The 288,358-nt window shown below is 40.0% G+C and overlaps 10 protein-coding genes and 2 long non-coding RNA genes across 56 annotated transcripts in view; 8 read left to right on the plus strand and 4 right to left on the minus strand.

Annotated features, from left to right (window-relative positions):
• The first annotated feature begins 15,741 nt into the window (after positions 1-15,741).
• On the plus strand, positions 15,742-66,486 carry LOC103720147 (protein CHROMATIN REMODELING 20). Of its 6 annotated transcripts, none has more exons than XR_005510659.1 (26): positions 15,742-15,892; positions 19,977-20,431; positions 29,372-29,434; positions 29,531-29,626; positions 29,728-29,820; positions 32,723-32,913; positions 33,304-33,547; positions 36,754-36,867; positions 39,561-39,638; positions 39,880-40,413; positions 40,651-40,931; positions 41,071-41,161; positions 41,242-41,445; positions 46,549-46,668; positions 48,100-48,266; positions 56,437-56,578; positions 57,666-57,815; positions 57,925-57,980; positions 58,080-58,386; positions 58,499-58,634; positions 61,759-61,820; positions 63,109-63,341; positions 64,760-64,955; positions 65,058-65,136; positions 65,313-65,581; positions 65,879-65,914. XR_005510659.1 is itself a non-coding variant. In XM_008809723.4 (26 exons), the coding sequence occupies exons 2-26, from the start codon at positions 20,075-20,077 to the stop codon at positions 66,279-66,281; spliced, it is 4,674 nt and encodes a 1,557-aa protein (XP_008807945.1). In that variant the 5' UTR covers positions 15,743-15,892; positions 19,977-20,074; the 3' UTR covers positions 66,282-66,486. The 6 variants fall into 6 exon arrangements, 5 of the variants coding, with proteins under 5 accessions (XP_008807945.1, XP_008807947.1, XP_008807946.1 ...); XM_008809723.4 differs by having other exon boundaries at positions 15,743-15,892; positions 64,760-64,963; positions 65,879-66,486; XM_008809725.4 differs by having other exon boundaries at positions 15,743-15,892; positions 41,077-41,161; positions 64,760-64,963; positions 65,879-66,486.
• A 1,496-nt stretch (positions 66,487-67,982) lies between these two features.
• On the plus strand, positions 67,983-69,041 carry LOC103720159. Its single transcript, XM_008809746.2, has one exon. The coding sequence runs from the start codon at positions 67,983-67,985 to the stop codon at positions 69,039-69,041; it is 1,059 nt and encodes a 352-aa protein (XP_008807968.2).
• Positions 69,042-84,659: 15,618 nt separating this feature from the next.
• On the plus strand, positions 84,660-94,369 carry LOC103720148. 13 transcript variants are annotated; one of them, XM_039123554.1, is made up of 3 exons: positions 84,660-84,817; positions 85,781-86,039; positions 89,569-94,360. In XM_039123554.1, exon 3 carries the CDS (start codon positions 92,738-92,740, stop codon positions 93,869-93,871), a length of 1,134 nt encoding a protein of 377 aa, XP_038979482.1. In that variant the 5' UTR covers positions 84,660-84,817; positions 85,781-86,039; positions 89,569-92,737; the 3' UTR covers positions 93,872-94,360. The 13 variants fall into 13 exon arrangements, with proteins under 13 accessions (XP_038979482.1, XP_008807955.1, XP_038979488.1 ...); XM_008809733.4 differs by having other exon boundaries at positions 92,728-94,360; XM_039123560.1 differs by having other exon boundaries at positions 84,666-84,817; positions 85,776-86,039.
• On the minus strand, positions 94,153-100,557 carry LOC103720149. Its single transcript, XR_003388068.2, has 3 exons — positions 99,813-100,557; positions 96,156-96,276; positions 94,153-96,076 (listed from the first exon to the last, which is right to left on the minus strand). It is a non-coding gene; the product is annotated as an uncharacterized LOC103720149 (long non-coding RNA).
• Positions 100,558-103,746: 3,189 nt separating this feature from the next.
• On the plus strand, positions 103,747-133,693 carry LOC103720151. Its single transcript, XM_008809737.3, has 9 exons — positions 103,747-103,968; positions 104,771-106,115; positions 110,627-111,263; positions 111,437-111,520; positions 113,010-113,156; positions 117,324-117,427; positions 132,735-132,834; positions 132,969-133,067; positions 133,153-133,693. The coding sequence occupies exons 2-9, from the start codon at positions 104,944-104,946 to the stop codon at positions 133,213-133,215; spliced, it is 2,406 nt and encodes an 801-aa protein (XP_008807959.2). The 5' UTR covers positions 103,747-103,968; positions 104,771-104,943; the 3' UTR covers positions 133,216-133,693.
• A 1,826-nt stretch (positions 133,694-135,519) lies between these two features.
• LOC103720152 (Werner Syndrome-like exonuclease) lies at positions 135,520-143,036 on the plus strand. Of its 2 annotated transcripts, none has more exons than XM_008809740.3 (7): positions 135,520-135,849; positions 138,233-138,412; positions 139,571-139,701; positions 139,822-139,983; positions 142,342-142,452; positions 142,551-142,679; positions 142,758-143,036. In XM_008809740.3, the coding sequence occupies exons 1-6, from the start codon at positions 135,561-135,563 to the stop codon at positions 142,620-142,622; spliced, it is 945 nt and encodes a 314-aa protein (XP_008807962.1). In that variant the 5' UTR covers positions 135,520-135,560; the 3' UTR covers positions 142,623-142,679; positions 142,758-143,036. The 2 variants fall into 2 exon arrangements, with proteins under 2 accessions (XP_008807962.1, XP_008807960.1); XM_008809738.3 differs by having other exon boundaries at positions 142,762-143,036.
• A 3,393-nt stretch (positions 143,037-146,429) lies between these two features.
• LOC103720153 (myosin-6-like) lies at positions 146,430-196,672 on the minus strand. Of its 3 annotated transcripts, XM_039123563.1 has the most exons (39): positions 196,073-196,672; positions 195,492-195,620; positions 195,079-195,222; positions 194,701-194,846; positions 194,462-194,618; positions 194,265-194,323; positions 194,005-194,164; positions 185,625-185,774; positions 185,379-185,515; positions 185,141-185,287; positions 184,891-184,992; positions 182,060-182,117; positions 181,834-181,935; positions 178,659-178,696; positions 178,430-178,556; positions 178,172-178,342; positions 177,935-178,066; positions 177,719-177,828; positions 177,567-177,627; positions 172,877-173,054; positions 172,529-172,734; positions 171,862-171,981; positions 171,045-171,143; positions 169,823-170,035; positions 167,676-167,815; positions 167,418-167,541; positions 167,287-167,325; positions 167,103-167,186; positions 166,826-166,996; positions 158,431-158,577; positions 158,120-158,299; positions 153,135-153,260; positions 152,968-153,038; positions 152,790-152,889; positions 152,633-152,689; positions 148,276-148,332; positions 148,021-148,101; positions 147,734-147,816; positions 146,430-146,944 (listed from the first exon to the last, which is right to left on the minus strand). In XM_039123563.1, the coding sequence occupies exons 1-39, from the start codon at positions 196,073-196,075 to the stop codon at positions 146,830-146,832; spliced, it is 4,524 nt and encodes a 1,507-aa protein (XP_038979491.1). In that variant the 5' UTR covers positions 196,076-196,672; the 3' UTR covers positions 146,430-146,829. The 3 variants fall into 3 exon arrangements, with proteins under 3 accessions (XP_038979491.1, XP_038979492.1, XP_038979493.1); XM_039123564.1 differs by lacking the exon at positions 196,073-196,672 and having other exon boundaries at positions 195,478-195,613; XM_039123565.1 differs by lacking the exons at positions 146,430-146,944; positions 147,734-147,816; positions 148,021-148,101; ... (2 more) ...; positions 152,790-152,889; positions 152,968-153,038 and adding an exon at positions 155,525-155,594 and having other exon boundaries at positions 153,159-153,260.
• A 16,173-nt stretch (positions 196,673-212,845) lies between these two features.
• Positions 212,846-219,739, minus strand: LOC108511749 (pentatricopeptide repeat-containing protein At2g19280). Of its 9 annotated transcripts, none has more exons than XM_039123567.1 (7): positions 217,282-219,739; positions 216,554-216,674; positions 215,565-216,114; positions 215,391-215,479; positions 214,953-215,111; positions 214,731-214,861; positions 212,846-213,171 (listed from the first exon to the last, which is right to left on the minus strand). In XM_039123567.1, exon 1 carries the CDS (start codon positions 219,609-219,611, stop codon positions 217,482-217,484), a length of 2,130 nt encoding a protein of 709 aa, XP_038979495.1. In that variant the 5' UTR covers positions 219,612-219,739; the 3' UTR covers positions 212,846-213,171; positions 214,731-214,861; positions 214,953-215,111; positions 215,391-215,479; positions 215,565-216,114; positions 216,554-216,674; positions 217,282-217,481. The 9 variants fall into 9 exon arrangements, with proteins under 9 accessions (XP_038979495.1, XP_038979502.1, XP_038979498.1 ...); XM_039123574.1 differs by lacking the exon at positions 216,554-216,674 and having other exon boundaries at positions 215,565-215,708; positions 215,971-216,114; positions 217,282-219,738; XM_039123570.1 differs by lacking the exon at positions 216,554-216,674 and having other exon boundaries at positions 215,565-215,727; positions 215,971-216,114; positions 217,282-219,738.
• A 2,132-nt stretch (positions 219,740-221,871) lies between these two features.
• On the plus strand, positions 221,872-223,240 carry LOC103720160 (probable transcription factor MYB58). The gene is made up of 2 exons (XM_026809632.1): positions 221,872-222,135; positions 222,749-223,240. Exons 1-2 carry the CDS (start codon positions 221,872-221,874, stop codon positions 223,238-223,240), a joined length of 756 nt encoding a protein of 251 aa, XP_026665433.1.
• Positions 223,241-227,251: 4,011 nt separating this feature from the next.
• Positions 227,252-244,329, plus strand: LOC103720155. Of its 4 annotated transcripts, none has more exons than XR_005510661.1 (5): positions 227,252-231,485; positions 234,316-234,423; positions 234,537-234,601; positions 240,000-240,063; positions 243,610-244,329. It is a non-coding gene; the product is annotated as an uncharacterized LOC103720155 (long non-coding RNA). The 4 variants fall into 4 exon arrangements; XR_606088.4 differs by lacking the exon at positions 240,000-240,063 and having other exon boundaries at positions 227,252-230,199; positions 231,426-231,485; XR_606089.4 differs by lacking the exon at positions 240,000-240,063 and having other exon boundaries at positions 227,252-227,858; positions 231,426-231,485.
• Positions 244,330-265,969: 21,640 nt separating this feature from the next.
• Positions 265,970-268,656, plus strand: LOC103720156 (probable indole-3-pyruvate monooxygenase YUCCA5). Its single transcript, XM_008809744.4, has 3 exons — positions 265,970-266,944; positions 267,047-267,418; positions 267,983-268,656. Exons 1-3 carry the CDS (start codon positions 266,270-266,272, stop codon positions 268,205-268,207), a joined length of 1,272 nt encoding a protein of 423 aa, XP_008807966.3. The 5' UTR covers positions 265,970-266,269; the 3' UTR covers positions 268,208-268,656.
• Positions 268,657-276,142: 7,486 nt separating this feature from the next.
• Positions 276,143-288,358, minus strand: part of LOC103701348 (pentatricopeptide repeat-containing protein At3g12770-like) — a 13,042-nt gene continuing 826 nt past the window's right edge. The window contains exons 1-4 of one of the 14 annotated variants that reach the window (XR_005510672.1): positions 287,336-288,358; positions 287,128-287,202; positions 286,864-286,951; positions 276,855-278,324 (exon numbers count right to left, since the gene is read on the minus strand). The exon at positions 287,336-288,358 is cut by the window's right edge and continues 826 nt beyond it. Coding sequence is in view for 1 of the 14 variants with exons in the window: in XM_039123575.1 (XP_038979503.1) it covers positions 278,317-278,324; positions 287,439-288,358 (928 nt within the window). In the remaining 13 variants the exon portion in view is untranslated. The other 13 variants (XR_005510669.1, XR_005510666.1, XR_005510668.1 and 10 more) reach the window with 13 other exon arrangements.

The raw sequence follows: 288,358 nt of genomic DNA on the forward strand, positions 1-288,358 counted from the left end.
AAATCGGCACGTGATGGCGACTTCGAGTTCACCACGAAGTCCCCCTTCTCCCCGGAGATTGAAGACGAACCGGTTCCACTACGGTTCAAGATGCCCCAGGTGGAGCCTTACAACGGCAGGGCCGACCCCCTTGACCACTTGGAAAGTTATCGGGTCTTAATGGCCTTACAAGGAGCCTCGGAGGCCATGATGTGCAAAGCTTTTCCAGCGACACTCCGAGGACCGGCCCGGCTTTGGTTTACCGGACTGAAGCCGAGTACTGTCTCCTCTTTTGAGCAGCTTGGCAGACAATTTGCCGGCAATTTTGCCGCCAGCCAGCCCCAGCGGCGGATATCAGACTCCCTCCTTGATATCAAACAAAAGGAGGGAGAATCCCTCAGGGAGTATTTGGACCGGTTTACCGCCGCAACATGGGAAGTCCGGGAACTTGACCAGTCAATCGCCATGTCGGCACTAAAGACTGGAGCCCGGTCTTACAGATTCCTCTTCTCCATCGAGAAGAACTTTCCTGCATACCTCACCGAAATGCTCGTTCGGGCGCGGAAGTACGCCAAGGCTGAGGAAGCCGTGGCTGTTAGGCGGAGCGGGGCCGAGCAGAACCCCAAGAAGCAGAAGAGACGCCGCGAGGAGCGTGGCCAGCCCAGAAGCCCGTCCCCGCGCCGAGCAAAGAATCTGCCCCGCCTGAAGAGTCCACCCCGACTACGAGGACCGCCTCAGCAGAGGTCACCACTCCGCCCGAGGTTCCCACCACGGGCCCGTGCACCCGAAGGGAGGTATGAAAACTACACTCTCCTCACTACTCCTCGGGCCGAAATCCTCATGGAGATTGAGGGGCAGGACTACATCCGGCTCCCACCTCCCAAACGAGACTCCGGCATCCGGCGTGATCCCCGGAAGTATTGCCGTTTCCATCGGGATCACGGCCATAATACCGAGGACTGCTATCAGCTCCGGAACGAGATCGAAGCACTCATCCGCCGAGGGGTGCTCGACCGATTCGTGCGAGGCCGGCGTGAAGAAAAGAAGCCAGCCGAAGGAGCCGCACAGCCTGAAGGCTCAAATGCCAACAGGCCCATCGCCGGCACCATCAACACCATCCGAGGCGGGCCCCCAGTTGGAGAAGCGTCAGGAGAAGGAACCTCCTCGAAGCGCCTGCGCGCTTCTGAAGCCATCTCTTTCTCAGACGATGACTTGGAGGGAGTTGAAACTCCCCACGATGATGCCGTGGTCATCTCCATGATCATAAATAAATTTGATGTAGAACGCATCTTGATCAATAATGGAAGCTCGGCGAATGTTTTGTATTTTGATGCCTACTGTAAAATGGGGATGACAGAAGAGCAACTACGGAGGATGAATACTCCGTTGGTTGGATTTATTGGGGATTCAGTCCCAGTGGAGGGCGAGGTCGACCTCCTGGTCACAGTCGGGCTCGCCCCCCATGAAAGCACCGTGGGGATGAGCTTCCTCGTGATACGCCTGCCCTCCGTCTATAATGCCATTCTGGGAAGACCAGGACTCAACGCCCTCCGAGCGGTAGTCTCGACTCGCCACCTGCTCATGCGATTCCCCACCAGCTAAGGAGTTGGCGAAGCTCGTGGGGATCAAATGGTAGCGAGGCGATGCTACATGGCGACCCATGAAGCGAAACGACCAGCTGAGGCGCCTGTCCGAGCAACCGGCCAACCTTCAACTAAGACTCTGGAGGTACGGGTCAACCCTCAGAAAAAGCGGGTAGAACCCGGTGAGTCACTAATCCAAGTTCCTTTGCACAAAAACTTTTCCGAGCTAACCGTGCAGGTCGGCTCTAGCCTCAATGAGCGCGAAAGGGATCGCCTCGTCAACTTCTTGCGAGACAACATGGATGTCTTCGCATGGTCGCCCGCGGATATGCCGGGGATAGATCCAGAAATCATGGTCCACCGGCTCCAGGTGAAGCCAACCTGCAAACCCATGCGATAAAAGAAGCGAGGCGCCGCCCCTGAACGACAACGAGCAGCAGCCGAGGAGGTTGACAAGCTCCTTGAAGCTGGCTTTATCCAGGAAATATCCTACCCGGAGTGGCTCGCCAATGTGGTCCTCATCAAAAAAGCCAGCGGAAAATGGCGCATGTGCGTGGACTACACCGACCTGAATAAAGCCTGCCCAAAGGACAGCTTCCCACTCCCCAGCATCGACCAGCTCGTGGACTCCACCTCGGGTCACGAGCTGTTAGCCTTCCTGGATGCCTTTTCCGGATACAACCAGATCCGCATGGCGCCAGAAGATGAAGAAAAAACGGCTTTCATCACCAATGGGGGAACCTACTGCTACAAAGTAATGCCATTCGGCTTAAAGAATGCCGGGGCGACTTATCAGAGGCTGGTCAGTCGGATCTTCAAAGATCAGATAGGCCGAAACATGGAGGTCTACGTTGATGACATGCTGGTGAAAAGCAAGGTGGCGCAAGACCATGTGACCGACCTTGATGAAGCATTCTCCACACTCCGAAGGTACCAGATGAAGCTCAACCCAGCCAAATGCGCATTCGGAGTCACTTCCGGCAAATTCCTCGGCTTCATCATTACACAACGGGGAATCGAGGCCAATCCTGAAAAAATCCGAGCCCTCCAGGAAATGACGCCTCTAAGGACAGTTAAAGAGGTACAACGGCTCACGGGCCGAGTTGCAGCTCTCGGGAGATTTATCTCCCGCTCGGCCGAGCGCTGCCTTCCATTCTTTGCGGCTCTCAAGAAGCCGAAGAACTTCTTATGGTCAGACGAGTGCCAGCGATCTTTTGAAGAGCTCAAACATCTTCTGGCTTCCCCTCCCCTGCTCACAAAGCCTCAACAGGGTGAACTCCTGTACCTGTATTTGGCCGTTTCTCCTGTGGCGGTAAGCTCGGTCCTGGTCCGAGAGGAGGGCAAACTCCAAAAATTAGTATATTACACCAGCCGGGTCTTGAGGGATGCTGAGACCCGATACTCCAAGCTGGAGAAGACTGCTTATGCATTGGTCATCTCAGCTCGGAGGCTCCGGCCTTACTTCCAAGCCCACACAATGGCCGTGATGACCGACCAGCCAGTAAAGCAGATTCTGCAAAGATCAGACCGTGCAGGCCGAATCACTAAATGGGCCATCGAGCTCGGAGAATTTGACCTCGAGTACCGACCCAGACCGGCGATCAAAGCGCAAGCACTCGCCGACTTCATAGTCGAGTGCACCGTACCAGACGAGGCCGAGCCTGAACCTGAGCCACCAACGGAGCAGACCCCGAGTTTGACATGGACTTTGCATGTCGATGGCTCTTCAAACTCGGGGGGTAGCGGGGCAGGTCTCATCCTCACCAGTCCGGAGGGGGTGGTCGCTGAGCAAGCCCTACGCCTCGAGTTTCCTGCTTCCAACAACATGGCGGAGTACGAAGCACTTGTCGCCGAGCTCAAGCTGGCCAGAGAGCTAGGAGCGAAGGACTTGGAGGCCTTCAGCAATTCTCAGCTCGTCGTCAACCAAATCATGGGTGACTTCGAAGCCAGAGACCCCACAATGCAGAAATATCTCCAGAAGGTACGGGATCTCGCCTCGACCTTGGATTCTTTCCACATCCAACATATTGCCAGGTCGGAGAACCTTAGGGCCGACCAGCTATCAAAGCTAGCATCCTCCCGCATGAGCGAGCTCCCCAAAGCGGCAGCGCTGGAGTATCTCCAGAAACCCAGTACGGAGGAGCCCGAGCAGGCCCTTTGTATTGAGTCCGAGCCAAGCTGGATGGACGAGCTCATCAGCTATCTGCAAGACGAAGTCCTCCCCAGTGACGAACAAGAGGCTCGCCGAATAAAGCGCTCCGCCACCCGGTACATATTGCATGAGGGAAAGCTTTATCGAAGATCTTTCACCTCTCCCCTCCTCAGATGCCTTCGCCCAACAGAGGCTGATTATGCAATGCGCGAAGTCCATGAAGGGATTTGCGGAAACCATCTGGGGGGACGAGCATTGGCCCATAAAATTTTGCGCCAAGGATATTATTGGCCGACACTCCAGAAGAATACTGTGGAATTTGTCCGAAAATGCGACCGATGCCAGAGAAACGCCAATGTTCAACGCTGACCCTCGGCTCCCCTAACTTCTATCAGCTCCCCTTGGCCTTTTGCCCAGTGGGGAATTGACATTCTAGGGCCATTTCCTCTGGCTACCGGGCAAAGAAAATTCCTGGTCGTCTCCATCGACTATTTTACAAAGTGGGTGGAAGCCGAGCCTCTTGCCCGGATCACCGAGCAGAAGATGCGGGATTTTGTCTGGAAATCAATAATTTGCAGATTCGGGCTCCCCCGCATCCTCATATCTGACAACGGTCGCCAGTTCGACAACCTCCATTTCAGAGAATTCTGCTCCGAGCTTGGCATCGACCACCGCTTTACCTTGGTCGCACACCCTCAGACGAACGGTTTAACCGAGGTAACAAACCATACTATTTTGCAGGGGCTCAAAGCCAGGCTCGACAAATCCAAAGGACAATGGGTCGAGGACCTATACAATATCCTGTGGGCTTACCGGACAACATTCCGTGTCCCCACCGGCGAGACTCCCTTCAATCTGACATATGGAACGGAAGCTGTCATCCCGTTGGAGATTGGGCTTCCTTCTCCAGGAGTCGAACATCATGATGCCAGCTCCAACTCCTCACAGCTCAGGAACAACCTTGACCTGATCGAGGAAACAAGGGAGGCCGCCCGAGTTAGCATGGCGAGATACCAGCAAAAGACAGCTCGGTATTACAACGCCAGGGTCAAGGTCAAATCCTTCAAAGCAGGGGACCTTGTCCTCAGAAGAGCCGAGGCCTCCCGACCAACTGAGCAAGGGAAATTGGCCCCAAACTGGGAAGGACCCTACCGAGTCACGCGCATCCGCCGGCCCGGAACTTACAAGCTAGAGTCTCTAGATGGGACTCCCATTCCACGAAGCTGGAGCTCTGAAAATCTCCGCGTGTATCACCAGTAGGACCCCAAGGGGTCCCCCGCTATTCAACCATATATTTCATTTTATGATGACTTGTGATGGTTTGTGTACTTATTCGAACTCACCAATTCTCCTAATTGTCTTATGGTACCAGGCTCGTTCTCCTACCCCGACCACGGTCGGGATGCCCCGATACTTCGGGATGCGGTCTTCACCGACCAACGAGCTCGGCTCGTTCTCCATCGGCTTCAACCAACGAGCTCGGCTCGTTCTCCATCGGCTTCAACCAACGAGCTCGGCTCGTTCTCCATCGGCTTCAACCAACGAGCTCGGCTCGTTCTCCTACCCCGACCACGGTCGGGATGCCCCGATACTTCGGGATGCGGTCTTCACCGACCAACGAACTCGGCTCGTTCTCCATCGACCAGCGAGCTCGGCTCGTTCTCCTGTTCATGATTAGCGAAAAGTCCGTGATTGGCAACAAGCTGGATTCTTCTCTGCCGGCGTCCCCAAAGAACGGACTCCGAGCAGAAAAGCGTTTTCAGTTGCCAGGTGAAGTTCACGGCCTCGGCATAGGAATGCTCACGGTACCAGGTACCCGTTCAATTAACGTTTTTACATTATCTCATTTATTTTTACTTGGATTCTTCTCTGCCGGCGTCCCCAAAGAACGGACTCCGAGCAGAAAAGCGTTTTCAGTTGCCAAGCGAAGTTCACGGCCTCGGCATAAGAACGCTCACGGTACCAGGTACCCGTTCGATTAATGTTTTTACATTATCTCATTTATTTTTACTTGGATTCTTCTCTGCCGGCGTCTCCAAAGAAAGAACTCCGAGCAGAAAAGCGTTTTCAGTTGCCAGGCGAAGTTCACGGCCTCGGCATAAGAACGCTCACGGTACCAGGTACCCGTTCGATTAATGTTTTTACATTATCTCATTTATTTTTACTTGGATTCTTCTCTGCCGGCGTCCCCAAAGAACGGACTCCGAGCAGAAAAGCATTTTCAGTTGCCAGGTGAAGTTCACAGCCTCGGCATAAGAACGCTCACGGTACCAGGTACCCATTCAATTAACGTTTTTACATTATCTCATTTATTTTTACTTGGATTCTTCTCTGTCGGCGTCCCCAAAGAACGGACTCCGAGCAGAAAAGCGTTTTCAGTTGCCAGGCGAAGTTCACGGCCTCGGCATAGGAACGCTCACGGTACCAGGTACCCATTCAATTAACGTTTTTACATTATCTCATTTATTTTTACTTGGATTCTTCTCTGCCGGCGTCCCCAAAGAACGGACTCCGAGCAGAAAAGCGTTTTCAGTTGCCAGGTGAAGTTCACGGCCTCGGCATAAGAACGCTCACAGTACCAGGTACCCGTTCGATTAATGTTTTTACATTATCTCATTTATTTTTACTTAGATTCTTCTCTGCCGGCGTCCCCAAAGAACGGACTCCGAGCAGAAAAGCGTTTTCAGTTGCCAGGTGAAGTTCACGGCCTCGGCATAAGAACGCTCACGGTACCAGGTACCCGTTCGATTAATGTTTTTACATTATCTCATTTATTTTTACCTGGTTTCTATCTTGCCGGCGTCCCCAAAGAACGGACTCCGAGCAGAAAAGCGTTTTCAGTCGCCAGGCGAAGTTCTCGGCCTCGGCGTAAGAACGCTAACGGTACCAGGTACCCACTCAATGTCTCTACATTCTCAACTTACTTTCATCCTTGGTTAACTACTTGAATGAACCCCCGACTGACGTCGAGGCACCCGGTCGGGCCAATCATCGCTCGGCCTCGCCCCTCCTACATGCACCGTTTAATAGTAAACTTGGTCTATACAGTCAGCTCGATGAATCCTCATCACGAGCTGACGAGCGATCCAACCCGTGTTATCGGAAAGAGTCCGATCATCCACCTCGGCGGCTCGAGGTCCGACTTCACTAAACTTCAAAGTCTTAGTGACAGTCCTAGGGCTCGAATTCCGAGCTAAGCTCGGGAAGATTCCCCCGAGCCCAAGCGCATCCTAGACAAGCATCACTGTATTGCGTGTCTCAGGACCGAGCAATGGAAACTCGAACCTAAGCTCGGTGTGCCGAGCCTAAACGAAAGTCCAATTGTGGCGGACGAAGTTGGGACCGTAGAGCCCATGTCCTTGGAGCCTAAAGTGGATCCAAGCAGAGAAACCTGAGTCTAGCACAGGCACTTACGAGTTGCAGAAAATATATGTATATTCATTTGAAAAAGCCCGTAGGCTAAGTACAAAGCTCGGGCTCGGCCCTTACAAATGTGGGGACCATCCCGACTTACAAAAAAAAAAAAAAAAACTACACTAAGGCTCGGCCTCGGCAGCTTCGGGAACGGCCGGCTCCGCGGTCAAGGCCTCCTCTTCGGCAGCCTCGGCAGCAACAGGAACAGCCTCGGAGGCCATCTCGGTGGCCTCGGGGATGACCTCGGCCGCCTTGGCCAGACCTTCCTGGTCGGCCTCTGGAGCTTCTACCTCCGCCTCCGCCTCCGACCTCTCGACCCCCGCTCCTGGTCTGAGCAGGTTCAGGTCGAAGTCGGGAAGGAGCTGCCGCAATTGGTTGCGGAAGTCCTTGAAGCCTTGAATCAGCCCATTCACGCCCTCCTCTTCTAGGAGGTCATGAAACTCCTCCGACTCGCGGAAGAGCTTCACTGCGTCTTGGGCCTGTTCCCGAGCCTCTCGCTCCCGAGCCTCGTGATATGCGGCTTTCCGCTCGAGGTTTTTGACTTCCCGCTCAAGCTCCAAGGTCCTAAGGCGGGCGCTTCCCACCTCTTGCTCGCGGGTGGTCAGTGCCAGCTCGGCCTCGGCCAAACGAGCCTCCACGGCGCGCACTTCGGACCTCGCCAACGTGTGCGCGCCCTTCTCCTCTTCGAGCTCGGCGGTCAGAGCTCGAACTTCATCCTCGGCTGCTCCCACCCTTGCTTGGAGCACAAGGCGCTCGGCCTCGGACGCCTGGCACTTTGCCTCGGCCTCCTCATGCCCCCGCTGATGCCTCCGGGCCCGCTCCCGGTAGTCTTGCACTATGTGCATCAGCGTCTCCGTCTCGTGCAGATGCTGAAAAAGAGACGTGAAAAACATGAGACACTAAAAATAATACTTACATAACTGTACAAACATGAAGACTAACTTACCCGGACGGCGGAGCAGAGAGTAGAGTCCATGAAGGCGCTGTAGTTCATGGAACGGATTTTGGCCTGGTCGACCGGAAGTAGCGCGACCCGGAATACTTCACGCGCCACTTGGGGATTATCGAGGGCCGAATCGCCCTCGAAGACCGACCAGACGGAAGCGTAAGGCACCCGCTCCCATGAGCCCGACGAGCCCGGAAGGCCAGCTTCGGCTGGCCTGGGCAGAGCCGATCCCGAAGCTCCCTGGCTGCTCCCCGGCTCGGAGCTGGAAGGCTGGGATCGGACAGGCGGCCGATCTGACTGCCGCAAGACTGGAGTGGGGCGCGCAAGCGCCAGACCCGCGGAACTCCCCCCTGGTCGGCGGCTGGGACTTCCTGCCGACCAGGAATCTGCGATAAAGGCACCGGGCACGGGAGCGCCACCGTAGCTCCCCTAGAGCCCGCGCCCCTGGGATCCGCGCCCTCCCTCCGACCAGCGTCGGAGTGCGCGGGGCGAGGAGCGCCGACCTCGGCCGCTGCGGTCGCCGAGGTTTTCGCTTTCTTCCTCGGCTCGGTTGGTTCTCCTGAGAGCTCGGCCGCCCTCTTCTGGAACCGGGCGTATAGGACCTCGCTCTTGGTCACCATCTTTGCGATATCTGCAAGGGCGAGCAGGATTAAAACACAGAATAGTAACGAAATGAAAAAGACACCCTACTGTTACTTTTACCATGGGGACGCGCCGAGCTCAGGCCAACGTTCACTAGAGCGTCCTCACTTATGAGACCGCTCAGTAAAATACCGTCCCCGAGGCTGCGGATGGTGTCGATGATCCCCTGCTCACGCGGAGAAAGCTTGGGGGCTTTGTTGATGGACCTGAGCTGAGTCGGCCCCCACCTAGGGTCAAACCCCCATGTCCGTTCAGAACCTAGGAAGAAGAACTTCTTCTTCCAGTCGTGAATGGACGAAGGAGCGCCCTAAAAGAGTGGCCGACCCGCCCGAAGGGCGATGTAGAGCCACTCTCCGTCTCCCGGATTCGACTTCAAAACAAAAAGTCACCGGAAAACGTTGACAGAGGTCGGAATCCCGTGCAGTAAGCACAATAACAGAAAACCGATCACTATCCTCCAGGCATTCGGAGTGAGTTGCGCCGGAACCAATTGGTATACCGTCAACAACTCGTTCACGAAGCCGTGAAGAGGGAATCGTAGGCAGTCCCAGAGTGATTCTAAATACACTCCAATCCGGCCTACCGGAGGATCGGTTACCCGATCTCCCCGCCTGGCGGGTTCCAAACGGAACCCTTGAAGAGGGAAAAACCACTCTTCGGTCATTTCGACCTCCAGGACGTTCATGGTGGACTCAACTTCACTAGGAACAGAACCCATTAGGAGGAAGAGGGAAAGATTGAGAGGGAAAAGGGGACCTGTAGAAGACACCGGAGAAAGAATAACTTCAGACTGAGAAGAGCTGGAGGAAGAAGACAATAAGAAAGGAACGGGAGGCCAGGTGAAGATTTATATAGATCCCTCCAACGGCCCAGATCAGCAAGAAAAATGCTGCACCCCGTTCGGATTACGACGCATGTCGGCTCAAAAGACAGAACGCCACATTTAATTCGGGCTGACGCTTCAAACACAGAAGCGCCCCGTTGGATCGTGCGGCCCCATTATGAGCCCACGACGCGAGGACGCTTCGAAGGCGTCGTCCCAATAATGAGGCATTTCGGGAAAGAAGAGACGCCGCCTATTAATGGCACCTCGAAGCGCCCGATAATTCGAAACGCGCGATAGTTTAAAATTTTCATAATTCATAATAACCCAACTAAAACTACTTCCTGCGCTCAAGCTGGTAGCCAGCTAGAACTCGGAAGTCGGGGGGTAGTGTTGGGGGAAAACCCAAGTCATGCCATCTCGGAGGCGCCCGACTAAAGAGCGCCGACCAGAGAGGCGCCCGACTAAAGAGCGCCGACCAGAGAGCGCCGACCAAAGAAGCGCCGACCAGAGAGGCGCCCGACCAAAGAGCGCCGACCAGAGAGGCGCTCGACTAGAAAGTACCGACCAGAAGCAATCCCGCCACAGGACACTCCGCTGGGCGACCAGCTCGGCTCGGCACCTGTGCCAGACCCATGCCTTAGCCGAATACCCAATCTCCGTCTAACCCTTTAAAAGATCTGACAACTAAATACATGACTCCACTACAACCTGCCGCCATCCCTAAGCCATTAAGGCACGAGATCTCCGCAGGTATTCGGCACGGCCTATCATTAATGCATGAGACCCCCTCAGGCCTCCGATGCACTCAGTCATTAAATGAACACGGCTCAAGACGATCTTCGGATCACTAAACCATCAAAGCATATGACTCTCCCTGACCGTCGGTTCACTCAGCAATTAATGCACTTACCATCTAAGAACCCTAGGCCCACCACGGCCGGCGGTTCAACCACCCCAATGGGTCCGATCAACCGCGACAACTCCCTGACTCCGGTCTGATCCGGCTTTATTCTCCACTACGCCATTAATGAGCAAAATCGTGCCCAATTATCACAAAAGAGGACAAATCCCCCTGTCACCTCCCAGGTAACATAATATCTTCCTATAAAAGGGAACCTGGGAGGGAGGAGGCAGGGGAGAGAAAACGGACACAAACATACACACAAAAGAACAAACATTCCTCCTCCTTTACTCCTTTACTCCCCCCACATATTAGCCCCCTCTGACTTAAGCTTCGGAGGGCCGGCGCCGAAAAGCCCGGCCACCGGCTTTTTTGCAGGACTCTCCAGGAGGACGCCACCAATCGACGCACCGCCATCCACCGTCCCGGTAGCGGAGCTCCTCCCCCCTTGGTTCGCGGCAGCCCCCGGGTTCAATTTCCAGCAACACTTATAATCATGGACACTTGCATGCTACAAGATGGATGGATGCGAGCATCTACCGACTTGTATAGATTAAGACTCATTAGAAAAATACCTTCTTCAGCAACTGATGCCTTGTGTGTGTGTGTTTTTTTCCCCTCTTTTCCTGAGAAAAGTTAATTTGTGATGTTTGTAGTTCAGAGAGATTTTGGAGTACTAAAAATCAATCATGATCAATTGCTATGCTGAATAATTTATTATTTTTTCTATCAAATTTTTGTGGCTATCTTCTTTATGAATCCGGTTCTTAAGATAATGAAGCAAGGCCACATAAAAAGCTTCCACTTAGAGGGTCTTGGTTGTGGGTGGGCTTTGAGACCATTCAATTATCAGAGGTTCCAAATCCTCATCTGTTGAAAGAATGCCCTGAGTTCAGAGGTCAAGATAGTCACGCTTGTATTGCAATTCGAGACTTCTAAACTTAAAGCAATCTTTAATAAAGCTGGTTGGTATGACAAGCATAACTTATTTCTTAATTTTTCTTAAGTATGGGATTTGATATCATGTGAAATAAAAGTGGCTATGAACCTTCCATGGGGTATTTTCAAATCAAAATCCATGCTGGTGATTAAATAATTAAATGCATAGCAATAAAATTTGCGTCCTTTAACATGCCAACGTGTACATTGCAGTCATGGGACCACCATTTTCGCTACTCCATCATCTTAAATTTTTTATTTCTGAACTTTTTTTTCTGAAAACCAAAGTTCTGTTAAAATCTAACTAGTAAATTAGAAATTTGAATTAACTTAGTATTTTCCTAATGTAAACTTTCTGGGCTGGTCCGCATTAAGCATGCTACGGTTGCTGAAGTTGACAAAGATTTAATCTATATCGAGAATTTGAAGTTGAATTTACTGCATAGCATTAAAGATGTTTTGAGGTAGTTCCTTCATGTTTCGCAAGTTATCTACTACTTTGTGGCGATCATCATTCATACACCAACATTGACTCACATAAAAAATCATCATCATCTAAATTAGAATAATAGCCATTATTGCTTATATAGTAATGAGTGAATACGTAATAAGATTGATCCATTAGATACAAAATAACAGAACGAGACGATTGGAATATATAAAATTATTGAGAAATAGATATAATTGAGAAAAACAAGAGAACTTCAGAGTAGGTCGGACCTTGCTCTTGAGGGTAAATCCTAATTCTAAGTTGCATGGCTTTGATAGCTGAATTCCATGGCTCCCATAGAGATGACGTTGTTATAAAGAATAGGAGATATCTCAAAATATGGTCCTTTTTCTTGTTTTTATTTTGAAAGAAGAAATTATTTCTAGCAATAAATTTTATTTGATTGTGGTTGCCGCTAGTTCAGTTATATGAATAACTGGGGACAAAACTCTCGTCTTCTGATTTCAATCCTATGATAGATAAAATAGCATCAAAAATTGAAAGCTGAAAAATGGAAGGCCCTGTTCTTCGTTGGAAGACCCACCCTGGTCCATTTAAGTACTCTTTCTTATTCCCATTATTCCGATTGGCCCTGCAACTCAAGATAACACCTCTTCATACAGCTGGATTTGGAAGTTAGATATACAATTAAGGGTAAGAACTTTTCTGATAGAAGCTTGCATGGTTTAAAATCACCTGCAAGTATGCTCTCTATAGGTAGGATATCATTGAACAGGATTCAATATCCTGTGATTTATTTTCGGAAATTACGGAGGATTGTGAGCGTATAATCCTCTCTCACGATTTTGCCAAATCATGCTGGTTGCGAATGCATAGCTTTGTGGCCGAAAGCATTTGTCCAGCTTCTTTTGCCGGCATTGGTGGAATTTCTTGGCCGGGCCTGAGTAGAGAAGGAATTAAAATCGTTACTGGGCAAAGTCACTTCATTGAAAAAAAGCGGTGGGGCACTTTAATATTATGTATGCCGAAATATTAGAGAGCCAAATATTCTATCTAAGATTCATCGTTTTGGTACCAGATTCTATACCAATACTGCACTATTACAGTATCGATACGATATGGAGTTTTTTTAGCGTACCAAGAATTAATACACCAACCATACTGGATACTAGTACCGAACTGGTACGGTATGCTATGCTCCGGCCGGTACCATATACCATGATTCTACCTATCTAACACTGGGGCATCCAATCCTCTTTCGATGGTAAGGAAATCACTTGGGCACCCCTTCCTTTCGGCATGTTCAAGATGAATTTTGATGGTTTGATTAAGCATAATGTTGTAGGTGCCGGACCATGAGGATACTTTACTGTATATTAGAGGCATGAAGCTACCCTTATGCTTTGTTGCTTTTGAGGGGCTTGTGGCAGCCTGGAATAGTTTATGTGTGGCAACTTGCAGATTTGCTGAAACTCAAGTCTAGCCTGAAGATGGCATACTAACAATTACGCATTGGCTGAATGATTTCTTTGCCTACAGGTTTAATGCTAATCCAATATAGAGACATTCCTCACATTAGAGCTTCTTTTTTGGCATTCCAAGTCACCCATGTATATAGAACGAGGGACCAAGTAGCAAATTGGCTGGCTGTCAAATCGCATGATTGGGACTTCTTCATTGACAGGGCTGATCTGATTCCTCTCCAGCAGAATCAAATTCTAGGGTTTGATGCTTATGGTATACAGTTCGTAAGAAATTTAAATATAAGAATATCAGTAATTTTTATCGATCCAAGGTTTTTAAAAGTTGAGTTGTTGATCAGATCAGATCATTTGATGGATAACTACGACTCTGATGAATTAGGATCTCCATTGAGGTAATGGGTTATGTCCGACATTGGTTCCATGTCCTTGATGCTACTATTATTTTGCAAATGTTGCTAACTAAGTATGTTTTGGCCTCGATCATTAGCATATGCCCACTAAAATTAGGAAACTTATAGCTTACAGTTCAAGAGACACATATCACTAGCCATTTTATTTCAAAAATTATTAATTGTCTTTGCCATCATGGTAGGTGGGAAAGCTTGGAAAGATTTAAGGGCTCGTTTGGTTCGCAGGAAAAGAAGGGAGGAAAGTGTAGTTAACGGAAAAGTAAAGATATGCCTCTTGTTTGGTTAGAGTTTTTAAATGAAAGAGACGGAAAAGTTATATTTTTGTGGGAATATGATTCTCACGATTTATGGAAATCTCATGAGAAACATGAGAAAGTTACTTTTTCGTGATCTGAAAATCAAAATATTTTTATTTTTGTTCCAAAAAAGGCCCTTTAGCTATCCTTATTTGATCCAAAGTATTAAAGACCTAATTTTTATTAAGGCTATAATAGGAATTACACGTAACATTTCCTGAAAAGTGGATGGTCAACCAAACATAAGCACTCTGAAAAATTGTCACTTTTCTATAGTCAACCAAATATGCCAAAAGTACTTTTTCAGTCATCATCTTCTCAGGAATCTGCTTTTTAGGAATCATATTTCAATGAGGAAAAATGCTTCCCGTGAACCAAACGAGCCCTAAAATATTTTGCTATCTTGACCAATACTTTGGAGAATGGGGCAATGAAATCTCGATGATATGGTAAATCTAAGATTATCTAATATTTATATATTGATTTTGAAATTTCCTAGCAAATGGATATGTTTTGTGCAAAGAAAACAAATAGAAAGAAAAATAATTAAGTTGTCTTATATCCAATTTATAAAACATTATTTTTAAAAATGATTCTCAATAAATTGGTTTCTACAAGGAAAGTATCTTTCCATAATTTTGTCATATTGGGTTTTCAAGAATAATTCTAGATTTTTCCATATTTTATTAGACTAAGTTTTATTAGTTATTTATGCAAATGATTTCTAAAAAAGGATTTTATTTGGAAGAACTTATGTCTTCCTTTCCCTCTTATTCTATTGTCCGACTTACGTGTATGATTCGTCTTATCAAAAAAAAAAAAAAAAAAAAAAAAAAAAAAAAAAAAAAAAAAAGGAGGATACTGATTATAGAACTTTGGTTGGCTAGAAAGGTAATTTAGGTAAGCGAGGTTAATTATAAGAAATTAAGTTTAGAGAAGATTTTTAGGGTATAAGCAATATATTACAAGTAAAGTCGATGGGTAATTTAGATATAAAAATGACCGACGGAATCTGAAGAGAGTATTATTTAATTTTGAAACTTCTTTTTGAATATATTATAAAGTATAGATTACTTAACCATGTACTCAGAAAACAGTAAATAGTAAATATCAAATTTTTTTAAGCTAGAATTTCAGCAAAATTATGCGAGGGAGGTACCAATACCAATACAAATCCAGGTCAATGAAATCCAGGAGGCCAGAGTGGCTTGGGTGGACCACCCCTTTTGGGATGTTTGGTCGATGGAAAGGAGTGGGGTGTTTTTTCAGGCCAAACACGTTTTCAGGAAGACCAACGGTGCTACAGACGGAATAGATGCTTATATGACCGATCACTCCAGTGGCACCTTACAGACCTAGAAAGAGGAGTTGTTTAGGGCTTTTCATGATATTATATTTTCTGATTTTATTGGATGTATCCGTACTCGTGTAGTCTGACTTGCCCGTCTTAGCTAAAAAAAAAAAAAGAAAAGAAAAAACAAATCTGAGCCAGCCCAGCATAACAAGCCCGGCCCACTTGAGCTGACTCCCAAAACTTGGGGTCTACTCTATACACGCAGGGCCTGCAAAAGGTTGGATCAGCGATCGGTCGACCCGAAGCCGGTGGAGTAACTTTTCATTGCCGAGAATGCCCCCGGCGCTCGGTCTTTCCGAAATACACCCCGCTTAATTCGGCCGGAAAAGAAACTTTCATTGTTGGGACCGGCGCTATAAATACTCCTCCTCGCCCATTTTACCCTCCATCCCAAATCCTGGTCGCTGTACATTTTGGGAAGCGGAGAAGAAATCCTCGCCTACCCCCGGCACGAGAGGGGCGAGCGACTTCTCGATTCGCTACTCCGCTCGCTTTCAAAACCCTAGCTCTTGGAGGTAAGTCCCCAGCGCCCTAACTCGAGAGGGAATCTCTTCCCTCCTTCGCCCCCTATTTTTCTCTCTCTCTTTCTCTCTTCTATCTGGGGAATTTATAGCGGAATGGACAGGGCGACGAGGGGTCGTATGACCTCTGGTTGTCTGGATGGTTTCGAAATGATTAGGGTTTGTTTGTTACCCTTTCCTTGGAGTTTTGGACATGGTCTATGGATCTAATGTGGTAGTTGGGGCGTTTCGTGTTGTGGTGGGGTTGGATTGTCTGCGTCTTGTTTCTTGATGAAGCGGCATTCCGCTTTTCCCTTTCTTTTCTGCCCCCTCGTTTGAGAGACGGGTTTATGTTTGCATTTATAATGCTTTCTTCTTGTTTTTTAAGGATTCTTGGTGATTAGAAAGTACATGTAAAGCTTTAGCAAGAAAGCAGTGGCGATCAGCAAAGGAAAGATTGGGACTTTACAAGAAGAAGAGCTCTTGGGACTTGATGTCATGAAAAATGTCGATTTATTGATGAATCATTAATTGAAACTGACAGAAGTTGAGGTTCCTCCACATTTTATTTTGCACTGCAGTCTTGGATGATTTACTTTACTGTTTCAATTTTAACTAATATTCACAAATTAAATTTAAATAAAATGTACTTGCTAAATATTTGTATTTTGGCAATCAATATTTTCAGTTGTTATTTAAATGTGCACCAATTATTTGCGACTAGACTTAGATAATATGGATGTCCAAAGAACCATAAACAAGTTCAAATTTGGTAATTAAACGCTAAACTTAATAGTCCCCATGCCTGGTCTTCTTGCATAACTCGTAAGTCCTGCCATACTAAGTTGTGCACCACATTTGGAACTTCATGGCCTTCAAAAATTGTTTCTATACTTACAGAAACACATTAGGATCTTTCTAAATGAAACAATGAATGAAATAATAACTTCTCTTTGGTGCATTCTGTTTGTTGAGTAGTTCCATTACTTGTATCTCTAGGAAAGGTTTTGAATCTCAATTTTGTTTCGGTTCTTGTCTCTTAGGTAGAGTTATGCTTTTGGCAGTTTTGACAGGTTTGGTGGTTTCATATTGAGAACTGGAGTTTCGATCAAAGAACCTAGAGTGAAATCCAAGAATCGAGAAATGAAGAGAAAAATAAAAGAAATCAAGACAAGTTACTTCATGATATTTTCATATACTTTAAGATATCAAGGATTGTAATTTGTGTAATTTGATAATCGAAAGTTGGAACTAAACTGCATTGATTATTGAAGCTAAATGCATTAAATATATCAAGGCTAGTATGATTATTTCCAAAACTTCTTATGCCAATTGAGATATGATAAAAGGATGACCAAATCTAAAATAAAAAGATCTGTATGGCAAAAATAGGGTAGTTTAGATAAAAGATTCAGCATGCATCTGACAACATACTGTCTGATCTAGCGGGACTAGAGGAAACAGAGCACGAGAGTGGAGAGAGGGAGGGAGCCAGAACCTGCAATCTCCTTCTATCTTCTCATGCTCCCTCACTTTCTCCTCCTTGCCACTCTTCCTTTCCCCTTATCATGCCGGATCTGGCAGGATGTTGCCAAACATGCCCTAAACCTCAAACATGTGCCTGTGGAGTCAACGTACATAATCAAACTAAGAAAACCAAAGCCTATGCATTAAAGTATGCTGCTTAGATCAACAGTTGCAATTTATAAAATATCTTTGGAGGAAAAAAATGACTTGGACCAGGAACCAATCATAAGAAAACTCTCCAGTCAAAAAGAGATCTATAAAGCAATATCAATTACAATTATCAAGGATGCACTTGCAAATCCATTTGCTTAGAAAGAGTAAATTAGCTCAAAATTTTTCATTGAGCTAAGAAATAATAATGGTGGACTAAATCAAAAGAAAAATCAAATCAAGAATTTCTGTTATTCTACAATCCAGCCATTTAGAAAATTGGCTCACTTTTAAACCAGACATGCTCATGTATTTTAAGATATCGTAACGAGATCAATAGCTTAAACAAACAAAAAAAAAACATGCTGAAGTTTTACAGGCATGGATGCCAATAAGTGCATTGATGGTCCAAGTTGCTGCTCAGTCACCATTTTAATAAAGATGTTGTACAAAATTATGGTCATCTCAAGTAAAATTTTAGGTTTATGCATTTATTCTGCACATGGGACAAGACTTTATTTTAGATGAATGTGTGATTGAAGTTAGCTGAAACTGCCTGAGATGACTGAAACTGAAATTTCAGATAGTTTTGGATTGACTTGCCTGAATCTTGATACCCTGCTCTATGGCCAACCTGATGGATCAATATTCTCATGATTTATCTCATTCTTTTTGTTATCATATGGTAGGCTGGATCTTCTGTAACCCTGTCAGCCTGATTCACACGTTTAGTCATTGTTTGTGGATAATGTATGCATCCATGTTCTTTTGATAAATTATGACCCTTGGGAAGCTTGTAATTAATTTCTTATTCTTGACATAATCTTTGAGTTATTATTTATTTAATTTTGTTTTGTGCCTTTTGCATGGTTGATCATGTCCCATTATCAACCTGTTTGAGTGCATTGATAACCTTCCCTAAAATTTATCTTACAGTTATGGTTTCAACAAATTACTTTGGATTTTTATAAAAAGAAATATTAGCATTCCACTAATTTTGCCTCGCATTTTGAAATAGGTTACCGATCTCCATGTGCTTTAGCCTTTCATGGGTTTAAATGTGCTATATTAGTTGCACTTAGGTAAATGCAAACCTTTTTTTTTTTTGAGTGAGTGAGTGTTGCGGAAAGTTCTTGCAACTAAGGATGCCCTATAGATTCTTGACAATCTTGCAGTTTTTTTTGACAGTATAGAGTTTTTCCCAAGGTCATGGCCTCTTAGGTAATGCCAAGTTTGTCGGTTATAATTTTTGATGGATGTTGAATGATCAAGCTTGGGCTTTCTATGTCCATCATGCATGTGCTTTTTGACACTCCAAAACTAGGAAATGATAAATTCTTATCGAGTACTATCGTAAAATTACTCATCTCACCTCCCAACCAGCATCTCTTTCCCAAAAGATTTAAAATCGAGGCCTTAAAAAGTGTTCAATATAAAATTAGATATGAGGTTTCTTCATTATTTAGGTTGACCTAAGCAGCCACTTAAGCAACTTCTTTCCTGGGTATGATTCTATTGTTTACGTTGTTTGCATGTCATTTAAATTGGGTGCCTAAACACTAATTTGTATCCGACCTTTGTTAGATGGGTTTTCTCCCTTTCTTTTCTCCCTTTGTTTTTGAGTAGTTATACTTGCACTAGCAAGATGATGTTTTCTACTCTTAGTAGCTGGAATTTTCTACCACCTGCTTTAGAATCTTCCCATAATCTTGAACTTTACCTGCTTACTATGCACTTCCTTACTAAGAATGTTTTTAAAATATCCACTTCCCCGCACATGCATCCACTCACGGACAATTTTTGTCATTAGGCTGCTCTTTGTGAGGCTCTTAACTCTTACTTTCATTAGTTGCTTCCATGCTCCAGCTGATGATCAGCCTACTACCGTGTTGTATTGAGTTATGCAATGGTATTCCTTTAAGAAAAAGGAGTTATGCAATGAAACAACACATGCTATTTTTGCCATCTAATTTATATGATAGTTTCTTATTGTTGTACCTGCTTTTAATAACTAACTAGGCCAATATCTTAATGAATATTTTCTACTTACCTAAGTTGGAAAGAGAGTGCTATATGCTATGTTTCTATTGTTGGATTTGCTGTTGTTGTGGGAGGTGTACCTTTTGGATTTTCCCTTATGCATTTGCAAATGGCTAGTTGTTTGAATTACATTGCTTATTGCAAATGTCAAGGCTTTTGAAAGTATTTGGGCTTTTCTTGTGCATTTCATGTCCAAGGGTGATGAACACAAAGGTGGAGTAACATGATGGTTAAACTTAGATAATTTATGTTGGGAAGTTCTGATATTTAGATACGCATATGTTATTGTTATCACATGCCTTGTTTGTGTTCCATGCGCAGTCTTTTTCTTATTTTTACTTTTATTGATTATTAGTGAGGAAATAAATGGTTTGATTTGTAGAAAGCTTTAATGGTGGGAGATTTTATAGGATGAAGAGATTGAATGGAATGGTGTTTGTTCTCATAGAGGGGTAGTTTAACAAGAGGGAAGATATAAAGATGGAGGGTCCTGGAACAGAACAACAACAGCTGAATAAAATGGAAGTTATAGTATTAGAAGAACAACAAGAGCAAGAGGTGGGTATGACCAAGGAAGGTAGGGAGGATGAACTCATTGAGGTGGAGGGGCATAAAAGGGGAAGAGATGTTCATATGAAGGAGCCTAAAAAGGAGCATGAAGTAAAAAATAATGAGGAGCATAAAAAGGAACATGAAGAAGAAAAGAAGGATATAGAAATGGAAGAACCTTGGAACAGTGATGAAGATGTAGGAAGCGACTCTTATGAGATGTTTGTTGATGATTTGGATAGTGAGCAGGCATCAACTTTTGACAATGATGATGAATCAAATTCCGAGGTTAGTCATTTTTTGCTATCAGTTTCAAATTTTGAATGTAACTGCTTTATATTTATTCTTATTAGCTCAGACATTCGAATTTTCATTATTTGTCCTGCTTCGAGCACACTTTTTATGACCTCTCATTCAATTTCTTCAACGTGCATTAATATGATTGCTTTACTACCTTTATTGAAGTATTCATATTTATGAGTAACTCCACTGAGGTCATAAGACAAGAAACTGACACTCCTATATTAACTTGTATATCATTAGAAAAACCCTGTTCTACCTATTGCATGAAACTATAATTAATTAAGAATGTACCGAGAAGGATAGAACGATGAGCTAACTATCCAATTTTATTAGGCAATATATTCTAGAGAAGTGAAGGTATTGGACCATTCATTTCAGCTGATGGTTCTGTAAAAAGGCGCTTTAAAATCCCAATATATCAGAGATGCAATTGGGGAATCAGCCTGGAAGGCTCTCCTTGTTTTGATGCAGGACAAGTGTAAGGAGATATTAGAATGTAAATGGTTGAAATATCGTGAGGTCGGCATCGAGACATGATGGAATTGGTCATTTTGCGTGATTCTAGAGGTATTTATACCAATCTTGAAGAATGTAAAAACATGAGTTCCTAAGCTAGGATATGACCCCAAGCCTTATTATGTCATTTGAACGTAGTTTTTCTTATATTTAAGATACTAAAGAAACATTTAATAGCATATAAAAGACAAAGAAAGAAGTAAATAGAAAGTAGTTTAAAGATTGAAAATTAAGAATCAGAAAGAATGAGTGATTTATTGGCCTATACAATTGACCAATACAAAAATATCTTGCTTGGCAGCCTTATGTTAAGAGCCTGGAGAGCTCCATTAGTCTTTTCTATTTTTCCTTATATTTCTAATTTGGATCCTTTCTTATGTTTTCTCTCATGCCAGCTTGCTTAAGACTTACAACAGCCTTTGACGTGCTGTATGTATTTGTATACCACTGGTTCTCTATTTAGTTGTTATCATGCTGTTGGGGGAGTGCCTTTAGGACATTTGTACCCTCTCACCTTGTATTACATTGTCAAGATCCTAGAATTTGTTCCTGCACAAGCCACCCACTGCACATTTGGAAAAGCAACCAAAGAAGAAAATAACTCACTAATTATCTTGAATTTTATTTTTCAGTTGAGATAGATAGTCTGACTATGAAGAGAAGAAGATTAATTGAATATAAAGTCAGATGTGAAAGTAAATTTGAATAGATAGAGAAGATATTAAAATAACATAGAAATAGAAAATAGAAAAGAAAATATATTAAAAATTGATCAAATGAAAAAATATAGCAAATTATTCCAAAAAATAAGAGTTAATTAACAAAATAGAAGCTTAAATAGGAAAGTGAAAATTATGAATAAAAGCATAAATACAAAGAAAATTAGACAAAGATACAAAACATATTACCAAAATACGCTTTAGAGGGGGGTGGGAGAGAGAGAGAGTGGGAAGGGGAGATATTAGATGGGGTTTAGGTGGGGAGACATTGGAGACATGAGAGAGAGAATGAGGGAGGGAGAGGGTGATGTGAGAGAGATGTGGAGGAGCATGAGGGAGGAGAGGAATTTTGAAAAAAGAAACTTATTTAGTTGGAGGAGAGAGAGAGACACTGAAATTAGATGCAAGGTCTGTAGTTATACAATTTTTGGTATTTCTGCTAGTACCTAACTTGTAGTGTTAGTATCAAGGTCCGCCGAACCGGTACTGGGATTTGTACTGGTTGGCGGACGAGTACCGTATCGACACACGGTACGTAATTGGCATGCCCAATTTTTTTTGGAGTTTTTCAAGTTGATTTAATTGGTAATCAATTTTTTTGAACTTTTTCAATGATTTTAACTCTAATTTGATATTTTTTGATGTTTTTTGATGTTTCTTTGATCCTGGTTTAACCTAAATGATGCGTCTTGTTTTGAAATGATACAAACCATAAAATGATTAGTGAGATGTTACATGCTACAAGAAGCAACATGAAATATTCTTAAATCAAATAGTGAGGTGAAAAATATAAAATAACACAATCAATTACATACATTTAAAGTACAACATACATATTGATATCTAAAATTTCATCGAGTGGCGATGCCTTTTGTAGATATCCAGATCATTAGCATAGTTAGGAGGCATATTAGCCCATCCCTCTAATCAAGTGGCGTTATAGTCTTGTATGCTCATCCCATAAGGAACACGCTTTGGGTTATAAGTATTTTCGGATCTCTCGCTGAAACTCTGGCTTTGAGATGTGTCCTCTGCTTGATAAACTGGCTAATAAAATGGTTGTGAAGGGGCCCATCCAAATAAGCCGATAGCAAAATCCAACCCGTAAGATACTTTGGGCTGTGTAGGGTAGTCGCTACCGAAAGATGCCTCAGACACACCATATTTATATCCGTATCCGTGTGGATCATAAGCTGTCTGTGGTTGCGAATAATAGAATTTAGTATACGACTCGGAACTTGATACGTCTATGGATCCTGCTCTACGTGCGAGGTCATTTGCAGCTTCATCGTGTCCTCCTGAATGATCTTGAGGAGCCCGTCTTATGTATGCAATCGGATCCTCGCGGACTCTATCAGATTGTGCACCGTAGTCTTTATCCTGTGTAGCATGCGTAAACTGGGACTCACAGGTGAATGGAAGACCGCTCTGCGGCTGCCTCATAAACGGTGGTCTCATGTTCTTCACTTTCTTTTTGGCCAGCAGATCCATGACCACCAAAATTGCTGCTCCTAGTTTTTGAATCTGAGTGAATTGGCTTCTCCACACTTTGCATTGAGGTTGTAGGTGATTTTTGTTTTTCTTTTTTGGTGTGTTGGGCAGTTGCTTTTTTATCCTTCGTGCTACTCGGCTGTTTATTCTTCATGTCTTTCGCTGTCTGCTTACCCTTCAAGTCACTTGCTGCCTGCTTATCCTCCGTGTCCCTCTCTGTTTGGCTATATTGGGAGAATGTATGTCGCTATCCTGACTGAGTCGATTGAGTAGTGTAGTGGGCTTGTCTAAGCATCTCTCGATCATATCTTTAAGAGGATGTCTCGGATAAGGAGTCATGCGGTGACTGACTTCTTTGTGACTGTAACTGTGGCTGTAACTGTGGCTGATCAGCTAGAAGGATGTGTGGAATATTGTTCTCTGCTCATTACCTTGCATCAACCTTAGCCTTGCTAGCTATGAAATTGGCCGGTCGTGGAGGCGATCCTCGCTCATCAAGCTCCGGCTTCTAGTGCCGGACCACAAGCCATCTGATCATAGGATCATCCTCATCATCAACGAAAGCACTATGAATCGGATTTTGTGTACTTTAACTCTACTTCCTTCTGAATGCACTTCAGCCTCAACCTCATATTGTAGTGAATATATATAAGGTCATTGAGGTGCTCTTGTGTCAAACGGTTTCTCTGCTTGCTGTGGACGAGGGTGAAAGTGGACCAGTTGTGCTCATAGCTACTGGAGGAGACCGTTTGTGAGTGGATCCGGATAGCTAGCTGCTTAAGATTTTTCGCGGACAAACCAAAATATATCCACCATTCCGCTGCAAAAATATTGAAGAAAATTACATATAAAATAGTATCATATTAGTAACTATCTAACGCCAGAAAAATATCCTCATAATGTGTAATATATCTAGATTCATACTTTTTTTACTTACGACAGCTACCGAAACTCCAAAGCTGTTAGTGCTCTTTCTAAATATTTTGGTCTGTAAAAAAGAACCTTGTTGTAATATGTTAATATTTGAAGCTCAATTTTGTAAATCACATTATGCAGAGCGACCAGAAGTTCGTCATCCATATCGATTCCAACTATGGTGTACTGAAACATCCATATCGATTCCAACTATGGTGTACTGAAACAGATGGTTCCGGTAGTATGCTACAGATAGAGTTCGTTATTGTCTTACTAAAATTGTACAAGTACATGAGTAGTCTAAGTTTCAATATTTTTGTTTACCTGCTAGATGCAAGTCCTTACCCATCTGGTAGTCCCATCGTCGTTCAATGATGTCCATGTGCTCTTGGGCATACGTTGGATCTGCCTCCTAGATCTGAATATTTGCCATCTCCATCATGTGATACAAGAAGACCATTTAGGGATGCCTCTCGCTGTCCACGATCTGAAACACTTCATATAATGGTCTGATAGCCTTCACAATCGCAGTGGCCCGTTGCTACAATGTCTATCTCGTCACCAAGTCCTCGACAATTTTTTTTTCAGTGCCGACCCTTGCATATCTACTTTTCTACCACTCGAGACTGACAAACATCTGGCGTTGGGCTGCTTTTTTCTCAAGAATGCTATCAAGTGCAATGTTGTTGGTACCAAACTGTGTGAGTCCTGGTCTCAAGATCTCTCTCTCTGCACATCTTTTCATTAGTGAAAAGATTTATGTATGGTTATAAATATATCTAGTGATGGTTTGGGTTGTCTCCACTGTCTGTTGTACCCTATGAATCTTTGCAATGTCCATCAATATGAGGTCGATACAATATATAACATATGGGGTATAGAAAATATGTAGCCGCCGCTCTATCAAGATTTCCCCAGTGGCTTTATATTGTAGCCTATTATTGGGGATGACCTGCACGATATTCTCCTTTCCTACTTGATCAATTAACTCTATCAATTTGAGGATGTACGTGGCGTCCTGCACTTGATCAAAAACATCAACTGACTTGTGGAAGAAAGTTTTCGTCTGACAATATGCCAAAAAGTTGATAATGCTCTACTTGATAAGACCAATTCAACCATCACACATTACTGTCAGTCCATATGTGGGCCATTTGCTCTTATATAACACAATCCATCTCTCTTGCTCATTATTGTGCAGAGACCGACAACTTATATGGAGAAAATGAAAGACCTATGGTACATATTGTCTGCGACATTCGCTGACATGTGGCTGAAATGGAATCCGAATTTAATAGCTTGTCACATATTCTTCTTATCCTTCTTCAACATTGTGTCAACTCTCTGGTGTTTCGAATCTCTCTTGGACAAGGCATATGGATCTAAATCATGGATTGCTGCTTCTGGTAGAATCTCTTTGGATGACTTTTTATGGCTATTAAAAGCCTCCAGCATAGATACAATACGGCCACCGCCTCTACTGATGGTCTCTCCGATTGAGAAGGTCCTTTTGAACTCTGGATTTGCCTTACTGCTTGCAGAACCGGAGCCCAACTCATAGTATGAGGGTCTAGATCGAGCTCTATGCATGGCCACCTCATCCTACTGCCACTGATCATCCAGGTTTGCCTTCATGGCAGCTTGGATCTATGCCTTCTCGTCATTTAGAGTGAACACCTCTAACTTCCTAGAGTGATAGGAAGGTTAGTTCTACTGCTCGACAGTCCACCTCCGCCTTCTTCTTGGAAATCCTCTTCTTTGCTGTTCTAAAATTAGCGAAGTGCTTCTTTATCAGCTGTCGAACCTCTTGTGGGCATTTTTGGCACATAGATACATCAGAGTAACCACCATCTAAGTGCTGCCTCAATCTGATTATCCTTTCTTGAACTCGGTGTTGTACCAGTTGCACTTTCAGTAGTGCCGACCTGAGAGCATTTGCCCATGATCCCAACCAATATTACGCTCTGGTACCTTTTCTTGATGGTTCCATTCCTGCAGGTTTATCAAGTATGTCAGTTTATTAATTATTGAAAAATAGAAAAAATTCGTAATGATGAAGATAATTTTTTTACCTCAGAAAATACATCTGATTTATCTAATACATAATACGAATATTTCATATTATTTTATTTAGTTATATATTTTTTTATGAATTTTAAATTTAAAACTATGTTTAAATATCATAAATTCAGAAAAAATATGTATTTTACTTCAGAAATTACTTCTGAATTATGTAATACGTACTACTAATTTTTCATAATTTTTGTGTATTAATTATATATTTTTAATTATTTTTTAAATTTTAATATAATTTTTAAATATAAATATTTTAAAAAATTAATTTTAGCTCAGATCCGCATAGAATCCAATAATAGATGCTGCATATATTTTTCTAGGCCCGTGGGCATGCATTACTTATTTCTCATTTTTCCAAATTTAGGCCTAAGCCACTGTGCGCGTGATCACATCAAAATTTGAATAAATGGATACTAAATTTTGCTGTAGAGTAGCTTGTATGCCCCTAAATACACTTTTGATCTTACTATTTTTTTGAAATTTATTTTTTTATATTTTTATATTTTTTAATTTGAAAATATATTTTTAATTTCTAAATATTATATATAATTCAAAAATTAAAAAAAATTATGTCATTGTGTAGATTAGATCTACAACTTATAATAAAATCTTGCCTATCAAAAATTTTCAAGCCAAAAAAGTAGAGGGAATGAGATAGGAGAGAGGAAGTACACCTTACTTAGGCTTGGATTTTCTTTTGATTGCGCTGAATCGGTGTGATTTCGTAAATTGGGGGGAAGGAGGTATCGAGCCTTCTTACGGCTAAACGAACGTCATAAAAAAATCTGTTGGCCTTGCCAACACTCCTTTTTAACAAAAGAAGCATAGGGGAAGGGGGCCTGGTTCCAAATCGGTTTCGGTCGATTCGGAACTCGTTCCGGCTAGTTTTGGTTCTGAACCGATTTCAATAGATGAACTGACCCGGTGGAACTGAACCGATTTCAATAGGCGAACTGACCCGGTTTTCCATCGGGTCGGCTCGGTATGGGCCGAACCGGGCGGTTCGGTCCGGTTCAGCCTACCTTGGTTAGTATAGCTTGGTTGTTGGTCTCAGCACTCGGTACAGGGGGTTCCACCAAGTATCAGTTCGGAATGCTTGGAATGGTCAAGTATGGTTTGGTTCTTAAACCATGATTGGATGGATTATAAAGATATGATTTGTAAGGAGAGGATTGAATGGGAGGGGGGATCTGGGATTAGGATGTTGGTGCTAGAGAGGATAGAGAATAGAGAAGAATTCTATTGATTAAGACTTCTGTTATATTTGCATAATTATTCCGTAATGATACAGTTATGGAGTATAGCTTTTGTTAAAAAGATAAGGGCGACATGGAAATGCTCTTCGATTGATAAAATCTTTTCTGCATACTTCTCTCTTATTTTGAAAATATGGTGTAAAAGCATGTTTCAAGATTACCTATGTCAGTCCTTGTAGTGTCATCATCTAAGCTTGTGGATGACTTCATAACCAGAATTGGGATTTCCCAAGCAGTCCTGTTGCTATGCCACTGTACACAGCTTGTCCTATATACCATTGGAGTGGAATGGAGAGGAAGGTTGAGAAGAGAGTCTTTATCTTTGTCAAAACTTTCTAGAAGGCAGTTAATATCCACACTGCTATTTTGCTCAGCCATCACTGTTGTCATAGGCATTGTTTCTTTTTAGGAATCATATTACTTGGAGTCTTCTAGATCTATCTTCTTCATCTTTAAGGGGGAGCTCTTACTTTGAAGGATGATCATGTCCGCTCCATTTTAGGTTTGAAGAATGTGTCCTTTGCCTTCCTTCTGGCTTGTGTTTGACTAGGCCTTGGTATTTTGAGCAATAGTAAACTCCCATCAGATATATCCTGATATTTGGAAGCCATGCATATACTGTCATCTAGAATGTGGCTTGTTATGCTGTAGCTTTATTTAGTGGCGGTGTTATTAGAATAGGAATTTGTAAAATCCCTTTATTGAAAATAAAGTCGACCGTACCGACGTACCGGTAGATGCCGATACCAGTTCGGACTGGTACGGATTGGTACCGAACCGGTACCACCGGTTCGGCTTGGTTCACACATCCAAAACCTTCAAAAAAAATTTGAAACCGGTACGGGCCAGTACCGATTTTTTAACACCGAACCGGACCGGTCAGAGCCGGTACTGGTTCGCGGTTGAGCATTCCTTGATTGAAATCAAGGTATGTTGTGCTGATACCAGGATCTGTGCTGGTTACTTGGTGGTACAGTATGGTATGGTATTGTGCTGTTCTGTTCTGGTCCGTACGGACAAAGCTCGAGGGAGGGGGAGAAGGAGAAGGAAAGAGAGAAAAAGAGGGATAGAGATAGAGGGAGGGAGAAGGAAAGTGAGGGGGAGAGAGTGAGGCCGAGTGAGAGACAGAGGGCTTTTGAGCCCCCATCCCTCCCTCAGGTGGCGATCACATGAAACAAGGGCACTCCTCATGAGGCAAGTTCCAAAACAGGCGGTTGACTATGGTACATAAGTGTGCTCAAATTTATGTGTAGGATGTAAGAGCAAGTTCCAGAACATGGTTCTTGGAACCTTGAACAGCCACAGAGTATAAAAGATGTCAATTTCCTTTCAGGAAATACCAGGTCTCTTCCACTCTTGACCTGCATCACAAATTCCTGTTTTGAACACTGTCATCTTCAAGCATTTTTAGGATGTATATATATGCATGCATCATTGGTAAAATGAGTTTGATTGAAAAGTTTGTGATGGAAGGCCATTCATGAGGCAAATTTTTGAGTTATCAAATTCTATTTACTCCTTTCTTTTGGCCTTCTCTTGCTTTGCACCTCATTGAACAGGATTCCATGAGCACCACATTTTGTTCCTTGGCATGTAATAATTGCTGAGGATTTTGTAACATGAACTAGATAAAATGCTTTGCTACAGTTTTTGATAGGAAGGATTTGATGGTATGTTGAAACTTCGACCCTTTTTTGAGCTTTCATCTTATTTATTGTGTAGAAAATTTTTGATCTTCATGAAATAACTTGTACAACTTATTGCTCCTTTTAGGAGAGTCTATGTGCTGATGATTTTATGATGGGTTCTTCTGCCTCTTCAAATCCTCTGGCTATTAACCTGCAGGGTTTTCAAATTACAACTTTTAAGTTCCTGACAGATGGCATCAATTTCATGCACCGTTATAGTTTTTTTTGTATATGAGTTATAAGGTGATGAAACTGTTTCTGTAGGTGCCTTTAACTGATGCAGAAGTTGAAGAACTGATCGCGGAGTTTCTTGAAGTTGAGAGTAAGGTATCTTTCTTCTGCTCTTGGTTCTTGATTTGCCTTCTAGGCTCCTGGTCAGTAGAAGTTGCTTTTTCCTATTTCTACTTTTGTTCTAATCTTTAGGCAGCAGAGGCACAAGAGTCACTTGAGAAAGAGTCACTTGCCCGAGTGGAAAGTGAAGTAAGAGTGGAGCTAGCTGAGAATCTTCTTGGGGATGCGGTTAGGGTTTTTTTATTTGGTTTCTGTTTTCTTGTTGAACATTCTATTGCCCCATATAAATTCTAATATGTTTTCTTGCTTTCCTGTTTCCCTATCCATAGTTGGAAATGGCTGTTTCAACTGAAATGCAAACATTCAGAGAAGAATGGGAGGCTGTTCTTGATGATTTAGAGACTCAAAGTTCTCTCTTGTTGGTAATTTTCTTGCTTAAAGTTTAGAAATTTTTTGGATCACATATGGACCTGCCATTATTACATTATATATGTGCATATAAGTTCATGTGCCTGCGTTTCTATTTGTATGTATTTAGGACTGTTGGATCACATAACATATGGACCTGCTGTTATTATATATATATATATATATATAATGTCTATATGTGTATGTATACATGTGTCTGTTTTTCTATATGCATGTGTATATGCTTGTGGTATGGATGCATGCATCCATTTGCATGCATGCATGCATGTATGGATGGGTGCATGTATTCATGGATGCATAATTTTGTTTATTTTGGTAAAAGATCACCAACTTTGAACTAGTAGTGAGGTTGGGTGTTTGAAAGATTTCTTCATTATCAGGCACTTTATCATCTCTACTTGGGCCTCCCGAGCTCCCACTTCTCTGTCATCTTCTAGCATCGTGCAGATGGATTTGAGGAGGGGGGACGTGATGACGCTTGTCAAGTCGATGAAATTCCTCTCATCAGCTATCTATTGCACCAATACTGTAGATCTAGCACCCACAACCCCCCATCCCAGTTTGAGAGCTAAAAATTCATTTATTGTAAGGTTATGATGTAAACTTTTTAGTTAATTCAACTTATTTTATGGAATACTGAGAATTCAGGATTATCATGAACATTATTAATGAATCTTGTTCATGTTCAAATGACTAATCTTCAGTTTGTCTTATTTAACATATTTGAGATCAAGGATTTGAGTCCTAGTGGGATGTCTTGCGGGATGTCAGGATGGGGCAACATCTCAAGTGTTAGGACGGGACTACCCTACCATCATCCAAGCACATGTTTGGCACATCCTAGGACATCCTCTGTCCCATGTGTCAAGATGGGGCGGGACTGTAGCATGTCCTGTTCCATGGAAAAATTGAGACGGCCACATCCTATGGGATTTGAATCATTATTCGGATTGTGCTTGAACTGTCTTACATATGGATGTTGTTCTGTATACCAAATCATTGCTTCTTTCCTTCGTCTATTCTCTTTCCAAGTCCTAAGGAACCATCATCAGTTCCTCTTCCACTTGTGATCTTAAACCTAGTAACCAATAAAGTGGAAGTGGGACTTCCCTTCTTCTGCTTGAAGTTATTTTGTCTATGAATCTGATATTAATTCATAAATGTTGGGATTAGGTCTACCAATTAGTCATTTATGTCATCAAATGTTGGTAAATAATAGGTTTAATTATTAAGTGATCCCATATTCTTATCTATCTTGTCTAAGAATCTGATGTTACTTCATAGATGTTGGGATAGGCATACCAGTTAGTCATTCATTGCATCAAATGTTAGTCCGTAATAGATTTATTTATAAAGTGATCCCCATATTCTTGTATATGTTGGCATTAGGTGCTTAGATATGCTAGACAATCTATGAAGTGGCCCACCTAGGTGTTAGTTCATAGGTGGCACTTAGTATAATTTTCTACTTCCTTGTTTTATACTATGCTCACTCTTGTGACTAAAATGAACTTATTTTAAATGAATTGGGAGTGAAAATGACATAAGTTATCAGCATCCTTGTACATCTATCCTATCGCTCAAACTCAAAGATGCCTTCATCATCGGAATCTAGCGCAAGGTGCAATCCTCCACAGCCGGCTCAGCCAAAATCAGTCAAAACATATTATATCAATAACTTGTTATAATGCGCATGCAACTCAAGAACTTGTGGTAACAAAAGCTATTTGTAGGTTCTTGGTTGGCTTGAATGTGAGGGTGAGCCTTGGTGCAGTGGCAACGCTTCTCCCTTGTGTCCTGGAGGTCACAGGCTCGAAAGATGGAAACTATTTCTCTGCATACAGGGATAAGGATATGTCCATCTGACCCTCCCTAGACTCTGCAATGGTAGGAGCGTCGTGCATTGGGCTGCTATTTGTTTGGTTGGCTTGAACCTCATTGATAGCATCACAAGTATCATTTTTGGACAGTATCAAATTTTCATCTCCCGATAGTGAATGCTCATTTTAGCATGCTAAAATGTTTCAATAGCTGCCAATGTGGTAGTAGTTCTACTTCAATTTCATATCTTTATGGAGGATGGTGTGCTATGTTTTGGTGGTCATAATTCAACTGGAGCCTGTGGCAAATGTTGAAGAATCTGGAAATGCACACATTTTTTTGGTCAATCATTCTATTGATACTTGTAATCTTCATGGAAGCTTTTTTGGCGTATTCTGTTCTCCTGTTCTTATGAAGGTGTACTGGAATCAGATCTCAAGGTCTCTTTTATATTCTTCCATGAAGAATGTGGTGGTCTTAGGAAGAAAAGTCTGCAAACATTGGTTATCCGTGTTTGTCTGATGCAATCTTAGCTGAAAAACGCTGATTGCCATTTTTTGTTGCTCATGTTTATGCTTCTATTTTATCAAATTAGAGGAGCTTGACATGGATACTTATCCATGATATAGTCTTTGTCTTGTCAGCATTATTCATTGAGAAAATTATTTTTAAGTAAATCCTCGTTTTTCTTCTCAACTATTGCTAATTTAAAAATGTTATATTGCTCTTGAATCTAAAGATCTTTACCAGTGAATCACCTTAACCTTGATCACTTTGATTGGTGAAAGCTTTACTGTGTTCAAATGTAGATCGTTCAGGGAATATTAATTACATGAGAAAATTAACAATAAAAATCATATATTAGATTTGGGATAATGCCCTGATATCTTCTTATTTGGTGATGTAAGAACATTCTGCTTGATGATTAGATCACACTGAGATGCATTTTAAATGTGGCACATTGAATTCTGTTGGCTAACTTTAAGCCATATTTTAAATTATTTGTTGTTATGTATCTGAATGTAGAAAAATTTGTAAATTATAACTTTTTTGTATGATATGCTTTTGTGACAGGAACAACTTGATGGGGCAGGAATTGAGCTTCCCAGTCTCTACAGATGGATTGAAAGTCAGGTTCCTAATGGTTGTTGTACAGAAGCTTGGAAGAAAAGGGCTCAGTGGGTAGGCACTCAGGTCACAATTGAAGTCAACGAATCAGTCAGAGAAGCTGAAGAATACCTTAAATCCTGTCGACCTGTAAGGAGGTATGATTTGGGGTCCATTTGGTATCGCCTTTTTTTTTGTTTTCAAAATTTCAACAAGAGAAATGAACTAGACTGAAAAACATGTATGTTGAAACCCTTTTGCTTTTCAAATTGTTTGTAAAATCTTTATAGTTTTTGGTTGCTTTTAGAAAGAGTGAAAGTAAAACCAAGAAATAGCAAAAGTTTGCTCTACTGCTATCTTCAACATCAATCTCCATATGGTATTCCAGTAATCTGTAGAGAGAAAACACTAAAACAAAAATACCAAACCCAAACATTAGTTCTTAACTACTTTTTCCTACTTTTATTATTATTGTTCTTGTTGTTTCTGTTGTTATTGTAGCTTTTTTTGATATTTATTGGTCTAATGTTTCTGTGTTATTTTACTAGACAACATGGTCGGCTGTTGGAAGAAGGTGCTAGTGGCTTTCTAGAAAGAACACTTTCCATTAAAGAAAAGGACAATCTTGCAGAAAATTCTGAGAAAGATTGGAGTAAGTTTGATGAGCTTATTCAATCTCATGGCTGCACGGAGAGTACTTCATTTGGTAGCAAGAATTGGGCATATGTTTACCGAGCCAGTACTCCCCAGCAAGCTGCCCAATTGGGCCTCCAGTTGCCTGGAGTTGACGAGGTAGCATTCCTTATTCACAAATTTCATTAAGATTTTTTTGACTCTTGCTGGTTGCCATTCATTGACTGTTTCATTTAGCCTCAAAATTACTGACTGATGTGATGCTTTGTGACCCATTCACATTTGTTGTTTTTTCTGTTGGAGATATTCTACCTTTGCTTTTATAGCAATAAATGCATTTACAATTTTAATTATGAATGTTCTGAGCTATCTTCAAGCATGATTTTTATCTTCATTTATTAGGTAGCTTTCTGGTGATGCAAGTTCAGCCATGCGTTGCCACATTTCTCGCACTATATCTGCTATCAGTACTGTGTTTTTCTAGATTTTGATCTTTGGAATTGCTTGTGTGCGCCATATGATTTGGACCAAAATTATGCTATTTTTTCTGAGTGATCCCATTTTATCTGAATTTTGAAATCAAATTATTTTTATCTTAGAGAATGTATCTGTACAGCATCCTGATTGTTTCATAGATACAGAAACCAAGCTTGAAGCCACACCCATTCAGGTTTCTGGAAAATTAACATTCTACAAGCATGCATGTGAAAGTAAATTAGTTTCATCCAATACCTGCGATCTGAGTTCTAGGTACTGTACCGGTATGTTACTGGCTTGGTATGGTATGTTTGGTATAGTACGTGCTATGTATGGAGATAGCTTCCGATCTCTTTTCCTCACTTTTATAATGGTACGACCTGAAACCAGTCTTTACGGGTTGGTACAATATGATACCCGCTGGTTTTGAATGGGTACTGGACGGTTCTGCTCGGTTCGCACTGGTAGGACTGGTTTGACTCATAAACCGAACCGAACCTTGGTATTGTATTGGTACTTTACCGGTATAGTATGATATGGCCATACGGGTCGGTATAGGTCAGCACAACAGACCTTGGTTGCACTGTTAAATGAGCATGCTTAGTTTAAGAATAACCTCTAATTGCACCTTAATCGATCATGTGATGCATTTATAGCTTTTTGAAGGCATGTGTTGATCAAAGTTTGTGGGAAGGACGGATGGCTTCGATTTCTAAGAAGTGGGAAAGTTTTGAATGTAAACTTAGAAAATACCAACTATTTGCTTAAAGGATGAAAGTCTAAGGTGCATGGATGAAGTCATAATTTGAATAAGGATCTGTTTGGGTGCCTTGAAAAGACTTCACTGCCAGTTGAAATGTTAGAGGCAGACCTTCAGGCATGTCTTTTGAAGCATTTGGCTGCTTGGAAGTGCTTGACTTCTAGCAGGTGGACTCAGGGTCATGGTAGTTTTGCAGAAAATGACTCATAGCTAACATGTCTGCAAGTTGAAATGCAGGGAGCTAACAGGTGGGTGGGAAACTTTTTACAGGTCCTCCATCCGCCCATGATAATTCTTCTTCATTGTTGAACCTGGTCATTCCTGCAATTTCGGACTTCTATCTCATTGATATCCAGCGATTGATTTCATAGGCATGAACTTGAAATTCTGCAACTGCAACTGCCGGCATCCAAACCAAGAATTGTAATTTCTACAACTACAGCTGTACACAACCAAGTATTCTTGACCCTAATTACAAAAACTATCATCTTGAAAACATTAAAAGTAAAACTTTATCTGGGATGCCGATCTCCGTACTCTTCATTACCAAACTATTTGGCACTTGGTCCTGCAGTAGGACCAAAACTGTTATCTGTACATAGTGGAAACAATTTATTGTCATGAATAAAGTTTGCATATATTTTTTGTTAAGATAAAATAAGCTTAAGTTCTCCATTGAAGTTGCTTGTACACGAGTCATAAATATTATTGGCAAGTGTCTTCAGTATGATTAAGTATTATCAGGAATATATGTAATGTTCTTACTGAAAGATTGTATAAAGTAAATCCAGATAGTTAGGACAAGGCTAGATGGTATTGGTTTTGTTAATGTTTTATTTGTCTAGTCAAGTGAATGTATTTGGTCCTTCAATGACAGTCATAGCTGAATGTAATCCCTGCACTAATGCTCTGTCTGTTGTGTTACTTGAATATAGTGAAAGTTGTTGCAAAGCTCTAGTTTGGGTTCCTTAGGATCGCGCATGCTTCTGGTGTTGATAGAATCCTTGATGCATGCTGTGGACCATAATGTCTCTAAAATTTGATCAAGCTTTTCTGGGTGAATCTGGTTGAATTTGAACTTTGTGCAGTTCAGGATTGGAAGATTCAAATTGTGGTTTCTATTGGATCATAAATTTCATGTGGTCATATATCTGCTGACACAAAAATCTTTGGTAACTCCATTTTTAAAATCCCATGAGATTTTTTGTCTTGTAAAATGACTTATTAATTGCTGATAGTTGAGCTTTGAATTTGTAAGAGAAATAAAAGAAGCATCGGGTTTTAGACTAAAATGTAGAGAGAATTTCTCATCTCCTAGCATTTTACACCAATTAATTATTTTTTTCTCCTTTTCCCCTGTAACTTTCTCCTCATATTTAAATGGGATCGGTTCATTTGAGTAATGATTATTGGATTGTCAAGCATAATCTACTTTAGGCTTTATTTTGTTTCTACTAGAATTTAGTAATAGGGTTACATGTAAATTCAACTCATGGTGAAGAAGACGAAATTTGGTTTGTGCCTCATGAAGTTAGATTTTCTGAGGAAAGGATGTAATAAATTATGTTGGGATTAATGATGCTTCAATTTATTAATTGTTTGTCTTTTTCCATGGTTCCCTTAGGATATTGTGTGGACTTCTATAGTATCATATTAGTGGACAAGATTTTTGTCTTTTGGAAGGCTTTGTTTGGTTTTACTATGGTAGTTGAACTTTATACTCTGATCATCTGATGTTCATTTCAATGAATTATCACTGTTTTTTATTTAAATTATAGGAAGACAAAAAGGACATAGTATGCGATGTAAATGCAATTAACATCCTTCATTGTTTATGATATATTCTGAATCTTAATAAAGTTTTGTTTTGCTTTGAGTTACTTTGTGCTTTTTGAGTAGCATCATCTTGTGAGTGATTTATACAAAAGCTTATCCTATTTTTTTACCTCTGCTTTGATTCTGACTAAACTCTATGTCATCAATGCTTTTAATATCAATTGCTTTATCTTTCTGCTTTTCCCTGTTCTGTGTTCTGAAGTATATTAGTGTTGGTTAATTAAATCTTGCTCCATTGTGCTTACACCAATGGTCTGTAAATATGTAAATATTGTTGTTGTGAAATTTGCAGGTAGAGGAGATCGGTGAAATTGAGGGCAATATTAATGATCCTCTCTATGCTGATGCGATTGCGAATGAGAAAGAAATTGAGCTTTCTGAAGAACAAAGGAGAAAGTACAGAAAGGTTAGCGGGTTGTACTCTTGGTGTTATTTAAATATGCATGTTGAAATTGTGCTGAGATTGATCATCCAAATGGTTCCAAGTTTTGTTGGTTTGTATACCCCTTTTTTCATGCCTAAAAATCTCACATTTTTTTGCAATTCATTAAAAAGGAGTAAATAAGTTTGTGTTTTTAGTGTACACGTTCATTTTCTCTTATTTTAAATATAATTATTTTTTGTTTCGCAAAAAGTTTTTTTTTGTGATGGATTTTCAGAGAATATGCAGAGATGCTTTACAAGTATTCATAGTAGTCTTAGGCTTATTTTACATGGACTTGGTTTCTTGTACCTGGTGAAGGTCCATGTCCAAGCATCAGATCCTTCCAATGTTCTGGAGTTTCTTCTTAAGGAGTTGTGTTCGAGTGTCATACCAGTGTCCACGTTTTTGTTTCAGGTATGAGTATAAACTGAAGGATTTGGGTAATACAGGTTATAGGAATATGACACTAGTAATTCACACGTGCAATGCATGAGTTTTTTAAGAGGGGGAGCTTTCTTTTAATGGTTCAGATCCTGTTAACCTGTGAAATGTTTGGGTTAGATTTTTCACCATGTGATTTTTTGTCCTCACTTAAGTTTGTTCCTGTAAGTGCTGTACTTGTTTCTCTCTCAAACATTAGGTGGAGAGAGAGAAACGAGAAGGATATAGTCTGGAAGAGACTTTGTTTAAGTCTCATATCCTCACAGCTCATGCTTTCAGACTTGCTATGTAAATGGTTACTGTTAGACACACTGATAGTGATTCATTCTACATTCTGACACTCCTCAAACTGTTTTAATGTAAGCAAGAAGCATTTTAAGTGCATTTAAAAATATGGGTGTATATTTGTTCATCTCTCAATACCATATAATGGATGAGGATATAAGTGGGAAAGGAAAAGGACTCATGTGCAGTCTGCTTAGGGCATGTTTGGTTTTGGATATACTTTTTAAGAAGTTCTTCTGGCAAAAGGAGAAGCAAGTTAGGTTTTCTAGCCTCTTCTGAGAACCTTTTTTTGACCTTTTCTTCTTAAAAAAACACTCTTTAAATTTACTGAACAGTGAACACATTTTTTTTTCCGGGAAGCATTTTTTACACTGTCTTTTTGAAGGAACACCAAACACACCTTTAGCCTATCCCCATCCCCACCCGCTGGTCCTTTTACGTGTTTGTGTTAGATATACAGATTCTTTTAAGTACATCGATTAAGGAATGACAAGGTTGCTCTATTATGACCTTGGTGTCATGGGTTCGAAACATGGAAAAGGCCTCTCTACACATTGTTGTAAGGCTGCGTATATTTGTCCTTCCCCAGACCCTATAGTGGCTGGAGCCTCATGCACCAGGCCAGCCTTTCTTTTTTTCAAGTGCCTCGATTAAGGAGCAAGGTGAAAACCTGCCATATGTTTTGTCAATATTTTTTTTATCATGTTTTAGAAATCAAATAAAATATTGTCATAAAAGTGCCTCAAAATGTTTTCTTTGTATGCTAAGGGAGTGATAACTTCTAAGGTCATACTAAAACTTTTGAACCATGGTCACTTAAATAGAAAAGCTGTGCCCATTTAGCAATGTCTTTATCTTTTTTACCTATTTTTTTTTTGGGTCAAGTGACTTCTTTGCTTAATTATGAAGTATTTCAATAGTGAGGACAATATTAAAGGTGGATCTCATATTGTTGTCTTGAGCATCAAGACAGTGATGCTATGCCACATCATGTTAGCTGAGCTCAACTGTTGAACAGCGACAGTTTGCAAATTGGGCTGTTTCCTTATTTTAGTTGCCATGTCGTGGAATACATTACTGTTCATCCTTCTTTAATGCAAAAAAAACTGTATTCTTTGTTCTCATAACATGTATTCTTTAGGAGGCCAATGTCCAAGAGATATAATGCCTCATGTTTCTTAAATTGTGCATCTTCTAGTTTGTGATGGAATTTTTTGTCCTCAAGGTTGTGAACCACGTAATTATTTTTTTGCTTGAACTCTCTGGTCTTGCACCATCTTTTAATTGGAGTCTGGCAGATAATTCAGCCATGGGATGTGAAAATTGGGTAGGAATGGTTGTAGGGAAAAAGCGGGATGGTACTTATGTTATTGTTGATATCATTGATCCTAGCAAGAAACACTTTTATTGTTTGTCAATAATATTATCATTATTTCAAGAGTATTTGAGTTCTTTAAGGGGAAGCTTGGAAAGCCGTTAGGAGGCTTGAAAATTATATGGTTGCTCCACTATGACTGGTGGAGCAATAGGTAGACGTGATTGAAGTTATGAAGTAATGCTTAGGCTTCCAAATTGGCACTAGTATCTGATGTTGTTCTATGTTGGAACTTGGAATACTTATCTGATGAAGCTTTTGAGGTTAGCATATATATATGGTGAAAAAGATGGACCTGAAGGTTAAGTTGACCAGCGTGCATTTTAATGGCCATGTTGATGGAATTACCTCGATTCTGGTGCTGTGCAACTTCAGCTTCAGGCTGCCCCATGAGATGTCATAGGTTCTGTATTCTTTTTCATTAATTTTGCTACAGCTGGCTTTTCTATTATTACCTGGTATTGGAAGTAGGTGCCCTGCTCCATGCTTGCTAGTTCTCTGAGTATATTAAACTGTCCATGGTACATGCTCTGAGATAACTGCTGAGATATTTAATATATGTTGCCATCTACAGGTAAGAGAAGAGGATGATGTACACGTAACGAGGAAACTGCAACACCATTTGAAGAGAAGGAGAAACAGGAATAGTCGGGTAGATGTCTTTCTTATGATCATTATATATTGTCTCCCCCATTAAGTATTTAAGTGGGCGACATTGACTTGATAAAAAATGGACATGTTTTATAGCTCTACCATTATATTAGTCTCATACTTGTTTGATCTAAATGGAGTATTTATGCTTACTTGCTATGAATTTTAGCAATATGGATTAGGCATTATTTGTTTGAAGTTATATCATGCAAGTTTTAAACCTGACTGTTGTCATATCACAGGAATCTATTGAGAAAGAGGTCCCGGATGGTTTTTCCCTGTCAAACGAGTGTCCTCAGCCAGTTTCTGAGAAGCCAAGCTCATCTGAAAATGGTGTAGCCAATGTTGATAATACTGATATTTTTATTCATGATTTGGAATCTCAAGCTGTTATTTCTAATGGAAGTAAAAATGAAAAGTTGATGTTTAATGGCACCTGGAAGCGTTCACGTGAAAATGAAGATGCTGCCATTGACAATAAAAGGAGTCGAACTGTTATAATAGACAGTGATGATGAAGTTCAAGAGTTGAACAGCAAATCTGCTTCTCATGCACCAAGCAAGGAGCAAGATTCACCTTTGCATGTTAAGAAAGAGGTTGACATTATAGATGTTGATGGCCTTCCTTCACCTTGTCCAAAAGACATTTCCAGAAATTTTCGCTGTACTGCTTGTTCTAATGTATTGAAAGCTTCTGAAGTGCACAGGCATCCACTCTTGGATGTCATTATATGTGGTAATTGCAAATTTCTGGTGGTGGAGAAGACGCGACTTGAGGTAAAGACGTTATACATTTCTGGTTCGTTGACAACTAATAAATAATTTTATGAGGCCATTTTCCAATCTTTCAATTTGATGATATTGTAATGATATCTTGTTCTAAAGGAATATCATGTAGGTCCAAATTCTGTTTTTATTACACCAAAGCATTTAATTTGATGCAAACTCGTGTTGGTAAGAACAGCATATCTCTCTCTTTGGTATTGGTCTTAATTGTGCTCCTTTTGGCTTCAGGATTCTGTGTTGGGTGGTTACTGCAGATGGTGTGGAAAAGGTGATGATGTTATAAATTGCAACTCATGTAAGATTCTATTCTGTGGTGCATGTATAGCCAGAAATTTTGGTGAAGAGCGCTTATCGGAAGCTAAAACCTCTGGTTGGCAGTGCTGTTGCTGCTCACCAACTCTGTTGCATGGATTTATTTTAGATTGTGAAAAAGCCATTGGAGGTCTGGTGGTTTCTAGCTCAGGTAGTGATTCAGAGTTATCCAATGCTCAAATGGATGTTACAATCAGGTATGGAATCCTCTGGTTCGCCTGAAACTCTGATGCATCAGGAGGGATTTAACTGTTCGATCGTCTTTATCTTTTATCATCTGAGCATGAAAATTTATGATAATTATCAAAGCATTATCTTCTTTGAATATTGTTTTAGCAACAGGAAAAGACAAAAAAAGAAGATTCGGAGAATCCTAGATGATGCAGAACTTGGAGAAGAAACCAAGCTAAAAATTGCAATGGAGAAGGTATCTTTTGCTTTCACAAATGGCTTCAGCGAAAATGATGACTGGCAAATTTCAATCAATGTGCAATTTATTTCTCATAGGCTAGGCAAGAGCATCTGAAATCAATGCAAGCACAATCTGCTGGCAAATTATGTCGTAAGAGTCCAGCCTATGTTAATGGTGATGCAACAGAAGTTGCCATGGGTGATGCAGATGAAGGCTTTATAGTGAATGTAGCCAGGGAGAAAGATGAGGAACTAGTGAGGATTCCAAGGAGTATTTCTGCAAAGTTGAAGCCCCATCAGGTGACCTCCCCCCTCTCCTTGTTTCTGATGGCCATTTAATCTTTACTTCATGGTATGTGTATAGAAAAGATGTGAGACATTGCACGGGCTCTCTCTAGCTAATCGTGCTGGATTTGGTAGGAATCTCCCAAACAGGTCCGCAGTTCAGACGAAACCTAAGCTTGAAAAGTTGATATAATTCTAGGCTCGATCTTGGTCCAAGCCCTAAGTCCATCCTTGGCTTGAGGCTGATATGGCTTAGTGGGCCTAACAAAAGGGTGAAGATGTTGGAACATGGATGAGATGTTTTCGGAAGGGCAAAGCTTTTAAGATATTTGTGAGAAACTGAGGATGAATGCTGCAAGGATGGTGGGGGCCAAAGGGGAGGGTGACAGGATTTGAGACATATTATCTAAGACTAATCCTATACTTTTTAGCACATTAAATTTTTAAATATTTTAGAAATAATTAATCAAAAATGTGTTTCAAAATTAAGATAATTTTTGAAATTATTTTGAATTGTGAGTTTTGTATATTCGCCCCATGTATACATCATATAAAAAAATCAACATGCATGGAGGTTTTTCTTCAGGTGAATTTGAAATTTATGTTAAGTTCATGCACTTGGTTGGAACCTGTGCATGCCTGAATCACACTGATGTTGAAGCAAATTTTTGTAGCATAGACATGTCACTGGTCAAACATGCTACACTTTTTATAGAAATTAATATTTTTATCTTTACAATTAACTTTCAAGAAAATTTATTTTTTGTGCAAGTTGATAGTCTTAATAAAGTTATTTTGATGGTATTTTTGTGCTTGCCCCTTCTTGACAATGTCATCAAATTATCCTGAACATGCACCAATTTATTTTTGAATTTACTCAAAGTTGGATTTTGGTTTTGCTGGTCGACTCAAAACCCTGAAATTTGTCAATTTTGGACTTGCTTTCACGTTAATTTGTTAATTAGTGCATCAGTGCAAGATTAGATGAGGTTTATTCTAATGGAGAATTAGTTGTTCGGGTTACTGATTAAAGAAATATAGGCCAGACAAGTACCTAGGTAGAATGAATTTCTAGTTTGAAAAATGGTTATAGACTGGTGGATCTGATATGTAAAGCCTTATAGCAACTTATTCCTTTTCTATTCTCTCATTTCCATCTTCAAATGGTTGAAAGCATAGGAGAATCATCCTTCAACACACTTCAGGAGATATATCAGCCCTTGTATCGTCCAATTAGGCCTCAATTCGAGCGGTTGGGGGATGTTTTGGATGGTTTTCATTTGAATCAAGCTTCTGTATTACAAGGAAGCCTGAATGTGGTACATATCAAGTGGTATGCACCAAACCTTTCGGTGTTTCACACATTGTACACAACTAAAATTTTATAACTTATCGACAATTTTGAGTATGGTAAGAACTAAGGATAGCTCTTGGAATGATCAAAAGCAAGGCAACATGTGAAACTCAGTGATTGCATTCTGGCAATCACTGACTACAAAAAATTATGGGTGATGCCCACCAGAAAAGTGAAAGAGCATGAAAACTTCATCTTGACAAATGAAAGTGCAAGCTGCACAAAGCTTGTACAAGTAAAATCAAGCTCTGAACACTGACATGGTGGATGAGTTAAGATTAATGACTAATGATTGCTTCCACTAGATTGCCAGCATCTTTGAACCATTGGTAATTCCACTAATTAGGATTTAAGCTTACAATTAAGCATCTTAGAGTCTTTACATATGCTCCATTTTAGATTCTCTGAACCTATGGTAATTCCTTTGTTAATATATTTGTGATTATTTAAAAAAGAACCAACCGAAACTTTGTTGTGGTTACTCAGGTGTCCAGCATAGCCATCAGACCAGTATTAGAACAATCTAGGTTTCCTTGTAATGAGTTAAAACTAACTTACCAGTTTAAATCTTGCTCTTGCATACCAGAAAGATTAAATCTCATTAATACATGCAAAAATTTATGTATGCAATGAATTAATCACATGGATGTGATCATTCTGAAAGTCATGACAAAAATTTGCACTCTGAATTTAGTTCATTAAACAATTCCTACTATAAGAAGGAAATAAGGGGATAATTCAGATCCAAGGTCCATGAGGTTAAGATATAGAGAATATAATTCTTGTAATACATCTATGCTCACAAGTGTTTGTCCAATTAATGGTACTGAGAATTCCATAACGAAGTGATTAGGTTTAGCTTTGAAATGAACGGTAGTGCAGTTTTGAAAATTGGTACATAAGAACTGACTGATTCTATGTAGATTAGTAAATTTATCTGTCCATAAACAGCTTTCATCCCATTATAATGTGTACTGCAAATCTCTAGTATTTTTTAGTAACATAAGTTTTATAGATGTTTAAGTGTTTAGTGACATAAGTTTTATAGATGTTTAAGCATTGCGAATTGTTTCTTCATTCAAATTTGTACCTATAGACTATGACCAACACTCCCACAATTGTAATTGTGAAAAAACTGGACTTCCATAACAGTTATATGTGAATTAAAATTAAGAATTGTATAAGCTTAAGGACTATAAAGATCAGCAGAAATCATCTCAGATGCTAACAAAATATTTTTGTGTACACTAAATGTGGTGAAATTGCTAAAAAGCCTGCATAGAATGCACATTTTACATCCATGTTAAGCCTAAAGCAGTTGCTAAATTACACTTCAATTACATCATATTTTGACAAATCATTCTCAAGTTGCTCCAAGTTGTGTGGATACAGCAGTTAGCTTCTGATGTTTGGCTGTGACTTACAAAAAGAAATCCTTGGAGGGAATAAATAATAAGAAATGAAGGGGGAAACGAGAGAGAGAACAAGAAATATGCATGCGAGGACTGAAAATAAAATGATGCAGAAAAAATAAAGAAACAAGAAGAAACAAAGAAAGAAGAGGAAACACATGATTAGTGTACAGTCATGATATTTAAGTTATCCTCTTGTGTGTATTAAATAAATTAAGGTGAGTATTTGTGTGTGTTAGATGACTGGAACAAACCCATTGATCATAGGCAGACATGGAACTTATGTGACAAGCAAATATTAGCCTAATACAGATTAAAAAGCCAGTAGCAACTTGCCCATAATACATAAAACCAAGTGCACCTAGATTGAAGCGAGAAGTGTGGATACTTCACTAAATCAGTTGTGTGCATATTAGGCCTAGCCAAAAGTGGCCTGTCTTGGGATGACCCACTTGGATTGAATTTAGGCATGCCTACATTAGGAATTTCAAGCCATAGGGTCAGGTTAAGCTCAAATGTTAGACCTCGACCGGCATTTCAGTCATCTTCAGGTGCATAGAAAGCACTTATTGCCCAGCCCAAGCCAAACCAATTTTTACACTGAATAAGTTAGTTATAGCTATCATTTAATGTATATACTATATAGTATATGAGATTTTAATAATTGATTCCCACCTATAATTCCTTAAATCCGTAACCTAAAGGAGATTGGGAATGGGATGCTCCTGTCTCCTACATTCCCCTTCTCTCTTCTCTCACCATGCCTCTTGGTTGACCTCCACCACTCTGAGGTCTTCCCTCTCTTGCTACGTCTTGTGGTAGAACATGACCACCACCACCTCCCCTTTCTGGTTCTCCCTGCCAAGTCCCATGGTGGTTATCCATCGCCACTTTAGCAGCCTTCCTCTGGTCCTCCCTTGTTGTCTCTTGATGGACCACAACCTCAAGTCTAATGGTTCTCCTGCCCGTATCATCTCTTGGTGGACCACCACCCTCACCATGATGGTCCTCCATAGCTCTACTAGTAGATTGCCATAATGTTAAGGCCCAAAGGTATTGTAGCCCTAATTTAGGCAACCCCTGGCTCAACTAAGCCTGGCCTAGAACTTGAACTTATCGATATATGCTTATATGGTCAAATATATGTATTTTTATAATACAATCCCGGCCATCCATCATTTTTTTGATGGATGGTCAAGATTAGCTCCTAATCTCTAAGTAATTGAAGCAAAACCCTAATTTTCCAAATGGACACCTCCATTCCAACCCTTTGCTCCTCTTCTCCTCTTGGTATCAACAACTTCCTCTTTTCTGCAATTCCCCTCCATGACGCTAAGTTGCTTTTGGCAGCAGCATCTACCCCTACCTTTGTCCTCTTCTGCCCTTGCTACTTCGCTAAGGAGACGACCTTTAAGGCAGCTGTGGTGAACTTGGATCAAATGGCCTGTTATCCACCTTTCTAGACCTTAGCCTTCTCAAAGCAAACAACTGAAGATAATTTCGGCTTCTCCAGAGTTTCTCCTTGTCATTTCAAAGCAAACAACATCAAAAGTTGGTGCATTTGATTACACTATTTTCTGGGACAGGTGGGGCATATTATGTAAAATGTTTATTTTTTCTTATCTATTTTTAGTTGATTAAAAGAAGTAGATATTGTTTATTGTCTAAACACCGAAAGCGGGGAAGATAAATTAATGCACCAAAAGTAAAAGATGAATGATCTAAGGAATAGCATGCGATGAATTTGCACTTCACGCTATGCTATAAAAATTGTGAAAAACTGAAAACTAGAAAAATATGGAGAAGTGAGCAGGGCTAGAATGTGATCATTCATGATAGTAGCGATCATTTGAGTGATCTTAGGTTGCAGGTGCTACTATTGTAAAATATATTATACCTACATTCTGAGTTTGTTTATTTACATTTCACTTGCTACATATACCTTGTATTTTAGGTTGCAAGTTGTGTGATGCTTTATGATATATATGCATGTTAATGGCTTTAGCACATGTAGAGAACCTTGACTTTGGCATGTAACTCGATACTCCCACCTTTTTTCTTATAAAAACATACATTTAGATAAGAAAATATGATAAGAAACCAAAAGGTAGTGCTTGAAGGCTAAAAAAGGCCATTCCAAGGGTTTTTGGGGTGTAGGTAAGCATGGCAATCAATACCCTGTCTTGGCATGATCCTCGATACGCTGCATGCATTACCTACCCTTGGTTGATATTGCTTAAACCTTGGTTGCTTATATTGTAATGTTGTTTTTGTTGTCATACCTGCTTTTTGTGCTTCACATAGTCATCCGATTTTCTCTTTGTAGATGATAATTTTAAACGACTGCTGCAGGTTACAGGAATACGATTCATGTGGGAGAATATTATACAGTCTGTCAAAAAGGTCAGATCTGGGGATAAAGGTTTTGGGTGCATATTAGCCCATACCATGGGCCTTGGGAAAACTTTTCAGGTTTGTTTTTTTAGCTTGTTGCTTGTTTGCGCTTGCAGTCTTGCAGTATTTCATTTTTTCAATGTTTGTTTCTTTTGTTTAACTGTAGTTGTAAATCTGTTCCTGTTGATGTTGAGAGTACAGCTAATCGATAATTAAAATGGATTTTCAACTTTAGAATATTAAATATATATTATCATTGTGTAGTACATGTATTTGCTATTCAGCATTTGGTGCAGTATTATGCTGTGATGCATGGATATGGGTATTTGTGGATTCCTTTTTTTTTTGTAGTAATCTCATCACCAGCTCTTTTAGTGTTTATAGTTCAGATGCCTTACATGATGACTTATGACTTTTGTGGGGATGCTTTATCAAATCTTGCATGCAAACAACATGGGAGCGCCTCAACTTGGAGAACCATGTTGTGTTTCATAATTAAAAGAGTAATTAAATCCTTACATATTCAGATGAATATTGATATTAGTTATTATGTTTGGATAGCTCAATACTTTTAGGGGTTGTTTGGATATGAGCATTTGTTATGTGCTGATAGTTTATGATTGGGGGTCATTGCTGTCTCAGAGAGATGAGAGATAATGATCAAATTGGTTGCTCTCACAGTCAAATAATTTTGGAGATAATGTGTTCCATTGGAAAGCTGATTTACCTTGTCCCTTCTTGGTTTTAGGGGTTTGAGAGCTGCAAGTTTCCCTAATCAAGAAAGAAACTTCCATTCACTCCCTTAATTATAAAAGGATATGCATAACCTATGTGGGCATCCAAACTGCCCCTTAATATATCTTATATGCATGGCAGTTAGCTACCTGAATAAGTTTTTCAGTCTTTATTTTCATTTAATTGGATTCATGTATCTTTTCCAGTTTCCACTTTTTGTTTGTTGGTACCTTCATTAGGATTTAATTAAACCTAAGGACTAAGAAACCATGGGCAGATGTTTCATGAAAGGAATGGTAAATTGTTACCTTCACAAATGATGGGACTTTTGCAGTTTTGCTTCATTGTATTGGTGAAGTGGTGCACTTGGATTTGACTCCAACTGGTAGGATACATAAAGTTGACATGTACTAGGTGGGTTAGTGGTTGGTTATGGCTTTTGACTCATTATAATTATGATTGTGGTTTGAGACTTTGTATTAACATCCAACAATGTAACAGCAGGTGAAGTGGCTGGGAAGTACCATAGCTTAAAAATCTTTTGGGTACATTGTCTTATAAAGAAAAAAATCTGTTAAGGATTGCCTTTTTAACTTTCTTGCTTTACATTTAGCCAATATTTTATCAAGTGAAGAAGATTTCCATGCAAAATGCAGAATGTTAATTTTGAAATTACTTATGCTGTCATACTAATTTCTTTTGCGTTGAAATTCCTGTTGTTCCATATGTCAATCAATCATGATATTCAGACAGGTTTTTCAACTGCCATTGCAGGTCATTGCTTTTCTGTACACTGCTATGAGAACTGCTGATTTAGGATTAAAAACTGCACTTGTAGTTACACCTGTTAATGTACTTCATAACTGGCGGCAAGAGTTTGTGAAGTGGAAACCTGTGGAAAGAAAGCCTCTTCGTGTGTACATGTTGGAAGATGTTACCAGGTTCGACGTTTCTTCATCAGATAGTAGGTCCTATTCTGATAAAGTTGTAAACATACTCGAATTTTACTAATTGTTTTTTGGCATTTTATCTGATGATGCTTTGTGTTTGCGCCTACTTTGTTTTCTTTATCTTTTACTAAATATAAAGAGAACTCTTGAACAATCATCATTCATTCTATAGTCTCTAAATAATAATAAAAAAATGTTTTCTCATAAAGAGAGTCCAAAAAGGAAGAACAACTATCGGTCATCGATGGTGGTTGGTGTCTGATCTACTATTCAAAAAGAAAAAAAATTCTTTTCTCATAAAGAGAGACCAAAAAGGAAGACAACTATTGGTCATTGATGGTGGTTGGTGTCCGATCTACTATAAAGCTTTGCACATTTTTTTTTCAAATAAAAATGTTAACATTATTATCTGATATTTTCAAAAAATATTCAGGACAAAATGCAAACCAATCGAGATTAATGCTTTTATTAACATATAGTCTGAGAAAAAGTGAAAAAACGTCATTGCAAGCAGAATCGCTCAGGATCTAAAAGGTAAAGAAACAAATCATTTTCAGGATGGTATAAGCACAACTATCCATATTTGAAATAAATCTGCTACTATTATAATTTGAACCGAGAGGGCCCTGGAACTGTCACGACTCACGACCATCCGACTTTTTCTTCATCAAATAGTAGGTCCTATTCCGATAAAGTTGTTAGCATACTTGAATTTTTTTTTTTTTTTTGGCAATTTTATCTGATGATGCTTTGTGTTTGCCCCTACTTTGTTTTCTTTATCTCTTACTAAATACAAAGAGAACTCTTAAACAATCATCATTCATTCTATAGTCTCTAAATAATAATAAAAAAATGTTTTCTCATAAAGATAGTCCAAAAAGGAAGAACAACTATCGGTCATTGATGGTGGTTGGTGTCTGATCTACTATTCAAAAAGAAAAAAAATCTTTTCTCATAAAGGGAGTCCAAAAAGGAAGACAATTATTGGTCATTGATGGTGGTTGGTGTCTGATCTACTATAAAGCTTTGCACATTTTTTTTTCCAAATAAACGTTAACATTATTATCTTATATTTTCAAAAAAAATCCAAGAAAAAAATGCAAACCAATTGAGATTAATGCTTTTATTAATATATAGTCTGAGAAAAAGTGAAAAAACGTCATTGCATGCAGATTATAATTTGAACCGAGGGGGCCCTGGAAGGCTGGAACTGTCATGACCATCAGACTTTTGTCTTTTTTTTTTTAATGTCTGAAAAATCTAATTGCCTTTAGCCCATTTAACATCAATCATGTGCATTGCATGTGGCATGTGAGTAGTATTCTTAATTTCGGTCAAACATTTTATGACCTAATTTACACAGCCATTTCTCTCCGAGTCTGTTTCTTCTTTTATTGTTAATAATGCATGTTTGCTTTTAAATTGTCATTGCCTATTTAGGAAATAGGATGTTTACCGTGATCAAACTCATAAAACTTACATTTGTTTTTGACATAAATACTAGTGTACAATATTAAAAATCCTCAAAATCAGTAATGCTGATGCAAAGAAATGCATGCACACACAAGCACAATTGTTTAAGGCTTGCTGGAAACTTATTGTTTTGTCATGCTTGATTGTAATTCTCATTGTTCTTGAGTGCTAATAATCTAAATTATGACATCTTACTTTTAGTGGGTTTGGCGTTAATTAACTGGTTTTGAAACGATAATATTTCACACAACCACTTATTAGTAGGTGACTATGTTAAAAGGGCATTATTCTGACTGCAAATAACTGTGGTGGCTCTAAAGAAATGAAAGAGCACGACTGTTTAACCAGCTTACCCTGGTGGAGTGCCTCTTCCACCTTTCTCTTATTTTCTTCCTCTTCTTCTCTTTTGTCCTCTTAGCATTGCTTAGGGCTGAATCTTTAACCATTCAGTTAAGTCATCTAGTATCCTTATGATAGTATAGTGATCCTACGTTAGTCATGTTGTACATTTTTTCCTTATGATAGTATAGTGATCCAACTTGTTTTGTGAGATCTGGATATATATTCATTGTGTCAGAGCATCTTTCGATTGATTTTAGATGCAGTGGTAGCCATAAAGAAAAGGAATTGATAATCCAGTTCATAGTCCAGGTATTTTTATGCCTGGCTATACATGTTCAAGATTTTTGTCTTGTTTCCTTTCTCCCTCGGCTCTTTTTCCATGCTATGCATCATTTGCTTTTGGCCATGTAAGGTGGTGTTTTGCAGATGTGTTATTCTAACATCAACAATTTAATGTAAATCGCATGTGCAAGTGTAACAGAATGAGGTTTTCTATTGTTCACAAATAAAACTGAACTTTCATATGACATCTGTAGTTCTAGTTAACCTTGAAATTTATCCTATGGTAACTTTGGTGGCAATTTTAGAGGCAAGATGCATGTAACAATGCAAAGTAGTACACAAGATATGTAAATGTTCCTGGATTCAATGATCAACCCATAGTATCTTTTTGAAGAACTATAATTATATAGGGACAATCTTGAAAGTATGCAGTGGTTAGACAAAAGTTGTAGTGGATAACTTGCTAAAGTTTATGACTTATGAAAGATGAAGAGATAGAAAGTACATGCATTATGGATTAATTAGCCATACCATTAAAGGTTCATACAGTATGTTTTGTTTGCTATATTATAAACATGACAATCGTGATCTCAGAGAAGTGGTTCATGCAATCATTATGCATGTGTAAAATTTTATGCTTCAGGCAGTTTTTCATGATTAACTTCAGTCAAATTTTTTGTAATCTGCTTCATTCGGCGCATTTACTCTGCTAGCTAATTTTCAGTGTCTCACAACTCATGAGCACGTTCAATCGGGTCATTGGGTCTGATCTTAGATTTCTTTTTCCTCATATAAAGGAGTATCTTTGTCACCTTGTGTATTTGATACTTTTGAAATGGTTGCTCTGTTAGTTTTTCTAGAATTAGGAGTTAGGACTTTTAACCTTGTTCGGCTTAATCCTTACCATATTTGTTGTTTATCTTTTATGAATATTTTGTATGCAAGTATACTAAGTCTTGAAGAGGTGGCATTTTTTATACAACTATATGATAAGAAGAATTTCCATGCGGATGGAGACATATTTTGTACAACTATATAAATTATATAGATGCATTTTATACCTGGTGATATAAATTATATATTATACATCTATATATCCTTGAGGTGCTAACATCTTGGAAATTTTTCTTTTGTAAACTTGGAGTATTTGTTGGAAGTCTCTCATCAACCACTTGAGATAATGTTAGAACTTAGAAGGTTGACCCATTTCCTGCCTTCTTATGCTCTTGTGGTCTAGTGGCTATCCAACATTAGTCAACGAGCTAAAAGTGATAGCATGCCTATTCAAAAAGATAGCGACAAACCTTGCCTTGTTAATTGTTGATGGAAACTGGTAACATAAAATAAACTGATTCCACTTGTAATATACTCCACTAAACAATTCATAAGCAAAGGCCCTTTCACAAACAATAGCGTAATGTAGATATTAAACAAGTTCGAAATAGCAAAGAAGTCAACATTTCCACTAGTGGTCACAACTAATATCAACATTAGACTACAAGATCAGGTGTTTCTAAGATCCACAAAAGTACATGAAAATTGGAGGTTCAGGGCTCATAAAAGAAAAGTAAGAAGCCGTAGAATGCTGGTTTCTTGTGATAACATAGGAGTTGCATCCATAGCCTAACTTGCTAACTTAACACTCAATCAACCTTGGATAAATGTGTTTAACTTTGCATATACATGTTCAAGTTGTAAATTGGTTGACCCTTTTTACTTCTTATTAAAATGGCCGGATTCAGATCGAGGGTCCTGACCCGTATAACCTGGCTAGTATTTAATATATAGGTTCATTCAACAATTGACACATTTACTTGTTTAGGGATAAAGATGGTTTGGGGCAACCTTTGTATAAGTCGAGCTATCATCTAACCTCTCTCCCATCCCTCCCAAACTCTCACCTTCTATCTCTTGTCCCTCGTAAACCCTTGCCTCCCTCCCAAACTCCCACCTTCTATTTCTTGTCCCCCCCCCCCCCCCCCACCTCAAGCCCCCAAATCAATGATCGCCAAACGAACCCAATATGTGTGGTTTCGGCCCATACCGGACCGAATCAAATCGACACCAGGTTGGAACAGTTCAGCGGGTTACCCCACCCCTACCAACATTCGATGGCTTGAGAGCCTTCGAGGCCCTCTTGTTGCTTCGTTGCCGAACACCGCTTGCTCCCCCCCTCTTCGACGCTAGCCGTCACCGGCAAGCCTCCCCCCTCTCTCTCCATGCCATCTCTCCCTCTCCTAAATCTCAAAGTCTAGGAGAATTGGAGCGAAACCTTAGAATTTCTTGTCGCTATCTCTTCTCGAAAGGCTCCTTCTGGTGGCACTTGATGCCTTGAGGTACAGTTGGAAGGCTCCCTCTTGAATGGAGATCATTGTTGTCGGAAGGCTCGCTGTCTTCACCTTGTGGCTTGCCCGCCTTCACCTGTAAGCTCCCCCTCTCCATCTCTTCCTCTATCTCTCTTTTCCTCTCTTTGCTCCCTCTCCACCTCCCTCTTTATATTTTGGTATGATCCCAAGCGGCATGATACAGACTCATACCTTAACGAACTGTTCACCGGCTGGTACGAGCCCTAGTACCGATTTGGCAGATCTCGCTCCGAACCTCTTATATGAGTCGCACTACTTCACCACTGCCCGCATCCCTCCAAACACCAGGTCTCGAGATCCCAACCTTCAATAGTTGCTACCATGCCAAATTAGTAGATATTCGAGACGGCCACCCACCGCGACCTTATTATCGCTACTAATGGTTTTTTGTCTCAAATACCCCCGACCATCCTCCTGTTGCTGCCGACTCCTCTAGGTGCACCATCTTTCCTACAGGTCCAATGTCTAGAGCAAGGAATAGATCCTCTCTAAGGTCAGCATTTGCTTGAGGTATGCTATAGCTTAAAATTCTAGGATTATGTTTTGGGAGAAGGGATTTTAGAGCAAGAGAGATGAGAGGGAAGAATGAAATGGATTGAGGGAATATGTCAGAACATACTTGACCTTATCAATTTGTTTCGTTACCAGGCCATGTATGTTGGTCAAATCACCTAGATTGGGTTCAAATTTTGATATTTGGCCCATTTATTAAACGAGTTGGTTTTGGATTGATGGTTTTTCCTAACCCATTGCCACCCTTAGATCGATTCTTTAAAACCCGAACTTACAATTCTTGGAAGTGTTGCTAAGATACTAACAGCTGTAGAGATAGAAGAATAGAAAAATGGGGTCCCCTTGAGAGATCCCTAAGAACCCTTTTAAGCTTCTTGGGGAAACTTTTCGCCTCAAAAGTTAAACTTCTTACCTAACCTCGCAGAGAACCACCCGGGTTTTCTGAGAAACCCTCCACAATGAAGCTAGCATTATAAATAGGACAAAGGGACCAAAATGACCCAAAATCTGTTCCAAACAAGACATGACCAGAACCATGAAACCAAAATAATGAAAATGTTCTTGAATTGATCTGACGATTAGGACACCAACAAAACTCAATTTTGATTCTTACAATAACATTAGCAACTATTTATTTATTTACAATTATTGTTTTGTATGAGTTATTTTCCTCACGTGGCGGATATTTGGAATTTCCTTGAATATGAGATTTAAACATTGGGCTGCATATGATGTCCAGAATATTTTAGGACTCTGCAGTTCAAAATTCTCATGCCACGCTGACTGCCTTGTCAGAAACAATTTGAACTACATTTTTCTCTCTGTTCTCAGCAATGCAAATATCCACCATTCTAAATATATATGGACAGTCATGTACCTCTAAGTGGAGTCAATTGATCTTAAAATTGAAGCCCTATGTTCACAATTCACTAGATGATTCATCGAACACCTTGCCTCTACTCTTCCATGCATCCACAATAATCGAGCATCCATTTGATGCTAATGAATCTCTATGCGCTTTGAGAAACTTCTTGAGCAATGATCCATTGAGTTTATAGCAAGGACCTCAAACATGGATCGAATTGATGTGTTGCTTCTGACATTAGATTGAATGTCTAAAGCTCATTCTGTTGAAAGATCTCATGCAGTTGCTTAATTACTTTTGTGTCTCATTCTCTTTCTACTTATCTTCTATATTTGCTATGTCTCCTCCCTTTAAAGCTTCCTTAAGTGTTGGGATACAAACCTTGTCCAATCATTTTGTGATAGGCTTTTCGGAACCAAATGAAGACCTAGGTTATGCTTCTTTCCCATCTCATATTTCATGCCTTCAACACCCGAGATTCCAAACTCTCCTCTTAATTGGTAAAGTTGCTCCTCTTTGTCCGTCTTTATTTTTCTTCTTGGCATTGGTGGTTTTGTTTAACCTGGAATTTTGTTTGATGTCTGTGGGCATGCTCCAATAATAGACTTGTTCATAGGCCTGGCGGCCTACTCGGCTTGCTCAAGCTCAAAGCCTTTTGGGCAAGCTTGGGCCAAAGGCTTTAAGCTCGGCGAGTTGGGTCGAGTCTAGAAAATAGGGCCGTTTGATAAACAAGTTGGACTCGGGCTTGGGGATTAAAGCCTGACTTGGCTCAATTTTTTTTTTTTTGTGTGTTATTTGTTCATGTTTGTTGTATTTGTAGGCATAATTGACAATTATTGATATGTAGACTTAATGGGACAATAGGCATTTGTAGGTTGTTGGGAATATTTGTAGGCTGTTGAGCACATTTCTAAGTATTTTAATGTTTGATGTATTTTAATGCTTCAATAATAGACTTGGCATTTTGTAGGTTGTTGAGACTTATTGATATGTGGACTTAATGTTTGATGTATCTTGTAATACTTTTTAAAAAATAAAAAAATGGTCATGAAGATCGAGGCTCGACCCGAAGCTCCAAGCTTGAGTAAGGACCAGGCTTGGTTTTGCGAGGTGACCCTTTGTCAGGCCGGGCTCTGGCCTAAGTAAACTGTGCTAACCTTTTGAAAAACCTGGCCCGGTCCAACCCATGAACATGTTATTTGATAATTTCTCAGAGAGACTAGATTGCTGCACTAGAACATTTTGAATTAACGTTTAAGGGTAGATATGTAGTTTTAATATCACTTTTGAGGAGGCTTTGTCTTGGTGATTTTGTTATGTTCATTTAAGGGTCCGAAACATAGTATGTCGTACCGGCCAGAATTGAATGGTACGGAGCATACCATACCGTACCGATTCAGTACTGGTACCCGATACGGATGGCGTATCGACATTCGATATACAAAGAAAAGTTCATACCGTACCATACCGATACTGTGCTAGTGTAGCACCAGTACGGGGTCCGGTACCGAGATGGCGAACCTTGGTCCGAAATATTTTTTTTTTAAAAAAATCTTGTTTGCATTCTTAACCCCTTTTCAAGAACACTCAAATTTTCTTTTACCTGCTTTTATTGTTTATTTTCTATTCCAAGATATGGGGTCATTTAGCCTTGAAATGAATGTTTGCTTGGAATGCAAGATTTTGGTTTTGACTGCTTGTTTCTTCATTGGCAATTTGGTGACAAGTTCTAGTGACTGTCAAATGATGTTTGAGCGTCCTTTTATTAAGGATTTCTAGGTAACACACTTCTAAGTTTTAGTTGGTTGATTTCGAGTTGGCTACCCAGTAATCTTTTAGGATTAGTTTTTCTTTTATTGCGATAGTGCTTGTAAAGATCTCTTTAAGCTTTAGTGAGAAAAAAGCGCAGGGGGGGGGGGATTACTAAGAAGCTGAGAAGTGCTACTTCAAATCTATATTCGGATGTGAAGTGCTTTGTATATCAGAGTTTTCATTGCAACTGCTTAGACCACAAATTTTACAATTTTAATGACATATTTCTTGATGCAAATGTTTGTGCTGTTAATTTGAGGCGGGCATCCAATGCAAAACAAATAGTATGCCTTCGCCCTTCTGTTATCAAGAAGCAGGTTGATTGTTTCCTGAACCTGCCTAACTTGTTGAGTGCATGATTGTCCATATTTTACTCTTTGGCACATGCTTTTGTAGCGAATGGTTAATCTTCAACCAATGCATACTATTATCTTAATTTGCAGATTCCTTCAGTTTCTCACATTGGCTGTGATGGCATTTTCTTTTTGTTTGCTTCCCCTAAACTCAGGGAGAAAAGAGCCTATTTGCTTTCAAAATGGAGAATCAAAGGTGGAGTTCTTCTAATAGGCTATGCTGCTTTCCGAAACTTGTCACTTGGAAGGCATGTGAAGGATAGGCACATGGCCAGTGAAATTTGCAATGCATTGCATGTGAGTCATCAAACTTCTATAATTGTTTCTTTTATGCTCTAGTGGGTTCCTTCCATTATTTTCATTGTTACATGTCTTGATTGTTAATGTGGTTCTGGACCAGTAAGCCAGATAGCCACAATTTGAAATTCTAACTATAAGTTGTGCTAAATCAGAATTTCAAGTGTTTATTTGAACTAACGATTCTCCAAGAGAACAAATTATTCTCTTGGTCACATATATGTTCCATTTAAATTCTAGGTCCAATTTGTTGCAAAGCATTTTATACGAAGAACTGTTCAATGGATTACCATACCGATTTCTTATAAAAGACTATCTCTATTCAAGATCGCAGAGGCAGTAATGTTTAGATGTACTATAATGGATTACCCGTTCTTAAAGGTAAAGTGTTGAGTCAAAAGAAAGTGGCAGTTTTCATACTTGTTAAACCAATTTGCAATATCTCATTGCCATGTACTCATGAATCATATTCCTAGCCTATGAGTCAAAGTTTCAAGGTGGTACCATCAATTAGCATGAAAACACGTGTAATGTCAGCAATCACTACATTTTTAGATCTGAACATTTATTCATAAACCAAAGTGATTGTTTCTGCTACATAAGATGTGTAGTAGCTTTGACAACCGGCAACTGCTATTTGATTTGATCCATTTTAATAATTTCCTGCAGTTGCACTCTAAAGCAGCTAAAAATTGATTCAAAAGCACCAAAACGTTAGCAGACCCAATAAATGGTCAAAAAAATTACAAACTTCTATTATTTCTTGACATGTAAAATACAAAAGTGCAAGCATTCTGTTGGTGGTATCCCTGTTTCCAATGTGGCCATTGAGTTATAATGGATGGTTCAAAACTTTGTTAGTTAAAGATCTCTTCAAAGTGTTAAATCATTTAAATTGCCAGTAAACTAAATTACATTCGACTTCAACTGCATCAGTCAACAAGTTCAGCAAGATATTAGTTTAGTAATTTAATGTTGGAAAAATCTCTTCCAATAGTTTTTTCCTGTCTATTATTCTCACTATGTTTTCTGGCATTCCTTATCTAAATAGTTTCACAATTTGTGATGGTCCTGATTCTATTTTCAGTATGGACCTGATATACTAGTTTGTGATGAGGCCCATATGATCAAGAATACGAGAGCTGATATCACCCACGCTTTGAAACAAGTAAAGACACAAAGAAGAATAGCATTAACTGGATCACCCTTGCAGAACAATTTGATGGAGTATTATTGCGTAAGAAGCTTCTCATTTTGTCTTCTTTCTTGTTCATTTTTTTGTCTTTTGTAATAGGCAAAACCACATTTTTTATGTTTTGGCCTAGTCACGACTTGTTTCATTGCAGATGGTTGATTTTGTAAGGGAAGGATATCTGGGAAGTAGTCAGGAATTTCGAAACCGGTAAAACCTTCATTATCTCTTGCTGCATTTGATGTCAATATAGTGTGATATTCATCAACAGATACCTGCTTTCGACCTCTAATCACCATCTGCATGCAGGTTCCAAAACCCCATAGAAAATGGGCAGCATACAAATTCTACTTTGGATGATGTAAAGACTATGAACCAAAGATCACATATTTTATACGAACAACTTAAAGGATTTGTCCAGAGGATGGACATGAATGTGGTGAAGAATGACCTCCCTCCCAAAACTGTTTATGTCATCACTGTTAAGCTTTCTCCATTGCAGAGGAAGTTGTACAAAAAATTTTTAGATGTGCATGGGTTTGCTAGTGACAAAGTTTCTTCTGAGAAAACAATTAGGCGGAGTTGCTTCTTTGCTGGTTATCAGGCGCTGGCTCAGGTATAATCGTAGCTAAGGACCATATTGTTAGAGTGTGCCTAGAGTTTGATCAATATGTCTGTTAGACTACATTGTCGCTGACCATGAATGGAATGCATGCTTTAATGTGTAGATATGGAACCATCCTGGTCTCTTGCAAATGGCCAAAGAACATAGGGATTCCTTGAGACGGGAAGATGCTGTTGAGAACTTTCTTGTGGATGACAGCTCTAGTGATGATAACATGGAAACTGACTTAACAAATGGAGGTATTATGCTGCTTGTAACGTTTCATAGATACCTGTTTTTCGCTTTCTATTTTGCAAGTTATAATTTGAAAGATTCCGTTATTGGCATAATTTTGTTTGCATCTTTTTAGTTTTGTTATTTTGATTTTAAAAGTGTGGTTCTTTGGTTGACCTGGTAACATTATGTCAGATTGGGTTTCTGATTATTTGGCATTTTCACAACCAAATTTTAATTCAGATGAGTTACATAAGATATTTATGAACAAAAATAACTTACGTAAAAATATCAAATATGAGTATTTATTTTAATTCAGAAAAGTTTCAGAAGATATTTATGAGCAAAAATAACTTAAGTGAAAATATCAAATATGAATTTAGTGGGATAGAGTAAGAAATAAATGGTATTACACAGGATGCACAGGGAAAAGTGGTGGGCCTTTGAAAAAAAATATTTAAAATTTGTAGGTGGGTGTTCCATGTTTTAATATATTCAACTTCTAGTGGATTTTGCCAGTTAGTGTAAACGAACATTCCTTGGTGGATATTCACAGTACTTTAAAATTAAGGGATTAAGATGATGAATTGATGATAACATGACACAGTTCACTTCCATACTATGATAATTGTGGTCCCGTAACTTTGCAGTTTCCTTTAGCCTTTAGAACATGCGGGGATGTCTGTCTTGGTATATACATGGGTTTCTCAAACTCAGCTCATGCTCAAGCATGAGCTCAAGCTTGGCTTGCATTAGCTTTGAGCCAAGCTTTTATCTAGGTATGCTGAGCTTCCCTTTCTTTTTGCAAGTGGATTGTGTTTAAGCTGTCGAAACTGTTTGAGCTGGGCTTGTTTTCTTACCGAGCCAAGCCTGAATGAGTCATTGTCAAGCCAATCTTGAGCTGCATGTCAGCAGCTTGGATTGTTTGCAGCTGTATCAGTGGGAAGGAAATATTCAAGATTGGGAAGCTTTGTGTATCAGAAAATCTGCCTAGCTGCTATTTTTTTTACTCTCTTTCATGCTCCTTCTACATAAACTTCAACTTTACATGGGCTTTATCAAGCAGATAACTTCTGCAGGTGTTCAGAGAGACCCTTAAATTCCATGATATCACTTATATCAGGAAAATTAGCCCCTCAATATTACCATGAAATTATCATTCCAATACTGACAGATTAGCAAAACCCAGTTGGATATCACCAATCGCTCTCTCATTTTTTTATGCATTATGGAACCAATCTTCCAGCAACAATTTCCAGAATTTGGTCCATTATCTCGATCTCACAACATACAGCCTCTACACGATGCATTGGATGTGCACCACAAGCATTGGAATGCATTCACAGGAACCAAACAAAGTTCTGCAGAAAAATTTAGACTTCTGAATAAGATAACCTAGATCAGGAAAAACTACATCAAGCCTATACAAATATGAATGGCTAGGAGAAAAGGGCATTTTGGACATACGTTCAACAATGCTTCCCATGTCAAGCTTTAGTGAGTGGTCATTTAAGTACTGCAGAGGAACGGGTTGTTGAAGTTATATCTGCAAGACCTGTTCAACATCAAATGTCGGTGAAACCTCTTGCATGTGGTGGAATTTTTGAAGTTGGGTGCTGCAACATAGATTAGATGGCAACGATGCAACCTTTTCACGAACCTTCATGTGTCATGACAAAACAAAATGAACACTTGGTTTTGGACTAGTGCAATATAACGATAAAGTGTCTTTTAACAATGTTTCCATGAAAAAACTATAGTTCCAGAATACTTGTTCTATGTTGTTCCTAATCTGCTTATACATTCCATGCCAGCTGAGGTAAGTTGATTGGGGCAGCTTTTGTATAGCCATATTTTCCGGGAGCCTTCTCCGAACGCCTATATATCTTTCAACACAATACTTGAAATATAAATGCATAATTTGTTTACTATCAAACATAGAATATGAGTGCCTTGGGTTTATATTTACTATCAAACCTTTGCCAATTTACTGATTTAAGTTGATAAACAAAGGTGGTTGTTAGCTTGTTTTATTATGGTAGAAAGGAAGGTCTGATGGAACATAAAATTATGTACTCTAAGGATGATTTATGTGAAAAGAGAAGAATACTGCAAGCTACTGGATTAGGCAGGACATGCTGGGCCTTGCTAAGGAAGCCTGATATGAGAGTCATGTCATGAAGACATTGTTGGCATGCTCCATGTTGTCTCCCATACCCTGAGCAAGGTCTTTGTCAAAAATATGTTCCATAATTGATGAGAATTTGAAGTCTCATGTATATTTTCTTATATTATATGCTACGTTGCTAAGACTTGTAACATTTCTTTTATGACATCACATTGTAGGCACCTAGGTGTATCATAGTCCCACATTGACCAATAAAAAAGATGCAATATAGGTTTATTAGCCGGGGCCAGTCCTCCTCCCAACAATTTAAGTTTCCAGGCAATAAGTTCATGATAAGTGTTATCAAAGTCAGCCCCATCGTGTGCCACAACCTTTATTAGTCATGCAGGCCCCTCACTAAGGGATAGCAGGGTCAAGGAGGGCTCAGTAGGGTTGAGTAGGACCTAGGCCATGGGTGGGCCCTCCTCTCTTGAGTAGGAACCAACCATAACGAGGGTGTCACAAGCTGGGGTAGTGGAGATTGTCATAGTCCCATATTGACTAATAAAAGGGGCTCTACATGGGTTTATTAGCCTGGGCCGGTCCTCCTTTTAAGAGCTTAAGCTTTTGGACTATGAATCCATGATAGTAGGCAATCTTCTAGTTGAGATCTATAAAGGCAACAGAAGCCTCGGTAGCAAGCTGCCAAAGTGCCTACGTGGGACATAGCACTTGTCTAAACGGATGAGCTTGTAAGCTATTTTGATAATGTAAGGAAACTGTTTTTTTGTGCACTTCTTCTGTATTGTTGCCATTAATACTAAGACGTGACACTTCTAAGTGAGATGAGGATATTTTCCATCCTTATGATGTTGAAAAGAGCCCTTAATAGACTTTTATTTATACTTTCTACTATTAATATTTTTTCCGTGTTGGGTGGACTTTTTTCTAATTTTTCTTACTGTTTCTGTATTTTCATATGTGAAGGGTTGTTCTGTTTTAACTAGAGACTAAAATGTAAAAATGTTTATTGGTATGTGCAGAGAAGCAGAGGATGAAGAATGATTCGTTGAATAAGAAAAGTGATACTATTTTTTATCATGAGGTACTGCTGCAATTTTTTCTCCTTTCTAAGTTTTTATTTTGTTTCAGACTAGTCAAGCCGGTTTAGTTTTTGGTAGTTTCAGTAGTTCGGGCTACTGTTTGGTGGAAATAAAAGAAAATGATAACTAATGATAAACAAGTGAAGGATCAAAGTAGATATCATTTTGGATTATATTATACCATTTTGGACCTCTACATATATCATTCTAATCAATGTCATCGGACCCGAACAAACAGATCAACCTGTTGAACCATTGACCATTAATATGTTCAAAAAGATGGACCAATTAAAGATAAAATGAGAATGTTCGGAAAATATGAGGAATCTTGACTAAAGACTCTCTCTCCTCCCTCAGAAAATGTTCTCTTATTAAACACACATCTCTATATTCTTCTGACTAGTGACTTAAGAAGAAGAGGGGAAATGAAACCAAAATGAGTATTTTAAAAAAATCTGCTCTAAAGAATTGAGATTTTTGAGATTACAATTATCCCAGATGGTCCAACACTAGCAGAACCATAGAAAAATAAAAATTTAGAGATCAGTGATGGATAAGAGTTAGCAGTTGACTGGGTAAAGGAAATGATATGTGATGGAGGGAAGAGGAGGGCTGAGCTGATGAAGGGAAGACAGCCTCAGGTTAGCTGGGGCCTGTCTTCCTTTGTCGCTCACCTTAGTCCACTTGTCTTTGTTTGGACTGAGGCTTCACAATGAGAAGAGTCTTCGTAGCTTTGAAGATTAATCCCATTAAATGATCATAATGCCCTTTGTGTCATAAAAGAAAATAGATTAAAGATGAGCATATTAGTCTTTTGCCATTTGTATTCTATCTGGCCTACCTATTAAAACCAGCTTGCATCATCTGTTCAGCAGAAACAGACTGACTGGTTTGAGAGGCTTGGGATAAGTTTTTGACCTATTACAGTCCTTTACTGTTTGATGACAAATTAACTTAATATCTAAATTTTATCATGCTGGGATAACCAAGCCTATGACAAAAGGTTCTCTAAATTTGTTTGGTGGATAATATGACATGCTTCCAGATATCCACAAACCTTTCAATGTTGAACCTTAGTCTTGAAAAAATGCTTTTCGGAATTAAAAGAAATGATAAGAGGACTAGCATGAAACCAAAAAGTTTCAGTTCCAGTTTTAGAGTTGCAGGCTGAAACTCAAAATCACAAGCAGGATCTTAATTGATCAGTGAGTTTTTGTATAAAATATATTGTGCTATAAGCTATTCATTTTTCTTAATTCTTTTGCTTAAGGCACTTTTATGTTATTTTAGGAAAGTGACTGGTGGGAGCATCTTCTAGACGAAAAGATATACAGGGAAGTTGATTACAGTGGTAAAATGGTTTTACTACTTGATATCCTCTCCATGAGTTCTGAGTTTGGTGATAAGGCATTAGTTTTTAGCCAAAGCTTGACAACTCTAGATTTGATAGAGTTGTTTCTATCAAAATTACCAAGGAAAGGAAGAGAAGGCAAGTACTGGAAGCAAGGCAAGGATTGGTATAGGTATGTCTAGACTCTAGATCTTTTTAGTGAAAAAGTAAAGTGTTATTCTTACTTTTCTGGGATATCAACTGGGCAGTAACTTTATATGAACTGCTAGCATTATTGCTTCATTAGTCAATAATATGTGATAGTCATGTTGTAACGATATTCATCATTCTTATTTCATTCCATTTTAATTGCACTATCTATTCATTTGTTGATATGGTATACTTTGAAACTTTTCACTTTAGTAGCTCCTGACATGACACAATTTGCCAGTTTGCCTGAAAATGAAATATGACAATTTTTTCTGTAAAGATTTTGACTCATGCTCATATTTTCTCTTGATTTTTCACTATGAAGGCTCAGGTTGTGTGCTACTTTAATTTTTATCTTATTTTACCTTCGACTTGAGATCAGTTTCTTATTGATTGTATCAATTAGGCATCCTCTCTAGAACTGATTTGATGTGCTCATCGTAGAGCAAATGATAGGTTATGGCTAATTTTGGAACTGGTGGCTTTGTGTGGTTTGTCATTTACTTAATCCATGTTGACTATTAAGTAAGATTTATTTCTAAATGTCTTAGAGTTTCCTTCTTAGGAAACCCTCCAAGTATTTTGGTTTTGGTTATATGGTGATTGACATTCATTTGATTGTTATGGTGTTTTTATATGGCCATATATTTCATTTCCGGCAAGACATTTTCTTATGTTGTTGGAGTCATAGAGCATTTTTTTGTCATCTCCAAAGAGTAATTCTTGGAAAACCCTTTTAACTTAATTTTACATAATTTTCTTAATTTTTCAATGTTGCAAGTCTTTTCTCTAAATTATTTTATGTATGGCCTTAGCCTACAGAAGGATCACATTACAACGAAATGTAACATTAGGGATTTAATTGGAAACTTTTGAAGTGGAGGGGTTGTAAGTGAAGCATGTAGAAAGTCAAGGGGGGCAAAGGTATTTCCCTAAAAATTACTATGCCTTGGATGCAATAAGTTTTCAAATCAATTGCTAGAAAATGATTTCAAATAATTAAGCAGATTAGCTAGAAATTTAAGAACTGAAGCAGTTTTTAGTGGCTAAACAAACTGAATGTTTGCTTTATCATTAAATGTTATAACTGCATAACAGTTAAGCAACTAGTTAGGTGGTTGTTTTTGATATTGCTAATAATAATGATCAGCTGTTTCATGTACGTGCCTTGCACAAATAGATCTTTGTAGGTGATGAAAAGAAAATGTTGGGCAAATCCTGATCTCATCAGTTTATTGGATGATGTGTTTTTGGGCTAATCATGTTTCTAAATTAAGTTTTCTTTCTGAGCAAATTTGATGATCAAGTGCCATAACGAAAAAAATACAATGAATCTTCTTTAGTGCATTACCATCTCTACAGAGACATAAGAATGACTTGACCTGTTAATGCATTGAACAGGCTAGATGGAAGCACACAGTGTTCCGAAAGGCAGAAGCTTGTGGAGAGATTTAATGAGCCCACGAATACAAGGGTGAAATGTACGCTGATATCAACGCGGGCTGGATCGCTGGGCATCAACCTTCATGCTGCTAACCGTGTTATTGTTGTTGATGGTTCATGGAATCCAACCTATGACCTTCAGGCTATATATCGGGTTTGGAGGCATGAATACAATCTAGAATTTAGTTCCTTTTCTTGAAGTCAACCTGATATGTCAAGATTTCATCCTTCTTATATTTGTATCACCTTCTTGCAGATATGGGCAAAACAAACCTGTCTATGCTTACCGTTTAATGGCACATGGAACCATGGAAGAAAAGATATATAAACGGCAGGTAAAGTTGAATGCAAATACATGCCAAATGACTGATGTTTCATTATTATCATATGCTGGTCGTTAATCTGTGAAGTGTAAACTAAATCATCATGAGGTTGTATGAAAGTGTAGGAAGGATGAGGGTTATCTTTGTAAGTTGTAGCAACTATTACAGAGCTAGGCTGGTATGAACAGGTGACAAAGGAAGGGCTTGCTGCAAGGGTGGTGGATAGACAACAAATACATAGAACCATGTCCAAGGAAGAGATATTGCACCTTTTTGACTTTGGCGAAGATGAAAATTCTGACATGCTTGAACAGAAACAAGAAAATCAAGTTTTACCCAATAAGGATACAAGTGGTGAAATTGGATGTTCATGGGGACAGAAATCCTTGCCTCTTTGTCATGGAGCTAGCTGTACTGACAAGATCATGGAAAGCATCTTTAGTAGACATTATCCTCGGTAAATTTTTCTAACCTTTTCCCATAATTATGTTTTATGAACTGACTCTATTTTCTTTACTTTTGGCTTTGTTGCTTTTCTCACATGTGTATTCTTGCCACGCGTTTCAATTCTTCAATGTTTTTCTTTGAGGCTCTGTTACCATTTAGAACTTTTGGAATTACATTATTAACTCCTATTTTTTTTAATTTTTGAATCTGAACTTGAAAATACCATTCATTATATATTTTCGTTGATATTATAAATTTAGAAGGTATATTCAGGACTGGAATGTGAATTTTATTGGGTTCTCTGCAGCTGGATTGCAAACTACCATGAACATGAGACCCTTTTACAAGAGAATGAAGCAGAGAGGCTATCAAAAGAGGAGCAAGACATAGCCTGGCAGACTTATCAAAGATCATTGGAGTGGGAAGAGGTACACAGGACAGTTTTTGATGATTCTGAGAGAAAACTAGTTGCAGATGATCCTGTCAAGAAAAAACTAGTTGCAGATGATGCTCTTCCAGAGAGCAGTGTTCCTCAACAAACAAAGGGCAGCTCAAGAAGCCGCTCCGTTAACCAAAGAAAGTGTACCAACCTGGCTCATTTGCTAACATTGAGAAGCCAAGGCACTAAATCCGGCTGCAGCACCATCTGCGGAGAATGTGCACAGGAGATCAGCTGGGAGAACCTTAACAGAGATGGGAAGTCTAGGTGAGGTTGTACACTGTTCATGTGTATGTATTCTGCATTTTTTTTTCTTTTTGTAAATTCAGAGCGGCATATAGTGGAGTTTAATTTTTAAAGGTTCATTCATAGTTAAGAGACAAAATTTAAAAGGTGGTTTAATTAATGTATACTTTGTTAATAAATCACATTGTGGTCTTGACAGCATCATCTAACCCATAAGTTTTCCTTGAGAAGTGGCTCCTTTTAGGCATCCTGCCTACCTTTTCAAATCAGAGTTTTCAATCTCAGCAATGCCATCAATGCATTAGATCTACCTTTTTGAAGAATTTGGCACCTATTGTTATTGGTGCAACCAATAATTGGTGCTGTTTCTTACCTTCACCTCATTTGGTTTAGTTCCCAAATAGTTAGTTGTAACACTGAAACTGTAATCATATGCAGTCCCCTGTCTATATATTCCACCATCTACAATAGGCCTCAAGCCCTTGAACTCAGTTATACTGGATGAAGAGAATGTCTGGCTTGTTTGTTGAGGAACATAATTAGACCTTTGTGTGGTCACACCAAGTGTAGAAATGCATAATTGTGACGTTTCCTGCTTGAGATGTATACTTTTGTTAACCATAAAAGATGGAGTACGGCACAAGTTGTGATAGCATTCCAAGGCCCTCTCTTCCAAGAGCTTTGATTTATCATTGAAGATGGAGAAATGCACCGGTGTATTGTATTTCTCCTCTTTTTTCTGTCGCCAATGATTGTCTAGAAGTTAAATCCGAGCAATCAATACATAAACATGTGCATATGTACTTATGTTTGTGTAATTTTACATGTATTATTACAATAGCACTTGCCTTTGTTAAGGATGTCTGCTTGCTTGCGATATGGTGCAGTTCTAATGCTGTAGTTTCAATTCTGGATGGTGAATATCATAACTTTATTTTCGTTACTTTGGTTTAAATCCCTCTGACCAGTTTAAATGTTGCATGCAGCTTATTGTTTCGGGGAACGCTTATTGTTCTCTTTGTTGCTCTTTTCTCCATGCGATTATTTCTATGCTTTTTGGTGCTTAATGACATGGTTTAAATGATAAAAATACTCTATGTTGGTATAGCTATATAGTTGAATATACGATTGGCCAAATTCTCATTTCGTCTGTTTGGTGAAGAATGCCTTTTCTGGTTCTTTTGGAATACGCGTGCTAGCACCAATTGAATGCTGGGAAGGAGGGCATGCACTCAACACCAGTTGAATGCTGGGAAGGAGGTCATGCACTCAACACCAGTTGAATGCTGTTGAGGGGAAAGCCACACTTGCGCATACTTGTACCTATTTAATGCACGCGCACGTACTAACATTAATTATGCATATGGGAGGGAGGCCACACGCATGCTGGCAGCGCTCCTGTGTGTGCATGACATTTAACACCTCTTGGATGCATTTGGGAGGGAGGCCTTTGCAAGTGCGCACGAGTGAGAGAGAGATAGAGAGAGCGCGTGCGTCAAAGTTCGCGCTCCTTGGGAGGTCTCTGAGGTATTTCGTGGAATAGGTGAGGGTGAGTGGGGATGACCGACATTGGGGGCGGTTCGACTGTGCCGGAGACGGGGAGAGCCGAGGGACCTAGAGTCTTGGCTCCCGGGGGCGAGGTGAAGGGCCATGGGCAAAGGTGGCGAAGGGAGAGCCGTGGAGACAAAACTGGTCGTGTTACCGATCCTCCCCTCGGGAGCTGGAGATGCTGCAGAGGAGTTTCTCTGAGGTGGTGGATGTCCCGGAGGAGGAGCTGGAGGGGAATCGTTCGGAGTGGCGGAACACTACGATCATAGGGAGAAGTCTAGGGAGGTACGTCCCGACGGACTGGGTGGCGAGGGAGATCAAAAGAGTTGGGCGCTTGGGATATAATGTGGAGTGTTTTGTGTTAATGGATGGTTTCTTCGCCGTCCGGTTTGCGAACGAGGATGATCGGAAGGCTGCAATGGTGAATGGTCCGTGGATGGTGGCCGGTCAGCTCCTTGCAATGGATCGGTGGCGCCCTAATTTCATCCCTGATGATGAGGGTGTCAGCCGGGTGGTCGTCTGGCTTCGCCTGCCGCGGTTGCCTTTGGATTATTGGAAGAAGCCGACCATCCTGCGTATAACAGCCAGTGCCGGTACCCCTCTGGCGTTGGATGGAGTTACAGAGCAGGGGAGGCGGTGTGGTTTCGCCAGGGTGAAGATTGCGCTGGACTGCTTAGCCCCACTCAAGCCGGGTACTCTTGTGAGGGGTACATCGAAGGGGGTAGTGGAGGTTTTCTGGCAGGGCTTCATCTATGAAAACCTGCCGGCTCCCTGCTCCAGGTGCGGTAGGATTGGGCATGCGGTGACGGAGTGTGTTTTCTCCTTGCTGGAGGTCGAGGCGGTGGAAAAAGGGGAGATTGGGGGAAAAGGAAAGGAAGCATCAGGGATGGAACCCCCGGTGGCGACGAGCCAGGTGAATAGGGGAAATGATGAATCGGAGGCGTTGCCGACGTTCGGTCCGTGGATGGTCACGAGTCACTCTCGGATCCCACGGGCGGCGAAGGTGCCGGCTCGGAGGAAGGCGACAACCGAGTTAGGGGCAAGGCCGAGCTCGATGCCCACTTCTCCCCGTTCCGGCATGAAACCTGTCGAGAATAGGGCGGAAGCGGAGGCCTCTCCGATCGACCTCAATGGGTGGCAAAAGCCCACCAAGGTAGCTCGTCGAAGGACACTGGAGAAGGACGTCTCGGAAGCTAGCGGTGGCATGAACACGGCCGGACCGAGTCATCTCACCTAGGAGGTTGGCGCGGGGGTTGAGTCGAGCCTAAGGCCGGGTTCGGGCGGGACCGATCCAGAGTCGACCCGGGTTACAGACAAGGGTGCGGGCGAAACGGGATCCGGCCTAGTTCAGGATGGGGTTAGACCCGACTCCACTGACCGCATTGGTGGGTTGGGTCGGAGTCCGTTGAAGCGCAGTAGAAGCCCGGCCAGACCCAAGGGCCAGTCGCGCCCGACCTCTGCTTGGGGGGGGGGGGGGTTTGGTCCAATGAGGAAGGAGCGGCTGGGAGGCAGCCTTCGCCGGAGAAGCACCGCCCCACTCGGTGGCGTGCAACCGACCCCCTAGGGCGGAGCGGGAGTCCAGAGGAGGCGGCAGGCCCTCTCGGCGCAAGACAGTGGGGGCAACAGGGTAGATGTTGGCCAGATCTCTCTCTGTGGCGGCGCTGTTCTCGGATCTGGGGGAGGCTTCGACGGCACGACCGACCAGAAAGAAGGAAGTGGAGGGTTCGGTGGGGGTGGAGACGTCCGGTGCTCCCCGGTTGAGCAGTGGTGCAGCTGTGTCTCTCGGCTTCCCACCGGTAGCGAAGGTATTGGAACCGTGCCAGTTGGCACAGTTGATTTCTATGCCTCCTTTGTTGGAACCGGTTGCAGGGGAGGATCCCGGGCGTAGTGGGGATGGCTGTGGTAGTAGGGTGGAGCCTGTTAATGGGCAGTTAGGGGTTTCGATTACTGAAGCAAGATAACAAGGGGAAGCCTCGGGCCAATTGGCACAGTCGGAGGGTGGTGGTGATCATCTTCGTATCTTGTCCCAATTGAAGGCTGCAGCGAAGAGGGTGAGCCCAGGTGTCTTGGCTACTGGAGGTGCTATGGATGAAGTGGTTTTTCATGATTGCAACCCCGGGGTGGTGGGTTGTGATACCCCCATGGGTGATCAATGAAGGTTCTCCTATGGAATTGCCGTGGCGCGGGGAAGTCTTCCTTTGCCCTGGCTTTTCGAAGGTTTGTGCAACAGCACAAGCCGGATATTTGCATTTTGTTTGAGACCCGTTTGTCGGGCAGGGGCCTTCAGAAGGCTAGGAGAGCGATCCCTAGGTCATGGGGATTCTATGCAGTGGAGTCTCGTGGGCTGTCGGGTGGTATAATTGTCACTTGGAGGCAGGACTCATGTAAACTGGATATTTTTCATGTTTGTGCCCAAGAGGTGATTATGGTGATCTCGGAGGGCACTAGCGATCCTTGGATTTTTGCTGAGGTGTATGCCAGTACTGATTTTAGGGAGAGACGAAGGTTGCAGGAGGAGGCATCGCAGTTGATTGATCAGAGCAACCCTTTACTGATGGCTGGTAACTTTAATTGTATTGTTGACCCTTAGGAGAAGATGGGGGTAAGCCATTCTCTTATGAGAGGAAGGTCAAGGAATTTGAGAACTTTTTGACCTCAAATGGTTTGATTGACTTGGGATTCTCGGGTCCTAGATTCACATGGTGCAACAATCAGCAGGGTCGGGCTAGGGTTTGGTACAGACTTGACAGAGCTTGTGCGACAGCTGGGTGGGTCCAGAGCTTTCCGGATCATCGTGATACTCACCTGCCCAGGATTGCGTTCGATTACAACCCTTTATTGTTGAGTACATATGCTTTTGTTCCAGTGCACCCCCTTCAGATTCGAGAAGCTGTGGCTCTATTACCCACGCTCATGGGAGATGGTGAGGGAGGCATGGAGCATTCCAGTGAGGGGTGATGCCATGTATCGGGTGTCCCGGAGATTGGAGCTGGCGAGGAGGAGGTTGAGGAGATGGAATCGAGAGGAGATGGGTGATATCTTTAGGAGGATTGAGGAGTCAGTGGTGGCCATTGCCAGTTTACAGGATCAGAAGGCTCGAGGGGGGTCTATCGGATGAGGATGTAGGGAAGCTTAGATCACTATTGACTTTATATGATGCCCTCCTTAGATAGCAGAAGATATTTTGGAGACAGAAGGCGATGGTACAGTGGATCACGGAGGGGGACAGAAACACCAGTTTTTTCCACCAGGCGACAGTGATTAGGAGGCATCAGAGCAGGATCAGAGTTATCAGGGATGAGGATGGGCTGCAGTCGGAGGATCCGGATGTGATACAGAGGATTTTGGTGAGTTTCTTTAGGGGCAGATGGACAGAGCAGACCTCTGGAGTGAGCGTAGCAGATATTCCATCGCCAGGGGTGGGGGTCATAGAGGAGGAGTCTACAGCTTTGATCAGGCCGGTATCGGAGAGGGAGATCAGGGAGGCGGTGTGGTCCCTCGGGGGGGACAAGGCTCCAGGGCCGGATGGGTTCCCACCTGTGTTCTTTCAGCGTTATTGGATGATAATTGGATGAGACGTGACGGAGGCTATACAGTAGTTCTTCAGCACAACATTGATGGCGGCTGAGTGGCAGAGAACTTTCATCACCCTGATTCTGAAGCGGCAGGACGCTACGGAGCCGAGTCATTTTCGTCCGATCAGCCTCTGTACGACTTTGTACAAGGTGACGATGAAAATTCTTGCTGTCAGGCTGAGGGGTGTGCTTCCTAGGCTCATTAGCTCGGAGCAGGGGTCCTTCTTGGAGAGGCAGAGCATATCTGACAATATACTCATTGCTCAGAAGTTTATGTTTGATCTTGTAGAGCTCCGATGAGGAGAAGCTTGATGGGGATCAAGCTGGACATGGAGAGGGCTTATGACAGGATGAGGTGGGACTTTGTGCAGAAGTCTCTGCGGGTGTTTGGGTTTTATGAGACATGGATCAGGTGGGCTATAGGCTATATCAGTGCTCCTTCTTTTGCTATTCTAGTGAATGGTACGCCATCCCGCTTCTTCGCATCGTCTGGGGGCTTGCGCCAGGGTTATCCCCTCTCTCCACTACTGTTTATTATTTGTGCGGATGCATTGTCTAGATCCTTGCGGTAGGCAGTGGTCAGTCAGGAGTTGGAGGCTTACAGACCGGTTGAGGGAGCAGCTGCGATTTCTCATCTGCTCTTCGCTGATGATTGCCTGCTTTTAGCCAGGTCCTCTAGGCAGACGACCCGATTTATCGGTCAGATTCTTCGGGATTACTGTGCTGTGTCAGGTCAGCGGGTCAACTTGGCCAAATCAGCTGTTATCTTTAGCCCGTAGACTCGAGTGGCGCTGAAGCTTTCTATAATGGAGGTCTTGGGAGTGGGTGAGCAGGTAGGCCTGATGACATATCTGGGGGTGCCATTATGCGGCCGACGACTGAGGATTAGGGATTGCATGTCCCTCGAGCTCAGCATCAGGCGCAGGTTAGAGGGTTGAAAGATACACACTTTGTTTATAATGGGGAGGATCACTCTTGTTCGCTTTGTACTTACCTCAGTCCCTATTTATCTACTATCCCACGTCGATATCCCGGTGGTACTCCTGAGGTCCCTTGAGCAGCTTTTCAGAGATTTTATCTGGGGGAGAAGCAGTGGTAGAGGCGGCATCCATTTGGTGGCTTGGGAGGTTGTATGCCAGCCGGTCAGTGCTGAGGGTTCGGGGGTGCAGTCTTTGGTGGCGAGACGGGAGGTATTAGCGGCGAGGCATGCAGCTAGATATGTGTTCTTGAGCCCGAGAGTATGTGGTCCTCTCTGATGAGGGCCAAGTATGGTGCTTTGGTGCCTGGGGGGCGAGTGGAGCATTTCCACTCTCCGGTCTGGAGAGTGATGTGTGCTAGGGCTATGGCGGTGCTTCCGGAGATCAGATGGACTATTGGCGATGATCGCTCTATAGATGTGATGGAGGATAGTTGGGTGATCGAGTGGCCGATTTGTCGTCTGCCGACCATGGTGGACTCAACAAGATTAGCTGGGTGCAGGGTTAGCGATCTGCTGGACTCAGAGGGGAGCCATTGGAGGGTGGAGATGATTAGGGAGGTGTTTGGTGAGCAGCTGGCGGAGTTAATTTTGGCACTGCCAGTCCCCACTGGAGGAGAGTCTGACAGGTTACTTTGGACACCGACGGGGCGTTCGCGGGTGCGAGCCAGGGATCTTCACGCATTGTTCAGCAGGTCGCTGGATATGGAGGTTACGGATTCACCCCCGAGTGGCACTCTTCATTTGAAAGGTGGCTTGGGGCTGTCTCCCGACTACTAGTATGCTTGTCCGGCGTGGCATGCGGGTCTCTCAGTTTTGTGAGGCATGTGGTGATATCGTAGAGACCATCGAGCATGTTCTTCTGCAGTGTCCTAGGGTACGAGAGATATGGCGGAGATCTCCGGTCCCCTTACATGACGCGGTGGTCTCGGCGTAGGATCTGTTGCGGGTGTTGAGAGACTCCATGTGTAGGCCCAGACTGGCGGTGGATGGGATACTAAGGGCGTACTTGTCCTATCATATTTGGTTTGACAGGAACATAGGCATATTTGAGGGGAGGCGGTTGCTTCCGAGGATGGTGGTGAACAGAGCGGTGTGACACGCGAGGGAGGTTATGGCGGCTGCTACTGAGTTTTCTTTTGGGATGGCTAGGGACAACTGGGGTACTCCTCACGCTGCTTCAGCGCCCCGTTTTGCCCTTATCTCTTGGGTACTCCCACCCCTTGGCTATCTCAAAGTAAACTTCGACGGCAGCAGGTTATTGGATGGTGTGATTGGAGGGGTAGGTTATGTGATCAGGGATCACTGTGGTAGGTTGATTGCAACAGGAGGGCGGCGTACACCAGGGCTTATAGTTGTTGGGGTGGAGTTGCGGGTTGCATGAGAGGGTTTGTCCTACGCCAGGCAGGTACTTGGCATCGAGCGGGTGCACCTTGAGGGAGACTCTGCGGTGGTGATCGACTGGATCTGGGGAGCGGACAGGTACGGTGATGGTCACCCTCTTATTCGGGAGACTCGCAGGATGGCTCCGCTGATGAGCGGATTTTAGGCTGACCATGTGTTTAGAGAGGCGAATAGGGCCACAGACTGGGTCGCCTCTTTTATGGCCCGATGTTCTGGGGATTTTTTGTGGACGTCTGCTTTAAATGCTCCTTTTTCTTTATTGCCTTTTCTTTCCCACAACGTAGCGGGTTGTACTCATATTAGATCTATATGAATGAGTAGCCCTTTTTAAAAAAAAAAAAAAAAAAAACGCACGAGTGCCCACACTCAAGTACACAGGGGAGGCTACGTGCATTCTGTGCACCCGCGTATGGAGGTCACAACGATCACAGATGCACGCTTGAACGCACAATCTAATGTTAGCTGATCGCGTCTGCACGCAAACATCACTTGAAATGCATTTGAGAGGATGTGGGTCCCACGCAATAACCCCACCTCAATGTACGCGTACCAGCACCAGTTGAATGCGTTTTGGAGACAAGTGAGCACATGGACACTGACACTGATTTAAAGCACACAAATACTGGCATACAGCCGCGCTCAAACTAACGCTAGCTAAACGCATTTCGAAGGAGGCCACACATATTGTACCCAAAAAAAAAAAAAAAAGGAGGCCACAGATACAGACACCAGCTGAAATTGATGCACGTGCCAAGACCATTGAATGCATTTGGAAGGGAGGAGGCTGCACGCCCAGGCAAACTGTTGGTGGAGGCTGGTGCAGGCCAAATCAAGAACGCTCGTCCGCGGCGGTGTCACCTACGAATCGTAATCAAACGTCGGAAGGTGCTTGACATGATCGGTTTAAAAATTATGGTTAAATTTTCAGTATCACCTACGAATTTTAATGAGTTGACAGCGTCTACGGTCGTAACAGTGGCATTAGAGCCAGCGACACGGATTCGATTCTCAGGATAAGTGATTAAAAAAAAAAAACTCCCTTGCTGGCCCACGGCAAGGCCGGTGTGGGCCAAGTCAGTAAGGCTGGCCCGCGGCGGACGCCGGTGTGAGCCAAGTCGTAATCGAATGCCGAAGGGGCGATTGGGATGGTCGGTTTAAAGACCATAGTTAAACCTTCACTATCACATGCGGGTTTTAATGAGATGGCAGCACCTACGGTCCTAACACAAATTTACTAACATCCACCAAGTTTATTTGGGATGGAGGAGGTCATGCATGGATGTAGCAGCACTATTTGGAAACGTATTTGGAAGGAAGAGTGCATTTGGAAGAAAGAAAATGGCCGCATAACCCAGCACATATTTATTGACTATTAAAATATTTGTAGAAGAAGAAAAAAATTAAGAGAAAAGTTGAGAGAGAAAAGAAGTTTTATAGGCTGAAATAGGATCACGCTAATAAAAAAAAATACTATGGGCAATACAGGTTGTTACGTAATTTCTAAAATTACTCTAACAAAATCATACTAATAAAGAAAAATAATACAAGTTGTTATAGGATCATGCTAATAAAAAAAATTATTATGGCTAATGCAGGTTGTTACGTGATTTCCAAAATTATGCTAAACGGAGAAGGTCATATATACGTACAAGCCCTAGCTGAATCCAATTGGAAGGACAAACGCACAAACTTGTAATGCTAGCTAAATGCATGTAGGAGGAAGGAGATCAAACATAAACACACTAGCATTCATTGATTCCACACGCGCACACACACGTCGACTGTAATTGAATGCTTCTAAAAGGATACATGCACCCACTGATGCTGGTTGAACCTATTTGGGAGGAAGGAGCTGCCGCACGCTTGCATGCCCTAGCACCAGCTTAACGCATCCGTGAGGGAAGGGAGGCTACGGACACGTACCCACACTGGTTCAATGCATTTCGGAGAAGGCCACGGGCAGACGCTAATTGCTAATGGAGTGCATTTAGGAGAAAGGTCATATACTAACGCTAGCTACACGTATTTGAGAGAAGAACATGTACGTGCATGCAGGACTTCCAAATTTGAACATCAGCCAAATCTGGGTGGAGCATGACATTAGCTAAGATCAAACAAAGTGTTATTTGATAAACTTAGAAGCGATAGTATATATAATTGAAAATTTATTCTGAACAATAAAGACGGCAGGAGTGCCAAATAGCAAGATAAAAATGCATTTGCTTGTGCACTATTTTCAAAGGATGTAAACGATACTGTAAAGAATGATATCCGCAGACAATTTATGTTGAGAGTTTTTTTTACTTAGCTGTGTTTGTGCAAGATAGATAGGCTACAACAATAATTCAAATTTTGAAGTAGATAATTTCTACTAAAAACCTTCAGCGATCCTGCATTTTTTTCTCATGTCTGCCGATTGCAGCGAAGATGCTGAGTCACAGAAAAATTGCATGTGGCCTATTAGTTAATGCCGAATTTTATTTTCAAAAGAAGTTCTAAGAATCTGTTGCAGAAGGAGGATATGATGCTGAATAAGATATCTATATTTTACGATATACATTATAAAGAAAAACATCGTTTCTCCTTAATTTTAATGGATGCAGAGGAAGCAAATATCAACATGAGATTTATGACCAAACATATGATGCAGGCAAAATTCAGAAAGGCACAAAAAGTGACGTGCCCGAGGAGAACTTGAAGATGGCAATCTCAGCACACATCTAGTGTTATCAAATTGCAATTTGACCAAACCTCCAGAACAAGAACCACCGAATCAGGACCGAAACCCATACTAGTCGGCGGTTGGTACGGTTCAGTGCATGTTTGGTACCGAATCGGATGTGTAGGGCATATTGCTGATGCATGAGTAGTTTTATATGCTAATCAAGATTTATGCTAATCAGAAGAATCAGAAAATTACGTATGAAAAAATAAGAAAGGCAAGCTATATATATATATATATATATATATATATATATATATATATATATATATATATATAGAGAGAGAGAGAGAGAGAGAGAGAGAGAGAGAGAGAGAGAGAGAGAGAGAGAGAGAGAGAAGAGAGAGAGAGAGAGCAAATGATGGAATATGCAGCAACAACTTACATAAACAATGGAAGAACCAACATGCATGCATACAAATTTATGGCAAAAGTTTCTACATAGCAATTATATTAGTGTCTATCCAAGATGTGCTGGAATGCTGGTAATTGGAAAACACCATTTTGTTCTAATGCCATCCGTACCCACCCTTGGTCGATGCAGCATCAATCCATGGTACCTTGGCTCGCATGTGTGAAAAGAGTTTCTAACAACAGTGATCCTATCAGATCAGTGTGCATCCAAGATATTCTGGAATGCTTCTAATTGATGAAGATAATGGGCAGTGTCCATGTCGAGAACACCTTCGTTGTGAGCTCTTAGGACAAGACTGTTAGCCTAGGTGCACAAATATAATTGATAAATTAAATATTTGTAATATTCAAAAACAGTAAATAAAAAGAATAAACTAGCAAATAATTAACTTGACAATATAATAATAAAATGAAGAAAGAGAGAGAAGATGGCCTGTGGATCGAAGCACGCTGATACGCTGTCCCAGAAAAGTTTATGCCTCCCACGCACGGGTCTGCTGGCACAGATCTCCTAGAGATACGATGACCCAATACAAAACCACGTCTTCCCCATTAGTGCGCCTCCAGGGAAGAAAGAAAAGCACGTTCATGCTTACAGATAGCTCAAAAGAAACTTAGAAAAATTATGAGGAGAAGAAAAATTTTCTTTATTTCTTTTCTTCTCAATGATCCCTAAAGCCTTTTTTATCTAGACTCTTGGAATAGGGAGAAGAAAAAATTTTGATTGCCTTTGAAATGATCCCTAAAACCCTTTATATAGGCTCAGGCATGTCAAAAGAAGAAAATTCCCCTCCCGCGGATTGATAACGTGTCTTCTTGTGCTTCTTTGATTCTTCGGCTTATTGCATCTTGGCCGTTCATGCTTCCTTCCTTCTTTGAGGGGCTTTCCATTCTTGCTCTTGCGCTGAATGCATGACACTTGTCATGGTTTGCTTTCTTTGGGAATTTTTCCATGTTTGCCTCTTTGCTTGTGCACGGATGCTTGCCACTTGGCGGTTGACTAATTTAGTTTTCAAAATTTTAAAATATTTAATTTAATTCAACAATCCCCCACATAAATTAAATATTTAAAAAATTTAAAAAAAAATAAAATAAAGTGCCGAGTATGTTATATTATGTAATAGGTGTAGGTACCTTTCGGTTTGAACCTTCACTTAGTGATAATTGATTACCTCTGTGGAGCCAAGGTGAACTATGCCTTGAACCTTGGTCCATGGCTTAGATTTCATCAACAACACACATAATATAGCGTGAACATGTTCGAAGCGGGTTTGTGCTTTACGGCCATGCGCAGGTATTTCTTTATGTGTGTTATTAGGGAACAGCCCACTTTCCACAGTCGCGGCCTCACGACTATACGCATATAAGTGAATTCTAAAAAAGGGTATGAGCAAGTAGGTACCCTGCCTCATGGGTCTCGGATTTATTAAGAGTAAAAACTCAATCTAACCCTTGCTTTTTATGAGCACTGTTGCCCTAGAGATGAGAAAAATAAATAGTGCTCCTCATTAGTCACCTATCTAGCTTGTTTCTACCCATTGAACTTTTTCAGGTTGGGTTACCACCGTGGTGACTTTACTTATGGGCTTAGCCCCATCCCCGTCGACAACTCTAGAACCACTGTTCTAGACAATCCTTTGGTAAACTGATCAGCTAGATTCCTTTCGGATCTTACAAAATTTAGTGTAATCAAGTTATTCTTTAATTTGTATCTCAATGATTTATGGCACACTTTCAAGTGCCTATTCATTTTCACATTTGCATTTTCTTGATTGCATTTATCTATAGCAGATCTGCAGTCACAATGAATAGATATAGAAGGTAATGGTGAAGTCTTAAGAGGCAAATCTATTAGTAGATCTCTAAACCACTCGGCCTCAATGCTAGTGGTATCTAGGGCAATCATTTCATATTTCATGGTGCTCCTAGCCACTACAGTTTGTTTGGTAGACTTCCATGATACAACTGCACCTCCTAAAAGGAAGACAAAACTAGTGGTGGATTTTGTGTCAACTGTATCACTGATCCAGTTGGCACACTATAGCCTTCCAAAATAGCAGGATAACCACAATAGTGTAATCCCAGAGATATGATACCTTTAAGGTACCTGAGAATTCTTTCTAGAGCAGTTCAATGATCATTATTAGGATTGTGAGTATATCTACTCAGTCGGTTTACAGAGTATGCAATATTAGGTCTGGTATAATTTACAAGAAATCCTAAAGAACCAATGATCTGGGCATACAAGCTTTGATTGACCGGATCACCTAAGTTCTTCTTTAGATGAAGAGATGGATTATAGGGAGTAGATACAGGATGACAATCAGAGTAGTGAAACTTTTTAAGAATCTTCTCCACATAGTGGCTTTCGAACAAAGTTATTCTATCTTCATTCCTCATGATTTTAATATTAAGGATTAGGTCTGTTTCTCCTAAATCTTTCATGTCAAATTTTAGAGATAAAAATTGTTTTACTTCATTAATAATTTCTAAGTCTGTTCCAAAAATTAAGATATTATCACATATAGACATAAGATTATGATTTTGTTATCCTTCTTTTATAATATACATATTCATATGTGTTATAAATTTTAAATCCATTAGTTAGGATTATTTCATCAAATTTAAGGGGCCATTGTTTGGGGGCTTATTTTAGACCATAAAGAGATCTAATCAACCTACATACCTTTTTCTCTTGATCTGGGACAATAAAACCTTCGGGTTGGTTCATGTAGATCTCTTCATCTAGGTCACCATTCAAGAAAGCGATTTTAACATCCATTTGATGTAAACCAGCTTATGAATGGAAGCCAAGGTAACAAGAATCCTAATGGTAGTGATTCTAGCTACGGGGGCATAAACATCAAAGAAGTTAATCCCAGATTTTTGAGTAAAACCTTTGACTATTAACCTAGCCTTATATTTGTTTACAGTTCCATCTGGCCTAAGTTTCTTCTTAAAGATCCACTTACACCCTATGGGTTTACTTCCTAGGGATAGGTCTGCCAATTTCCAAGTGTGGTTTTGGATTATAGATTTCATTTCATTATCTATTGCTTCTTTCCAGAAGGGGGCATCTAGAGATTTCAAGGCATCCTCTAAAGAAGTAGGAGAGTCTTTTATTAGGAATGTGTAGTAGTCTTCTCCAAAGTTCTTTTCAACTCTAGTTCTTTTACTTCTTTTTGGTTCAGTTTCTTCTTCTTCTTCTCTAAATCTGGTTTTGCTAAAACTAGTCCCTAAATTATTATTGGTATTTATTTGTTCATTTATCCTTGTTTTAAAGGAAAATATACTTTCAAAGTAAATTGCATCTCTGGCTTCCATTATGGTGTTGTTATTAATTTCATTTATTTAAGATTTAAACACTAAAAATCTATTAGCATTACTCTCAATTGCATATGCTATAAATATTGCATCTATTGTTTTGGGTCCAATTTTCTTTCTTTTATTTTCTAGAATTTTACTTTAGCTAAGCACCCCCACACTTTTAAGTATTTTAAGTTCGATTTTCTATGTTTCCAGATTTCATATGAAGTTTTATCACTATGTTTGAATGGAATTCAATTCAAGATATAAAATGCAGTTACTGCTGCTTCCCCCCAAAGATTTTCTGGTGCACCTGAACTAATTAATATAGAGTTAACCATATCCATTAAGGTTCTATTCTTTCTCTCAGCTACTCCATTAGATTGGGGTGAATAAGGAGCTGTCACTTAATGAATTATCCTATGTTCTTCACAGAACTGAGTCAGTTCAAATGAGGTATATTGACCCCCTCTATCAGACCTTAAGATTTTAATCTTTTTATCTAGTTGGTTTTCAGCCTCTGCTTTATAGACTTTGAATTTATTTAAGACCTCATTTTTAGCTTTGATAAGATAGAGGTGACAGTATCTAAAAAGGACATCTATGAAAGTTACAAAATATTTGTTTCCATCCCTTAAGGTTCTCCCTGAGTTACATACATCACTATGTATGAGTTTAAAGAGATCAGAATCTTTACTTGCAGAGTGAAAGGGTCTTTTAGGTAATTTGGTCTCTATACATATCTCACATTTGTCATTATTCTTAAGTTCTGATTTTGGGATTAAATTTAAGTGCATTAAAAAGCAAATACAATGATTAAAGATAATTTCTCACAAAAGGCCTATGACTCTCTTATAGACCTAAGACTCATGTGCCATACATGGCTTGTTGGCGAGATAATTGAAACTACTTCCTAATCAGCCGCATGGGAAAAAATTCAAATTCAAAATCTAACTTCTCAGGTTTAGTACTAAGGTTTTCAGATGTGTAGGAAGCCATTAATATGTAGCTTAATACAGTTTTGACATCTGTAAAAACGAGAAGGTTTATGTCAAATTATTGCACTGATATCTAATTTGAACTTTAAATATCTAGTTGAAAAATCCAAAGAATAACAGTCAGATCAGCTCTAGATCGGTGGTGGAGCACTTGGCTCACTTAAATACCAGCCTTTCTTAGGCACGTATGCCTTTTTGACAAGCTTTTCTTAGACACCGTTATTCAATAGATAATTTTACTAGATATCGTTCAATTTCATCCTAAGTGCAATTTTAAGTTAGCTCCTATGAATTAACCAATTTCCTTAGTTCCGTTTGAATGGAATGTGAAAATTACTCCATGAGGAGTCCAAATGGAGGTATTAATAAACCTCTTGGAGGTTAGGCAATCTAATATTTTGCTTGAAAAATTAAGTACTAAAGTAAAGCTAGCATAAATGTATAACAACTAAAATATAACAATTTATAATTATGCAGTAAAATATATAATAAATATTGCAATCTAAAATCTAGTGCTAATAGTAAATAAACTTTTCTGGATTGTTAGCCTAGATGCACAAATATAATTGATAAATTAAATATTTCTAATATTTAAAAACAGTAAAAAAAAGAATAAACTAGCAAATAATTAACTTGACAATATAATAATAAAATGAAGAAAGAGAGAGAAGATGGCATATGGATCGAAGCACGCTGATGCGTTGTCCCAGAAAACTTTATGCCCCCCAGCACGGGTCTGCTGGCACAGATCTCCTAGAGATACGATAACCCAATACAAAACCACGTCTTCCCTATCAGTGCGCCTACAGGGAAGAAAGAAGAGCATGTTCACGCTTACAGATAGCTCAAAAAAAATTTAGAAAAATTATGAGGAGAAGAAAAATTTTCTTTATTTCTTTTCTCCCCAATGATCCCTAAAGCCCTTTTTATCTAGACTCTTGGAATAGGGAGAAGAGAAAATTTTGATTGTCTTTGAAATGATCCCTAGAGCCCTTTATATAGGCTCAGGCATGTCAAAAGAAGAAGATTCCCCTCCCGCGGATTGATGACGTATCTTTTTGTGCTTTTTTGATTCTTCGGCTTATTGCATCTTGGCCGTTTATGCTTCCTTCCTTCTTCGAGGGGCCTTTCCATTTTTGCTCTTGCGTTGAATGCATAACACTTGTCATGGTTTGCTTTTTTTGGAAATTTTTCCATATTTGCTCCCTTGCTTGTGCACGGATGCTTCCCACTTGGCCGTTGACTAATTTAGTTTTCAAAATTTTAAAATATTTAATTTAATTCAACAAAGACTTCATTGTAGGTCTCCTAAATTGCAATTGACCACTTCCATTTGCCCATCATTTCAGGATGAAGGGCAGTTGAGAACTAGAGTACTGCCTAACTTGGCCAATAGTATCGGCCCCATAGCTCTTGGATGATTTGGTCATGCATCGAGGTCCTTAGTATACATAGCTGATTACTATTGAATAGGTATCTTGCATAGGTACAGACTTCTCCCTCTTTAAGTGCTCTATAGACTTTGCAAAAGTTGGAGTCGCCTTCTTTTAATATTTTGAGTTGATTGAACCCTATGATCAGCTTACATCTACACCAGTAAACAAGTTTGTTAACTAAGGGCGTCGACTATCTTGTCCTCTACTCTTGCCTTATGGATCAGGTTGAAGGTGTACGTATTCTAGCAGGAAATTGCTCCACTTGCCCTTTCTAGAGTTCAGATTTCCCTTGGAGTTTAGGTAGCACAAGATTTCATGATCTGAGAGATACAGTATTCCAAAGCTTGGACCATGGATAAGGTAGTGCCTCCAGTATTCCAAAGCTTGGACCATGGCGTAAAGCATGAGAGATACAGTAAGAGGCATCACATGAGAATTTGAACGCCTTAGAGCGGAGTAGATGTGCTAGGGCTTTTATCATGCATCACTTGACATCTTTGAAAGCTCGATTAGTAGTTTTGGTCCTGTTGACTCTCCTTTCTTCCTGCACTTAGTCACCATTATGAAACTGAAGTTATGGATGAACCAGTAATAGAAAGTAGTCAACTCATGAAAGCTTCTAACTTCATGGATGTGGTATGAGTTGGCCATTATTTGATAGCTTTGACTTTTGCAGGATCAATTTTGATACCATTGGCGGACAATGAACCTAAGGAAGATACCCTCAGACCACATCTAGATGTACTTTTTCAAGTTCACATACATTTGCTCCCGGCTCAAAGTGCTCATGACTTGTCAAAGTTGATCCAGGTACTCCTTTGGTACTTGTTATAGACAAGAATATCGTCAAAGATGGTACTCTTTTGGTACTCCTTTGTATATGATTTGATGATACATGCTTCTTAGGTCGATCTTCGAAAGGATGGAGAGCCGGATAGCATATCAAGTATATCGTTGAGTCTAGGTATTGAGAATTGATACTTGATGATTTTTGTTGATTGCTCGACTATCAATGTGGACCATTTAACGTCCGTCCTTCTTGAGGGTGAGCAAGACTGGAACTCTTCATGGATTGGGGCTCTCCCCAATGAAGACCTTTAGTAGCAGTCCTACCTATCACTTTAGTTATTCATGCTCATTGGCGCTCATTTTGTAATGCAGAAGGTTGGGCAGTAGAGCTCTTGGGACTAAATCTACGGCACAATGCATGTCCCTTATGGGTGGAAATCCTTATGGTAGGTCTTTAGGAACCACATCCTCAAAGTTTGAAAGGAGCTACTAGATCTGTGATGGGTAGAGAGAACTACCAAGACAAAGACAAAGCTTGTATTCTTCCTCTCAAATTGTCGGGTAGAGAGAACTTAGGGTTCCGTTGGCTTCTTTTTCTCCAATTCTATCTTCTCCTTCAACTCCTTATCAGGTCTGGGCATGAACACAATCCTATTTCTATTAAAGGTAAAGGTATAAGTGTTATCACGACCGCACTAAATGACATCACAATCATAGAGCGATGAACATCCAAGAAGGAGGTGGCTAACCTTTAAGGGGATAACAACAAATTTCATAAAGATAATCACATTGTCACAATGATTAATTTTTCCCTTTATGAGATCATAGCCATCCAAAGATATCTAATATTGCAGAACCAATATATCATTATCTATTTTCATCACTTAGTATATACATGGAATTGCATATATGCAAAGGTGAAAATAAAAAAAAAAAACCAACCTTTATTTGACTCCATAATCTTGGCTAGTCAAACTCACATATATGTACACGCATACACGCGCACTTTAGAACAACTACAACAAATATTAAACGATCTCATCAATCGACTTTCTTGATGATCTTTCCCCCCATTTCACTTAGTCTATCTAAAATAGCACATGATGGAAAAAGGAATGTTCGCGGCAACTCCGCGTTCGGTTTGCCGTATCTAAGAAAGAAAGAAGCCGGCAGGCAACAGCAGCGACAGATTACCATACCTGCGAGAAGAAAACCAAGTCCATGTCTGTCTACGTATAACGGATTCCATTTGCCGTTTTATTTTACTCTCTCCCTCTCCTTTTATTATTAACCCCTCCAGAGGCCCCTATTTTCTTCCCCGAGACCGGACGAAGTGCCAACGGCGACAAACCGGAATTCGTCGGCCGTCTCTCTCTTTTTTCCAAGAGGAGAGGTAAAAAAAAAAAAGAGGAAAAATCAGACAAAAAAAGAGAGAGATAGGATTTGTTCGGATTTTTCACGTTAGATTGCAGCCATCCCCCTGAATTACTGTAATATACGGACCTTTTTGCCCTTGCAATTTTTCTGGATTTTTCTCTGCTTTTTTTTCCCCAAAAAAACCGAGTCTTTGTTCTGTGTTTTTCTTAAGACTCTTGGAATTTGACCTTGGGATGGCTTCTTTTCTGGGGTTTGCTTATGGATCAGTTTGTCGGCCTCCGATCTGGGCCATTTCTTTGCTTGTGGGATGGATCCTGCCGGGAATCGGGGTTTCTTGATGGATTCCGATCGGTATCTGGTTATGGTGAGGGTTGGGTTTAGAACAAGTTGGAGTTTTGGCGCGGATGCGTTGCAGATATCTTGGACTGAGGGGCAAGGAATGGGATATGGTGAGGGTTTGAGATTGGGCAGCCAAACTTCGATTTATGGTTTGAGGCAGCTTTCCTTTGTCTTGTTTGGAAGTTGATGTTGGGTTTTTATATGAGTTTATGTATTTTTTCCATTTTGACCTTCAGCGGACTTGATTTTGTGAGTTTTTTTTTTTTTTTTTTGACCGTATGGCAAAAGCAATATAACCTTTTATGATCCGAGGTTCCATCTAAATGATGGAAGGGGACTTGGCTTAGGCTGATGCCGGAGGCTTCGGAATAAAGCTTAAGGTTTTCTGAGATCTGGCTATTTAATTTTTAGGTTCATTTACTGGAGAAATGTTTTGTGCATCTTAACCTTACACCCGAATCAAGGGATTTTACGATTACAATCTCAAAAAAATTACTTTGAAATGCGGTAACCTGTAAGTATAGACTTTTATTGGACGTAGAACCAGTTATTAGTTGTATTCCTTTTTTTTTTTTAATTGGTCATATCTTGGGATATTTTATTAGATGACTATTGTCCTTGTTCCATAATTTAAGTGCAGGGTTTGGGATTTGGTGAATTGTGGAGCATTACTTAAACTGTAGTGGTTGAGACCAAGCCTGTACTTTCTTCAAGATTCCTAGGACATTGGATTGTTTGTTGCATGCTTTGGAAGAGTTTCTCATTGTTTTGAGGATTCTGCCTGTGTATATTTTTTTCTTCCCAAAGGAGATCAAGACTGCATTATTTATTGGAACAATATAATTATTCTATTAATTCAGAAGTTACAAGTGCGGGTCTAAAGTTCAGATTCTTTCCTGGTGAGTCTTCTAATGTTTGATGAAAATATCAAAAGAACAGTTAATAGCTTTTTAACTTGTTTTCTCTTCCTATTATTTGTTTATGAATATGTTTGTTGATTTGATGGTTTGAGTGTCTTCTCATACATTTCCTATCTGTCTTTGTTAGCTTGACTACCCAGCAAGGTAGTTTCTTCTATTGGCTTTTAATTTACTCTCTTCTATCAATTTATTGCCTATCTAAAAATACAAGTCAACTTAGTATGACAGTAAAGCTGAAGAATAATTGTCAATTGCAAGATATAGGCTTAACACCATGCTCCATATTGTATGCTAAAAGTTGGTGCATTAGAATATCCTTCCATATACATGTTTTTTTAATAGGAAGTTGTGAACTTTGATTCACTTGTGCTCAAATTAAAATTGTGAAGTTCATAAGGTTGCATGCCAAGAGAACCTTAAAAAAAAAAGGGAGAAAGAGAGAGAGAGAGAATTATGTTAAGATCTGATCCCTGGACCTCTCTCAAGTAAAGAGGGATGCCAACCAACTGAGATAAGGCTTTCTGGCTGGTTGGACAAGAGAGCCTATTGATTCATCATATGGAAACCCATGAGTTAGCAAAGACTGTCCAAGCACATTTGACAAGAACTGCACCTGAGACTTGTTATCTTTCGCTTTCAGCGAGTACTTCGATTGATTATTTGAAACTTAATTAAAATTTTGAATGTTTTAGGGCCTGATTCTACATTCTCATATGGTTCAAAAAGGCTTATATATAGTTTCTTGGCCTTTGTTTCCCTACTCATGTAGTCTGTATAATGGTATCATTACGTACAAGTTTTTCATAATCATTAATGGTTGATCCTTTGCAGTCTTATTCCTCTGGTCACTCCTTGGTTTTGCATAATATGGTTTCATACTCCAATTTTCACTTTTTTTGGGGAGTCTGCATCTTTAAGCCGCAAAATTAAGTTTCTCGCCAAGTCTCAGAGTATGATCATAAGGTTTAGCTCCATATTTTAGATACCATCTCTGGGATCATTAGTTCCAATTGGATCATGATATTCACATACCAAACCATGTGGAAGCCCATTTTCTGAAACATGTTTGACTAGATGGATTTAGTATTACTTATTAATCACTTTCTGTAACATGCTCATTAGTATATTTAACTCCAAAAAAATTTTAAAAAGGGAATTTTTGCTTTCTAGAGTTAAAAACAAAGGGAATTTTTGTGTTTTCACAACTATTTGTCAATTTTTGCTCTTTTTATGTAAAAGGAATAAATAGCTTACCTAGAATCAAGGTTCGCCGTACCGGTACCGAACTCCGTACCGGTGCCGCACTAGTATAGGCGTACCGAGTGTCGGTACGGTACCGTACGCTCGGTACCGACCGTACCGACATTGGTGTACCGATACCGGTACCCATCGGTACGGGTACGGTACGCTCGGTACCGACTGGTACCGACCGGTACAGCGAACCTTGCCTAGAATGATGTCTGTTTAACTAGATGTGCCTACAAATGGGCTACTGATGGTGGAAACTAGATTTTTTTGATTTGTATGAGTTTCTATTTTTTTGTTCGTCCATTTTATAGTTGAGTAATTTTTCTAGTTTCATGCCCTGTTTGTATGTTTTATATTTTTTTGAAAGAAATTGGAAAAAATCCTGTGATCTGTGATCCATCCACAATCCAACATGATATGACCCTCTCTATGATTTATGCTGTGATCCAAATCTTGAAAACGTAGTTTGTTGATTTTCACAAGATGCTGACACCATTGAGTAGAAAAGAAAGTTCGTACAAGTGTACGGAATTTGAAATCTGCCAAGGGTCTAGAAGTAGGAGGCATAAAAATTGAAGATCATGCAACTGCAGATACATCCTTAAATTTTGTGATGATTTGAGGTAGAAAGTAGGAAACTTCAGGTCTAACACCGAGTAAAACCTTCCTGCTCAAGATTAATAGAACATTTAAATATTTGATGATTATATTTCGAGATATTATTGATTTAGAGGGCAAATTGACTATGTCTGTATGCGTGTACTATTGCATTTTTCATCAATGGTGATTTTTCATGTTCAGGCATTTGATGGCTAGTATATGACCATGTCCATTGACGGCCAAGATTAGAATAATGCGAAAATTTAATGACGTTTTTTTTTTGAGAAGTGCCAAATTTTGATGATTTGAACATAGAAGACGCCATTTTGACATTCCATGTATCCAATCTTGGAGCATGAGCCTGGATTTATCATGATGATTGCTGGATGAGATTGGAAGTAAATTGAGGCAATCCAGCTTAGATTTTAAGTATCTTTTTTTCTCCAAAGTTTTCTCTCTTGCAATTTTAATTATAGAAGTCTTGGACTTGAAATTTTGTAGTTTTTGAGGGCTTATTATAGCTTTCAGGCTAGCTAGATGTAGGGCTGAGATTAGATTATTAGATGATCTTTGCTGGTGAATTTTTCCTTTAGAAAGATGATAGGTTATATTTGGGAACACGGTCTTGAATTTTTTGGCCTTAAATTGATTGTCCTAGTGTATAGAAAGTGAGAAGAATTGTGGAGTAGGTGAAAAGGAGATCGTATAGACTTGAGAGACAAAGATATGGGCTATAGTCCAATTCATGTGGGGTTACATGAGATAGCTGAAACCTCTATGCAGTCTTTCGCACTTTGTTACCCCTAGAGTAATAAGTGTCATGTGATTATTTTTTAAGCTTTTCCTTTTATGGAAAAAATTAGGGAGGAATCTCACCCTGTTAGGAAGTGTGTAGAAGTTTGGGATGTTCCAGACTAAGCTATTTCTGTTGTAACATCCAGAGTTTTGGATGTACATAACAGCTGCTTTTTCCTGCCCTGTCTTATAAATGATGGAATTATTATAGATTCCAAAGCAAAGTTGCTTTTCACTGTCATGTCATTGATTGGCTTCTATTTTCCATCAATTTCCTTAAGTCTTGTTTCTTAAAGTTAGATTTTATTATTGTTAATTGAATCTTGGTTCCCTGATTTATATATTTTGGTGTATCCTGGTATTCTCTGTTGTGTACGTAGATTTTATAGTTATCATGTGTCTGGTGCTTATCTTGGTGATATACTAAGCTGTTTTCCATAATTAATATTTATGGTGTGTGTGTGTGTGTGTATGTGTTTAACTGTCTACAAGCAAATATGCATCTCAAGAATAAGAAATAAGAAATGGCTTTCATCTAGCTATGCTTTTGTAAAGATTTTATTCTGCAATAATTCATAAAAGAATTATGTTACCTAACTGATGTTTTCTTTGCTTGGAATTTAAGGACTTATCTCTCCTTTATATTTATCCTCATTCTTCAATTCACATGAGGGTTGTGTTACAGTTCTTGTGGTTTGCTAGCTTCATTTAAACAAGGCTCTGTTGGAAGTTCTCTGTATGTGATAATATACTTCCATATTGATGGAGTTTGCATGGAAAAATAAAGGAGTGTCCTTGAAGATATTAAGACTGGAAAATGAGAATTCTATGTAATGCTCCAATCCAGTCCCTTCTCTTTCTGCAGGGGCAACTTGGAACAGGGACTCTCTCCTATTGCCTAGAGGCTGTTTGGATCAGAAATGCAAATTTCACTGTTTTGAGACAATCTTTGCTTATTATGACCTCTGATTTTTATGCTTTTTGCAGTTCAGGTTACTTTCTTTTTTCTCTCCTTATATTGTCACCTTGCCATGGTGTTGTTTTGCTGTACTGAAAACTTCTGCCAACATCAGCGGGCAAGAATCTTCATCTTCCATTATAGTGTTGTGGTGTTGGGAGAGACAATAAGGGTATGGTGCTCGTTGCTTTACATGGATGAAGCACCTTTATATTGTCCAGAAGTAGAGGATGCATTAGAAATTCACATTCCGACGGTATTGATGCGTCTCACATATACTGTATTTTTTCTGATGAGAATATGGTACCCAAGATGCCCCTAGGACACTAGTTCTCTCGTGGACCAGGACGTTCCAAATGTCGTGGCTGGTGTTGATCGAGATAGACTGAGATGCTTGCATCACGACACTTGGGACAGCTTGGCATCCCAGAATTGCTTTCCTTTTTCTCTTCATTCTTGTTTTTAGTGGTCCTTCCGGTCCATCCCGATCTAAACGACACCATATTGACTCCAGGATCAAATCGGGGCACAAGGTTTTAAATACCGATGAAATGGCGGGGCATCCTACTGTCTCGAGTGTCAAGATGGAACTTGTTAGGAAATAGACCAGGGCGGGATGGAACATCCAGCGTCCCAATTATCAGTACATGGGGCATCTTGTCCCACAGGAACCATAGAAAAGTCGGGATAGCCCCGTCCTAACTATGTTTGAAACATTGCTAGGATAGGTATTTGAATTGACACTTTAATCCTTGGGCTACATGGTAAATTGAAAGTTCTTTTAAATATAAAGTTCTAATGCTAATCATAATGTGGCATCAAGTGTAATCTTTGCAACTCTTTTTTAAGAACACATAAAAACTCCGGTAGTAGAGTTTTAGGCATATAAATTGTAAGAGATTTTACAATATAGGCACCTAATGTGATGGTATTTCTCACATGAATCTGGCATTATCATCTTTCAATACTTTTCCTCTTGAAGTTGTGATCTATGGCTAGCTACATAATGTAGAGTAATGTCGATGGAAGCCATGATGTTCCTACTATTGAGATAGCAAGAAGGTAAAGACACCATTTCCCCATTCTTAAATTGTGGTTTGTATTTAAGATATATATATATATATATTCAAAAGATGAAATTATGAACTTTTTGAAAAGAAGCCTATTATGGGATACAATGACTGGTACAATCTTTACATACCCTTGATTCATAATATTTATAGTGATTTAGATTTACATGAATATTGCAATAAAAAGACCTGATTGAGGAATCATTGGAGAATATTCATCTTAATGTTCCTATCTTTCATGAAACATTGTTATAAGGATCCTCTCAAGGAAGTTTTCATGTGCCTTGGTGGAACATGATTGGGGACCTACCCAAATATTGCTTATGTAGGATGCTGTCCTGTGATCATTATGAACATAGGATAGAATCTGTACCTATTTCAGTTTGATAGACAAAGTTGTTGATAGAAACACGGTGACAAATTAGTGAAAGCCTCTACATTGTTACTGTCATTGGGGAATATATTGCTTTCTGATGGTTTGGTTTAGAAATTCTAATTTACTTGCTGTCTTGTAGTTTAGTTTTTTAAAGTATAGGGTAAGTTTGCAAGCAAATCAGGTTAGATCAGGGACTGGCTCGACCCAAATCCAATCCATATCTGAATTAGGTTAAGAAATTGAATCCAAGGCTAGTCCATTTTCCTTGAGGTTGGATCAGTTCAGGTTTGAGGTTTATTTTATCTATCTGATATTTTGGGTCAAACAGAGTTATGAATAATTGACACATACCATAAGGAATGTCCATAAATAAATCATTTAATTATTTGGTATGGGAAAATAGCAATTAGACAATGTGCAAACATCATTAACAACCCGTTTCACGTAATATTTCATTGGTAACTATGCATAAATTATAAGTAAAAAATATTAATTGATGATCAACTATACAAAAGTTGTTACTCTGAATAAATAAAATTATAAGATTCGAAGAGCGCTATGAAAATATTGTTTAGATTTGGGTATCTGGTGATCCAAATCTAATCCATGTTTGGAACGTGTCATAATTTTCAATTGAAGCCTAGTCCAAATAACCGTGGTTCGGGTTGGGCCAAGTTATTTTTGGATTGGTTCCATATGGGAAACGGCTCAACCAATCCACTTGCAGGAGTACACAGGGTTTAGTTGGTTGTTTATAGTCTAGGATAAGCTTAAGGGCAAACATTATCCATCCAACATTTCGTTTCCCAAACTACACACCACCTCGGTCACATATGCGAGATGCATTGGGCCAATGCAATTATACAAGTGCCTAGGCATGTGATCTGTAGCCTAGCCGAATATTGGGGACACTTGAGCATTAGGCGTGGCTGTTAAGGGGCTGCATATGTCTATGGGGCTGGCTGGCTGCATAGGCCACTTTTTAGAATGGTGCATCACCGAATGGTTTAGTAAAGATGAAGCACATAAAACTCTAGGATGTATGGGAAGATGCTGGAGCAAGCTAGAACAAGTTTACATCTTGAGTTATTTTAATGTAATTATTTTGTTTTCTATGTATATAGGAATAATTGAAAGAAACATAGTTTGAATGGCCTATGGAGATATTGGTATAGAACATCTTTTCATATAAGCGTTTTATTTTCTTTAGGAGTCAATTTTTGAGATTGGTGTTAAAGTTTGGTTTCGTATGAAAAACGGAGTAAAAAGTTTTTGTTGTCAACTATCACCTCAACTATTAGTTGAGGAAGTTATCCTGCTTCATATTCTCTCTCGTTATTCTTTAGGTCAATGCATTCTCATGCTACAAATTTGACAATCAATAAGTCTTCTAAGGTACTTGACTCTTGTAAAAGTGCAGGTGAGGGAGACAAGCTGTCCAGGTAATGAAAATGAGAAAAGTAATAATCTATTTGAGTTTTATGTTAGTATATAATTATTGAATGCAAATATTAGCTCTGGCATAAATTGAAAATTTTGAAATAAACTTGGAATCTCTAGATTTACTTTTTTCATAGACGCTCGGAAGTTTTAATAACATTGTGAATAACTTGATCCCAGTGCATTCAAGATGGAAGATATGAATGGAAGCAGTTCTACTATTTCAGATATTGCTGCTTTGCACAAGGAATGGGATGAGATTTCATGCCCAATTTGCATGGACCATCCTCATAATGCTGTCCTCCTGATCTGCAGTTCTCAGGAGAAAGGCTGCAGATCTTACATCTGCGATACTAGTTACCGACATTCCAATTGCCTGGACCGATTCAAAAAACTGAAAGTGAACAATAGGGACAGCTCTTCTCAGCAGAGCTCTTCCATCTTCGAGAATTCTGACACTGGAAATCTTGCACAGAGGGATCCTCATAATGCCGATTCTGAATCTATTTTTGGGGGCCCGAGGACCAGAGGAAACTTGGTGGAAACCCATGAAGATAATGGCTTTGAAGAAAATAATGGAGGGGTCTCTTCAGGCATACTTGAAGAATTGGAAGAAAATGATAATGGCCAAGAACCTGAGAGATCGACAGAAGCTCAGGGGGAAGAAAGAAACAGACTGCAGGAATCTGTTGGCAGTAATGCATCAGACGAGAACTGCCTGAAGTGTCCCCTTTGCCGAGGTACTGTCATGGGTTGGATGATTGTTAAAGAAGCAAGACAGTATCTGGACCAGAAGCCAAGGACCTGCTCTCGGGAATCATGTTCATTTTCTGGCAACTACAGGGAGCTGCGCAGACATGCCCGGAGAGTCCACCCTCTGACAAGGCCTGCTGATGTGGACCCATCACGACAGCGTGCCTGGCGCCGCCTGGAACACCAGCGGGAGTATGGTGACATCCTCAGTGCTATCAGATCAGCAATGCCTGGTGCAATTGTGCTAGGTGATTATGTCATAGACAATGGAGATGGGATATCCCGTGACAGGGAAAGCAGTGGATCAGATGAAGGGGGTGGACCGTGGTGGACGACATTTTTTCTATTCCATATGATTGGCAGCCCTATTGGGTCCCTTGGTGAGCGAAGGGGCTCATCCAGGGCTTGGCAGACACATCGACGCGCAGGACACCGTAATCTATGGGGGGAGAACCTATTGGGTCTGCAAGAAGATGATGATGATGATGATGGGAACCTAGATGATGACATTCCAATACCGAGGAGGCGTCGGAGGTTCATGAGATCCAGACCTGATGACGAGCAGTCATGAGAATTAACTTCTGGTAATTATATGCTTTCCAGCTATACCTGAAGTTTTCTTTCCCACGAGTCACTGGTGATTGGTCCTGTTATCTTTTTTTTCACCTTGATATGGAAATTTGATCTGACAGTGCTGCCTTGCTCTGCTAAATGTTATGTTGATAGTTCCAGGCTGTTGCAGTCACTGGATTGGGAAATTCTGGAGCTGTGGAGGGACAGGTCTCGAGATTACATTGGATGGTTGGAATGGCTTGTTCTGTGTTGATTTATTATGCTAGCAATTGACATGTCTTCTGTAATGATAAATATACTTATATGTAGACTTGGTATGGATAATTAAAGCTTAGTGGTTGCGAGCCTGATCTGGATGCTTGCACCATCTGGTTTGGTCTTCTAAAAAATTATTTTACTGGTGAAACATGCCCAAGTGGCATTCATCAAATGTACAGAATGACATTTGTAAGGCATTTCAAACACAGCTGTTCTATTGCAGTGATTTCAGGTGTCAGTTATAAAGATATTCCCTGGTTTTTTAAATTATTAAGTAGTGCATCTCCTGATGTCAGATCCAGCTGCAAAAACTACTTCAGTGATCTTTTGATTTCTTTTTACAAGATACAAGCTCAGGATTTGGTTGACGAGCCCTGTTAATCGAGCATAGCCAAAAGGCATTTTGTTTGAAGATCATATACAGATTTGCATGGTTTCCGCTGATTACCTAATTTTATACTCAAAGCTTATAGGTGAACTACCGTTGGTTTTTTTTTTTTTTTTTGTAATTTATTTCTACTTTTTGACAAGGGAAAGATCCATCATAGGCGCTAACATGCAATATGGGTGTCCAAGGCATCCCAGGCTGACAGCTAAATCTTGGCTCCTTCAGGATTGCAGGTGTTTGAACTTGATGGTGACCGAACCCAAAATATGCAGATTGGACAGCATCAACTCTTCCCTTTCACTTCAGACTAAGTCATGGCATGGTCCATAAAGTTATGATATTAATGATTGCTTAAAGAAGCTTACCCTTGCTGTTTTTTGGTGGATTTACATTTGTTTCGCTTTTTATTCATATTTTGTAGCTCGGGATACCACCTCTTCGGTTTCCATTTGTGGGTGATGAGAAAATATGCAGCTGTATTTAACTTTCAAGTGGGTGGCCGGGTTGCATTGCTAGTTTATCACAGACTCATTGAATGGGATGGGCTGTCATTTTGTGTTGGTGTTTATATTCTTTTCAGAATTACTGGAGAAAGCTTACATTTGGTAATCAGATCATCAGATACTTTGCTATCTCGGCTATGAAGTGTACAGCCAGATTTGCTTGGTATGCAGTTGCCAGTGAATTATGCCATATATCCTTTTGAGAAAAAAGTTATGTTATTTTTTAAGTTTCAGTCCTATTTTCTTTAAGTACCTAGCAGTCCTGGTCATCCCCTTCCAATTAAATAATACATAAGCTTCATTAGCTCCGCAGTCCTTAATTATTTTACAGCTTAATTTCAAGCCATCTGCAAGAAAACCCTCGGTTCCTTCCTGCGCAAAGATGAGAACTTTTGAGCACCTTACATCGGATGTTTACCGGTCTTGCTGGTGGATTTTTTGCATGTCCTCTTAAAATTGATATTGAGATCCTATCCAGCCAAGGCAGCTCAGTTCTGTTTTATTCTGCCTGAGATGAGTGATTGAAGGGCATGGCAGATTTTAATTTATGTTAAATAAAAGCAGCTCAGATAGTAAAATATGCAATTGTGTGATCTAGAATTTTGGCAAGTTAGTTCTTATGCTTCTTTCCATGCATAATTTGATTTCATCAATCCATAATTCCCCTTAAATGAGTTTTGGCTTAAACCCACAAAAAACTATTTTAAAGTTCTTTCAAAAACACATATGCTATCAGGTAGAATGTTCATTCAGGGTGAGTATTGGAAATCGAGTCAGAGATCAAGATATGTATGACTTACAAATCCCTTGGAATGCTGCAATTTATGAAGATGTTATCCAGGTCTTCCTCCACAGCCATCAATGATATCTTAGGAGGGCCTCACAGCTGATCAGGAGGCTAATTATTTACACATTTGCAAAACGTCTGTACAACAGCACAAGGCTTTCACAACAACCCAGGATCAGTTTCTGGTCAGGAAGGCTCCAGAGGAGAGTATAGCGTTTACAAGCCATTGCCTACTGAATGCAATCCTCCCATGAATTGTACCAGCATCTGTTAGTAATGTACAGCAAGTAAGCTGGCAGTCACCCTCTAGACTAGCTCGAAGCACAAACTAATGAGCAGGCATTACCTATTTTTTCTTGTCGATGACCAGCTTGTTACCTTCAGAATCTTTATTAGCCTGGGAATGATGTTTCTCTTTGCCACTTTGACAGTTTACATGTATCACACTCTTCCTTTTGATGGCCAATCTAAAGCTTGACAAAAAAACAAAAAAAAAGACAAATTCATCAGCATGTGAATGATGGCAGTGACAAGAAGAGCCTATTTATTCCATCTCAAATGATTTTCGAGTATGTAGTGATTTTAGTACTTGCATGATGTTCATCCTAGCTATCCACTGCACTTTTATAAGGCAAGAATCTATATTATGAGTATGTGATGAGATATTCTCCATCATGGTTTCCTCACCACATCAAAAAACCAATGGTAACACATAGCCTTCTTGGTATGTCAAGATTAACAAAGGTTACCAGTTGTTGATCTCAAACCAACCTGGAAATCCTACATTATATATGAGAAAAGAGAAACTTTATGTATTTGATTAAAACCTAATTAATCAATAATACCTTTGTATCATTTAAACTCATGCACCAACATATTTAAGTATGAGAGGCTTGGAGGCCTCTCTGGTGTCCGAAAAATTTTAACATGCAATCTGTAAAGAGCAAATTCATCTCATACGATGTTTAAGTTGATAAAAGTTAATGAAGATTGTGCAGTGATAGGCTGCTGCACTCGGTTATTCTTGTCTTGTTTTAGTACTAAAAAATTCATGGTTATAAGCATAACTAAAACAAGCAAAGATAAAGCCATCTAGTATGTTTAAGGTATTATGGCATAAGAGCTCTTGTTGCACCCATGGTCTGCTTTCTTAACCTGATGTGACGATGTATGCCACACTAATCTGACAATTGAATTATCTCATGCCTCTGCAACAATCTTTACTTTCCTACATGATTCATGGTGGTTAGGTTGATTTTCACATGGGAGGTCTGCTGAAGTTTGAAATTTGTTAAAGGACTAATTGATCATAGCAAGCAGGGTTTGCCATCTTAGTACCGGACCTCATTCTGGTACCATCTTGTTACTATGTCGGTACGCCTGGTATAGAGGCCAGTTTGGGGTGCCGACACTCGGTGCATCTCTCGTACCACGTACCAGTTCGGTACTAGTATGGTCGGTACACACCAGTTGGATCGATACGGAAAACCATGATAACAAGGGCTTCCCATTTGTGTGATCAAGTTTTCCAGAGGAAGTATTTTATCAAAGGGCCACAGTTTTGATTAAAGAATGGTAATGAATGCAATATTCTTGTCTCTCCAAAATCCACCCTCATTTCAAGCTTTATATTGTTGGTATGGAGCTTTTCCTAAAGTTCAATTCTACCTCTAATCCGGTTTGGGAGAGGAGCAGTTTGGTTTGGGTATAAACAATACCAATTCATTGCAAAATAAAAATAAATTTCTACAAGTATGTGATCTTCACAGGTCTTGATTGCTTGTGCCATCTTAACCCTCTTAATCCACAGCTTATATTCTTGAGGTGATTGGATATGTTCCAATGAATCTTCTTTCATCAATATCAACTAGTTCGCTTTTGTTCTAGTTGTTTGAGCTTGGGTTACATGTAACAAGGAACCATTTACTCTTGTCGTGACTGCATGTTTTACATTATCTTCATGTTCCATATTATCATCCACTGGTTTTAAAGCTTGGGAGACCTTAGTTATACTTGAGTGCTTTCTTTGTAATTTTATCTGATGACTGAAGCTAAAGCAAGTAGAGATTAAAGATGTTGAACCAAAAATAAATCAAGTCATTAACACTGAGGAGTTAAGGTGCAAGTCTTCTGGATTTCCATTATAGAAGAGGTGTACCAGAAGAAATAAAGTATGACATAAATTAAGTGGAAGAAACATGGTTAAGCATAAAATTAATGTGCTTGGATTAACAAATTTTAGTAAGAAAATACAAATTTGCATGATTAAGTGGTATGCATTGGTTTAGTGTCAACTGTCCCCAGAGAGATGGTTTAGTATCAAACTATCAAAGTGAAGTAAACAGTATAAAGTATAAAATATTCGAAAGTGAAGTAAAAAATATTCCATATTTTTTGGCATTTTAGTGCATGCATAAGTTTATGGTGTAAAATAAAAGAAAGAAAGAAATGTAAGATGGCAAGAATCATCAGTCACTAAATTACAGCACCAACCATGCTCTTCAAAGATGCTCTTCCTGTTTCTCTCCATAATCCAAATGTCACTCTAAACCATGGACAGTATAAAATTGGGTGATTCTAAGCAAACAAACAACCATACAAATATCTACACAAAAATAGGGTCTAGGTCACCCTCCATGCACATGGACTTTCACCCCAAGGTTACATATGCCGTAACCCTATTTCATGATTTGCCACTAGAGCCGTGTCTCAGTTTAACATCTCTCTGTAAAACTTATTGTTCCTTGGATTCCCATTGTTCCAATTAACATCCCACTCATGCTTTAGAATCAGACATATATATCTTTCCTGTTCCTTCTCGATAAAGGCTAAACATGCATGCTATGGAGAAAGAAATATAAGCACAAGGAAAAAGGAAAGTGGAAGAAACACCCTAAGAAATTGTATTCAGAATAATTAAAATCTGCTTGTATTACAAAATCCAACGCCCCTGACATAAGGAGATTTATCCTACCTGATTAGGAGAACTAAGATTTCTGGAAACAACAATTTCCTACTTTAGGTCTCTGTTGACCACAAGATGATGGATTTGAAGCTGAAACTTTGGGTCAACAGATTTTGTTTATTGGTAGCTTGCAATGAATGCATATTCCAGATTTGAGTTACAATGGCAATTCTTATGAGTCCTTTTACCATCAATTCAGTTTTTGTCATTCTTGGCCTTAGCTTTTCCATGAAATCTGTGACTAGGAAAGCTACATCATTTCTTTTATTAATTGCAAACGTCATCGAAGCCTGGGTATGCCCTTGCATAAAAGGTGCAAATTACAAGCTATGCATGTTGCATGATTTTTCTCTATGACAACGTGAATATCTCTCGTTATATAGCCTCTTACACTAGCCCACAAGGTGTTTTTAGTTGCTTCACCTCAAGAGATTAAGCAAGACAACCTCTAATAAGGGAGCTTCTAAACTATTTCACTAAGTTTTCTCTAGTCCACCAGAATCCTTTTGAATCCATCAATTCTCTTTATAGAAGTTCATTTTCAAGATATATAGCTAACCATTCAAGAGAATTATGCTACCTTGGTGATCATCTGCTATTATTTGAGCCTGAAATTTCTTGTACTTCATTTTAGCTATCAAATGTTCAACATGTTATTCGCATCTCACATTTCCATAAACGAGAGTGCTTGTGCATCCTTGCGGCCTATTTTGCCTAACCAAGAGCATTGGAGAATATTAGATCTTTTTTTGTGGGGTTATGGGCATCTTCAAACACCTTCAACATATCAAGAGCTCGACTTGATCAGCAGGTACATCACTGGTGGTGATAATTTTGCAAGCATCAGAATCACTCGACAGTCGAACACTTGATAATTTTTAGCATTATGAGATATCATGCTCTAAATTGGTAAGTAGCTGATTCTGATAGGATATGATGCGTTAAAGTCTCTTTTATGTGTTTATGAGTTTGCTCCCCAGAATATCCCCCAAATCTCACTACAGAATGAACAGTTAGGGCTGCATATAAGAATGTTACCTCTTTCTGATCACCTTCTTCACTGAATGACACAAATGCAAGACCCTCCCACTCCCTTAAACTTCCCCTCTTCCAGCACATTGTAAAGATCCCATAGCAGTACATCAGATAAGATCGAGCCTTCAATAACATGCTTCAGTTCAGAAGTTGATCGACAAATTAAGGGTCATAAAATGTCGAATGTAACTTTGAACCTCGGGTGGAATTCCTGGACGTGGGCAAGGTCCCTGCCATGAGCATCAGGCCAGCTCACTTTCCTCCTCCCATCCTTCCCCATCACCTCCTCCTCCTCCTCCTCCTGCTGCCGCCGCTGCTCTCCCACTCTGCTTGGTTTCTTGAGACTGCTCTTTAGGGGGACAGGATGAGGCTGTGTGCATGGTTTATGAGATGCACCTCTGCCATTGGCATGACCAGCTAATTTCCCATTCACAGCCTCGCTGTCCTTTGCGCCCTCTCTTCCCTCAATGCTCTTGCTGCTCTGATGCTTCGGTGGTGCATAACAAGAGCACACAAGGGAGCTGCACCTGCTCTCCCCCGAAGTTGCCAGGAATACTGATGCTTCGGCCTCCTCTCTCTCTCTCTCTATTTGTGCAGTGTCCTGACCAGCTCTAGAGAATGGCTACAGTTCTAGATAGAAGGGTTGTTCAGGTTGCGACAGGGGAGCTCGGCGTCATATCAAAAGCCGGCAGGAGACAAGAGTCACAAGATGGCTGCTTCTGAATTGGAGACTGGGTGGCACTCACTTCAGGAGGTGGGGATCTATGGTCTCCATTTTTTGTGTGTGTGTGTGTGTGTCTTTTGACCTTCTCCACTTTGGATGGATGGCCTTGCGGCTTCGCTGGAGGGTACTGCTCCTCATGGCTCATACGAGAGGGGAGGGGACAGCCGATGGGGAAACCTGAAAGTAAAAAGCTAAGATTAAAAAAGCAATAAGAAAAGCATAGGTAGATGGATGGTTCCCGGACTCCGCTTTTCTGAAGTGTTGTTTTATAGAACAATGTACTCCGTCCAGACTTCCTTTTTCAGAATTAGATTCTAGTTGACTTTGTCGTGGACATCGACATACCTATACTTTTATCGTGATGAAAAAGTATATTGGTAATTAGAAATATATAGAAATAGCAATAAGTATATTGGTAATTAGAAAAACACAACATAAAAAAATAATTAACATCACAACTATTAGTGAATTTCATTTTTTTTTTTTTGCATATAGTTTCCAATACTTTGTTGAAATTATATAAAAGAAAGTCCTCATCTCTATTTACAAATCAGGGTAGAAATAATAATTATTTTCAATCTCTGATTATTGACCTTAATTAAATTAATTAGAGATAGAAAATCATTATTTTATCTTTTTTAATTTCAACTTAGGTTCATTCTTCATTTGTGACTTCGAACTTTACTTGGCCAAACTCACTCACCACTAAACCAATACTCCTCCTTCCCCCTCTACTATAAGGGGCAACGATGCCCTGAATCGCCAACAGCAATCTCGCTCCACTCATGTGATCCCTCACACCAACACAATTGCACCGATCTTCTTGCTCCATCTCCTTCCCCCGCTTGTGAATACTTGCAACTTTGACTTGAAAAATTGCCGTATACTCATAAGATACTTCTTCACAAGCATGCATGGCTTCATAATGTCATAATAATCATACCAGAATAAACTTGAGCAACTAAAATACAAATTCTAAATTCTAATAATTAATATATCCAACGAAATAGAAATATCCAAAATTTTTATTCACAAGAATTTTATATCAATTGTACTCCAAACATTGATCAAGACAGAAAATCTATAACATATGTCCAATAATAAACTAAGAAAATAATACTAATTCTAAGCTGCATCAACACAATCAACTCTCACTTTTATCATATGCCCATAGCAGTATCTTATCAGTGACCAATTCTTCCAATGTATAGTGAAGAAAAAGTTCAAATAATAAGCTTAAGAAATTAATACCTTAACTAGATAATTCATATAGAAATATAAATAAGTGATTTTATCAAAATAAATATATAAGTAAATCCCAAATATTACATCATTATAGTTTTTTTCTTTCTTGAGACTCTTGTATCTTCATAAAATGCAATATAAATGATTAATTATTATATGGAGAAAGATATTAGCGTTCGATATCTTCTAGTTTGTATAACACTTTAGATGTACGCACTTTGGATTTGTCGTTGACTTCTTCTTAGAATAGATTATCTTGTTCAACACCTATCCTAACACTATTTTTTGTTCAATGTCTATATTAACATCGTTTTACAGTTGTTGTCATTGTTGGAGTAGATGATATGAGTAACTCCCAGATATTTGTCATTAGTTAAAAACCTAGACAATAGATTATGGCTACTTGCAAAGATTAGTACTTTGCAAATTTGGTATTTATATTTTATTTTACATAACTTCAATATATCTTGAGATAATAAACCAAAAAGTGAAAAATTTAAATAGTAGAGTTGCTTGGAAAACTGTAGTTTGAGATAAAAGTTTGGCTATGTAAGAGTATTTAGGTTACTAAAAAGATCCGACGACATAAACCTTGTCTTATTAAAATAATAAAGTATAAGATGTATACATATATAAAGTAAAACATCAATGCAAGTTATTATATCTTCCTAACTCTTGTAACCGCAATATTAATGATTATTTATTACATGGAAAGATATTAGTGATTGATTCTCTGTACAAGAAGTCCGCATAAAAAATTCGATATGAACACTTTGAATATATAGCACTTCAAATTCATTGCCCACTTCTTCTTGGAATATATTATCTCATTCAATACCTGCCCTAATGCCATCTCTTCATTCAAATTTGTATTGATATTGTCTTCCATCTATTCCCAACATCAGAATAGATGACATGAATAGCCCCAATAGCATTGATCCTTGACAAAAAAAAAAAAAAAGCTGGTCAGTGAATTATAGCTACTTGCATAATTTTTATAAATAAGCACTCGATAAATATGATATATATAGCTTTGTCATACATAACTTCTGATGAGTCGGAATTACATGTGTTACGAGGAATTTAGATGAATAAAATTATAGGAAATGTAAATAAAAGAGTCCTTGGAAGACCCTATTTAGAGGTAAAAGGTCCAATGGTAATATTTTATTTTATTTTATTTTTTGCAAAAAAGAGGCTACATAAACTATGTATTGAAAAAAAAGGGGCTACATAAACTATGTTTATTTAAAAAGTAAACATATTTTATATCATCTAAGTAAAAAGCGTCAGAATATTCTTAATAATAAAAGTAAAATATTATACCTAGAATTGAAGTATCTCATCGTTGTGGTTTTTTTGAATATCTTTATTTCCTAACTATTATATGCCATGAAGGCTTGCTAATGATTGGTTATTTCCTATGATAAGATTAAATAAAATTTTGCTCCAAACACTCTAAAAGTGTTGCAGTTATAATGGCTGTCCATTTTTTTCATAATATATTAGCTCATTCAATACTTATATTTGCAGCATCTCTTTCTCAACATCAGTTCGGATTACACTGCAACTTTATCAATTCAGGGCTATATAACATGAATAATTTCAACAATATTTTCTGTTAATAAAAAAGTAGTATGTAGATCATGACTACTTGCATAATTTATATATGAAAAAGTGCTCATTAAGTATAATATATCGGTTTCACCATGCATTGCTTATTAATGAATAGAATTAGATGTTTGGTGACCATTCGCTGAAATTTGCTGTTCCCTGTTTTCTAAAAGACAGCCAAGCCTGGTAGACATCCATAGACTGTACCGCAATTGTGTGCACACCAAATCCCACAACGTAGTCAGCGGAACAGTGTCCACTTCTGTGGTCATCAACTCGGACGGTCGTGATTGTTCTCGAGGCCACCGATTAGAAACAGCCGCGGTTTGTAACGCCACCGGCCGACGTCGAAAGAATTCCGTCCGAAGCCCACTGGGATACAAATAGGGAAGCCCACGGGGAAACAGCCGCACGAATCTCGACGCGCGAACTTGGAACTCCAAGTGGGCGACGAAGAGAGGAAGAGGGGAGAGGGAAGGCAGGCGTCTGGCTCAAAAGATCTTTCATCTGGGGCTCCGAATCCCTCTTCTGGAGCCTGGGTGTCGATCTGATCGACCGAAGACAGCCGCCAAGAAGGTTTTCTTTTTTCTTGATTCATGGGGTCATCTTTTCTTGAGAATTTTTTATAAATTTTTTTCGTTGTTTTGTTATTGAGATTATTAAGGGGTTCTCATTTTTCTTCTTGTACTAAACTTTTGAATTTCATCTCGTAATGTTGTGCGCCGTCTTTTTTTCTGAATATCGATTCGAGGAATAGCTTATCTTGAAATCGTTGAAATAGACCGTGTTTGTGGTGTTATTTATTTTGTTCCGAGTTGTTCTTTTTCAAATTTAATTTTCCCCCAACATATCTCAATCTTGAGTGGTTTGGATTCCGGATTTTGTTTTGTTGGATTTTTTTTCCCGTCCAAATATAAGGGCCTTCCTGATCTTGTAGGATATATGTATTCTTTTTCCCCTTTTCGTGTTGTTGATCGTGGAGGGGTTTAATCGTGGAGGGGATTGCGTTTCCAGATTGGGCTTTTCGTCGATTATCACTTTATTTTCTTCAATTTGCGATCAAAATATTTTTTAAAGTTTTGAATATACTGGACTTCTGTTTTCCAGGTATTCTTGATAGTCATCGGAAATTTTTTTCAATCTTTTTCTCACATATAAACAGTTCTGTAGATATCGTTGTGTGCCGTATCTATTGATTATTTTATTTTTTCACCCTTTGTAATATTCTTTTCTTGATTTATAATGCTTTAGGTTTTGGAAAGCTGAGGGTACCTCTGTAAATAGTTTTTTTGATTCTTTATTGGTTTGTAATTATTCGTTGAATCGGATTTCTTGTTTCACCTTTTATAAGATTTTTCCTGTGTATCTATTTTTGTAGGTTTTGGGAAGCTGAGGATATCTGTATTGTTTCTTTTCCAATATATTCTGCAATTCTGCCATTTATTCTATATGTTCCTCAATTTCACTTAGTGGAAGGAAAAGGAGATCCTGTAGGTGTACGGTGGAAGATTAGGCTTTGATTGATGGGTATTTATTGCTATTTGTACTAATATGGATAATATGGACCCTGATCTGGCTCTAGAAGTCCCTGATACTCCTGATAGATTGAGGCAGCCGGTTGATGAATCTTCTGGCCCTCATGTGGGGAGAGAAGTTGTTCAAATAGAAGTCAGTCCATCACCATCCCACCGAAGGACGGAGCACCTGAGAAACACATACAGTTGCCATTGGAGGCATCTCAATCAAAACAATATGTGCGCTAGCAGTGCTACACCTGATAATACTGATGTGCTCTTTCAACAAGCACATTTAGCACGATTGTTATCTGAAACTATGGAAAATAAGATGTCATCAAAGTCCCATGGCAAACCACATGGGCAAAACGGGGCTTCCAATGAGAGTGGGAAGAAGGTGGAAACAATTGACTTGAGTCAAAGTAGCGCCTTTCCTCTTGTGCATCCCACAAGATGTAGGGATCGGAGAAGGTCCGGGAGAGGCATGTGCAGCAAAAATGAGGTTAATGGGGGTAGTAGGACCTGTGGAAGCACCGAATTACTTGGTATTGGATCATCTCTCCCTCCTAGATCAGTTGGGAGACCGCGAAGCTGGCATGGGATTAATATCTGCAAGAAAGACAAGACAGTTGTGCCAGATGAAGCTCATTCTAGACCAAAGTTTATAGATAAGGGAAAAGGAGTAAATCTATGTAATGATTCACAACCAAAATCTGAACAAGCACTATTAAGTTCATCGCAATCTGATTATCCTAGAAAGCATTCAGGGCAGCGAAGGTTGGTACGTAATGGTTGCATCTCTCCCTGTAATATAGCAAAAAGTAACATCCATTCTGGGGTTGACCATCACAATGGAATGACTTCTATTGATGGTGGGCCTTGCTTTTCATTTGCTGGAACCGGTGATCAAGGTAATGGAAAAGAAATAGGATGGTGTGAGGATTCACAACCCATAACTTGGCAGCGAAGTCTCATATGCAATGGGTGCATCTCTCCAAATAACAATGCAGAGGATAATATTGTCAGCAATGCAGAAGAGAAGGGTAAGATGGTGCTTACACAACCCTCTAATGGGAAATCACATCAAATACACAATGTCAATCCCAATTCTGGAGACAGCTCTGTTGATAATAAGAAAGGGAAAGCTATAGTGGACGATCATTTGGTGATTGGTGAGCACTATGGTAAAGCTAAATTTCGATCAAGCAGGTAGATCCTAAATTCCGTAATCCATACTTATGGTGATGATGCATGGAAAACTTTTTCTGTTTTGCATTTTTAAATGATCCCCATTAAAATCCATTCACAAGATGGCCATTATATATCATATGTATGCATTCTGTTGTGCTTTTAAAGGGAAATATTATACTTTGAGTTATACAATGCTAATGCCAATTTTTCCAAAACTGTCATGCCATTGCATGTTAGCATGCTTGATGATATTGGCTTATTTTTTTTGTCGACAATTTCAGAATTATCGAGCAATTGATGTTATAAAAGTTTGAATTACTGAAGCACATATGCGTTTTATATTTATTATGATATGAATTTCTTTGCATTATTGTGACTTGTTATGGAGGATATCAATGTATTAAATTAATTTCATTTTTGCAAATTCAATCGACATTAAGTTATCCTGGTTAGACCAAAACTCTAGGCTCTATTGCACAGATAGCTGGGAGAAATGATATTATCTGTCCAATGGTCAAATCATATACTTATTGATAAACTTTGACAAAAGTTTGTACCTTAAGATTCCTATTAATTGCGATATTTAATCTATAATTTGTATAGTTTTATACTTTAATTTTGATATAGACTTGATGGCATGAAAGATCAATGATTAAGATTAATGATGATGTGGTGTGGGAAGTGAGCGGTGAGACCAAGGAAGAGCAACTTGTTGTTAGAGAAAAATCTAAAGAGATTGATGTAAGGATTGTTTTGATTTAGCCCTAAATGTTAAAATCCTTGTAGTTAAAACTACTGGGTAAGATCTAACTGCACGTGGAACTATCCACTATTTTTTCTCCTTGTAGAAGCTCGTTCTAGCACTGTTTCACTTGATAAATTACCTTTTTTATGCTTAGCATCTCCTAGGATTTGAATTTGAAAGTGCAGAATTGCTACCTTTGTCATGCTTTTTATAAATCAGATATGGTTTACATGGTTATATATTTTATATTTTGATTTTTGAATGCAGCAGATGGGTTTTATATTTATTTTCAAAGAAGTGTGTATCTGAGTTGCTACTTGGACAACCTCCACCACACTGTGTATCAATGTTTTTTGCCTTTGATATGTACAAACACACATTGTTTTTATAGTCATGCATCTATATTATGTTTTCAAGAATTAGAGGCAAATGGTTGCATTCAGAAATTCCTACATTCTCCATCTCTAACATTTTTAATTCTCTCCATTTTTGTCGGTATGAAGATGCATTTTTATATGGATTCTTTGAAAACAGCAATACTATCCCTGCCAATAAGACTGGACAAGTAGTGTCATGACCTCTTCTTTGAGACGACTTTAATGTAATCTCGCATGTTAGAAGACAAAATGAATTTTTATACATTCATTTTGAATTTTACTGAGGATTTAATTGAGATGATGTCCAGCAGTAATTTTATCTGATCAGCATCATAAGTTTAACATATATGATGGTAATTGTCCTTGTTCCTGTATGTCCAATACTTATTTGATCAAGGGAACTTTAGTTTACTTTATGCAAATTTATATGTAAATGTATGCATTATTAGTCATTGTCTATGGATGAGCTGCATCTATGTTTTTGGTGTTCTAAAGATTTCACCCATTTTTAACCATACTGTTCTATCTAGAGAATTTGGCACTCTGAACTTTTTAAATCATTTGGACATGGAAAAATACAAACTAGACCCCAAAAGATGTATTTACTTTAGCCTCTTAATATGAATCAATATAAATAACATTTCAAAACTTGTTGGATAAAGTATGACTACTTTATGTTATTCATGATTCTACATGCAAATTGAAGGTATCAGAAATTTAAATCACAACAGTGTACTACTATAAAATACAGATTTGCGGAAAATTCTTTATTGAATTAAGATAAAATTATGTCTGACATTTAACATTAGAATAGGAATGCGTTACATGGTATTATATTCATGCAGTATACAGTCAAGTATAGTAATATACAAAGTGAAAAAGAGCTAACCCAAAAAGAGGTGGAACAAACGTGGGAAAATACTAAAGTCATCGCAACACAATTAATGTCACAAGTTATTATTTATTAATATACCTGAAGAATGTCATTCATGTTGATCTCCTCACTATAAGATATCTAATGCATGCTTCTGTATTATACATTGCATATTTCTGAAATTATATAACTTAATTTATGTAAAAGTAATTTTTCTTGATATTATTTTAGTCCTCCTAATGCTTGAAAGATTATTATAATCCTTTCATTTATTAGAAAACTGAAATAACAAATATTTTTTTAGATTTACACTTTGTTCTAAAAATAGGTCGCATGAAAACTGAATGATGAGCAATTTATTGTGAATATATATTAAGTTTACATGATATCTTTATAACATGCTAGTTATAATGCACGCGCGGATGCGCGTGGCTGCCAAAGGTCCTAGACTTAAGATAGTTTAATCGAAGTCTAAATTCTTAAAAGACCTGCAAATAATCAACTCATAATTATCTTTTCTCTGATGCATTATATCTTAATCTTTGTCTCGCTAAATTAGATTTTCTATTACTCGTTGGCTTGGAAATTAGCATGGATGAGTTTGTTCCTACACACTATCTCTAATTTTCTTATTCTCAAAGTGCAAAGATGTTAGAAACCCTTAATCTATAGAAACCTAGCATGTTTTACACCTTTTAAGAGAAAATTTTAGTTTAGACTATCATTGAAATATTTTAAATATTTAATGGAGTCATCTGTTTATAATCATTTTGGAATTAAAATTTGGGTAACTAAATTACTTTTATGCAGTTGAATGATTAAGGTTTAACAAACCACTCAAATAAAATTTGTTTGGAAAAGGGCTGCGATAGCTTTGCGTCTAACAAAACTATTGTCAGAAGTGATCAATGATGCAATGAGAACATGCTATAAGTGAAATATTTTTGTTACTTTGGCTTGCATGTCATAATATTATTTTGTTTAGCAATTTAATCTTATTCTTGGTTAATAATATCATTGTTTTGTTGTTATTTTTCTTGAGTTCCATCCACGGTTAGAACTCATTCCTATATATTTCATATTCACAAACAAATATCTCAATCCCCATTTTATTTCCTTTCCCTATCCTTTTCCTCTGTTATAATCTTCAACTCTATTTTTCTCTACTACAACCAGATCTAAGAGAGGCATAGAGAGATTTTGGAGTGGAAGAGAGGATGGGAATCCATCAGGTTTATGGAATAAAAGGTGTGGACAAGAATAAAGCTGAGTGGTGTTGTCATGGTTGATCCCATGGTATGGATCACACGAAGAGAGGCGTGGGGAAATTGCAAAGGCTAGTGATAGGGTGGGTGGTGGAGAAGAGGATGAAAATTTGGGAAATGCCTATATATAGTTTAAGTATAACATTTTTGTGTTATATGTTAAAGTATTTTTCTGTGAAATTATTTTAGGTTGTTAATTGGGATATTATTGCCCTCCTATTAACTATAACTAAAACTAAAACTGCATTTTTCTTCCATTTAATTTTTTAGTTGGTAATGTGATGATAATTCATGTTTATTTTTTCAAATAATATGTTGCATAGAGAATATTTTTTTCTCATATAAGAGCGGTACACAAGGCAAACAAGATGTGTAATGCATAAATTATAATGCAAAAAGCAAACTAGACATTGCAAAGTAAACATTATGTCATCATATCACAGTCATATTCAAGTAAAATTATGTATCTGTTGATTAAATGGTTATATACAGGGCCATCATCAGCAGGATTTGAAATGCTGTTGGCATAGGGCATGCTGTCTAATGGCTGGCACATGCTGTGCCATGCCATAACAATAAAAAATGTTTCAATATCCCTTTTGCCTGCATCCAGTGAAATTGTCACACCGCGCTGCTGGTTTAGGTCAACATTGGCCAGCACTGCTTGGTAAAAAGTGGCTTGCTCAAAACCCCAACATTGACCCAATGTTGGATCGCAATACTGGCCTACCATGCTATGCCAGCTGGCATGAATTGTCATAGCCTACCATGCGAAACCATAATCATTATTTCTGACATGCCTCGTTCTGCAAAAATAATGCACCCATCTATTTATGCTGGACATTATGCAAATGACTGAAAATATTGGGAGCGGGTTTGAACACAAGCTTGCAAAACATTTGTGGATTTGGTTCTAGATCCATAAAAGCTTCGACCCACATTAAATCAGTTGCTATCCCTAGTTGTCGTCAGTACACAAGCATGTAAACTAGCATTCAAACATTAAGGCACTTGCATTATCTTAAGTACATGATCTCTGAAACAGACTTAGAAATTCCGCGATTACATTTTTTTGTTTCACAAAATGCTGGTCATTTCTAAGTCCATTGCTAATTATTATATAACTGCTACTATTTTGACCATAATAAGCATGTCTACAAATGTTACTGAAAATTCAAGATACCTAGCTGTGTTTATGCATGGTTGTAAGACTTGGTTTTCAGAACATTCTGGCTGTGCTTGTTGATAGCATATTGCCTCTGTGGCAGGTTATGTTCAAGAGCAGGGGATGGTGTGACTGTCGTTGCGGATACCAATGGCAATAGTGTTAGCCCCAGTGACCTAGGTTGGAGGACGACACGTAAACATACAACTGGCATTTATAAGAGAGATGAGGCCTGTGGTCGCCCTTATGATCAAAGCATTGAAATTGAATCAAGAGATGGAAATCAGTTAAATGTTGTGATTGACAATCCTGACACCACTGCTATGCATGGATCTAATCCAAGTGCAATATGGCCATCTCCCAAGTCAGATTCTCAAAGCAGAAGACAAAAGCCTATAACAGGAAAAAGGAAATATAGCTCAGCTCGTCATCATCTTGGTCAATCTTCCAGTTCTACTTTCGATGACTCAGAAGTATCATATCTTGGATCATCTTTTCATCCCTCAGATACAAGATCAACGAGAGCTCGCAATTCTCAGCACCAGGGTGTTCAATTAGGACCAGTTATAGATGTTGATGAGCTGCGTTCTCCAGAAGCAATATGCAGTGATTCTCAAGAGCGGAGAGTTTCTGATGACTCCAGTTTTAGGGCTAGACAGGTTGAATCAGATGAGTTATTAGCTCGCCAGCTCCAGGAGCAGTTTTATAATGAGTCACTAGGTTTTGAAAACACAGAGGAGGTAGTCTTGCTACTTTTTTTTTGTTATCATTTTTTTTCTTGAGAAAACTTCATTTTTTGTTACTGAAAAGTGCCTTTTCAAGTTCAGATTTTTTTAATGTTTTAGTTTATTTAATTGGATTTTTTTAATTTAATTTCTATTAGAATGGCCTTGTTGTGCTACTGTTTTGCTAGATCGATGCAAGCATTGCATTGTCACTGCTGCAGGAGGAGAATGCTCCACGTGCTTCAACAGCAAGGCGGAATCAATATAATCCTGTAAGTGATTTTCGCTGTACTCAATGCATACAACTGACTTATCTGTTCTTATTGATATCCATGCTAACTGAACCTTTTTTTTTTATATTTTTGAATGGGAATTGAGAACCAGCAAAAATTACAGTATCAAATCTAAATTAATGATAACAATTTCTAATTTCACATTAAAACAAGGATTTGAGTGGTCGCCTATGCTGGCCGGCACATACCATGCTAGGCTAGGTACTCTGTAATGGGTGGTTGCTGGGTATGAAGAGAGCTGGCCTCCGTCAGGCTGTATTCTGGTCTGGCATAGCTTGATACAGTCAGTGGTACGCGAAAACTTGTTCATCTATTTATGATTTTGTTTCGGCATGGCATGTGCTGTACCAGGCATGGTCACTTTGTGCAGTTGTGCTTATGGCACTTAAATCCTTTTATTAAACTATAAGCCTTATGCGATCTATAATAGTGGATGTACTATATATAAATGCAGTCTGTGAAGATTTGGGAACAGTTGATGACTAATTCTTGATTCTTATTTTTTTGGATGCTTCTTTTCCTTTTTCTTTAATTCTTTTCTTAATTTCTCTATTTCTCTGCCTTTTTCTGTACTTTTTTCTCTCTTCCATTCCTTTTTCTCTTATGTTGTCTTCCCTTCTTTTTCTCTTACGAGCGGGTTGTTGCTTAGTTTCTTCCTAAAATGGTGTTGAATCTCTTTGTATGCTATTGCCGCAAACATCTCATCACTTACATGTTCTATGATTTTTCCTTTTCTTTTTCTTTATGTGGGTTTAGTTTGGGGGTTCTGCGGGGGGTGGAGGGGGGGGGGAGGGTTGCACTTTGGACTCCTAAAATCTCTCAAAATTCCTTCCGATATGGCTGGTTGAGCTTATTTCTGCAAAAGCCAACTAGAAATAAAGTTCCAAGCAAGCTTTTAAATACCAATAGGATGATGGCACGTCCTACTATCCTAACTCCAAGTATTGAGATGGGGCATTGTCCCAAGTGTTGGGATGTGATGAGTTGGGAATTGGAACAGGATGGGATGGGTCCAATGGGATATCTACCTCCTTAATATCAGGTCGTGGGGTGTCCCATTCCACGAAAAAACCAGGACGACCCTATCCCATGATATTTAAGACCTCGGTTCCAAGTTGATAAAAACTCCGAATCTAAGCATTATCTAGTAATCTATTGCATTATGCATTCAATCATTAAATTATCACATGCCAACTGGATATTAATTACTCCAACAACAAACTACTATTAGAATAAAATATAACTCGAACCCCTCAGTTCTAGCATCAATAACATTTTCCTTTGCTATTTTCTTGTTCCAAGTGGAATCTGCAGCAACACTTTGGGACTCAAGTTTTGTTGTTCCTGGCCTTCAAGTTTGTTTTTAAATGTTTGCCCGATATACTTTGTTGTAGATCTTTAATATTTAGAGGTTCTGTTTCTGTCCTTTGGTGGATGAATTATTTATTGGTTTTGTGTTCTTCCTTAGCGAAACACGCAGACTGCACGTATTCGTGGACGACTACCATCTCGGAATTCTTCTTCTCGATCAACAAATCGTGCTCGAGATACAACGTCAACTAGAATGACACAATTGATGAGGAACATTGGCTGGCACATGATGGATATGGATATGGTAATGCTTTTTTTATGCTTTATGTTCAACAGATTACTAATTTCACTGTTATAATTGTACAGACTTGTTCTGAAATTATGTTGATTTAAATCATTTGGAAGCCAATCAATAAGTAGATAACCTCTAGTTATGATATGCATACATATTTTTGTGTTATAGTTCGCATTTTTAAGTTGAGTATTAATATAATCTTACATGTTATTCAATTGACAAAATCAAAAGCCAGGAGAATAGGAGATTGTTCTTATGTACAGGAATTGCATGTACTTGGATAAAGAAGTGTGAAATGATGGGAAGAACAAATACTTGAAAATATATGATTGAGCATGGGTGTTTGCTTGAAGAAAGGCAGTAGCTAACCTTGAGATGATTAAAATGGCAATGCCTACCCTAGACAGTGACCATGAATTGTACAATTGCCTAGCTAAAATGGCCAAGGCTTGAATTAGCATTATTCTCCCAAGTTAACCATCTGAGATCAGGTAGGTTAACCTAGACATATGCAATCCTAAATGGATGTATTTTAGCTAAGCTTTGTGTAGATCCTGAGCTTTGCTGCATTGTAATTATACTGATTGTTTTATGAATTAACTTATGACCTTTTTTAATAACTTCTAGTTTTATTGTCATGGAAAGGGAAGAAATAATGAGGTTATAGCAGAGTTTATGGAGGTGTAATAGTATGTACATTGTACTAGCAATGGAAAATGTGAATGGTCTGGAAAGTTAAACTTTTATCAGATTGATATATCTGGAAGACTGGAACCGTTATATACTATTCTTGAATATGCTTGGCAGCTTGGGTGTCAGAGGTTTTGTTGGATGCAAGATGTAAATTTCTTTATTGAGTTAATGTCCGTTATTTCTCTAGTTTGTTTTCTTCTTTGTTCCATTTTAAATTTCTGATGATTGCAAGATGCCTAATGTCTTAGTGTGACTTTGGGTTCAGATGATGAGCATAAATGTGATGGTCTACTTATAGGATAGTGCTGCAAGTGATGATTTAAATTAAAGAAGAGGATGTACTTGAGAGAATTCTTGAAGGCAACAAGGGATGTATATTTTTCATATAATTCAATGGATGGCTTCCACCTTTGTAAAGTAAATCCTGTTTATTTGAGCCCTATGAAGACACAAACAAATCTAGGTCATTTATTGGGACATTCTTAGTCAAATAATCCTACTAAATTTGAGAGGAAGCTGTAGAATATGACTGGAGATTTTTGTGCACTTTGAAGGCCTGGCAAGAATTTTGTTCACCCATCTATATGATTTTCTTATTGTGGTGCCCCAATAGTAGATACATGATAATGCAAAACTGGATGCTTAGATACTATACAACGTCTCTTTAAGATTAGGCCTTACTCGTATTCAGAACTTCCCTCTGAATAGAAATCAGATTCTTGAACCTAACTGAATTTCCCATTCTAGGAACTAAATCCAAGCCTACTTGTACTCTTAATTATATTAGACATGGAAGCAACTTTTTAGAAACTAATGCTGTGCCTCATATGCATATATTTTTTTAAAGAAATCCTTCGTGTTTTTATAGGTTAAACGAGTTTACATGTAACTGTTTTTGCGTGGACATGGAAGTGAGAATTAGATTTGGACATGTATCCATCCAAGTTTTTGACAAAACAAGGGTAACAAAACAGGACATAAGGTGACAAGAAGGAAAAACTAATTTTAACTACATTATAAAGGAAAAACAGGACATAAGGTGACACGAAGGAAAAACTAATTTTAACAAAACAGGACATAAGGTGACACGAAGGAAAAACTAATTTTAAATTTATTTAAAATACTGTATAAAGGAAATACTAAAAGATGTTTTTTTTAAAAATCTTTCAAAATACATGTTTCACATGCTAACTCCCAAAATATCTTGGGGGTTACAAGAAACATGACATACAGTAAAAGTTATATTAATATATACATTCTTGATTCATCTCTAAAATAAAGAGAAGTTAACACTACTATCATCATTATGGTGTCCTCAAAATCATTGTTGGATGACCTCCAATTCCTCCACCAATCTTTGGAAGCTGCAACTAAGGAATTTGGTAAGTGTCTAGGTGTTTGACACACATCCAACTTGCTGATATGTTTTCATAGCTAATTCTTTGAGCTGGATGCAAGTGTCCAGGTAGCCAGCATAGAAACAAGGCTAGCTCTCCAGAGTGAAGGGTGTTGTGCCTAGGTGGTAGGCCCCTTTATAGGGCAAAATTGTGGATGGGCTATTGGGGTTTCATGTGGGAGTTTCTCACTAGGATAACGTTGCTCAAAATTTGCATGGTTAAGAATTTGGGCTCCAGAAAAAGAAAAAAAGAGAATAAGAAAAAGAAAATCATATTTCAGTTTATCAAGTTTGGTGTAGGTTTTGCTCCGATACTTCTTAAACATGACATTTCTTAGGAATTGCAAATTTCACGATTGAAACATGGAAATGGTTGGCATCTTCAAGAGGAATAAGAAAATAAAGGAAATACAATGGTTTTGCCGCCGCCCCACAAATGGGCTCCAACCTGTTGGGTGATGTGAGTACAGCCAATAAAAAATGAAATGCATATTGGATCTCAGTGGCATTTGTACTTGAATATTGTTCTACTTGAATAGTGCAGTGATGCTCATAGATTGCAATTGATACTCTTTTAATTGGTAAGGTTACAGAATGATTGTATGGTTAATTGGAGTTATTCAGGTTCATACAATAATAATGTAAAATTGAATCAAGAAAACTGAGTGCATTGTTTGCTATTTAAATTAGAATGTTGAAGGACCTGAATTTGTGATTAGCAATGAGGCACGTGTGATTATTTAACAATTGCTTTTGAAACATGAGATTAATTGCATGAATGGATGGTGATGGACCTCGATGTCTTATATAGTATTAATGTAGGGACCAGCTTCTCTTAAGGATACTTGATTGTTTAATACCATATGGATGCTAAAAATTTTTATTTACTGATAATAAGGCCATCTTAGTTTTATCGATCATAAAATGATTATAGAAGTGATGAGCTGGTTGACTTTGGGGAATGCCACATGGAGTTGTCTATAGTTGGCTGGTACTAGTGTGTCCACATGCTGGCTACTTGTACTCTTCAATTATCCTTTTCCCTCCTATTAGATCTTCTTGGACCTCGTCCATGTGCTATGGCTATGTTCGTGTCATGTAATGTTGACCCAAATTTTCCAAAGTAAATGGAAGGGTTTAGGCAATGTAGGTCATAGGAGCAAGGTTTGACGTATCGATCAGTACTGTACCACACCGAACATACCATACCGTACCGGTACCAAATCAGTATGCTGTACTATACCGTACTGATACTCGGAACGCCGAACCTTACCGTATCGTACTGCATACCAACACTGTAATAAGATGGTACCAGTATGTGGTCCGGTACCGAGATGCCGAACCTTGCATAGGAGGGTTGAGAAGGCTAGCAAGGAGACATGGATGATCAAGTGAGGGAAACCAATTGTAACGAGGATCTTGCATACAAATTTATGGTGAATTAGCATCCTTATCCAAGATTCGAATATTTATGGGATAAGCCTTTTTTACTTAGAATCTCTCACCATGCATGAGCCCTAAATATTATTAAATGACTAACATGATATTCTTGAAGCTTCAAAGTCGACTATGCATTATTCAGGCTTTTACCTGATGTGTCGTTCGCCTACTAACATGATGTAAGGAAGAGACTCTGTGAATAATTTGTGATTTTGTAGCTCTAAATGTGGAGAAAACTTTCTCAGGTGCTTAAGTGCTCAATTGCTGGATGAACCCCAGTAATTTGTCTTGGTAGTTATTCAAGGGCATGCACATATATCAATGTAACATGCAGGTATATCTGCTGCAAACATTTGGTAGAAACCTCTTCTGTATACGCAGTTCTCAAGTTTACTAAGTTTTCTCTGAAGTACTTATTCTTTTACTACAGAGACTTCTTTCTGTGTACATTTGTTTCTTGAGACTCACTTGGTCAGAACCCTTGAAGTACTTTGTTAGTTTATCAAACTTCCAAATGCTGATTGTTCTTGGACTTCTATAGGTTTTGCTAAATTTTTAAATAATACCATGGCTATATAATGAAACTCGAAAGGTTACTTTATGCTCTCTTCTTTTCCATGAAAATACATCCTTTCGGTGATCTGCAGAGGCTTAACTTCTTTGAAGAACTGGAAGCTGCATTTGGTAATGGTGTCGGGTCTGTGGACACAGCAATTTCTAGCATTCTCCAGGTTCAACGTGATTTTAATGAGTAAGTTTTTTTTTTGTGTGCGTGTTTACATTGGCGGTGCAGTTTTACTAAATCAAACATAGAATTATACACCTTTTTTGCCATTTTGGTCTTTCTCTTTGGGAGATGTTTGGTAATATTTTCTTGTTAACAATATTACAGAAATTTTCAACTAATTAGTTATAATTATGATTTTGCTGAATGGACAACCGGCCATTTTCATACTTTTGGATATAATTGTGTGCTAGGTCTGAATATATCATGACTAGTTGGCCTTGGAATTTTGATATTCTGCTGATCTCATTCATGTCATTGATGTAATTTCTATACTTACGTGATAAGACTCTTGCATAATCTGATGATAATTCAAAAAGCGAAAGGATTGGTATTGTGATTCTACAGGGAACCGGTATAAGATTACTTCAGTGAGAGCATTCTGCAAATGAGGGATCAAGAAATTTCTTTGTTTTAAATTAGACCTTAGTTTTGTAGAACCAAGAATAGCGTAAGAAGTGGTAGCAAAGCTCATCTATGTGAAGTATTTCTAGGAAAACACATCTCTTGATAGCGGCTTCATTTGACAAATCGTTGAATTATTGTCTGTCTCAGACAGAGACATCTTAATGTTAAAGACAATTAGTAAATTGATCTTCCTCATCTTTTGTGTGCCATCAATTGCAAAATTGGCCAAAAAGTATTCGTATGTGATTTGGCTAAATGATCAAACTATGACCGATGAAGTTTTCAAGAACTTGGTTATTTATTCAAAAAGAAAGGAACAATGTTTGCAATCTTGATATCAAGGATTGTATCGATCAGGTACTGATATGGTACAGTACCAAACTGAATCATACCGGCGCTCAATATGCAGAAGCAAACCAGTTCACTATTTTTTATTTTTATTTTTATTTTTATTTTTTTGGTTTTTGAATTATTTTAAGCTTTATGGATCTTTGAATTATGATTCTAAGGGTATTTTTGATGTTATTTTCTTGAGATATTGTATTATTGCTCAATGGATATAATTATAATAATTAAACATAGCTTCTTAATAATTAGAAAGAGAGAATGCCAAGCTGAGATTGTGGAGGGTAATAGCTACTAGAATACGATAAATTAGACTAAGAATATATATACATGTCGTATCTTGGCTGTGCAAAATAGAATTTGGAGTATGATGAGGATCCAAAGATGTGTCTATGGATCCTAAGCTGCATGTTACATTATACATTATTAGCTAAAATAATTGTGTTCCGAACTGCCTCGGGGGGCTTGTATGCTTGCAGGGCTTAAAGATGTGTGCTTGGCATGATTGAAATGTGACTTGCCAGTGAATTAACTCAGACCAGATGGCCGAGTCATACACACTAGGGTTGCTGAATTGACCCAAATCGAGTGGCTCGGCCTGTATTGAACTGTACCAATATGAGCTTGGGATGGTTCAGCAGCTTGATTATAATTCCTGATTTGGCTTTCTTTTGATGGTTCGCATCTTCGCTTCCCCCCTCAATTTGGCTCTCTTTTGATAGTTTGCATCTTCGCTATCCCCTTGCTGTTTGAGAGCCACTCACCGATAAGCTACCAAGCCACCTTTCGTCGCTTGCTCCTCCTTGTTCGACCTGGCCGTTATTGGTAAGCCTCCTCCCCGCTCTCTCACTCTGCTAGGGTTAGGGCGAGGGTTTAGCCCTCGACCCCGTACCTCGACAGCTCCATGGCCTCTCTCTCTCTCTCTCTCTGAGATTAGGTCCTTTGCTGTAGAGGTCAAGGATCGGTTGTCGTCCTTAATCCTGAACCCAGCCCTCTCCGGTCACCACAAGATAGGACGAAGCCCTCCTCCAAACCTAGCTCTCTTTAGCCTCGGTGAGTTCTCTCTTCCCTCCTCTCCCCCTCCCTCTCCCTTGTGGTTTCGGCACACTGCGATTTAGTACGATACGAATACTATACCAGACTAGTCATTGGCCGACGTGCCTGTAAGTGTTGATTCTGCCAACCTTGATATGCACCTTTGCCATTGCTTGAACAGTTGCTTGCATGATCACTTGTATCGCTAGATGACCTGGGCAACTGGTTATTTGAGGGCTCAGTGATCTTAGAATTTGGGTAAGCAAGCTCTTCATCAATCTTATCCAACGGATTTGCAACTATCTTTCCTTTCTTTTCTTATGGTTTTGAGAAACTGTTTTTTTTTCCCAGTTACCTGCTTGACTTGCTTTGTCGGGTGGCTAATGGAGGGCGCTCTCGGTCCCCAAGCCCCACACCATTGCCTTCTGTTGCCTCTTGGCTTCTTGCCGAGTTGCAATGCTGCCGTGGACCGATAGAAAGATAAACGCCAAGGGTTTGCTCGTAGGAATTGGAAGTGGAAGCAAATTCCTACGCCTATATTGGATAGAATTCACACTCGGATGGATGGAAATTGATTGCACAGTGGCTACGCATTTAAACTGAATGATAAATATAAAGTACAAGTGTAGTCAAATAAATCTAGTGAGGTATACAAGGTTCCCACACTAGCCTAATCTACTAAGAATTCGGAAGAAATCCCTAATAGCCGAATCTAGCAAAGGAAGACTTTCCTCTCGCTAGCCTAATCTAGTGAGAATTTGATGTGGTTCTTTTTAGCCCAAGCTCTATGGCCGAATCTTACAAGTGGACTCTCCACAGGCTTCTTCACAATCTGGATGCCCCGCACTTCTGCCTTTCAATGATATTTATAGACTGCAAGGTTGGATACAGTTGCTGGGTTGCAGTTGCCCGTGGCTGCGGTTGGCTGCAGTTGGTGGGTTGGCCGCGGTTGGCTCGTGGGATCCGGCTGACCGGGCCACGCATCCTGGAAAACTAGGCGTGCACCCAGATGAGGTTCTTTGCAATGCTCAGACTTTGGATCCCTCGGGGTGGGATTTGGGTGGATGCCCTGTTGGTATAGTAGGGGGCTGCTGCCACGGCGCGTCCGCGCACGGCTATGGCCATGGGCGCCCGCGCACGGCCAAGACCACGGCTTGGCTAAATCTATTTGCAATGCTCTTCAGACTTTGGAACCCTCGGGGTGGGCTTTGGGCGGATGCCCTGCTGGGTTAGTAGGAGGCTGCGCACGGCCAAGGCCACGAAGCGATTTGGCTCGGGATAGATTCATTTGCAATGCCCCTCAGTATTTTGGAACCTTCAGGGTGAGCTTTGGTCGGATGCCTTGCTAGGGTAGTAGGAAAGGAATTGCCTGTTGGGGTCGGACAAGAGCGCGCGCAGTTGGATGGGCGTGCCAAAGCTTGTAGGTTGTGCGCTTGGGCAAGAGCGCACGTAAGGGTGCGTGCGGTCGGTCGGGCGTGCAGAAGCTTGTGAGTTGCGCCCTTGGCCATTGCCTCGTTTGGTTGGCGCGCTCGGCTGGCAGGGCACGCAAACACTGGTGCGTAGCACGCTCGGCTGGCCGGGCGTGCAGACACTAGTTCGTAGCGCTTTCGGCCTCTACCTTGCTCGGTTGGCGCCCGTTGTGCTGATGGGGCAAATTCTGGCGCGCGGGCTAGTCTTGCACGCTGCCGCTGGTGTTGTGCATATGCGTTGGTCTTGGCCTACGCGTGTGCCTGTTTGCCTTTGCCCTTTTTGGCCGCCTAAGGCTTGGTTAGCCTCTAGGCTCATCAGTTGCCCGATCTGGTCCTCGAGTGTTGCTTGGACCTTGCCTGGCTGAGTGCCATGGCTGTGGGGTTTTGGAGGTTTTCATCAATCTCTCTCCCTTCAAGAACATCCTTGTCCTCAAGGATGAAAGTTGGGTATAACCGGGCTACCTCGTCGTAGTCCTTCCATGTAGCCTTCTCTTTCAGTAATCTGCCCTACTGAATAAGGATTTGCCATACTTTCTGGCGAATTCGTTCTCTTCGCCGCATTCGGTACTCGAGGGCTTTGATTGGTTGAAGAAGCAGTCGGCCCTCCTCGTCAAAGGATGGTAGTCCTTGCTCAATCAAAGTTGGGTTACCTACCTTTTATTTCAGTTTTGATATATGAAAGACTGGATGAAGTCGTGATGGGGCTGGCAATTTTAATCGGTAGGCAACTTCTCCAATGCGTTCCAAAATCTTGAATGGCCCGTAATATTGTTGAGATAGCTTGTGGCTGAACTTGTCTTTGAGTAACTTTTGCTTGAAAGGCTTTAGCTTCAGATAGACATACTGGCCTGGTTCGAAGATGATTTCTCTTTGACCCTTGTCATAGTATCTTTTCATTTTTTCCTATGCCTTCTGAAGCTCCCTTTTAACATTTGCAAGGACTTCGTCTGGTGCCATTAATTCTTTCTCAATTTCGATGCTTTTGGTCGTGCCTCTCATAAGAAGTTAAAATTGGGGGAGGCTTGCCATACACTAGCTCAAAAGAAATCATTTTAATAGAAGAGTGGTGGGAAGTATTGTACCAGAATTCAGCCCATGTAAAGTATTCTTCCCATCGTATCTATTGCTTATGGCAAAAACAACGTAGATACTGTTCTAGAGTTCGGTTGATGACCTCTGTCTGATCGTCGGTTTGCGGGTGGTATGAGGAACTGTATTTGAGCTTGCTTCCTTGCAGCGTGAACAACTCCTTCCAAAAGGCGCTCATGAAGACATTGTCCGGTCCGTGATGATGCTTCGCGGCATTCCATGTAGCCGTACTATCATCTTCACAAATACTTTGGCTACTGATTTTGCTGTGTAAGGATGTTTGAGTGCAAAGAAATGTGCATACTTACTCAGCCGATTTACTACCACTAAGATTACTTCGTAGCCCCTGCTTGCCGGCAGTCCATCTATGAAGTCTATGGTTAAATCTTCCCAAATAAGGCTTGGAATGGGAAGTGGGTGTAGCAGTCCCGAAGGTGCTCTTGGGTCATATTTGACCTTTTGGCATGTGTCACATGCGGCAACTAGAGTTTTGACCTATTGCTTCAGTCCCTCCCAAAAGAAAAAAATGCTTCACACGCAAATAGGTGCGAAGCCAGTCGGAATGACCCCCTTCCTTACTATTATGGAAGTGGTTTACGATGCTTTGTCTCAAATTAGGGACGTCAGGAACATAAATGTTACCTTTGTAGTAGATCAATTCGTCCCTTAGCTTGAAATTGACCACTCCACCCGTAGATGCTTCAATTTTCTCTTGAATCTCCTGGGCGTGAGTATCTAACTTAATGGCTTCGCGGATATGGTCCCAAATTCGCCAATCTACTCCACTGATGGCAGCACAGATTGGTTGTTCAACTTCTTTTGCGACTCATAAAACTTGGTTGCTTTCTTTTGGAGACAGTGCATCTGCAACCTTGTTCTCTTTGCCCGGTTGATAGACAATATCGTATTCGAACCCTAGCAGCTTGACAAGGAACTTCTGTTGCTCTGATGTTACAATTTTTGGTGTAGGAGATGCCGCAGTGCCTGCTGGTCTGTGATGATGGTAAAGCGCCTGCCCAAGAGATAAGGCCGCCATGCCTTTATTGCATGAACCATCGCCAGTAGTTCTCTCGCATAGGTGCTCCAAGCCCTCTTCCTTGGCCCTAAAGCTTTGGAGATGTAGGCCAGTGGTCTCTTCTCCTGCACAAGAACAACTCCAATACCTTTGCTGCTAGCGTCGGTATACACTTCAAATGTTTTGCTGAAGTCTGGTAGGGCTAGCACTGGGGTCTGCGTCATAGCCCTCTTAAGATTGTCGAAGGTCTCTTTTGCTGCATCAGACCATTTAAATTCGCCCTTCTTTAACATGTTGGTCAGCGGCTTTGCGATCAGCCCATAGTGCTGCACGAACCACTGGTAATATGCAGTCAGCCCAAGGAATTCCCTTAAGGCTGAGATGTCCTTCGGTAGAGGCCAGTCAATCATAGCCTCGATCTTCCTTTGATCAACTTGCACACCATCTCTGGAGACAATGTGCCCAAGATACTCCAATTCCTCCTGAACGAAGGCACACTTGGAAGGCTTGATATGAAAGTGGTGCTCTTCCAAGATTTTTTGGACTTGCTTTAGGTGCTGCAAGTGCTCGTCCATGGTTTTAGAATATATCAAAATGTCATTGAAGATAACTATTACGAACCTTCGTAAATATGGTCGGAACACATTATTCATAGCCGTTTGAAAAGTTGACGGTGCATTGCACAGATCGAACGGCATGACTAAGTATTCATAGTGCCCCGAGTGAGTATGGAAGGCTGTCTGGTGGACGTCTTCTTCTCGCATCCGTATTTGATGGTAACCGGCCCTCAGATCCAACCGTTTGAAGTACTTTGCTCCAAGCAATTCATCAAGCATTTCATCCACGGTCGGGATAGGGAATCAATCCTTGATAGTGGCCTCATTTAAGGCCCTGTAGTCGGTGCAGAAGCGCCATGTTCCATCTTTTTTCCTCACCAAAAGGATTGGTGAAGAAAAGGGACTTGAACTGTGGCGGATTAGCTCCTGTTTCAAAATGGTGTCTACTTGCCTTTTTATTTCATTCTTTTGACAATGTGCATACCGGTATGGTGGAATGTTGATGGGATTGGATTCATCCTTCAACCTGATAGGGTGGTCGAAGGTTTGCTGCAGTGGTAGGGATGTAGGCTCCTCTAGGACGCCCCGATGTGCCTCCAGTAAGCTTCGAACTGGCAAAGGCAGTGCCTCGAGCTCCATGTCTGGCTGCGGCCGAGAGTTGGGTTCCTCATGGCCGTGGTTGATTAGTAACACAACAAAACAGTTGGCTCTGTCTCTGTACCATCGCTCCAGCATATTAGCCATGCAAGGCCGCATCTCTTTGTTGCAAGTTGCTATCCACCGCTTCTTTTGTCCTCCAATCCTGAACTCCATGGTCATGGAGCCGTAGTCAGTGACTACTTTGCCCAAACTCTATAGCCATGTGTTGCCCAGAACTATATCTAGTCCAACAAGCTGAAGCACATGCAGGTCCGCTTTGATTCAGACCCATTGTACATTTAGCCTGACTTCTCGGATAACCTCCTCACAAGTAAGTTTTTCGCCGCTAGACACTTTGACATTAAATGGCTCTATGGCTTCTCCTTTCAAGCCTACTCTTTTGAGTATTTCAGAATTAATAAAATTATGAGAAGACCCATTGTCAACTAATAATGATACCTCGTACTTGCTGATCCATGCCATGAGCCTCATGGTTGAAGGCTATTGCACTCCTAACAATGCATGTAGGGATAACTCGACTTCATCTTCCTCTTTGGTCTCCTCGGTTTCTTCGGTGGGTTCTGGGCCACCGCCGATATTATCTGTTTTTTTGCGGCGTCTTTGGTTTCCTCCTCACTGCCTACGTCTAGCAGGTATGCCTGGCCAGACTTGTAGCGATGCTCACGGCTCCATTTGTCGCCGCATTTGAAACAGAGGCCGCGCTTGATGCGGTCTTGAAGCTCCTCTTGGGTGAGTTTCTTGACGGCTTGCGGCTTGTTGCTGGATGCAGCGACCTCTTTTCCTTTGAAATTTGCCTTGGGCGGTAGGAATTTGGTGACTTTACTGTTGGACCCATCCTTGGCCGTTAGTCGCTCCAGGCGGTAGCTTTGATCAAGGATCTCAGCCATGCACATTGCCTCCTGCAGCCTAGTCAGCTGTTTGAGCTTTCTCTCTTTAGCCAGCTATGGTTTGAGACCATCAATGAAGGTCCCAAGCAAGGCTTCCTCGGACCATCCGCTGACCAATGTTTGTAGCTGCCGGAACTCATCGATGTAGCCTCGGACTTTGCCTTCTTGTGTGAGTTTTGCAAGTTGGCCGTGATGGTTGATGACGGAAGAAGATCCCTATTGCATCATGAATTCATCTACAAAGGCTGACTAGCCCATTTTTCTGCCTTCCTTTTCATACTAGGCCTGGATCCATCTCCACCACCAGTTTGTCCTGCCTTCTAGGGAAAAACTTGCAAGGGTCACTCGATCAGTTCTTGGCACTTCATGCACATCAAAGTACTGATTTGCCTTGCCTAACCACTCATATAGGTATCCCACACTGAACTTTGGGAAATCTATCTTGGGTGTGTTAAGCCCTCGCTCCCTCGGCCGAGGACCCCCCTACCAAAGTCTTCATCCCGACCTCCTCTCATTCTCCTCTCCCTGTGCTCCCTTCGGACATGAGGCCTTTGAGCAGAAAAGGACTTCTTCTGCCATAATTTTCTCCTCATAGTAATCTTCTTGCCTCACACCCTCTCTATTCTCTTCAACCCATCTCTCAAACACTACCCCGGGTCCTTCTATTCTACTCCCCAGTCTCCTGTTTTCTCTGATGCCATAGCCCCAACTGCCTCCTTCACTCTCCCCCTCTTCTCTTGCCTGGTCCTGCCTTGAGGTATGCGACCTAGGCCTGTCCCTCTGATTTTTTTCTCTCCCCCTATCTTCCATTCTCTTCTCAAATCTTTCTAAGTTAGCATTCGTCTCCCTTCTCATCTCCACTCCTCTTCTCATCTCGGCCAAGGTATTGGATAGGATTTCCAATGCCCTACCAAGCTGCACCGAGTGGCCTTCCAAGGCCTCAATCCTTTGCTGGTGGTCATTTGAGTTTCCTACGGACTCCATCTTTATAAGGCAGAAATTCAAAGAAAAAGGAAGTTCAAGTATGGCGTTTCCTCTTGAGATAATTTATCTCAATGAAAGCACCAATAATGGAGGGTGCTCTCGGTCCCCAAGCCCCACACCATTGCCTTTCGTTGCCTCTTGGCTTCTTGCCGAGTTGTAATGCTGCCGTGGACCGATAGGAAGGTAAACGCCAAAGGTTTGCTTGTAGGAATTGGAAGTGGCAGCATATTCTTACGCCTATATTGGTTAGAATTCACACTTGGATGGATGGAAATGGATTGCATAGTGGCTTTTCATTTAAACTGAATGATGAATACAAAGTACAAGCGTAGTCAAATAAATCTAGTAGGGTATACAAGGTTCCCACACTAGCCCAATCTACTAAGAATTTCAAAGGAATCCCTAATAGCCCAATCTAGCAAAGGAAGACTTTCTTCTCGCTAGCCTAATCTAGTGAGAATTTGATGTGGGTCTCCTTAGCCCAAGCTCGAAGCCCTTATCTTACAAGTGGACTCTCCATAGGTTTCTTCACGATCTGGATGCTCCGCACTTCTGCCTTTCAAGGATATTTATAGAATGCAAGGTTGGATACAGTTGCTGGGATGCAGTTGCCCTTGGCTGCGGTTAGCTGCAGTTGGTGGGTTGGCTGCAGTTGGCTCGCGGGATCCATCTGATCGGACCGCGCACCCTGAAAAACTGGGTGTGCACCCAGGCAAGGTTCTTTGCAATGCTTCTCGATCTTTTGGAACCCTCGGGGTGGGCCGCCCTGCTGGTATAGTAGGGGGCCGTTGCTGCGGCGCGTCTTCCATGCCACGCGCGCTCGCGCACGGCCACGGCCATGGCCACGGGTGCCCGCACACGACCAAGGCCACGGCTCGGCCAAATCCATTTGCAATGCTCCTCAGACTTTGGAACCCTCAGGGTGGGCTTTGGGCGGATGCCCTGCTGGGTTAGGAGGCCGTTGTTGCGGCGCACGGCTAAGGCCACAGAGCAATCTGGCTCGGGCTAGATCCATTTGTAATGCCCTTCAGTACTTTGGAATCTTCGAGGTGAGCTTTGGCCGGAAGCTTTGTCGGGGTAGTAGGGAAAGAATTGCCTGTTGGGGTCCGACAAGATCGCGCGCAAGGGAGCGCACGGCTGGATGGGTGCGCCAAAGCTTGTGAATTGTGCGCTTGGGTAAGAGCGCATGCGGCTGGTCGAGCGCGCAGAAGCTTGTGAGTTGTGCGCTCGGTCGTTGTCTCGTTTGGTTGGTGCGCGCGGCTGGCCGGGTGTGCAAGCACAGGTGCGTAGCGCGTGCTGCCGTTGCCTCGTTTGGCTGGCATGCTCGACTGGCCGGGCGTGCAAATACTGGTGCGTAGCGTGCTCGACCTCTGCCTTGCTCGGTTGGCGACCGTTGTGTTGATGGGGCGAATTCTGGCGTGCAGACTGGTCCTGTGTGCTGCCACTGGTGTTGTTGTCGCGCACAGGCGCTGGTCTTGGCCTGCGCATGTGCATGTTTGCCTTTGTCCTTTTTGGCCGCCTAAGGCTTGGTCAGCCTCTAGGCTCATTAGTTGCCTAATCTGGTCCCCGAGTGTTGCTTGGACCTCGCTTGGCTGAGTGTCATGGCTGTGTGGTTTTGGTGGGTTTCCATCAGTGGCTCAATTGGACTGGGTGCCAGCTTGACTTTTCCTCAACATCTCATTGTCCTATATTTGGGTGATGTTTCAAACATAGAGCCTTGCGATCTTGATCGGCTCCTCCTCTAAATTCTGTGGTTGCTTCTGCTATTGGGCATTGATTGCTTGGGAGCATGGCGTGCTATTGGGCATCGATTGCTTGGGAGCATGGCATGTGTTGCTTTGTCCACTTTTCTGTATTTATCCTAGCCTCTTTTGCTATGACACTAACTAGTTGAATATGCAATCCTGACTCATCAAGCTTGGTTATTGCTACCGGTGCCCAAGCCGACCAATCATTGGATCCTTGTCATCATATACAAAGTCATTATAAAGTGGGTAATCATATGTTAGCTCCTCATGGATACACTTCAATTTAAGCTGTTGATTGTAGTGCACATATATCAAGTCATTTAGTCTTTTTTGTATTAAGCTTTTTTTTTGTTGTGTATTAAGAAAAATGTTGACCGGCTGTGCTCACAGCCACTAGAGGACACCGTCTATGAGAGGATATGAGTTGTCAAAATAAAACCACCATTCAACTGCAAATGCAAAAATATCTGAATTTATATTATCTTTGCTTGCCATGGTTGCGTTCACACCGAAGCCATGGGAGCCCTCGCGAGAAGTTTAACTATGAAGCACACGCCACTTACGCTATTATTATAGCTGCTTGAATTGAAAAATATTGTTCCGAATTCCTAGTAGGTAGCAATGTTCGCATCATTCTCCATCTTGCAGATGATAGTGCGCAGGATGGTCAATAGTTCCTCATCCATGTCTATTCTTGGGATATTATATGGGAATTTTGGGTTGAGGTAGTAGACTACCAAGATATGTAATTGATTTGATTAGCAAACAAAGTATTGCATAATTATATTTTATATGAATAAACAAGCATTGAAGATTGCACTTGGATTACCTGTTAGATGCAACTCCCTGCCCATCTAGTAATCCCACCTCTCCTTAATGATGTTGATATACTTGTTAGTATGCTTCAGATCTGCCTACCTCATCTTAGCCTTGTTAATCATCATCGCATGATAAAAGAAGCTCATCTAGCATACTTCTCGCTCCATAGCTTTGAGCACTGAATACAGGGGTGCGAATGTTACTGGCTTGTCACTAACCCCTCCACATGACCCTGTTCTGTGCCACTACGAGCATATTTGCCTTCTTGCCACTCTATATTCACGAACATCTAGCACTAGTATTGCTTCCTCTATAAGGCTATTAAGTACGATGTAGTGCATGGTGAAGAGGATGATTACTGGTCTCAATATCTCACACCCAATGTGCTTTATCAAAGCCAACACACGTGTGATTATTTGTGAATTTAGCAATGGCTTGGTTTGTATCCACTACTTGCTTCACCTTGTGCATCTTGTCAATGTCCGTCAGCACCACATTTATGCAATGGATAGCACGTTAGACCTAGAAAATGCGGCCTTCAAATCAGTGGAATAATCCTTGAAGTCTTGTATGATGGTTCATTATTAGTAACCACCTGCACGACATGTCCCTCTATCTGATCAATTATTTGCTCCATCAAGCTTAGGATGTGCCGGCTGTCATGCACCTTGTTAGGAGCATCAGCTGACTTATAAAAGAATGTCTTCTTGTCATAATATGTTAAAGATTTAATGATGTTTCATCTGTTGGGCCTATCCAACCATCATATTTCAACATCACACCTTAAGTGTCCCACTCGCTCATATAGGAGGCTATCTCTAAAGATCTTGTTATTATTAAGCATCTCATTGTGGATATCTTTTGGCCTAAACTCATCCATACCATGGCTAGCTTTCTGGATGGAGTTGATAATAGGGGGATAGTAGGTGTTGTTTGTGGTATTTATAGGGATGTGGCTATAGGGGAAGCAAGAAACAATAGCTCTCCACATATTCTTTTTCTTATCCTTGATAAGCATAGAATCAACCTTTAGTGCTTGGTGTCTTTGGTGGGGAAGATATGTGGATCTAAGTCATGAATGGTGGCCCTTCCTGGTGTGTCTTTGGGCTTCTTTCCCTTCTTGCTAGCAAAGGCCCTAAAGATAGATGCTATCCAGCTGCCACTCTTACCAACAAACTCTTTCATTGATTGGCTCCTCCTATAGCCTAGATTTGCCCTAGTGGACTTGAAATCAAAACTCCCTTGTTGTGTGAGGACTCAAATTATGCCATGTGCCTGGCAACCTTCTGCCCTTGCCATTGATTATTCAAGCTATGCCGATGACAATTTGAATGTAGGCTTCCTCCATGTCATCTATATCCAATGTCTCATAATCCTATGGATCCTTGGAGTGATTTGATGGTGGTAAACTATTGACGATCAATCTTTGCTTGTTTGTCCTCAACTTTTTTCTTGGTTCCCTAAAGTCATGAAAGTGCTTTTTTTTATCAATTGTCGAATCTCCTGTGAGCATTTCCTATATGCAGTCATATCAAGTAACCACTAGCTAGATGCTATTTTAATTTGTCACCTCATCTGTCTTCCACTATGTATTGCATTACTTGCACCTCCAATGGAGACTGGCTTGGAATTATTAAACCATGCTCAACTTATATCAGCATTCTTATCCTTCTTTCTTCATTCTATTTATGTAAGTTTGACGAACACACATCATAAACCTCCTCATTCACCATCATAAATTATGTAAGTGGATCTACACTTTTTAAAAAATAAATAAAATTTGATATATTGTAGACAAATTAGTGACTTTTATAGTTTAATTACTTAAAACATATGATAATTTATAAAATTATGTAAAAACTATGCATGTCTTAGAAAGTATGTCCCAATTATCAATACGCCCGAACATGCTTGAAGCGCTGAGTTGTCCCATTTCCATATTTTCATGATTTTTAGTTGAATTAATGACTATTCATGTTATGGTTATTTAAAAAAATAGATAATTTACATTTATAAATGCAAAAAATGGCTGAATTGCTTCAAAAAATTCTTCTTCATTATCTATATAGAATATTATTTTTTCATATTTTATGATTTTTAAATATTTTTAATTAATTTTTAAATAAAAATTAATATTTTATCATAAATTCTAAATATTATGTTAACTTGAATAGTGCAATTGCCCATTTATTTATGAAATTTATTTGAGTTTGGATATGTTCGGGTAGCCATAACTATGCTCAAATTTATATAAATTACTGTTAAAATAAGACAGTAACTAGCATGCATACCTCAAATATGCTACCATTTTTTTAAATTTTTGAATGTAATTATTTTTAAACCAAAATTTAGTTTTAATCTAAAAATTTCATGATCAAGGAAAAGTTATTCTTTCTTCTTCCATGCATAGATCACCCTTAGATGTACAACATATCATGAAATCATAGCAAAGTACAAAATTTTGGCATGTTTTTTCCTAACTTCATCAATTTAAAGAGTAGTTTAGTCATAAAAAAAAGAGAGGGAAGAATGATGAGGAGGGAGGGGAAAATACCTGATTTAGCTTGGTTGTAGACTCAAAACCAACAAAATTTCTCTTCTCCTGTAATTCTTCCTCACAAAACCCTCCCTTCCCATCATAATTTTTGAAGAAGAGAGAGGAAAATGACATCCCATGGGCTTCTCCTCTCTTTTTGTTAATGAGATGGCCCTAACCAACTTGAACGGGGTTGGATTGGTTCCACTCGGTTTAGAGTGATTCAGGCCGGTTTGCACCGAGTCCTAAACTAATAAGCCAAACCGGCCTAGTTTTGCATTGGTTTGGTTCGGTATACTTTAAACTAGGTGCTTTAGATTGGCAGACTCTGAAAGGAGTGTTCAAGAACTCTTTATGACTTGGTGCTTAGTAGAAAAACTACCTAATCTTGGCTGATTTCTTTAGCTTGCCGGTAATTCTTGGATTTGTTGCATATAGATTGGTTTCTTTATGTTGCCACTCATGTAAGTCCTAGAGATGGCAGCATATGTTCTATATGGAGGATCTGTCTTTGAATATGATTGTCGGCATTTCAATACTTTTTGCAGATGTTGGCCTATGCATGATGAATTAGATGGTTCTCCTCTGTACCTGCATCTTATTTAATTAGAAAAATATAAATATTAAGTGACAATGAAACTGGAGGAATTAATATGATTATATTGGGGAAATTAATGCTTGGTAGATGGATGAGAGATTAGATCATTCCAGGTTAGTTTTAGTTTCTTTTCTGGTAGCATGGCACAAAGGCAAATGTCATGCAAGAAAGTCGACTTCAACCTTAGGTGCCATGAATATGCTCTTGAGTGGGCTTTGCTTTTAAATGCTTCCAGATTTCCTCAGCTCATACACTCGCTGCTTCTGCCATGATCTTTTATGAAGCCTTAATTGAATAGTCTTTCATAATGTTCTCGTGTAAGCTTATGTAGGTGAGGAGGTAGCAAGGAGAAAGAGTGATGAAGGGGAGAAATGTGAGGGATCAAGAGAAACCACCAATCCCACAAAATTTTTGTGATAATACATTATACGTAAATGGTATTCTTTATCCCCAAAATTTTGTGATAATGGATTCAACATGGTTATCTTGATCAGCTAATTCTCCCTTTCTTGAACTCTTCCTTAGCATCTTCCCGCCCTAACACACTCTATCACCTGAGCAGACTTAAACGACTTCAATCTCAGTTTGCCTTGCACATCTTTATGATCAAAATCATTAATAAAACTTTTGTCATGGCATGTCATGTACATTACCATTTTAATGCAAACACCTCTAAATACACTCCGTTTCTATCATTTTAAGGGCTATATTGTTCCCTAGTCCTGCATTTAACTAGCTCCTGCATGGTGCAGTCTTAATTGGATATTTCAATTTTTGAAAGAAAAGGATGTACAACACAGATCCAAGTGCAAGTATCACTTGTTGTGGTTAAAAACTAAGGCTGGCACAACAAAACTAAGAATAATATCTTTATAACGTGATTAGAAAATCACGAGGCATGTAGCAATTTTGTCAGTCATAATAAGAAATCCTTCTGGGTCATAATTATGGCAGTTAACTTTGTTGATTTTATGTCACTAATGACAGGTGAGAGAGATCTTTTTGGACTTTATATCATATAGATATAAAAAGTTTGCATATTCTTGCTATCTCTAATAACTTTTAGTGTCTCAAATATGATGTAGTTACAAGGCATTATCTAAAGGTTCATAGATTGTTTTCAGAAATGACTATGAGATGCTATTGGCTTTGGACAACAATAATCATCAACATTCTGGTGCTTCAGATAACCAGATTAACAACTTGCCACAAACAGTAATTCAGGTGCAAATTTTCTTTACCTTTTTTAATAATTAAGAAAAGAGCTTTAAAGTTATTAAAAATTTAGATGCCATGATTAATCCTTTAATGTTTGCTGCCATGTTCTTTGCTTTTCTTTTCTTTTTTTTTTAAAGCAGACTGATAACGTCGAAGAACCATGTGCTGTCTGCCTTGAGAAGCCCTCTGTTGGGGATACCATCCGTCATTTACCATGCTTTCATAAATTCCACAAAGAAGTATGGACTTTCTTCATATCGTTATAGAAATCTTCTTTTTCAAAAGAAATGTTGTTTTATAAATGATAAATCTTTCAAAATGCAGTGCATTGACCCATGGCTAAGAAGAAAGACATCATGCCCAGTATGCAAGTCTGGTATTACCTAATTTTATATGGTCGATTGGAAGCTTCAGGCAATCAACTTCTCTGGTTGGTCAGCTCTATTGTTTGTTCATCAGGGGGTCTTCAGGTAATCCTCCATTCTTTTATGGAGTATTAACCACCAGATGTTATCAGAACAATGTTGGGCCCTGCCAGTAGTCTTTTATGCTGATGCATGAGCTGGTGAAAGTCATCCTCGTGCTTTTTGACATGCTTGTTGAGGGTTCTCAAAGCATCCACCAATAGAGACTTTTATCTTAAGCATGTATTCCCTTTTTATTTATTAAATTGCAGTTGCTGTTTTTTCGGTAACAAAATTGCAGTTGACTTCAGCACCTCTCTATGGTTATATTTTCTGATGCCACCAGTGACACTGTTGATTTGATTGTTAAATAACGAGGGCTGATGAGGAAGTTTCCAAATGAAAACAAATGGTGTGGCCATGTCACCATTTGGTTAATTCTGTTAATTTTTTTTGTTTCATTTTTTGGCTGTTGCTTCATTCTCGCTCTGGTTTATCCATTGATGGAAGTAGTCTCCAATGAGTACCAATAGCAGTTTAAACAATTCATATGAGGTAGTATTCCTTGCAACTGTTCTCCCCTCAAATTTTGAGAGAGAAGTTATTATACAAAGATCAAGAGAAATTTTTCTCCCTTCAAATTTTGGCAAGAAATAGTTATATATATATATATATATATATATATATATATATATATATATATATATATATATATATATATATATATATATATATATATTAACATTGTGGAGTTATCTTGCTGGTGGAAGGTTGTCCTGATGCTGTTGCCGGACAGATTTAAAAAATGGCGAAGTACCTTTACATGCAATCCAGTGATTATCTATGAAGTCCTCAGAAATTGCGCTTTAGAATGAGGGACAAAGAACAAATTGGATCGAATCGACTCCAAGGTCACCGTCTCATTTTGACACAATAAATCAACTTTTGGGATCTAATTAATTTTTTTTAAAATTTTAGGATCTAAATATTTCTTGCTAAAACTGGAGAGGGTTAAAATTTATTTTTCTCCAAACTAGAGTTTCTAATAATCGGTTTACTATAAACCATTCTGGACATGCAACATGGTAAAAAAAACCACGCGAAACCAACATGGTAAGAACTACATACAATCATGTTCTTCCCATACAAATCTAATTTTGGGTTTGAATCCAAAAGGATTTTATGGGTTGTATCATCTATGGCTCTGAATTATGTATGTCATTAGTTCCCGTACCCTGATTTGTTGATTTAGGGTACTGAAACCCAATCAATATGACGGTTTAGCTTGATATACATCCTTGTAAATATATTCTCTTATGTGTATATATAATTATTTCTACACAACAACTAGAGTGCAACACATACAATGCATATATTTTTATTAATTTTTGATAGAAACAAAATTCATTCAAATAAACAAAAATATGTTTGAGAAAATATTTGAATCCTCAATCTTGTGGTTAACAGCCCAACTTAGCTATACACAATTTCATTGAATGGGGCTACACGTCTGAATAAATGTAAAGAAAGATGAGATGGGGAAACATAGAAGGTTGGACATGCCTCACGCATGAATAGATTAGGAGAGTTGGCAACTTGGCATTATTTAAAATGGATGAACTATAAGTCCATAACTTGAATATCCAAGTATATTGATATTCCAATGCTTATTTTTCCATATGAGATGGTGGTTGTGAAATATTTCGATGCACATAATGATAAAATCTGATTATGGATCTCTTTAAAACATGTCCGAGATGTGTTTATATGAAAATTATTTTTCTAGCTAAATGAACATGTACGTGGAAAAAATTATTTTTTGATAATAGAGGGTTTCGAAGGGCTTTGAAAAGAGGACCTTGTATCTTTTATACTCGCCCCCAAACTTATTTATCTATGATGGGAATGACAACTACCATATGTCCAGATCACTTAACCAAATCTCTCTTGATAATGAAAAATTTATTTATATGTGGAAAATTATAATAAGAAATAATAGATTAAAATAAAAAATAAAAAATAGTGAATTATTTGAACATAGATTTTACATAAAATTCACTTAATTATTAATTTTGCATGAATCTCTAGACGTATGATTTTGCAAGGTGATGAATCCGGTAAAATTGATAACTAGAATTGAATTTTTAGTACAAAATTCACTTTCCTAATAGGTCTTTGAAAATGATTTTTTTTTTGTTTTTGATACAAGTGAACAATTTCTTCAAAATATTTCTTGATTAATTAAACTGATAAACTTTATTGCGCCCTTTCATAAATTTGAAAAACGGAAAACAAATTTCCCCTTCCTTTCGCCCAGAGGAACAGAGGATGCCATCCGAGGAAGAATCCTCTTCTAATCCCTTGTTCTATTGGGACGCCGACGCCGAGGAGGAGCTCCGAGCCATCGAGACTGCCTACGCCTCCTCTTCCGCCAAGCGGCGGCTCTGCGAGCTCGAGGCCCGCGACCCCGACGCCGCCGATCAGCGATCCAAGGGCCGCCGTTTGCCCGATTGGGGGAAGACCAACGCCGCCCTGTCGAGAGGCCGCGCCGCCGATAGGATGCCCCCTTCTTTTCCTATAAATGGGCTTTGGAGTCTCGCTCGCCGTCCTTGCCGAGGTAGAAGGAGACCAAACCCTTGCTGTTTCTTTTCTCTTTTGAGCATTTGAATGCGATTACGATCTGAGAATCTATAGTAAATCATTGACTAAGAATTTGGATAAAAGTTGGATTTTTGGAGTTGGGAGAATCATAATGCCGCTGCCAGTATTAAATCATGGGCTGAATCTCGTTGTTGGGCATCCTTTACCATTCCATGATTTGCACGTTTGTAGCAGACTGTCGGTTGTATTCAAGTAATATCTTAAGGTATGTTAAAAAAAGAAGAAAAATTGGGGCACAACAAGTGGGTTTAATCTGACCTAGAATGCGGCACTTGGTGGTGTTTGAAATGGGGTTGCTAAGGCTTTTAAAGCTTATTGTGCACCATTTGTTTATATATTTTTTGAGACAGGAGGGGATAATCCCCATAATTCTACCCTTATTCCCACCCCATCCCTTGAGGGTGACTCCAACCAGAATCCTAGCCGCAAACTAGAGTTCGGTGGTAATGATTAATTTTAGTATGCATATCTTTTAGATGTATCTTTAATTCTAGGGTGTGTGAAGTTATGACATAAACATGCAATACAAATTATAAAAAAATTCAGAACACATCAAAAATTATGACTCAGACACTTAAATCAGTATCCTTATCATATATATTCCAAAATCATAGTATTAAGACAATGAAGTATAAGGAAAGGCCAAAAAAAATGAATCCAAAGTAAACCATACCAAGGGCATATTGGCCGTGTCAAAGCATATCAGTTGACACCACTCGTCGATACACCTGACAGCACTTGCCTTGCCTACCCTTTGCTGATATGGGTTCAATACTTGATATTTCAACCTTGCTTGAAATCAACTTAAAGCAGTTTAGATGTGAATATAGTAGGCCTTCCTTAGTGCACCTTGCAAACTTTTCATGTATTCTTCACTAATGTCATGTACTTGTCCATTCTGCAGTGTGCCAAATGTTGATATTGTATGCTAAATGTACATACTGTGTTTGTCGCTGATTGGCACAAACATGAAGGACAATAGTTTATTCCTTGTTCCAAAGCTTATTCATGAAGACCACAAATTGTTGTGAAATTACACCCATTCTAGCTGCAATTCTGTTATAAGAGTAATCGATCTATATAAGCTTTCTGAACACTTGGCATGTTGGTGTGCTTTGGGATGGCCAGCTTGTGATTGTTGGAGCCCATGCTGTGTCTTATAATGAGCAATATGAAATTTAAAGTATCCTTGTTCTTCCTCAACCAACAAATGGTATTGTTGGTATACAGAATAGGTGTGATACCTCACTATCATGGTCCGTAAATCTGTTGAAGAATAGTCCCTACAACCTACAATTTAACATAGCCTGCGTACCATGAGTCTGCTGGCCATCCATCCAAAAACCAAGGATCCAGCCAGAAACTAGTTATTAGCTATACCATGTAAGATCGGCCTTTAACATGTTACTGCACCTAAGCTGAATAATGTAGATGCTTTCATGCTCTTTGTTTCTTATTGTATCCATTGCACATTTGTTCTTTTGTTGCCACACTCTACAATTTTGGTATCAAAAATCTCATTTGGGTTGTAGCCTGAGAACTCTGCCTTCAGATGAGTCTCATTTCCAACAAATTACCACGTTCCCCTCCACCATTGGAAGTACAACCAGAATATCAATTTTATGTGAGGATGAACAAGTACTGTAGTAGCTAAAAAACACTGGATTGATATGTTTGGTGCCCATTGATAACAGATCTTGCTGATTCCAGCCCACTGCAACTGAGAAAAGAGTCTTGTTTTCCATCCTCCTAACTTATGGATACTTTCAATTGGAGAACAGCACACAACTGATTAGAGTCTAAAAGAAAAGTGGCTGAGGCCATGGTATTGATATGAAGCCATCCTGAACTTCAAGGGACTATTTTGAAAAATGACAAGGATCTGATCCTAAAACTTTGCTATTGGATCTTCTCTATTCTATTTTTTTTTTTTGAACAAAATCTATTTGACTTTATATATGTTATGGGTTTGGTGCTGATCAACTTAAAGTTCATAGGATATATCAATTTTATCCAATTTTCTGTTGAAATTTAATAATAATTTTCTTCAAACAGCTTCTTGGCGCTAGGATAATGCTATATCTTAAAGGATATATTAGACACCTTTATCTGTTTACTATTTTTATTAAAATGATTCCCTGCTATGTGGATATTAATGCATTGTTGCTGGAACAGCTGCTCTTGCAATCTTAATGGTCTAATAAGATTTGGAATAGAAAAACCCGCTTGACATCATTTTTTTAATCTAAATAGTTTAAATAATCCTTTGTTTGCTTAGTGACTGATATTTTTTAACCAATAGTTGATCATTTGATTGTTCAATGTCTTTCTGGTTGCAGAAAACTTCAAAATGAAATATCCAGCCATGGTTTTTCAGGGACAGATTATATATAGTAGGACAGCTCCTGAAGTAGAGCTAGCTGCTAAGGAGATTTTGGATAAAATTAATTCCATGAAGGATAATTCTGATCAAGTCTCTCTTGGATTTGATATCGAGTGGAGACCTCTGTTCAAAAGAGGTTGGTTCCTTAGCTAAAAATATAAATGGTGGCTTCAGCTGTTCAGTCTATTTTCTTCCTTTTAGGTTGCATTTTAAATGATTTTATGAGTATAAACCTTTATGTGCTGCCTGCTCAATTTTATGCATACTAAATACTTGTAGAAGGTATGCTGCAGTGTCATATTTATTCAGACAAAATCATATATGAGTAGAGACTTGAGCTAGTAACTTTAGGATAGGACTGAAGCCTCAACTCTAGTGGTGCAAAATTTTGCACGGCCTTTCAGATTAAAGATCTGCAGATGACCATGAACTGTGGTATTCAAAATATGTAAAAGCAAAATGGAAATCATATGTTTTGGAGGACTCTTAATTCTTCTTCAAGTGAACAAGAAAGTGTGTCAATAGATTATGCTGTAACATCTTGAAGGCCATATAATTAAGAAACTGAACAGTCAAATTTTAACCTAGAATCTTAAAACACATATAAGCAAAATTCAACAAATTTGGTTGCTTCTAAACTATAAGTTAACGCTGTATCATGTCTATTTAGAACCACTTGATGCCAATTTCAACAGCACCAATATGCTTAAAAAAGACCCATCCAAAACAATTATTTAATGTTTGAGCAGAAAACGCAGCCATCATTTTCCTAGTTCAGCCCTAGACTAGATTTTTTGGAAATACAATAATGGTTAACCACCACTGTTAGCCGATATGATGGGAAATGATGGACAAATAACTGGTTCGTTTGATTATATCATCATTGACAGCATAAAATTTATAATTTTCTGTACTTACATGGATATTTTATTTTTGCAAATATTAATTTTAAGTGGGCCAAAAATGAGAAATAAAGACTGTCGTTCCCCCTTATATAATGGTCATTGAAGGGGAGCAGCCATGAAACAATGCCCTTTTTTGAATTCCTACTATATGTCGATGTACATGACAGAAGCCTCTGAAATCATTAACAATTGCCACTAAACCATGCTTGCTGCACACATAATAATTCTTCAGAACATTTGACTTTTGATTCCTATCCATTTTAGAGGTTTTAGAACATGCTTGATGATCTGTGTTTTCAATTTTGATGATCCTTATTGTATTTGTGCACGCGCATAGAAATACATTGAAGTAAATCAAAACTTGTTTGCTACTGGTCTGGAATCTGCAGGAGAAGCGCAAAGGAAAGCTGCAGTGATGCAGATATGCATGGACAACTCTCGTTGTGATGTAATACACATCATTCATTCTGGAATTCCTCCTATTTTGAAGTCCCTTTTGGAGGGTAATTCATCTGTCAAGGTAGGCAGTCTATTTTGAACTGTTAGCTATTCCCTTTTCTTGTTAAGTTGGTAAGTTCTTTTGCTTGAGGATGTCCCTATATGTTCTCTTTCATTGACAATGTTTTGTCATTACATGAAGGTTGGAATAGGTGTAGCCAACGATGCCTCGAAGATTTCAAAGGATTATAATATCTGTGTAGAACCTGTGGAGGATTTGTCAAGCCTTGCAAATCTCAAGATTGGTGGAGATCCTAGGAAATGGGGTCTCAGTTCTTTAACCGAAACGATTACATGCAAGCAGGTTCTACCAACAACTGAGCTATTAAGTTTAGTAGCTTAAGTCCTCAAGCATGCAAGCACATGTGCTGTGACAAATTCGTACGTGTTTAATTGTGATTTAATCTTACATGCCCTAATAATTTTGAGCTAGAGAACATAGAGATGGCAGATGTGCAAACAGTTATAGTAAGCTAAATTCAAATATCAAATAATTGTTATAAGAGATTGAGGAATAACAGAAAGGAGCTATAAATGTATTATAGTGTCTGTTAGGCAGCACGATCACTAATGAACAAGTAACTTTTAAGTATTTTGTAGATCTTTTTCTTAACAAATCATCTCCAATGCTTGCCTATAGGCTGAACTTTTTGCCATTGGTTGTCGTTCATGACTGGTGTTTGTCGAAATTGGCTGAAATTTAAAACTTGATTTTTCATTGTGGAATAGGAAAAATGGGAAAAAATATAACAACATAGATTAGAAAACTATGCCACCATATACAATAGATTGTGTTATATTCACCCTCACTTGCTAAATGGGGGTTTAAATGAAGGAAAAGAGATAGAAATTTCATTTTGTGCACATATTATCAAATAAACAACAAAACACAATATCTAAAATTTATATACGTAGTAATTTTATTTAAAGTGAGGAAACAAATACATAATAATTTTGATATTTTATTTCATATTTGGGTGGGGCCAAAGATCTACAATATTACACGTCAGTTGGAATTTCAACCCATGGCAAAAAGAGCTGAACTTAAATTGTTTTTAAATAGAAGGTTCTTGAGTATGCTTGCAGCTACGGCAGTCTTGTTCCTTGGAATAAAATAATAAGTCTGTTCTGCATTCTAGGTACCTCAGGGATAATGATGCTATATTTGACCTTATAGACATAAGCCATCTGGCTAAATTTTTGCTGTGGACCATGTGATGATGCCTAATAATCAAGGATAGAGATGCTTAGAGAGGCTCATTTTGAAGAACATACATATGCTTGATGCACAAACGAATCATGTTGGGTCAAGGCCAAGGTTTTTGATCTCGGATATCATATTTATCTTGGTGGTTGGACAATACAGAAGAGAATCGAGATGTCGATTTATCTTTACAGTGATTGAAGTTTGGGAAAATTTAAAAAATAGCTGAAATAATCCAGAGATTTCAGTGAATATCTTACAGAGAGATATTGGAACATAGGCCAACTAAGTAAAAGGAAAAACTGTTTCAGGTTCGATTGAAAAAGGAAAAAAATAGAAGTGGTTTCCTTTCATTATTGGTTTCTTTTGATGTTTGCCACTCTCTTTAGGAAAAGACCCTCTTTTCTTGGTCTAAGATGATACGGATGAAATAGACGCCTGTAATGTCTATGGGTTGGAGGCATTGTGGAAATTAGCACTGGCAGTTTGCAGCATGAGAAAACCTTTTGCGTTTTGGATGTGGCATGGTGGTGCTGCAGGAGATTCCGATGCCTAGACTGGGAGATCCCTCAAACTATGAGGCGCCACTTCAAGACTTTGCCCCTTCATGAGGCAGCAGAGGCCTTATATGCCATGAGCATCTGAGATTCATAGTCCTTAACCAATCCTGGCCTTTTTGGGTGAAGTGGAATTGCATTACTGATACTAAATGAGGTAGTATCTTGGCATGTTATTTTACACTTTGGCATATCAGTCTATGCCAGCCAAGTAATACTAGTTGATATATCATAGATATTGTATCAGTGAGTGTCAAATAGAGCGCGGCAAATGCTTAAAGTAGCAAAATTGATTTTATTTCTATCATGGGTAAGCAATTATCATAAAGGCTAGCTGTCAAACTAGAAGTAATTAGAGCACCAAATGCAAATTGATCTCAAGTTTTTCTTCCCAGAGTTACTGATGGTTGCCCTTCAGAACTATTTAAAGGACAATCTTGTTAGTAAGCTCTTAGCTCCCTATTTCAATATAGGCAAGATGTTCTACTTAATAATAAACTGTTGCAGTGAAGGAGTTCAAAAGTGTGGAGCTTGTTGAATAAAAATTATCAGTACTATGCTCCTTTGGCAATATAAAATTTCTTTATAATAAATGTCTCTTTTGATCTACTGGTTTTATAGATCGCACTAGCACAACAACAATCTTCAGCTTTTCGAATTTTTCAGAAACGTTGTTTCCCAATATAAGTGCTTCTGACATCTCACATAATTCTAATTTTGCACTTGGTAAAAGAATTATCATGCATACCCTACATCCATTGCACACACGTGTGCACCGCACACAGGCACATATGCAAATTGTATAGTTATTGTGTCAGGGAATTTGCTAGTCTCTTTTGATACTCTTAATCTGCATTTGTATTGTACTCTTCATATCTGCTATTTCTTGCTGCTACTGCAGTTGAAGAAGCCTCACAAAATAAGACTGGGAAATTGGGAAACTGATGTGTTGTCAAGAGAGCAACTCCAGTATGCTGCCACTGATGCATTTGCATCTTGGCATTTGTATCAGGTGAAAACAAACAGTAACAGTCTCTCCCTCTATCTCTTTCTTGTTTTCCCACATGTTGTATAGCTTTCTAAGCTAAGTATAGTTACTTGCTTTACCAGGTTCTGAAGGGCTTCCCAGATGCAAAAGCTGAAGCTGAAGACATGACACAAACAAGCCATGCTGTTTCATGACTAAAGCATCCCTCTATATTTATCACAATTCTTTTTTCATGATGATATCTGGTTCAGGTTAGCAATACATTTTATATTCTTTTATATATAAATTCTGTATTGTTTGATAAATAATTAGTTCAACATCTTGGCAAGGTAGTCGTCACATGAAGAAGCATGAAGAATGGCTGGCAACTAGATTGCGTTGGATGGAAACAGAATCCATGTATACAGTGTTGTCTAAGTTTGGGAAGGGCAGCTTGTCTTGCAGGTGAACATGTCTGTTGCTTTCTGTACTTTATTTTATTGTTCATCTAGATCTATTCCGAGTTTTGTTTGACATTGTCATGTTCCCTTTTGCTGGGGAATGGATGAAGCTGAATGAATCATAAACTTTTCCAAATTTTGCTACTTAAAATATGAGGTTGTGCTTGATATGCGTTTGTGAGAGCTTAACATGGTCATAGTACAGCAACGATTGAAAGAATTTCAATACAGAAGGTACTGTACTGCTGCTTCTATGTCAGCCATGGAGACCTAATAGCTGCCGACAATTAGTCTTCACACTGGATAGCAGCAGACAATTTTGTCTTCGTACCATAACAATTTTTTGGCCTGAACGTTACTCGAGAAACACTTTGATGCGAAAAGTTTAAAAATTTTCAATTGGCCCCTCAAAACTATTTTTATTTCAATATGATCGTATTGTCCATCCTCTTTGGAAAGCATCGTGCATTAGTTTTGATACACGCGATAATTTAATAGCTCTATTATTTCTGAAATGCCCTTCCTCTCTAGCATAACCATTGCGTTAGCGTTCGGGTTCTCTTCTTTTTGGCAAAGCCTATGGGTTCGAGAAACCTTGCCTAAATGGGATATGAGGCCTCCAAGATACGGAGTAGGGGGACAAACATCTCTCAGATGTCGCCGACTGCGAAGTACTTGTTGACGCCGTCAACCTCCACATAGGGTGAGGTTTCCGGCCATGCCGAACTTGAATCACTCCAATCACAAAGGCTGGCGGAGATGATCTTGGGGAGGGATTTGACGAAGGTATTAAAGGTAGCTGACTCGGTCTTTTAGCTGTCGAATATAAACCATTGCGCATCAAACTTTCTAAAGCCTTTAATTTTCGAAGAGGGGGAGGGAGAGGAGGAGAAAGGTGTTGGCTCTGGCTACCATAGATGGCAGAGTGGCCGAGGTCAAGAGCTATAAGGGACAAGGAATTAGGATCCTTTTATTATCCCTAAAACAGTTAGTGGATTTGGAAGAAATGGTAAGTTAGTCTTTTAAGCCCGTCTGTTAAAAGTGTGTGGGGTCAGATAGACGATCAAACCACATTGACACACAAAAAAGAATGAGGGACTAATTGAAAATTTCTAAATTTTGTGGCTCAAACTATTTCTCGCATAAAATTGAAGGTGTCTTGCTGTATTTCTCCTCATGAGATAACCTGTAGATTCTGATTTTAATTCTGTGGGCGACTTGAAAACCAGATCATAGAAAACCTAGATATACTCGGGCTCTAAGACACAATGAACCAATGTTTTATGGAGCACCCAATCCAGGTTTGATGAATTCGTTAATCTGCTAAGGTTGCCTACAATCTCAATTGAAGTCATTAGGTGTTGGGTACCAGTGACTTCAGTCCGAATCTTTCCTCCACCTCAATTTCAGCTTGGTTTTCCTTTTCCTTATATCTTAGTGAGAGTGAGAGAGAGAGCGCGCGAGAGAGAATTCATCAGTTTGCTTGATTCATGTTAAAGTTTGTAATCTATAATTTGATTGTGAGAGAAATTTTCTCGTATTGATCTATATTTGTAATAAATGTTAAAAAATTTGCTTGTCAGCTAACTTTGTTTAGAAAGACTGAAATTATAAAGAAAAAATCTCTCAGCAGATTTTTTCTTTTAATGACTGTCCTTCAGCTAGATTTATTTAGAAAAGTGCCTACCTAATTAGGAGAGTCGAGAAGTGTTCTAGAAGTAGGCCCTTGTGCCTGCAACTTTGAATAAATACTATTCAGAATAAATTTAAGTGATAAAAAAAGGATTATATATTAGATGTAGTTTTCTATTGAAAATTTCTTGACATTTTAGCATTATATTTTTGTTATGGCTAGTATAATCTGTACCGACAATTTTTTTTGAGGTGTACCAAACAAATTGTTTGGTTTCATCAAGGTAACAATGTAACATAACACATAGAACATGACTTCGGGAGAAGACAAAATATAGAGGCTGTCACATAATATCCTTTACCTGCATTGCTGCATCTATCAGTCGTAACCATATATGTAGCATAATACATAGAACATGAAGACAAAATATAGAGGCTGTCACATAATATTCTTTACCTGCATTGCTGCATCTATCAGTTGTAACCATATTACAAGTTGTTGATCTTGCATTGATTCTCTATCACCATGCATTGATTCTCTATTACTATGGGCTCGTTCGGTTCGCAGAAAAAGAAGAGGGGAAAGTATGATCAACGAAAAAGTAATGAGATGCCTCTTATTTGGTTGGAATTTTCAAAGCAGAGAGATGAAAAAGTTGTATTCCCATGAAAATATGATTCCTACATTTCATGGAAAAGTCTTTTCCATGAGAAACATGAAAAAATTACTTTCTCATGAGACAGAAATCGCTTTATCTTTTTTTTTCCAAAAAGGCCCTTCAGCATTAAAAAGGCATTAAAAACCTAATTTTTATTAAGAATATAATAAGAATTATACATAATTTTTTCAGAAAAGTGGATGGTCAACCAAACATTAGCACTCTAGAAATCTGTCATTTTTCCATGTTTAACCAAACATGCCAAAAGTACATTCCTAGGTATTCTATTCCTAAAAATTTTCTTCCCAGAAATCATATTCCTAGGAGGAAAAATGTGCTTCCCGCGAACCAAGCGAGCCCTATAGTGAATTAGCCGACTACGAGCCAATCCACAGCAGAATGGTAATTCGCGTCCTGATAATGACCCCAATGAACTACATCCATGAACTCGACACCGACCCAAACTAGAATTCTACAGACGTGGTGTGAAGCCATAACATAGGATGACAGGGAAAACTAGGAGAGGCTTCTCAACCAGTATGCCAAAGGTGCTCTGCACTAATGGAGAAGACTGACTAGTATAACAGCATCGTTCATTATGGCTTTCTGATGGAGGATTCTGCCACCATCCACCAAAAAGCAACGCATAGGGCTTTTGACATCAACTTGCTTCAGGTGGTTATCAGAAAACTTAGCATTCATTTGTTGATTGATGCTCCAAGCTCACACCAAAGCCTGGCAGAATGAAAAAAGGCAGGTGCAGTTCTCTTGTGGAAAAAAGCAGGGATCCTTCCACCTATTGGCAGGCGTTCAGGTAGAATTCTGCACGAAACGGTTGTTATGATGCTGCATACAGCAGCAACCATGGATCCAAAATGTTTTATGAATTACAAGAATTACATAAGCAAAGCAAGAAGACTTTAAAGTAGCAGCTGTAAGCTTGGGGGTTGAGTTTTCATCAATGGAATATGCTAGTGCTGGAACTAAATGAATGCAACGAATACGGGGAACAGATAAAAACTTTTGGGTGTTTTTTTCTTTTCTTGTTTTTTTTTTCTTGTGAACCTGCAGTTGATATTTAGTAGTTCATACATCTTCATGTGCCCCAGAATACTTAATTAAATAAAAAAAAATCAATCACCATGCACACTTCTGCGAGCAACATCTATTTTGCAAGGTAATGACAATTTTTGTAATTCCACTGCTTTGACTGTTAATTGAAAAAGTAAAAGTTGCATCGAAAAAGGAAAGGGCGAACAGAACCACCATATAAAAATACAAAAAATGTTTTTAATAATACGTATGCTTTAACACTAAATCAAAGCTTCATACAATAAAAAAGGAGAATATGGATTCATCTCCTCCCAACATTTTATAAGACTGAATGCTTCCACTTGAGTATAAAGAATGTTACCTACTGGTAAAAGACCAGATATAATGCACGGTGGGAGGAAACTCATCGCAATCCAATCGGCCAATTCCTAAAGAATTATGAAGACCTGATTGCAAAGAATAATTATACAGCCCAACAAGGAGAGTGTAAAAGAAAAGAAAAAAAATATTGGAAATGGGGTGGATTTACAACATAACAAGCAGAGGCACAAACATCTGCTTTGGGAATGAAGACTCAGAAATGAAATAGACCAAATGAATGCTTGAGTTCCGTATCCTCATGCCTGTAAAAATTGGAAGGCTGGGTTCTTGAGAAGCTCTTCTGGTGGTTTTATATCTGAAAAGGTCTTATCTTGTAGGGAACTTGATATGCCATCAACTGAGAAGGGAATGCTGCACCAGAAACAAGCACAAAAGAGTTAACCATGGAATGTTGTACCGCACCAAACCGTCCGATTCCACCCCTCGGTTCGAGAAACCCAGCGAAACGGGGGAGAGGGAGAAGGACAGAGGAGAAAAGAGAGAGAGAGAGAGAGAGAGAGAGAGAGAGAGAGAGAGAGAGAGAGATGGGAAGGGAGGGAGAGATAGGCCGAGAGAGGGAGGCAGAGAGGGTTTTGAGAGGGTTTTGAGACCCCTCTCCTCTAGCCACACGAAAACAGGGGCTCCGGCCCTATTTTTTTGGAAACTTTTTAAAAGTGAAATCGGCACGGTGCTGACTACACATAAAAAAATTTCAAAAAAAAAGAGATGGAGCTCTTGTTTCGTTTCAAAACAGGGGCTTCGCCCCTATTTTCATGTGGCTAGAGGAAAGGAGGCTCAAAAGCCCTCTCTCTACCTCCCTTCCTCTCTTCTCCCTCTCTCTCTCTCTTCAACAAAATAGGGACTCTACCTCTATTTTCGTGCGGTCAGAGGAGAGAGGGCTCAGCCTCTCTCTCTCCCGCTCCCTTTTCACTCTCTCCATCCCTCTCCCCCTCTCCCTCTCTTCCTCTCTTTCCTTCTCCCTCTCCCTCGCCAGCTCTGGCTATGTTGGTACAAGCCCTAAACAGAACAGCACGGTACCATATTGTACCGTACTGTCGAGTAATCGGTACGGCTCCTGGTACCAGCATACCTTGTCGTAAGCCATCAACTGTCTTAACCGAAAGTTTCCATAATTAAAGAAAATCGTTTAATTCTTTCCACCTGGAATTGTCATCCAGCAAAAAGGCACTGCTAGCAGCATTATTGGAATCCTCTGTCATTAATATCCTCATGCTGGAAAGGACCTGTAGGAAGATGTCATGAGTTCATACAGGGAATATTGGAACAAATGAACTGTTCAACAAATATGGATAACACTGTACACTTAAATTAAAATAGATGCTAGCATGCTGCTCACTAGAGGCTGTAAGTAGACTCAAAACACAAATGAACAAGCATGACAAACCACTAAGCAATGTATTTAAACATGAAGCAGAATTTGCACTTACACTTGAAGACACACTTTGAGTGTTATATTTATCATCCCAATACTGAGTGCAAATTCTGTAAAGCTGCTGGACACTCAAGACCTGTAGAAAGAACCGAGATTTGAGTAGATATATATTGTGCAGAACAACATGTGTATGCATGCATGCATGCATGCGTGTGTGTGTGTGTGTGTGTGTGTGTGTGTGTGTGTGTGTGTGTGTGTGAGAGAGAGAGAGAGAGAGAGAGAGAGAGAGAGAGAGAGATTGAAAGCTCACTGGGCAGAGGTCATTGACAATTTCATCATATGAAATCCTGTATTTCTGAAATATTACCTGTATATTGCCATAGAAGATAGAACAGTCATGAGATAAACAATGAGTCCATTCATTGTTAACTAAATCTTGATGCTTGTCAAAGATGGTCAATACTAAATATAATTGAAACAGATTGTTGAAATTGTAGTCAAGCCATATAACCTACAAGACAGTTCTCTAAAAGATTTTACATATTCTGGAAATCTACAATCTAGATACAATTATTATATGACACCCTGCTAGTCAATATTCAGATAATATTTGTCGTGTATGGTTCTCCACTTGTATATCAGAATTTACCATCTCAGGAATTAACCAGGAAGTTCACCTCATCATGAATAGAATCTGTATCCCAGATTGATGCAGACACTAATAAATATATGCTTGACATGTGAACATCATTTCTGACATAATGCAATATAAGTCACCATGATTTAGAACCATAACACTACTGCCACAGCCAAAAGTCATGATATAATGCATCATAATGTATGTTAGTGTTTTTATCTATATGGAAGTTAAATGATTACTTTCTTTACTAACGCTTCCGAGCGAAAATGAAGAGGAGCTTTTGTTTCAATGCCAGGATTTTTCCAGAAGGATTCAAACAATAGACCAGTAAGTAGGTAAATTCACAAAGAACGATTGACAAATAAATGCATATTATTTTGCATAAACTTCTCAGGTGGCTAACCAATGAAGAAGATTATGCTACTCAGTCTCTGAGATCATCATCTACTATTTTTTTTTCTTTTTAAAAAGAAAACTCCCAAATTGCAAATAATCATTGCTATTTTAGTCATAATAAATCCAAAATTTATAACCACTCCTTTATGTATATGCGCACTAGCCCCTATTTCAATCCACGCTCACTATGGGGAAGCATGGTAGACTGAAGCTAACTGTAGTTGGTGAGACAGGTAGAGGCAAATGTGTCAGGTAATATTACATATGACCTTACAATTCTTGAGCGGCTTCCTAATCCATCCCAAATATATTGGCTACACCCAACTAACCAACAGCTAATAAATAAAAAAAAAAACTAAATCATATTTAACCCGCCAACTTTTTTAAGATAAGCAATGTAGTTGGAATAATCTATCCAATGGAACTAATTGATTGCAAATAAATATTCTCAGTGCAATTATTGATCTACCTTTGATCCATCAATGGATCTTTTTCTTATTTCATTTGTTCCCTTTTTTTCTCAGTGGACCCTACCCAGCCTTTTGGCTTAGGAATGAATCAGGCCTGGTCCATTTGACCGGCCTGAAATTTTATTTGGGCATGGCCCGGCCTTTAGGCCCACAGGCTGGTGCCTAAACAGCACCCCAAGGCCTGCATCGAGAAGAAAAAAAATGAAGAAGAGGGCGGAACCCCTGTTCGATGCGGAGAAGGAGATGGACTCCACCTCCTCCTCAAACTTCAGTTGGAAAGGGATTTCACTGCCTATAAATCTCCTGACGATCACCTTAGCAGAAACTCACCTAGAGCCCTTTCTTTCTCTCCCCCTTCTCTTCTTTCTTTGTTTTCTTGTTCATGGTGCCCTATTATTGGGCCTATCATCGTCGTGGTTGATCCTCGTCAGAAAAGAGGTAATGACATCTCTACCTATTCACCCCTTTCCTCCCTTTTCTGTTCTGACAATAGACCACTACCTCCGACCCAGATTCCGGTGGAAGATCGGATTCCGCTAAAAACCTCCTTCCCCTATTTTTAGATCTGATAAATGGCCTCTTTTCTTTCTTCCTTGCTGGCTGCTACTGTCGCTGACCACTTACAACTGCTTAGTGATGTTGTGGACTGCGACCTTATGTTATCACCAGAATCCGGCCTCAGATCTTTTTTTTGCTTTTGCATTTCAGTCGATCCCCATTTTTTTTTTCAAGTTTTCTTTCATCGGATGCGCCATCATCACTGGCTGCTTCCTGTCGGGCTGGTCGATGCGCCACCATGCTCTGTGCTTCCGTGGCCAATACTCTCGCTAGCCACAACCACTGTTAAGCCCAGGGTCGGCGGAATCGTGCCAAACCAGGCGATTTCGGTCATACCGAGCCATCCCGGCGGCAGACCGAGACGGTTCCGGCAACGAAAACGAAACCCGTTGCCGGAGGGGGAGAGAAGGAAAGAGAGAACGAGTGGGGCAGGGAGGGGAGAGGAGGGTGGCGGAGGCTGATGGAAGGCCATTTGGCACCTGGGCAAGAGGTGCAGTCGTTTGCCTACTTCACTTAAATATTATGAAATTAAAAAGCAGCCGGACCCCTGTTTCAAATAAAACAGGGGACCTGGCTGCGGCCTCCACCACCCTTCTCCCTTCCTCTCCCCCTTCTCTCTTTTTCTCTCTTCTGTTCGCCCTCTCCCCTGCCTCCTCTACTATGTCGGTATAGGCTCGGCTCGACACGGCGTGAGCCCATACCAACCTGTGCCGCCAGGCAACTGGTCCGATGCCCGGTACCGACACAGCAGACCATGACTAAGCCCATGAGGCCCCTTCCCCTTTCCATATTTTTCCAAGAAGAAGAAGAAAGAAAAAAGAAAAGGAAAAAAAATATTTTTGATTCTCTCCCCCTCTACAATCTCTTTTCGAGCCAGTTGTACCCTAGTCTAATCTTGATCGAATGAAGTTACCATGATCGGACTGACCCCGGCTGTTGGGCACTATCACCTAATCAGCTCTATTCCACCCTCTTAGTTTCGCTCTTCTTCTCTATCTTTCTCTCTTCTCTTCATGACTCGTGGGCCCCACCAGTGGGACCCTTTGTAGCATGAGTCAACCCTAGTGAGGCATCCTGAACCATCTTAGTGACCAAACAACATATTGTCCCCTCACCCTAGCTCTTGTTAGGCACTGCTGGACTCCATCACCATTAACTTTTGTGTTATTATTGTGCTAGTCCAACCCTTATTCTGTGATCGGTTGGATTTTGTGATTAGGCTGGCCGGACCGTGGGATGCCACTACCCATCAATCCTATCTTTCTATAATTATCCATATTCTTTCTAATTATTGTACTCGATTTTGTATAGAGGTATAATTGTCTGGACAAGAAGATGTCCAACAATGAGTACTACAATATGATCTATTAATTGAGGATTTTGAAAAAAAATCTAAAATTATTAATTGAGGATTTGTCGCAAGATGATGCATGACACACCATAAGAAAATGAGCGGTATCGTCACCCTACCATAGGAAAAATATGGTCGTAGATCATGGTTAATGAAATGTACTTGATGTTTTGAAAGAACTTGGATTTATGAACAAAATTTAGATTTTGAGAAAGATTAAATTTGGCATACATAATATTTTGATAAGGCAGCATATCTGGATTTGGTTTTGAACTAATGAATTCCATATACTTATTTTTGTAAATAATAATTTAATTTATTGCCTAATTAATCTAGTTAAAATGCTCATTGTTTACCAGGGGGTCTAGCCCATTATTCTATATTCTATTGTTTTTTCCGATTCTATGAACTAAGATGGCATGGGGTTATGTTCAGGGAGAGTAACTAGAGGCAGAATTTGACATCCTTATTTTAGATCAAGATTTGACTAGAGTTTGATGTAAGATCTTTTGAATATTGTTGGTTATGTGAGATATTAACAATTATTTCTAGTTATTTAAATTAAAGTTTAAACATTGGTTATTTAAATTTGTTCCGCTGCTTGTTTTATGATATCGTGTTGAGATGCCTTGCATGCTTGTGGGGAGAGTTCCTATAAGTATACGGCAGTTGCCGCATCTCCTGACTCGTGATCTCGAGTCGGGGCGTGACAACCCATCAATGGAATTTATAAATTTGTAATTGCATAAGTTAGTACCATAACTAAAAATTATGATAGCCAAGTGTTACTAAAGAACATTACTTAATTCTTAATAACACCATGAATGAGAAAAGGAAGTCCTTGTTATGGACCTATGATAAATAGTTTTCCCTTTCAAACTGTTTGGTTAGTTTTCCAATTTGTGAAGGTAACATTAATCAGTTTAAGATAAGTAGAACAACTTGTATAACAGTTGCAGAAATTCACTGAGCAAATCAGTCAGATGTCATATACGAAGATCAAAATGAACAGGTCGGGATGTTATAAAGCCGCAAAAATGATTCTATGAATTAAAAAAAGATCATTGGCATGGGCATGATCTTCTGGTTTATACTTTGTCATAAATAAGCTCATAACTATGGACATATTGCAGAAGCCTCATATAAAATTCCAAGTTAATGCATTTCAATTTAATGCAAGTACCAATCAACTCAATATGAGGAAGTCAACCCAGACATATGAGGGGGTGGGGGGTGGGGGTGGACTTCTTACCAAGAAACCCACAGCTTGTCTTATGTGTTTAAGTTCATCCCAGGATGTCCCAGCATACTGTAATGTGAGACATTATAATATGAGACCAAAAAATTCCAGACACAATCTAGACCACACACACTTCCATATATGTCAAACTCTATATTAAGTTTATCACCTCTGGTTTTGCCTGTGCACACCACAGCTCCAATTCAGCCAAACCAGATTTCACATATTCTCCATTGCTAAAGGAGCAACATTCACGGCGCAGAAGAAGACTGAAGTAGCAGAGAAAAGAACATATCATCAAATTATCCACAAATTTAAGGGTGAACAAAAGTAAAAAATATGGTCACCTGTTGAAGAGCTGAACATTGATGAATGAGAAAATCTGAGTAAAGAGTTTCTGAATCAGAACTGTTGGCACCTAAACATCATCATATCAACAACAATCAGCCAACTGCTTATAGATAACGCATATATATATATATATATTGCTCCAATGTGTGGAGATAATATTTACATAGTTTTCTTGCAGTGTCTTGAGAAGGTTATTGAGGTTGTCAATGATGCTCTGCCAGTGGTTAGTTTGAGTTGAATTCCCAAATGAACGCCCTCTCAGCATACTTGCTTTTGCTGTTCTTGGTGCCTTGAGTTCGCAAATAAATAATCAGCAATACAGATATCAGTCTTAAAGGCTCGAAATTCTGATAAGATTCAAATAGGCAAGCATGTATAGCAAGTTGCAAGTCAAAAGGAGAAAGGTATGAAGTCTAATGCAAGTAGTCAGCAGAGTACTATGCCAAATAAACACAGAACAACAATCTCCTAACCAAGGTTCGCTGTACCGGTCGGTACCAGTCGGTACCGAGCGTACCGTACCCGTACCGATGGGTACCGGTATCGGTACACCAATGTCGGTACGGTCGGTACCGAGCGTACGGTACCGTACCGACACTCGGTACGCCTATACTAGTGCGGCACCGGTACGGGGTTCGGTACCGGTACGGCGAACCTTGCTCCTAACAGTGTCTAGATACAAAAGAGACGTAAAAGTAGTTAAAAGGACAGACACTTTCAGAACGTTTTCAAGGATCTTATTCCCAAGTCCCAACCAAATGAAAGTAATTGTAAACTCAGCTATGATATAATTTTCTTAGGCTGCATTTGGATGTTTTAAATTTTCAAATCATGATTTTATCTTTTTCTCAGACTTATAAAATTGTCAGACTTGAGAATTTTAGGAGGTGTTTGGCTGTCAAAATGATAAAAATCTAAAATGGTTAAAATGGTAGGATCACAGGAATGAGAAAAACATGAACTTGGAAAGTTCCATAAAAATAGAAATTCTGAATTCCATGATTTATGGGATTTTATGAATTTCTACTACACAATCAAATGCACAGATTTCTAAAATAATCAGTTGTGATGTCCAAAGTCACAAAATATCATGCTTTGAAGTTACATACGAATGCATGCTTACTAATCTTAACGAGGATTTTATGTAAATAAACAAAGTACATAGCAAATTTTCAGCATATTTATGGCAAGCATCTGCAGGATCATTTGCTATATGCTAACAATGTCAAGGATAAAAGTTAAAATATATGAATAACATTAAAAGAAAGATTCAAAAGTTTTTCCTAATGGTTATATGGGACTTATTAGTAATAATACTTTTGTCAGTCAGTTGAATTCCATAGGCAACTTAGTGTTCTTGGCGGGTGCTGGCTGAGGAAATCCTCATGGGAGCTTCAAATTTGTAATATACTCTCCATTTCTATCAATCTAAGGACAAACTACATCTGCACATGATGTAGAATTGTGGTGCAAGGTGGTTTTATTTCCTTAAAGTGAAATATATTTCTCTAAAGATTTTAGAAATGAGGTGGCAAGATATCAAGCGCCTCCAGTGAGGAAGGTGTTTGTTGATAGCACAGGCATGGACCATTGTTTGACAGGAGATTATAGATGGCACCAAGATATGCTGAACCGACCGAAACCAGGCCGAAACCAATTGGTTTTGTATTTGAACTGGTGTATACTGGCTCGGTACGCACCGGTACAAGCCGGTACCAGTGCGAATTGGGCCGGTTCGCACTCTGTGGCATTTAACGCGTCTGCGCGCGGCCGCACGTAGTTTTTTTTTTGTGTCTGCGCGTCGCATCCGCACGCGCATCTCCGTTTCAGTACCAGTTCGAACCGGTACGGAACTAATACCGTACCGGTACCGGTGCCTATCGGTACATCGGTACAGTCAGTCCGGCAAACCTTGGATGAAACTGTGTATGATAAGAGATATTACGATGTTGATTAATGTTCCTCCAAGATAGTATATCTTCCATAATGTAGTGTGGGATCACTATTGGACCAAAGTTTGAATAATTGGTCATGGTTTTGCTTTGGTCAGGCTTGTCAGGTTCCAATTTTGGCAATTTTGTTGTAGGTTATGGAGTTCTAGTAAAATAAATAAAGAAAACATTCAAAATTAAAACCAGAATAATAAAAGAAAAATAAGTTATGACACACTACATTTTTAAGTATTTTGCATTATAAGGATACTTGTATAGCCTTGATAGTTTTATCCTAATATTAGTATCAGATATGTTATATCAGTAAAATTCATAAAGTCTAGCGATAGTTGCATTGTGAACATATAAAGGACCTAGTTATTAAATTTTTACCACTTATGAAGCTTTCAATTTCCAATTTTGAGTAGAACTTGCATACATCATTTCCATCTTATATTTTTGAGATTGTGTGTCCACTTAACTGGTTTTATATTGTTACAGAAAATTATATTTATTTATTTAAAATATACTTGTTATTGTGTAGATGGTGCTTAGCATTTAATTGTTAATGCTAATTTGATAATTTTGTTAGGTTCAATCATCAAAGTTTTGAAATAAGTACCTCTCCAACCTCTGCCCATTAAGCGCCAAAGTTTTCAGAATAACAAATATTCAAAAGCTGTTGACTGAAACTGCAAAGAATCGGCCGAAATCAATAAGTTTCTGCCTAAGCTGACTGAAATTGACCAGAACCTAAAAACAAGTACAGTTTTGGCTTGACCTGACCAAAATTAAGAATCTTGAGCTGGATTGAAAAGTATTGTCAGACTAGCATGATTCTGATATTGAGTTTTACATTTTCTATTTCACAGAGGCCCCAACGATTTTGGAGTGTTGAGAGATGCCTGTAGCATAGTATGCATGGTATCATTTGTGTAATTAAATCTCAAGCAGGCAGAAAACTTATATTTGATGCTTAATCTACTATACCTGCTGACATTGGAATAGACAATGCAGACCCTTAAGGCAATGTCTGGTTGTAAAGAACCAAAATCAATAATAGCTTTCCCACTCCTAGGATATCAGTTACTAGGAATTATGATGATGATTAATTCCAATTCCGTGTTTGGATAAGTCTAAGCAATCTCGAGGGACTAAAGCAAACTTTGTAGCCTATAATATTATATATTATTGTTAATACATTAATATTAACATTATTGTATACTAATATAATAATATTACTGCAATACTAATATTATTAAAAGTAAGACCAAAATATCCAATATAATAATATGAGTTAATATTGTTATAATGTTAATCTACAAATATTAATACAAAAATATTATATCAGTCTTATTCATATTACTTTATTATTAGTATTATTAATAATATCATTAATAATATTAGTATCACAAATGAGTACCGATTCGATATAATATTATATTATAATATTATCAGCATGGATTGCCTACCACCCCGAACCACCTGGTACGGGGCATACTATATTGTAGCGGGTCAAAACTAGTACGAAACTTATTTTTGGATTGGTACAGGCTCCATACTATCCCGTAGAGAGGCATGACGAGGTACATACTGAGGCAGATCGAGATAAAAAGTGAGAAAAATGATTCGAGAGTTATTTCGGTACAAGGTACATATCGTACCGCATCAAATCGATAACATGCCAATACGATACTCGGTATGAGATTGCAAACCTTGATTAATAGCATTATTACGAATATTTAATTAACTAGATAACTAATATATACTAATATAATTATGCTATTACAATAATCATAAGTATAATAGTGTATTACTATAATAACATAATAATAAGACACTTATTACATTAATATACTTTTGAAAATTATCAATCAATATGAATACCTTATCAATATAAAGTACAATATGATATACTAATATTAATATTTTTAAAATATATTCTCCTCTCCCCCAAAAGTGTGGTTTTATCCCTTCTATCGCAATTCGGTACCTAGCAAACCGATAACGTACCAATACAAGTACCCAGCACCGAGATTGCAAACCTTGATTAATAGTATTATTAAGGATATTAAATTAACTAGACAACTATAATACTTAATAATACAATTATGATATTACAATAATCATAAGTATAATAGTGTATTACTATAATAGCATAATAATAATTAAAATATAAATTACATTAATATAATTTAAAAATTTACCAATCAATATGAATACATTATCAATATAAAGTACAATATGATACACTAATATTTTTATAATATATTCCCCTCCCCCCACCCCCAAATTGTGGTTTTAACCCTTTTTGCTGGAATCAGGTTCCCATTGCAATCAGCATTCTTGTGTCTAGACCAGTTACCAAACTTGGGAATGGGATGGAATTCAAAGTGATGCCCATTCCCACCTCCCATTCCGGCAAATCAAACATGTCATAAACCATGTGAGAATCAATTTTGTATGTCAAGAAGGAATTCTAAGTGGCACTAACACAAGATGATAATAGCAAGGTGTTCATTGTACTACTAATGGAATTAGGAGAAAACATGTAAATATAGTGTTATTTTCTCTTGCTTTTTTCAAGTCACAAAAGAATTGACGGGCAAACTTGTAAGAGGGGGTCAAGAGTAGGAGGATCTTTAGTAACAACTACCTTTATATGTCATTTGAGCAACACTGCTCATTGGTTTTCTCTTTACGATTGTAATGAAATTACCTTCACTTGATAAAATATTTATAATACTTATTTAAAAAGAAAGAAGAAAGAAAGGAATGAAGAAAGCAAGAAAAAGACAATCCCAAAGAATAACTCGGTCATGGTTTGTCGTACTAGTGCATACCGACCATACCATACCAGTATCAAATCGGTAGGTGGTACGGGAGGCGTAGCAAGTGTCAGTACGCCGAACTGGCCCCCATACCGGATGTACCAACACAGTATTAGGATGATACTGGTATAGGGCCCGGTACCGAGATGGCAAATCTTGCACTAGGTTCAACTAACGATCAAAGTTTGAACTGTATACTGAAATTATGAATGCAAATGCATCTCATGACATCAACTCCAGATAAATTGCTCTTGAATGGTCACATTCTCAAACTATTTACTGATATTCGAAATAGAATTCCTGCAGTAGTTAGATGTCATGGACAAAACATGACAAGATGGATGATAAGAAAAAACAAGCAATTAGTATTCAGTCAGTCATCTTACTTGGATACATAAAGAAAGCAAGGAAGTCAAGTCTTTCTTCACATTATCACGAATAATTCCATACATCTTTTCCACATAAGCTGTGAGCTGCTGCTTGAAAAGCAAGGCAGGGTACTTGGCCTCAACTTCCCGTACAACGTCCAGTCCATCAACAGCAGGGTTTGCAGAGGACCGGAATCCCTATAGAGAATGCCATATTAAATGATGTAAAAGAATGGAGTTCAGCCAATATGCATCCAAGATAAAGCCTGACTGCAGTAACCATGTGTGCATCGAAAAGGAAGATCAGAATATTAAATGTAATTGCATACTTGTGTCATCCTTCCAAACAATGATGTTGGAGGGGATGGTTTCCGACTTGAAATAGCACCAGCTGCTTTTAGACTCCTTTGAAGTAAATGTAACAAAGTAGATGTATTGGATAGCCAGTAGGCTAAATGGTCATTGCTCTCATTATTCTGCAACATGGATTTCTATCAGAATGATTGCAATGGCAAAGTACCCAGAAACAAAATGAGATGAGGAAATTGCAACAGATCCCCATTGGCTCAGTCATGTTACAGTATTTACATGACACCTTTGAAGACAGAAACAGATGCCAAACAAGAAAATTTGGTGATAGTGAAGAGAAATGCAGATCTGAGATTATAAATAACAATCAGCGAAAGGAGTGAAGGTGTCTAAGCAGCATGATTCTATTGCAATTACACTAAAAATATTCTATATCAATAAACTTTCCTATCATGATTTCTTCCATGTATGTGCATTACAAAACACTTCCATACAGGAGGCATTAACCTTGAGTTCGAAGAGTCCACAACTCATTGGCATTTACGCATGCTAGGGTTGGTTTCTAAACATTGAGAAGACAACTCGCAGTGACATTAGTCAGGGATGGTTGATACTGCTAGGTATCCTTAACCATGTAATAATTTGAGGCTGACCTGATGTCTCCCAAACACCATCAAATAGTCACCCTTCAGGATCTATTCTGCATACCCATACACTTTTTCGTGATGGTTGTTGCTCACAAAGAATTTTTCCATGGGCTAGAGAGTGGGACCTCTTATGTTTTATAAAGACTTCTTGTGAGGCCCATCCCATTGACCGGCCTAACTTAAACACAGGCATGGTCCATTGACCGGCCGAGAGGGTAGGGCATAGAGCAGCCTGGTGGTGCTAGAGTGTGGCCCCAAACGGTCTACTCTCAAGTTTAATTGGCGCAGAACCCCTTTCCGACCACCAATGGAGACTAGGAAACCTAGCCTCCATCAGTTATTAAGCCTTCCCACCATCCCATGATGTGACACCCCACTCTCTTTCTCTGTCTCTCTTTTTCTTCTTCTTCTCTCTTTCTCTCAAGTTTTGCCCTGTCCACCACCATTACTATGGAAACAACCAATCTCAACGGAGACGAGGAAGACCTGACCTCCACCCCTTCTAATCTCTCTTTCCCCAAATTTCTCATTGAGAAGCACCATCGTCAGCCTGGTTTCCGACAAGAAATCACCGAAATTTAAGCCGGAAACCACCTCCACTCTTTTGGAACTCGCCGGTCCTTTTCCTTATTTTTGGAACCGATCAGCACTATCCTTTCTCCAACCTTCTTCACTTGACGAATTGTGGCTGACATCAGAGCCCTAGCCGCCGGCAAGTGGGTTGAGGCTCAGCTCGACAACGAGCCATGTTCCCCTAATTTTTTCCATGATTCTCTTCTTTTCCCACCACCACTGCAGCCATCGCTTGTCACTGATCAACCGGTTGCAACCACCAGCACCACCGCTAACCACCATTGGCCACTTCCCTTCTCCTAGGAGAGGCGACACAACCCTGTCTCGCCCGTGCTCTCTCGTATTCTCACTCCTCTCTCCTTTTGCTAACTTTCTTCTCAAGTTGGACCCGGCCAGAGGGTTCCTTATGATTTTGGTCAACCTTGGTAAAAGAGCCATGAACCACCCTGGTCGTTGTAAACATGTTGGCCTTCACCTTGGCCCTCATCAGGAACCGCTGGACTTCACATCATCAACCCTTGTTGTGTTATCAATACTCCAGTCTGACTCTTATTTTGTGACTTAATCGATTGGATTACTTGACTAAACCAACCCAGACCGCCAGAAGTCACGATCCGGCTAGCCTTGTTCCTAGGGCGGGCAAAATGTGACCCGATCCGTCAACCTAACCCGTGTTCGACATGCAATAAGCAAATTTAGATTTGGGTTAAATAGGTTCGGCTCGTAAATGGGTTGATCCGCTTAAATTGTTTAATAATCAGGTCAAGTTCAGGGTCTAGCCCCTGACCCATTTAATAATCGGGTCGAGTCGGGTTAGGTTGAGCAGGTTACCTACTTATTAAATAGGTTAACATGTTATATAGGTATATAGGTTAGCAGGTTATATAGGCTAACAAGTTAATAGGCTAAACAAATTACCCATTTATTAAACAAGTTAAATGGATTGGGTCGGATTACTTGTTTATTAAACATGGCAGGTTCAGATTTCAAATCCTGACATGTTTAATAAACAGATCAGATTCAAATTTGGGATTTTCTAACCTGACCTGTATTTGATCCGATCTGCATATGACCCAATCCGACCTAATCGCCACTCCTACTTGTTCCTTTCCTTCAACTCTTCCTCCTATTTTTCTAAAATTTTTGTAATTATTGACTTGATTCTATGTAGGCATGCGATCATCTGGACAAGAAGTCCAACAAGGGGGTACTACAATATAGTCCTTAAACAGAAATTTTTGAGAGAGAATTTTCAGAATTTTTTGGATATGTCTGTGTACTCACAAGGTAAATAATGATCCACCTTTCTTAGATTTATCAGTTAATTAATATAAATCTTCGACATCAAAGAAATTATAATCAATTTACATGCGATTTATGAATTTTATGAAACTGCATTTCGAATAGAAAGTAAATTTGTAATTCCCAAGTAATACTTTTATTACGGAATATTGTGCATGTCATTTATAGATTTTACATGGAATATGCATATTTTAATTGAAATATGAAATATATTATTATGTAAAAAGAGATTTAATACGCTTCAAGTTTGCACTCTCAATATGACTATGTCAATGTTTGTTGTGCCAGTACCGAGCTCCGTACCGGTTGTCCGATGGCACAGGTCAGTACGGCCCCACGCTGTACCATGCCAGCCCAGTACCAATACAGTAGAGGCGAGCGAGAGGGAGAATGAGAGAGGAAAAGAGAAAGCAGGGGAGGGAGAGGGAGAGGATGAAAGAGAGGCCGGCTAGTAGAAGTCGGGGAGCCTCCGTGCAGAGGAGGTGGAGGCCGAAGAGACGCAGAGGTGGGGCTCCGCCTCCAGTCCTCTGTTTCGTTCGAAACAGGAGCCCAGAGGGAGGTCCTTTTATTTTTGCGGATTTTAAGTTGAAGTCGGCAGCAAAACCATTGCGGACTTCACATAATTTTTTTAATTTAAGTAAAAAAAATTCGACTTCAATTTAAAATCCGCAAAAATAAAAGGAGCCTCCTCCAAGCTTCTATTTTGAATGAAACAGGAGATCGGAGTGGAGCCCTGCCTTCGCGTCTCCTTGGCCTCCACCTCCTCCGCATGGAGGCTCCCCGGCCTCCACCGGCCAGTCCCGATCGGCCTCTCTTCCTTCCTCCACCGCTCTCTCTCTCTCTCTCTTTTTCCTTCTCTTTCTCTCCCTCCCCCTCCAGTGACAGCGTCTTAGTTTCTTTGCCGGAACCATCCCAGTCTGCCGCTGGTACAGCTCGAGATGCCCCAAACCGGGCAGTTTAGATAGGTTCCACCGACCATAGACTATGTTATAGATCTTGCCAATGGAGGTTAAATGTCGGCTCTTTGACTATTTCGAGACGTGATTACTATGGACCTACTTCATAACAGTTAAATATTATAGACCTACTTTGTAGAGGAGAGGTACTATGGACCTACTCCATAGGGGGTTAAGTGCGACACTATGAATCGACTCCACAAGGCTTAAGTGCGGTAGAACAAACCTACTCCGTAGGAGTTAAATGCAATACAATAAGCCCTGCCACAGAGATAATATGGTCATAGTTAAAAAACTGTTGAGTTGAACATGATATTTTCAAAGTAAACTTATGAACATGAATATGAATATTTGAGCAATATTCAATATTTTGGATTTGTTTATTAAAATATAATGATTTTGTTTATATGCTTATTATCAATAAGAATATTTATATAATTTATTATCTAGTTAAGATATTCGCTACTTACTAGGTTGTTGAGCTCATTATTTGGTCTCTTCTTTTCCTGCGGATTTAGAGAATTAATTGTTGACAATTATTGTTATGGGCATGTAATTAGAAGCGAGAACTGATCGTATCGATTTAGCTTAGAATTAACATTGCTTTCGTTGTTCAATATTGAAAACATGACATAGGTGTCTTATTCTGATTAGTGTTTGAAGAATAGTTGGTGTAAGACTCATATAAACAAAATTCTGGATATTACTTATTCTTGGATTTATTAATTATTTGAATATGGATTTTAGTTGCTTTGATTTTATTCCGCTGTGTTATTTATGATCTCATGATGGAAGAAAGTGCCCTATGAGTTTGTCATGTCGCTCTCTCTCTCTCGATTTCATGGAGGGGCGTGACACTTCTCCAACTAAATTGGTTTCATATTTCCTAAATATAAGAGATAAACATAAATCAAATTTCACACACATCCAATCTAACCATTAACAAATGGACGTCGGTTAATTTAAAAATTGCTTTAACAAACACATCCATATTTCATTATCCATCAAACCCACTCTTTAAATAGAGTATCATCTACAATTAAAATGATTTCCATGTTTTTACATTATTTCAACTAATTAATTCCGAATTTCCTCAATTTAAAAATAAGATAAATTAACTAGATCAGATTTATGAGTCAATACATACATAATAAATGCTAAGGAATAACTTTGACATAGTATAGTCTAGATGGGTACTTATGTGAAATTAATATATAGAAATGTGAGGCCTTAGACTACATATTAATTTCACATAATTGAATAACAAGTGGTGAATATTCCTCATTATTCCTTGATTCTAATTAACATAATTCAATTATACCCAGTATGAGTCTTTGTTGCTCTTAAATATATAAAGCCTGATATCTCATACCTAAGGAATCACTGTCATATGCCTCTCAAAATAAGAGTATTAAGGCACAAGAATGGTATGGAATAATATTTGGAAAAATGATTTAGATTTTAGACCATGCTATTTCATTAGCATCCACCAACCAATAAATGTGGTCTCATACACGAGCCACATCCTGTGAATGTTTAAATGAGTTATCATTGTTCTTTATTCACATAATGTCAACAGTCATTTGGAGCCGATTCCATCTGACATCCCTAGTTATCTCCCAATACCACGTATTTGACTTCACAAGCACATAAAGAATAGAGCACAAATAATGTGTAAAAGAAGAAAAAAATAAAGCAGATTTACTAAAAAAATTGTCTTGCATTGCCACACAAATAAGAGAATTTCCAATATGCCACAACTTAGGACCCCTTTCCAGCTCATCTCCAACCATTGTGTGCACGTGAAATAAGAAAAAAAAGGAGTGAGACAAATAGACAAATATCTAGAAAAGATTGGAGGGTCATTGAATACATTAATAGAGTTCAAGATCTTTGTATCCCTCATCTATTGACATTCTCCATCATTCTTATTCCATTCAATCAGAAGCTAGGAATGCCAAATTTTATTGAAGCCTTTGATTGATTCTAGATTTATTTCATTTTCTACGGTTTTCAATGAAGCCGACAAGCATATGTCATGTATAAGTGCGTGATCAAGATGATGATAGCTCATGTAATATAGGCCTTATATGCATTCTTAATAAGGCATGTAAAATTACAGTCCTTGTATATTCCCCCTTGTGCATGGGTTATCCCATAATAATGCAAGCTATGTTCCTATCTTCCAGTATTAGGTTCTAATGTATCTATTGTTGCCAACTAGATCTCAACCTGTGTTACATGGACACTTTATTTTTAAGCTGCTTGAAAGTGTTGATATTAACGTCTGCCGAACAGGGCCAAACCGCCCGGAGCAGGCAGTACCAAGCCGCGCCGGTGCAAAACCGGATTGGTTCAGTATTTTAATTCGGTTCCGGGCCCTACCAACCGGAACCCCTATTGGACTGGCCAGAACCGGCCGGTTCAATGCTGACTCGGTGTGAACCGGGTTGAGTGCTACTGTGGCATTATTGCCACAGTGCCACTGCGGCAGCAACGATGACAATTTTGGTGGTCATAAATCTGCTGGCCATAGAGAAAGTGGAGGACAAGAGACCATTGTTTATGAGACAGCCGCAGAGCGGTCATCGATTCACTAGTGAGTCCCAATTTATGCATGTTACACAGAATAGGGACCACGGTGAACAATATAGTAGAGCCCCGAAGATACGATTATATATAGGAGACGGACTCCTCGAGGTCATTCAGAAGAATACGATGCAACGGCAAATAACCTCGCATGTAGAGTAGGATCCATAGACATATCAGGTGCCGAGTCGTATACTAGATTCTATTATCAGCAACCACAGACAGCCTATGATCCATACGGATACGGATATGGATATGGTGCGTCTGAGGCATCTTTCAATGGCCACTACCCTACACAGCCCGAAGCATCTCACGGATCGAATTTTGCTGCCGGCATATTCGGATGGGCCTCTCCACAGTCGTATTATCAGCCAAAAGATACCTCACAGAGACAGAGCTTCAGCAAGAGATCCTAAAGTGCTTATAACTTTATGGGATGAGTGTACAAAACTATAGCTCCGCTTGGTTTGAGTGGGTTGATGTGCCTCCTAATTATGCTTATGATCTGAATATCTACGAGAGCCATCGCCACTCGAGTCGATTTTAGATATCAATATGTATATTGTACTTTAAATGCATGTAAGTGATTGTATTATTTTATAATTTTTACGTCGCTACTTGATTTGAGAATATTTTATGTTGTTGCTTATAGCATGCAACATCTCACTAATTATTTTATAATTTGTATCATTTTAAAATAATAAAATGCATCATTTAGGTTAAACCGGGATCATAGAAACATCAAAAAATATCAAGAACACCAAAAAATATCAAATTAGACTTAAAATTATTGAAAAACTTTAAAAAGAGTGATTACCAATTAAATATTCTTGAAAAGTGAAAAAAATTGGGCATGCCGGTTCCACGCCCTATATGTACCAGTTTTGATTTGGTACCAAACTGTACCAGCCGCCGATCGGTACGGATTCCAGTACCAGTCCAGCGGTCCTGGGTTGATATTATAGGACACTTGGACATGGTAGGATATGGCAATGATATAATGGGGCACTCCAATTTGAAGTGTCCTACTAACATCAACAAAAAGTGTCCGATATGCACTTTTTTAGCTGAAGTCAAGAGTTTTAAGTCTCGGCGGGATAGGGGGCACCCCGACTGTCCTATCCCTTTTCTATGAGAAAACGGGACCAAGATAGGTTCAAGACTCTGAAACTCATCCACATGGGGAGAGAAGAAAAAAGGAGGAAGGAAAGATGAAGAAAAGGAAAAAGTGAAAGGAAAGAAAGAAAGGAGAAGAAAAAGAAAGGAAGGAAAAAAAGGATGAAAGGAAAGAGAAAGAAGAAGAAAAAGGGAAAAATAAATAAAGGAAGGGTTAAGAAAAAGAAAGAAAAAGGAAAGGAAGAATGGAAGGTAGAAGAAAAAGAAAGAAAGAAGGAAAAGAAAGAAAGAAGGAAAAGAAAGAAAAAAAGAAGAGGAGAGAGACGGAGGATATCTACAGGATTGCATGATCGAGACCACTGCTGGGACAAGGTGGACAACACAGCATCCTATTCCATGGAAAAACTAGGACGCCTCCATGCCATGGAATTTGAAACCTTGGCTAAAGTGTCATATTGGAAACTCTTAGTTTTAGGTGTCGGACATTTTTAGTGAAGCCCTTAATATCTTCTTGGTGCTTCAAGCAAACCATTCTTATATCTTTAATATAAAGTTACGAAATTTGTACAGATACTTTAAGCAAAATATGATTAAATTTTAAACATAAAAATATCATAGTTTTCGATCTGAGTATCTTAAAACATCTTAAATGAGCCTAGCAAAAAAATTAAACAACTTGCAAACTCATGACTATTTCATTAATTTATTTGTTAAATAGCTTTATAATTCTTTTTTTTTGAATAAGCATTAAAAGACTACACACACATACATATGTATGTACATATATATACACACATACATATGTATGTACATATATATACACACATGTGTATATATGTACATATATACACACATAGATATGTATGTACATATATATACACACATACATAAACATGCATAGACACATACATGTACATACATACATACATCCATGCATGCATGAATGTATATATTGTCTCTCTGTGCCTAGATTTTTGGAGGCTGCCATGTCCGACACATGAGGATGCTTGGACATTTGGCACTCACATTATTTGTCTAGGTAACATTATTCTCAACTATTGTTGCATGAATACCTTAATCTTGTCTCTTGGCTTGGCTTTTCTTGACAAAGTTATATAACAAACAAATGTCTAGTTCTTTGGTAAACAAAGATCAAAATGCCACAAATATTCCAATGTAAGGATGATTATATTACCAGACAAACATATATTTAGCTGATGAGCAGCACATACCTCGATTGCCGAACCAATCACCTGAATAAGTCGGTCAAAAACACTTGTTTTTTCTGCTTCAAAGGACTTCCAATGAAGAAGACACTTGTATATGGTTAATGCAGCCACTGGCTTTCCTTGACTAAATCCAATATTTTGAACTACACAATTGATAAGGACAGCAACGCATTCCTGCATGAGAATAAAATTTGCCTCCAAAATTGATCATTTTATATAGACAAACTAATGTGCTGCAATTAAAAATTTATTTCATTTTGAAAATAACTGGTGTATATACATGCTGTCTCTCAATATAAGATCTCCTAAGCTTAGGATCAGAGTTGGCATAATCCTTAATAGCTGGAGGTGCACTCTGAGGTTCCTGCCAAAAATTGATGATGATGATGGTGATAATGGTGATAAAAGAGCAACATAACAATAGAAAAACGAGGAAAATATCTTCCTAGATATACATTCCAGACCTTAGTCTCTTCAATATCATGGCGACCGTTACCCAAATTCTGCAAGTCAAAAAACAAAGTACATAAGAAACAAAGGAAAATAGAACTTAAAGAAAGAAAAATGTTAGCAATAATTTAGAATCCACAATTACATGTTTTGATGGTGCTGTAGGGATTGATAAATGTTCAGATATGTGTTTTACAGGTGAATTCAATAAGGCCTGCTGACGTAGAACTTGGTTCTCAGATTCCATGTTAGACAGCTTCTCTTGAAGCCTGCTTCAAGAAAATACACAATCAACCATCCAAAATTGATGGATCGCATTTTGATCAAAGAAATTGTGGTGACTACTCTCCTATCATATAAAAATATTGATATTCTGAAATACAGTTGCAGAAACTACAAGAACCTTTGCATTGAATTGTTAAGTTCAATTATCTTTGACTCTGCCTCCATAGCTTTCTTCAGTCTTTCCTCGCTAATTCTCCTTGTTTCTTCATACTTTTTCTCAGTTTCTTGAATCTTTGTTTCAAGAGAACTCACAAAAGCCTGCAAAAATTGTAGTATGACATTTGGTGAGGGAAAAATAACACAATGACAATAACACCCACAAAGAGACAAGAAAAATAACAATGCGAAAGAAGAAAGACCAGCATTGTAAACCACATTGCCAAAAACTGTACCCCAATACCACCTAGCAGTATTCATTCTGAGACTCATAATCCATACACATGAAGACAGCACGAAGACTATTGAAAACCCACACCCTCCCACACAAGTAAAACAACCCCAGACAAGAAATATAAGAGAGAGAGAGAGAGAGAGAGAGAGAAGCATGGAAAACCCCAGCACCAAGAACTCTACTCCCGCACAAGATAGCAGTATCCAATTTAAAATTTATTTGACTTTTATAATGAAGAGTTGAAGACACTGTCAAAATTACCAGAAAAAGGCTGCTAAATACATAGTTGCTACATAAATATGGGTGCCTAACTTTTTAGGTGGCTTCCACTTAAACGTCCATTTAGATGTGTCCCATTACCTATCACCACTCCATTCCCTACTCAGTCCCCTGGTCCTATGTAGCAATTGGGAATTGGTGCAACACAAGCAAATACGTGAGTTTGAGTTGGAGCTAAGGGATTCCAAAAATTCCACATCAGCACATATTGATCACCACAGCAGCAGAGGAGAATGGAGCAACGATGTTTAGCATTTTTGTCATTAGATATTTAAGTGGCTACCTAATACACTCAATTAAGCACTAAATTGAAAAATTAAATCTATGCATATTTAATATATTTGTTCAGTGACCTGATCAAAAAATGGAGATGTTAACAGATGCATCATGCGCATTCATTAATGTGATTCCCCCATTATTCAATAACAACATGTCTCACTCTTATTGGATCTAACTAGAGTTTAGTTATACCATTTCAGTTACCAACATTCTAAATTTGCCGCCACAAAATCTCCTGATATCTTTCCATCTAATTCACCTGGCCTCATTCCCCAGTGTGTTGCAGTCGTTCCTTATTTAGCACCATATGGTAGATTAAGATTTGGTATACTGCAGCATTGATGGATGACAATGGTTAGTTTGGTGCTTCTATCCATCTTTATTTGCTTTCAACATACAGCCAAAACCTATAACATGCCACATAAACTCATATTTTCTTTCTATTCCAGCTCCCCCTCATCATCATTGCCATCACTGTTGTCATCATTATTATCATCTTTACTTCTGATTCTGTGTTTCTGTCCCTACATTGTACTTACTTTTCTCTCCTATAACCTTAAGCTCACAATAGTATCATTGCCAAAATTGCTAAAAAAATAGATTCCAAAAAGACACCACATTGTCAAAAGCAAGAATTCAGATATCCATGCTGGTCTCCTGCCATTGCAGCACCCGCTGCACCATGCCGAAGTAATAGACAAACACACATACATACATACATATATATATCCTTTGTTTATTATAAAAATTGTGAAAATGGAATTCACAGGTGTCATGCAACCCAGGCAGGGTGCTGATAGTGGCCTGTTTGGCCCTATATTGAACAAGCCAGCTGGCATGGACCAGCATGGGTGGCACTTGAAAGTTGAAACTTGAAACTAAGGTATGCCATCTACGTACCGGGCCCTGTACCGATGCGATCTTGTTACTTTGTTCGTACGTCCGATACGGATGCTGGTTCGGCGTACCAAATATCAGCATGCCTCCCTACCACATACCGGTACCAAACCCATACGCCATGCCTCGTACCGCCCAGTTCAGCACGGTATGGCGTACCTTGGTTGAAACCATTTAATCATATATATATATGACTATTATATTATATAGAAGGCCACGGAGCATGTATATGTACATATGTGTATGTAGACTCACTCTAACTCCCAAAACATTTAAAATAATCCACACAAATGCACAAAACATTTTAAAAACATAAAGATCAGAAACACAGACAATTGTTTCACTGCTAGCACTGGCATGGCAGAGGAAATAGAGAGAGAGAGAGAAGGAAAAGATCCATTAATTTATGTGAGACTCACCTTCAGTTTCTTATTTTCAGCAGTAAGTTTATCCATAAGAGCTGTATCAATAACTGGAACCTCTCGTATGACAGAAGTTTTTTCAGCAAATTTTTTGGCAGCTTCCTGCTCCTTTATCAACATGCCTCTAGTCTCCTTGAATTGCACTTGCATTTCCTGCAAGGCTAATTGCAATTTTGCATTCTCTTGCATTTTTGCTTCTTCTATGTCCGCCTACAAAGAAGAAGAATGTATTAACTATCACAAAAGATGATATCAGAAGTGAGGAACATCCAGGTGACTACTTCAAAGAATCAACACTATTCATGAATCACAAATAGAAGCCAGTCGGCCATTTGAATGTTCTTATCAAGTCAGTCAATCAAAATCTTATCCTGTGCTTTGATGATCAGCTTCCAGAGACAGCACACTTTCAGACAGTTTTCAGTGCCAATAAAAGTCACAGATAGCTCACAGATATTCTGTCTTGACTCTTGACTATAGAACATGTAATTATGCAAAAAGCCACAAAAGTTAAACAAGCACACATCTCTTATGGTGGAGACGTTTCAGATTTATCATTCAGTGTTATATATCAGTTGAACTATACAAAACTGCTTCGGGAAAACTGTAGCTTTATCGCATGTATTTTTCTTTTGGAACAGAATATAACAAAGACTAAATGCCAGCTAAAAATTGTTCCGATAACAAGTAATCCATGTATTCCCCATCAAAATTTTCCCATACTACAGAATCCAGCTCCATGCAGAGGACTGCTAGAAATAAAGAGTTTCTCAAGATATCCATCTAAATCCGATAAATAACAGAAATTGAATGAGGCATAGACCGACCCTGAACAAGTAATCAATTTTCAATTATGGAAGATGGAATAGCATTTATTGCCACAATTAGGTACGAAAATGAAGTTTCACACATACATTTTGTACAACATTAATTGAAAAATTGACTACCATTTCTCCAACCAATGCCATCTCAATATAAAATTTGTGAATAGGGCAATAGCCCACTGGTTACAACCCTCATTCAAATGGAGGAGGTTCCCATTTTGTAACTTGGGAGGTGTTTCCCAAATAGTTGGACTGCTGGGTGGACCTTCCCTTTCCCTCCCAAAAGGGGAAAAAGTCAACATAAAACTTCAATTAACTGTCTTGGACTCGTAGACAAAAAGCTGAAGAAATAATTAACGGAATGAACAAGATTAAGCAGTGGTGCATATATTTACCCTCATCCGTCTCTCCAGTTGTAGCCTCCAAGTTAGTTCCTCAACTTGTTTCTCTAACTTATTTTTGGCAGCTTGTAGAGCACCAGTTTCCTTAGCAGCCTGAAGATAAAAAGTACAGGTAAGCAACCAAGAATATTATATCAAACTTTGATCATTTTAATAAATATTCCATCAGAAACATGATATCATTCTGACCAAAGATCATGTTCATGACATCCCGTCATGAGCAGCTTCTACCTATAACTTCAACAATAAAAATAAAATACTAATAATCACTAGAATGTGCTTCTTAATCTTAGATGATTGCATATGAAGCTTTTTCCAGATTGTAATCAAGTGAACTCAAGTGAAACTATGTCATTCTAAATATATATATTGCTAGAATGGAATTTAGACAGACAGGAGATATTATCTTCTAGAAACTGAAATAGTGTCTCATGGTCATGCTAATGCAATTACAACTATTTGTACAAGTGCATTACATGCACAAGAATTGGATCAAAGAGCAATCCAAGAAAAATAACCATTGGTTAGGTACCCAAATTGTTAATTGACTGTAAAAAATTGAAATCATGTTAAAAAATTAAGCTAATAATTGAAAGTGTTCAAGCAAAGAATGCAATGTTGCAAGAAGCAATGCAATTAACAATGTTAAAAAGAACTAGTGAATGGTGAGAGTCGTGAGACCAAACCTTCCCATCTTAAATGGTGATGTTATCATTATCATCATCCAGATACTCACTAAAACTCGATAAAAATGAACGAGCAAAATGTTTTCCCAAAATTAGATCCATAAGATGAACAAACAGATGCTGACCATCTTAAGCTTGCGCAGTTCTCTTCTTGCAAGTCTTCCTCGCCAAGCACATTGAGTGGTGATTGCCGCCTTCTTTATCCTCGAATAATGTAATTGTGCCAAGTATCGGCGACAATGACTCTAAAAAAAGACATACATTTATTCATAATGGATGATGCGAGGCAGAAGATAATTATATTGCTTAGCAATCAGAAGGGATAAATTTACATATAGTAAACAACACATTTCAAATGATGAAAAATATTGAAGAGAAATTGAAGATCCAATAATGCATGTATCCAATAAAATTTTGTATCCACAAGATTAAACTAAGATGTTTTAACATTAGTCCAACTTGCAAGTGTAACTGACAACTTAATAACAAAAGGCATAAATGTACCGATTTTGTGTGTTCGATCCAAATCTCAGAATTTTACTCCCTCTTGTCATATTAGCATAAAGATCAAATCAAACAAAGTGCTAGAAAACCATAAAAGTCAGGTGTATTTTGTAGGAAAATAATTTGATAGGTCATACAGATTACAGGTATCAATAGCAAAATGGCAATATTCTTTACTTATACAGGCTTTTCATCTTACTGTACGAGTAGAACAAAAAAGACTAGAATTGTTTTATTAATCTTCTAAAAATAGACAAAATCTGCATTTGGGTAATGGCTCATTTTTACCTGAATAACAATTGCAGCTCTTTTTTGCCGCCTGCAATGAAGTTCCTTGCGAGCAGTCATCCCACGTAAACCAGCCTGAATGGCAATTGATGCAGAAGACAGTTCTTGGTATGCTTTCTTTGCAAGATACATACGAAAATATGTCTGGATCCTCAATGAAGCAGCTTGTCTACGCATGTTTTCGTAAAGATGCCGTGCAATTTGTCCTTGAATAGCAATAAGACTTAAATTAATTCTGTTGGATCAAAATAATAATTTTTCTGCACTAGCTGACAAAACTGTGACAACAAACTCCAGGAATTTTCTGAAGAATTAACTGCAACAGACAGATAACAGTAAATTTATTACCCCTGCATCCAGCCTGAAGCTGTATAGCTGTTTTCCGGAGTAATATGAAACTTTTACGAGCCAGATATGAACGAACTTTCCTTTGAATTTTGCTGGCAGATCGTCCTAACACTGCATTCCTCTGAGCATCTAATTCAGCCATCTGACCAGCCCGAAGGAACACTTTCGTTCTCCCTATCTGGAAGTTTGAACTTGGTAAGTAAGACGACAGTCTGGGTACATAAAATTTGTAAAGAAATAGCTCTGCTACAATCAAAAGATAGTCCCTAATGTGGTGACTTAACTTTACAATTTGCCTGCTAATGATTAAACATATTGAGACATTCACCACATCAAGGATAAATAGATATTAGCAGAGGAGTTAAGAATAAACTTCTTTTAAATTTTCTGAAGAAGAGTTTCACAAATTTTGTGTATGTCTTCTATGGAAAATTGTTAGAGCATAAATGGTGAGAAAGGGTATAAGAAATAGGGTGAAGGTTGAGCATTTTCACCATTTACTGATATATGTTAATAAGCCATCTGGACTTTAAACCAGGTTTACAGTTAAAAAATAAAAAGGATCATGTATAAATTTCTTGTTGTGCCCCTTTTTCCTTTTTGAGAATAGGAGTGAGTCCCATCCGGGAAGTCTGGCCCAGATCAATGGATCAGACTTCAGAGGATTCACATCAAATGGCTTCTCTAGCTCTCTTTTCCTCCTTTTTTATTATCTCAATACTATATATGTCTGATATCATAGAAGGTGAGATCTATCCTCTTCAATTTTTCCTTTTCTTTCATTCAAATATTGAAGCCCCAGCTGTTCTCTATGCTGATTCAGGTATAAAGTTCATCATTAGATGGTCAATGTTGAGAATTCTGTGTTATTTCAGTATGCAGAGTTACATGGATTCAGTTACGTGTGATGGCTGCAGATGTGTATCTAACCGTTGGACCCTTTCTATATCTAAGATTTTTCCTACAGAGCCCCATCCAAGTGTCATACCAATGTCAATGTTCAATTGTCATACCAATTTTGATTTTCAGAATTTCTAGATTTTAAATTTTTTTAATAAAAATTTATAAATAATAAATATTAAATTAAATCATAAAGAATTTGGAGAAGTTTTATATACCTATCATCCAAGATATTTAGCATGCATTTCAGTAATTATCCAAATTAATTATATTAATTATAATTATTTAGAATAATCAGTTAGACGTGGAAAAATTTTATAAATAATTTGAAAATTTTCAAAAAAAATATAATGCAGTTTGAAAAACCTGAAGGCATGAACAAATTGCATGAGACAAACACATGCCTTAGATTGGTTTGGAAATTTTAAAAAATTATCAATTTTGAAAAATGTTAAAGAACATTGAGTTGAATTCAATATGATTTACTGTAAAATTCGCATCCGTTTTACTATTTTTGGTCGAAGATTGCAAGTACGCAAGTGAGTCATGATTAGATAGAGTCACGGTATGCCGTACCGGCCTGAACCGGACGATATGGATAGTACCGTACCGTGCAGATATGGCACCGGTATCGGGTACGGATTGTGTACCGACATTCGGTATGCCAAAAAAATTCTGTATCGTACCGTATCGATACTATGCTAGTGTGGCATTGTGGCACCGATACGGGGTCCGGTACCGAGATGGCGAACCTTGGATGGAGCCCTGTAACAATCTATGACCTCGCCCAAAATAGCTAGCCAGAAGATATTATTTCGATTCCTTGATCCTGTATAAGTATCCAAGCTCTCCTCGGCGAATAGTCGATGTGGGACTAAACACACGCCCGCACAGGTCCTCACATATTTCTCCCGTTCAAGCCCTGACATCCTCGTCAGGTGATCAACCTCCATAAACTCGTGCTACAGTGTCTCCTAGTCTACATAGTCTATGGGCCTAGTTCGCTTTGATCCATTTGTAACAATTCAGGAATTCACCCAAAAAGGCTAGCCGGAAAGTATTATTTGGATTTCTTGATCCTGTATTAGTACCCAAAATCTCATCGGCGAATAACCGATGTGGGACTAAACACGCCCGCACGGGTCCTCACAAGCCCAACACGAAGATGGTCAAGGAACTTGATGTTGGACGACTCCATAGAAGAATGAGAGAGGACCAGCACTAGTAGACAGGTAACTACCATGGAGTCGCTACTCGCTAGTAAGGAGGTGGTGCCACCTGACCAAAGAGCAACCTATAGGTGGCTATAGTGATGTCACTAGGTGCAAGAAGATGCCCCTAGAGATTCAGGAAATGATGAGAGAGAACTGGGAGAGTCTAAAGGAGAGAAGCAGAACATTCAGAATCAGATTCTAGAGGGACAAGACTGATCACTTTGTAGTCAATAAACTGGTCCATAGGATGAGATTTCTGGTCTAAGGGAGAGGGAGAGGGCGGCAGAGGGAGAGCGGGAGAGACAGAAGGAAAGAGAGGAAGAGAGAGAGAGGGGAGGGACGGAAGAAGGGAGGGAGAGAAGGAGAGGGCGGCTCAAGCGAGGGCCATGGGAACATGGCCGAAGGAGGGGGAGAGAGGGCTTTCGAAACCCTCACTCTTCTGTGCGTCGGAACAAGGATGGAGCCCCTGTATTGAATGAAAACAAAGACTTCAACCCCTCTTTTATATTTTTTATTAATTTTTTTAAGCGAAGTCGGCAACCACTGCCTAATTCACTTATTATTTTAAAAAAAAAATAAGTGAAGTTGGCAGTGTGGCATATCTTCACCAGGTTAATATTGATGATGTCAGAAGTATTCTCATCGAATTAGTTTCACTTTTTTTAGTGTTATTGCATAACCAAGGGTTTACTGGATGCTTCTTCTATAATTACAAGGGAGTGATTGGGTCTGGTGTGGCATATCTTCACCAAATTCGGGGAATGCCATCTAGCTTTTCTTGAGATCACCTCGTCCAATGGGTGCAAGAAGAATTGGCGTGCATCTCACTTAATCCATAGCAAACAATGCACAAACCCCAACATGAGAAGGCCAAAAAACCTAGCTATCTCCACCACAACATGAGGCTCCAACTAAACTATATCAGTGGAAGGGATTGAGCAGAAGCAAGATGACACATTCAAGGATGACCATGACCAAGACAACAAGGAACCAATGTTTGGGCGGGTTGCAGATGTGGTAGCTCGGGACATAATAAAGTTAGATAAGTTGGGGGATCCTCCACGACCATCCAGATTCACAGCATGAGTGGCGAGGGTGCAGGACATGGACCAAGAAGAAAAGTAGAACTTGTTTGCAAGTCAGGGTGCGAGAGATAGAATGTTGATGATAGTGGTTGGCAGCAATATTTTAAAAAGCAGCTGTTGTATGCGGGCGGTCAAGGGACTGCATAGCGCATATACATTATGCAAGCTACATATGCAGACGCATATGAATTTAGTACTTTAATATTTAAAAATACTTAAATATAATAACATGGCTACATCTTTTACAAATAATAGCAATATTAACAAGAATAGATCTAGCAATTACTGCTTATAACTTAGTACTTAATCCTTAGTAGTAATAATGATAACATAATTGATATGTTGATATTATTAATATAGACATAGCCAAGCTATATGAAACCCACATCCGACTAGATTATGTCATTGCACAATGTTAAAAAGGCCCACAAATGCAAACAGACAATGATATGTGTGTATGCAGCCACACAACAATAATCCTGCTGCATGTGTGGAAACTGAAAAGTGTTAGACAAACCAACCGAACTCCGTACCGGTGCCACGCTAGCACAATATCGGTACGGTACAGTACGAAATTTTTTTGACTTACCGAGCGTCCGTATGCCACCCGTACTGTGTGCCAGTACCGGACCGGTATGATACGCTCCGTATCATTCGGTTCGGGCCGTTACGGCATACCATAAGTATGACCGTATATGGTAATTGCATAGAGGGTATGTGGTGCGGTCAGGGGACCGCATAGGCATATACAACCATATATGTGACCTCATGCCCCGTATTTTAAAACACTAGGTTGGAGTATAAAACGTTTGGTCCACAGCATGACGCTCATGCCTCCAAAGCCAAGCAAGGCATCGAGACCAACCAAGGAGCTAGGGAAGGTCAGCAGATGGGACTAGCCAGGCCTCCAAGGGGAGTCAGAGAGGTGGTATCAGCCAAAGCAGTAAGAGGATGGTTACCCAAAGAGAGTTCTCATGGAAGTAAGAAGCCTAGTTCAAAATCCACTATGCCAGTGGACCTAGTCAAGGCCAATGTTTTAAAATGCGGTTGTGTATGTAGGCAGTCAAGTGACTACATAGTGCATATGAGTTTTGTGGGCAGCATATGTTGTTGCATATGTCATTATTCTTTTTCTATTCATCCCTAAGAAGCTAGTAATAAAAAGAATAGTACTACAATAATATGACAGAAAAACATAGACCTTGGATCCCCATTCCCTCTTTTCTCCTTTGCACTTTTATCATTCCTCTGTGTCTTCTTACACTTTTTTAATTTTACAAGAAACTTCTTTATATATAGAATCAGCACACATTCTGTGTGAGCTTGTTTAATTTGTGGCCAACTAAAATAGGCATGAGCCTAAGAAATGGGAAAATGTAATTTATGAGAGAAACTTTGATAGTAGTCTTTGCAAGAAATGTGTCAATAATTAAATATATTGAGTCAAATCAATCTTGAACCTTCCAAAGAAGTGTTGACTTCCATATTTACCTGATAGCCTTTAAGATTCACCTTCTCTAGCAACCTCTGTGCAGCAGTGATCTCATCACAACTACAACAAAAAACAAGCACACAAATAAATATGTGCTAGCAGTTTATGCTCAAAGATGCCGGAAACATGTCTCAAGTATTCCGGTAGCTACCTTCCATCCAAAACTTCCGGTGCTAGAATGCCAAAACGATCTATAAATTCATCAAATGTACGTCGTGTTGGATATCCAGCACAACTTATTCTAATAGCCTCCAGCACTCCCTATATTAAAGAAAATTACAGCACAGCTATCAACATGGGCATTTGTGCAAATCTCATCAATTAAGCAGAGAATATATGAAGTGGAAAAGGAAGGTTCTTAAATTACTCCACATCGTAGCTGCTGCAGAATGTTAATATTCTCAAAAATTGCTGGCTTAAGAAGATTATTAGGTTTAACACAGCGGATGTAGTGAGGCTCAGTAGCACTCAGAGTTTCTAGCAGAGCGTGCAGTTGTTGCTGCAAAGTTGGAGATACAGTAACACTCAACAAATGGATTTTCTGTGATAACTTGGGCCACTTGAGTATGAAGTGCATATCTAATCAAATATATTATAGTTGTACCTTAAACCTTGAGCCTATTGATGAAAATTTTGAAGATTTAGATGAGTCATCAGAGAGAGGTGGAAATAGACCCGAAACAAAGGGGCACTTAGAAGCACTCAGGAGGGCTTGATGCTCAGCAACAACATAATCTTTGTTCTTGTCTAAGAACAACTCTGTCTGATAAGTGACCTGAAAGATGAAAAGAGGATTTTCCTTATAATTACTTATACATCCAGATAGTAAACATGGAGGCAAAAGAAACAAGGAAGTACTTACATCACCAGCATAGTGACGAATGGTGAAATCAGAGCGAGCTAGTTTGGGCTTGCTTAAGCGCTGATGAGTTTTAAAAGTCTGGTAGATCTTCTGGGCAAATGTTTCATGGGTTGATCTTGGCAACATGCTTGAAGAAAAAAAGAATCCAGCTGTCTCAGCATCTTAATATATTAAGTTTTATTGGAATTTTTTCTAAGTGAAAGAATTACAATAGTATTCTCATATATACCAAGCTTCATCCAGAAGAGCAATGATCCCACCAGGTTTCTGAAAGTCAAAATGAAAAATTACAACATAAGAACCTGAGAAAGTGATAGTTACATGCATAAATTTAATGAATCCAGTTATCACTGGAGGTATGCATGTAAAGAAGTGTGTCAAGAATGCACAGGTAGATGGTCCTCTTAACAGATGGCATATAGCAAGGTGCACATCAATACATATAAATAAAATAAAAAAAAGGCTTCATAGATTGCCTTTAACGAAACCTGATAATATACAAAAATATGTGATAGTTTTTGCAGAAACATTTTCACCATTGCAGTAGAATTCAATAAAAAAGGCGATATGACTAAAAAAAAATAAACAGAAACTCTTTAACTATGTCCAGAAAGTGCTATGCCTCCCCTTGCACAGAAATTTTTCATATTTATCCTCAAACACCAAAGAAAAGAACTGGTCAAATTGATAAGAGTAGCGTGAGTAATGCTAGTCTAATTTCAAAAGGCAGAAATTTGCCATTTACAGTCAAATAATCCATTAAACCATCAAAAAATCAGATCACGTCATGTGATGGTTTCCTAACATTCAGGAGCCAAAGCACTTCATGAAAAGGATTTTAACAGTAATAACAAATAAATCAACTCTTTCTCAGAAGTTGTCTGCTGTTTCAGCACTTACATGGAACTCCTAAAAATAATAATTCGTGAAGCCATTCCAAAAGGCATGATACCTGATAGATATCAGCACAGATGTAGACAAATATGAAGGAAAAACCATGTGAGATGCTCCCCGAAAGAAGCCCCCAGTGAAAAAATAGAAAGCAAGACTTGAAGCAGTAAGCAAGACATTCAGCCAACACATTTCAGAAGAATTGGCTTCAGAAATGAATCAATTGTGAGTTGTGGTCTCTAAAACTCATTGATGGGCTAACAAATTTATATCCACGCACATGCATTTCAAAAAATAAATATTTCAATTTTTTGAAATTTTATGATGGTTCTTAACAAAGATTTTTTCCTTGCTACTTTTTGCTTCCTATCTTTTAGCAGTATAACATGGTAAGATCAATATAAAATAGCATGCCCAATATGTGATTCAAGACTAATTAAACCACTGAGGCACAAAGCTTCCAGGACAAACTTAGTCAGCATTAATTAATTGTCTAGAGTTGTGAAACAGTGGATATTGCGCTTCTTAAAAATTTGGAATTTAACACTCAATATGCTTTTGGTGGGATCTGAAAAGCAAAATAGAATAAGATCTTTGAGAAGTCTCTTATCTATTGGACCAGATCTCCATCTTACATCTTGGTATATGACAGATTGTTATGTCATTTAGAAGAAACATTTCCTGCTTACCTTCATTTTAGCTATGCTTTCATATATGCTTTAGCTTTTACTTTAACTTTTTCCATGAAATTAAACCTTATTCCCTCAATCATGGGCTAATCCATTTTTTCTCTTCTTTATTTCCCCGTAAACTCTTGATATAATCTATAAAATATCAAAGGGCAGAAATTTTAAATTTTAACACATTTTCATTTATATTTTATTTGTCACTCTTTTCCCAAATTCCCTCCATTCAACACCAAAGTACCTTCTACTCAATCAAAAAAGAGAACAAAAGGAAGGGGAAAAATCAAGGGATACAAGGAGGGAAAGAGAGATCATAAGAATAATAAAATAATTTTTTTGCCCACACCTCTCTCTCTTCCCCTCCAAAAATTTCTTTTCTATTAATCACCAACCCCCCTTCCATTTTCATTTACTTTTTAAAATTTTACAATTATATTTTAAAAATTTTAATTTATAAATTTATGTTTTCCCAATTTTTATTTTTATTTTTATTTTTTATTACTATAGTGTTTCAAGTTTGGTTTCATAATTTTATGTTTATGTTTTTATGTTGTTTTACCTTTTTCCTTAAATGTGGATTGAACATGTCCAGTTTGCTATTACTTCAAATTTGTAGCATTTACATGATCAAGGCTTCTTATCTTGCAGCAAAGAAAGCATATTGTGCATGCAGTAGGATTAATTCAACAATTAATGAACTGTATGCTTTTCATTAATAACTAGCAGTTGTCAAGTTTAAGTTGAACATCAAAAGCAAAAGAACATACACATGGAGATAAAAAAAATATGAAGTAGAGAGGATGAAGTGGCAGGCATAATGACTAGTCAGCTAAGAAACATGTAAAATGGGCATTTAACATCTCTGAAAAGAGAGATCAATATATCTTGGACACTCCTTGAGTTCCTAAGTAAATCCAAATTGCTCTAGCCAAAATAGGTGTATCAACAACCTTTTGACTTTCAGAACTTTCCCAAATATTTTTTCTATTGGGTTAGCCTACACACTAAACATTAAATCTTTCCAAAAAATATTGAAGTTTGAAATTGATGACGGAACCTCCTACTTGAGGATCCAAGCCGTTGATCATGAACTCTAGTACTAAAAATATATAGAAATTAAAAACCATAGGCTTTGGTATTCCACTGCCCATGCATTAAGTGGATACAAAAACGGATGGTAACAATTGTATTAGTGTGCTTAAGTACATGACAGGCTATCACTTGTAATACTGTGCTTAAATACGACAGGCTATGTAAATTGAAAATCCAGATCATTTATCGTAATCTACACATCTTAAAACTAGTATAGATTGAAATTCAATGACTTTAGATGCTTAGATCCAAGCAAAACATCATAGCATGTCCTTACAACTATTGATTTTTGCACCACTTGATGCATAGGTTAGAGACCTCCAAAATATATGATTATTTATTTTTAGGCATCTACAGAGATATAGATTAATATCAACAGAGTGAATTTTTAATTAGGATGGCCCTTCATTATTTTTAGAATCGTTAAATCTTTTACCAAAGATTTGATGTTCCATATATTGTCCAATTATGTTGTATTCCTATTCTGATTGGTCTAGTACCCCTTGTGTTAATAAATTGCTTTTGAGGAGGGAAAAATATGATAGTGAGTTTGACAGTGCATAAAGAACATCAAAGATATCCTAGAAATTCTTCAAATTCTGATTAGCTGGGCATTGTGAAACCCAACAGGCCAACACAACTATTATGTGATATAACCTAGTTACTAAAAGATCACTGCAAAATATTAAATTTTTTTTATGTAGGTAATATTATAATGAAGTTGTCAAAATGAACCTTCTCAATAAGATCAAGAACATCTTGGTTGTCAATGAACTCAATATAACTCCAGTTGATTTCTTCTTTTGTATATTCTTCCTGCTCCATTTTAAAAACATGCTGTTCAAAGAAACAGAATCAGATATTACTTTAGTGAGTAAATAAAACAAATTTATATTCTGAATATATTGCAGCTTATCCAATATGGAACTAAAGTTTGCAAGAGAATTTTCCATTCTCACACCTGATTAAAATGTTGCTGCAGTTTTTCATTTGTGAGATTGATACAAAATTGCTCAAAGCTGCAAACAATGAATATATTAGAACCTTAAACAGGAACCATTGAAGTGAGATATTTATGTCAAAAGAATATACTAGTGACAACAAGAGAAAACAGTGCCATGATTATCAAATACTAATTGCAAAAGAGTAATGACAACTGAGGAAATCAGCCTAAGGAGACAAGATCCTAGAATGGTCAACATAGACAAAGGGCTACAAGGGGCTACAAGGGTCTGTATCACCACCACCCATTTTGAAATGTATTAAAGCTGGGTTGCATGACCCTCTATGTGTAATAAAAATTGTAAAAACTGCTATCAGAATACACATATGTATTGGTCAAAAGATGAAGGTTTGTGGAACGTATCGAGCTATATCGGCGGCGAATTAGGATGGGCCAAGCGAGAAATCGACGATGAAGGGGAAGAGGGAGAAGGAAAGTGAGAAAAAGAGAGAGAGGGAGGGAGGAGAGAGAGGGAGAGGGACAGGGAGAGAGAGGGGGGCTTAGAAGCCCTCCCCTCCTCCTCCGATCGTCCACAAGCTCTATTGGGTAGAGCTCTATTTCGTTCGAAACAGGGGCTCGGCCCCATTCTTTATTTCTTTTACGCTTCTTTATGTGAAGTCGGCACAAGGCCCGTTCTTTTTAAATTTTTTTCGCTTCTTTAAGTGAAGTCGGCACATCTTGTGGACCATGGTCGGCAGAACCGTCCCAAACCACCCAGTTCGGGGCGTCCCGAGCCATACCGACGGATCGGAACGGTTCCGGCAACCAAATCGAGACGTCGTCGCCGGTGGAGGAAAAGGAGAAGAAAAAAGAGCAACTGAGAGAGAGAGCTAAGGAGGGAGGGAGAGGAGGAAGGAAGAGAGGCCGACCAGGGGCCGGCTGGCAAAGGCCGAGGAGTCTCCGCGCGGAGGAGGCGAAGGCTGGGGAGACGCAGAGACGAGGCTCCGCCTTCGGTCCCCTTTTTATGTGAAGTCAGCACAAGGCCCGTTCTTTTTAAATTTTTTGTCGCTTCTTTAAGTGAAGTCGGCACATCTTGTGAACAATGGTTGGAAGAACAGTCCCAAACCACCCAGTTTGAGGCGTCCCAAGCCGTACCGGCGGCGGACCGAGACGGTTCCGGCAACCAAACCGAGACGTCATCGCCGGAGGAGGAGAAAAAAAAAAAGAAGAAATGAGAGAGAGCTAGGGAGGGAGGGAGAGGGAGAGGAAGGAAGAGAGGATGGCTAGCAGAGGCCGAAGAGCCTTCGCACGGAGGAGGCGAAGGCCAAGGAGACACAGAGAAGGGGCTCCGCCTCCGGTCCCCTATTTCGTTCGAAACAAGGGACCAAAGGAGACCCCTTTTATTTTTGCAGATTTTAAGTTGAAGTCGGCAAACCCATTACGGACTTCACTTATTTTTTAATTTTTTTTAATTTTGCGATATTTAAGTGAAGTCAGCAAACGATATGCCGACTTCACTGAAAAATTGCAAAATTTTTTAACGGCCGTTTCAAACAAAATAGGGACCCGACCGTAGCCTTCACCTCCACCTCCTGCCCTCTGTAGCCTCTGTCGGCCTCCTTCTCTCTCTCTTTTCCTCTCTCCCATTCGCCCTCTCCTGCGTCCTCAGCTGTCGCTACAGGTCCGACACGGCATGGCACGGCGCAGGCCTATACTAACTCATGCTGCTGGACAACCAATATGGTGCCCGGTACCGGCACAATAGACCGTGTTGTGGAACTTCTTAGTATAAACCAAATGGTCCTCTATGACTCGTCATTTTCTTCATCATTATTCTATCACCCTTTCCCACAACTCACAGTGTGGCTCATTGGTTGAGTTCCCCAATTCTTGTAGCAAATTAGTTTGTTACCTTCATTTTATATATGCATACATAATACTTTTCCAAATAAGCTGACATAATCAAAAAAAAAATGAAGATTTTAAAATTTTCACTTGAGAAATTAAATTAAAATAAAACTTGCAAGACATGTCCGGTTTCTTGGAAAATGTCTGGATAACTAAACAATTTTGAAAAATTGAGTTCTCTAACTGTTTTCATTGTTGGAAACTAACAGATTGCAGAAATAGATTTTTTCCATATTTGACTAAATTGCTCTGTATCCTTGAAAAATCTTTTCATTTTCCTTTCCTTAGTTCTCTAGATAACCAAATATGCCCTTAGTATAAACCAAATCAAAGAAAAAACATATCTTCAGTTTTTTTCAGAAAAATCTGTACACTGATATGCAACACAGAAACATGGTTGACTAGGAAACAGCAGTTTAAAAAAAAAAGAAAGAAAGAAACCTTCTAAAATAAAGAGACCTTGGCTAAGCAATAGGTTGTTCAGAAAAGTTCCTGGCACAATCATTATTCAGAATCTCTCTCAGATAGAAAGTGATACCAACCTCTTTTCCTTGTCCATTACATGAACCTAAAGCCCATTAACTCTTAGAAACCCTTTATTCATTACAACATATTCCTTTTCCTTAATTAATTTTTTACCTCCTTTTTACATAATTAAAATTGCTTCAGACCAAGCCCTAAAACCTAATCCTTGTTCTTTTATCTTGTAGACACTCAACAATGAGTTGAACACACCAAATGCAAACCCAAACTAGAACATAACTAAGAAAAACTTCCTTGATGTTGGTATATGTACTAAAGAACATGTGAAAACCATCTCTATCAATGATCTCAAGACTGAGAAGGTCAGAAGTTTACACATCGCATCAAAATATTGATGCAGCTCGCATCAAGATTTTGACAGCTTTAGTAATGAATGCAAAAGCATACCGGTTAAGCACCTGTTTGTCTTGAAACTTTCAAAGCCATAAATATCCAGCACCCCAATCAGGGACTTTGAGTTAGGATCTTGACCAATTGAGTTGTTAATTTTATTCACAATCCTGCGATAAACAACAAAAAAAGCAGCATGAGAACTGGGATAACATCTTAAATTGGGAGAGGGGGAATCATTTTTGAACTAGATATTAAAAGAACTACTATCACACCTTTTTGCAAAACAAACTACCTAATAATGGCATCAATGCTTACCAATCAAATAGCCGTGAGTAAACAATCTTTGCCAAGGCATCTCTGCTAAGAGCTGCAGCTTCCGGATCTAGACTTTTTGTAATGCTCTCATCACGAGTTACAATGATACGCTTACACAATGAATCCTCAAGCGCCTTTACATCGCACCTATGGAAAATTGCATTGTAGTTGCTCAGAATAATATATAGATCAAATCTTAAATTCACAAGTACAGAGATTTATATAAAAGGGGATTTACATAAAAAGCTCAGCAGCAGTTCTTAGATGGAACCAGGACTTTTCATCTTTAGGTACGGATGAATCTATTTCCTTTCCTTCAGAGAATTCAATATTGCCTAGATGAAGAATAGCAGCTACAACCCGGAATATTGCATCCTGAATAAAATGGACGTGACAAAGAAAAGAGGAAAAATATATTAGCAAATGATCGAGAATTTAGGGTAGGGGGCCTTTTTGCTGGTGGAACCATGGCCAAAAATCATACCTGTTCATCAGAACTAATTCCGACAACATCCATAGCCCTCCTAGTTGCCAGATATTCCTTAGAATCATCTACCCCATCAAGCTCAAAGCTGTTAGACTGTTTAAGATAATGAAATGTTCTGGGATTTTCCAATTTATACCTCTCAATGTCCTGACAAATTTGCATTTAAAATGTCAGTACAACCAATTGCAGTACAAATTGGTTGACAGAACATGATGAAAACTTTTATCAGTCAACAGCAATACTCAAGAATTCAAATGCAGAACCTAAAGATACAAGTGTAATGAATAATGATAACACAGAAGTCGTGGAAACAGAAATTGTTTACTTGAATAGCATTATACAGCGCACAGCATGGAAATCAGTCAGCCCTTCTGCGTGATTCACTCAAATAGTTGATAAGAAAATAAGGTTCCACAAAATGTGCTTGAGATTAGTTGACATGTTGCGGGAATGTTAAGGATGGTGATTCATGCTTACCACAGAATGGTACCTGGAAACCTGAAAGTAGTCTGGGTTATGAAACCAAATCACTTGTCTCAACAGTCTATCTCCTCTCTATCCATTTTTTTCTAACAAAAAAAATCCGAAACCTGATTATTTTTTTTTTAATATTCTTGCTTCCAAACATCAGCTTATTTTCCTTCTATTTCTTTGCAAAAGTTTTAGCTTCTACCAGTTATTGCATATTGCAGTACTCAAGACAACAAAAAGAGACGAATGCTAGTAGATGAGAGATTGATGCGAAATGACACTCTTATTCTCCAATCAGCAACTTTGCGACAGATCAATATAGATATGAACAAGAATCTGATATAATTTTCTGACTGAAACTTTTACAGTTAAATCAATCATTTGAGGAAATACTGTTATAATTGTTGTTTATCCTAGATTTACCGGGATTCATTTCCTTTGGTCAGATACAGCTTGAAGTCTTTTTGATTTAGCAGTGGAATAGGTTATTTAAAGACTAAAGATAAATATTGGGTTTAGCTAGTGCCTAATAGTCATCCTTTATTGTGGTATGAGTTCTGACGCAGTATTGAGATGACTGGGTTTCTTTAGTATTTAAGTCATAGAGGGAAAGTAGTGGTGCTATGGCATTAGGATAAGGAACCATGCATGACTTTAGTCTAACTCAGTGAAATAAAAGTTTTCTATAAACATTCAGTGAAATAAAAGTTTTCTATTGACTCTTATGTACTAAAGTGAGTCAGCTTGTATACCTAGTATCATCTTTGTTTACGAAGACCAAGAGCCAAGAGATTGGAATCCAGATGTGCCCTGTGATTTTTTGATAAAAAATTTCTTCTTTCCTATATTGTTTCTTCTTGCAACCCTCAAGTTTGCCTTTCCTTTTTTTTTTTTATGCTTGTTCTGATCTTGGGCCAGCAGATTATCCCAAACAAGGAATCATGCTGTTCTAGATATATAACTTATAGGCAGCCTAAACCCTGCCAATTCCATAAATTCTATTGTCCAAACTTAAGGTAAATAAAGTTAAATTTCCAATAATGAGTAAAATTGTTGAGCTATTGCCTACACAACCACCAAACAAAGAATTAAATATCATTGTACCCTGTACCTGTCGAAGATTTTATGATAGGGGGAAAAATGCATCTAAGAGGATTATGAGCTTGTCATTTGTCTACTATGAATGAGTTACAATTCAACCTAGTTTCATGGATGACACTGTGAATATGCCTACTATTTGACCAAACCAAACTTACGAGTATTTTAGTCATTGTTCCGCCCTTTAAAGTTTGAATACATGCCCTAACTAAGATATGGAAAAATGGCTTGATCTGAAGAGGTATTCATCCTCTTATTTTCTCTCACTCACTCATATATATCTTGTTCTTTCTTCTCTCTTCTTTAGTACTGAAGAAACTAGTACCTTCAGAGGTATGAATGCAGAGCTCAATGTCTATCAGACTCTCAAAAAAGATCATGACTAGCCAAATAGATACAGTTAAAAGTTTTAAGCGGAGAGTATCATCCCAGGGTTGAATTTTCTCCATCAACTTTTGCAGGGACAAGTTCTTCAAGCAATGAAGTACCGATGCTAAGCAATGTTCATGCTCACCTCTATCGTGCTTGTTCATACACCCAACATCCACCCCATGGATATACATTTATCCTTTATGCATAAAGTGGACTGATGAAAGACAAGGTCATGGTGATCATGGATGTCAAGATGGTCATGATCAGGGAGGAGCTTGTGGCAGGGATAATGGACTTAAAAAATTTGCATCATGACAAATTGTCCAATTATATAGTGTAGATCTAATGGATCCTCAACCAACATGCGCTAAAGAAGCCTATTTTAAAAAATAATAAACAAATAAACAACACCTAAAGGCTTACAACATGAGTCCTGTACCTGTAGAAGCTCTATAACACTATCATGTGAAAATTACAATTAACTTGCAACAAAGAATTAGTTACTGTCCTTTGATTCAACTGAAACTGCTCCACCTACTACATTAGCCAACATTGGTATTTTGCGCCATCTGTCATGCATTAGCAAGCTCCACAGGTCACCTAAACCTGTGTTGTCAAAGGAACATGTCGCAAGGTGTCTTAGGTGATTTATCAAGGAGTATTTCCCATGCATTGAAGTGGCAATATCCAAGATGGAGAAGTTGGAAGGCTTCCTACACAAAGAAGATTCTATGCTGAAAACCTAGAGACTCTTAAGTATCTCTGCATTGAAGTGACAAGATCCAAAAGCAGAGTAAGCATTCAAGTAGGTGATTTATCACAAACAGAGATAGGTATGCTGAGTTTGTTTAGCAAAGCATCCTATGTATTCGGCTATAAATGTAGTAGTAGATCACAAAGAATTGTTGAATAATCTTGGGCTGCATGAATGTTTTGTTGGTCGAATTCATGTATTTAGCCATAGCAATGACAAACATAACATTTACCATACTAGATCAGCCTATGCACCTAGATTTCAAATACTGGTACCAAACCCCGCACCGATTTTGTCTCTAATTGGTACAGTCAGTACGTACTGAGACTATGAATCAATAAAAATGAAAAGAAACCAATACAAACTGGTATGGTACCAATATAGATTGTCCATATGGACCAATATGGTCAAGTATATAACGGTCCCATCAGTTTTGGCATATCGACGCCATTTTCCATCGAAATAGTACAGTACTAGTGGTACCATCCCATTCCGATGTTATTTGATTCCTTGCCCTCCACTCTCCTCAAACTTCAGATCGAATGTCGCGATTCATATCTATTCCTATATTAAACCCAAACTCCAGCCTGCCATGTCCCATCAGTTTTGGCATATCGATGCCGATTTTCCATCGAAATAGTACATTACTAGTGGTACCATCCCATTCCGATGTTATTTGATTCCTTGCCCTCCACTCTCCTCAAACTTCAGATCGAATGCCGCGATTCATATCTATTCCTATATTAAACCCAAACTCCACCCAGCCATGTCTCCATAATGTTAAAACCACTTCTACAGTAAATGAACATACCCTACTTAGTTTCAATTCTTATTTTGAGGGAAAGATACAAGAGTACACCTCTCAAAATTGAGTATGTTAGTTCACATTGGAGGACCATATCCATCCATAACACCTCTCACATGCATTGCACATGCCAAAATCTAGTATCTCAATAATTGAAAGGAAGCTACATGAAACAAAGATATTTGCAGATGATTATAAACCACTGCCTAGACAGATTTTTGCACGCATTGTGGGCTGGATCTTCTTATGATAGAAGGCCTCCACTAGGTTTTGCACTTTCACTAGAAAAAGCCATGTCAATTCATGGGCAAAAGGAGTCTGATTGCCAAATTTAGTGCAAAAGCAGAGGATAGAATAATGGTTCATATAGCTCATTAGTTCTTGTAGATGATGAAGTTGATGCAAGGAAATAGGTTCACTAAACATAGTCCTACAAAAATGTGTTTTAAGATAAACCAAGTTAAAACTGACAAATCTCTGCCCCAATAGTTTTGTCAAAAGCATCTTTTGCTAGAGTCACTGTGATTACAGGCCTAGACTAGGTATTGCACCATCATTGGAGAAAACCATGTTGCATGTATTAGAAAAAAAGAATAGATATGTCAAACTCACTGCAAGGGTCACTACATCCATGTAGTGATGGCTCACACCAAGGTATGTCGAACCAGTATCAGTAAGCATACCAGTCGGCTACCAGACCGATTCGGTACCAGATCGGACCGAACCAAACCGGTACCGAATTTTGGCCACAACGTGGCCACAACACGAACAGCGCGTCCGCGCCGTGGCTTTAGGCAAAAAAAAAAAAAAGAACAGGTGTGAAACGACCGGTTCCTAGCCATACCGGATGGAATCGTCTGGTTCCATCCAATACGCAACTAGTACCGGCCGGTTTCGGCCGGTTCTGGCCCGGCACCACTTGGTTCTAGCCGGGCCGGAATCGTTTTTTAAGGTTGAACCGGACCGGTTCAATATGGGCTGAACCAGTTCGCATTCTTGGCTCATACAACTGATGAGCTCACATGGCTGAAGAAGTTGATGGAAGAAAATAGGGTCACTTCACGTGATCCTATGAAGTAGTTGGAGAGAACTAGGATGCAACTGATGTTGCAAGCAATCTAATTTCATACAAGGAAACCATGCACGAAAAGAAATTCCACTACATCCATGAGGAAGTTAAAAACAATCAGATTAACAACCTTTATATGAAAAATGGAATTAGGTGGCTGACATTCTCACCAAAGTCAATTAGCAGTCCCTAACACTTATCCTTTGTTGCCAAATGAAAACGGCATATGTATATGTGCAGGCTTGAGGGAGAGTACCAAAGATTTTAAGTTGGAAAATGTTGTGCAAGGAGAATATCTAGAAACAGCAAACACACACACACCCACGTACATAGAGAGAGAGAGAGAAGAACATAGAGATTCATGTAGTTTGGCCTATGGCCCAAGGTTCGCCAAACCGGTCCGTACCGGCCGGTTCGGGCCATATCGAACCGGTCCGGCCTGAAACCGGTACCGGAACAGCGTGGAAACCGGTTCCAAGGGCTACTCGGTCTGGAACCAACCGGTATGCATGTGTACCGGTCATGTATCGGCCTGTACCGGTTTGCACTGGTACGTTAAATTTTTTTTTTTATCAACAACGCGGCGTTGTGGTTTTTAAAAGAAGTGGCCAACAACGGCCACTTCTTTTACTATGGCCAAAAGGCCACAGCACACGGCTTCTTTTTGGCCACAGGTCACGAGTTGTGGCCCTTTTGGTCATAGTCTGTGAAATTGTCGAAGCGCGTGGCCGAAAGGGCCACATCTTTCGGCCACGCGTTCGCTCCTCTCGTTCGGCTAAAAAAATCGAATGAGTATCTAGTCCAACACAAATCCAGCAAGCCTCTGAGTCTCTAAAGGGTAACCAGAGAAGCGCAGATTTGAGAGATAGCCCACAAATTAAGGAGGAAGTCCTTTCCAAAAAATCAAGTGAAGACTATTTAAGGTGTGGTTTATTTCTCCTATCTTATTTCTTTAATTTTGTTAATAAGTAGCTTAAAAAAAATAGTTTAGAAATTGCCAAAAAAAAGAAGATCATGCCAAAAGTTTCTATTTTGGATTGATTTTTTAATATGATGTAGATTTATGGTAGGAATGGAGCCATCAAGAAAAACCAACCCCACGTAGCAAGATATTGGTTGGTCTTATGGGCAAAGAGTAGGGAGAGAGGGCCAACAGCACCAGTTTCAGTGCAACTATTACGAGAAGGTCTTCAAAGAAGAGGTAATCAGGTTGAAGCAACACTTAGCCGGAAATTCCAGTGAAGTTGCTATGAGCCTGAATTGCCCATTAGAGATCCGTGTGCTGATGAGGCAGAATCTCGCTAAGGTCAAAAAAGCGAAGAAGAGGGCTTCCAAGAAGAAGGCGGAGGTGGAACACCGAGCGGCAAAGCTACTTTTCTATCACTCCAGAAAGTCAGAGAAGGTTGAGGATCTAGATAAGGAGGCAGAGATCCAGGCTACCATGCAGGCAAGCCTGGATGATCAGTGCCAGCAAGAGGAGGTGGCCAGGTATAGGGCTCGATTTGGGCTCTTTGCCTACGAGTCGAACGGTGGTTCTGGGAGCATCAGGCAAGATTCAGAGTTTTTGAGGATAACCTCAGTCAGAGAGGGCGTCGGATTTTGCTTCCGCCATATTCGGATGGGCTCCTACACAGTCAGAAGACACCTCTCAGACCCAGAGCATGAGTGAGAGATCTAACAGTTCTCATAACTTGGCGCGCGTTCCTTCTGATTGGCTTGATCTGCCTCCTCCTAACTATACTTATGATCCGGATACTACATGAGCCATCGGCACTCGTCCCGATTTTAGATATCCGAGAGTGCTTTAAATGTATGTAAATGATTGTATCTTAATTTGAAGATATTTTATGTGTATCATTTTATCATTAGTATCATTTGGAACGGAAGGAAGTAATAAGATGCATCATCTATCTTCAACCCTAAACCTAAATATAGAAACATCAAAAACCATGAGAAAAACAATAAAAAACATCAAACTTCACTTAATTTTACAAACTAAGATCCAACGGAGACAAAACTTAAAAAAAAAAGCATCGGAACCCAAAACTTGGCCATTCAACCGGTACCGGTACCGACTGGACCGAACCGGTACTATACCAGTCCAAGCCGCCACCGATATGCCGACTAGTACCGGTACGGCGGACCTTGCTATGGTCTATGTCCACAGGTAGAGACAATCAAAGAAAGCCTCACTAATGGCGAAGAAAGTAAAGAGAGGAGAACACTAATACAAAATCCCTCAATCTAACGAGTACTTGAAAACCCCAAAATATAAAGGTGTAATCCCAAAAACCCTAGGAAAGGGGAAACCTATACGTGTACAGACACATCAAAAAATCTAGTCCCCATAGTAGGCCTCAGCTCTGGGCCGAAGGCCCGACCAAAGAGGCCCTTTTAGCAGCCTATCCTGTAAATACAAAACACACAACAGAAAAACATAGCATAACAGGACCATGGACTTGTCATTCTTCTATTAGGTCTTAATACATGAATCATTTGACCAAATAGCATATTGTACAATGTAACATACCCCCTAAGTGACTGAACTCTCGCTTAGCAGTATGCTTGTCATTCAACTACAAAGAGGATGCCCTAGTTGAGATATAAAGAACGGAACACAGTCTGACAAAAACACTCTGAATTCTATCTTCCCTCTGCCTTTGTTTCTCTGTATCATGTTTTTTCTATATTTCTCTTATATTCTCTACCTTTTCATTTATCTTGGCCTCAAGCCACTCTTGAAAAGTGAATAACATAGGCAGATGTTTTTGATCTCCACAGTGGCAATGACTATATTATATCATATTATCATATAACAAAGTATAACATACTATGCTATGTTATATATAGTGTTAGGCTACTTAGCTGAAGAAAAATGGTACATAGATAATACAGCTCCATAATTAATACTTAGTACCTAGGCATTGTATTAAGTATGAATGATACATCAAAAAACTCTTCATTTCATTCTCACCAAAAATCCAATAAAAAACTTCAAATAATGAATCCATTTATCTTCATGCACAACAAAAGAAATCTAAGCTAAGAAAATTATTCATCGTTCTTTCAACATATTCTAGACTTTCTTCTTATCCACATTAATATTTCTATTCACAGCTATAACATGATGCTAAAAGAGAGGCAAATGTATGCCCTTCATTGGAATTCGACATATTGTATAGCACAAAGAAAAAGGAACATATTCACCTCTTTCCTTTTAAAATGGGAATAGGGCTATGAATGGACCACACTTGCCCGAATGGCCCAATGACCCAGCCCAAGAAAAAATGAGCCTGGCCTAGAAATTTCAACCAAAAATCCTAATTCAGACCAAAATCAAGAGGCCCGAATTATTCTGGGCTGGTGCCAGGCCAAGTTTCCAGCTTAGAATGAATAGGGACCCAGCTTGGGCCCAGCCCTTACATACAGCTGGGTCAGGCTGACCCTTGAACTTGATTCGGGCCGAGCTGTGCTTGGGCTTGAACTCTAAAAGCCAACTTGCTTTTGGCCTAGACCTGACCCAGCATATTGACAGCCTAAATAAGAAACTACATGTGCTATGCCAGATTACAGTTTCTCAGTTCCATGTAGAAGCATTCATCCAATGGCCACTTGATAGCTCCATCAGCATTTGTTACAACCTGCCTGATTTGTGTCACATGCCACAGAGATTGCAGCATTCTACTACCATCTATTTTTAACTAAATTAAATAGGAGAAAGAAATAGTGCAAAAGAAATAATTATCTTGATATAAAGCCAATAAGAATGAGAAAAATAAGAATTTGATAAAGATCTAAGAGACTATACCTCTTGTGGAGCAGAACAAAGCATGTAAAAACAGTGGTAATTTCTCTCAGGATCGGATATTTGACAGACACGAGATCTTTCAAGCAGGTATGTCCTGACAGCAGCTCCTGAAATCCTTCCCCTCTGATCAAATTGAATCTCAACAAATTTGCCGAAACGACTGATACATGAAAGGAATTTAATGTGGGCAACAAGCCATGTAAAGATATGTACAATTACAAATAAATAGATGTGAAGCATCATGAAGAAAGAAACCGTACCTTGAGTTATTGTTTCTCACAGTCTTTGCATTGCCAAATGCTTCGAGGACAGGATTGGACTGTATAAAAGGAGTGAAGATACTTAAAAATTTGGTACGTGCACAATGCAGAGAATAATGCAATTTTCAAGAAAAAATTAACAGCCTTGGTACACTAATTTCAAAATCAGAGGCAGAAAAAATTGGCTGATATCCCACCTCCAGAACTTGCTGCTCCACAGTCCGCCCTTCAACTGCAGCTCTACCTCCCATATAAGCAAGATAACGCATAAGCAATTTGGTGCTTTCTGTTTTACCAGCCCCACTTTCTCCACTTACTAAAATTGATTGGCTTACTCCCTCATTCATCATAATTCTGCATTGGTAGAACGCACTCTCGTGATGCAAACAAGAGAAGTTAACACTTTTAATATGTCCAAAAGAAGCATAAGAGATACCTATATGCAGCATCTGCAACAGCAAAAGGATGGGGGCTTAGCTCACCAAATGCTGCCCCTTTATATTGTTCCATCATATGGCTGTCATAAAGATGAGGGAGTCTTCGAAAAGGGTTCACAGCAATCAATATGTTTCCAGTGTAAGTCTGGTATTGCAGTTTTCCATCACCATTTGTTGCTAAATATTTAATAGAGGATAGAGAATGCCAGAACTAAACAAACATGGCCTCTAATATGAGGCCCAGTACTAGAATCACTACCATATGCATGCATGACATCGAGACTCGGTTCACTTTACGATGTGGGGTGGAGGATGCGAGATCATATTAGAGATCAAAGAAAATGTAATCTCACTTACATTATTCAAAATTTACTTACATAGATTTCATTCATATCATATCTTGATTTCAAGTTCTGGAGAACTCCTGGTTCATGCAAGTAAGCCAGTTTTGTCATGTCATCAACACCGCAAGGGGATGCTTCAGCATCCTTAGGATAGACACTGGACAATTTAGCAGTGACCTGCAGAGAAGAGCCAACCTCTTTGTTAACAATTACCAAAATCTATGATCTAATGGAGAAAAATGGAGATTATTTGAAGGATTAAAATTCATAAACATGAAAAGTTTTATGTATTTGTCTAAAAAGATTAGCCCAGGAAGCCTTTTCTCACAAACAAGGAATCTGATTTATAGCACAAGCAAATACTGAAGGCTGACATAGGAACCAGCATTGTCTTTATAAACAAAAAAAAAAGAAAGTGTTTGAAGAATTTACTTTTGAGTACTCACCATCTTTCCGGAAGTACAGTTGACCTTAATCCGGTCGCCATTGACCTCAACGACCTCCCCATCTGTCCAAGCTATATCTGGATCCTCTACCCAAACGTGGGATCCTACTTCAATATGAATTGCAGCTGCCTGTCCAGTAAGAAGTAACAATAGGTCGCAGTCATTGTGGAAATATGCAAGATATATACTGTTAATTATATATCTAATAAAACACTAGCATTCATCAGTCGTGGATCTTGGCAAAACCAGCTATTTAACAGCTGATTAAAAAAAAAAATCTAGAACTAATGAGAGAATTCTCCAAACTTGCAGAAGATGATTGATAGAAAGCACTAAAAAAAACAAATGATATGGTACAAAATTGAATTCTTGATTGTGAGGCGAAGTTCATATATCTTCTACATATAAATTTTCTTTCAGGTTCGGTCGGTTCATCATACACTGCTGAATTCCTCGATCCTCCCAAAAGACAGTAAAACATTTCAAAATCCATTGAAGTTCTCAAGAAATTAAACCCAGTCGACTAAAAGAAGTAAAATTCAAGAATCAACCAGATCACGAGATGATGGAAGATTCCATACCATTTCGGGACCCAAGAGGTCAAGATCCCAATAACCTTCTCAATCCGCCCTCCGCCAACACCATCCAAACAAAAAAGAAAAAGAAAAAAAAACAACTAAACAGAGAACCAAAACAAGATTTTCGCTGTCACAAGATCCAAGAAAGGATCGAATCTTTCTCCTTGTTTTCTTTTCAGATCCCTTCTTTCTCCCCCAATATCTACTTCTCCATCTCCCCACCTCCGAGGATTCGATCAACGGAACAGACAACCCCCCTCCCTCTCTTCTTGCGGCGCCAGCGACGATAGCTCGAGAGTGGGAGAGGGCTCAGCCTTCGAAAAGAAGAGATCTTTTTCCGTTCCGCGGCCTCGATCACCGCCAAAGCACCCTTTTCGCCCGGACCTCCGCTTTCCCCCTGTATCTCGTTCTCCGCTGCTTCTCTCTTTCTCACATGAACGAGACGACAAGATACGACATTAAATAACGAAAAAGTGGGGATTCTCGGCGGTCGCTCTTGGCTCGCCCTGGATCTTCGAGGGTGTCCAATTCCAATTCCGGCGTTTTAACCCTTTGGGAGGAGAGAATTGCGGCTCCTGGGACCTAATCGGCCCGATAAATACGTTGCTGTGATCTAGGGAGTTGAAAGCGGAAGGGAGCGGGCACGCGGTGTCGTAAAGCTGGTCAGGGGTCAAAATGGTCATTTTGGGCAGCGGCAAGAAATTCGCTTGTTTTCTTACAAATTAATTTTTTAAGTTCTTCAACGTATGTCATTAGATTGAAATAAATACTAGATTGGCAAAATTTGAAAGATAAAATATTAGTATTATTTAATTATAATATTATATATTTAATTATTATTGCAATTAATATGAATATTTGAGAAAAATAATGTTTCTATGATATGCACAAGAAAGAATAGTTAAACAGTATGATTTAATCAAATAAGGTGTAATAAAAAATTAAAAGTAGAAAATCTTTTTACTAATAAATGGATATTGTATTCACTTATGACTCCTTTTATTTTATTTTATTTTATTTTTGCTTTGGTAAGAAAGTTTTGGATGGTCATGAGCCGAAATCGATTTGGTTTAAAGTACCACGGATATATGCTGTTGACAAGCTTAGTTAAGATAAATGAAATAATAAGCAAATACAGTATATCTCTTCTATATATCTATTAAGGAAGAAGATGAAAAATTCTTTTCTATATAAAAAAATAATTCTTGACATGTTATTTAGGTGCACATATTCAAATTTATAAGCTATATCTGTAAAGATCAACTTCAAAAGCAATTGTTCACGACTTTTGGAGAAGCAAAGCTTAACTTGATAGGTCAACTGAGACAAAAGAATTGGCAACCAAATTAGGCCGCGATTAATAGTGCTAAGAGATCAAATAGTGGAGATCTGTTATAAATATTAAAATAGAAAATTTTTTCTTTGATTTTTCATATTTTCAGTGGATACGACCAATTTTTCTTATAAAAGTTAAAGCTCTAATTTGGAAATAAGAAAATAGAAAAGATGGAGGGAAAAGACTTCTCCATCACATTAATTAGATTAGTTAAATATATCAATTAAATTAATTTATTGGGAATATTAAAATATGTTGCTTACAAATTGAGAAAGAAAAGAAAAGATGAAAGGTAGCCCGACAATCCCTTTCTCGTATCACTAGGCTTCCTTCATTGGGAAGGGAGCCTAATTAGAAAGATTGATATACATTGATTAAGTCTTCACCCGAAAAATTAATATATATTGATTAATTTTTTTATTAGAAGTCTCAATACATGTTGATTAGGAATCTCAAGAACCAATAAAACATAATATTTTTGGAAAGCTCCAAAATGGAGCTTCTCTCAAAATGCTGTTTTCAGCTTTCTAAAAATGCTAAAACAGCTTTTTGAATTTTTTAACAAACATCATTTTTCATCCAAAAGTATTTTTGGAGGGCCAGAAAGTGTTTTTTACCCTCTAAAAACTCCCCCAAATAGAGCCTAAGTCTTCATTAGCAAAATTAATATATATTAATTAATTTTTTTATTAGAAATCTCAATACATGTTGATTAGGAATCTCAAGAACCAATAAAAGATAGAATAGTCCAATGGTAAATATTTGTATTCCTTCTGCACTTAAAAATTATGTGTTATTCACTATTCTTTCTGAATATTTTTTGTATTATTATTTATTGGATGTATATACTATTGTTGTGTAGAACTAGCAGCTTTTGTTCGACTCAAATTAACTAAAATTATCATCCAAATCATACTAATTGATCACATAAACAGTAAAGATTCCGTTAGCTCAAGAACAAGACTTACTGATAAATGAAAGGCAAAAATGAAGAATTTTGAGCAAGACTATGCATAATCCAAATTATAGAACCGATTGTGGAGCATGATGTAAAAAAGGGACAAGAAGATAATTATATAATTATGTAAGGCTACAGATGGGTCGGATTGACCCGTGACCCAATCGGACCCGCTTAGATCCAACCCGACCCGTTTTGAAGGATCCGTGGGGCTGGATCGGGTCCTAAGATTGGACTTGTTCCATTTTTCAGGCCAGGTCTAGGATTATTGAATTCAAACCCGATCCAACCTGACTTATTTAAAATTTGAATAATTTTGAGTTTTCAATTCTACGACCCGACCCAACCCGATCCGAATTTGTAAAATTATTTGGGCTCGCGAACTGCAGCCTACAGAGGTGCAAACACAAGTTCTGAAGACATGGATAGATTGACCCAAACCGGATCCGAATGATCCGTTGAGTCAAAATTATAGCGGTGGACCCAATCAAATTTTCTATCGGATCGGGTCTGGGTCCAAAATTAAGATCCGAATAAAAAACTGGATTGGGTCGGGATCACTCATGACCCAACCTAACCCTTAACCCCCGACCTGACCCGACCCATTTGCATCCCTGGTATCAAAAGACCAAATAAAATATAGATAAAAATATTTGGGAGCTGGTGAGATGCTTGTATTTTGCATTTGAATTCATTCTCTATTTTAGAATTACGGTTTGGGGGTAGGAAGTAAAGCACAAAACGAAATAAATATCAAAGTTAAAAACATTGTATAGATAAATAGTGAGAGCAATCATTCAACGAATATCCTAGGTAGCTAGATGAAGTTCACATAATAGCATAAAATAGATCTTCCAACAATTAAGCTCCTCTTCAAAATTCAGTATTTTTTATTCAAATCTCCTAGATTCACAAAATTGTCAATATATATCTCAAAGAGTTCTCTCAGCTTCTTCCACATATCAACAGTTAAGATCATCTAAGTCTAAATTATTTTCGTGCTCGAATTGAAGAGATCCAGTTTCATGTACACTGCACAAGACCAGTAATTGCCGTGCTATTTCATTCCTCTTCTTCATTGCTCTGTGAATCATATTGTAAGTGTGAGACCCTGAAACTGGGCCCAGTCCATTGACCGGCCCAGCCCAAATTTTAGCCTCACATGCGTCGCACGTGAGGGCGCGAGATGAAGGGAGAAATCATCCCGAAGAAGCTGGGATCATCGCCTGGTTTTCTAGGGCTTCTTCCTCCCCTTGAAGCCATCCGAAGCAAAGCCGCCGCATCTAGTTGGGGAGTCTTCTTCCTTGGGCTGCCGACCGAGAGAGAGAGGGAGAGAGAGCCATTAAAACTGGGATTAGCATTGGCACGGGTGGTCTTTTCCTCCTCCGTTTGCTGCCGAAAAGAAGCCACCGGACCATCGTCGGGGCCGAGGTAAGGACTCCCAGCTTTCCTCCTTTCCTCTGTGATATTTAGCCATGATTTATTGTGGTTTTTTTTGAGCCGGTCAATCGCCGGAAATTGGGTTCAAAATGGGTGCTCTGTGCGGCCCGAGAATACTCGCCGCCGGCCGTGTTCGCCGCTGCCAGCCGCCGGGGGTGGTCGGCTTTGCTCCGCCACCTCCTGCCGCCGTCAAGGCCGGCCATCGTGGCCGCCTTTGGGATCGACCGAGGAGGGAAGAAGAAGAAAAAGGGGGGGTCACAAGCCCCTCTTTCGTCAAAGAAGAAAAGAAGAGACGAGTCGGGAGAAGAGGGAAAGGGAAGAAGAAAAGAAAAGAAAAGAAAAGAAAAGAAAAGAAACGAAACGAAAGAAAACGAAAAGAAAGAAAAAAAAGGAAAAAAAAAGAAGAGGGGTGGTTTACGAGTATGAACCCGAACCCGAGGTGCTAGACACTTCTGCAGGGTCGGTCCTGTGAGAATATTAAAATTTAAGTTTTTATATATATTGTGATGAATTTTAAAAGAAGAATATGATTTTTGGATATTAGGTTATGCAAGGAATTTGTGAAATTAATTGGATTTATTGTGGATCGCGTCCAATGTAAGTAATAAACTGCCTTCTCTAGACTCTTCATTTATATAATATTATTTTTGCGTCGAATAAATTGATAATGAATTTATATGTGATTTATGAATTTTACAAGATGATGATTTGAATGAAAAATAGATAGGTAAATTAGAATAATATTTTTTGGATATATTTACTGTTCTTGCATCGTATATGCATATTTAAATTGGATTATGATATATTTATTATGTTACAAAAGAATTTTGATGTGCATCAGATTTAGAACTCTCAACCTGACTATGTTCTGGACCCTGCCCATTGGGGGTTATGCATTGGCAATTCTGGCCCCACCACAGGGTATAAGTGTGGTATTTTGGCCCACTCCATAGGGTATAAGTGCGGCATTCTGGCCCACTCCGTAGGGTATAAGTGCGGTTCTGTTTCTGGCCTAGCCACAAAGTATAAGTGTGGTCGTAGTTAAAGGCTGATGAGATGAATGTGATTTGTTTCGAATCAGATTTATGATTATGTATATGGATATTTGCAAAATACAAATTTTAATGAATTTGTGCTTGAAAAGAAATTGATTATGTTATTATATTGATTCATCGTAATTTGTATTTATATTTTATGTTATTATATGAATTAACTAGTTAAGGTGTTTATTACTTACTAGGTTGTTTAGCTCATTATACAATTTCTTATTGTTTTACAGATTCCAAGAACTAACCTAATGGGGATTTAAAATGGGAGAGCGACTAGAAGAATTGAAGCACAAGTTATCCTAGATTAGGCTTTATTTAAATTGATGTTCTATGTTTATTGTTCCGCTGCGTATTTAGAACTGTGAGACTTTATAATTTGTGTCAGTCAATGGAATAAGATTGCATTTATTTCAGCTGAATTATTTTAGTTATATAATTGAGATGTTTGGTTTAGATGCCTTGCATGCTCGTAGGGAGAGTTTCCTACGGATGTGCGGCGGTTGGCGCGGACCCTCGGCTCGTGATCTCGGGCCGGGGGCATGACAGTAAGTGATTGAACTGGATCCTCCAATGATTCTACGAGCCACCCTTCTCTCTAGTACCTTTCTAAATTTTTATGTAGCTTTACAAACTGGTATACACCAAAAAGACAAGAAGGTTTTAAAGATCCAATTATTTGATAAACTCGCACATCCTCGCGATGCTTCCACTAACAATGCTCAGGTCAGTGGCCTACCAATTGGTCGATTAGCAACATTGGGGTCTCAAAATCCGATCGCCTCAGACCATTGCAGGATCAACAAGGTCATAAGTTCAAGAATCAATGGATCTTGATGAAGCCACATAGAAGGAGTGCAAATGGCTCGCATCTTTATAGCAGCCACCAGCGCTAGTCTGTCTGACTATTTTAGCAGCTTGCATGCTATGTTTGTCACTATTGAATACTTAACAACCAAGCCAAGGTGTCATGAGAGATAGGCATTCCAATAATTTAATTTTTTGTCGGTGAACCGGATTTGTTAAGGCAATCTCAAATAAATACATTCACATGAAGCCGAAAAGAAAATATCAAGAAGCTCGCACAGAATATATGTCACGCCCATCCATAATATCAACTCAGTGTAATTAGGTATAATGATACTATCCGACCTACAACACTATTGGTCTTCCTATAGATATATTGTACTTAAAAAATCTACAAAGTTGTCACTTTTTTTCATCAATTTAGCCGCAGTGGATGGGTACTAATCTCTTGGAGATAGAAGATGAGATAGCCATTTTACAACCGTAAATAAGTTTATTAAAAAATAAAATAATATAAGATGCCTTTGAAATATACCAAATCCGTGGCTAACTATTTAGGGTAAACCTTATTCCCAAGAGAGAGGGAATTGCCCCGAGCACTTCGTGAGTTTGTATTTTCTGATTTTATTAAATATATTCTTATGCGTATTGTACGGTGAACCCGTCAAAAAAAAAAAAAAAAAAAGAAAAAAAAAGCATCCAAATCCAGTCGCATAGCGAGAGAAGGGCATTCCATTAATTAATTATTATAGACTGAGTCTTTGGGGGCGCTGAAGCTCGCCTGGCACGTTTTGCGCGTCCGTGGATGGTCAAGATACGATGAGTTTCGAGCACGGCGCGATCTTAGCCGTTGGTGTCCGCATGCCAGAAAAGGCGCCTCTTGTTGGGCTAGGAATCCAGAGTTGAATGACATGTTGACTTTGAATTAGTCAGCTTAAATTTTAGAGAAAAGGAAGCCTAATCTTTGATACAACATAAGCTGGTGGATTCCAATAAATCAGGTCCGTCTGATTGATGACTCCCGTGAAGTAGCAAAATTATATTATCTTTCTGCATGAGATTTTGCTACCTAAATTTTGAGAGCAACATGCAAATTACAATATTTTCGTGGCTAAATTTTCTCACCAGCCGAAGTTTTTGTCCTTTTGATGCCAAACTAATCATCAAATTGGAATTCATCTCCTTGGTTAAGGTTTTTATCATTTGTTTTCTCTTTTACAAGGTGGAAAATGGACTTCCTCTAAAAATCTTAATCATGGACCCAATAATTTGACTTCAACTTTCTATTATATGGGGCATCCGAGGATCATTATGCGTTGGCATCCAATGCTCAATATAGCCCATGTCTTGTACGCTGTGGTACTGCATAAATATTGGGACCTTTTGTTAGTTTTTTGTCATGTGTTTCATTGAGCCAACAAGTCACACTCTTTTCCGGTACGTTTCGTTCTAAATACGTACGGTAATGCTTAAATTTGAGCAAAAACATGTTCGATTCCAATTTGTGAATAAACTATGGAATTTACAAAGTTTTAGTGGACTCCATCGGACCCAGCTTGACCTAGACATACCTTAAAAAATCAGGTCCACCGTATAAAACTGCGATGTCTCTCGCCTGCATAAAATAAAGCCCATCTTACGCATCCCCTCATAAAATAATTGAAGCCAGAACTCAGAGAAAAGAATACAAGACAACGGGGTGCATCAAGACGATGTCTGTTGCTGGTGGTCCAAACCGAGAACGATTGGCACAGCGGTGTGAACGGGGTTCCGTTTGAGTTGCCTTGGTTAATGTTGATTGCGCTCCACCTTCCACCGGGAAACCTGCAAGCAAGCCTCGCACCACCACTGGGGTAGTGGGGGCCCTCCGACGATCAAGTCAGAGAGGATTGAAGGAGAAGGAGAGATAGCAGTAGCAGGTAAGAGAATGCTCTGGAAAACCTTTTTCTTTTCTCCCCCCTTCTCCCCCCAGCCGCATATATACCAGGCTGGGGGGTCCTTCTGGGGGGTTGGTCATCGTGTAGCACGATGGAGCTGCCACTGACATGGCCGTTACAGGGCGTCGTGGGGCAGCGCTGGGTACGGCCATGACAGGGCGTAGTGGAGCTCCGCTTTGTACGGCTGTTACAGGGGATCGTGGAGCAGCGCCGGATACGACCGTTGCAGGGAGTAGTGGAGCAGAGGGCCGCGGCGTGCTTCAGGGGAACAGCCTGTCGTTGTCGAGAGATTACCGACTCGGGGTCGGACTGCTGGATCAAGGGGCAGCCGACTCGGGGTCGGGCTGCGAAGCCGAAGACATCCGACTCGGGGTCGGACTGCTGGATCAAGGGGCAGCCGACTCGGGGTCGGGCTGCGAAGCCAAAGATATCCGACTTGGGGTCGGACTGCTGGATCAAGGGGCAGCCGACTCGGGGTCGGGCTGCGAAGCCGAAGATATCCGACTTGGGGTCGGACAGCTGGATCAAGGGGCAGCCGACTCGGGGTCAGGCTGCGGAGCCGAAGATATCCGACTCGGGGTCGGATTACTGGATCAAGGGACTGCCGTAGTCTTCCTGGGTGCGCGTGCCGGTCACGTGGGGCGTGGCGGCTAAGTTCCCCCGTAACAGTAGCCCCCCACTTCCGAGCCTGGAACCAGGAGGGGAACGGGTGAAGGGAGTGATGCTTCGAGATTGCCGCCATCCCTCGGAAAGGCGCGCGCGCTTCGAGCTCCCCGCCTCCTTTATGGCGTATAGCGGTTGTCGCTGATCTGGCAGTCTGCGGATTTCGGCGGACATCCTTCCTCTTTTTAACTCTTGGTAGCGTCTCGCCGACTCCTGACTCTCGAAGTTCTTCCGGCGCTAGGCCAGGCATCCGAGGGTTAGGCCTCAGGAAATTCTTCCGGCGCTAAGCCAGGCATCCGAGGGTTAGGCCCCAGGAGATTCTTCCGGCGCTAAGCCAGGCATCCGAGGGTTAGGCCTCAGGAAATTCTTCCGGCGCTAAGCCAGGCATCCGAGGGTTAGGCCTCAGGAAATTCTTCCGGCGCTAGGCCAGGCATCCGAGGGTTAGGCCTCAGGAAATTCTTCCGGCGCTAGGCCAGGCATCCGAGGGTTAGGCCTCAGGAAATTCTTCCGACGCTAGGCCAGGCATCCGAGGGTTAGGCCTCAGGAAATTCTTCCGGCGCTACGCCAGGCATCCGAGGGTTAGGCCTCAGGAAATTCGTCCGGCGCTAGGCCAGGCATCCGAGGGTTAGGCCTCAGGAAAATTCCGCTCGTTGGTCGGCCAAGGCTGGCGCAAGCCGAGGCGACCGGTTGGGGCTTCAGGCTAGTCTGCTCCCGGGATGATCATCGGGTTAGCCTGGCATCCGAGGGCCGAGCCTCGGGAAATTCCGCTCGTTGGTCGGCCAGGGCTGGCGCAAGCCGAGGCGACCGGTCGGGGCTTCAGGCTAGTCTGCTCCCGGGATGATCATCGGGTTAGCCTGGCATCCGAGGGCCGAGCCTCGGAGAATTCCGCTCGTTGGTCGGCCAAGGCTGGCGCAAGCCGAGGCGACCGGTCGGGGCTTCAGGCTAGTCTGCTCCCGGGATGGTCATCGGGTTAGCCTGGCATCCGAGGGCCGAGCCTCGGGAAATTCCGCTCGTTGGTCGGCCAAGGCTGGCGCAAGCCGAGGCGACCGGTCGGGGCTTCAGGCTAGTCTGCTCCCGGAATGATCATCGGGTTAGCCTGGCATCCGAGGGCCGAGCCTCGGGAAATTCCGCTCGTTGGTCGGCCAAGGCTGGCGCAAGCCGAGGCGACCGGTCGGGGCTTCAGGCTAGTCTGCTCCCGGGATGATCATCGGGTTAGCCTGGCATCCGAGGGCCGAGCCTCGGGAAATTCCGCTCGTTGGTCGGCCAAGGCTGGCGCAAGCCGAGGCGACCGGTCGGGGCTTCAGGCTAGTCTGCTCCCGGGATGGTCATCGGGTTAGCCTGGCATCTGAGGGTTGTTAGGCCTCAGGGAAATTCCACTCGTTGGTCGGCCAAGGCTGGCGCAAGCCGAGGCGACCGGTCGGGGCTTCAGGCTAGTCTGCTCCCGGGATGATCATCGGGTTAGCCTGGCATCCGAGGGCCGAGCCTCGGGAAATTCCGCTCGTTGGTCGGCCAAGGCTAGCGCAAGCCGAGGCGACCGGTCGGGGCTTCAGGCTAGTCTGCTCCCGGGATGATCATCGGGTTAGCCTGGCATCCGAGGGCCGAGCCTCGGAAAATTCCGCTCGTTGGTCGGCCAAGGCTGGCGCAAGCCGAGGCGACCGGTCGGGGCTTCAGGCTAGTCTGCTCCCGGGATGATCATCGGGTTAGCCTGGCATCCGAGGGCCGAGCCTCGGGAAATTCCGCTCGTTGGTCGGCCAAGGCTGGCGCAAGCCGAGGCGACCGGTCGGGGCTTCAGGCTAGTCTGCTCCCGGGATGATCATCGGGTTAGCCTGGCATACGAGGGCCGAGCCTCGGAAAATTCCGCTCGTTGGTCGGCCAAGGCTGGCGCAAGCCGAGGCGACCGGTCGGGGCTTCAGGCTAGTCTGCTCCCGGGATGATCATCAGGTTAGCCTGACATCCGAGGGCCGAGCCTCGGGAAATTCTGCTCGTTGGTCGGCCAAGGCTGGCGCAAGCCGAGGCGACCGGTCGGGGCTTCAGGCTAGTCTGCTCCCGGGATGATCATCGGGTTAGCCTGGCATCCGAGGGCCGAGCCTCGGGAAATTCCGCTCGTTGGTCGGCCAAGGCTGGCGCAAGCCGGGCGACCGGTCGGGGCTTCAGGTTAGCCTGGCATCTGAGGGTTGTTAGGCCTCAGGGAAATTCCGCTCGTTGGTCGGCCAAGACTGGCGCAAGCCGAGGCGACCGGTCGGGGCTTCAGGCTAGTCTGCTCCCGGGATGATCATCGGGTTAGCCTGGCATCCGAGGGCCGAGCCTCGGGAAATTCCGCTCGTTGGTCGGCCAAGGCTGGCGCAAGCCGAGGCGACCGGTCGGGGCTTCAGGCTAGTCTGCTCCCGGGATGATCATCGGGTTAGCCTGGCATCCGAGAGCCGAGCCTCGGAAAATTCCGCTCGTTGGTCGGCCAAGGCTAGCGCAAGCCGAGGCGACCGGTCGGGGCTTCAGGCTAGTCTGCTCCCGGGATGATCATCGGGTTAGCCTGGCATCCGAGAGCCGAGCCTCGGAAAATTCCGCTCGTTGGTCGGCCAAGGCTGGCGCAAGCCGAGGCGACCGGTCGGGGCTTCAGGCTAGTCTGCTCCCGGGATGATCATCGGGTTAGCCTGGCATCCGAGGGCCGAGCCTCGGAAAATTCCGCTCGTTGGTCGCGCGCATGTCGCTTGTCACTCGACGGGATTTCTCCGTGTCCAGCTACGATCGTGTTTCTCCTCCTCTCCAAGCGTCGCCTGGGGAACACCAGAAGGGCATTAAATGCTAACTGAAGCGTTACCTGGGAAATCGGACCGCCAGTTGCTGCTTGCAAGGAGTGTCAGTTAAGCGGCCGCGATACGCGCGTTCTTCGAGGCGGATGCGGCCTGGGCGCGAGCGGAGATACGTGGACCGAGGGATACATGCCGCCCGGAGTGTCCTGCACAAAGAATGCAATTAAGGAGAACGACGCTTAGGAGATCGTGGGAGGATACGCCTCGAGAGCCGGAACGGCTCCGGATTCGGTGCGCCCGCCTTTATTGGAGCCACCCGCATCGGAACGACCGGGGGGCCTCGTAAAACAAAATATCAGCTGAGCTTCCACTATCAACAAGCACACGTCTTACATCATAGTTTGCCATAGTGAGGGAGATCACCATGGCGTCATCGTGGGGAGTCTGAACCCCCTTTACATCCTTATCAGAAAAGGTGATTACATTACCGACCCTCTGCCTCTTTACGATGGCCGTCCCTGACGCTTCCGCCGAGCCCCCTGCGTTCCTCACGGGCCATGAGCAGCCCCCAGTGATAGTGTGGATCACGCCCGCAACGGGTCGATTCTGCTCCCGAGGCTCCGGGGAGCCGGGTCGGCTGGACGCGGGTCCGCGGGGGGACGTCGGTCGTTCACATATCGTCCGAGACACCCCCGGCGGATGAGGGCCTCGATCTCGTCCCGAAGCTGGAAGCAGTCTTCGGTGTCGTGGCCGTGGTTCCGGTGGTACTCACAGTACGCCCGGGAGGGCCTCCTCCCAGGGATCTTCCGCATCTGTCTCGGGGCCGGGAGGTCCTCCCGCCCCTTGATCTCCATAAGGATCTGGGCCCGGGGAGTCAGGAGAGGGGTGTACCGGTTGAAACGTCGGGGCGGAGAACGAGGGCGTGGGGCGCCGTGGTTCCTCGCCGGCGACGGGCTTCTGCGCCGACGCTGGGGCGTCGGGCTCCTCCTCTGGCGTGCCTCTTTTCGCCTTTTCTTCCCAAGCTTTGGAGGGATCTCGGCGGCCTCCTTGCTCCGGTGGGCGGCCGCCTCCTCGGCGTCCGCATACTGGTTCGCCCGGGACAACAGCTCTGGGAAGCTCCTCGGCAGGCGTTTGTCCAGGGAGAAGGTGAGTCTGCCCTTCCGGAAGCCGCGCTTCAGGGCTGAAAGAGCTACCTCCTGGCTCAGGTTCCGGACCTCCAGCGTAGCCTTGTTGAAGCGGGTGAGATAATCCCGCAGGCTTTCTCCCTCGTTTTGCCGAACATCAAAGAGGGAGTCGGAGACCAGTCGCCGCCGGCTACTGACGGCGAAATGAGTGATGAAGAGGCGAGTGAACTGGTCGAAGGACTGGATTGAGTTAGCCTCCAGGCCGGCGAACCACGCCCTTGCCGGGCCACGGAGGGTTGCTGGGAAAGCCTTGCAGAGGAGAGGATCTGATGCTCCGTGGAGGAGCATAAGGGTCCTGAAACTCTCGACGTGATCCCGCGGGTCCGCTGCCCCGTCATAGGGCTCGATCGCCGGCATCTTGAACCCCGGCGGATTCGGGGTCCGCAGGATCCTCGAGGCTAGCGCCGGCTGGGAGGAGATCTCCAAGTCGGCGAAGGGATATTTGGAATGGCCCTTCAGGACCTGGAGTTGTCGGTGGAGATCGTCCACCCGCCGGTCCAGGGAGCGCGACCGGTGGGCGGGAGACAAGGAGCGGCAGGAGGGAGACCGACTGGAGCGCGGGTTCCTCGAGGACTGGGGAGTCTGGGAATGCGCCCGGGTCCGCCTCTCGTACCCCGCGCAGCTCCGATGAGAAGGTCCCGGCAGAATGGAACGCGCTCGAGAATCCTCCTCGCGCCGGCGCTCCTCCCCATGGGAGAGGAAGGAGCGCGGGTTGAGGAGAGCAGGCGAACGCTCAGGCAGCAGCGGCTCCTGAGCCCGCTGCGGCGCCCGGGACATCACACCCTGCAGATTCTGCACCGCCTCCGCGAGGGTGCGAACCTGCTGGGCTAGCTGGTCGAACTGAGCGGCTTCGACCGTCTGAATAGGCGGTGGGGCGGTGGAGTGTTGCTGAGAACGCGTTGGAGATGCAGCGGCCTCCCGGCCGGAGGCGCGAGAGGCCCCGCGACCGGAAGCGTTGGAAGCTCCACGACCACCTCGCCGTGCCATTACGATCGCTCTGAGATCCGGCCCTTCCTCTAGCGCCAACTGTTGCTGGTGGTCCAAACCGAGAACGATTGGCACAGCGGTGTGAACGGGGTTCCGTTTGAGTTGCCTTGGTTGATGTTGATTGCGCTCCACCTTCCACCGGGAAACCTGCAAGCAAGCCTCGCACCACCACTGGGGTAGTGGGGGCCCTCCGACGATCAAGTCAGAGAGGATTGAAGGAGAAGGAGAGATAGCAGTAGCAGGTAAGAGAATGCTCTGGAAAACCTTTTTCTTTTCTCCCCCCTTCTCCCCCCAGCCGCATATATACCAGGCTGGGGGGTCCTTCTGGGGGGTTGGTCATCGTGTAGCACGATGGAGCTGCCACTGACATGGCCGTTACAGGGCGTCGTGGGGCAGCGCTGGGTACGGCCATGACAGGGCGTAGTGGAGCTCCGCTTTGTACGGCTGTTACAGGGGATCGTGGAGCAGCGCCGGATACGACCGTTGCAGGGAGTAGTGGAGCAGAGGGCCGCGGCGTGCTTCAGGGGAACAGCCTGTCGTTGTCGAGAGATTACCGACTCGGGGTCGGACTGCTGGATCAAGGGGCAGCCGACTCGGGGTCGGGCTGCGAAGCCGAAGACATCCGACTCGGGGTCGGACTGCTGGATCAAGGGGCAGCCGACTCGGGGTCGGGCTGCGAAGCCGAAGATATCCGACTTGGGGTCGGACTGCTGGATCAAGGGGCAGCCGACTCGGGGTCGGGCTGCGAAGCCGAAGATATCCGACTTGGGGTCGGACAGCTGGATCAAGGGGCAGCCGACTCGGGATCAGGCTGCGGAGCCGAAGATATCCGACTCGGGGTCGGATTACTGGATCAAGGGACTGCCGTAGTCTTCCTGGGTGCGCGTGCCGGTCACGTGGGGCGTGGCGGCTAAGTTCCCCCGTAACAATGTCCATCTACAAGAATTTAATGCGGCAGACTTAGTATATAGTGGATTTTTTTGGCCCTGTATAAGTATGCAAAATCTATCTAGTGTATAATCGTTATGAGACTAAATACATATCTACACGAATTCTTATATACTTTCCTCGTTTAAGCTCTGGCGTCCTTGCAAGGTTACCCAATGCATAGTCGGTGTAGGACTAAATACACACATCGGTATGGGTCCTCATATATTTTCTTCATTTAAGCCCTAGTATTTTTGAAAGTCTAAGGGTCTAAATTGATTCAAATTTAATCGCAAACACCATAATCGAGTCACGGACAACTCGAATGGACCCTTACTGTAGTGTCTCCTAGTTCCCATAAATTATGGGCTGAATTTGCTCTGATACCATTTATAAGAACCCATGACCTCATCTAAAAATGCTAGTCAAAAAATATTATTTAACTAGTGCAGTAAATTAGTCAAAAAAACCACCTATTTTGCATAGTAGATAAATGGAGTACCTGCATTAGGTCAAGTGCTGTCATACTAGCTTCTCAATCCTTATTAAATGCTTTCATAATGTAATACAAATACCCAAAACAATGTCAGATAATCAAGCAACCACATCAACTTTGTTGAAGCAATTGCCATACCAGCTCCTGCAGGAGAAATAGTATTGTTCTGAACCCCATTGTTAGATGGGGTTTTATTCTTAGAAGAGAATAAATTTTGGCCTTAATTCATTTAATTCAACTAAATGTTGGTTGCAGCAGGCAGAGAGCAACCGCCGAGTAATGTTTACTACAAAACGAGTAACAAGCTTGTTATCATTACCACCAGGTACAGAATCTTCAAATACTTATTTGTAACACAAATGCTAGAATAGTGAATTGGTAAATATAGTTACCAGAAGAAGGAAAAACTTTGGGAAAGACTCCAATACAATTCCAAGTAGAAGGTTTTTTCACAAGCCTCAACAGATAAATGAGATGGGAATGAAACATAGCAAGCTTGTACAAGATATTCAAGTTCTTGAGCAATTATTATATGAGTGATGCCATAAATTTTCATTGAAACTCTTTGCACATACAAGTTACACAGTTTGTATGATAACCTTGCGTTGCCACGAAATAAAAATTTTGAGCTTCCTAAATCATTTTTCAATATCCCATTTCTCTGTTAACAATAAGCCTCATATAATTTACACACAACCCTTCCCCCATGCCTCTGTGCCTGCATCCCCAAAAAACAACAAACAAACAAACAAATGCATCCATGATCTTAAACTGAAGACATTCTTAACATTATTAAATAGCATAATCCGAATTAGTTTAACAAGACCATAGTGCAATAGTTTCCAGAAGACTTAAGAGGAGGAAAAGAAAAGGCAAAAGCTTTTGAGAAACTATTTTATTTCCTCCAAAGGCTATACTCTTTGTCAGCCTTTGGGAAAAGATGGAAGTTCAGGTTATGATAAATTAACTTATTGTGTTGAGGAATCATTCAGGAAACACAAGCAAAGAGAAAGGGGATAGATCAAGCAGTTTGCTATGCTCAGAATAGTCATTTGTATGCCAGGCAGGTGGCCTAACTGACAGGATTCTCCTTAAAAATTCCCTTCAGGAGACACTGCACGTTTCTCGGAGTACTAAAAGAGAACCGAGATGATGCATCACATGATTTTATCATAAAAGTCTCAGGCTTAAACCCGAACAAGGTCAGTTTTTTTTTTTTTTACATTTTAATGGAGTAATAAATGTTGAAAGTGTAGAAAATCTATAGATTTACTCGAAATGTCAGACATTTGGAGATATAACAAGGTAAAAACTGCAGCAACTGTAGGCTAGCACGCCGAAAATTTGCCTTGATATGTTTTTGCTAGATAAAAACCAAAGCTGGTGACCTGAAGCAACTACATGCAGCCTTTGAACTGACATTTGATTCCAAATTTATTTTTGCGAGACAATCAAGTGACCCAAGTAATCTAAAGAGCTAGTAGTATTTTGGATTCTAGACCATGTGCTAAGAAAAATTGTTGCAGGGACGGCGCTTTGGCCGGAGCCTCACGCAACAGCATAGCCCACATTAAGCTAGCAGAGAAAGAGGACCGCGTTTCTCCCAATGTATTGTCCGCTTTGGGTACGGGCCATTCTTGGTCCCCCGCCCCCGGAGGGTACGGGCCATTTCTGGTCCCCCGCCCCTCACGGTTTTGCCCTTCAAAAGCGCCTCGAGAGGAAAGGGCTTTGCCCCCCCAATTAAGGCACAAAACCTTTCCGCTACTAGCCGATGTGGGATTAAATTCGGCAGCCCCCCCCCCCAACATAGCCCCCCTAGCGGGAAGGTTCAGTGCGCCTCCCAGTCCTAGAGGGTAGCCTGCGGCGAGGAGCGCCCCCTACCTGGTGCGCCATCTGTTGCGGGGACGGCGCGTTGGCTAGAGCCTCGCGCGACAGCATAGCCCACATTAAGCTAGCAGAGAAAGAGGACCGCGTTCCTCCCGAGGTATTTTCCGCTTTGGGTACGGGCCATTCCTGGTCCCCCGCCCCTCACGGTTTTGCCCTTCAAAAGGCGCTTCGAGAGGAAAGGGCTTTGCCCCCTAATTAAGGCACAGAACCTTTCCGCTACTAGCCGATGTGGGACTAAATTCGGCAGCCACCCCCCCCCCCCCCCAAACAAAAATCATTGTATTTCCATACCTGAATCTTTAGCATGTGATGAGAAAAAAGAATGAGAATGTAGAAGGTAAAACAGTGACCGCAAAAGGGATAAATGAGGAAAATAAATAAATCATATAAATAGAATAAAAATCACCACAACGACCATCTATTTTGACAAAGTACTTAGACATTCCAATTAATGATCAACCCAAACATTACACAAAATAGAAGGTTTCTTCAGAGTACAACCAATGGAACTTACTTCTTTCAATCAATAATATATTCACATTTTGTTATTTTCTAGTCTTCCCACCTGATGGCCTAAACTCTATGAGAATTTCATCTACTGAGTGCTGCAATTCTTCCCCAAATAGCCATCAAAGTCAATTGCAGCTACTTTGCTGATCAGCCTAAAATCTTCAGCTTCATATCTTTCTGCACATCACGTCAGACATCAAATATGTTCATATACTACAAATCTTGGCAAGTCTTCGCATCCTAAAAATCAGACATCAAATATGTTCAATATAAGAAAGCAAATCTAAGTGGTGTGTGATATCAGATACAACTATGCCATTACAAAGATAGTTAGCTCAAGTATGGCACCTGATTAAATCATCAGGGAACAATAACCCAGATGAAAGGGGGAAAAAATTAAGACTGCATTAGATAACATGAATATAGAGGAATAGGAAAATAAACAGGATTCCATAATTATCATGGAAACAAGTATAGGAATTATAGTATGAACATAGCCGAAGGCCTTGTGTTTAGGAGTAAGAGAAGTATTGAGGATATTGGAGAAGTAATATGCCTTCATTCCAGTCATGAATTAAACTACAAGAGTTCAAGAATTTTACTACTATAGAATAAAAGCATCATCAGAAGAAAAAAAAGTTCTTCAGGTTGGCAAAAAGAGAGAGGGAAATTCATCGGTAGTAATGAGCAACCCATTTAAGTAAATGGATATAGATTGGGGTTTACATGCCTATGAGTGACAAAAAGGAAGTCTATCTCGTGGATAATCAGAATGGACAACCAGATGGCTTGGCTGTGCAATGGATGAGAAGTCCAAGTAGGTCAGCAAGCTCCAGCCATGTCCTTGCCCTTCCACACAGCACCTCTGGCTGACATTATGGTGAATCATAGGCTACTCCTGGAGACAATGCTGCTGGAGAAGGAAATTCCAGCATAAACACCACCACAGTTGAGGGTGGAGCACAGAAAGTGCGGCGAGAAAGACAAAAAGCTAAGGGGTTGGTTGGAGATGGGGAAGGCCAGGGAGGGGCTTCTGACCAGGGATGGCACTACCAGAGGTGGATTGTCTCCAAAAAGGTGGAGTTGGGAGCATAAAAGGAGGAGATCGGAAGAAGGGGAAGAGACCCCATCCCTGAACAGATGATGACAACGGTTAAAAGATCAAGTCTCATGAAGTTGCTATCTATATTTTAACAAGGTATATTTGTGATCCTCATTATTCTTTAGGGACAGGATATCTTTAAACAATTTTCTTCACAGCAAAGAATAGCGGTTCTATAGGGAACATTTTACTCAATCAGCTATTCTAACATCCAAACAGCCCCTAAATCTGTTGTTGTTTTAATGTTTTTTGACCAAAGGCATCTCATGTCCTGCCACTTTATTGCCTTCAAATGGTGGTGTGATGTTGGCGAAATTTTGGAAATCATCTACATCCATTTTGTCACCATGTTACAAGCCATCACGATGTCACAGAGTACTATCGCCAATATTGAGGTTTGCATTGAGGCAACGGCAAGGTTGCTTCATCATAACCTAGGTGTCACAGATTTGAAACACAAAACAACCTCTCCGCACACGGGGGTAAAGCTATATACATCTGACCCTCCCTAAACCTCACAGTTGCGAGAGTCTCGTGCACTGGACCACCTTTTTTTTAAGCTCATATTATAATCAACCAGTTTATAAACTAAATTCTGAAGCATACATATAAAGTTTCAAACATTTACACTTACTTTTGGAGAAAAAAATGGTAATAATCACCACCAGGGTTTAAAACATGGACCTTCCCCAAGAGCAAGCCCATAGGAAAGGAGTGCCAACCCTTAAGCCTATATCTTGTTGGCCAAACATGTCATGTTCGCATCTACATGACAAAATATATAGTCTGAAAGATATAACTATCTTGGTATAAAACCAAGTAGCATAAGAAAAATTAAGAATTTTGATAAAGATACCTCCAGTAGAGCTGAACGAAGCATGCAAAAAGAGTAGTAATTTCTCCCGGATCAGACATCTGATAGTCACAAGACCTCTCGAGCAGGTATGTTGTGATAGCAGGTCGAGAAATCCTTCCCCTTTGATCAGATTGAATCTCAAAAAATTTGCTGAGATGACTGATAAATGCAAGAAATTTACTATGCACATCAAGCCACTGAAAGATATTTAAATTTACAAATAAATAAATCTGAATGATCGGAACAAGAGATTCCCAATCTTGAGTTATTGTTACCGACAGTCTTTGCATCTTCAAATGATTCAGTATGAAAGGAATCAAGATACCTTAAAAATTAGAAATGCACACAATGCAGAGAATAATATCACTTTCAAGGAAAACAAAGCCATTTTAGTTGAATTCCAAAATCAGAGGCAGAAGGAACTGGATGATATCCCACCTACGGAAATTGTTGGTCCACAGTATGCCCTTCAGCCGCAGATCTACCTCCCATAAGAGCAAGATGCCACATAAGCAGTCTGTTGCTTTCTGATAGAAAAATTAATTGGATTACTCCCTCATTCCTTACAAGTCCGCAATAGTAGAACATATTCTTGAGGTGCTTTTAATGTACCTAAAAGGAGCATAAGAGCATATCCTATATGCAGCATCCGCAACAGCAAAAGGATGGGGCTTAGCTCACCAAATGCTGCCCCTTTATATTCTTCCATTATATGACGTTCACAGAGATGGGGTCTTCAAAGGGGTTCACAGCAATCTATATATTTCCAATGTGTCTGGTAGCACAGTTATCCACCGGCATTTGTTATTAGATATCTAATAGAGGATGCCAAAACTGAAAAAACACATCCTCCAATATATGAGACCCTATTACAACCACCACCATACAATAGTAATGCACATGTTTCACATGCACACAGCATGAACAACAAGTTATCTGGTTACTTTACTTTAGAATGAAAGAAGATCATATTTGGGGGGAAAAGAAAAAAAATCCTTCTGCATTATTCAGTACTTACATAGATTTTGTTAATGTTGTATCTTCATTTTGAGTTCTGCAGAAAACTTGGTTAGCACAAATAAGTTTGTTTTGCCATGTCATCAACACCATAAGGTGATGGTTCACCATCCTTCAGATAGACATTGGACAAATTACCAGTGACCTGCAGTGAAAAGCCAACATCTATGATATAATGAAGGAGAACAGAGATTATTTTAAGGAATACAAGTAATCAACATTAAAAGCTTTCATGTATTCCTTTAACAAGATTAGCACACGAAACATCTTGCCATAAATAGGGAATCAACTTTACTGCACAAGCTAACAACCAAGGCAGATATAGGACCCAGCATCAACCTTATAAACAAAAAAACTGAAGTTTAGAACTATACAGAGTCCTTGATTATGTGTATTAACCATCCTTCCACAAGTACAGTTGACCTTAATTTCATTGCCATTGACCTCAATGAACTCGCCATCTATCCAAGCGACATCCACGTCCTCAACCCAAACCCGTGATCCTACCTCAAATAAGTCACTGATTGTCGCTATGCTGCATAACACCTTTTAAACTTACAAAGCATGGTGAAAAAGGCACCTACCATCTGATTTTTGAAGAGTTTCACTCATGAAAATTATTTGCCCATGACCCGTTCACAGAAATTGTCCAATCAACTCAGCAGGTTCGGTTGGGAGGAATAATAAGGATGGCTGATTGCAAAACTGAAGAAGAACAAATCCGATAGTTAACCATAACCACTGCTAATGCATAAATAGCCAGCAGCAAGGTGACAACAAGAGGATAAGATGCATAAGAAGAATGTTCAAGTTTCAACTTTCATTTAATGATCATATAACAACAAAAGCTTCCTTTTGATCAACCAACACAACGAAATCCTACTTTCATAACAAAAATATTGAAAAAATTAGTTTCCAATTATTATTCCTTTTTTTTAAAAAAAAAATCCTGGGTGTATGTAACTAAATATCATTGGTTCTTCTAACATTTCACAACAGTAACTGATGAAGTAACAAAAATAGACAAGTCTTAGAATTCCTCATGTAATAAAAAGCAAAAGAAAAGCTAAACTTAATCGAGTTAATGGGTCAGATTTGCAGTGGCATGAGAAGCTAAATAAGACTATATCATATGAGAAAATGGACAAAGCATATTAAATTATATTATCATAAAGTTTTACACTATGAAGATAATAAGGTCAAACTCAGCTTAACAGGATAAAAATGGACTGTCCAATACATGGAATCAAATTTATAAGATCTAGCTACATGCAGTATTGTAGAAAACTATTTTGCAAGTTTTGGTACTTACTTTTCAACTAAGAATCACTTGGCCTACATTCTAGGTAACCTCAGAAGGCATGGGAATTATCCTGGTCAAGCTGTTCCTTGGGAATCACATTCTCATAGATGTCTGCAACTCAGCAGTCTTGGCAGAGAATTTGTCTCCCAGGTTTTGAACGCTGAAGGTGGAAACATTTTTGTAATGCTTCATTAATCAACCCAAGAACATCAGCCTGCACATTTTAACAAGAAAATCTCTCGTACTTTTATACCAGCACTTTCTACAGGATTTTCTACCCCATTTTTCTCAAGACCATGAATTAGAGCTTGAAATGTGATATCATTTGGAACAATACCGCTCTCCTTCATCATGATGAGCAATTGGCAAGCTTCATTAATATCGCCTTCCCTACAATATCCGTGTAAAAGAGTGTTATACAATATCAAGTCAGGCTCCAACCCAGAATCCAGCATCTTATGAAATAGAACATTAGCATCTTGCATACGACGCATTTTGCAAAAACCACTAAGAAGAGCACTACAAGTCACAACATCAGGTTTTATCCCACTATCATTCATGCTGCACCATATCAGATATGCTTCTTCTAGGCTTCCCTCCTTAGAATAACCATCGATAACATTAGTAAATGCAATTTTATCAGGAGCAAAACCCCTCCTAACAAGCTCATTAAACATTTCTCTTGATTCCATTATAAAGCCTCTCTTGATAAGGCCATGCATAAGAATATTATACGAAGCAACATCTGGGAATATACCATCCTTCTTCATCATATCTATCTGCTCATATGCCTTATGCATATGGCCTTTCTCACTATACCCATTGATCAATGTGTTATACGCTACAACATCAGGTTGGATACCCTCTCTTTTCATCACATCTAATATATGTTCAGCCCCTTGAAGATCATCGACCTTGCAACAGCCATCAATCAACACCGTATAAGTTAAAATAGTTGGCCTAACCCCTCTTTTCAACATCAGGCCGAAAGTATTCAGAGCTTGATCTATCAGGTATATTTTACAATGGCCATTTATAATGGTAGTGTAGTTAAAAGCATCTGGATTTACACCTATTTCAAACATCTCATTGAAAAGCTTATTGGCTTCTTCCATGTTTCCATCTCTACATAATTTTAAAATAAAGCTATTATATATAAAAACATCAGGAACACAAGATAAAGAGTTCAAAAGACCTACTACCTCAACCAGCCTTCCAGCTTTACAATAACCATCAACAACGGAAGCAATAAGAACATAGTCAAGAGAAAAGCCCATCTCAATCAACTTATAAAGCATAGCAGTTGCCTCTTTTAGAAGACCCCATTTGCAAAAAGCATTGATTACTATCGTATACACAACAATATCAGCTTCTCCACCATAATTCTGCATTTCAGAAAGCAATTTACATGCATACTCAAAACTACCACGGGCGCAGAATTCATGGATGAACAAGCTTATGATCGGCTCGTTTGATCCATCCCCACTGCTTGGCATTTCTGTAAAAACCTCCCATGCAGACTCTAATTGATTAGACTGTAGGAGATTCCGAATAAGAAAATTGTACACCTCAATAGTTGGGAATAAACTAAACTTTTTCATATAATTTACCAACCCAATCGCCATCTCCGTCGTGCCCTCATCAATATAACAATAAACGAGCATACTATAAACAATCTCCAAAACTTTTCTGTTCCTGCTAGTCTCCCTTAAGATGTCAAACACCAACTCGTGCCATTCTTTTCCACCATCGCCATTTCTAACAATACTGCAAAGGAAGCTCACTGCTATGTGATTCATATTCCCCGAAACCGAAATATGGATCATTGAACAAACAGTTCGGAGCCCATGATTCGATGCGTTGTACCTCCGAGACCACCTGAAGAAAAAGAAAGCAAGGGCAGCATCCGAGCTCCCGTCGAACAGATCGTTCAACATCCTGATAACATTCAGCTCATCCAATTCGACGTTCGGCGAATTCAAGAAACTCAAATCCCAGCCTCGATTCGAAAGGATGGATGTTAACCTTTGGATCATCTCTGTCTTACTGAACCACTTTCTCGAGAAGGAGTACCTTCTTCCGGTGGGATTGGCGGCGCGGAATCTATAGCTGGTTGGGTTGATGCTGTCGGACGGGAGAGAAACCGGAAGGAAAGGGGAGGTTTCGGCTTCGGAGGTGGAGGATTCGCCGTCGGAGAAGGAAGGAGAAGGCAAGAAGAGGGGCCGGAGAGAGAGGAAGTTGAGGCGCGAGAGGGTATTGGCGAAGGATTTAAAAGGGTAGAGAGCGGGCGAAGGGGCCAGGAGTCGGAGCGCGGCGAGGCCCCGGCGAGGCCGAGCCATGTCCGAGAAGGGCAAACTGGGAGGAATTTTCGCGACGGGAGTATCATATCGGGCGCTGCCGGAAAGACGGCGCGCGGCTGGAGAAATTTCACCCTCGGGGGATCCCCCGGCTTCTAAGCGCCGATCCACTCCCGCATCCCGCATAGAGTGGATCGGATTAACGCATCCGATCTCAACCCAACTAGGCCCAGCCTTATCAGATTCCTCAGGCCCATTGATTGGGTCCGGGTCAAAATAAAAATTTAAAAATGAAAAAGAAAACTTATTAGGGAGAATGGATTGGATAGGTATCATTCTTTTCCTGCTTAAACTAAACCTAACTCATGTACTAACAAGGTATTAAATGGATCAGATATTAGATGGTTTTTGACACAACTTAACCCGTTTGGTTAGATGTTTAGATTTAAAATTGGATATCTAGGTTATTTATTTTTAAATTGAAGGTTTGAATATTAATGATTTTTGATCTTGTTGATATTAATTCTTTTTTTAGCCATCTCCACTTCTTATCCATATTATTATTGGTATTAGTACTAGATGGATGGATAGTATGTTCATTTAATTTTATATTATATATGATTGTAAACTTGGCATAGCTCGTGCACAAATGCACCCAATCAAGTGTGGGTTACGTTTTGCCTACCTAGCATGAATGACCCAACGGGTCCATAGAATTTTCCATGGACTCATTAGATGGGTAGAGATTGGTCTAAATAATGATCCAAAACAAAAAACTAGGTCAAGATCAGGACACATTGTTTTAGTCCTAACCCAATCAACTTTGCAAGCATAGTTATATATGTCACCATCTATGCCACCACTAATCTCTTGCAAAGATAAAGAATTGATAAATGTGATCTCTTAATAAATGTATTTCCACTAATTGTTCCTCTGCACAAATCAATTCACAAGCATTTCAATTTAGAAGAGCATTTTCATCCCTTAAACTAATTTTGAATCTATGACTAATTATCTCTACCCTATTAATGTTAACAATATGGTGGTTGGCTTAAATTATTTGAATTCTCCGTGTACCTATCAAAAAGGTGAACATATAGCTATCTTAGCCTATCAAATGGTTTGGATTTTTTTTTTTTTAACACTTGATGCATAGGCTAAGAATCTCTAATCACATAATTTTATGTATAAATATTTTAAATATGATAAAGCATATCCAATAACTCGGTTCATCAACGTAAGATCTTATCATCCAATCAAGACTCAGCCAAATTTAAGTGAAGATTCAGTATAAATAAGTCAAGCCAATGCCTCTCTCTATATACATACATAAATATGCACCCATATATATATGTACTTGTACTTTCAGTTCCTCTTGGTAGTTGGATAATCTGATGATGACCATTTGATTAGTGAGTATAACAATTGTTAGATTGCTCGATAGAAGTGAACATTAATTAAAAGGTGTCATGGATGAAAGATCACCTCTCAACCAAGTTTGGAATGCTCGAGAGGCTATCCCATTTTATTGATCAAAATTGCCTTTGATTTCATCTACCCAGATCAACAAACAGAAAAATATAAGTAATCAGTCTCTTATTAACGAATCATCACATTTCTTCCAAAAAGAATATAAATTACAACTCCATTGCATGATGACAGCAAGGGGTTTTATGGCCATGGAACCGTGCTTTCATTCTTCCGGGGGGTGGAGAGTGGGGAGAGAGATGTGGCCGTGCTTTTTGGGGGACGGTTAGAGGCTGGCAGTTAAGGGGATAGTGGGTAACTGGGGGTAGTGGGATACGAATTTGAGATAGAGTAAAAAAAAAAAAAGACAAGACTAAAAAGAAGTTTAGTCTGTTAATCGTTTCTTTCCCATTCTACGCAATGCAAGGAGCCTGTGGAGGAGGCCGGTGTATTGCCGGCGGCAGCAGTCACTCTGGTAGCGGCAGCAGGAGCAACGGCAAAGAGGAAGGAGGAATGGTGATGAGGAAAGGCCCATGGATGGCTGAGGAGGATGAAATTTTAATGGAGTACGTTCGAAAGCACGGCCCCCGCGACTGGAGCTCCATTCGATCCAAAGGCCTCCTCCCTCGCACCGGCAAGTCCTGCCGCCTCCGTTGGGTCAACAAACTCAAACCTGACTTGAAAACGTACAACTACTTCATTTTCTTCATTTAATATCATAGCCTTTGGTTGTTTAGTTCTTTCTTCTGCACAAGCAATCTTACGTAATGGTTTCAATGGCTAATTTTGATGATGTTGTTGGGCTTTGAATTGGATTGGCTGTTGAATGATGATGATGGTGGTGGTGCCTGCATGGAGAAGTGGGTGCAAGTTCTCGCCGGAGGAAGAGCGGATTGTGATCGACTTGCAGGCGCGGTTCGGGAACAAGTGGGCGAGGATCGCGACGTATCTGCCGGGGAGGACAGATAATGATGTGAAGAATTTCTGGAGCACCAGGCAGAAGAGGCTGGCGAGGATCCTGCGAGCGCCTCTGCCGTCCAAGCCGAATAAGAATCATGGGAAGGTGCCCATCTCTTCTCATGAAGTGTCCAATTTTGAGGTAAGACTGCAGAGAGAGTAGATGATAATGGGCTTTTTCTTGGTAGAGCATTTGCGCAAATTGTTCTCTTTCTTGAATTGAAACAATAAATCTGAAATTATTTGCTTGGTCAAATAATGATACCCTGTGTTTTCTTAATTGTCTTTCATTATGCAGAAATTTTTATTGGCCATGGTTTCTCTACCATTCAAGACAGTTCACAAAGCAATTCATTAATTGTTCATTTCTTACTAATCGATTTTTGCTATCCTAATCTTCTCAAATTCTTCCAATTTTTTTTGGTGAATTTTCTGTTCTGTTTTCTTGTTTTAGTCTTTTTGCATGACCAAGGTACACCCCAAAAACGATTGATCAGTTTCTTAAGACCTCAGTATGTCAGAATTCAACTTTAACTCAGTAAAATGTATACTACATATCTGTCTTATAATTCAATATTAGTTAAAAGTTTTTTTGGCAATGCTTTGATCCTATACAATATCTATTGTTATCATACTTCTATCTCTCTCTCGAACAAAAAAAAATTATGGTTAGCATATATCTTCAGCAATATGTGACTCTATTGATGCTAATATAAAGTCCAGTAGTGCTTATCTCATCTTCCTTTTGTCATCAGGGTCACTCCTTGGATCTGATTTTGTTTGAGGGAGATTCTTCCAATGGCCAATGCTGCCAGGATGCATCAAAGATTACTCAAATGCCAGATATCATGAGCCCAGTTCCACTCGACATCGAGACAGCCTTGCCCCTGCTCGAACCAGCCATGGAGAAGGAGCAGTGCCTGTCGAACACCCTTCCGCCGCCCCATCTGCCATTTGAGCATCTCCCACACTCGCTTCTTGACCTTCCAGTCCTGCCTGAGGACCCACCTGAACTCTTAACAGCCTTCGGGGATGTGAACTTCCCAGGTGTTCATGCTTGCCCAGAGCTCTGTCCATGCATGGCGCCACCTGAGGGGCTACCGTTCTTCGGGCTAGAAGCCGGACACAGCGGCATCAGGAGGGTCGACGGGCACCCGGGAACGCCTGATATCTTTGATGACCTCCCAGCAGACATGTTCGACTACCTCGAGCTGCCGCCAGCACCGGCTTCATCTACATCATGCTAGAAGAAGTTCAAGACAACTAGATTTTCTTGTTGCTTGAAGACTTTAATTGTGTCGTGGCGAGAGTATTGCTATGTCCTATTTCTTTATAACTGGTTTTTAACTGGATACTGTATGATCTTGTTTCAATCATTCATTGTAATATGTTGGTTGCTACTTTAAGAAGTGGCATCTCTGATATATATTTTGTGTGATTGCTTTTATGTTTTATTTCCATTGGGTATGATTGCTGAAATCCAAGCCAGTATCTGAAATGAGTTCAGATAGAAGTAGCTTAATAGTTGAAGTCAGCTACCATGTCAGATGCTGTGGAAGGATCAAGTAGGAATGCATTCTTATCAAGAAAAGATAAGCAGTCCTGCCAGATATCAATCAGAAGCTATAGAGAAAGTTTAATACTATTCCGCTTTTTACCATCCAAAGAGCTTAATAGAAGACCAATTGGCAGTAAGTTAGGAATTGGTTGAGATCAAGAGAAAGATGATGAATGAGTGAAGAGTCACAAAGTTACGGCAGACGTCATCTAGACCGTGTGTTTGCACCCACCAGATCTTCGACTCTATCTTCTATATTTACCAGACTTCATCCAGTGTCAAATCTGTGTTTCTAAATATTGCGAAAGATTTGAAACCAGACTCAAGGACTTGCCCAACACGCCACTCTCACATGGAGGGTGAAGTCATATAGATGGAATCAAGGTTTGCTGTACCGTACTGAGCAGTATAGGGCATACCATATCATTATGGATCGATAATAATATATCAATATCAAACGATATCAGTGCCCTTAAAAGAGAGAGATTTTAAATGTCAATATCAAACAACAGAAAGCTTAGCCAAAAGGCTGTCCCATGCACTCTGATTTGATGCAAGATCCACAATCTTGGAAGGATTTTTGATGTATAGCTAAGGTGGCCGCAGAAATCTGCTCTTGAATGACCCTTCTACCACATAATTACTGATGCTAGTCCCATGGAAGAGGCTACGAATGACCATCTGCGTTTGTGCATTAATTTGATGATATATTAAACGGTCTGCATGTCATATGCACATGAAATTCCTTTCCAATTGAAATATAAAGAGCGTCGTTATCTCATGGATCAATAGCGAAGCTATGACTCATCTCTACCTTGTTGATGCAAAGTACAATGGTTAGTTTAAGTTGATTCGAGGCTTCACATACTTGTCAAGTAGGTGATTAAGCTACTATTCTCATGGCTGCCCTAGTCTATATATTGCAACAAGAGATGATTACCTCTGAATTTCTTGTTGCACTTTATGTTAAAACTTGAGCTGATAGTTTGGGAGTGCATCACTTGATAGTTCGCCAACACCAACACCACCACTACTATCCTACAAAGAATATATATATATATATATAGAGAGAGAGAGAGAGAGAGAGAGAGAGCGAGAGCACACTGTTATGCATCCTCTAATATGTATGCTAAAAAGAATCAAACTGGATTTTAATAAATAGAGGCCAGGAACTTCATTTGGTGCCTTAATTAAGACCTATTTTCTCTCTAATGGTTTAGGAAAAACACAACCTTGGTACACACTAGGCTACATACTAGGATACAAAATGAATGTAGGTAGAATTCATAATAGCTGCCAAATAATACAAATAGCCCTTCATGTTGTTTAGATTATCAAAGGAAAATTATTTCTATGACTATGTAGATGTAGGAAATAATAGACAAAATTTAAGGGAAAGGCTTGTAAGCATGTAGTAAAATAAAAGGGAGAGGAAAGGCTTTTAGATCGAGATACCCCTAGGACATTGTGCTAAAAGACATATTCACCCCACAAGGTGCATTTATTGATCGATGACCTTTGAAGATAAATTAGTTCTCTCATAACCTGTGCATGCAATAGGTGATACTCAAATCTGAACAATATTGTAGCAATCACCTAGAACTCAATAGTAGTAGAGAAACACAAGAGAGAGATTGCTCAAAGTTTGAATAATCATACAAACAACCAACTCTTAGTAAAATAAACTTCTGCAATTGTTGATCTAGGCCACTCACAAAACGAATGATTAGCACCACATAGAAGAATGACTTGTTGATTGTGCCAATAAAGTTACAACAGTCAAATATCAAATATGGTAGTCTCTTGGGTGTGGAAATGGTAAAAGCATTTGATAAAATCAAGCCAAATGAACTCAAAATAAAAATGATTACAAATATAAAATATATGAATATAAATAAAGTACATGGATGCCCAAGAGATGGTGACAATATAATATTATAGTCACGACACCAAGTCATGCATGGCACCCGCACATACATGTCTAAACCACAAAAATTCAACTTGTCTAAAATATACTAAGAAACTTTTAATAAAATATATTAAAATAGTTTAAATAATTTAGATGCTTCTAATAGTAGATGTGTTTAGATTTGTTTGAAAGGATATAAAGATGTCTAAATTTGCTTGAGATGAGATATACATGGGTTGTGGTCTTGTAGATATATTTGGATTTGCTTAATATGAGCTACATGGATGAGCGTTCTCTATTTTTATTTTTACGTTTTTTCAAAAGGATGTGGTAAAGTAGTTACATCATCAATTTCAAAGACTAACTATCTAGGTGAATGATGATAACATGAAATAAAAATGTAAATACATGTTCATGGAAGAGTGTGGGGGAAAGTAATATTCATCATTGTAACTATTCAAAAGTAAAGAGTATAAATTTTAAAAAAGGGATAACAATGCAGAAAAATATAATTTAGGATAACAGTATCACACTTATTACTACCCATGCACCTGAGACTTTAATGGGTCTATGTATTATTGTTGCATAAAAGAAAACAATGCAAACAAATTATCCAACTATCCTACCGCTATATCTATAAAAGGAAAGAAGGGAGGATATAAAAGAAACGCGCCCTATATTTTTGGATATGATGAGTTAGATATATAATTTTTTTTTTGGTTTATGATATAGAAATACTTTTTAAAACACGCCCTAATATTTGTTCAACTAAAAATATCATAAATATATGAAAACATGATATGATTAAGAGTATTACGATCACTAAATAAAAGATCTAATAAAAACAGCCACATCTTTGCTGCCATTTTTTCTTTTTTCATAGATTGTCGACCATTAATAAGGTAGGTATGCATATCTATTTTTTTTAAATTTTTTTTATATTGCTGCAAGTAACTATTATTTTCTTTTTTTCTTCAGTTGGATGCATAAATTATTTTTTACATTCCACTGGTGGCTCACAGAAACATCGGCATAAAATCCCAAATTTATGTATCTATTTTTTATTTATTATTAATTTATCAATAATAATTTAAATATCATTATTTCTTTATTTATCCATATCCCCTGCCTTAGCTTTCTACAGAGCAAGTTCTGTCAAGTCGGCGTGTGACAATAATAAAATTTACAATTGAAACAAACCCCATCAGAGAGATTTTGGACTTATACTAGGGGTGGCAATCAGATCGGATCGGGTTATAAACGGATCGGGTCAGAAAATCATAAACCTAAGCCCGACTTATTGATTAAACAGGTCAGAAATTACAACCTGAACCTGACCTGTTTATTAAAGAGGTAATCCGACCCAATCCGTTTAACCTGTTTAATAAACAGGTTACCTGTTTACCCAATCCGATCCAATCTGTTTAACCTGTTTATCTAACCTGACCCGTTTAACCTGCCCAACCCAACCTGTTTAACCTGCCCAACCCAACCTGTTTAACCTGCCCAACCCGACTTGTTTAGACCCATTTAACCTATTTAACCCGTTTAACCTGTTTATACCTGTTTAACCTGCCAACAGTTAAACAGGTTAAACGGTTTAAACGGATCAGACATCTAAAACCCGTATCCGATCCAATTAATAAATAGGTTAAACGGATCGACCTGTTTACGATCTGAATCTGTTTAGACCAAACCCAAACCTGTTTATGGCGGATCGAATACGGATCGAATTGGCGGGTCGGATCATATTTTGCCACCCCTAGTCTTATACGCTTCAAACCACGTGCCAAGACATGCAAGAAACCCCCTCTCCTCTCCCTCCGCCTCCCTACCTCCCCCACACTTCAACGCCACGTCCCTCCTCATCCTTATTTCCTTCTCCAATTCCTCCCCTATTCCTCCTATCCCTAGAATGATTGCCTCGGGATAACATCTCCCTCTCAGGCCCGCTCCCAATTTCCCCATTCCTTATTCTCCAGTTGTCCACCCTCCTCTCGTGAAGGCCTCGTTTGAGGGATTTTGAAAGGGATCGAGATGGAAGAGACGGTCCCGGACCAGCCCAACGACCGGGCCTTCTTGTCCACCGCTTTGACGCCAGAGGCAACGCCGGAGCACCCCATTGAGGATGGCGCGGCGGCGGCGATGGCGAAGAGCCCGTACCTGAGCCGCGTCGTTATCGGGGATGTCCCAGTGCTCGTCGCCGCTCGCCCGGCTCCGGAAGCTGGGTTACGTGCGGAGCAACAGCTTCCAGCGGTGACGTCGGCAGATGCAGCGGGCATGGAGGTGGGGCCCCGGCGGCAAACAACAGCAACAGCTACAATAATAGCAGTAGTAGGGAGCAGGGTTTCAAGACGATTTTGAGTTTGGAAGTGATGGCTGATCAGAAGCAGCAGTGGTATCGGATCTGGCTCCTGAGTGCTTTAAAGTGCCGTCGGAAACCCTTTGATTGTTTCTCTTTTTGAAACGCGTCGGCATTTTTAATTACCTTTCTTTTTATTTTTTTTATTATTTTTTGCTTTATTTGCCAAGAAACCATTTTTAGGTTGTAATCTTGAAAGAACGAAGTGGTGTGAGATGCGAACTAGGGAAGATTTAATTACAATTCAAGGCCTTAGTGCTCGGATTGCAGGTTTGGAGATTTGTTGTTTATATGGAGTGCGATTTTTGTTCGAGTTGCTAGGAACACGAGGTCTCAGTCAAAGTTTGTGGTTTTTAGATGATCTAATAATGCTATTCTTGTCAAAGAGTGGGTGAACTAGGCATGAGTGCTTGGTGTCCTTAAGATTGACACATGCTGTTGACTGAAGGGAATATTATTCTAGACAAAATTTGTGCGCTTCAAGGTATTGTACCGTACAAAGTACTTAGCACTGATGAGGTTGATGATATGGAGACTTGATGAACCACAAAAAAGAAATGGATGAGGTGGGACAAAGAATAGTAAGCGAGGTCAGGTATTGGAAAGGAACTTTTGTAATTGCAACAACAAAGGATGAAAAGATGGAGAATTTGTGGATGACATAGTTATTTGCAACAATGAATATGGAAGCCCTAGTAATATGTGCTAGTTTAGGAAAGGTGAAGGGAATCTTAGAAAAGCTTGAACAAATTTCTACGTTGGACTTTGAAATGCTTGCTCTATCTGGGGATATAGTCATCAAAACAAAAAAACAAAGACAACTTGGCTTACTTAAGCTGCCACCAATAATGGATTAAGATAATTTTGACCATTCATTTTCTTTTTGTAGAATATATTTGTGGATCATCATAATATTTCACTTGACACGATTTGAAGGATCAGAGAGTTGCTTTATTGTCTTAATTGATTTGAGCATAATTCTTTTATACTCATCTATTTATTTGCATCTGTATGCCATCTTAAAATATTTAAACATTGGTTAAGGAGGATAACTTGGAGTGATCTAGTGTACCTATAATTTGCTCACAAATGGTCCACTTCCTTAAAACTACATTTATTATATAAACCAGAAACATCTGAACATGCTAAATGAGCACATGATGCATGTAAATATTTATTTTCACTAACATATCACATGTACACAATGCCCAATGGTATTTTAATGTATGCATATTATAACATAATGATGGCATCTCCTCCACATCAATAAGTAGAATTAACTTGCCATCAGGGGTTTAAATGTTGTTTGGCATGATTTGAACATGATATGTATGGTCAAGACCGGCATGGTACCGGTTATGTGCCATTACCTACCATATCGCTGTGCTAGAGTGTGCCAAGTGTGCCAAGCATTAGCACGTGGGGCTGTCAACGGGTTGGATTTGGGTTGGATCTATGCTATATCCTTATCTAAACCCGGTAAGAAAAGTCGAGTTCTGATTTAGGTTTGGATCCATCAAAATTAGTGGGCTTCAAACTCTCATCTAAACTCGATTAGTAATTTGATTCGAGTTTGGATTAAGTTTTTTTGTGGTTCAATCTGACACATGATTTTCATGGGCCAACTAGCCAAGGGTTAACAGTTTCCAAAACTACAAAGACTCTTATCATAATAGTTTGTGCCATATTACAATATAAAAGGAGCACGATATGAGCAGTAAATTCTTGGGTTTTAAAAATATTTAATCACTTTTCTAACTGATTTAAATTTTTATGTATGTTTTGTTTGATTGAAACTTAATCAAAATCTAAATGTTGGTTGGGATTTTAGAACTAAAATAGCAACAAGTGTGAGTTAAGGAGCGCATGCATGAGAAAGGTGCAATTCCAAATATGAAGAAAAAGAATTAACACAAATAATGTAGCAAATTTTCTTTAGATTTTTACATTTATATATACTACATACATAGTTTGTTTTCGGTATTCAGGTTATTATGTTTTCAAATTTGACATAGTTAAATCTGAGTTTGATCCAATAAGAAATAAGTTCCTATATATAGAATTTGAATTCAATCCTATAAGGTTATCAAAAACTTAATTTGAACCTTTACCTGATTATTATAAAATAATTGGGTCGGGTTACTGAGTTTTCAAGTATCATTTACACCCCTATTGACACAGAACATACAATGCCAGTGCTAGGGGCTGGCCCACAACTGGCTTGCAACATTTGAATCCAAACAATACCTTTTGGCTAGCTTTTTTGGGTGAGGTCTTGTGTTGTTATAGTGCGTGGAGACAAAGATGAAGCCTTGAAGCCTTAGATAAAGGAGAGGATGAACAATCTGAAGCCTCCCATACAGAGATAGAAGCAGTGGTAAGATGAAGAATGTTCATGTGCTGTAGTTGATTATGTCTGTTTTGGTCCAATCATTGTTGTGGTGTGGTCACTGCATGAAAATTCATGAGTAATTAAATGAATTCTGTGATGACAGCATATGATTATATTTCATAAGAAGTCGAGGCACTATAACTTAAAGGTGATGTGTAGGAAATATTTTAAGAAGTTTATTATATGTGTGCTGAAATAGAAGAAGGGCTTCTAAAGCCAATGACTCCTTAATTCAGGATTATTAGAACAGGCAAAACTTAAGATCTAGTTGGATGAGGGTTGGGGGACAGGATTCTAACTTGAGAGGTTCATAACAAAACCAGGATCCATGATGCTGTTTCCATGTTGATGCGGTAAGGATAATGCAGTGAGGCTATTGTTTTGCTGTTGTGGCTTCCCATAGAACATGTACTCTTAGAAATTAGCTAAAAGAGTGGGAAGCAATCTCATGCGACAAGGTGCTCTTCTCTAACTGTGCTATACCCTGTCCAGATGATACACTTCTATTTTTGTTACTCTACATGTATAAAAACATTGTCATTCTTATTAAGTTGCAATAGCTATTATGGTAAAATGTGCCAGACTGGCAGATTGATTATTGTAATTAGGATGAAGATACACAGCAAATTTGTTAGGATGCCTACATTCTAGTGGTTGGTACGCCCTGTTGATAAACTGGCTGAGGATGAAGTATGTCCTATTTCAGAATTTTTTTTAATGAAATTGTGGTTTTCCATCTGGGCCTTTATTAATATGATAGGTACTAACCTATGAGTTTTTCCCTCATAAAAAATGTTTTCTTGAATTCATCCACTGTTCATTTTAAAGGAGGCTATTGCAGTTCTATCTCTTTGTGCTTTCCTGAGTGCCAAAAGTAAAAGATGAATGTAATGCTATGTACGACATTGATTATGAATGAGGTGGACAACTTTTTGTCATCATTTATTATTGATATTCTTGCTCTAGATGTATCTGCTAGTTCTTATAATTATATTCTATTCCCAGCTGAAAAGGAAAAGAAAAGTTAAAGTGCAGAATACATTTAATGTTCTACATTCTTGTAGCTAATGCTCAACTTTTTTAACATGATATAATGGATCTCATGCATAACAAGAAAAGAATGCCTGGTCTCTTAGTATATAACAGACTTTTTTCCTGCAATTTTTTTCCATATAAATTGTATCACATATTTGTTGAACTGGATGATGCAGGCTCGCTTGATAGAGAGAACACTATCTTTGAGTGATCTAAATGAAGTTGTTTTTGGACAGGTAAGCATACCATATTTTTTCAGATTGCCTCCCCTTTTGAATCAAGATATAGCTCATAATATTCTTTCATTCCTATCTTACATGTTCAATTCTTTTAAGATATGCTGTGTCTGCTTGCTTGCAAATTACTTGGAACCAATGCCTATCAGGAGATTTAGTTCAAGTACTTCAGTTTAAATTATGGACCTCTCAAACTTATCTCAAACAATTAAGTGCCCGAATCATGAGTCATTCCTTGCCACAAACTTATCAAGGGTTTACTTCCTCTATCAATTAGTCTTTTCAATCCTTAGATTTTATCTTTGATGTCTGGATCTTGCCTTCCCTCTGTCAACTTTAAACACAAAACTGTCTATGTCCTTTTTGTGCTGTGTTGGTAATTTTTTATTTTACGTATCCATACTATTTAGGGTTCTTAACTACTAAATCTTTGTTTGTGAAACATAAGCACTTCCTCTGATCTGCTCATATCTAACTATCCTTGTGATGTCACAAATCCTCCTTAAAATTTTCACCTCTCATACTTTCATATTCTATGCATGGGCTTTCTCTTTTGATCAATACTGCATTATTTTCAGTATTACAACTATCAGTGTTTCATGGACATGAATGAGGAATTGATGTGGACACATATTTGAGTCTTTGGCTCAGCAACAGGAAATATGAAGATAAGGAGACACATACAAAAAAGAACAGTTTTAACTATATAAGTTTCTAAATTATTGTATTGTTGAAATTTGAAAACATTAAGAGATTATTATTCGAGGGGTTGTTTAGGACATAATCTTCGTCTCAACTCCAACGTCAGCTCAGCAATATGGGAAACATGACATTTGGATAATTATTTTAAAATTCCTTCATCCTTACTGATCTCTAGATACAATAAAGGTTTGTTTCTAAGTTCTCATGTCATCGTTGGATTGTTAGAACCTTATTAGCATGAAACTTCCACATAGGATACTGTACCTGCTTTGGAAACTCCTCGGAAACTCGAGCCTACACGGATTTCTTTAGTGCTTCCTTACTTAAAAGTGTTTTTAGAATATATTCGCTTCCACGCACCTGCACTCATACCTACTCCTGCACCCTCTCTCTAGCAACTTAGGTTAGAATACTCCAAACTCTTTATTAGCTCAACCAAAGAATTTGATACTTATCTAAAGTCTCTGATGCACCCCTGATTCACAACCACGTCAGACATAGCAAGGTGGATGTGAGATTCAAAGTTTCACTAAGTACCATAATTTTTTTTCTTCAATCCTGGAGACCAGCAACTGTGAGGCATGGATTCATGGCACTATTCCACCCTAACCTCCTAGTTGTAGTAGTTTTATGTTTGCCTTCTTCATTCTATTGCATAACTGATTCAAGAGATACAAAAATGATCGTACTCTGGTATCTATTTTATGGTATGACAGTACTGTATCTCTTTGACTGTTCATTTTAGGCTTATTTTTCGTTGTTATTTCCGTTAGAATGCATTTTGTACATTCTAGCATAGTCCTTAATCCTTGTATCTTTCCTCAAAGATGTATAGTCCTTGTATTTTGTCATTGAAACTTGAAAGGATATTGCTAGTATGTGTGTACTTTATATATATATATACACGCACACCTTGTAGCTTTAAGCGCCTGGTTGCAATTCCTTTGACCTTTGTTGTGCAACTATTTCGTTCAAACTCCCCACATGCCATTACAACCAATCTGAATGCCTTCATCTCATGTTCTGTTAATATTGGTTTGAATAAGAGCTCTCTTCTCTCAGACACCCTTTGGCTCTCTTATACTGCTATTTTGTGGCCCTATATGATCAACACCCGTAATGTCATCTGTACCATCACCTCTTCATCTAGCAACTAACACTATATTGATATAGTGGACATGAGTCCATTTTTAATTTTTATCGATTTGAATATTGTTTGTATTTTTTCTCATATAATACACCTCCAACCCTATTGCCCCATCTTATCTTACAATTACTCTTAATGCTAACAATCAAACCTTTACATGTAGCTTCAGAAATGCCCCTCAATTCCCCATCTCTTTCACTAATTGATGGCTCCTAAGTTCTAATTATCAACCATCTCATTTGAATATTGAACTGGACATTCTTATCATAAATCAAGGTGTTCGTTCTTGCTTTATCCATTATGTGCTGATTTTTCAGAACTTTTCTGGTTCTTGATGCTAATTGGGCTAATGAACTTTGAACCTTGGCAATCTGAATTATGGCTTTTCATCTTAGATTCTTATTAGTTAGAAGAGCATGATGCAAGATGTTGGCTCTGAGTTCATCACTATATTTTGGTACTGTGGACTGTTTTTCCCAACTTTGTTGTTTTCTTGTAGATTTGTAGCTTTCGGATGTTTGCAGCTAAGGGCACTTATATGGAAAGAGTATGCTATCTACATTGCTAGCAATATGGTTTGTCTTGGTAAAATGAGGCACAGTGAGATTGCAATTTTAATTATGAATGTTTTGTCTATGCACTTTCCACTTCTCTCTTCCTTTTTGTAAGTCTATTTTTTGATGAACTAGCAGATCTATTTCCAAAGTGAGACATCACTTATTGTTTTTAGACTTGAGATTGAGTAGGCAATCTCAGTCTATGATATTCCATGAATTTAAGACAGATGAGATGCTATCTTATGTCAAATAAATTCTATGTGCATATGTTGTGTTTCTTGTACTGTGTGATTTTATACGGTGAGGGTTTTGGCCTATTATAAATTTTTATATTGGTCTGCCACCTCTCTTTACAAGTTTGTATTTACTGCACTTTATTCTTCATGTCTTTGCTCCTAATCTAATAATATGGGTGAAAGTGCAGGCTGAAGCTGCTGGTCACTTCTTAGGTGTCATAAGAGGCTACCAGGAATCCCTTTGTTCTAATTTTCGGTCTCATACCATCACTAATGTGCAATCAAATAATGATAAGGTTGGCAAACACTTACCATATCATGCATCTGCTAGTAAGCAGCAATTTCCTTTTAAATTATTCTTTAGATCTTTCTATGTATGACATGAAAAATATTTGATGATGTTTTCAAGTGTTGCTGCTCCTTAAAGACAGTTTTATTGATGCATTCCCCATCAAGGACCAGCCATTCATCAAGGTGCTCTATTTTCTTTATCTTTCTTATATTCTTTCCTATCTTGTCTTTATTTTGAGCCATTCACAACTATCTTCTGTAACACTGCACTTGCTTTTTGTTGGAAACAAGCAAATTTTGTGGGAAGAAAACAAGAGAAGAAATTTGTTCTCTTGATGAATAGTGAAAAAAATAGCAAGCCAATGGGTTGTACTACAAATAAACTTTTCTTCTCAGGTTCTCATATATTTAAAACAACAAGTTACATGACCCTTATATAGGCCCTCCAAAGCTAATCCGAGATTAAGAGTATTAATCTCGTTAGCATTCCCTAAGCATCAAATAACCACCTGATAAAGAGAAAAACCATCTCCCCATGCCACTTGGGAAACCAAAAGACATTTGACTTTTAGGAATTACAAACATAGGGAAACAACACATCATAAATGACTTGGGAAAATAAAAGGTCTAGCTTAATTTCTAACATCCCCCCTTAAGCTAAACTTTGACCATGCCAAGTTTCTTCTTCAATTTGTTAAATGCATCAACTTTTAATGCCTTGGTGAAAATATCCGCCACTTGATCTTCCGTTTTGCAATACTTGATCTCAATCTCTCCATCTTTGACCAAATCTCGAATAAAATGATACTTGATTTGAATATGCTTGCTTTTTCCATGAAAGACTGGATTTTTTGTAAGTGCAATAGCCGAACTATTATCACAAAACAGCTTTGTTCTTTCATTTTGAGAATGCTTGAGTTCTTGTAGAATCCACCTTAGCCATAATGCTTGACAACCTGCCAAGGCTAAGGAAATATACTCCGCTTCTGCCGTAGAGAGTGCCACAATAGGTTGTTTTTTTGATGCCCATGAGATAGCACCCAAACCAATATGAAAGACAAAGCCAGAAGTGCTTTTGCTATCATCAATACTTCCACTCCAATCACTATCACTGTAGCCAACCAAGCTTGAATTTGAAACTCTTGCATAGTGTATGCCATAATCAATTGTTCCACGTACATATCGTAGGATTCTTTTAGCAACCTCCCAATGGATTCTCCTTGGTGACTCCATGAATCTGCTTATTAGGCTTACAACAAACATGAGATCCGGCCTTGTTGTAGTCAAGTACATAAGACTACCAACAAGACTTCTATAAAGAGTTGCATCAATCATTCTTTTGTCATCATCCTTAGTTAGCTTCAACCCAACTTCCATTGGAGTGCTTACAGGTGAAGCATTTTCCATATGAAACTTCTTCAACAAATCACGTGCATATTTCTTTTGAGATATAAGAATCCCATCTTTATTCTGCTTTACCTCAATTCCAAGGAAGAAATGAAGAAGACCCATGTCGGTCATCTCAAACTCATGCATCATATTTCTTTTAAAATCTTCACATATGCTAAGATTATTGCAGGTAAAAATTAAGTCATCAACATAGAGGCAAATGATAAGAATATCACCTTGAGTGTTCTCCTTTGAGTAGAGTGTGTGCTCAAAAGGACACCTTTTGAAGCCATTTTTTAGAAAATACCCATCAATCCGACTATACCAAGACCTTGGAGCTTGTTTTAGGCCATATAAAGCTTTGTTGAGCCGGCAAACCTTGTTCTCTTCACCTTTCTTCACATAACCCGGTGGTTGGTCAATGTATATCTCCTCTTCTAGAACTCCATTCAAAAATGCCGATTTGACATCCATTTGAAAAACTTTCCAACTTCTTTGCGCCGCCAAAGCTAGAACCATGCGGATTGTTTCAAGGCGAGCAACGGGAGCGAAGACTTCATGGAAATCAATTCCATATTTTTGCTTGTACCCTTTTGCAACAAGTCGTGCTTTGTGTTTTTCAACTTCTCCGTTTGCATTTAGCTTTGTTTTGTATACCCATTTCACACCAATAGAATGCTTACCACTTGGAAGCTCCATGAGTTCCCAAGTGTTATTTCTTTGAATAGAATCAATTTCTTGATCCATAGCATGCCTCCACTTGTCTTCTTGAGATGCTTCTTCAAAAGTAAGATGATCGGCATCAGCAAATAAAGCAAAATTAGTCATGTCTTCTTCAGAGAGTCTCCTAGACATTTCATAAATGTCCCTTATGCTTTTGGTTTTTCTTGGAGCATTTGAATCACTTGAGGATGATGATGAGGATGGAGAAGAAGATGAAGAGGAAAGTGGGGTTATATCCTCTTCATTTCTTGCACCATCACCACCATTCAATTCTTTGTCTTCATTAACATCAACCATGATTGATTCTTCATTCCTATGGTCACCATCCCAATCCCAAGATTCTTCTTCATTGAAGTTGACATCTCGACTAATGATAATTTTCTTGGTGATGGGATTGAACAACTTATAGGCTTTGGAATTTTCACAATAACCAAGAAGAATGCACTTTTCAGATTTGTCATCTAGCTTGCCTCTTTTCTCATCCGGCACATGCGAATAAGCAATACTATCAAATACTCGTAAGTGACTAACACAAGGTTTAAAACCACTCCAAGCTTCTTGAGGAGTTTTCCCTTGAACACTTTTGGATGAAGCACGGTTCAAGAGATAAACCACACATGCCACAGCTTCCGCCCAAAAATGATTGCTTATTCTCTTTGATTTGAACATGCTTCTAGCCATCTCCATGATGGTTCTATTTTTTCTTTCGGCAACGCCATTTTGTTATAGAGTGTATCGAGTTGTGAGTTGATGCCAAATGCCATTTGCTTAAAGATAATCCACAAACTCATGGGAAATGTACTCACCACCCCAATCGGAACGCAAAGTTTTTAGCATGAAACCACTTTGCTTCTCGTCCAAGGCTTTAAAGGTTTTGAAAAAATCAAGAACTTCTGATTTTTCTTTGAGAAAATACACCCATGTTTTTCTACTGAAGTCATCAATGAATGTGAGAAAGTATCGGTTACCTCCAAGAGAAGTTGTCCTCATAGGTCCGCAGAGATCTGAGTGTACCAATTCAAGAGGCTTTGATGCACGCCATGCTTTTCCTACCAGAAAAGAGTGTCGATGGTGTTTCCCAAGTGCACATCCTTCACAAACTTGATCATGCATAATGAGATTAGGCATGCCACGCACCATATGATTCTTACACATATGAGTTAAAGTGGAAAAACTCAAGTGCCCATAGCGCAGATGCCATAGCCATGATGAATCTTTGATGATGGTGTTGAAGCAAGGAAGACCTCCATGTTGCATCTTCAATGGAAACATTTTGTTTGGAGTCATTTTCACCTTGGCAATAAGAGCATTGTTCTTGTCTTTAATTTCACATGAATCATCTTTGAATTGAATATTGTGCCCCTTCTTTAAAAGTTGCCCAACACTTAAGAGATTGTGTTTTAGGCCAGGAACATAGAAGACATTAGCCATACGCTTAATGTCACCATTCTTGGTATGGACAAGAATATCTCCGCCTCCTTTCACCAAAAGCTTATTATCTTCACCCGTTCTGACTTCACTTTGGAGAGATTCATCCAAAGTTGCAAAAGCATTTCTATTCCCCGTCATGTGGTTACTACAACCACTATCAAGATACCAAACATCAAGAGAATTAGATTCTTGTGCCGAACAGGCAAGAAAGAGAGTACCTTCTTCTTGAGTTTGATCTTTCTCTTGCATGAAATTTGTCTCCTTGTTATTTTCTTCTGTCATTTTCTTTCTACAAAACTTGATAGTGTGGCCAAACTTTTGACAATGATAGCATTGAACTTGAGATAGAGAAGATCGACCTCTGCCTCTTCCTCTTCCTCTTCCTCTTGTGTTGAAAGATGATCCATATTCTTGTACTTGATTTCTTTCTCTAATGTTTCTTCCTCTTCCAAGATTTCCACGCCCCCCACGTTGGCCACCTCGAATTGAAGTTTGTGCTTGAAAGGCTTGCTCAAGTGAGGGTGGAGTAGCTTGAACAATACGATGCTCATGAGCTTGTAAAGAACCTAAAAGACTTTCCATGGTTAGAGTGGATAAGTCTTTTGATTCTTCGATGGCCACAACAACATGATCAAATTTTCTTGTCATACTTCGTAGAATTTTCTCTACAACTGTTTGTTCTTCAACTTGGTCACTATTTATCTTCATTTGATTGACGATAGATGTGACACGGTTAAAGAATTCTTCAACCGTCTCATTCTCCTTCATTCGCAACATATCAAACTCACTCCTTAGAGTTTGCAAACGAACCATCTTAACTTTTTCAGATCCTCTATAGGCAACATATAGAATTTCTCAAGCTTCTTTTGCGGTGGTAGATTGAGAAATCCTCTCAAAGATAACCTCATCAACGGCTTGATAAATAAAAAACAACGCCTTTTTGTCCTTCTTGCGATTGTCCTTCAACTCATGCAATTGTTGTTGAGTAAGAGAGTTTTCATTATCGAAGTCGACAAAACCCTTCTCTACAATATCCCATAATTCTTGGGATCCATAAAGAACCTTCATTTGAATACTCCATTGGCTATAATTCTTTCTGGTGAATTTGGGAAGTTGTGGTTGCAACATATGGGAAGACATCAAGATAAACTTGTAACCTTGCTCTGATACCAATTTATTGGAATCAAACAAATTTTGTGGGAAGAAAACAAGAGAAGAAATTTGTTCTCTTGATGAATAGTGAAAAAAATAGCAAGCCAATGGGTTGTACTACAAATAAACTTTTCTTCTCAGGTTCTCATATATTTAAAACAACAAGTTACATGACCCTTATATAGGCCCTCCAAAGCTAATCCGAGATTAAGAGTATTAATCTCGTTAGCATTCCTTAAGCATCAAATAACCACCTGATAAAGAGAAAAACCATCTCCCCATGCCACTTGGGAAACCAAAAGACATTTGACTTTTAGGAATTACAAACATAGGGAAACAACACATCATAAATGACTTGGGAAAATAAAAGGTCTAGCTTAATTTCTAACACTTTTATCTTTTTACTTCCTTTTAGATCTTATGGTCTTTTGCATCATCTTGGTCCATCTTGGGCAGAAGAGACCGGGACCCACTTGGAGCTTTGCATCCGGACACTTAGGATGGCCTGTTGCCCTGAGACGCCTATTTTTAGTTTATTATTTTTTCATTTTTTCTCTTAATTCTTGTTAATTGTTGTTCTGCTTGGTCTTTGTATATTCTATGCCACCCTGGCAGCTTACCAACTTGGTCTGTCCTATTTTTTCTTATTTTTTCCACTATCGAGATTTAAACTCTTGGCCTTTGGAAAATTTTTTGAACTTTCACCAATCGAAGCATAACATTAGTCATCCTGCTTTTGCTAGTTAGTTGATGTACTCTCCTTTGATTTTGCATTGGGCTACCTTGAGCTATTTTATGAGATGTCTTGAGAAAGATTGTTATAGGAATTCGTTAAGCATCTTAAAGTTTTTTAGATGCTTATTCAGGCCATATTGTCTTTTGACAGGTTATCTACCTTAGGACATTAAGCCTTCAAGTACAGGATATTTTATTACTTGGAGTAGTACGAAGTAAGTGAGAGTTAAATTATTGTCATATAAACTACAATAAATCCTATAGGGAAACTTAGAAAATTTTTTTGGAAATGAATAATGTTACAGGTTCTGCAAATGTTCTTATACTAGCTACCTAATATGTTAGATGTTGATTTTTTAGCCTCAGCATTTTTCATTTTCATTCCTTTTCCCCGTTTTCTTTTCACATATTTGCCGTTCTTCTATCTACTTTTTCATCTTTTACAGTAGTTCTATTTATTAAATACTTGAATATCATTAGCTTATATACTTATTGTTAGAGTTCCACCAGAAAAAAAAACATAGTTAATATTAGAGGACCAGAACTTAGGGGGTACCAATTTATGTCCTGGACTTGCCTATCTGCTTGCATTTGGCCCAGATAATCAGGTTTGGTTAAAAACCTTTCATAGTTGGGTTGATTTTGGGTTATGCAAAGTGGAACCAGTTAAAATCAGCTTGGGTTCTGGTTTGCCTCTCTTCAACCTGTTGGGTCTTGAGGGGTGAGCTGGACGGTCAAAAGGCTACCGTGGGTGGTCTGACTGGGTCTTCTGTTCATACTAGAATGGCTACCATAGGTGGTCTAGATTGGATCTTTTGTTCAACCTAGAATTGCAAAGGGAGAAAGCCAAGAGGTAAAAGGGAAGACATCTTGTCTCTTCCTCATGCTGGGTTAGATTTGACGTCCTCCTCCATTTCTTTCCAACTCTTAGTGTCGTATGCTCTTTTTGGCTTGTGTAGAGGAGGGGGAGGGGAAAAAGTTTGCCTCTCCAAATTTTATTTCTTTTCTTTTTTGAATGTCATATCTGCCAATCTCCTCCCTCTGTCTCCCTTTTTCAAAAGAAGAAAGAATGAAAAAAATGACCAATGCTTGGCCTCATCTATAATGGATACCCTCACCCGGCATTCCTGATCTCCCTCTCTTCTCCTTTTCTATAAGATCCCATCTGAATTCTAAGATGTCACTGCACCTCTCAATCTCTTCTACCACTGCCTTATCAAAGCCAAAATCATTGCTCATGTGAGACCCTTGCTTTTTGGGTTAACATTCTATGGATGCAATTGAGAACATTATTTTTGAAGAAATGGTAGGCTCGTTGGCTGTGGTAATGACTTGGGAAATCCACTGATTTGAAGGAAAAAAGCAAGAAGATTCAAGGGCTTCAGAAGAGATGGAATTAGGGCTGTTTCTTTTCCATTCTGTTATTCTTATTTGGATGATGGGTTGTTGCAAGAATAGCTCATGTTTTGGATCTACTTACTGCAATCCGATTATAATCTGGTTATTTTTAATATTTTTTTGGCCTGACTCATATCTGACAACCCAACGCAGAGCTGACCTGACACATTTTGACTTCTATAAGGTTAGTTGATGTTCACAAATGCCAAACAACGATGACTTTGATAGTACTGGCCTGCCACTTTTCTTATGTAACTTGGGTTCATACATCTAGCTACTGTGGTCATCTATGGCAAGCATATTGTTGGTATGCTTATCTTGTTAATAGCCGAGCCGTAAACTAGTTTACGGAATGCGCTAGTCACTACCCTTTATATACGTAAGGGGAATCAACTATATCCCTATACCAATGGTTGAGAATATTACTCAAATTTGTGATATAGCTTATCACTCATACGAATTCTTGCGTCGCCTAGTCCTCCTCCCAGATCATTTCTTTTGAAGTTAATAAGGTCGAGAATGACTTGCGAAGACAGGCGTTGTTCTTTTCAAACTATCCATGAGTCTCTTAGCGACCTCTCGGACACACGGGACGATGATACCTGAGAAGGACCACCAACTTGACCATAAGCAAGGGAGCGGTAGCCTATGACTGTTACCGTCTTAGTTAGTTGTCTAAATTGTGGTGATTCCAGGTATGCTTGGATGAATTTATAGAGGTTTCAAAAGGAATTGCAGGATGATATCGTCAAGAAAGAGTAAGACTTTGAAACAATTTCATTACATTTTGGTTAGTCTTTTGAGCCCTCAATTAACATAAAGAAAGGGAGAAAGGGAAACGGGCATGGGGTCGACTAGGTCCAACAGAAGCATCCTCACAAGCAGCCAAAGATAGGCGAGGAAAAAATTCCTTCGGGAAAGATCAGCTCTAGATAAGGAACAAACTTCAAACTTCGCGACAAAGGCAACAAAAACCTGCTTCCATGCTGTCCTTGCTTGGCTAGCCATTCCGACCTTATCCGTCGCCCTCTTATTTATCAGCCAGCCCTGGCTACTGGTTTAAATCTAAATCATTCTTTAACCACCTCTTTTTCTTTGGAATGGCATTTATTTTCATCTTCTTTCTCTACCTAAGTAGAGTAGAGCCAAACCCTCTATGAGCCCTTTCCTTCTTTCTTTCATGGAAGTAGGCTTATTCAGCCTTAAAAGCTTGTGTTCTTATTCCTATCGCCCTTTCTTAAATAGAAATGGGCATCTTCTTATTCTTCAGCCTTAATTAAAGGCTCTTCCCTGCCTAGCTCCTCTGAAAAAAGGAACTACCTTGCTTCGGCGCACGATTCGGAAAACAGCCTCAACTTGAGCTTTTACCTCTCAACCGCTGCCCTAACGAGTGGGAAAAGAGATATATCGGGGGTATCGATGTGGATGAAAGGCAGAGATGAGAGCGAAAGAAGAGGAGTGGAACGAAGCCTTAAAGGCGAGGCACCCGAAGACAAAAGCCATTGGCTGAACACTAGCCGGAAAAATCCTTAATTCGAAAGACGACAATCAAAGCATCACGACTCGAGGAACAATCCTCAAGGGAGTGAACCTGTGAGATCGGTAGAAAACCCGTAAAAGGAAGCCGCTAGGCATCAAGCCCTATTACCTTAGACCCAGGGAGGGTGGCTGTTGTTGGGTGGTGAGTTGCAATGAAAGAGCTGAGAAGTTTTGGATGTACATAGAAGGGTGAGACTTTCTCGGCTTTTGAAATTTTTGGTTAACTCTGTGCCACTGTTGGAAGGCTTTGTTGATGCTTCCCTTACCCTTCAAGAGTGAGAGACTCTCATGATGCCGTAAGGTTTATATGTGAGGCTGTTGAATGAGGCAGGTTTTGAGAAGCAAATGTGATGTATGCACCTTGCTTGTTAAATTATGCCTTACATCAGAGGCATACACAAGCTAATTTTCTTGCATGTCGTTGTTGTGTTTATGCTCAAATGTCACACCATTGTATGAATCCATATGTTTCTTTACAATAATCAGTAAGTAAATATTTGGTATTGCAGGTTATCTTAGCAAATTCTGTTTACCTGATTCTAACATGCATCTCCAACATTTATGAACCTTTCAAGAAAATCCACATGGCTTATTCGTTGCACCTTGAGGCCGAGCTCTTGATTCATTGTGAGGTTGCATGTCGCACCCCCCCCCCCCCCCCCCCCCCCCCCGCCCCCCCCCAACCCAATCCCCCATCCCCTCCCCTCTAAAGCTTGCTCATGGATGGCAGTCATTGCATCATGCAGTGCATAAACAAACTCTTACATTTGTTGCAGCCACTATTATTTCAGCTTTCTGACCTCTCAACATATCAACTGTTGCAGCTCTTTGTAGGGAGACAACTGTTTTCTGTTCTGTCAGATTCTCGGCTTTCCACTTATGAGCATGCGTAGTCTTTGGGAACATACCACACAATGCATGATCGATCAAGAGCTCTTTTATAGGACCAAAAGCTGCAGAATGTGTCGGGCTGCATGAGCACACACTACCGCTGCTCGGTATATTGGTACATGATGTTCATAACTTACATGCCATGAAGGTTCCTGCATGGAGTTTTATTCCCAGAAAGAAAATCAGCATGCTGATATTGTAATATACCACGGCAAGCCCTAACAGGTGTGGCCGCTTGAGGGCCTTGTGGCCATAACAAATGTGATGCATCCTGGTCTTTTAAAATGGGATGTCACGGCTTATCTGAGGTCTGCTTGCTTGTCCATTTATAAGCTCATACAATTCTTACATTGCTTCTCTACTTGAGATGTGTTCTTATTATTGCAGCTTAGTCCTTGCAATTTTGCCGAAATACTTTTGGAAAGGCAGGCAGGAAGGCCTGGCCCGCTAAGCTTAGGGTGCTTTAAGTTCAAACACAATTTTATTTCTTTTGTTCATTTTGTAAAGTTTTAAAGTTGATGATTGATGTAAAAAGGAGATCAAAACACAGGAAAAAAAAGATCATGAAAGGAATACGTGAATTTGGAAATTTAAGGCTTCTATCTCTTCTCCAGAAAAAAAGGCTTTTATGAAGTTTTCTAGCCAATCATGCACCTTATAATTTGTAATTCAGAAAATGGGTAAAATCATGTGATATCGTGTTCTTTTCAATAAACCCAGTGTCCTTCTGGCGAATGGGGCCATGTAAATTTGTTCTTATTCTTTAGTCTTGCATCCATGGTGAATGTACATGATCTGAAACTGTAAAGAGAAAGATAAATCTTTTAGGGGTTCGAAGATTTCTAGAGCAATCATTGGAATTTTTCAGAAGAGAAGACTTTGATGTCTATGGCCGCCATGTCCACGTGGGACTTGATAGAGACATTTTTGCCTTTGGCTGATGCATGTTTTAGGACAGGTGGATCTTCCTTTGCTGCATCAGGAACGAGAATCAAGAGAAAGGTCTAGAAAAGAAATTGGCACCCCTCCAATAAAGGGTCCATGCTATGATTATTTTACTGGTATAATTTTTAAAAAGAATGGCTTCCATTTGCCTGGTCTGCATCAACTGGAAATATTAAGAAATAAAAAGCGACCATTTTAAAGGTCATTATCTGCCATTATAGTGAATGATGTGAAGCCTGGAAAATATATACTGTTGTCCTTTTTCATATTAGCTGAAGGTTTTGGGATTGATTAGTTAGCAAATAAGGGCATGCATGGGTGTGCATGGACATGTCTAATGTGCATGTCCATGCACATAATATAGGCACACTCTTTAACCGACCAATTTATTGAACGCAAATAACATCTTGAGCCATACGACCTTTAATGCATTCCTCGTCACCTGATTTTTTTCCTCATGGGAGATGATATGCAGCAAATAAAATTTGGCTAGTGGCATCCAATTTGACTATTTTATAATGTGTCATACAAATAGATGTGATACTATAACTAATTAATATGTTATCCCCTGTTTTCTAGACTCTTTGGAAAAAATATGAAGTTTAGGGCTTGTTTGGTACTCCTTTCCACTATTCTTGAAATTTTTGTTTCCAAATATCCAAAAAAAAAAAAGAGAACTGGACTAAATAATGAAACTTTTTTTTTAAAAAAAAATTGCTTGTAAAATCTTATATGGCTTTTGGCAGCAAAATGTTATTGCTTCTGAAAATATGGAAGAATAAAAGAAGTTTGGTGCAGATGCTACGTACCATCTTCAGCATCAATCTCCCCATGGTGTGTCATTAACTTGTATAAATACCAAGAAAATAGGTACAGGTACACTACGTTTTATGAGAGGCCTCTCTTTTGTGCCAACCAAAGGTTTGAGACTACATTACATTAGGAGCTGGTTGGAGAGATCACTCAGATGTACAAATACCCTATTAAGCTTGAATCAGGATTTCGAAGGATTCTGCAATGGCCTCTGTTACAAGTTTCGTATAGTAGAACACGCTGCATATGTAACAATCCAAGACCTCAGCCAAAATAGCTAGTTGAAAAGTATTATTTGGATTTCTTGATCCTGTATAAGTATCCAAAATCTACCCAGCGAATAACTAATATGGGATTAAACACATGCTCGCACGGATCCTCACATGCTCCCCCCATTCAAGCTCCGACGTCCTCATCGGGCTAAAAATTCAAATCCATTCAAATCTAATCACAAACACCACGATTGGCTTGTGGTCAGCCCTAATAGATCCGTACCACAGTGTCCCCTAGTCTACATAGGTTATGGGTTGAGTCCGCTCTGATACTATTTTATTAGGACATCATCCAAAATGGCTAGCCGAAAGGTATTATTTGGATTCTTTGATGCTGTATAAGTACCCAAGATCTACCTAGTGAATAACCGATGTGGGATTAAACATACGCCCGCACAGATCCTCACATACTTCCTCCGTTCAAGTCCTGACGTTCTCGTCAGGCTAAGGGTTTAAATCCATTTAATTCTAATCACAAATAACATGATTGGCCTATGAGTCTTCATAGGTTTTGGGTTGGTAACCATAGCATGTGAGCTTGCTCGCTTGACTTAGCTAGCTATGTTATGCATATGTTTAGCATGTCCTAGCATGCATGATGTGAACCTATGTTTGGTTAACATTTCATGTGAGGATCCGTGCGGGTGGGTGTTTCGTCCCACATCAGTTATTCACTAGGTAGATTTTGGGTACTTATACGGGATCAAGGAACCTAAATAATACTTTTCGTCTAGCCATTTTGGATAAGGTCCTGGGTTGTTACAAATGGTATCACAGCGGACCCAACCCATAACCTATGTGGACTAGGGGACACTACAGCATGGATCTCTTGGAGTCGACCACAGGTCTATTGTGGTGTTTGTGAATAAATTTGAATGGATTTGAACCCTTAGCTTGACGAAAATATTAAGACTTAAATAGGGAGAGTATGTAAGGACCCATGCGGGCGTGTATTTAGCCCCACATCGGTTATTCGTTGGGTAGATCTTGGATACTTATATAGGATCAAGGAACCTAAATAATACCTTCCGACTAAATATTTTGGATGAGGTCCTGGGTTGTTACAGCATGGGCCCAATGAGCTTCCGTTTTGGGACGAAGGTGCCCGAAGGAAAGCTAGAACAGAAGTGCCTGCCCACTTTCCATTGAGGCAACCAAGAGGACTAAAACCTCAAGTTTCTCGATGCTTAGCTTGCGGAATCATGTATGTAAGATTTTTTTAAGTCGTCATGATTTTGTGATGGTGGCCTCAATTTCGATGCTTGGATATCATTATGAGGATCCGTATGGATCGGTGTTTAGTCCCAATTCAGTTATTCACCGGAGAGATATTAGGTATTTAAGTAGGATTAATTGACTAAAAAAATACTTTTAGCTAACCTTTTTTGGATGATACCGGATTAAAAAATTCAAAAAATATCTTTGGACTAATCAAAGATACCCACCCACCCAAGGTCCCGCAGCATGGTTTTTGGGAGTTGGAAAAGAAGACCGTAGATGGATACTGTAGACCTTAGCTTGCAACGGTCGAAGTCTGTTTCCAGTTTTGCCAACAAACGAAGTTTTGATCTCAAGAAGTCAGCGTTGTATCAACATTATACGATGTGCCATCTTTATCTTTTCTTCTTCTTTTTTTTTTTCCGTGGAACAAAGTTTATTCCTTAATGTAAATATATAATCTATTATCTCATGTCTTTCTTTAGCCCAGAATACAAATGCACTCGATATTTTCTCCATCTCGTTCTCCTAACTGGATAAGATTGCCTATGTGCTTGAGGCTATTTCAATCCAAGTGGCAAAGTTTCAACTTGACTATATACATAACATATCTTCCAGCTCTTCATTGTAAAAGAAGCCAGCGGCCAGGTGGCCTAACATCATAAAAGGGAATGGAACACTCTGAGCTAGCTAACGCATAATTACATGTTCTACCACATGATGAGGCTCTCTCTCTCTCTCTCTCTCTCTCTCTCTCTCTCTCTCTCTGTGTGTGTGTGTGTGCGCCTCCTATTATTAGCGGTTGCATTCCATGTGGGGCTCATGCATTCTAGTTCGTATCGGACGAAACAAGACTTGGTCAACAGCGCCAACATGGCCACGAATCTTAGATATGAAGAGGGGATTCTTAGATTTCTTGGTAACATGCGTAGATTTGCTGCTAACCATGCGCGGCGCGCCGAACCATGGAAAGATCGAAATGAAAGTCTCTGAACTTAGTTTAGCCAAACAAGAATCGAGGATCAAGTTAGATAGAGGATTACATTTTTGAGCACGAATCAGTCCGTTATATAATCACTAACCCAAATGCCTCACTTTAGGATTGTTAATTAATTAGGAGATGCAGGCATGGGAATTAATTTTTCTTCTTCGTTTTTCATTTAGGTGAAAGGGAGAGAATACTCAACGGGTAAAATTATTGAGGTCCAAATATTAGGAGGGACACCTTTCCAAATTTCAAAACTGGAACCTCTTCTACATGAGGAAGTGTTACGACCATTATTGGGCTATTTCCCTGTTTTGGTTGATTTTTTTTCCTTTCCAAAATTACAATAGAGGTGGCACAGTTAGTTGTCTTCAACTGAGTGCATGTTTGCATGCGTTCATGGAACATTTTAGTGCATGTTTAGTTTACTTTGGTTTCAAGTAGGTACAGCCAAATGGGTGGCATATATGTAATTATTCCTAGGTTTTTGATAAAAATGATGATTGTTCTTTTTCTTTCTCTTCAAAATATCAGTGTTATTTGTATATAAGACTATTTTCATAACAAAAGATGAATAAAAAAACCTATGTCTTAGTAATTGCACCAACCTTCCGTTGATAGGAGGTTCTATATGCAAACCTAAGTAGGTCTTTTTCCAAGCGTCTGTTGTGGATTACTTTTCTATCATTTGTACGTACAAATTGCTTGATAACGCTCGAACTATTACTCTACACCAATCAATCTCAACACTAAGCAACTTAATGGTTGAGTAATTAATGATGCATGATTTTGAAGCCATGTAAATTCAAAGCCTTTCTTTGGTAAAAATTCAATTTTACTAGAAATTCTCTTGTATTTTTTTTTAATATGATGGATGGATCATAGACTTCTAGTATAAATACATGTAATAAAATTAGAAAACAAGATGTGGTCTAAGGGTGGAGGAATGGTCTCTTAGTTGTTCTAGAGAATGTTGCCAGAATGCTGAGCAACAAAGGATGCAACCCAATCAGCTGCTTTTGCCTGCACACATAGACTGCTCGGAATGCTGCGCAATCCCTCGTCAACCAGAGGATGTCCTGCAGTAGTGGATGCCCATAGTCCTTTCTGGCTTGACCCTGGATCCACTCGATAATAGTGGTAGAGTCCCCTTCTAGATAAATGCATTCCGCCCCCAAGCTGCGCCTAGCATAGGGATATATTTCCATGCAGCCCTCAGCTCCGCACCGGGCATGGATATAACAAAACTGCAAGAACCTCTGGCTGCCACCAATCTAAAGTCAAGTCCTCTAATCACAAAGCCATCTCTGCTTTCACTTCTGCCACTCGATACACTACCATTGAAGTTAACCTTGATAAAGCTTGAAGGTGGGGGTTCCCAGCAGATAAAATTTTTTGGATTGCTGCTGCAAGAGCTGAATAGGAGTCTCTAATGTCCCTCGCCATCACAGTATCTCCAGTGACATTATATTGTAAGATCTCGGTAGCCCAAAGTAGAGCCCTCTCAATAATGACCCTTAGCTGCTACGTACCTTCTATTCTGGAATACTCGAGCATTTCTCTCAAGCCATATATGGTATGCAAGATAGGTTGCTCCGACTCCCCAAGGAATAGTAGTTGCTCTCATCATGGCTCCTTTCAAATAATTGAGGAAAGCCTCAAAGGAGCTTGTGTTTTGCATGAAGCTCTAGGTAACTCTCGACATTCCCCATCCTTGCCTCGCACTCGGGCAGTCAAATAAAACATGCTCCACCATCTCCTCCTCATCCGGACATGAATCATAGGCTAAAGGAATCCTCAAACCTCTGTTGCCCAAAACACTCCTAATTGAGAGACACCTTCGCGCCACCTTCTAGAGGAATAAAGCCATCCTAGGACGAATGCAAAGCTTCAAGATCCAACTATTTTCTATCCTCTGTGAGGACTCCACTCTATATAAATCAAAGAGATCACTAGCTTTGACCTTCAGTCTGTAGGTCGATCTCTAAACCCTCCTGTTAGAGACTCCCCACCTAAGAATCGACATTGCAAGGATTCTCTCCACCAGTTGGCCCTTAAAAATTTTCTGCGCAGTCCCAACATCTAATGTCCTCTCCCTAGGGAGAAGCAGATCATAGACCTTAAGGCCCTCCATACACTCCGGATCAACCATAGTAGGCCAGACTCTCATTGGTTGTTCTAACATCGAGGCATCATCCATCACATCTATGGATCTCCCATCTCTGAGTGACCATATGATGTTGGAGAGCACCAATGGTGCTTGAGAACACATCTCCCTCCAAATGGAAGAGCATTGTCGACCGGCCTGGAACTCTACAACTGTAGTTCGCAAGCTATACTTGCCCCTCATTATGGAGCTCTACAATCCCTCCGATTTGAGTAAGTACCTCGCCATATGTCTAGCCACCAAGACCTCTCTCTTCATCAAGAGCGACTGGATATCTAATCCCCCACTTCGTAAGACTGATAGACGGTCCCTTATGCCACTAAGTGCACACCTCCCCTGCCCCCATGCCTCTCCCAGAGAAAATTTCTGAATATCTACACCTCCCTTGCATGGAGCTTAAGATAACCATCACTAGGGTGACTCTACCTATCATCGATAATGCCTTCCACAACCAACCCTCAAGCCTCTGCCGGATGCTCTGCTCCATATTGTTGCAGTTTCCCCTCTGCAGTCGTTTTCCTGGTAGGCACCCCCAAATCTCTATCCGTCCTCCTGCTCACCCACTTCCAAGGACTCCTTAATGTACACTTTGATTTGGGGCTTCGTCCTAGGGTTGAAGTAGACTGTGAATTTGGTGAGGTTGACTTTCTGCCCCAATGCCATACAGTAGTCCTCTGGATTGTAAGGGTGTTCCATTTCATGGCACAGGCAAGCATCATACAGTCATCAGCAAAAAGGAGATAAGATATTAGCTCTTCACTGGGGGTAGGCCTATAGGCCTCAAGAACCTGTGCTAGGGAGGCATCCCGTAGGGCCCTAGACATGGCGTCAACACAAATAATAAACATATAGGGCAAAAGGAGATAGCTTTGTCGTAGGCCAATAGTGGACTCAAAGAAAGCCATTAGTGTACCATTCACCAAAATAGAGAAGGATGGCGCTTGTACACAACTCTTGACCCACCTAATGTAGGTCCAGCTTATCTGGTCATATGCACGCTCCATGTCCAATTTGACCGCCATCGAGTTTCGTCAGCACGATGCCCGCTAAAGATCATACAGAAACTCTCGAGCAATCATAACATTGTCTGAGATACTCTGGCCTCCCACAAAGGCCCCCTGCTCTGGATAGATAAAGTGAGGTATAATATCTCTCAATTTGATTGCCAAAATCTTCGCAATAATCTTGTATAAAGTGGTGCACAAGCTAATTGGTCTCTAATAACCTAGCTTAGAAGCATTTTGTCTCTTCGGGATGAGGGTAACAAAAGTCCTTTTCTAGGCTCTGGGCATCGAATAGGTGCTGAAGAACTGCTGGATGGGTACTATAACCTCGTACCGTAGAATAGTCTAGTACCTCCTGAAGAAGGAAGGAAAACCATCCAGGTTAGGTGCTTTGTTCTCTGCTAGTGACCATAAGGCCTCCTGGATCTCCTTGGTCTCAACTGGACTGGTGAGGGCAGTGTTCTCCAAAGCAGAGACCCTCACTGTAGGTGATGGCCCAAACGATTGCCCACCAGATCCATACTGTGACGTCCACCCCATATTGTGCCGTCTACCCTGACTTGAAGAACTGCATAAGCTCCCGACTTAAGGCATCATCATCATCTACCATCCAACAGCTATTGTCCCTCAACCTCTTGATCCGGTTCCTCTGTCTCCGAATGATAGTAAATTGGGGAAAAAATCTAGTGTTCCGATCGCTGTCTATGATCCACTGTATTCTAGACTTCTGCCGCTATAGGGTCTCCTATTTGCGTAGGAGAGAATGGTGTACCACCAACTTTGACTTGAGCTCATGCAACTCCTCCTAGGATAGGCCCCCATTCTGTTCCTCTGCAGACTGGAGGTGTGCAATATTGGCCTCTATTTCCTCCAATCTTCTAAAGATATTCTCCACTTTCTCTTTGTTCCACTTTTGCAGGCGATATTTAGTTAACTCCAATTTTTGGATGTGCGGTACATCGCGTCACCTCAAACTGTCGTCCGCTAGATTGGTCACACAATGTCCGAAGACTGAGAATAAGTGAGCCATATCTTCTTAAAGTGGAGGTAGGTCAGTAAGAAGGGGAAGACTCAGTGCCGACCAAAACTGGGCAGTGATCCAAAGCAATGCAGGACAGATGACGCACATGATAGTTCAAAAACTATTGGATCCACCTGGCTATAGATAAGGCTTGATCAATCCTCCACCAAAACTATAATGATTCGAAGCAATGTGGGGCAGATGACACACATGATAGTCCAAAAACTATTGGATCCACCTGGTTGTAGAGAAGGCATGATCAATCCTCTCTCATACTCAAGCTTGGCCTTGGTGGTTGTTGCACCAACTATACCTTGGACCAGTGAATCCTAAATCAATTAGACCATTGGTGGTTATAAAATTTTGAAACTCTCTAACCTTGGTCTTAGCAGCAAATGCCTTGCCCCCTTCTCCTGGGCCCCCTTGATACAATTAAAGTCGTCTGCCGTCAGGGTGGTGATGCCCTGTTGGATCAGGCTAGTCACCTCACTCCCCAATCCTCGACGTTCTCTATAGTCAGTGCTAGCATAGAAAGCCGACAAAAGCCAAGAATCTCCATTGCATTCAGAAACCACCATAATAATTTGTTGATTGCAATTATGAAATACATCTACATTAGCAAATCCTATTCTCCACACTGTAGGGATAACACCCAACAAACCTCTGGATTCAATAGCATAGATCTCTAGAAGGATAGAAAGTGATGCTTAGCCCTCTTGAGGCTCCTTCTGGATAGCTGCATCTCAAGGAGCACATATACATCTGGGCTATGAAGCTACACCAGCCTTTTGAAGGAGCCTGAGAATGATGGTTTTGTACCCTCCTATAATTCCAAAATAAGAGTTTCATGATGCTACAGATGGGCCATCCAGTGGGTGCTCGACACCACCCTCAGCCTTCCTCGGCATGAAAAATCTCGGTGGATCCTCCCTGTTGCTCATCTCCCGAAACACTGCCGCCTTCAACCTCTGAATAGTGGCCAAATGGACCCTACTTCCCACCTCAACTCCAATCCGCATTCCTCATTCCCCCTACAGCCATCACATGTCCGCCCTTCATCTAGCCCCCTCCCTTCCTCGAATTAGTTGCATCATCCTCCCGGCACCCTCCCTTCCCTCCACGTAGCCCATTGACATCACCTTTAGTTGTCACCGCCGCTAGGCTCCCATGCCCATCACTGTCGGCCATTGAAGTCAAAGTTAGGGGCGCTTCGCTACCCCTCACCGCCGAGCTAGAAATGAAGTCTGGTTGGGTGGAGATCGTCGGTAGTAGTTCCAGCCTCTTACCCTCCGACTCGGCCGAGCTTCGTGAAGGCGACAGGCTCCTAGCCCTTTTGTGCCGGCCTGAGCTTGCGTCTGACTCAATCATCACTAGCTCTGAGCTCCCGGGCTTGAAGTCTCGGCCCATCTGGTCACCCTTGGGCTTGGCCCACATTAGCCCAAGGCCTAGGGCTCGCATCCAACTCACACATGGGCTGACTCTCCTCCACATCGGGTTGCAGCGAATCTTCGACAATTATAGCTTTTGGGGGCAACTATTGCCAAGCGATTTTTGCCAGCTTCTGCTAGCCGTCAGAGTCTGGCAAGGCTGCAAATAGGTTGGGTTAACCCATGACCCGACCCCATCCGACTCGCTTAGACCTGATCCAACCTATTTTGGAGGACCAATGGGGTCGAGTCAGGTCCTAAAATTGGACTTGTTTCATTTTTTAGGTTGGGTCTGGATTTACTGAATTCAGACCTAACCCGATCAGACTTGACCTATTTAAATTTGGATAATTTTGGATCTTTAATCCTACGATCCAACCCAACCCAATCCAAATCTGTAAAATTATTTGGGCCCGCGAGCCGCAGCTCGCGGGGGTGCAAACAATTTCTAAAGCCATGGATAGGTTGACTCGACCCAGATTCGATCCGGACCTAAATATTTTTAGGTTGGATCTATGTATGTAAGAATTTGGGTTGGATTCGGGTCATACATAGATCCAACTCGATCCGAATGACCCGTTGGATCAAAAATTTTAGCAGTGGATCCGATCTAACTCGATCTTCTATTTGGTTGGGTTTGGGTCCAAAATTAGAACTCGAACAAGAAACTGAGTTCGGTCGGGGTCAGTCATGACCCGTCCCATTTGCACCCCTAGAATCTGGTGGCGAGCTCAGTCAGTTCTAGGAGGAACTAGACCCTGAGTGTGAAGAATCCATCCCCGAATGTGAGAAATTCGGCCCCGATGCTGACTCAGGGTTAGGCTCAATTGTCTTCCTTAGCCGCACATAGCCCTTTGTAGCCCTAAGCTGATGGATCCTTGCTGTGGTAAGCCAAGGGCTGAACATCGGTCGCCACTCTTGGTCAGATTGCTCCAGATCCAAATAAGAAGGGTTCTCATGCTCTGTCTCCTCCACCATTGGCATCGAAGATCCCTTCCACAGGTTGCCGGCCTCTGTCGACACCCAAGACAAGGGGGATCTGCACTCCTCCTCATGGCCAATCCTTCCACACTGGAAACAAAAATACGAGATATTCTCATAAACAAAAACCTATTCAAAAACCTTAGAGGAGCCTTGAATGAGGGTCTTCGGCTTCAATGTCTCCAATGCATCTATCTCCACCTTGACTCTAGCATAACCCAGCTTCCTCTGTTGGTCCGTGAAGCCATCCAAGGCCAAGGGTCGCCCGGCCACCACTGCGATGTCGAGGATGGAGTCTCTCTCCCTTTATTTCAGCAGAAGGCGGGGTAACTGGAGCCACACCACCACCACCTTGATCATATCTACGCCAGGGACGAAATTTGGCTTCCAAGGTTCCATCGTTAGTAGTTGCCCGACCACTAGCTAAGGGCCACTGTCCAGTGCTCCATTCCAGTCATCCTCGCTCCTAAATCGGCATGCACTGTTGTCCTCAACCATTGGAAAGACTTCCACCTCATAATCCAGCTTCCCCTTGGGTTTGAAGTTCTGAGCGACACAATCGGTTAGAACCCTCCGCTCGAGACATCTGATGATCAATGCCGATATCTCCCATGCCTGCCTTGACGCCCCCACCCTCTTCTTCGGCAACTCCAACACTACCATAAAATAGTGTTGGAGGTTCTCTAGCTCCTCCTACAAAATTTTGTGGCTTGTCTAGAGCTGGGAGGATCCTTGCACCACACTCGCATATGTCACCAGCGGAGGACGATCCTTGCCCCTGGAAGGCCCCTTTGCCAGATTGGCACTACGATCTCCCATGGTCTGACTCCTACTTTTTGTTCGATGAAATCTCGCAGCCACCACACAAAAATTAAAGTAACTCCACCACAGCCGCTCCAAGAGCATACACCACTCCCTAGGGGGTGTTTGGTATGGGGTGATCGTCCTAGGATCAAGGGTGATGTGGGTGGAGGTGATGAGATCACCGTGTTTCGTTGCACTATGGTGATCCTACATGGCAGTGATCTTAAATCACCTCCACTCCTCAAATCACCCTCCAACTCGGTGATGGGATACCCGTCCTTGAGGTCGGGAATCCAAGATCACCCCAGGGCAGTGATCCTGGGTTGAAAGTTAAAGACAAAAATACCCCTCAAGTTAGCAAAAAATTGATATATCAATATACCATCAATATATATATATATATTATTGATATTATAAATTATATTAATGATATATATTATATTATAATATATTACTAATCATATTATTATCCCATTATTATTGAAGGATAATTTTAAATTATAGTAGAAATATATTACTATTTTTTATATTTATGTAATGAAAATATTTAATATATTACTATATTACTTCTATTTACCTTACTTTTCTAATCAAAATAATTATTAGTATTAAAAAATCTATTATAAGTATAAATAAAAATATTAATTCTATAATGAAAAATAACATATTTTTATAAGATTAATAATTTATAGGAGTAATAAATATATTTTTATAGGATATATTAATAATTAATATATTGATAAATATATTAATATTTTATTATAATATATTTTATATGATTAATAAATATATGATAAGGGCTACTAAAAGTAGAATATGTGACAAAATTATAGAGTTATTATAAGAATTAGTATATTGACTTACATTTTTAATTCATGAGAATTAAAAATACATAAAAAAATCCATCTAAGATATATCAAGGGTATTTATGGTATTATGTGGTCAGTAATCTTGGATCCCCATACTATACTAAACAAGTTACTCATGGATATCCGAAGATTTTTAATCACTGAATCATGGCATACCAAACACATTGATCTTAGATCACCGGAATCAAATCACCCCAGCATTCGGATTACCGGAGATCTTAGATCACCGTGGTGATCATGTTGGGGTTACCAAACGCCCCCTAATGTTTTTCAGTAACCTATAAGCAAACAAATGTATGGTCATAGTCTGACCACGTTAGATGTAAAATGCAGCGGGGCATGTGGACTCACTTTATCATGATCAAAGATAATTAATAGAAATGCGTGGCGGGAGGTAAACCATATATTGACCTTATAGGAAATAAATTCCACTATCGAGACTCATGACCATCCAAGCGTGATCCTACCACTATATCAAAATATTTAAGCACAAACCTCGGTTAGCAGGAAGTGCATGAACCAATCAAAGCATGCTTGATTTCAAATGTTGAAATCATAGATACCGTATCTATTCTAGGAGAATTAGTGCCCTAACATGGGTCATGTGTCTGGGTGTGCTAGAGAATGGTTAACAAGTGGAGAAATTATTGCCTACATTGCATGTACTCTGATCGCTATGTACGCAGCTAATCACCGTTGTTGATTCTTATAATGATGCATTGAGATGCGTGCCTGATGAACGAGGCTCTTAGGAACTAGTAGCTTTTATTGGCTGCATGCTCGGCCACATGGTGCATGCACTACTGTAGGCAATAATTTCTCCAACAAGTGACACTAAGTTAATAAATAAATGAATAGCACATAGAAATGGATGCACGTATTTATATATGCCCTCTCATCTCTCCAAAATTATATTTTGCTTACCATGTGATGCACCTCGGTAATGGATCTCCTAGATAAAATGAGAGCTCCTATGTGCACAAATCCCCTTAAAAACAACCACGTGCCTCTCCTTCCCTTCCCCTCTTGTAACTGTCTGAGATTAACGATCTCTTACTCCAAGAAACTTAGTTTAATAAAGAAAGAAGGGAATAAGAATAAGATATATTGTGCCACATGGTAGTTGAACAGTTATAAACCGACCAAATAAGGAGAGCCTGGTCATCGGGAGATGGTCAAAGTAGAGGGTATGAAGTGAAAGAATGATTCACCCTTTTTTTTTTTCATGATTTTAATCATTGGATCGCAAGACGGTCGCTTTGAAATCAATACAGATGGATGAAAGAAAGAGTTCAGAATGCTTTGAGAGCTATGGGAGATGTGATCCAATGGTTGACGTCGTGAAGGAAGATCAATCATTGTTTCACATGAAAGATACAACCCGATCCTGTGATAGAGTGGGGGGTGAGGCCACCCACATTCATGCACTTGTATTTTTTAACATATACTGGAAGGCGTATGTGGGTTTAGGATGAGTCAAATGAGGAGAAGTTGAGGAATGAGTGAAAAATCTATGCTTCGGTTTTCTATATTTCTCAAGGCAATGTGCTAAAAATAAGTTGAATCTCGGTATTCTCACGTGCCATGTGATGAGAGCATATGGCTAACCATCTGATATTTTGTATTCATTGTAGTGGCTATCAATCCATTTGATGAATTAAACACCTTAAATTTCTAGTTAGAAAATTATATTGAGGATTATGATTGGGTCCAAAAACTCAATGACTTGAGTTTTGAAGTTGAATTGGGTTCTGATTTCTATATCAAGACCTCTTTCTGGTTGGAGTACTCGATTGCCCCCCCTTTCTCCCTAGCATGGACAAGATCTATGGATCTCAGAATATAAACTAGAAAAGTAGAGTTGGTAGATTTTGCGATGTTTTAGGAGTTGGTTGATGCTTGCAAGATACCAAACAAAAATGAGGACAGCATAGGACCACGATACCAAACAAAGCTGCCGAACTAACAGCTAACCCTCAAGCTGCCACCATAACTAACTTTAACCATCAAAGCATTTGACCAATATCTAGCATGATTTACAGGGTGGGGATATACCATCAATTCAAGTTGCATGCAAATCGAATTTTGCTTGGATCCTATACTTTTCCTTTGGATTCAGATTTTCTTTCATCATTATATAGCTTATGGGTTTAGGATTCCATTATGTGGTGGAACCAGCTCGCATCCTTACACTTGTAGTAGTAGTACATGACAACCATGCAGCCTTGGTTGAATGGTTGTGATTAAGGTTCCCTACCACGTTCCTGGTGCAAGTTATTAAACATATGACTGTCACTTTCTAATGTTGACTCAATTATGACTACTAGTTAAATATTTGTACTCACATGGCGCCGTCAACCTTCATGTGCAGGCAACAACTTGGGTATAAGATAAAATATACGCTTCCAAGGGATACGAGGCTCAATGAACAAAAAAAAAATACACACCCTACCAACCCTCGGAAATCTAGTGGGACCCCTCTAATCATCAATTAGAATCCAGAACTATACTTTGTAGTTTGTACGCCTAGTTCATGAGCATAATAAAGAGTCATGTCCATAGGTTTTTAAGGAAATCCAAGCTTACAAAGACTTGTGAGGAGCCCCTCTTTTGAGATTGGGCCCCCACCAAAGTGTTTAACAACTAATCCTCCCTCTCATTCCTCCTTTTGAACTATCTTTCCGAAAAGCATACCATAGGTTTGGCACGCCCAAGAGCCTCAAAAAGTCCCTAGGAAGCCACAAAGAAGCTCTCCGAAGCTGGTCGGCGTAGCTCATCGTCCCATGATTTCGACTTTTCATGGCCTCCCCACGCGTGATTAATTAAAACACTTTTCCTTCACTCTCTTAGTCTAAGTTAAAAGGTGGTATTGCACAAGGGAAGTACTGCTAATAAGCTTGCTTTGGGAGTGCTAACGAAGCCGCCCACCGACCACAGGGAGGAGTGCCTCGAGAGACATGGAGGTTTATCGTTTAAAAAACAAGGTTAAGACGCGTTCTAATACGTGGCCATGGCGTTCGTCCGCCGTCTGTAGCCAAGGGACACCAGGCTCCCCGAGTGCACACACTCCTATATATCACATACGTGGAAGGATGGTACCAATATTCTCATATCAACTTAGTGTGTTGCACTTGGTGGCTTTTGCCTAGGCCAAGAGTGGAAAGATGGTCCTGGTCATTTCAAGGCCTATAAAATAAAAGCTTACAAGCGCCAAAATGCTATCCTATCCCTTCTTTTAACATGAAAAGGGGAGACTCTCAGGAAACCAATGTTTCATGCACATGCCGCCCCACCAAGAGCTCTCACTCTCAAGCAAGAGAGTGGGTTTCACCATCAGTCTCTGGAACTTCCAACTCAAAAGATAAAACGCCTCTTCTCACCTCTCAAAGCTCGCACCATCTTAAAGAAGCATATATACAAACCCTAACCCTAAGTGAGACCATTAGCACTTGCTAGGTCTATTTTTAATCTAAAGGCAGCTTCTTTGGTGATTGGATAGCTACCATTCAATTAGGAATGACAATCAGCAGATGTCTTAAAATATAGTATATGTGGAAGTGATTCAAGTTCATGAACCTAGACAGATGTGGATTGCTATCTGATATCCATATATTATTATAATTCCTTCCAATTACTTGCTACTCTTTCCTGGTTTCCACCAGGAGAGAAGAATGTTAATTTCTCACATCCTTTGAAAACCCTAAAGACTTCAACAAAGAGCACTATAATTAAACAAATGTAACTTTTCAATTGTTCCTTTGACTAACAGCTTGTATCTGCACTGTATGGGTTGTTAGTCAGTGAAGCAATACGAAAAAAGCTCCATATTAGCTTTGCAACCTTTCTTTCTTCCTTTTTTTTTTTATGTTTTTGAGTTCGTGCTTATTTCTTGGAATAGGAAATAAGAATGCAAGCCAAACTAAGACTTCTAACGGGATAACCTTTTCTAGGTTTCAGCCTTAGAAAAAAAAATATATTGACAATATATATCTTCTATTATCATCGAACCTGATTGACGTTTTCTTTTCTCTTTTTCTTTTTTTTGGTACGTCGAACCCCACTGACGTTTAATAAGCGTTTTTTGGACTGTGGAGGTGCAACTTGGAGTAGAAGAATCTTAGGCTGGGACATAAGTTTTGATAAACACGTAGGACTCCATGCATTACATTAACGCAAAGGCAGCTAAAAGCCAAGAGGGTGGTTAAGGGCAGTGGGGAAGCGCCACCTGTCAGGAATAGTTTGTCAAGAGATTCAGCGGGGCCCACTCCAGAGATGGGTGGGTCCCAGGGCCGGTACTTGGGCCCTTACGAGTCAAGAGGGAAAAGCTGGGCCGTCAGATTCGGCCCCGCCTCCGTCTGGAGAGATAATTTCTATTCTGGCTCGTGGGACCCGCTCCATAGTTGTAGAGGTAGTTGGTTGATTTCTCGCGGTGAGATGACGGTAGTGTATTTCTGAGTTAGCTTTCTGCATTGAATATAGAGAGAAGGAACTTTCTTTTGTTCTCTACTTTCTTTGCTTCATGTCAACATGATTGACACACTATTATAAATAGCAATGACAAGATTTAAAATAATAATGGGTCGGGGATTATTATTTCGTGGATGCCTTGTTAGTTGATTCAATTTTTATGTATAGGATATATTCAAAAATATTAGTCTTAATTAGATGGCATCTTATGTGACTCATCATAGTAAAAATTTACAGGCCGTCTATAAAATTTTATAATCAACTGTTATTTACAATTTAGACTATTTTTTGATTTTGCCAGATATATTTACACTGAGCGTGTTTGAGTTGTATCTCCGCCAGTTTTACTAAGAATAATTAATGATGGTTCAAAACAGCTATTGAGAATTATAATATTTTTAATAGGCATTATTTATTTCAAAATATGAATTCTATATGGCTACTATAGCGTTGTTATAATGGGAAATAACAAGCAATAATAAAAAATAATGGTTTATATTTCCTGTTAGATACATTAACATATATGTTTGGACAATACAATCATTTTTGAATGGATTTTTTGCTTATGATATTGTGTTATAATGATCTATTATAATGAGAAATAATGGAAAATAATGAGAAATAATAGCTATTACATTTGCTTATGATATTTACCACGATAACTTAAAACATGTGGTCAAAATCAATATTAATGTTACGACGCCATCATTTAAAACCATAACTAAGATATTGGATTGTGTTACTACTGCTGGCTACTTGGAGATACAATATAATTGATAGCTTGGTTCATATTATCTTGAGCTATATAAAATAGTATATACTCATATATTTCCACTTGATATGAGGCTAAAGTACCGATTGAGCTTTGTTAATTAATTTTGTATAGTTTAAATTATCTCTAAAACAACAATATACATTATCATAAATGATAATTAATTAATTCCTACTCAAATAAGGTCCATGACTTCAATTTTTAATAAAGTCACAATGAATTAAACCATTATGATTTTTGCAGCAGGGACTCTTCTGCATTTTTTCTGTTTTTCATCAATCCATAATAGCTTCATGGCCATGCTGCACTATATGCCATGCATATTCATGTCAGTTAATTATGCTTGTTTAACCTGCATTGGTCCAACCTCATGCCCTAACCATGCCTTGGTTGCACCACAAACCGGGCACCATGGTTGCTGATAGAAAGATATGAGATATTTGCAGCACTGGCCTGCGAGATATCCTGCAGAGCATACTGATTCTCCCTTTTCCTCGCTACTCATGATGGCATAAAGTTTTAGAAGATCATATCATGATTAAAGTCCTCCGCTTTTGCCTATCAAGAGGGAAAATAATTAAAGATCTTATAGAGTAGATACTTTAGTCGTTGCCAGTATCATTGATATCATCAAATGAAAAAAAGCAGTAGGTGGCCTTGCTAATCCAATGCACATCTCTGCTGATATTTGATTTCCAAGTAGCCCACGAGAATCTTTCGTCATATTATGGTTGCCAAGACCACCACCCTTTCCCTTCACTTTGAGAATTGTACTCTTGACAAAGTGGATGCCTCTTTTGTCCTTAGTTTATTGCATGGAAAAGAATTGTTATTACCAAACATGCCTTCCTCCAATTACTCAAGATACCCTAGCTAGTATGCAACTCTTTGGACTAACATTATTATGTTCACTTTTTAGTTATCTTGGTTGGGATTTTTATTTTATATGGACAACTCCATAGTCAAGTACAATTGCGTAGCATATATTTAGCCAATCAATGCAATCTGTTTGTTGTAAGCAAACCAATGAAATCAAAGACTATAACCATGGTTTTTTCTCCCGTAATATAGTGGAGTTTCAACTAACCCCACCATTTGACTCGAAAGACTTGAGCACCCACAATGACTTCCTAATAAAATGTGAATTTTGTGGACTGTAGTGATAGGATATAGTTCTAGTATCTTGCTATATATCTATTATCCAAATCAGTGGACACACCACACCCATGCACGTATACTCACATATAATAGCACACTCATACGTTTGAGATTTTCTATAAATCTTTTTCAGATTTCACTTAGTACGTCCGTTGGATGTCGGATACATGCATGCATGCTCTCGTTACCGTTTCCTTTCTTTGAGGTCAAGTCCAAGATACCTGAAATGCTTTAGGGGTTCAACCTTGCAACTTATATCACCACCAAAACAAGCATAGAAAAAGTAATTCACCTTTTCAATGGAAAATGCGATTCATGGAAAACTCATGCTAATTAATGAAAACGAATTGTTAACAACATTTTTTTTTCTTCTAAAATTTCTTTAGTACAACTTGCGCAAACATTGTCATAAAAAGCTATTATCATTAGATCCCTGGGAAAATCTGGATTTCAGGTTACATCTCAAAAAAGGAATGATCTCACTTCTACGTACCTGAAGTCACCTGACTCCTGTACAAATATCACTAACTGAAGATTACCATCTAACATTAAGGAAAAAGGCCCAAAACGAAGTGATGGCATATCCAGGGTTCCTACATGATAGGCATAGAGTGTCTGATTGATTGGGAACCATAAGATTTATCTTGGCCTGAGTCCAACCTGATATGCACTTCAACTATTAGATGAGAACGTACCATAGGAACTCAAGATAGGCAACAGCTCCTTCTTCACCTGCCTAAGTTTTCTAACAAATGCAAAACAGCAATGCTGAATCTGTAAAAGAACTGCAAAGACAAATACTAGTAGGACAATTTGGATCACTTTGGGGCACAAAGTCAAGCTGTCGTTATGAAAAACTTTGTATTCATATGACATTTATAAACTCTAAGCATCATATATACACATCGTGATGAATTTGATTTGGCGCTTTGCGCCTAAATATCTTCCCTCATTATAAAAAAGTAAAAGAAAAAAAGATAAATTGACATCATGGCCTTCTGATCAGACAATGCGGCATCGAGGTTCAATGGAACATCTTTTTCTATAAACTGCAACAATGCTCATAAAACAGTTGGTGGGTCTCGTATTGCGAAGACAGAAGCAGAAGAAGGTTAATCAACATATCGAAAGGCATCAAATTAAAATTATCGAGGATGACGGGATATGAATAAAAGGCCAGTGCTCATCTATTACCGACCGAGGTAAAATTTGAACTGTAATTCCTTATTTGACTTACAAGCTGAGTAAAGTGGTCCATTCTCTCAAATCCTCGGATTCCTACATGCATGCTGTTTCGAAATTCCAAGTCATGATCTTTGCAATCAGAGTGCTGTTCCCATGCCTTTTTGTTGATTTGGTCACTTCAATTCCCCATTACATTGCCATCATGTTAGAACAAGTTGAAGAACTAGGGACGAATGGACATAAATGTGGAGGTTGTGTGGACTGTGCAACGATGTATGCAGAGACGTCATTCCATCACATGAAAGGCATAGACTAACTAAGCATTGTTGCACCTATATGGGGTCGGGTATGGAACAAAATTCCAAAGAAGGCCCCATAAAAGGATTTAGCAGCATCTTACTACTCCATCTCAGCCTGACGTCAAACCTCTTGCTGACAGGTCGACATCCTAGCGTATGCCAGTTGGCAGATAGGGTGGGACCACCCACACGTGCGTAGACTGCTCCATCACTTTCAGAAAATTCCATTGTCATTGTTCCAACTTGATTGTAATTTTTCAGGCATGGTATTGAAGAGCAAACACAAGATGAGAATGTCGGCGAATAGTCCACCCATTGAAGGCCATTTGCTTCAATGATCTATGACATTTATGGATGTAGATCATATCTAGGGAAACGTTCATTGAGCTGGCTCTCACTTCTATTATATTTCTGTTGAGGGATCATTTGTCGGCGTATAATTTCTTCCACTACACTCAAGAACCACTCTGTAACTACTCATAGAGCTCAACCATGATAAGGGACATGCTGTGATAATAATGCAAGCTTTGTAGAGGGTTTTGATGAGCAACATCGAGCACTGCCATTAATGTTCTTGATAACTAGTTCACCATATAATCTTCTCAGCTTAATTCTCCATGCTTGATGGTTGAGCTGGAAAATGTTACATATCTGATTGAAGGAGAATTGTTGATCCAGTTTGTAGCTAGTACAAAACTTGACTGGGGTATCTGGTTTTGTCATAATAGGTGCAAAAATTAATTCGAAGATTTGGTAATTCAAGTTGTCAATGGTACACAAGTTATTATTTGAAGTTGGATACCAGAATTAAACAAATAATACATAAAACTGAAGTTTGAGCAGAGAGGGCATGTAAGGAATTGCAGAACCAAGTGACCAAAAAGGCCTAGAATTATATATGCAGTAATAACAGCTACGACAAATCCACAAACATAGCTTTCCCTTTCATCTCTTAATGGTTTTCTTCAACTAGGGACTTGCAATCTAAGATATTTATCATAAAAGCAGTAGATTACCATCGTTTACGTTACATCGCTTTTAACCGATCAGAGCCATGGCCAGAAGCAGGAGAAGTGAGAAGATGCTAGTCCAATGAGGCGCATCAGATACAGAGCCTAAACAATCTGTTTGGTGATGCATATAGCAAGTGGAGAGCGGTCGCATTATCTCATTTTTTGAGGTGAAAGGGAGGGGAAACCATCCCACGCGTGGTAGTTAAGATCTCATTACTGCATGATGACTTTGGAACAGCAACAAACAAGTTAACGACGACAGCAAGTGAAGGAAGAGGCAAGAACTTGTGGCCTTGGTGGAGGAAAGATTGGGCTATAAACAGCGACCTGAATGCAATAGGAAGTGGGTCATTCCACCCCAACCCAATCATCCTCTTCCACTAGCATGTTTGGGCTGGATAAATTTTAAACTCTTATCATTCCATCTGACCATCCGAAAGCGATCGACCGAAGAGCTACTGACACATAATAAGAGCGTCTCTCACTCAGCAGTTTTCAGCAGCTCAATGCATGGCACATCGTAGTATTATCCACATAGATTTGCACTAAATGTTTTCTTCCTATATTTGAGTGAATCGTGGAATGAGTATGATTGCTAGCGATGTACCATTTGATCACCAACTGTTCCTACTCTGTGCCATAAGCAGCAAAAGTAATATGAAACATCTGCAGAAATTCAATAAGCTAGATAAATTCCGAGAAGGAATAAGCAACACCCCTCCTCAGATCTTGCGATCTTGGAAAATTTTTGGCAGAATATATCGAAAATCTTGTGCTAGATATATTATTTTAAAGCATTCATTAAATTAAACATTAAACAAAGAGAGGAGGCGGCCAGGCTTATTATTTGAGAACCTCAAGAGCACCATCTTCACTCCCAGCACATGCAGCTCTCATTGCCATCCCCACCTATTTAAGCACCCCACCCAATCCTCTCATCCTTCCCATCTTTACTACAACAAACACTTGCCTTGCCTCCTACCTCTATCTCCATTTCTCTCCCTATCTCTGTCACTTTCCTACTCCCCTAACTCCTTCCTATCCTCATTCCTATCTCCACAAACCAACTCCATTGGCAACAGGTACTCCCAAACTTTCACCTTCTCTGTTCACAGACTCGACCATATTCTTCCCAACCACTCTCTACAAACCAGCCAGCCAACCAACCGAGCCGAGCACGCATCCATTCGAACATGGCCGGAAGCATGTCCGATCGATTCGATTTCTTCTCTCGACGGTGTGTGTGGGTGAACGGCCCGATCATCGTCGGAGCCGGCCCGTCCGGCTTGGCGGTGGGTGCATGCCTGAAGGAGCAGGGTGTTCCTTTCGTGATCCTCGAGCGGGCCGACTGCATTGCCTCCCTCTGGCAGAAGCGAACCTACGACCGGCTGAAGCTCCACCTCCCCAAGCAATTCTGCCAGCTGCCGAAGCTCCCCTTCCCTGAGGAGTACCCCGAGTACCCCTGCAAGCAGCAGTTTATAGGCTACTTGGAGTCATATGCTAAGCACTTTAAGATCAACCCGAGATTCAACCAGTCGGTGCAGTCCGCGAGGTACGATGAGACATGCGGGTTGTGGCGTGTGAGGACCGTCGGTACCGGCGCTGAGGCCGGAAACCGGAACGCCGAGGTGGAGTACATTGGCCGGTGGCTGGTGGTGGCCACTGGGGAGAATGCTGAGAAGGTGGTCCCTGAGATGGAGGGACTGGCACAGTTTGGCGGCGATGTCATGCATATCTGCGACTACAAGTCCGGCGACGTCTACCGGGGGAAGCGGGTATTGGTGGTCGGATGTGGCAACTCCGGCATGGAGGTCTGTCTCGATCTCTGTGACCATGATGCCTTCCCATCGATGGTTGTTCGTGACTCGGTGAGTGATCACGGCTCGAAGACAAAAATTCAGACATTTTTATTTTTATTTTCCAGAACCAAATCCTCTGTTTTTCTAATGCAGCTCTGGTTTATTTAACAGGTTCATGTGCTGCCAAGACAGGTTATGGGAAAATCGACGTTCGAGCTGGCTGTTTTCCTACTGAACTGGCTGCCGCTCTGGCTGGTGGACAAGATTCTACTGGCGTTAGCATGGCTGGTTCTTGGGAACGTAGAGAAGTATGGCTTGAAGAGGCCTTCCACTGGTCCTCTGGAGCTCAAGAACACACAGGGGAGGACCCCTGTCTTGGATATCGGCACTCTGAGCAAGATAAGGTCTGGCGATATAAAGGTGGTTCCTGGGATCAAGAGGTTCATGCCAGGAAAAGTTGAGCTTGTTGATGGCCAGATCCTCGATGTCGATTCAGTTATCTTCGCTACTGGATACCGAAGCAATGTTCCTCAATGGCTTCAGGTATTAGGCTGTTTGCCATCTTCTTCTTCTTCTTAATCCTTGGTTTTATGAGGGAGGGTAGCTCTTCTTGAGCCTTTGCCAATATATATATCTATATATATATATTGAATCTAGAATAGAAGATTTCTTTCATTCAAAACTAAGCATGTTCTTCCCCATGTTCTACACTGTTTGTTTAAATTTGACAGTTAAAAGTAGTTAGATGCCTCATAGTTCTCAATTTTATGTTATGTTTTCTAAGAAGAGGTCAGACTTGACTCAAAACTGGAGTTATGGGGCTCCTCACATGGGTCTCCATGAAGTTAAGATAGGAAAATATGAGAGATGAGCAGATATTGTTCTTTTCTGACAAATGTTTGGAAACCCTGAAGACTTTTGGCACAGTTTGGTGGTCATGGTTCCATCCCACCCTGAGGAAATAGCTAGTGACAGTTGGGCATTGGACTAATTTGGAGGTTTTAAGGTTGTCTTGTAAAGACTGAAGTATGTGCCTTGCTATTATTTCTGTATGTATACTTTTGAAGAGCAGGGAGAGTCATCTACTTTTGGGTTTTATCTTTGCAGGGAACTGATTTCTTCTCTAAAGATGGATTCCCAAAAGTGCCATTTCCAAATGGGTGGAAGGGGTACTCAGGGCTCTATGCTGTTGGATTCACAAGGAGAGGGCTCTCTGGTGCTTCCTCAGATGCTGTGAGGATAGCAAAGGACATTGGCAGGGTCTGGAAAGAGGAAACAAAGCCAACAAAGAGGCTCACTGCTTGCCATAGGAGATGCATGTCTCAGATCTGATGACATCCCCTTCTTTTCCCCCTACTTATCTTTGTTCAGCTCCTGCTAATTTTGTTTCCTCTCCTCCTTTCTCTTGCTGGTGAGACTGATTGTAGAGTAGTGTAAAATAGACAAAGTGCAGAGCCCTCTCTCAATGGAGCCCAAGTTTTGGACAAAGAATGGGCCTCTTGTACAGAGAACAGTTGAAGATGATGAGGCTTTTTTCACTTTTGGGAACTTTGTACAGCAATTTCAAATCTTTACTTCAATGCGAACAGTACCTTCTTTTTGGCTGCTATATTTCTGGTTTTCTCAGTGATCCCTCTCTTCCATAGACCTATCCCTTTCTCCCTCCCACTAACCAACATACTGGAGAAAACATGGGCTTCTGTGCTTTTTTTTCCCTGTACTTGCTTGCTCGTCTTCAGCTTTGAATCTGGGACTGTTTTACCTTCACCCTGTCCACATCTGAAAAGGCTGGTTAATTTCCACGGCAAATCTTACAAGACTCGAGCAGTGAAACTTGTTTTGCAGCTGGACAACATCAATTATTTCATACGAATTAATGTGAAAGCATGACAGTGCACTAAAAGATACTGCGATCTCTATGAATTATTTCTGAAAGGGAAATAAAGTTTAGAGCCTTATGGTAGGGGGTTGAGTTGTACTCAAGTTGCAGCAGATAGAGATCCCCCACTACAACCAGAAACACCAATCGACATGCCAAAGGCCCACCAAATCATTAGCTCCTTAGGAACCCATCGGATTAATATGTCACCCACCCTCTAATGATCTCTATGGCTGCCACCTTGCAGTTCCCGAAGGAGTACACTAGTGTAAAGTTTTGAGTCTCATTAAAAGAGGGAAAATGGGTGAAGAGCTGAAGAACCAAACCTACACACTCTTTTGTCTCCCTTGCTCTCGGTTCCAATGCATGTAAAGAATCTCAAAGTGCTATTCTTACAATCTCTAGTAGAGGAAAAGGGAACCATATGCCATTGTAGACTCTGAATTTAGCACTACTTCTGACATTGGGGTATCATGCACTAGTTCTTCTGATCATTGGAATCCTGTCTTTTTTCCTGTCGGTGGAGAATCCATCGACTCCGCAATTCCCCTCCGAGTAGTCCGAGTTGCGCAGCCGATGAATGCACCACTATCACATAAGAGTTATTTAAGCACTAGATTCTTGTGCCCATACAAGCAAACATATGCACATCTGTGTCATTTGATGCCCATTTCGTCCGTTTGGAATGATTCAATGTCATGCATTTTAGAAGTTCATTGTGAATGCTGACACTGAAATTTTTTTGGTATAATTGTGGGATCAGATTGGCCCCATGTGTATCTTTCCTGAAATGGGACTAATGCTTTGCAAGATCTTAGGAAATTTAGGGTCAATAGAAGTTATCATAACCGAAAAATATCTTTTTCTTTTTTGGGAGCAACAATATCTATGCCAACAGGAAGCTATCACAAATGATTTATAATCTGGAAACTTGCTGAGATTCACTTGGAAGGAAGAATATTTTTTTTCAAGTCTACTTTTACAGTAGCTATTGTGAAGTTGGAACCTCAGGTACTAGTATTCCTCCTACCCTACAACAGATATCCACATTGTGGGATTGGATCTTGCCATCCGAGACCACTTTAAGCTAAGAGAGAAGAGGAGAGAGAAAATCGGACGCGATGCATTTTTTTTAAAAAAAAATCTGGAAGAGGAGTACCCACCTTCCCTCTAATGAAAGTTGGCAAAGATTCCTAATATTCAAAGATTTGTAAAATAGGATTTGAAGTCCTCCTTTCTCAGAGTATTGGAATTTCTCTTAAATTCATGATTTTTCAGGACGTAAAGTTCAACTTCTTTACGATAGAAATGTGTTGGCACTTCCAGTTTCTTCCTCAATGTGATCTCACATGAGATCACTGAACTATTTATAGAAGTCAGTCGCACGGAATTCTCATCATATATAGTAAGGATAAAGTACTAAAATCATGAGGGACACTGAGATCTCTGCCTATGTACACAAATGGTAGCCAAGACATTTTGTACAGCAATAAGTTAAATCTTCATGTAGTGTTGGCATTAGTGCAGGATCCCAATGACAGACTATTGAAAAGGTTGCTAAAATCGGTTAGGGCAAAATCATTGGATGTCATTCTTGAACATTCACTAAATTCGAGCAAGAAGTTTGAAGATTTAATTGTGTTTTTCTCCACTGTTGAATCAACCTCAAGTTAGCACAGATGAGAATGTTCTGATCACAGTCTTGAGTTCAGCATTTGGGAAAAAATTAAGGATGAAGGAGATACATACGAGAACCACCAAATTTTTTAAAAAAGAAATCAATTATTTATTATTGGGAGAGAAAACGACAGAAAGAAAAGAATGCAATTTTTTTCGGAAAGAAAAGATTTAAAGTTATTGATATATTTGTAAGCTTACAGGTAAAAACAAACATGAAAGAGACGGGCAAGATGATAAACCATAGCAAAACCCCCTTTACCACCAATAATAGATCACGACTTTTGGTTGATGTCCAGGACAATTGTTTACAATGTCATCATGGAGTATATCATAAAATTCATGAATAGTTGGCTAATTGATGGAGACATCAGAGCCCTTCATCCAGATGATCCTGAGCCCCCGGATTGAGTCAGACCCGGATTGGGTCCATTTGAGTTCGAGTCATTTTCTTTTATTGCATTATTTACTTTTGTCTTAGTCAAGTTAATTTGGTTCGTTATTTTGTTATTAGACTGGTCAATTGGGTTTATGTAATTGGGTCAATATGTAAGGTCTATTTAAAGACCACCTCTCTATGTATAAGGGAATTGATGATTGAATGAAAAAAACCCTAGCCTCTTTCTTGTTTTTCTTCTTTTTCCTCCTCCCCTTCTCTTCTTCCTGCGTCCCTATAACCTCTTCCTTCTCCCTCTCTTGTTCTTCCTTCTTCTCCTCTTTCCCCGCACTTGTACTACATCAACTTGGTATCAGAGCAAATCGGTTTTGCTTCTATTGCCAAAGCCCCGATCCAACAACAGTCTTCTTTTCCCTCGGTTCCCACCAACAACAAGAACAGGGCCCCTCCCTCTGTCAGTTCCGCTCAGCAGAAAAGGGGTCTCTCGCTCTCTCGGTTCTCACAAGAAGGAACAGAGGGGAACAACCCCTGGCTCATCGGGCCTCTCTCGGTTCCTTCTTCTTTCCCTCTGTCAGCTTCACAAAAAAAAAAAAATGAACGAAGAGATCTCTGCGGCTGGTCTTCCCCGTCCATCTGTCATCACGCCCGACACCACCATTAACCGCGGTACCCTCGCCGTGTCCACCTCCCCTGCTTCAACGCCGGCGGCCGCTTCGCCTTCCACAGAAAACCCCGCCGGTGTATGGCGGAGCAGCGCTGGATCCCCGAATTCCGGTTGGCGCACGAGCTCTACGGGGTATCCCGACCACGGACACCGGAGCGTTCTGACGGGCCGCGAGTGAATCCCGCTGCTGGAAACAAGAAGAGCGTCGCCGCTTTATTTTCAGCCCTATCCCTCGGAACTGTCGACGCACCCGCCGACCACTGCACAGAGGAGAAATCCGGCCGCCACCACGTTCGGCCGTCGCCTGTCGCCGCCGACCATGGAGCTGCGGCCGCGAACTCCGTCGCCACGCCGTTCGGCCGTTCCGCAACCACCGTCGAAGTGATCGGATCGCCCTCCCGAATCGGTTGGGAGGTTGAAGAAGAAGCCAGGTAACGGGTAAGTCTTAAACCCATTACCCACAACCCGGTAACCCGGGTCCAGCGATTCATTAAAAAAAAATATTTGCACGTGACCTGCACGTGCTCAACTTCACGGTTATCGGAGCGGGTTGCAACCGAAAACTCGAGCCCGTTAACCCGAACATGTTAAGGTTCAAATAAAAAAAAACTGCTTACCTCTGTTTCTGCCGAAGGGAAACCCTAGGGTTTCCGCCGCTGTCGCTGCCTCCGCCGCCTCCGCCGTGCCGCCGAGCATTCACCCGAGCTCCGCTCGCCGCTGTTGCCGCCACCTCCGCCGTTTCGCCGAGCGGTCCACTTGAGCTCCGCCATTTTGCCACCTCCGCTTTGCAGCCCTCGCAATCACCGCCCGAGCGCCGCCGCCGAGCTCCGCCACCCCTCGCAGATCGCACCCCTTGGCCGTGCCCCGCTTCTCCCTCTTCGACGAGCCGCGCCAACCGATCCCCTCCATCTGTGCCACCGCATCCGCAGCGCCATCACCGCCTCCGTCTTCGTCCGCCATCCACCGCTTCGCCACCCGAGAGCGCCGCCTAAAATTTCCCACCGTCGCTTTCCTCGCCCTGCCTCCCTTCGGCCGCCTCCTCCTCACCGTCGCCACCACTTCTCCTCCCATCCAAACCCCCCTCATCTCCCTCTCCCATCCGCCCACACACCCCATCAACCCACCCGAGCCGTCGGCCCAGCTACATCTCTCCCTTCCGCCGCCGCGCTCCAACCCATCCCCACTCCCTCATTCAATTTGAGGGCCCAACATGCCCTTTCTTACACAGGCCCCATCACCCTCCCCTCAACAGGGCCATACCAACCCCACCCTCCTTTCTTCATTACACGGGCCCAACTACAGCCACATGCCCGCAGACCTTTCAGGCTCACACTGTATAACTACTACAGGCCCACAACAGCATCCTCTTAGTGTCCATTTCAGCCTTGCAACAGTTTGGCTTCATCAATCAGCTCCACTGAGTCCCTTGTGCTGCAGATCCAGACCCACAGCTCCAGCTAACTTCGACCGGTGTCGATTTCGTGTTCGAGACTCTACAACGGACGCTTCTGGTTGACTGCATTCACCACAGGTAATAGGTTCTTCCTCTTTTTGGGCTTGTTTATCTAATTGTGTTCTAGTTCTCTTGCATGACAGCTATAATTGAAAACTTACTTTCCTGTCATATTTTGAAACCTTGAACATATATTACCATACCCGTCCTATTCACCCATTAAATCTTGATATTAAATTAGCACACCCTCGCAACAGGACGTTTCTCAACATTATTCGCTCAAATTACTTTAGGATCAGAACAACTGAACTACTTGATTGCAAACTAATTTCTTAAATTGAATAATCTTAATCCTTAATTCTGAATAACCGAAGTAAAAATCAGCAACATTTAAACTTTAAGTTATTTTTGTGAAAACTTGCTGATTTCTGAAATCATAATAGATTGCATTAGTAGGTTGTCCTGCATCAAATCTGGTCCTGCATCATACTTATAAGGGTTTCATCAGTGACACTGCATTTCACATCATCACCCAGTGTCATCATTGCAAGCCAACCTGTAGTGATATGGAGCACTATCTCAATCAACCTAAAACCCCTGTAGCTACCATGAATTCCGACATTTTGAGGTCTCTCCTAGAACAGATTGTTGCCATGCGGGCTGGATACAAGGAATTCAAACAAGAGATCCGTGAGCACATTCAAAATTCTAGGACTCCTATGCCGCCAACCCCTATTGCAGCCCAACCTAAAATCGGTTTGCTTGCACCACCTGTAATCCTTCCCCATTTTCTTGGACACCAAATCCAATGTTCAAGGTGTCAACAATTCGACCACATAGCATCCCAATGTTCCATTAGAACCTATCTGATTACTGAACCAGAAGTTAGGAGCCAAGAGGTCGAATATATTGAAAAAGTCTATGAACTAAATATAGAAGACTATGAAGAAGACTTTGAAGACGAACCTACAGAATTAGACTTTGTCCAAAATGATTTCCAAAGGGAGAATATTGATCTAAGTACAACCAAGCCACTTCACATCACTACTATCGAAGAGGTAGTGAAAGATATTGAGAGCCAGTCACCTGAGTTAGCACTTGTAGCTAAAACTACTCATGCGGAGTCCAACCTTGAACATTCCCCGGTAGTAGTTTTCCTTCTAGAGGAGTTTCATTTTGTAGTCCCTGATGATCTTCTGGATGCCCTTCCTCCGATGCGTGATATCCAACACGCAATAGATATAGTTCCCGGGGCATCTTTGCTCAACCTTCCATAACATAAGCTCAACCCGAGTGCATATGCTAGGATCTGGGATTTAATATTACCGACAGTTGAGTTTGCATATAATAGTTCGGTTAACAAGTCCATAGGTATGAGTCCATTCGAAATGGTGCATGATTACAAACCTAGGCAACCCATAGACTTGTTTTTCATGTCTCATCAGTATAGAGTCATTGAGTCTGCACAATCAATTGCATCACATCCATATTCATTGCATCAAGAAATCAGCAATTGTAGTCACTTTAATAACTTAAAATATAAATCCCTTGCTGATTTACACAGACGTTATAAAGAGTTAAGTGAAAGAGATTACGTCATGATAAGAATTAGGTTTGAACGACTTTCTTCGAAAACGTTTAAGAAATTGCAAACTTGTAGTGCGGAACCGTTCAAAATCTTAAAGAAAATCAGTTCGAATGCATATGTTGTGAATCCTCCTAATGACTATGGGATTAGTGCAACATTTAATATTGAAGATTTAGTCCCATACAAAAAGACAATATTCATGCCTTCTGACCTCTTTATTGATATACCTGCCCATGTTGAACACCCTGACCTATTACCTGCTGTCGAGCCACCACCTCTCAAATTTCATGCACACAGAGAACAAATAGAACATATATTAGATGAGCAGGTTATTTCAACCAGGAACGGTGGCTACCAACGTTACCTTGTTCGGTGGAAAGATCGACCAAAGTCTGACGTGACATGAATTTCCAGAGCCCAGCTGCAGCACCTTGACCCCGATCTTCTGGAGCAGTACGATAGCCGGCCAGACATATACTCGACGGGGTCGAGTTTCTCTCACCCGGAAGGAGTTGATGGGGATATCAGAGCCCTTTATCCAGATGATCCTGAGCTCCCGAATTGAGCCAGACCCGGATTGGGTCCATTTAAGTCCGAGTCATTTTCTTTTATTGCATTATTTATTTTTGTCTTAGTCAAGTTAATTTGGTTCGCTATTTTGTTATTAGACTAGTCAATTGGGTTTATGTAATTGGGTCAATATGTAAGGTCTATATAAAGACCACCCCTCTCATGTATAAGGAAATTGATGATTGAATGAAAAAAATCCTAGCCTCTTTCTTGTTCTTCTTCTTCCTCCTTCTCCCCTTCTCTTCTTCCTGCGTCCCTATAACCTCTTCTTCCTTCTCCCTCTCTTGTTCTTCCTTCTTCTCCTCTTTCCCCGCACTTGTACTACATCACTAATTCTTGATTCATTTACTTACTCAAGGATCATTCCAAGAATTATTGGACCAAAAAAGAAGAAGAAGAAGATGAATTTGATGTTTTTGATGGTAAAAACATGTTGTTACTAATACTTTTATGATGTTTTTGTAATTACCCTTCAATGAATGAAGAATTCAAAAACAGAGGGCCAAAGTGCAATATTTGAAATTTGGATGCTCAACAATGCCCTTTCATTGATTTGAACAAAGAAAAGAGCTCTAACTAGATCGGTTTCATGCTTTAACAATGAAAGAAAACTATCCAATTGATTATTCTAAACTCTAGCTTAAAATTCTCTGAGAAAAAATCTGAGATATTTTTTTTTCTTTTAATTTGCACGCGTGAGTTTGTGTGCTCGTGTGCATCTGCATGCAAGTGAGGTGAGAGTAACAGCAGAAGAACTTGCAGTCAGATTTTTTGTTTTTGCCTAACTCTCAAGGAAATGTTCAGACTAAGAACCTCCACCAGAGTGGGTATCTTTCTTTTACAATTCCAGTAGATCACCGTATAGTACTTCAAAAGAATTTTATAGTTCATCAAATTGAAGAGCTGTAATTATGCATCAAAACAATTCTAAAGTCTATCAGAAGATATACCATGATATGTTAATCTGAAATCTGATGGACCATCAACTAAGTACAAGCTCAAATAATGCACCATCTAAATTGATTGTTATAATTAGATATGAGGGCAAACCTTGATTGTAAAATTTGCTATATTAGAATAATCCTAAACCGTTTCAATCTCTTTTTAACAGATCATCAGTCCAATCCTTTTCTTTTGAGCAAAATTATCGGTCCCATCCTTGACATGCAAGACAAATATAGTTGAAAGTTCACAAGGCTGGGGGATATATCTCCATGTCCAATCAAATGAAGGATAGGATTTTCTTGCAAATTTGGAAGAGGATAGGCACTAATCTTTTTCTGCTTTCTAATGTTATGAGAAGGAAAAGAAAAGGAGCAAATGCTGGTTGAAATCATAGTAACTGAAGCTATCAGAAAGTGAAAAAACCACAGAAATCCCCACAGGATTGAGGTGTGCCATGGTACCATCTAGATGCATTAACCTGCCAACTACTGGAGCTGCATCAGCTGCACTGTCCTAAGAAGGCCTAAAAGAGAGGAAAAATTGTGCTAGAGAGGAAGAAGGATGAAAAAAAAACTGTTCCATGAAAATGAAAGGACAGTAAAGAAAGGGTATCGAAATTGTTTTTGTTTTCCAAAGAGAATATTTGCCATGATGATTGGGGCATAAGCATGAGGCATTTTCATGACATAAATGAGCTACGATTATGGCGAGAAGATTAATATACACTAGCATCAAAGAGGAAGAGATCTGCGCCAAAAATAAATGATATCAAAGAGTCAAAGCAGGAAAGCAAACTAGCAAAGAGATGGCATAGGCCTGCAGCCCGTGTCTATGTTCCAAATTAATTCAGATCCCTGCAGAATCAAATGATTAGGGGCACACCACCATCAACAGGAGAGCATCTAAATTAATCATGGAAGTTTGGCTTGCTATCATTTGCCTTAAAGTCAATCATTAAGTAGGAAAATTTAGGATAGAGAAGGTGAAAGCCTGAAGCTTTCTGAGCTGATGGGAGTTCGGTAGGCAGAACAGATCTCTCACTGATTGAAATAGATGTGCCGCATGGCAGAAGCAACCAAAACAACACAGTCTTACCCTGAATCTGACATTGTTCTATCACATTTCAATTGGCTAGCATCTGAGCAGGATGAGAGCGACAACTTTTGACCCACCATATCATGGGCCACAGGAATGTTTAATTGGGCTACGGATGGTAGCACAACTGCATTCAAGGAAGAGAGTGACAGCGTCTCACATCGAGGGCTCCACATACTGAGAGGAGGAGGAAGACCACAGTGCCAGATGGAGCAGATGCACGTGGATACCATATATTCTTCTTAGTTTGATGCCATCCATGGTGGCTGAGAAGCTGAGATGGAGATCCGACGGCAGACAGAAGCACCCCTGGGGCCCGGCAGATGGAAGCACCCCTGGGGCCATCCTCCTTAACACCACCCTTGAGAGGTTTCCTTACCATCAACCTGTTGTTAGGAGTTGACAGATCGGCGATCATGGCTCCAGGTTCAAAGGACATGGAGAAGAATTTTGGCCATTGGGGCAATCCAGTATCGCCACCCGCATGTGCTGCCATCATGGGCTAGCATTTAGGCATGATGCCAGATTTGGTTAGTAGCTGCTTGTCACTTGTCAATTACATATTGATTAATATTCCACGGCAAAATAAATGCGCGTTACCTCCGACCGTTGATAGATTTGGAATGTTGGTGATGGCTCCCCTTGGATATTTAGCTAACTACACTATTAAGGTCATGCTCACAAGAAACAACTAATCCACCATTCGTAATAATGCAAGATAGATCTGCATCACTTTCATTGCCATTGCACACCTAATGTGAGATAGTATATGAGCAAGCCACATGAAGCACACTGCTCTATAGAGAAAACCAAGAAATAATATTTATACTGGCATATGATAAATAATATAAAAAAACAATGATTTGCAGAACTTTTTGACCAGGGTTAGAGATGACAGTCCACCTACCAAAGTCGGGTTATCATGATGCTGCACTCCAAACTGCTATAATTGTGAAATTATGTTGATGAGTAGATTTCTTCTTCTCAGCATTCAGAAAAACTGTTGAGAGGCAGGCATCGGCATTTGAAGGGTTTCCCACCTGTTCCACTGTTACTTGCCTCTTTGCCTCAGAAAATGGAAAGCGACCAATCAAGCACGTTTTAGTGTCAGGCAGATCCCATCAGCTGCAATGTTTGAATCTGAACTTGTTATCATTTCTGGTACATCGAATTTTACCATCCTGCAAATGCAGTCACCATTCAAAAAGTAATATTTTCAATAATTTGTAAAATTGACAGCGCATTTCCTTCTAGAGAAAGAGAGAGAGAGAGAGAGAGAGAGAGAGAGAGAGAGAGAGAGAGAGAGCAACAGTATAGTAAGTTAAATTCAACTTGGATAAAGATTCAATGTCTTGCGAAATGAAATGTAGCATCACATGACTTTGTCTATAATTTTCCTCTGATGGACTATGTAGTCCTGTATCCCATCCCATATTTTGTTTCTTCTTAAAAAAAAACAGTTTAGTTTAGCAGCAAAGAAAGAATCAATGTCATATGAAAAGAAAAGCAACATCTTATCGGTGAACTGTACTATTGTGCATTGATGGCCATTGCGGTCTTACATTCTGTTGCATATCTTGACTACGCTGCAGAATATTGTAGGTTCAATTCTCAAGGTACTAAATTTAATGAATAGCATCTAGAGAATTATGTTGCATATAGGAACATCCAAAACATATTATATCCTGTTATTGTAAGACAGTAGTATAACACTAACTGTTTACTTGGTGCGATTTTACTTCCTGAAACTTGGTTGACAGAATTGAGAGTCAGTGCTGGTGCAGGGAAACGGATATTCTAAAAACACCTTAAGTGAAAAAGTTCTTAGGAAGCATGTATGGTTCAAGATTCTGAGCAGTTTCCAGAGGAGGTACCACTATCCTATTCCTGTTACTAAGTTATGAAATATAAATATGTGTTGGCATAGAACCATAGATCGCCACTCCTTTTCCAAGTTTAGTGAAGAATCATTTTCAAAGAATTCTGTCTCAAAACATTCAGAATAGGAGAGGTGGGGCTGAGGATAATCAGAAGCAGAAAAGGATGGAAGAAGAAAATGATGTGATGGTCCCCACTGCGAAATCATAAAAAGTATGAGCATACATCACCACTCCTTTTCCAATTTCAGTGAAGAAGCATTTCATAGATCTCTCTATCTCTCTCACACCATTCAAAGTGGGAATGGTAGGGAAGATGATAATTGAAGGAAGAAAGAAATGGAAGAAGAAAACGAATTATTATAAAACTCACTGCAAAATCATAAACTAAAACAAGCTATGCCATCTCTCTCTGAAATTCACACTGACATATAGAGGCAACAAAACACACTTGAAATTCTTATCCTTACAAGCTAGGACTCTTGTGTGTGTTTCCCGTGCAAAACTCCAGAAGACTCGGGGGAAATTGTTCAAACTTGGTTGATTTTCTGGTTGTTACCAGTGCATGAAAGCAGACATGCCTCAGCCACTCATATCACTCTTTGCCATCAAAAACTTTGTTGCGTGAAGCTCATCAACAACAAGCATCTTCTGGCATTAACTTACAGAAATCCCTTAGGTCCTGGAATTCATTTAGATATAAACACTTGTGGTGGATTTGTTAGGCAAATAAATTTACTGCTGCATCCTTGGAGCTAGTATCAGGGGATCCCTTGCCCTTTTATAAGGGAATGAATTTACCTTAACATGACAAGAGTGACCTTGCTAACCGAGAAGGGATTCACATCAGACACAAGCATAAAATAAAAAAACTTCCATAGGGAATCTGGTTAGACATTCTTAATGATCATTACCTTTTCAACGTCAACAAAAACTGCATGACTTCTTACCACATACAGCACTAGTTCACAACATTCACATCAGAACAATCATGCTCCACCAAACATGATGGTTTAGACTTTAGATACAACCTGTTGCACAAGAAGCATTTTAACATCATTTGAGTAAGCAGCTTCATTCTCTTCTTGCTCAATGTCTCTTTTTCTTCTAAAGTAGGGCTACACAATTCACAATAAGGCTTCCAGAAACCTAGTACTTAGTGGTTATACTGTCTAAAATTGCAAGGAATTGGCACCAGAGCTCCTTTGGCACTCCTCTTACAACAAACTTAATTTACCAATAAGAAAGGATGACATTCAGATGGAAGAAATGTCAAGTAATCTTCCTTTTCTACAAATTATAGACGGTTGATTTGGGGGATTGCCTACTTTTTTGTTACAATGTTGACCGTGGTTGGCGGAACCGTCTTGAACCGCCTAGTTCGGAGCCTACTGAGCCGTACAGGCGGAGGACCGGGAAGGGAACCAAAATAAGAAACCGGCAATAGAGGGAGAGAAGGAGAAGGAAACATGTATTTTAAAGTATTCATGCCTTGTTGTTTAGATGTACATTTGCTAGAAGAGATGCATGTGATTGTTGTGTAAGAGATTAAAGAGGCATTTTCTGGGTTCTTATTGGAGCTAGCCATTATTCTCTTTTTGCTGACCAAGGTATAAAAAGCAGGTGCCTGAAGGTAGAAGGAAGAGGTCTCAATATAAGGAGGTGCTTCCAGGATTTGGATGTCAGCTAAAAGTGGAAACCTTAATAATGATCTATTAAGTGGAAAAAACTTCAGGCCTCAGAGAATTTTTGGCATTGGTTTTTTCCTATTTTTTGTTAACAAAAAGCAACACAAAAAGTCCGTTTGGTACTACTACTTTCATTTTCTACTTTTATAATTAAGTTCTCATAATTTTTAGAAGTGTGAAAGCAAGAATATTTTGTTCTTACCATTTTCTTTAACAAGGACCCCCCACTTGAGCAGGGCTGTCAAATGAATGAGCAAATCTTGAGCAGCATGCATTTGGCTTGAAATTTAGCTCAATTTAAGCTTGCAAACCAGCTGAAGATGAGCTTTTTCTTTTTTGAAAACAGAGAAAGTACCAGCTGCACACTTCACTAAGAAGTGTGAAGATACAACAAAGAGATAGAGCACAACTAACATCCTAAAGACTAAAAAGTCAATCACAAATTCAAATTCAAACCACACCTTCCAAAAATGAAGACAAATAACTCTTCACAAAAAAATCCAACGAAATTCAAACTTTCAAGTTCAAAAGTCCCACCACCAAAGGACTTGTTGAAAGTGCCAGAAAGTCGCCAAAACCATGAGCACCCGAATGACAACCACTAACAATGCCAACGTCGGCGACTAGGAAAAATCTCTAATCAACAAGCTAAGACAGCATCTTGGTGGGGGAGCTCGACCATCACCAAAAGCACCCTCACCCCAAGCCACAAAGCCACAGAAAGAGAGAGAGGTGGCGGAGTAACTCGCGTGTGTGTGTGTATGGGGCGGGGGGGGGGGGGGGAACCATCATCATCTCGAACCCATCGCCACGAATTGCTCCACAATCATCATGAATCCTGTAGGCACAAGGCAACAGATTGGAGTCTCACAAACTAGCCAGGAACAGGAGGCCAAGGGGAAAGGATCAAGGTTCTCAACTAGATGAGAAGGGGTGAAGGCAAACCAAAAATATGGGACTCAAGAACACAAATGGTGGAGGGAAAAGAAAAGGAGGGAGAGGGAGAAGAGAGAGAAGAGAGAGAGAGAGAGAAAGAAGAGAGCGTCACAAAATGAGAGCGAGGGCGGAGCAATGGGGGACCACAAGGAGAGGGGAGGAAAAAAGGAGAGAGAAGGGAGAAAGGATAGGGGGGCAGCAGGGGACCACAAACAAGAGAGAGAGAGGCTGATCTATGGGGGACCATAGAGGGAGAGAGGGGCGAAGCCATAGGGACCATGAAAGGGGAAAAAGTGGATCCGAGATCCATACAGAAAGAAAGAAGAAACCAGAGCCCAAAATGCACATAAGAGAGAGAGAGAGAGAGGATGGAGTGAAAGAAATGAGAGAGGATGAGTGATATAAAGAGAGAAAGAGCGGTAAGAGCGGGGAGAAAGATGAAAGGAGAGGGATGTGAGGACCCGTGCGGGCGTGTGTTTAGTCTCACATTGTCCATGCACCGGGTAGATCTTAGGTACTTACGCAAGGCTAAAGAACCCAAATAATACCTTCTACCTAGTCTTTTTGGGTAAGGTCCTGAGTTGTTACAAATGGCATTAGAGTAGACCTAGCCCATGGCCTATGTGGACTAAGGAACTTGCAGCACGGGCACACTGGGGCCGTTCATGGGCCAATCGTGATGCTTGTGATTAGCTTTAAAATGGATTTGGACTCTTAGCCTGGCGAGGACATCAAAGCTTAAATGGGAAAGTATGTGAGGACCCATTTAGGCATGTTTACTTCCATAGATTTTGCGTACTTATACAAGGCAAAGGAATCCAAATGATACTTTCTGGCTAGTCTTTTGGGATGAGGTCCTGGGTCATTATAAAAGAAAGGGAGAAAGAAAAGGAGAAGAGATAAAAAGAAGGGAGGGGAGATTCCCCAACCAAGAGGCCTAGGAGCCTAATGAATAGAGCCAAAGTCTCTCTCCAAATTCAAAATTCAAAATCTAGAATGATGGGAGAATAACATGAGCTAAATTTTTTAGATCAAAATTGGAACAATCCAAACACAAGCTATGATCAGCTTGCACATGTTTGGCTTAGTATGGCTTGAAATAGAAATAAATCTTTATATAATATCACATTACATTTTTATTTATAAAATAGGGATTCTATATTTTGTGATACAAACATTTTTTTACAAATAAGGATATACTTCAGCAATTAGATACCAATCCTTTGTTTGCAATGATGATCACATTGTAACCATTAGATTATCATCTAACGGCTTAGATATGCTACACTTCATAACCAAAAGCCTAACCCTAACACCCCTCTCTCAACCTTTATAACTGCCACAACCACTGTCTTGTCTGCACTCTCTCTAACACCTCTCCTCTAGTAAGTACCAGCTTTTACTCCTAATTGCTAAATCCACCATAGCTAGTGGTTTAATCCTACATGGTTAGCAAATTACTCTCCCTGGACCCTGGCTTAATCCCTTAAAATTCTCAAAATCAGAGCTCCAACTTTATCTTTTCCTTCCTTAACAATTCACTTGCTACAAAGGTTGGTTAAATGTCACCCTCCTTCCTCATTGATGCATGACCAACACTAGGGATGTAGAGTTAGAGTATGTATTATTAACAACGATCGGGATCAGGACGTTAAAGGTGATTGAGATATTGGTCATGATTGTAATCAATACCGCAAACACAAGATACTAGTGCTCCTCTTCTCTACTCATGTACATGATGGCCTACACTTGGATGAGCTTTTTGTCCTATAGCCTCAGCTAGTAACAAGCCACACCAAGCCAACCACAAGCTTAGCTCGCTGTGGACAAGCCGAGCCCACTCTAGGCTAGCTTAGCTCGTGATGTGCTTAAGCTCAAGTGGGCCACCCAATTTTTTGAGCAAGCTTAAGCTAGGGCCAGCTCCCTTGTGTTCGGCTTGTATACATCCTACACCCAACCCCCCAAACCACTTTCTCCCTCCAACCCATTGTTTGTTACCAATATCGCCAACACAACTACTATTGTTGCTACCACTGCTACTGCCACCACCCACTCAACCCACCCTTTCCCTCTCTTCTTCTCTCTGGTGTTAGTCTAGTTCTTGTATAGGAGAGAGCTGTAGAAAATTTGTTTATGTTTTAGTTAACTATGCCAAACATGTTTATGATTTTAGGAAGAACTAAAAAAAATGAAAGTTCTACCAAACACAACCTTACCAATTCTCAAAATTGTGATATTCCACAAGTGCTACCAAGAGTAGGAGGGCTGGAGGGGTTAATGTATTATTGAGGCTACATGTCCTTATCCCAAAAATGGCAATCATTTTGTGAGCCACAGCTTCGAGGTTAAATCTCCATCATCTGAACCCGCGATAATAGATTGTAACATGATGAAGACCATAAGCGAAAAGATTAGAAATCTGTTAAAAATTGTGTACTTCCATTGCACTGCCTCCATTAGGTGGTTGAGTATCTACTAAATGGGTGAAAAAGAAGCAAACCCAACAAGGAAAAAGGCTCACCAAATAGTTGGCTCATATGGTAAATTATTGTCCAGAAAGTGAGCTAATTTAACCACCTAATGTTAAGCAAATTAGTCTAATTAGTCATAACAATTACATCTATCCATACCCTCATTAAGAATCTTTAATATCACTAGAAGGCGCTTAGCATGGTTAAAGGGTTGCTTTAGCATGCAAAAATTAGTCACATTACCCAATAACAACTACATTTATCCATGTGCTCATAGAGAATTTTTGCTATCACTACAGTGAGGTTAGCATTGTCAGTACTACCTCTACTGGCTTGCTACAACAAAATCTACGCCTTATCCTAACAAAGATTACAAAACATGACTCAAACTTAGAAGACTCCCCGTGTGAATTAAGTAGAATATTCATGATCAACTATTAGCCCGACATCGATCCTCCGATATGTTGTGCTAATTGCTAACTTCACTAGCTTAATTGCTTAAGCCACTTAGCGGGCAGGGCTAAGCAACCCAAGAGCTAATGAATTATAGAATAAGAACATTAAAATGAAAGATATTAATAGAAATTTTCAAGTGAAAGCAATGAAAGTGAGCACCTAACTCCTTTATAGGCTAGGACTTGCATTTTTATTATCATGTTTAACATAGATTACCTAAGAAAGTGGAAATGCAACAAATTTCTAGTCATTTCACCTCAATGCTTATGTAACTAGATATTATACCCTATGTTTACAATATTCTGTTATAACCTGGACTTCATTGTCACAATCTGCAACTGGAATCATCTAAAAAAAATGAAATGCACACTGTCGAAAAGGATCAATAACTTAACCTGGTCTAACATTAAGCATTTGAACAACAGATATAATGTAGGACATGTCCCTTCTCATCCTTTTTCAGTCTTTCCATTGTTTAATTGCTGGGTATCTGATTAGTTGTTGCAGGACACCAATGTGAGGAATAGTGGTGTCTCTCAAGTCTTATGCATATTCTTTTCCCATTTTCCATAAGAGGAGGAGACATAGAAAGGAGTAGGAGAATGACTGCCCAGCTCACTCAGAACCTGAAGATCACATTCTTTTTCTCTTGTACCCGACCTGCTTGCTAACTCAGATGCATTCACTTGAACCGAGGATTAATTTACTACAGCTATGTTGATGTCGATTCATGACCAACGCATGTCCAATGTCTCTAGTATAACATAGTGTTGCTTGACTGCATTATTAGAAATTTAAAGACTTGACACCATGCACATCAGTCAATTATACAAATTAGAATTAATGCATAACATAACCTGTTATGAGATTTTCTTGTCTTCAATAGGATGTTTGTGTCAATTCACTGTCTATTGATCTTGCTCTCCCATATTGCTTTGAGATTTTCTTGTCTTCAATAGGATGTTTCTATCAATTCACTGACACCTTTATGGATCCTGCTCTCCCATCCATTCATATGAGGGGTATATTCTTCATTGAATTAAAATTCCATAGTCCCTTGGTAAAAGCCTGGTTCGTATTCTTATTTGCCATTTGACTTATCTTTGCTTCCTTTTAGCTTTTTTAAAATTATTATTTGGCCATTGTCTACAATTCCTAGAATAAAGAAAAATATGTCCTCAAGCTTCCCCTCCTCATCAACTACTCAATGCAATATGCACCCTCATATTTAAAGGAGCATATTTGAGCTTATATGCATAGGACGGGAAAAATCAGTATTTTATCCTTTATTTGTAGGACACTAAAAACTCTTATAATCTTATGTCTGGTTTCACCCTATCCATCTAAGGTAGGATCATATCAAAATGTTAACTTTAATGAAACTAGCATGGATACACCTTTTCTATGTATAGTGTATACAAATATAGACTAGGATCCACTCAACTAGATTTCAAGCTGAATCTGCCGGTGGAATTGGAAGATGGGGGTTCGATGCCGATGACCTAATATGTTGGATGTGATATACTACGTCTAAATTGCTCAGAGACCAAAAATCATATGATTTGGAGACCTCTAGCCCACACATGAAGTGGTAAAGGTGGTGTTCAAACACAATACAATGCCCATTTTGCCACTTGATGCACAGGCTAAGAGCCTCCAATCACATGATCTAATCTTTAAGCAATTTAAAGGTAGTAGATCACATTCAATGGCTTAGATTATTAATGTGGACCCCATATTACATTTCACGTGACCTAAAAAGACTTAAAATCTGGTTGATTAGATACAGTTCACCACTCTCTCCACGTGTGTCTACACTCTGTATATATATGTATATATACAAGTATGCATGGTGTGTCTATGCATTTGATTTTCTCAAACATGAGGTTTATAAGTTCCCATGGTCACTATATCAATGTCAAGATTAATTTCACACAAAAAAATGTAATCCAACAATATTTGGCTAAAGTTGGAAACCATCAGATATAATAGAAGCAATTGAAATGGCAGGTTTAAATATGATTTAACGTAAATAATAAACAACTAAACCTGATTAATTGAAAAGAAGATATGACTACATTCTAATGAAATTATGACATATTAGAAAATAAATTTGTGAACTACATTTCTATAAGAGAGTTCTTATGGAGTTGGTGATTGAATTTTAAATCATATGGGCTTTTACATGATTGTTTGGCATTATATGTTGTAGATATCTTCTTAGAAAATAAGCAAAAGTAATGATAAACATTATAAGAATAGCGGCTCTTAACAGAAGGAAAGTGTTCTAACCTCAAATTGTGGTGATAATATAGGTTTAAAAAGGTGCACTATTCACCTCTATTCATTTCTAATAAATTTCGAAAGCCGTTCTACTTATCTGCAAAACCCAAATGGTATAGTTTACTATTGTTCTCAAAACACAATAAGATGATCACAGAGAATTTCATTTTCCCTACCTATGGTACAAAGCATTGAACAAAGAAGCAAGCAGCAAAGAGTAACACAAAAGGTTTTAATGGAAAAAGCCATTTACCAAAAAGGTTAAGAAGAAACCTGGAAAAATCAATAATAGCACCATTTTGTTTAGGCTACAATAAGATGGTTCAATTCCTCTTGCCATGCATCAGACTACTCTGCATAGAATAGTTTTACCATCTCATGAGTTGAGTAAGAAGCTTAGCTAGGATCTCATGATCAATTATAGGGTCAGCCAAATAACTAATGTCAAAAAACCAGCTTCTAGAAGCTTGTGTAAGATTACCAAGAGTTGAGAACATGACCAGCTCCTTTAATTGCCAATAAGAGTTTATAACAAAGCTCATATCTGGACAACAGTGAAACTTATCTAGAAGAAAGTAACATACTGTTGACATTAATCCAACTGTACCCAGTCATCTTTCTCAACCCTCGTTCTTTCATTCTTGTCCTCACTTGTTCCACGCAATCCCATCTTCCAGAAGAGGCATGTAAATTTGATAGAGATACATAATTTGATGGATTCTCTGGTTCTGACTGAAGAAGGAACCTGGAAGCCAGATCTTGCATTTTCTGGTTATTATGAATCACAGAAGCACCAAAAAGAGCTCCCCAAACACTAGAAGAGGGTGCAACTGGCATTGAATTTATAAAATCCACAGCTTGATTCAGCTGGCCAGCTCGTCCTAACATATCAACCATACAGGAACACATCTCAACACTGGGAAAAACACCATGGTTCTTTACCAAAGAATTATAAATATCAACACCTTCAGATATCAAACCCACCCTATCACAGGCTGAGAGAACTGCTAAACTGGTTATTTGATCTAGTTTGACTCCAAGACTGCACATTTCATTAAACAATACAATGGCTTCTTTTCCCTTGCCATGAATACCATAGCACGAAATCATCGAGCTCCAAGAGATGACATCCTTATGCCAAGATTCATCATCAAATATATGTCTTGCATAATTCAAGCTTCCACATTTGGAGTACATATCAATTAAAGCATTGTTCAAAGAAACTTCTCCATGCAAATCTGCTCTGATGGCAAAGCTGTGAACTTGCTTCCCATCCACCAAACTTGCAAGAGATCCAATTGCAGGGAGGACACTTACCAAAGTGACCTTATTGGGCACTAAGCCATCTCTGAATTGCATCACCCGGAAAAGCCTCAGAGCTTCTTTGAAATCCCCATTCTCCACATAACCCGCAATCATGGCTGTCCAAGCGACCAGATTCTTGGACGCCATTCCATCAAAAATCCGCCTTCCAAAATCCACATGTCCGCTCTTTGAGTACATG

The sequence above is a fragment of the Phoenix dactylifera genome, chromosome 2, assembly GCF_009389715.1.
Source record: "Phoenix dactylifera cultivar Barhee BC4 chromosome 2, palm_55x_up_171113_PBpolish2nd_filt_p, whole genome shotgun sequence".
Taxonomy (NCBI): Eukaryota; Viridiplantae; Streptophyta; class Magnoliopsida; order Arecales; family Arecaceae; genus Phoenix; species Phoenix dactylifera.

Bases quoted from the DNA above. Each gene is read 5' to 3' on its own strand.
- LOC103720147 (XM_008809723.4), top strand. From the start codon at position 20,075: ATGGAGGGTCCTGGAACAGAACAACAACAGCTGAATAAAATGGAAGTT. The intron at 41,446-46,548 runs GTGACCTCCCCC...CGACTGCTGCAG, and splicing joins CAAAGTTGAAGCCCCATCAG to GTTACAGGAATACGATTCAT. The intron at 65,582-65,878 runs GTAAATTTTTCT...GGTTCTCTGCAG, and splicing joins TTTAGTAGACATTATCCTCG to CTGGATTGCAAACTACCATG.
- LOC103720159 (XM_008809746.2), top strand. From the start codon at position 67,983: ATGCTGCAGAGGAGTTTCTCTGAGGTGGTGGATGTCCCGGAGGAGGAG.
- LOC103720148 (XM_039123554.1), top strand. From the start codon at position 92,738: ATGGAAGATATGAATGGAAGCAGTTCTACTATTTCAGATATTGCTGCT.
- LOC103720151 (XM_008809737.3), top strand. From the start codon at position 104,944: ATGGATAATATGGACCCTGATCTGGCTCTAGAAGTCCCTGATACTCCT. The intron at 106,116-110,626 runs GTAGATCCTAAA...CCTCTGTGGCAG, and splicing joins GCTAAATTTCGATCAAGCAG to GTTATGTTCAAGAGCAGGGG. The intron at 111,521-113,009 runs GTAAGTGATTTT...GTTCTTCCTTAG, and splicing joins GGCGGAATCAATATAATCCT to CGAAACACGCAGACTGCACG.
- LOC103720152 (XM_008809740.3), top strand. From the start codon at position 135,561: ATGCCATCCGAGGAAGAATCCTCTTCTAATCCCTTGTTCTATTGGGAC. The intron at 135,850-138,232 runs GTAGAAGGAGAC...TTCTGGTTGCAG, and splicing joins CGCTCGCCGTCCTTGCCGAG to AAAACTTCAAAATGAAATAT. The intron at 139,702-139,821 runs GTAGGCAGTCTA...CATTACATGAAG, and splicing joins AGGGTAATTCATCTGTCAAG to GTTGGAATAGGTGTAGCCAA.
- LOC103720153 (XM_039123563.1), bottom strand. The intron at 178,343-178,429 runs GTAAGTACTTCC...TTCATCTTTCAG, and splicing joins TTCGTCACTATGCTGGTGAT to GTCACTTATCAGACAGAGTT. The intron at 167,816-169,822 runs GTGAGTCTCACA...CAATTTTTGCAG, and splicing joins CTGAAAATAAGAAACTGAAG to GCTTTTGTGAGTTCTCTTGA.
- LOC108511749 (XM_039123567.1), bottom strand. From the start codon at position 219,611: ATGGCTCGGCCTCGCCGGGGCCTCGCCGCGCTCCGACTCCTGGCCCCT.
- LOC103720160 (XM_026809632.1), top strand. From the start codon at position 221,872: ATGGTGGTGGTGCCTGCATGGAGAAGTGGGTGCAAGTTCTCGCCGGAG. The intron at 222,136-222,748 runs GTAAGACTGCAG...TTTTGTCATCAG, and splicing joins ATGAAGTGTCCAATTTTGAG to GGTCACTCCTTGGATCTGAT.
- LOC103720156 (XM_008809744.4), top strand. From the start codon at position 266,270: ATGGCCGGAAGCATGTCCGATCGATTCGATTTCTTCTCTCGACGGTGT. The intron at 266,945-267,046 runs GTGAGTGATCAC...TTTATTTAACAG, and splicing joins CGATGGTTGTTCGTGACTCG to GTTCATGTGCTGCCAAGACA. The intron at 267,419-267,982 runs GTATTAGGCTGT...TTATCTTTGCAG, and splicing joins ATGTTCCTCAATGGCTTCAG to GGAACTGATTTCTTCTCTAA.